Source organism: Rutilus rutilus (assembly GCF_951802725.1).
Source record: "Rutilus rutilus genome assembly, chromosome: 11".
NCBI classification, from domain to species: domain Eukaryota; kingdom Metazoa; phylum Chordata; class Actinopteri; order Cypriniformes; family Leuciscidae; genus Rutilus; species Rutilus rutilus.
The window spans coordinates 32,973,402-33,234,072 of NC_140216.1; the positions used below are offsets into that span (position 1 = coordinate 32,973,402).

Here is a 260,671-nt window from a genome sequence, read left to right on the forward strand (position 1 = left end):
ATTTATTGATACACAGACATATGTATATGAATGGCTTTCATTCAAGTTCATTCTGACACAGAGAGGTGCTGTTTCAACAGTTCCCTCTTACGAGAACAGAGAGGCTGTAGGTTTTCCAAAACAATCATGTGTGTATATTAAAGGTTTGTCTGTTTCTGCATTTAGTTTGGACCAACGTGGAGCCCCGCTCTGTGCCAGTGTTTGCGTGGCATTCATTGGTTCCTTTTCTGGAGACCAGCCAAACAAAAATGTCCACGCAGCCTGCAGATGGCCTAACACTTGTAAATCAGAGCAAAGGTAACATTTGATAGCAAAATGGAACACTATAATTTGACATTGCAAAATGTTCTTGTATGACTGCATATAATATTCACAAAATCGCATTCAGAATATACATTGATGTTTTTAGTTGATTTTAGTTTGAAACTGAATAAACTTGCAGAGCCTCGCTGTGGAGTTGCCCTTGTTACTGAAGGACTTGTTGACCATCCAGCAGCACCAGAGAGAGGTTCCCCATCTTGCCCCCCTCCTTCAGCTGAAGACCCACCCGTGGAGAGAGGAGGCGACAGTGAGACCGAGAGTGATGCTGACGACCTGTAAATATCCGTTTGCATCTCGTCTCTTGAGCGATGTGTTAATAGGTGTAGGCGAAACAAATTTATTTTATAAAAAAAATTCAAATAAAATCTTTCCCCCATAAAGTTATGTATGTTATGATATAATAATTATGTACCAATTTATTATTATAATATATTTTTTTAATGTAATCTGCCTTTATCGCCCACACCTATCAACCGCAGCCAAAAGTATTGGCAGTGATATAAATTATGTGTTTTGCAAAGTTTGCTGCTTCAGTATTTGTTGATTATTTTTTCACGTTTCTATGGTATACTGGAAAATGATGATAAGCATTTCTTTAGTTTTAATGGAAAAACAAACATTCAATATATGCAAAGAATCAGTGTTTACAGTGTTGACCCTTCTTCTTCATAACCAATGCAATTCGCACTGGCATGCTGGATATCAGATTCTGGCCCAAATCCTGACTGATGGCGTTTCAAAATTTCAATGCAATGATCTCGTGACATGGTGCTCCATCATGTTGGAAAATGCACAGATTATCATCAAATTGGGAGAAGTTTGAACTTTCAGGGCGTTTTGATACCATTCACTATTCATGGCAGTGTTTTGGGCAGAATTGTGAGAGAGTTCACTCCTTTAGATGAAAAGCAACCCCACACATGAATGTTCTCAGGATGCTTCACTGTTGGCACGACACAGGACTCACCTTTTCTTCCCCAGACAATTGATTTTTCCAGATTTCCCAAACAGTCGTAAGCGAGCTTCATAGAAAATACCTTTGCACCAGTCTTGAGCTGTCCAATCCTTGTACTTGCTGCAGAATTTCAGTCAATCCTTCATGTTTTCCTTTTCTTCACACCCACCTGCTGCCAGTATGGAGTAAGCTCTGCACTGGTAGTGACATGATTCCGTAGATGAATCCTCAGGAGGAGACGGTCCTGGCGCTTGCCAGACACTCTGGGATGTCCTGAAGCCTTCTGCAGTTGAACCTCTCTCCTTGAAGGTCTTGATCCAGTAAATTATACTTTATGTGCAATATTCTTTGCAGCAATTTCCTTACAAGCGAGGCCATTTTGATGCAAAGTGTTGATCGCTGCATATCTTTCTTTGGAGGCAACAATTGCTAACACAAGAACACAATAGGAAGCGCTTCTTCCCTCCTTTCATAGCAATCAGTCTGCTCTTATAATCCAATCAGTATAAAGAGTGAATTCACCTGACTAGTACTTGATCACACTTCCCATGTGCTGATGATGCGATTAGTGTTTTCACTGAAAACAGTGAAATTTGGGTTTTTGTAATAGAGTTCATTTTGTTTGGCCAATGAAGCTTTTGGCAAAGATTTAAAATGTATTTGATGACTCTGCACAACAATCTAGAAACAATGTGAATCAACACCACAACAACGAAGCACAAAATGTATGTTACTGCCAACACTTTTGGCCACGGCCATATATTCCCTCAATTTACATTGTTAGAAAGGCCAGTCCTAAAAACAAAAATGATATTCACCTCTATAAGGCATTTTGAGACAAAATTACATCTGATTCTTTTTTGCACACTTTAAAAAAAAATCTAATTCTCACTTTTTTCAAATGTTTTCCAGGTTTTTTCCAGTTGTAGCTCAAGACCTTGCTCCATCCATCAGCCCAGTGAAAAGGCGTTCACAATCTCTCAGTGCACTCCCAAAAGATGTTGACAAGAAGGTAAGTTTCAGTCTTCTATTCCTGTTAGTGTCTTCATTCTGAGGTTTTGTCCTAGTTGGCTACAATAGTGACATACAATACGGAAATGTTGTGAGTTGCTTGGTTTTCTTCGAGTAGTACTGGAAGTACCTCTCCACCTCGCTTTTAGTGAGGACAGAAAAATAACCCCAGACACTTGTCAAGGGGTTTAGGATACAATTGTTAAGCATTGTACTTGTAACCATTCATTTCCCTTATTATCGTCTGTGCTTCTAATTTCTCCTCTCTTTCTGTCTCTCTCAAACCTACACAAAGAGGGAAAAGGACCACATCAGACGGCCAATGAACGCTTTTATGATCTTTAGTAAGAGGCACCGTGCACTGGTTCATCAGCGGCACCCCAACCAGGACAACCGCACTGTCAGTAAAATACTGGGCGAGTGGTGGTATGCGTTGGGACCCAAAGAGAAGCAGAAGTATCATGATCTTGCCTTCCAGGTACAGTCAGACTCGTGAAATATTACACAAGAGGAAAATGTAATGCCGATCGTTTTTTTTTTTTTTACAAATTTATAACATGGAGTTGAATCATGTTTTTGCATTTGAATTAGTGGTAGACCGATTACAGTTTTACAGCAGTCAATATACATTACGTACTGTAGATGCAAATATTTGGAAAGCACTATGGCCGATGACCAGTTTGATGCCGATATGCACTACCGTTCAAAAGTTTGACTTGATAACGAGTTTTTACATGTTTTTAAAGCATTACGCTTTTGTTTTCTTTTGCTCAATAAGGCTGCATTTGTTTGATCAATAATACAGTAAACAGTAACATTGAGAAATATTATTATTTTCTATTTTAATATGTTTTCATATGTAATTTATTCCTGAATTTTCAGCATCATTACTCCAGCTTTCAGTGTCACATGATCCTTCAAAAATCATCTGATCTGATGCTCAACAAACATTATTATCAATGTTGAAAAGTTGTGTTGCTTAACATGTTAGTGGAAACCATGATGCATGTTTTTCAGGATACTTTTTTTGTAACAATGTAAAAGTCTTAACTGTCGCTTTTGATCAATCCTTGCTAAATAAAATGATTTTGCTAAAAAAACATTAAATAAAAAATGTAACAATAACCGCAAACGCTAATATAAAAAAGTAAAACAGTAATGTGTATATATAGTATAATCATTTATAATTTAATAATGCTATTTAGTAATGATACATTTATGAAATTATTCAATTAAAAAAATTGTGCACATTACATTCATGTAAAAATATTAGAAATTAGATTGTGCATGATCCAACATTTTGAAAATCTTGATTTACTCAGCCCTGTTACATTATTTGTAACTCTAAAGTTTCATACTCGTATTTCTCTTGTTCTCTTTTAGGTGAAGGAGGCTCATTTCCGGGCTCACCCTGATTGGAAATGGTGTAACAAGGACAGGAGGAAGTCCCTGTCTGAGGGCCGGGGAACTCCAGGGGCCAAAGAAGCTCGCGAGCGCAGCGTGTCTGAAAGCACAGGTCCGTGTGGGTGTTTGTTTATATGCGTGGGCGTTTGTTGGTCTTGTGAAACTATGAGTGCACAGTAGTGTGAAACACAACTGATGTAGAGTTAACCTTCTTTGTCTCCCCAGAGGCCCATTCCACATCTCAGGGGACAGACCACAAAGGAGCAGGGCCTAGCTGGACTTCCCCTCGATCTGACGATCACAGAGGATCAGCGGGCGGGCAGCTTCAACGGCCCCGCGCCTTTTCCCAGAGCGCTGTGCACACTCTGGAGAGGAGGGAGGAGGAGACAGATCTGGAAAATGCGGGTCTGTTTCAGCCCCGCACCCCTGCTCACCCTCAACGGCCGAGTGAGGATGTGACCAGTGATGAAGAGCATATGGTGATCTGTGAGGAGGGGGATGATGATGTCATAGGTAAAGTACATGCATTATATACATCCTTGTTAATATGATACCTAGCAACAATTCCCTAGCAGAACTCCGTAGCATCTTTATGGTATGTTTTGCTTATGCAAGCACCACTAATAGTTTCTTCAGAAAAGGAAAAACTAATGATCTGTGCAGTGTTGTAATGTCAAATATAAATTTTATAAACCAATTTTTTTGGATCTGTTGAAAATCCCTGATATGTTGATAATGCTGTTACATGTGGAATGTACCCACCATCAGAAAATGATGCTTTCAGCTATTTTGATGTTACAAGCGCTTTGCGTTCCATTCTCATTGTCTCATTATTAGTCAGTCCTGACTGATTCTTGAGTCTGTGTCTCCCACGAGCTCTGTGCTCTCTGATGCACCGCTGCCATCAGAACATCATGCATTTAATTTGGAGAAGCAAAATCCCCTCACTGCTCAGCTCTCTCAGTCTCATGAGTGTGAGATATGCAAGGCCTGGTCTCACAGCTAACGTGTGATTCCTTCGCAGAAGACTCGTTTGCAGATGGCTCCATTGACCTGAAGTGTAAAGAGAGAGTGACAGACAGCGATGATGAAAACGACCATGCAGATGAGGCTGACAGCAAGGTAACACTAAATGCATCACATGGGTAGCTGGCATGACAATCCCACAGTGTTTCAGTTATAGTTCAACTAAAACTATTTAAAAAAAAAAAATCTGTTTAATTGTTATACATGCGTTTTTTTGGGGGGGATTAATAAACATTCTGTACTACATGCAATCTTTATTCTTTAAAAATTACTGACACTTTCCCATTATACATTTGTGCAATTTATAAGATCAAATCTTGCTAAAACGTCACTGTTATTCGCCTACTAACCTCATCCAGCTGTGATATGTTGTCTAGAACAAAGTTAATGTTTATATTTCATTGGTGAAAGGACTATGGATCGCTTGTTAAGGAATATGCTTTAAATTAGCCAAGCCTTATTACCATAGCAACAGAAATGATATGTGCTCTCATCTAATTATTATTTATAAAACCAGATTATTTCAGCATCTTTGTTTGTCTGGCAAGTAAGTACTATTTCTTCAGGGTTTACTCTTGAGGTTTTCCACGCCAATGGATATATCCACAAGGCAGCAGATGTCGTTCCTTCTCTTAGATGGTTCACTGACCAAATTGTTTGCCTTAAGGGATGGTTCACCCAAAAATGAAAATTTTGTCATTATTCTCTAATCCTCTTGTCATTCCAAACCAGTGTTATTTTATTAGCAATAAAATACTATTATAGTTTTTAACAGTATTTGTTTTATTTGAATATTTTCCATTTTCGTTTTACTTGTATTAGTTGTAGTTATTTTGGTAAATCAAGTTAACCTAAATGAAAGTGAGATATGTTGCCTTTCATTATATTTTTATGCAGCTTTTCCATACATAAATAATATGTAGTGATCATATTTTATCCAAAAAGTACAAAATAAAAGTACATTAAAAGTAGTCCATATGACATTCCACTTTGAGCCTTCCTAGAGATAAAACAGTAAAGCATGACCCTAAAAACGACACGGTCATGGGTTAAAGGGTTAGTTCACCCAAAAATGAAAATTCTGTCATTAATGACTCACCCTCATGTCGTTCCAAGCCCGTAAGACCTCTGTTTATCTTCGGAACACAGTTTAAGATATTTTAGATTTAGTCCGAGAGCTTTCTGTCCCTCCATTGAAAATGTATGTACGGTATACTGTCCATGTCCAGAAAGGTAATAAAGACATCATCAAAGTAGTCCATGTGACTACAGTGGCTCAATCTTAAAGCGACGAGAATACTTTTTGTGCGCAAAAAGTAAACAAAAATGACGACTTTATTCCACTATTCATTTCCTTCTCTCTGGGCCTCGAGTGAGTTCACGTAGTGTAATAGCGTAGCGCTTCTGGGTTGTACGTCACACGCATCACACACATGACCAGCGTCGGCCAATAGTGAGCCTACGTGTGACGTACAACACAGAAGCGCTGCGCTATTACACTACGTGAACTCACTCGAGGCCCAGAGAGAAGGAAATGAATAGTGGAATAAAGTCGTTATTTTTGTTGTTTTTTGCGCACAAAAAGTATTCTCGTCGCTTGATAAACTTAAGATTGAGCCACTGTAGTCACATGGACTACTTTGATGTCTGTATTACCTTTTCTGGACATGGACATATACCGTACATACATTTTCAATGGAGGGACAGAAAGCTCTCGGACTAAATCTAAAATATCTTAAACTGTGTTCCGAAGATGAACGGAGGTCTTACGGGCTTGGGAACGACATGAGGGTGAGTCATTAATGACATAATTTTCATTTTTGGGTGAACTAACCCTTTAAATTCCCAGGGAACGCACAAATTGATAACAATTATTATTGATCTTGCTTTGCATAAAAGCATCTGCGAAATGCATAAATGTAATGTCAATGTAAATTCCAAGTCCTCTGAAGCCATACATTAGCTTTGTGTAGGAAGTTGAAGTTGTTTTTCACTTAAATCCTCATATTCTCTATTCCCCACATTTGAATGGTCACATCTCGTAAAGTTACAAGACAACATCAACGTCAAATCCAGCACAACATTTTTAATCAGAATGTGAATGAAATTATCAGTGTAGTCTGATGTAACAAATTATATTTTCCTTTCAGCGCACCTTCCAACCAGTAGTCCGTTCCTCTTTGGCGTTCTCTCTGGCTGGCACAACTGCCAACAAAGATGAAGAAGGGCGTGAAGAGAACCTGGAGAAGAAGAAAAAGAGAGGGATGGGTGGTGCAGAGCTAAATAATGGGGAGCCCAAAGAAGGGAAAGGAGGAGGTGGAGGAGGGCATGTTCCATTCCAAATGAATTCAGCCTCCGTCAGTAGTATAAATACCACTTTGCTGCATGATGCGGGGACGTACTATTCACACGGCACTGTAAGGATGGCCCCCACCATAGTGACCAATGTTGTTCGGCCCATCACTAGCACCCCTATCCCCATCGCCAGCAAGCCAGTTGATGGGACCCTACCTCCAGACGGGAAGCCCAAGCTACTGATAGGTGCCGGTGGAGCAGGAGGAGGTGGGTACTTTTCCTCCTCTTCTCCCAAACCTAATGGGCAAGGAGGCTTAGTTACTGGCCTAGTCTTGGGAGGAGCCTTCCCAAACCAACCCACTGTTCAGCTCATCACCCCACCTCATCCTACTCCATGCAACGGAGCCCCTAGTAACAGTGCGGTACCCCTTCCCCTACTTCATCACCAGTTCCTCCCCACTGCCTCTATTACACCCTCTAGTGGCGGGAAACCTGTAACACAGGTGCAGTACATCCTTCCAACTCTGCCTGCAACTGCCAATCCCAACAGTCCCTCCTCCCAGCAGACCTCCAGCGTCCTTGCCCTGCCTAGTGCCACACCCACCCATGTGACCCTGGCCAATGGTGTACATTCGGGGGCGGGACAAGGGATAAGATATGCTTCAGTCCCAGCAGTGGGAGGAGTCAGCCCAGGAGGCGGAGGTGAGATTTGAGGCAGTTAAATTGTTGTGACGCAGATCTAGTGCGATTTAAGTTAAATTCAGGGTTCCCACAGTTTTGAGTTTTTCAGGCCTGAAAAATTCATGAAAATTAATCAAATCTTAAAATGTATGCAAATTATTCACTTAATTTTGCTTCGTTTAGAAAATATATATTGGTTTGATTAGTGTACACTACCGTTTAAATGTTTAGGGTCGTAATTTTAAATAACTGCTTTCTATTTGAATATCATTTGAAATGTAATTTATTCCTGTGATGCAAAGCTGAATTTTCAGCATCATTACTCCAGTCTTCAGTGTCACATGATCCTTCAGAAATCATACTAATATGATGATTTGAGAAACATTTCTTATTGTTATCAATGTTGAAAACTGTTGTGCTGCTTTTTTTTTTTATTGTGGAAACGGAGACACTTTTTTTTCAGGATTCTTTGATGAATAGAAAGTGAATAGAATAACATTTATTTGAAATAGAAATATTTTATAACACTACAAATATCTTTTACACTCACTTTTGGTCAATTTAAAGCATCCTTGCTGAATAAAAGTATTAGTTTAAATCAATTTTTTTTTAAATGGTAGTATATATCCACAGCTGTTTTCAATCAATCCATCAAGTTTTTGTTGACAGCCAACCTGTAATTAATTCCATTTAGCAAAAAATAATTAGGTAAAAAATAAATTTAAAAAAAAGACCTTTTTTTACCTTTTGACAACCCTAATATTTTTATGTTTCTGCTTTAAAGGTTTAACAAAACAAAACCTCAGGTTTTGAATCGCTGGACTAGCTTTTTGTGTAAACCAAGCCCAATATTTGATGTGTGAGTGAATTGGTTCTTTTCAATAAATCAGTTCACAAATGACTCATTCATGAGGAAGTCACTGAAATTGATTTCAAAACATGTGGGAACCCTGTTAATTATGTGATGTGTCCACATCGGAGTCAGAGTGAGCTTTAGCATGTTTTTATTCATGATTTTGAGAGATTTCATGAGGTTTCTCAAGCTTAGAGGGATCAGGATAATGCACACAGTGTTTGGGAAATTAGGCACTTCATCAAATCTATTCTCGGTCTCTACTATATCAGTCCTTTTCATCTGTCTGCACAGTTCAAGCGCAGTCTCCAGTCTTGCAAAGCAAGATGCTTGTTCCCATGGCAACTGTCGGAACAGGATCTACACCTCCGCAGCCAATTTCCCTGGTGGGCCCACACCTTCCTGTTCAAAATGGGGCTCAACCAGGAAGTAAGGTAGATTGCCTTGAGTTACTTCCCTGCTACATGAACAAGAAGTATTTACTGTACTAGATGAGTCGGACTCATGCGCTTCTTTGCTTTTCAGATCATTCAAATTGCACCAATGCCTGTGGTCCAAACAAATGTGCATCCTGGTGGATCAGTGCATACCGGCAGCTCATTTCCTGTCTCTATGCCAACCGCGACTGTCATGGCCCCAGGGCCCACCCCTCCTCAGACGGTGCTCTTGACGCCACCACCTACAAGGTACTCTACCGCCCACTGTCTCTTTAAAACTGCTGCCAGACATCTGAGTACTGAAACATAACATAACCTAACCTAATCTTCTAGTGACTGTGCCAAGTAGGACATGTTCCTGGATCAACATCCTTGTTGGTCCTGGGACAACATCCTATAAAGTTTCAGAAAGGGTAGGGTTTGAGCTGGGGTTAGGGGCACCCGATACCAAAATTACTGACAAATGTGTTAGTTGACAAAGTTTTATTTTCGTCAGTGATAATGAAGATGAGACAAAAAAAGACGTATACTGTGACAATATTTAAATGATTTTAATGAAAACACACTGTTAAAAAATAACATTGCAAGATTTAACTGTGTTTTTTTGAAGGCAAAAAAATCTTCTATAATCTTTATGATTGATTTGTATTTTTTTCGTATTAAATATATATAATTAGGGGTGTACGATATATATATATACACACCACTATCTACAATAATGTTGTAATTGTTGTTTTAACGATGTGCAATCTGACATTATCAAGTACAGTATGTCCCTCACTTTGCAAAAACCAAACAAAAACACACATAGAGTGTGCATTCACTGTGATGTTGCCTTTTCAGTTTGTTAGACTACTGTGTGCACGCTCTTAATGCATGATTTACTCTATTAAAATGCAGTAAAAATGTATATATATATATAATATAATTTATATATATATATAAAATCATGTCCCTTGCAATTTGTCATTTACTAAAATTATGTGCCAGTTCAGTCTGTGTAAAATGAACTAACATTTTTCAATATGACATGAAGAAACAATGACTGCATTTAAAGGACTTTTGTTTGTCAAAACACATAAACTAAACTTAGAAATAGTGTAAAAGTCGTTCATCCTCTGACTTTAGGGGTAGTTAGGGTAAGGCGTTTGCTCCTTTGATAGGATTGTCAAAAAAGATCCAGGTACATGCCTCACTTGGAAAACCTAACTTTCTGCTGTGCTTTTGTTGTTCAGGATCACGTATGTCCAGTCCACTCCTGGAGTTGCGACTCCTTTGCCATTGGGTTCTACACCTGCAGTCTCTTCCTCCCAGCAGACCCCGTCACCTGTGGGTCCATCTTTTTTGCAATCTCCAGTGGCGACTCTTGGCTTTACTGCAATTGCCCCAGCTGGTCAGGCCTTGGTTCAGCCTATTGTTGCAAGTAAGAATGTCACGATCCCTGGCGTCATAAAGGGGTATGGGGATTAACATTAACTGTCGGAGTTTGACTTCGGACCGATGTATAATAGCTGACAGTTCTTTAAACCACCAACACATATTTAAGACTATGACAAACATTATGAAATTTCTACCACAGGTCAGCCACCCCTCCTGGCTCAATGCCCACCCCCAAACGGATTGTCACAACCTTCACAAGCCTCGACAGCCACCCGTCAACTTGTGACCGCCATTTACCCCAGCGTCAGCTTAGCCGGAGGAGTTGTGTCAGTGACAGCCTTGCCACAAAGCACACCAAGTTCTACATCAGTTGCGGCATCATCCTCAACGCCTCAAGCGAAGACCTCCTCAGCCGTGGCTGCGCAACCACACACGCAGACAGATGCGCAGCTGCAGTCTCAGGTAAACATGCAAATGGAAAATGAGAGAGGAGCAGAATCTAGGAAAGAGATGGAGAAACAGAGAGACCTGGTGGTGTCAAAGGATGGACATCAGGCGCCACCTAGTGGTTTGGAGGAATCGGTGCAACCCATCTGTACATCACACAAACATAAAGGTAAAAGTAACCTCATAAACTTCAGTTGTACAGTAGTAAAACATTTTTACCAAAGTTCAAAATACTATTAATTTCAGTAGATTAAAAATATATTGTGAGACTATTTTATTCAAAAGTTTGGGGTCAGTTTTCTAACAAATAATACTTTGAATACTTTTATACACTTTTTTTTTACACTGTCACCATAATATAAGCTTTTGGTTTTACCATCAATCGCTAATTCAAAAGATGCTTCAAAAGTATATTTTGGCCATTTCGACGTCTTTAACAGCAGTTGTTATTAAATATTGATCTCATACAGAATGGGTTTTCAGTCTCTCAAAGTCAAATTCAAAATGTTCAACAGGTCAGCATTGCGAAGGGAAGGAGGACGGAAAGAAAGGGAGCAAAATGGAGCGAGAGTATGCGAGAGATGTGGGAGGGGGCCTGTCTCAAACAGAGAGAGTTGAAACAGCAAGAGCAATGGAAGTGGAGACAGAGACTCAAGCTGAGACCAACAACAAAGACGAGAGTCGAGAAGTAAGATGCTTTTTTCAGCTGTACGATCCAACTTTGATCAATTTAAACAGTTCTCATACAAAACTTCATTGTGCAAGATCGAATCACCATGTTCTCCATTGATCACATGTAATTTTTTCTTTCAGTCAGGGCGCAGGGAATCTTCTGTTTTGGACCCCCCGCCACCGCCTTTGCAGACTGACACTCCTTCAGCTAAAAAGGCCAAGTTCCGCCCACCTCCACTGAAAAGCCCTGCTGATGCTGGTGACAAGTGAGTGGCTTTGCCCTAGATTACACGATTATTATTTATATACTATTATAGTATTTATTAATATGTTAAATGGCCTTTTATGTTTGTTATTTTTAGTTTAAGTTTTAGTCATTTTGACTTTGACTTAAAAGGGATAGTTAACCCAAAAATGAAAAATTCTGTCTACTCACTCACCCTCATGTCGTTCCAAACCCATTAAGACTTTCGTTCTTAACTAAACAGCTCAATTTTTCTTTTCGTCACTAAACGGCTCAATTCATATGGGTTAGTTTTACGATCTCTTTACAAACTTTTTGAAGCGTCAGTTGTGTAGCTGTCAATGGAGGGACAGAAAGCTCTCAAATTTCAGCAAAAAGATCTTCATTTGTCTTCCGAAGATGTACTATTAACTCACCTTAGTACTCAAGGGTTCAATAGACCTTCAAAATATATGTGCCCTTGCCATATTGACAGTTTTCTAACTTCACTTCAAGATTCTCTTTAAATGTTTGCTCAGCCATGACAGTATTTGACCTGGAAGGGAAAACTGACTGTTGCCTAAGCCTATGCATTGTAACACATTTGTTTGCGTATCAAAAAACCCTTATTCTTTTCATTTACACCAAAATGGTAGTCGTTGGTAGTCATGTGCCTGCATTTCTGCTCACCTCATTGAAGATCTATTGTAAATGTGATGTACATTATTTCTCTGCTGATATGTCAGATTCATCATTATATTGAATTTTCTAAAAACTATATTTGCTCTTTCTCAGGACGCTGTTTGGCTCCACTTTTGAAGAGCGTCTTAAAGAGCTGCCGGAGTTCAAGCCTGAAGAGGTGCTGCCCTCTCCCAATCTACAGAGTCTTGCAACTTCCCCTAGAGCCATACTGGGCAGCTACCGCAAGAAGAGGAGGAACTCTACAGGTGAGAGCAAATGATAAATATAATGAGAATTTTAATTGTACTGTTTTCCTCACTTTTGCCTTTTTGCGTGATTTTGATCTTCTCTTTCTTTCTCTTTTCTTCCCTTCCCTAGATCTAGACTCCGCCGACGACCCCAGTTCACCAAGGAGGAAGAGTCGTCGCCTGTCCAGCTGCAGCTCAGAGCCCAACACACCCAAGAGTGCTGCCAAGTGTGAAGGGGACATCTTCACCTTCGATAGGGCTGGTGGGCTCATTTTTATGTATAAACTCACTCTCATTAACCCATACATGATGATATTTATTTATTTATATACGTTTTCTTGTCTTCTGTGTTTATCAGTTGGAGAGACGGAGCATATTTTGGAGGAGTTGGACCGCGTGCCGCCCTCCTCTCTGCGTCGGATGCTGGACCAGCGGCGTGCACTCGTCATGCAACTCTTCCAGGAGCACGGCTTCTTCCCCTCAGGTAACATCGAGTTTAACATCTCCCAGTATAATAAACATGAATGAACATCAGAAGGTATGTTGAGAGATACAGTACAACTTACCAAAATCCGTATCATGTCTCATGTAATCTCTCAATCAGTGTTTCAACCGCGGAAAGACGTCAATAAAAGAGCTTGTAAATAATTGTCACGTAATGTTATATTTACCTCAGAAAAGCCATTCAATGTCCATAAACGCATTAGTCAGCTAGAAATAATGTACTTTAGAGTGGAGCATTTTGCTAAATGCATGCACTATATTGCATATTCATCATAAATTTAGGCCTATTATACAATATCATTATTCAACCTTCTTTATATGTAATTTAAATGTAAGTAGCATAAAAATCTGTTAATTTGAACATTATAGTAATGTATCAACTGGGGTTCCCTGTATAGTTTACACCATTAGTTGAGTGATATTTTTTCCTTGAGGTAATTTGCTGTGTACTGTACCTGATAGGCCACAATTAATCAGGATCGAATCGCAAACTTGTGAATCGTAATCGAATAGAGGAATTTGTGTCAATGCCCAGCCCTGGTTTTTACTATATTTTTTAATCAAATAAATTTAGCCTTGGTGAGCATAAGAGACTTCTTTCAAAAGCATTAAAAAAAATCACAAAACTTTTGAACAGTAGTGTACTTTGTAGAAAAATAACCACTCAAACCACTCAATAAAAATGATTGTGTACATTTATAATTGTAATGTTATGAACAAATTATTTACTTTTCAGTTTACTACTTTTTTTTTTAAAGACTATTTCTCTAGACTATTTCACAGATATCTGATTTGTTGTGTCAAATGCAGCAGTTTTTTGTTTTTTTTTACGCTAACATTACAACAACCAGTCAACAACCGCGATCGCTGAATACAACGCGAAATCAACAAAATGTCGCATTTTTTTGCGACCCTGCATAATTCCTAATTTAACCGCAAAATAATCACAAAAATGGAAAAGACCTCACAAAACATTAAATTATAATCACCCAATGGAAATATCTCTAGTTTAAAGTTTCAATGCATTTTTACGTGGATACAGATGTTGCAGGAAAAGGGGAAGCCTATTACTGAAGCCTATAATATATCAATACTCGTTCCCTACTCTCAGGGAACTGAGGTTACGATAGTAACCGAGTAGTTCCCTTTCGAACGGTCACTTCGTATTGCGTTGCTATACGCAGTGGGGACGCCATGCAAAACGCTGCACTATAAGTAACTGGTTGCCTTCTGCAGCTCAGGACCCCTCAACTCAGGATTTACACACAGTTCTACAGTATAAATTACTACACCTGCTGTTAATATTTACATATTAATTAGGTCAGGTAGAAAAATTGCCCATAGGTTGTTTTAAAAGTTAATTTGATGAGAATTTGATTAGACCAAAATAAACAAGCTTTATGCATTTTGTTTGTGATTTGTGTCATGTATGACTATTGTGCATCTGACATAATACTATTATGGTAAATGTGATGTCCTAATTATAAAATATAAAAATCGCAAATTTTGCGTCATTTTGATAGCAAAAATCACACCAAAAAAATCGTGAAATCCTGGAGGGACTGAACAGCTGAAATGATTCCTCAGCCATCATTGGGAAGGTGGAACTTAGCATGCATATTTCATTTTTCTGTTACAGCGCAAGCCACAGCTGCCTTCCAAGCTCGCTACTCTGACACGTTTCCCAACAAGCTGTGCCTGCAGCTGAAGATTCGCGAGGTAAGGCAGAAGATCATGCAGACCGCCGGCAGTTCTGAGATTGTGGGAGGCGTGGTTCTCGCCGGCTCTGACTTCGCCTCTACATCTGGACCATCCAATCCAGCGCCCAGGGAGAATTCCGAGCCAGAAGAGAGGAGCAGGGCCACGGAAGAGCCAAAGAAAGACGCGGGCGATCCGCAGGAATCGAGATGAAGAACGACTGAGAGCGGAAGGATGAAAGATGAATGTAGGGATGGATTGTAGAAATGTGTAAAACCATTTCCGCTGACAGTACAGCACTTATGTGGATTTTGCTTCATTTCTAATCGAACTGATTTCGTTGCCATTGCGTTCACTTCGTTGATGTTCTGTTGTTCTGCACAGTTACACACGCAAACACGCACATGTTCACACACGTTATGCAATTACATAACAATATCACTTTCACACATTAATGACTTGCACAAGGAACTATTACAAATAGCGCATGTGGTCGCACTCATTTGCATATGCCACTGGTGTCGGGGGCAGTCATTGGTCCACCTCTGCATTAGGGCGGGCATCACTTTCTGTCAGAATTTTAGAGCCCTTCAATGCTGCACCACAGGCAGCACCAAACCAGCCTGTCTGCACATGCTCAGTAAAGACCCCGCATGGGGCTAGCACAGATTTTTATCGAATGGACTGAATGTTTTAGAAGAGAAATTAGACTGAGGTACCGGTAACTTTCAATTCAAAACGGGGATGGGGTGGGGGGTGGTTGGCGGGGGACAAATGCGCTTGCACTTTCGTTTTTAGAGACCGAGATACCGAGGAAAGCAATAGCCGGGGAGGAAAAAGGTCTTCGTGCAAATGTTACACCCCGTGGCGGGGTACATGCATCGGCTGTTACTGTTCTTCAGCACGGGCTGTAAATTCACAACAGGTTTTTTTTTTTTTGTCCCAGAAGCAACAAACTCAAGACTCGTAATCACGTAGACCAGCGGAGCAGAAAACAGAGGCTACAGCGACCGCCACAATCGCATAACAACAACAACAACAACAACAACAACACAGCACACTCACAGCGAGAGAGGAAAACATTGTCCTAACCTCGGAAGAATCATACAAAAGAAGACGAAAATGAATAGAGACACTACCCCTCTTTGAATCAACGTGTAGATATGCTTTGTCGTTTTGTTGTTGTGTCGTAACGGTGGAACTGACTGATATCTTTTTTTGTATTAGCTTGCGCCTCTCTTCTTCTTCTTACTATAGTAATATTTTCAGCATGGACTAATCCAGCTATCTAAGTGTTGGAGCAATTACGTTGAAAACAAAAAAAAAAGACTGTGTTTTAGCCTCTTAGCTGAAGCTCCTCTTCTCTGGCCGCCGACTTAGGCTTTTCCCCGTACACTGTATATATATATATATATATATATATAACCGTGATGGCTGGGGAGGGGGGCAGAGGGTGGGCACGAGGCTCTCTCTGTGTTCTTTTCCTCGTTTCTTTCTTTCTTTTTTATATATTTCAATCAGGTGTTTGCACAATATATGGTCCTAGACCATGATTTAAATCAGGAAAGTATTTGTTTTTAGATATTTAAAAACTAACAGACGACTTTGTTCCATTGCGTTCGATTCTCCCTTTCCGCAACCCCGTAAGGAAAGCCCTTATTTTTTCATCTCCTTAAGACTTTTAACTGAAGTGTTGATGGAAAGCGCCACTTTAAGCACTGGTCTGGAGTCAGAGCAAGCTTTGTAGCCTGCGAGGACTTCGATTCAGGATTACGCAAGGGAAAGCTGACCCGAGACCAGCGCTGGGGCGGCATTTCTCAGGATCTCCTCTTTCTTACTCTGCCTCTTCTTTCATTGGTGCAATAGGACGTGGGTGGGAATTTTTTTGAAGTAGACGAGTGACCTGTTAGTGCCATAGATTTTCACTGTACAAGCTGTAATAAAATGATATATATGTTGAAAAGAGAGTGGGAAAAAAAATTCTGAATTTAGAAGCGAGTATCGAGAGAGAAATCCAAACTGAACAAACTAAAATCTGAAGAAAAAAAAAGAAAAGAAAAAAAAATGTAACCTAGCACTTTCTTGCGTCTGGTTTTGCTGAAAGAGAAGGAGTGATGAGCATAAAAATGCTACTCAGTCTTCACTTGAATGTGTGACAATATAAATGTATAAATATACCTATATATTTCTATATGTCCCATGATATACAGATGTCTGTGTGTGTGCGAGCGTATGTGCGAACATTACATGCACCTTGACAAATCCAACTTACTCCCAAGCAAATGCTATTCATATTTTCCCTGCCAGAAAAGCAGTGGCACTACATCAAAAGACTGTTAGCATATGCTGGCTACTGACCAACTCAATTCTTAACTTGACTTATCTGCCCTTTCTTTCCCTCCCCCAGCAACAGACAAATGCTTGCACACACACACACACACAAATACCTGCACATGTATGCGTGTACACCTTATGATTGTGTATCCAATAAACTGTCGTTACTTTGGAGAAGGAGTTTTAGAATGAGAAAGGTGAGTGTAAACTCATCAACAGGCATGTTGACCATGTGCAATATTTCTAAACAAGAGATTATTGAAAAAATTAAAGACCTAACACAATGCTTAGTTTTTGTGCAGTTCTTTTGTGGTTGATTTTTTTTTTTAAGCAAAGTGGTGTATGATATAGATACGGTTTTGAAATTTTAGATGCTCATGTTGTCACTATGTTGTCTGGTCCTGTTTGTAAATTAGAACAGTTCTAAATATTCACCTAAAACAGTAACTAAATATCCATAATTATATACAGAGACAATTGTATTTAAAATGATTAACACACACACACACACATATATACAGTGGGGAGAACAATTATTTGATACACTGCCGATTTTGCAGGTCTTCAACTGTGAATGACGGAATCTAAAACAAAAATCCAGAAAATCACATTGTATGATTTTTAAGTAATTATTTAGCATTTTATTGCATGACATAAGTATTTGATACATCAGAAAAGCAGAACTTAATATTTGGTACAGAAACCTTTGTTTGCAATTACAGAGATCATACGTTTCCTGTAGTTCTTGACCAGGTTTGCACACACTGCAGCAGGGATTTTGACCCACTCCTCCATACAGACCTTCTCCAGATCCTTCAGGTTTCGGGGCTGTCGCTGGGCAACACGGACTTTCAGCTCCCTCCAAAAATGTTCTATTGGGTTCAGGTCTGGAGACTGACTAGGCCACTCCAGGACCTTGAGATGCTTCTTACGGAGCCACTCCTTAGTTGCCCTGGCTGTGTGTTTCGGGTCGTTGTCATGCTGGAAGACCCAGCCATGACCCATCTTCAATGCTCTTACTGAGGGAAGGAGGTTGTTGGCCAAGGTCTCGCGATACATCCTCCATCCTCCATCCTCCCCTCAATACGGTGCAGTCGTCCTGTCCCCTTTGCAGAAAAAGCATCCCCAAAGAATGATGTTTCCACCTCCATGCTTCACGGTTGGGATGGTGTTCTTGGGGTAGTACTCATCCTTCTTCCTCCAAACACGGCGAGTGGAGTTTAGACCAAAAAGCTCTATTTTTGTCTCATCAGACCACATGACCTTCTCCCATTCCTCCTCTGGATCATCCAGATGGTCATTGGCAAACTTCAGACGGGCCTGGACATGCGCTGGCTTGAGCAGGGGGACCTTGTGTGCGCTGCAGGATTTTAATCCATGACGGCGTAGTGTGTTACTAATGGTTTTCTTTGAGTCTGTGGTCCCAGCTCTCTTCAGGTCATTGACCGGGTCCTGCCGTGTAGTTCTGGGCTGATCCCTCACCTTCCTCATGATCATTGATGCCCCACAAGGGTGAGATCTTGCATGGTGCTCCAGACCGAGGGAGATTGACCGTCATCTTGAACTTCTTCCATTTTCTAATAATTGCGCTAACAGTTATTGCTTTCTCACCAAGCTGCTTGCCTATTGTCCTGTAGCCCATCCCAGCCTTGTGCAGGTCTACAATCTTATCCCTGATGTCCTTACACAGCTCTCTGGTCTTGGCCATTGTGGAGAGGTTGGAGTCTGTTTGATTGAGTGTGTGGACAGTTGTCTTTTATACAGGTAACGAGTTCAAACAGGTGCAGTTAATACAGGTAATGAGTGGAGAACAGGAGGGCTTCTTAAAGAAAAACTAACAGGTCTGTGAGAGCCGGAATTCTTACTGGTTGGTAGGTGATCAAATACTTATGTCATGCAATAAAATGCAAACCAATTATTTAAAAATCATACAATGTGATTTTCTGGATTTTTGTTTTAGATTCCGTCTCTCACAGTTGAAGTGTACCTATGATAAAAATTACAGACCTCTACATGCTTTGTAAGGGGGAAAACCGGCTAAATCTGCAGTGTATCAAATACTTGTTCTCCCCACTGTATATATATATAACTGCAACTACCTCACTACGTGCTTGGTCCTCTCCTCTTCATACTATACCTGTTCCCCATGGCAATGTCATTCGCCACCATGGTCTCAACTTTCACTGCTATGCCGATGATGTTCAGCTCTACATCTCCACCAAATCCATCACCTCTGCCACCCACTCCACTATCTCCAACTGCCTCCCTGACATTAAATCCTGGATGCACACCAATTTCCTTCAACTCAACTGCGAAAAAACAGACATGATCATCATCGGTCCCAAACCCATCACTAAAACCATTCACAGTTTCTCCCTCACTCTTGAGACACCTTCACCCTGTCTCCATCCCTTCACAGTCGCAACCTCTGAGTCATCTTTGACAAAAACCTCTCTTTTGAACACCACATAAAACAAATCACCAGAACTGCCTTTTTTCACCTCAAAAACATCGCCTGACTCCGTCCATCACTCTCTTTCTCTGCTGCAGAAACCCTCATCCACGCCTTCATCACCTCCAGAATCGACTACTGCAATAGCATCCTGTACGGCACAACATCCAAAACCTTAAATAAACTCCAATACATCCATAACTCTGCTGCTCACCCACACCCGCACCCGTGACCACATCACCCCTGTCCTCAGGAACCTCCACTGGCTCCCGGTCCCACAACGAATTCAATTAAAAATCCTTCTCCTCACACACAAAGCCCTCCATAACCAGGCCCCTTCTTACCTCAGTGACCTGCTCCACCACCACAACCCATCTCGTAGCCTCCGCTCATCTGATGCCAACCTCCTGACTCTACCTCCCAGGACCAAGCACCGAAACTGGGGCGACAGAGCCTTCTCTGTTGCTGCCCCCTCCCTCTGGAACTCTCTCCCCAAACAAATCCGTGACTGCACTGACCTTCCAACATTCAAATCACCTTTTTAAAATTGCTTTTAATGTTTAGCTTAGTCCAGTGTGTTTTTTAGTGCATTTTTTTTTTTAAATTATGTTGTTCCTGCTGCTTTTATGATTTTTTTCTATGTAAAGTGTCTTTGAGTACTCAGAAAAGCACTTTCAAATAAAAAATGTATTATTATACAGGCGCGGATTAATGCACAGGCTTGCGTAGGCTGCAGCGTGTGCAGGGGCCTCGGATTGGCCAGACACTTTTTTTTTTTAAATAAATGTAGCCTACTTAAGCTCGAACAAAAAAAAGACCCTAATTGGCCCATAAGAAACATAAAAAAAAAACTAAAAAAACAAGCAGGTGATTTGGTAGATGTGAATTGACGGATAATATTGGAGTAATTGCGACCATTTTGGTCGCATATGCTCCTGAAATTTAATCTGTGCGACCTAAAAATATATTTGGGAGCATTTGTGCAAGTGCAAATAATGGTTGTGGTGCGACCTGTTTTCATTTCTCTACAAAACGTTCGCAAATTACTGCACAGTGTGTACATTATGTGCGCTGATACGCGATGGCGGACCATCATTCTATCCAACGTTACATAACCAATCAAACTTCATCCTGGCCCTTGCACCGAAATTATCGCATGCGTTTTTTCGCTGTCGTGATTCGGTGGTTCTGAATTGTCAAAACACCATTATTTCAAAATGCTTGCTACCGATGCGAAAAACGCAGAAAATCGAACCTGATTCGATTTTTTTTTTTTGACGGACGAAAGTTTCGGAGGCAGTGTACAAGCGTGATTGACATAACGTGAGGTCGTATTTATTTTTTAACGTGCGAAAATTTCGGACGCGAATTTCGGACTCAGTGTGCAATTAAGTGCCTTTACGCTCTTAACTTTAAAGCAGATTTTAGATTGGTTAATATTAGCTGTCAATCACTCCCACTCCCTTTCGCTGCGCTCCGTTGTCACGTGATAGGGAGCTGACTACCGCGCGACATTTAAAAGGCTGATTTGACGTTTACTTGACTGACAGGACAGCTGTTTCAGTGGTTGCCTAGCAAAATAAAAAACGCAGCGCACTGCTAGTTCTGTGTGATCGGCTCCATAAGAGAGAAGATGAAACGAACACTGACAAAATTTTTTTGTAAGCCGTCATCTGAAGAGGTGGAACACGCCAATGCTGATGGTGAGGATGTTTTTATTTATTTTTATATATATTTTTTAATTAGGCTAATATTAATACATAGCTTATTTAGTTTGAGCTTATTTAGTTTGAGAGAGACAACAGCAAGTGGTGAGAGTTGAAATGTGAAGGTATTTTGTTGCTTTGCTGTTTACATTTGTTTTGGGGCTGTGGTGGCAGAGGATAATACCTGATATTCTTTCCACTTACACCTCGATTTATGTTAGGGGGCCTCACACAAAGAGCAGCCTAGGGGCCCCTGACCACCTTAATCCGCCCCTGTATATATATATATATATATATATACATACATACATATACTGTTTATAGAGAGAGATATAAAGCACATGAATACACTGAATAATATTGGTTATTTTTATAATCTATTTTAATATGTAATATCTTTATCTGTGTCTTATTTATTAGAGACATTAATCGTGTTTTATTAATAAGAGGTTTAATGTTTTTTGTTTTGTTAAAAAAAAATTGTTTGTTATTTCTTTCTTATTATTTTATGTGTATAATACACAAATAGCTAATTGTGCCTGATAAAGTTAGCTGCAGGTAGTGACCCCTCTGCTCAGGTGAATGACACCTGCTCCTGTAGTTTTTTTAAATAGTCTGGACGCTCGAACTGCATTCCCCATGAGGCTGCGCGGATTCTCAGCGCGTGAGAGAGTGGGTGAACGCTGAGGGTCGCGGCAAACCGTTTGTCATCTTTTCGTTTTTAACTAAATGTTTCACCCAACACCAGGCCAAGTCGTCGAAGGAACAGCTGATCATCGCCCCCCAGCCTCGATACACTTTCAGTCAGATATGAGCGGCAGCGGGCGGCCCAGGACGAGCTCGTTCGCTGAGCCTCAGGGGGCGTCCGGAGCCGCTGCAGCATCCGCCGGAACCACCGCTGTCGTGGGGAGCAACGCAGGAAAGTCCGGGGTCTCACAGGCCTCGGCGGATAGTTCATCTGCTTGCTCAAATTTAAAACTAGCTAGTGAGTATATACGCGAAGTTATCTTAGTTATGAGTGTTTAATGAACATATCGCTTGTATAATTTAAAATAACACACCCATGCTTTCTTGATATTGCCTGTTATGTCATCTCCACGAAACTAGCTCATGCTAGCCAAGGAAAATTGTCAAAATTCTGAGTTAAGTTATTATTAACGAGAGTTATTGACTTGGCCTCAAAGCCTTTTGAGGTGTTTAGACAGCCTTTTGGGAAATTAACACAAAGTCCTGTTGCGTTACCATGGTACAATGATGCTAATACCATGGCACTTTCATATAACATGGTACTGTTTGCCATATTCATGTACATTGATATTTACATGGTACTTAAAGAAAAATAAATACCATGGCAATACTATGCCCAAAAACATTGCAGTAGCCTGTCAGTATTTTGTAGTGTATACGCATAATTTGTAACATGTGGGTAATGTTATCTAAATAGGCTGCACACTAGGATTTAAAACACTATCATAAACTTGAGAATAAATGGTTGACAACCAGTTCAAGGCTCTGTCATTGCAGTGATTGTTCAGATGTTTTACTAGGCAATTCACTAGGTTTTAGGGCATGTTCAATAGGTGGTAACTACCTGTCCCGACACGCCCACTGTCATAATGTCCTGTGTGAAGGACACAGGCAGGACAGGCCCGTATTTAATGAGATATGTGCCATGTTTCCTTTAGAATGACAAATACATTGTTTTACACTTTTTACTAAGTACACATGCACAAGGTTTGGTTATGTTTCTGTCCAAATATGCATATCATTCTACAGCTTTCATACCACTAGACACTTTGCAGTGACAGTGATGTTTTCAGTAATTGACTTTTTTAATTAAAATATGTTCTTAATATGTTATGAACCAATACACCTTGTATATGCCGAGTAGGTAGGAGTATATGTATATTTAGAGAATAGCATTGCTTTTTTAATTAATGTAGCTGCTGCAAGAATGTATTGGCTAATATTTGCTCATTTACATTTACAGGAAGCACCTCAGCTTTGGTTAATCAGATCTAATGTCTCAAATGTGTTTTAGGAGATAGTGGGAAGGTGACCACAGTGGTTGCCACCCCAGGCCAGGGCCCGGATCGCCCGCAGGAGGTGTCCTATACTGATATCAAGGTGATCGGTAATGGCTCCTTTGGCGTGGTGTATCAGGCACGCCTCATTGACAGTCAGGAGTGGGTGGCCATCAAGAAGGTACTTCAGGATAAGCGCTTTAAGGTACGACACACACTTTCAAGCGTATTGGTACGTTGACCCGATCTGTTTAATAACATATTTTAAGTATTTATATTTAATATAATATGGTTTCTTTCTACTAAATTACAGATTAAATTGTGACAAAGTATTATAATATTATTAGTCTTTGACATTAACAACAAAATATATGGAAATCGCGTTTAGTTGCATTACAGAACAGACCTGCAAACCATTTATGGGTTGACCAGTAGGGCTGCACGTTTATGACAAAAATCATAATTGCCGATTGTTCCCTTGAAATTGTAATTGCGATTATTAATTACGATGATCACAATTTTCATTGAATATATATGTAAATTGTGATAATCGTAATTAATAATAGACATATTATTATACATGTTTACTTAAAAATTGTGAACACACACACTGTCCCCCTTTACTTAACATACACATAAATTGTAAGAATATGACTAATAGTAAAGACTACTAAGAAATAAACATTAGGTATAGATGCTAAAGCTATTTAATAGCAGTCCCAAACTAGCTTTTGTTAATACAATGTTGGTATGAGCCACCACAGTCATTCAAAAATATAAAAAATAACACAAAGTGAAAATAAAGTGGCTGAAACGACAGTTACCATGGTGAATACACAATATTAACAAGAACTGTTAATGAAACATGGAAACTGCTCCTGGTGAATAAAATGAAAATCATTCCCGCATGCAAATCCTTCTCAGCTAACACACGACATACCAGTAACGTGATTTATTGGTTACTTACTAATTTACAACGTAACAACGTTGCATGCTCGTAGTTTCCTTTGCACTTTATACACCGCGCGTGCAATTGAAGAGTGTGCGCTACGAACACAGTAGCCTATAATGGCTGACATGACAGGAACGTCCGTTTTTCTGAGGTGTAAGACTTTTTATGAGATGAAAAGGTATGAAAATTTCATATCACGATTATAGTGACATGATATAATCATAGTTATCAATGTTATCACGGTATTGTTAAAATTTGCTGGAAATGTTCAAAAAGTGCTGATACACACTGAAATCATTTAACCAAGTTTTATAACAAAACCTAACAAATAATCAGAGGCGGACAGAGTTCACAGCTTCATTACTTGAGTAAATTTTACTCAAGTACAAGTAAAAGTACTACAGTCAGATGTCTACTTAAGTAAAAGTACTGAAGTACTTGTTTTTAAAAGTACTTGAGTATCAAGAGTAGCCTACAAGAGTACATTTTCTAAATATTGCATTACTACTGCCACAGTGCTTACATTGGTAAACACAGCAAAAACTGCGAAAACTATCATTAACTTGTTCAGAAAATTGAAATAGTCTGGCAAGGTGGGGCCACGGGTTGGCACATTCCCGGGATGGACCTGCTGCGTCTTCATCCATTGTTTCGTCCATGGTTTCGTCTCTTATCTAAATCTGACCATGGAGTTGACTTTGGCGGAAAGCTGAAGGTGATTGCTGATAGGCTGTCCCAATCAGTGGCGCCTGCACAATCCAATCACGTTTGAGAGGGAAACAACAAATTGAGGGTTTCCGAGATTTTTATTTTATTTATTTTTTTAGAAGTAGTAACGGGTACTCACGGTTATGGATAGAAATGTAGTGGAGTAAAGAGTACAATATTTGCCTCTCAAATGTACTTGAGTAAAGTCATGAGTACTCCCCAAAAATGATACTCGAGTAAAGTACAGATCCCTCAAAATTGTACTTAAGTACTGTACTCCGTTACTGTCCGGCTCTGCAAATAATTAGCAGCACTGTGCAATTTTTTGTTTGTCTAACTAATATAAAGTTCAGACATTATTAAAGCCGAAGGCACAGATTCAATATAATGATACACATCTGATTTCTTTCTCAGCTGTTTATGTTCTCTTAAGACATAACTGACCGTGTTTACGAGGTTACTCGACAAGATGGGCATTTTGACATCATTGTGTGTGTAGGCTATTTGTCTGTCGAAGCGCAAGAAGATACGAAGGAGAACTCGATTCTGTGATTGTTCGCTGTCTGAGATGCAGCTCTCTGTGTGTGTGCACAGAAAACAGCGTGCAAGTATTGAATCGAGTTTTCTTTCGCGTGCAAATAAACTTTCGTCACACTCCAGCTCTAGCCCGATCAATTCAGTCAACTGTACCAAGAGTCTTTCATGCTGGCTGTAAACATTGCTTTCAGTTCCCTTCAGAGATACATTCATGTAATTCATTCATTCCTGTGTAATTTCCCTCAGCGCTCTTGTAAAACCTCTCACTGCTTTCGGCCGTGGTTTCACACAAAACCTATGTTGCGCCTGCGTGAGACTGTTGTTAACTTGCTTAATGCTGGACAGTATTTACCTTGAGTTTTTCAATCACGGTAATCAAATACGGTTTTAATGATAATTAAAACATGAAACTGTAATACTAACCATTGGGAATTTTATCATGATTTATCATCAAACCGGTAACCGTTTCATCCCCAATATATATATTAAGGGTGTCACGATTCTCCAAATCCTCGATCCGATTACATTTTCGATTCTAAAGTCACGATTCGATTCGATTCTCGATGTAAAAATAAATAAATTTGAAAGCACAAGCTATGCCATTTTTAGACTTTTATGCAATATAATAATATCTGACCTTTGTTCGCAATGTACCACACGCTACATTGTCAAATTTAAAACATTTATTAACAACATAATGTAACAAATAACTTATATCTTCAATCAATTGGAAACTTAAACAAAATAACCTGCCATCTAATTTCTGTTTTGCTAATTAAATGCCTAAAACTGGAGTTTTCCACCACTGAATAAGGTCGCATGTCCGCGGCTATAAATACACCTAGCGCGCTTGTAATTGTCTTTGCACGTGTTGAGTTACTTGGAAGTTTTATTCCAAATTAAGACGGGAGAGTAGTTTGTGTTACAGTTGTCAGTTTAACAGATAAATCTATGTTTTTGTGGTGCCTGCGGAGATGCCCTGCCATGTTAGTCGTGCTGCCGGTGGAATAATGTGGTATACGTACATAGCAGAGCTTGCAAACTGTTTTTTTTGTCGACAACATGAACGTTGTCAACATAACTCACTGGAAATCCAAAATACTTCCACACCGGCGACTTCAGTGAAAGAGGAGGGGGTTCAAGTTCTGTCGACGGGTCTCCTGCGTCTGCAGTTGCCATGCTATCTTTTGGCTGGTTGTTGTAGCTGTAGGTTGACTCGCAGCACTTCAACACGTGCGTTTTTTTTTTTTTGGCCAAGCCGAGCTGACGTGACATGGGGGCGTGGCAGCATCGACGATTCCATTTTTTGATTCGATAATCGAGATTGAGCATTAATTTCAATCGATTTCGATTTAAAGAGCAACTTGCAGGTTAGAAGACCCAACAAGTCAATGTATAGAAAAATAATGTAGGAACTAGATTTTCTTTAAAAAAAATTTATAAATACGCTACAGTGGCTTCTGGAGTCGTTTTTGTGAGAAAATTTTACTTCCGCATCTGAAAATGGGCGTGACGGGCGAGAGTCGTGACGTAGCACGAGGGAGAGCGGTCGATTCAAACAACAGGGAAAAATGGATTGCAATGACATTTCGGACGCTGAGGAAATTGTTGACGGACCACAGCCATACAATTATGAGCCTGCTAGGCTGGCAAGAGAGCAGGGACAGGCCAGGATCAATGTTAGACAGAACATATTGGAACTTACAATAACAGAAACTAAGCTTTGATCAGGCGTTTGTCATGCTCATTAATATCCGCCCAGACTAACGTTACGTGATATAACTTAGCGGTTTCTCATCGAGAGACAGAGAGATATTTATTCCTGCTAACATTTTTTGTTCCATAGGTGCTTGTGTGGGAAATGCGAGGCAATGTTTACAGCTGAGGAAAGTCAGTGTTGCAGGGAGGTGGATGCATACTGGGCCTTAGTGGAAAATGCCAAACTTGCATGGTTGCAGTTAGTGTTACTACAGTAAAGCCATGGTGAATGTTGCTGATCTGTGGACACTGGATAGTTCGTTCATTCATTGCACAATGTTTATTCCTGGTTTCCACGTCAGCGCTGTTTGATCCGTTAATAACGGAGAAATGTGAATATTTCTTACTAGATCTCGCAGCGATGTTATTACTTCAGTGGCGAATTCAAATGCTTGATTTACTGGATCTCGCAGTAACAGTGTTGCTTGATCAGGCTCGCGCTGCACTAGTCCAAACTGATAAACGGTCCACACAAACACAATAACGAGTAGCTCAGTTTCGTTCCGCTTACATTGCGTTTGCCAGTTGATGTTGTGCTCGCGCCTACATCCGACCGAGTGTGCGGTGACAGACGCGGCAGTGAAGTCTGCTCTCTTCACCTGAACAAAACGCACCCAAGAACGAAAAGCCTTGTTTTTCCTAGAAGGAAAATGATGGACACGATGTCCTGACAGGCTGGATTTTGTGCAACCAGCACAAACACAATAATTTACCATTATGGCTTCTCTAAAACTCGATCTAAAACTTTCTCTGTCGCTCACTACTGCTCTAACTACTACACCCACAATGAGAGCGCTGGCTGAACGCGAGCTCATATTTACCTCGGCATACGTCATATGACGCGTTGCTATAGGGGGAAAGGCGTATTCCAGAGCCTAGCACATTTTCATCAAAATCTCTACAACCAATTAGATTTCATTAGTAATTTCTACATATGTGTTTTTAAAAAACCTCTTCAGACAAAATCAAGTATTAATTCAGTTATAAATTTAACCTGCAAGTTGCTCTTTAAAATCAAAATCGTGACACCCTTAATATATATATACACTGATGAGCCAAAACTTTGACCACTCATAGGTGAAGCAAATTTCATTGATTATCTCCTATCAAGGCCACATGTCAAGGTCTGGTTAAATTATATGGATAGCAAACAGATTTTTATGGGCCTACAACTGGGTCATAGCATCTCTGAAACTTCAAGGCTTGTGGGTCTGAGGAGGGACAAACCACAAACTGGCGACAGGGTGTTGGGCTCCCAAGGCTTCTCGATGCGCAAGGCCAATGAAAGCTATTCTTTCTGGACCAGATTGACAGAAGGACTTTTGTGGCACAACTTGTAACACAAAATTTTAATGATGGAGGAATGTGTCACAACACACAGCGCATCACACTCTGCTGCATATTGGGCTGAGTATCCGCAGACCAATCAGAGTGCCTATGATGACTCCTGTCCACAGCCGAGAATGCTGGGCATGCGAGCACAGGAACTAACCTTGGAGCAATGGAAGAAGTTTGCCTGGTTCAATGAGTCCCGCATTCTTTTACATCACGTGGAAGGCTGTGTACGTGTGCACTGTTTACCCGGGGAAGTGATGGCACCAGGATGCACTGCGGGACGACATTCATGTGGACGTAAATTTGACACATGCCACCTACTTAAACATTGTTTCAGACCAGGTACATCCCTTCATGACGATGGCGTTCCCTGGTGGAAGTGGACTCTTTCAGCGGGATGTTGCACTCTGCCACACTGCACACATTGTTCAGGACTGATTTTTAGGAGCATGATGAAGAGTTCAAGGTGTTGCCATGGACTCCATATTCCTCCAGTGTCAATCTGATCATGTCACCTTGGACATGAAGGATCTGCTACTTATGTCTAATGTGCCGGATACTACTGGACACCTTCAGGGGTCTTGTATAGTGCATTCGGTGGGTTGGCAGGACACAGAGGACCAACAGCATATTACAACATAGTGTACAGTCATAGTGTTTTGGCTTATCAGTGCTTATGAATATTAGATGGAAAAATTACAATTTTAGAAACTTATGCTGGGTACACACCAAAAGATAACCTGGCTGATTTTGGGCCGATTTTCCCCCCTTCTGACAATCCTAGCTATGTCCCGATTATCTTGATGGTTCAACAGATTATCTTATCAGATTTTCCCTTGGTGTGAGGTGTGTTAAGAGTGTCCGAACCTGCTCGGAAGAACGTCGGAGCCGCCCCGATCGCGAATCATAAATATTCAACATGTTTAATATTTAAATCCTGATGTGTGGGGGGAACTCCGAGGACAAACGCACGCACGCTCTGGAGATACAAAACAATATCCAATCAGAAAGAGAGATGATGGAAGACACGGTCATTCTCTCACACACACACACACACTTGCAGGAGGCTGAGTGTTAAGGGTTCAGTGAGGTTCTATAGAGGGATTAAATAACTTTTTCTAAAGAGACAATAAATCCATTAAAGAATAAATAAAGACAATAAAGAATGAATATATTTCTGTATAACAGGTTACATATAATGGTGGGTACAATGTTTTTTTTTCATGTGAATTTTCTGTGAAAATCATTCCAAACACTATCATCGCAATTTCTTCCTGCATATCATCCGCCATGCTTATTCTGAAGTCTCGCGAGATTTTGTGAGATTTCCTGTGTTCACAGTCGAGACTCTGGTTGAAAATCTGTTCGTGTGTGTCTTTGTCACATCATGGCACACCACACACTATAGGAGCAAAACGCTTAAATCTAGGAGTTTTTGTCCTCATGTTTGTGGTCTGTCACATTTTGAAAATCTTATAAGATGTAAAAAATCTTTTGGTGTGTACCCAGCATTAAATGAAAAGTAGAAATGTTGCCTTGGCAACTAACTGTAGTAATTAAGTTGAAGTACTAAAATGACAAAAACTGAAATAAAAATAAAGGCTATATAGAAATATAAAAAATACGAGAGCATGTAACAAAATTACTAAAATTTTAACTAAAATTAAAATGAGAACGGAAAATAAAAAGCTAATTTAAAATGTTAAAATACTAAAACAGCAATGTTTTAGCGGACCGTATACAAATGGCTGAGGGCGTGAATATGCTAATACGGGACAGTCCGTCAGTGGTCGTGGGCGGAGCATGAACAATATGACATCATATTGCTCAGTAAATCAAAACGGCCTGATTATTGAGAGTGTTTAGACTTTTTGAGGATTAAAAAAAAAAAAGGAGTGAATGAAATTTTTCATTGTATGGTGGTTGTCCACACACTGCAAAGACACATTTATATGCAAACACCATATAAAAGTGAATTTTGCATCCGTTGACCCCTATAAGCAAACTATAAGTGTATCCAGTTCTTTGTATGTTACGTGACAATCAACAGATGGTTTTCATTCAGAGGTTGGCAGTATACTAATTTTTGGAAAGCAGTCTTGGGTTAAGAGATCATCTCAGATGCACAGGGATATTCTGATTTGAATACATCACCAGTGTGTGGTCATTTATTCGACCAACGCCGTCCTCTTTTAGCCTGAAACCGCTAACCGTTTACATGACCCACTTGTGCTGTCCACTACCAAAGCAAACACTGTGCCCTTGAACAAGGCTCTTAAACCCAGGCTGCTCTAGGGATGATTGTACTGTCGTGATTACTTGCTTGTAAATATTGTGACGTCTTTTATCCCTGAGAGATGCTAACAGTCTTTCTTCTGTGTTTATGAAGAATCGAGAACTACAGATCATGAGAAAACTGGACCACTGCAATATAGTGAGGCTGCGCTATTTCTTCTATTGCAGTGGAGAGAAGGTAAAAACCTGACATTTGTTGCAAAGCTCTATTTATGACCTCAAAGTGAAATCAATATTTACTCTACTTTTAAATGTTTGTGTATTTCTTGAGAATTCCCGCTGAATTAGGTTGAAATGGTTAAAAAGATAATGGTGACTCTTTTCATTCTGATGGCCTGTTCTGTTGGTCTAGGGTTGTCTAATGGTCTTTTTGTGATTTTTTTTTTAAAGGGTTTATATCCTCTCCATAACTACACTACATGATAGAATGATACATAAATATTAATTTACACTACACTAAATGAATATAGATGCAAGGATTTTCCCAAAATAGTTTTGGCCATGTAGTGTGTGGGGTTTTTTTTTGTTTGTTTTTTGGACAGTTTATTATATTTCATAATCTACATATTTAATGTGTATTTATTCCACAGAAGGATGAGGTATACCTCAATCTGGTGCTGGAATACGTGCCCGAGACTGTCTACAGGGTATCACGACACTTCAGCAAAGCTAAAGCCATTATTCCAATCTTTTATGTGAAGGTAAAGTTGACTGAACGAACATTCTCTAATACTGAGTCAATTCTTGACTTCTTAAAGGCAACACAAAATCAAAATTCACATTATTTATTCTTTTAATAAATGTCCTTGGTCTTGTTGTGCACAATTCGTCAGTTTATGTCAAACACTTCTACTACAGTTAGAACTATATTACTTGGCACAAAAATTATTGTGATCATGATTATCAATTTAACTGTTTAGAGTTTTATTGGATTTCTTTTATAGTTTTGCTGTTGCCACTGTGGGAAAATCACTGTGACGCACAGCTTCTCAAGGCTTATTGCTTTAATAATTACTTTTCACCACCTCTGACATAACCAAAGCCATATGGACAGGAAATAAATATTAGCTGACAATATCACAGCCCAGATTTGACTGGATTGTGCCTCAGCCTACCATACATTTCATGCGTAATATTCTGTTTTACTTAGAAATGTCACATTGTTAAAATGTATTCATTCATTTATTTATAATACTGTTAATAATAATACAATAACAATAATAAAATAAAATAAAAATTATTAATAATACTTATATTATTTTGGCAGAATGGGTTAAAATGTGTGGGGGGTTCAATTTTGCATCTAAATTTTTTTTTGTTAAAACTTTGGAAAAGATAAAAAAGGAATGCATTACATTACTTAATATAGATGCTTGGAAAATATTGTTTCATTTTGTCATTGAATTTTCTTCAAGATGCTAGTAATAAAACTACACAGAATTTCTGTCAGTCTTCATTAAGCAAAGATGGGGACTGATAAAGATCTTTATTTTAAAGAAAAAAGAAAGATAGTTTTGTTCACTTGCCTTTATTTTCTCTTAGGTGTATATGTATCAGCTTTTCCGCAGTTTGGCATACATCCATTCCCAAGGTGTGTGTCACCGAGATATCAAACCACAAAACCTTCTGGTGGACCCAGAAACAGCTGTTCTCAAGCTCTGTGACTTTGGCAGGTCAGTGCTGTGTGTGTGTGAGAGTGAGAGAGAGCACGAGCGAGCGGGTAGATTTGATGGGTTCTCAAATGTGACCTTATGTCCGCCAGTGAACATTATGTTCGGTTTTAATGTGTGTTACACTATTACAGTCATTGTATTTTGAGAGTGCACCTCTTTATAAGGGCGGGCCTTAGTTGGTGTCTAGATTTGATGTATATTGTCAGTGCATTATCTCGCCCTGCCTGCGGCCTTATGTAAGGTATTGTTTCTGATTGGGTTGTTAAATACGTAAGCAAATGCCATTGTTCATGTTCTCTGTTCTTTGACAAAAGCAATATGCATTGAGATATTGATGCTGATGGTCAGATTGTCTTTCTGCTTTGTTCCTTTGTCCTCCTTTGGCCCCCTTTTTTGATGGATTCTCATTAAAAACGGTTTCTTTTTCTGAGCTGTTTTTCTGAACACTTGAACTATTTGATGGCAGGCAGATATGATGACCACTGTAATCCAGACCACATTTGTTTAATTTATTGCAATTTCAAGTAATTACTTGTGTGATTGTTTAAGGCACTTGTTGGCATTCAAGTCATTGCATTTTCTTTTGTTTATTTTGAGGGAACATGAACACTGGCTTTTGTGTCTGGGAAAAAGTGGACAATTTGGCAACTGAAAAAGCTTGAAAATAGTCATTTGGTCGAGCATGCACATCAGAGTGGAATAATTGCTTTGTTTGAAAGTGCATCTGCATTGATTTGAGTATTATTCTGGAGCTGTTTTCCCAGCAGTTCTGTCATATGCCTTTTTTTTTTTTTTATTGCAAAGCATTTAATACAGAATCTTTTGAACAGCAGTGCACTTTTTTTTGTGCCGGGATGGAGGGAGATTTTTGAACATTTTGTGGGGTTTAGCTTGTTTCAGTTTTTGTTTTATTGAGGATGTATAAATCTGTCATTTTTCATACTGACTGCCCGATAAAAATGTGTCTCATAATTCAAATCTGTCTCAGTGCAAAGCAGCTGGTGAGGGGTGAGCCTAACGTCTCGTATATCTGCTCACGATACTATCGTGCCCCTGAGCTCATCTTTGGTGCGACGGACTACACCTCTAACATTGACGTCTGGTCAGCTGGATGTGTGCTGGCCGAACTGCTGCTGGGGCAGCCCATCTTTCCTGGAGACAGTGGTGTGGACCAGCTAGTGGAGATCATAAAGGTAAAACTAACCCTTTAATTTTGATTCAGTACATTAATGGCTCGTTTCCACCGAGTGGTATGGTACAGTACAGTAAAAAGGCTGAAAAAGCATGCACAAGTGACGATTCTCTATCAACCAATCAACGTTCTGCGTCTAGCTCCATCCTTTAGTACCAGACTACTGTGCTGTCCCAAAAAAGTGGTACGGTACAGTTCGCAATTAGGGTACCATTCACAGCTTCTGTCAATGGAAACGGCAAAAATTGCACCGTATCGCTCGGTGAAAACCAGCCATTAGATTCAGTTCTACTATACATCATCAAAGGATACGTCTGGAATTGGGAGCTTTTAGGACCTCTCCAGTTCAGAGTCTTTATACAGAAGCCAGAGATCCTTCACTCCACAACAGACCAGAAGTAATCCAGCCTTCTTACCAGTCTTTCTCCAGGAATATCTTTATTTATAAGAAGCCAGACCTGGGTATATTAGACTTTTATGAATGATGATTAAAAACTTGGAGAACCTGGGCATTAATTTGGACATCTTAATTTAGACTCACTTTTGCACTATTCCTCCCTGGGATCTGAAAAGGCCAAATGTCATATTAACCCTGAATCAACACAAAAAGACAACAACACACCCTCATGAATATCAACTGAAATCTTTGGATTTAAGATGCAGGTTTCCTCTTCATAGACCTGTATTCACAGATGGATCTGAAGCAGATAAACATGAGTCGGCAGACTCATTAATTAGAGATAAAGATCATGGCATGTGAATCCCAGGACAAAATTCTACCTTTAAAGGGGACCTATTATGCAAAATTCACTTTTGCATGCTGTTTGGACATAAATGTGTGTTGGCAGTGTGTGTACACAACCACCCAATAGTGATAAAAATCCACTCACTCCTTTTTTATTAATCCCCATAAATCATCAGCAGTGTCTCCCAACGACCTGTTTTCAGAATGCGGCTTTAGTGACGTCTCTACAGCACAGGCCCCGCCCACGAGTGTTGACAGACACTGCCGTTTCAACATAGACCCGCCCTGATCGAGTTCACAGCGAGTTGTACACTTGCTGCACTGACGAGAATGTCTCCCAAGCGTTGTAGGTGTTGTGTGGCTGGATGTATTAATCCACATAGCTCTCTCTATTTACTCCCGAAATCTGAGGCAGCCGCTGAAGACGAGGTGGAATTATTTTGTTTTCAAAGAAAATGCTCCCTCAACTCTACCGAAATTCGTTTATGTACTTGCGCACTTCTTATACTGTGTTTACTCAGCTCTTACGGTGATTTTCTGGAGTAAAACTGACGCTTCATCTTTTGTGTGATGTACAATAAACTTTATTAAACTCATTAGCATATTTTTGATCATCATTCGGAACTGGTCCGAAACAGCAGACTTGTAGGCTATTAATAGTGGATACATACAAGCAGATGACAAATACGTTATAACCGTAATTAAACTAAACTATACCTGTTCCATCTCCATACAGCACTCTGACTCTGTAGGCATTATTGTCCGACTCCAGGTTGAAATGAACACCGTTACTGAGAGTTTCTGATATTATCATCATTTCCATGAGATGAAATTGTCCTGAGACTGAGCGCGAGCTCATGAAGCTCCGCCCCCTGGGTCGTCCAGCAGCAGCTTATTTGCATTTAAAGGGCACACACTAAAACAGCGCGTTTTTCTGAGCACCAAAAAGTGACAATTTAAACATGCTGTAAAAAATGATCTGTTGGGTATTTTGAGCTAAAACTTCACATACACACTCTGGGGACATCAGAGACTTATTTTACATCTTGTGAAAAGGGGGTAATAGGTCCCCTTTAAAGATGAAGCTCGTGCTTCACTCCTGGCTGTAGAAATGATAGAAAATGGAAGAATTTTCAACAAAATTTCTTAATCTTCACCGACTGCCTTCAGACAAGTGAATCTGTAAAAACTGATCATCCCATAATTATAAGTATACTAGCTAAAGTAGCTAAGAAAATCTTCAGTATCTTTTTCTGCTGGGTTCCAGGTCATATTGGTTTATCTGGTAATGAGAAAGCAGACATCGCTGCAAAGGAGGCTCTCAACTTGAATATTTCAGTGTCAAATTCAACCCTCTGATCTCAGACCAGTAATAAACTCTTATATTAATAACATGTGGCAGATGGAATGGGATGAATGCCACGGAAATACGTTACATGAAATAAATCCTAGTATAAGAAGAATGTTTTTTACTCATTTCAAATCTAGGTATGATCAAGTTTGTTTTTACATAGAAGACTTACACATGGCTATTTATTAAAAGGTGAAGAACCACCATCATGCCTCCTAAAATGACTGTTAAACATATTTTACTGGACTGCACTGTTTTTAATGTAAATAGACAATGGTTTTATTCAGTGATGAGTTTAACTGATTTATTTAAAGCATCACCTGAATGTATTTCAGAAGTGTCTAGTATTAACCTTAAATAGTTTTCAACATTGATAATACATTTTTTTGAGGAACAAATCAGCACATTAGAATGATTTCTGAAGGATCATGTGACACTGAAGACTGGAGTATTTATGCTGAATTTTTTTTTAAAATGTAACTATTTCACAATACTTCTTTCAAAAACATTTATTGACCTCCATTTTTATGAATGATTGTGTTTGTGTCTATACACAAACACACACATCTGAATTGGAATCACACATAATGTTGCATTTCAATACATTCAGCATAGTTCACTTAACAAACATGTTTTTTTCTTTTCTTCAACCCAGCATTCTTCACAGTTGTTTCTGTCTGTCTGCTCAGGTACTTGGAACACCCACAAGAGAACAGATCCGTGAAATGAACCCGAACTACACTGAGTTCAAATTTCCACAGATCAAAGCACATCCATGGACCAAGGTAAAATCTCACACCCATATCTTGCTCATATTTACAGCCAAAGCCATGAGGCATCTGTTAGCAATGTTACAAGACTAGCTTATAAATTTTCTCAAGTAACATCTTTGGACATTTGGCAAGTTTACTGCTTGTTCTGGTCAAGAACTGTTCACTTTAATGGGAAAAGACCAAATGACTGACATGTGAGGTAAAAGACTATTCTTGAATACCTTACAAAGGTTTTTATACTTAAATGTGCCCGTACTTTTTTTACTAGTAGATTGAGTTAAAAAAAAAAAAATTCCAGAGAGTAGCTAATGTAAGTGAGCTGTCTTATTACTCTCGTGTTGTTTCCTCTCGTTTCTCATTTATTTTTCAATATAATTCCTCCACAGGTGTTTAAACCAAAAACTCCTCCTGAGGCAATAGCCCTGTGCTCTCGGCTGTTAGAGTACACACCAGTGACTCGACTGTCCCCGCTTCAAGCTTGCGCTCACACCTTCTTTGATGAGCTGCGCCAACCTGGCACCCGTCTGCCCAGCGGTCGAGAGCTGCCTCCGCTTTTCAACTTCACCATGACAGGTGAGTCACATGAGCCTTTCATGCGTATACTTTGGATCAAACTTCTCACCGATTACATACAGATGTCATTCAAGTAATGCATCTCAAAACAGATTTCCATAAGACTAGTATCAGTTTTAGCCTGAGGCTATTTAGTCTCAGAACAAGGATCCGGATCAGGGTATTTAATCACCTTTTTCTGTAATTCCACCTGTGAGAATCACTTAATGCAGACATCAGAAATCCCTCCAGTGCACCCAGAGCATTTATTAAAATTAGCCTGCAGTAACGGCTTGTTCAGAGCTGAACCAATCACACATTAATAAACTTTTTACTATTAAGCACTTTGATCCACTTTGATAAAAGGCAGTATAAATAACACGATCCATGTGTCATGTTCACAGTTTTACTGGTTTTACTTTTGTTCAAACTAATGCAGCTTTGGTGAGCATAAGATAATTACTTCAAAAACATTATAAAATTCAAGGGATGAGTTCTGTCATTATTTACTCCCCATCTTGTTTGTGTGCATGATGACATGTATGACGTGTTCTGTGCAGATCCGAAGAAGCTTATCAGTAAATGATGATTTAAATGAAGTCTTTCCCTCACACAACAATGTATCGTATGACCAGAAGACTTCAGACGTAATCATTTAGACTACTTTGATAATGTTACGGCCTTTTTGAAGCTTGAAAGCTTAATTTCCTATGGAAATTAATTGCATGGACAAGAGCGGCCAGTACAAATCTCTTTTTGTGATCCACAGGAGAAATAAATGAATACAGGTTTGGAAAGACACGAGTGCGTGTAAATTATGACAGAATTTTCATTTATGGATGAACCATTCCTTTAATTCTAAGGGTTAGAAAGCGGGCAGCAAATGGTTATGCAAAGCTAAATTACAACTACGTTTGATGCAAGAAACCTTGACTAACATAATTGGACTTCAGGGGAAAAAATCAAATGCTACAGAAGGGATTTAGAGGAGACTAGCTGCACTTTGCTCAGCTCCTACAAAATTATCCTGTTGCTTTTCTTGGATTTGGTTTTCTTCGGTATTGCTTAGTGATACAGTGCTTGCCCATTTTATGGGATAGTGTGTTAATCGTTTCTGTTCCTAAAAGAGCATTTGATATGTTTGCTTAGTTGTTTGTTCCTCTTAGAGATGTCAACAGAGTGTGTTTCTCTTTATTTCAGAGCTGATGATTCAGCCCCAGCTCAATTCCACTCTCATTCCACCTCATGCCCGTGCACAAACCGTAGCATCCTCCAACGGTAATGCTGTTCTTCTTCTTAGTGATGGTCTGGGAGTGAATGGGGTTAAGACCACTTTAAATCAAAATTTTATGTTAATAAATTCTTCCTGTTATTTTATTGTGCATGATTCATCAGTACTTTTTTTTTTCTAATGCTTTCTTTCATTATCTTTCATGGACAATTTTCCTCTGAAATGAATTTCCTGATGTAGTAATGCCTTCACAGCACATTTAACTCCTGTTACACCAGTGGTTCCCAAACCGGGGGTCCCAGAGTTATGAAAAGGGGGGGTGCGACAAGGCTGCCTTTTTTTTTTTTTTGGTACGATTATAGTCTGAGGAATAATCACGGTTTCATGATTATTATGCATTCATTAATTTCACAACATTATAAAATCACATGAACACTCTTTAGATTTTAAAGTGTTATTTATTGCTGCCTTTTGAAACAGAAATAACAGTTACCAAATGATACAGCAAATTATAATAATAAAAACAAACAAAGTCCATCTCTCCCTTTGGAATTAAAGAAAGGTGACCTCTGCTCTGTAAATCCATGTCAGTATTTCCCTTTTGAAAATAACAAATGGAAATAGATCACAGAATTATTTAGTGTTTTCAGTTTGTGCATTCTTTCTACATTTCACTTGGACCTGAGGTAGAGAACTTGGAAACATGGTGAAAAAAAATATCTTATAAGATCTTATCTTATAAATAATACTATAACACAGGGATAATAAATCAAGTCTTTGTCTCTTTGGAATTAAATATAAGCTACATATTAGCCATGTATTTCCCTTTTAAAGAAAACAAATGTAGTCAAAGACTGCTTTACCTCTGTCTTAAAGGCTCTTTTGATCAACTCTATTACATATGTAATGTTAAAAGTTCACTGACTGGATGTCTTGGGAGGACTACATTAGAGACCTTTGTCAAAAAAAACAAAAAAACAATGCTACCTTCTCCTGCTGCTCCCCCCGCAAAATTCATGTCCTGTTGGTGTAACTTTTTTCCAGTTTTGTGAAAGTTGCAACAGTTCAATTCTTTGCAAGAAAAATGCTCAGTGTAGCGGAGCCTTTACAAGTAATTAACCGTGATGTTTTAAAGCGAATAGAGAACCCATTATAATCAGTGATGCTGTCTACACTGGATGTGGGGCAGCTCAACGCGACAACAAATTCCTGTCAGTAAACCAATCCCCCTTTCTATTTCTGACATACTCCAAGAGCTTGTGCAACTTTTCTCAACACAAAATGACAATTTTTCCACCAAATCAGAAAGTACACACTTAAAATCAGTCAATCAAGCATAATTTTATGCTAGTGAATGACCAGCGCTCTCTTCCACTCTCATAACTCACAACTGAGCAAGGCACCTAACCCCCAATCACTCTCTTGCGCTGCAGCAAAAATTGCTGCCCACTGCTCTGTGTGTGTGTGTGTGTGTGTGTGTGTGTGTGTGCGTGTGTGTGTGTGTTTTCAATATTCAATACTCTGTGTGTGCACTTGGATGGGTGAAATGCAGAGCAAAAATTCAGAGTATGGGATACCATACTTGGATACATGTCACTTTTTTTTTTTTTTAAATCAAACAGGGTTATGTCTGAGAGTGTCTTTATGTGGGTGAATGTTGGTGTGGGGCTTGAAATAATTTTTATCTACAAAATCGGGCCTGGCAGAAAAAGTTTGGGAACCACTGTTACACTATCATTAAAGTTTTGGGGTTGGTAAGAATATATATAATATAATATAATATAATATAATATATTCTATATTAATTATAATAAATTTTTGTGGAAACCTGGGATTCTTTGCTGAATAGAAAGTTACTGACCCCAAGCTTTTGAAAGGTACTTGGATGTATTTTGTGTAAGTATGGAGCCTTGTGTATGCCGATCACGCTGACAAATGTTATTTTTAAAAGTCCTTTTTTTGTTTTGTCCTCTCTCTTCTCTGTCAGATGGCTCTGAAGGTTCTGTACAGCCTGGATCTACTCTGACCAACAGCACCTGAGGCTGTGACTCGAAAAACAAGCTTACACACCACAGCATCTGAGCCACCACAGTGCACATCTCTCCCTCTGACAAACACATGCACAGTCTTACACCCTCTTTACCTCATAGACGGCTTCTCCTCCCTATAGCTCTAATTCACACATTTACAGACTGATTCAGGTGTCACGCGTTTCAGAATTACCAGTGACTGCACGGCAGTCTGGAAAGCCTGATGTTTGCTGACTGTCTACCGAGAACCGTACTGTACACACACACCGACACACTGCCATGTACATGCAACAAACAAACACAAACACAGTTATACTGCTAATATTTGCTTCAGATAATAGAGGTAGTCAATATCGAGCCCAGAACGGCTGCGTAGGCACGTAGCAAAGCTCACACGCATCCATAACGCAACACCACTCGTGCTTTGGAGGTCAAATGCGATTGGTTCAGTGGCTAGGGGCAGGTCCTCTGTCTAATTTTTATCTTAATTTATTTAAATTAACATTTACAGTGGATGTTTTACCTTGATTTGTTGAGGAGTAACGCTCACTCATCCCTCTCAATCTCCCTATCTGAGGTATAATACATTTCGCAGGGAACAAGCAGTCACGTTAAATTACGTATTTTGTTGTAAATGTCAAGCAAAAGAGGCGGGACTAAATGTTGTGGTTTTATACAGTTATTTTAATATCTTGCTTTTACCTTCCAGTAAATGTATTTATGGTTTTCAAATGCCGAATTGGAGGGACTTTTGAGAAAGCATCTTTTCCGTGTGGAACAAAGAGATAGTTGGGAAACTGTTAAACGTTATTGTTGACCATAAAGAAGGGAAAGAATGATTGAAAGACAATAGCATATTAATATTGTTGTACTGAAGTGACTTTATATTCCTGGGCATTATCATTAACTTTTAATGATGCTCCGGGTCTAGGCTTTTTAATTTATGCTTGCGAGATTACAAAGTCTTCATCCGTTCAAAGTCATTTTTGAATGACATCAGGCCTGGAGACTGAACCATGCATCATAATTCAGTGTTTCAGAACGTTTCCTTTCTGTTTTAGCATTTCAGTCAACACAATTTTTCTGATCAGTTAAGCTACTCTTATATTTAAAGGCCTTTGTGGTAGAACAGTTCAATAAAATGTTTGTGAAATCTCCACACGAGTTTAGAATCGTAACGTTAAATGGTCTGTCAATCGTATCGATCCACAAAATGACCGATATCTTTTCTTGAGAACGCATATGTTAGCTTCTCAATATAAACCTCTGAGGCCCTCAAAGGCCCACCTTCCAACTTTCTGTGATGTTCATGCTATTCTCCTGTCCTGTTTTTTTTTTTTTTTGTTCAGAGGGTGTGCTTTGACCAGGTTTGCTCCACCCATCTTTATGTAAATATACTTTGGTTTTTAAGCCCTGTGCAGGATGTAAATATCAACACTGTACCACTTTTGTGTTTTCATTGATGTCTTTCTCTCCCTTCATCTCTCTTGGGCTGTCTTCTCTTAGCTTTGAAGATGTCAGCGTTCATTTTGTTCGTCATTTACAGTATTTATTGTTTTGCACTGCAATGTTGGGGCTGAAAGTTTCACTTTTCTGTGAAATAGTAACTCTTTATCAGCGTACTGTATGTCAGTTCATAAGCTCAGCACTTAGTTTGGGAGGGAAATGGAGTAAAACTTGAGGTGCATGTCCAACAGGGTCATGCTTTGTTCTCGACTTGGCGATTTGAGCACATTTTTGCAAAGGTGCAATGGAAGTCATGCTCATACGTTCTGTTTTTCATGAAAAGGATGCTCTCTGAAGCGAATCAATTGCTCGAAATACTGCGGCTCTTTGTGGCGGTTTTGCCAATCTGGCTTGAAGCCTCAAAGACAATGGAATGTGTTTATTCTTTAATCTGACACCTGTGAATCAAGCCCACAGCAACATGTATGTGTGCTCTTAGAAAAATGTGATTTATTTTTTATATATATTCAAATGTGTATTTGGCTTTGAAGTTTATTTTCCTCCCCTTTAAGGCTTGTTAAATGAATTGAGACCAGCCAGCGAAGTCTCTTCCCCTTCATTGCTCCTGTAATCCTGCCCTCCCCCTTGTCTCTGCCTTAAGCCTACCGTACAAACGTTAGCCTGTTATTACCCTTTTTTGTTAATTGTTGGAACTTTCTGCCTCAACGTTTCGGCCCAGGGGAATCGTATCCTGAGACAAAGAGAGACGAATGGAGAGAGCTTGTAAGAATAAATTGAACTCATTTAATAAAGTGACGAAACTGAGATTTTAGAGGCAGTGCTGGTGTGTGTGTGCTGTGAGTGAATTGTAACATGCCTTACCTGTTTAACATTACTTTAAATGACCATCTATTTGAATGAATATATGGTAGGATCAAAAGTGTGAGTCCACACTGAACCTTTGTGATTCAAAATCTCTTTGTTTTGAAGGTTTAAATATAAGTTTGGGTTCATGAATGTATATAAAAAAAGAGATAATAGTAATGGAAACCATTTGTATTAAAATAGAAAAATGCAAAACAGAAGCTTAATTAATAGTGGTCTTAAAACTCTAAACCCCGCTTCATGTGTAATATGCTGTGAATATGATGTCTGTGTGTTTAGTACAAAATGTGTAATTCTATATTTGTTTTTATAAAAGTTATTTGTTATTTAGCAGATGCTTTCTTGCCCAAAGCTACCTCTTATACAGGACAGGCAGTCTGGAAGGGACCTGGTGTGAAGGGATATGCTCTGTGGAATAAAAGAGAAAACAGTGAGTACAGTGTTATCATATTATGACACAACCTTTTTGAATCCTTGTTCGGTTTGTACCAGCTTGTTGTATATTGTTACAGGCAGGTGAGGCCATAAAGTGCTGCAAGGATGACATCAAAAACCTGGAAGACTAATTCGCCGCTGGTTCCTTCAAGATTTTCATACAGGTGTTTTTTTTTGTTTTTTTTTATAATGGGTTTTTTCAATTTATAAGGTCTCTGGTAAACATAACTTGACCGTACTTGAACGTTTTGCTCTACAATGTAAATTACACACCCATATCGAAAAAATGCAAATTTTGCAGCTGTTGTTTCTACTAAGTAACTAGATAAGACAGATTGGGGGTGTGCAGTTTACATTGTTTAACAAAACGTTCAAGTATCGTCAAGTTATGTTTAGCACAGGCCTTATTTTACTCATAAATTGAAAAACCCCATAGGAAAATCTCATGGGAACCATTGGTGAATTAGACTTCACACCTGCAGCACTCTTACATCCTAGATAGGTCCTTGTTCCTATAGATATTTGAAGGCTTTCTCAGACAATACAAGATTAAAACTCAAAACAAAAGATGCCTTAAACGTACTACATACTATTGTTCGCTATATTTTGTTTTAATGTCACAAGAACGCTTTTTGTAAGACAAAAATCTTCATTGCCACACCTTAACCATAAATTATGCCACACCATAAATTAGTGTTTTCCGCACACCAAGCTATCATATGGCTTCAGAAGAATTTAAATATAGTTTGAGTTGTATTTTTATTGTTGTTGTTTTTTAAATCATCATTGAGCTATCCCTTTCACGATGCCACCAAATGCAATAATCTTTGCTCATCTAAAGAGTCCAACATTGACAAAGCAATGCCATCATCTGTTTACAGTACAAAGAGTTTAAAAATAGTAGTTTTGATTGGTGTTTTACCTTCAAGCCTCAATTATTTTCAGACTACATTTTGAAAACCCCAGTGTTGTGAATGAGCAATAAAAACAAGTGTGCACCAGAGGGCATCATCGCACAAATATACAAAATGACGGGCAATAAACATGCTTCTAAATTCTGTTAATGGAAATTATTTTTGAGGAACCTTGCGAGTCCGAACTCATCATGTGCCGCTGAACCCGTCAAACCTTGGCCTCGCGGCATGCATTACCATGAGACGCTGATTATGTTAATAATTTCACCCACCTTTGGCCTTTTCAGATTATCACTGTCTGATGGGTGAGAGCCTTAAGAGATTGTTGCCTGGAAACAACCTGCGCATTAATTGCCAATAATTCTATGTAATCTGTTCAGAAAGATAGACTCGCTGGTGCTCGTCTGGGTGGTGTCAGTTTAATTAAATAGAAACCCAGGGAAAGTTTCACCTTCCTGGGGAAAACAGCCCATTTTCACATTAGTATCGGCTTTTCTGTCCGTGTTCATGGGTCGGTGCATAGCCGTCAGGTCATTACTGCTGGTAGTGATGCACTTTGAGTCACCCCATGATTTATCTGATACTTCGCATAACTTGTGTATTGCTTGTGCGGAGCAGAGATGTTGACATCCAAGGAATTGTTTTAAGTGTTCAGTGAGTATTCCTTGTGTCTGCAAAAACATCTAGTGTGATATGCACCTCTTCTCGCAAAATGTGCTGCGTAACACGAGAATGAACCTCATTGGTTCTTGCACGTCAAGCGAACATGCTTGAGCTTCTGCAATGTGAATAAAATCCTAAATTCAATCTGTTCTTCACATAAAGCGATTGTGTCTCTTCAGAGAATTTGGACTAAACCGATCAATTCATGTGGATTAGTTTTACAATCTCTTTATGAACATTTTGAAGCTTCAAAGAAGTTATAGTTGCGTAGCTGCCAGAGGAGGGACAGAAATCGCTCAGATTTCATCACAAAGATCTTCATTTGGGTTCCGAAGATGAATGAAAGTCTTACGGGTCTGGAACGACATGAGGGGGAGTAATTGACAGTTCGCAAAGACCCGCCCCCTTTAGTTACTGTTGCTATGGCTGCTCTTACGCCACACCATGTTCTCAAATAGTCAAATCCACCGGCGTTAATCTACTGACTTTCCTGACTGCTTTGTTGGACAAAAATGGTGGATGGCGGATTATGATTGGTCAGATCTCCTGTCAATCCGACTCCCTGCTTACCCTTTAAAACTGTCCCTAATTTAACTAAGGCCTTCTCCTGGTTTAATCTAAGCCCTGTCTATGAAACCAGGACACAGTGTTTTTAACAGAGACTATTTATAAAGCTTAGAAACGTGTTTCCTTTTGGCACTGAATTCAAGTTCAGCGCTAATGCATGACTTTTCCTCCCACTTAAAATATTCTGAGCCTTTTGAAAGAAAAATAGTCAGGTGTCTAGGAAAAAATCTTATATTTTAGCTTTGATGGAATTGAACATTTGGCAAAAAGGTTTCAAATTCCTAATCCTTGATTGAAGAAATTCTGTAATGCTGAGAGTTAGCAACCCTGTTAAAGGTGCATTAGGAGCCATTTGTTGAAAGTGAGGTGGAAAGTGTTTTGTGAGAGCATTCATTCATAATAAAGGAGATCTTTTGTAATTGTTATTTAGAGAAGTAAGAAAATGGCTTTTGCGAGCCGTGTGGGAGTGAGTCATTAATTAACTTTCAGCAGCCTAATGAAAGACCTCTAAGGAAAGAAACACACTAATGAGATTAACAACGGTGTAAATAAATTAACTTCAGCACAGCCCTATCAGTCACCATTGCCGCTGACACCAATTGCTGTTGTTTAGCAAAATCACTTCAAGTCAGTCTGTTCTACGGTCTGTTATCATTGCCCTTCTATTGGCCTGTTCTGTATTTTAATAGAGATTTCAAATATGAGCAAAAGCACTCGCTTGTAAGGTTTATGATTGCACAGCCATATTCACGGAATAGATGGTAAAATGTACCATCTCTGTCATTTCACTATGCCTATTTGTACTTGCAAAGCTATCAATAAATTGACATGTAAGAGTGAGACTCAAAATTAAGCAAAATGTTTTGTGTGGATTGTCGAAATGTAGGAAAGGCTATGTAAGCTCGCGCTAAATCGGGCCAAAGTCCGGCGTCCGACCAGCGCGGAAGGTCTTAACGTGTTGCTGTCCTTTTCTCGAGGCAAAGTATTTTTTGATTAAATGCAATATTAAGCATATATTTACTCGTTATTTCATCTGACTTAAAGTGAGCGAATGTTTGACTATTCCTTTTAAGCATTAAATGAACAATGCCAAAATCAGTTAGAATAATCACATGTAACAATTTAATATTTCAGATATCAGAGATCAATTCCACAATCAATTCAAATATCTAGAACATGGTTATACATTGGTTACACCAAATAATCTTACCCAGCTTGAGAGAGAAAGAGAAAGAGACCACCTATCCAATCCACGTCCAGCCAAAAAGAGCCCAGAGAGAGGGAGCACACCTTCCTTTATCCTCTTTGACCAGGTGACATGGGGGAGACCACCCTCAAACCAGTTTTCTCTAAACTTCTATAAACCTTATTTCCTTTTATTTTATCTATCTGGATAAGAGATATCTGTACCACTCACTTTGAGACATTTCAAATGACACCAAAAACATAACAGTCAATGATAAACATTCACATTAAACCATGTTCTTGTGTGAGTTCTTCGTTGTTTCTGAGAAACAAATCAATACAGAGATACAGAGAGATGGCGCCGGTGTACGTGGCATGCCGTCTGATGTCTCTGCTACTTTGTGCTATTTTTGTGCTTCTATCTGCATCAAACTGCTACTCGCTTCTGGTTTATGATCGCCAGTTACTTCTGGATATTCGAGACTCTTTTGTGGCCACATATAAACCAGAGTTAAAAAGCTCTGTGGCTGGTTCACAATCCTGCTCTCCAAACTCTACCTGGGATATTCCAGAGTATCTGTGGCCTCATGGTGTTCCCCGCAGAAAGCGCCGCAGGAGACGCGGCAAGCGCGGAGGGGTTGCTGTCAAACTGAAAATGGCGCTACACGCCGGCCGCGCCGCCCGCGCGTCCAGCTTCATCTCCATGACGACGTGGAATCTAGGCGTTGGCCGATGCGCTGGTTGGCGTTTGCTAGATCCACCTGTTCGCTGGCTTCGGACCATTCTCCAGGACTCTCATTCGACGATCCCCTGCTACCCTCCGATCCGTATTCGCCGCGGTGGAGCTAATCTACAGAATCTTCGATCTTTAAATAGAGTCTTCTCTCCCGCGATCTCTGACTCGGTACCTTCCAGGATGGCTCTGATTAATGCTCGGTCGCTAGTCAATAAGACGTTCATTTCTACCCACGCATTGGATTTTATGTGCATCACAGAAACTTGGACGAAGGTTGGTGATTTAAGTCCTTTTGCTGAGCTGATTCCGGCAGGCTGCACATTCTTTAACTCTCCGCGCTCTTCTGGCCGCGGGGGTGGTCTAGCGGTGATTTTAAAAAACAGTTTTAGTAGTTACTGTCGCTCTGTTCCGTCTTCAGTCTACAGTAGCTTTGAAGTACAGCTGTTGCTACTGGAATTTGACGATCCTGTTTTGTTAGCGCTGTTGTATCGCCCCCCTCACCTAGTGAAAGATTTTATAAGCGAATTTACTGCTTTTATAGGTGAATGTGTAACTAATTACAGCAATATTCTTCTGCTTGGGGACTTTAATATTCATGTGTGCTGTCAGTCAAAACCTCTAACAATGGAGTTTTTAAATCTCATCAATGCATTTAACATGGTTCAGTGGGTGAAAGATCCCACTCATACTCATGGTCACACTCTGGACCTGGTACTCTCACATGGTGTTTCCATTACTGATGTTCAGGTTTTTGACACTCTGATCTCTGATCACATGCCTGTACTGTTTTCTATGCCCTTTCCTCCTTCAAGATCGCACATTACTCATACCGCACAATGGACTCGTTCCTTTTCTCCCTGTTTCCGTGATGAATTCACTAACACCTTTAATGAGGTGTGTCTGTCTCTGTCCCTGGAGTCACCCTTACCCGACTTGGATGCTGAAGAACATCTTAGTCTGTTCAATACTGTATGCTCTGAGGTTTTAAATACCACTGCTCCTTTAAAAACGAAGAAGCCAAAACCTAAGACTGAACCATGGCTCAATGATACCATCCGCTCTCTGAGGCGAGCATGTAGAAGAGCAGAACGTAAATGGAAAAGTGATAAGCTACAAGTTTCTTATGAAATGCTGAAAAACTCCCTCAGTGCTTTTCAGAAAGCCATGATGTCTGCTAAGTCTAAGTATTTTTCTAATTTAATTTTAAAAAACCATCATAGTTCAAAAGCCTTATTTTCTGTGTTAAACTCTGCTCTAAATCCTCCTGTAAATGTGATTTCAAATCCCTCAGTATCATTATGTGAAGGTTTCTCAAGGTTTTTCTGTGAGAAGATCACCTCTCTAAGATCTCAGTTACAACCTTCTGCTATTGTCTCACCTGAAATGGGTTGTTCTTCAGCCATATGGAGCGTCTTTGACCCAGTTTCTCTTCTGTCTCTCAGAGAAATTGTTGATCACTTGAAACCTTCCTTCTGCTCTCTTGATGTTCTTTCTCCCCGTATTTTGAAACAAATTTTTGATTCAGTTGGAACAAGTTTGGTGTCTTTTGTGAATAAATGCTTGAGCACAGGGACTATCCCTGATAGCCTAAAACAAGCTACAGTTACACCTCTTCTCAAGAAACTTTCACTTGATGATAGGGATTTTAATAATTTTCGACCTATCTCGACACTACCTTTTATTGCAAAAGCATTGGAGAAAACGGTTCTTAATCAACTCCAGTCTTTTCTTAGCTCAAATCAAATTCTTGAAACTTTCCAGTCTGGTTTTAAGCCTCTGCACAGCACCGAGTCTGCTTTATTAAGGGTCTCTAATGATATACTGTTAGCGACTGACGCTGGTGACTCGGTCATCCTAATAATGTTAGACTTAACCTCGGCTTTTGATACAGTTGATCATAAAATTCTTTTATCCAGACTAGAATATTCTGTGGGCATCCAGGGAACTGTCCTCAGTTGGTTTAAATCATATCTAACAAATAGAAGTTTCTCTGTTAAACTTGGTAATTTTTCTTCCTCGCCTGCTCAACTCTCCTGTGGAGTGCCGCAGGGGTCTATTCTCGCACCCATTCTTTTTTCCCTGTATTTACTTCCTCTGGGCTCCATTTTCAGAAAGCATGGTGTATCATTTCACTGCTATGCAGATGATACACAAATTTATTTGCCTCTGAAACGCAACAAAGATACTGCTCTGAAATGTCTTTTTGCATGCCTAGAAGAAGTAAAAATGTGGTTTTCTCAAAATTTCTTATTTCTGAATGAATCCAAAACCGAGGTTATAGTCTTTGGCCCCCATGACAACTTTAATAGCAGTAACATTGATCTGGATCACCTCTCTCCAACTTCATCTTGCATTAAAAACTTAGGTGTTTTCTGGGATCAGAACTTCAAATTTGAAAAACAAATTAATGCAGTGATTAGTTCTTGTTTTTTCCAGTTACGTCTTCTCTCTAAGATCAGATCCTCTCTTTCTGAGAAAACCTTAGAGATTGCTGTCCATGCGCTCATTACATCGCGGTTGGATTATTGCAACTCCCTCTACTATGGCATACCCAAACACTCTATTGCTCGTCTCCAATTAGTACAGAATGCTGCTGCAAAGTTTCTCAAAAGAAAACGCAAATTTGATCATGTTTCACCTATTTTAAAATCGCTGCATTGGTTACCTGTGCATTTTAGAATTGAATTTAAAATTCTTCTCTTTGTTTTTAAATCCGTAAATAATCTGGCACCGAGCTATTTGTCCGAGCTTCTCTGTTCACATAATCCCACACGAAACCTGAGGTCTGGTGATCAGAAACTTTTGTCTGTCCCCAGATCACGGTTAAAGAATAGAGGAGACAGAGCCTTTGCGATTGCTGGCCCTAGGCTGTGGAACAGCCTTCCATTTTACATCAGAGCGGCTCAATCTCTAACTGCTTTTAAATCCTCTCTTAAAACCTACTTTTTTTCTTTAGCTTTTAATACATTGTGAGTTTTTGTCATGAATATGTGGTTATGTTTTGTATCTTGTGTATTGTTCAGCACTTTGGTCAGCCCTGTTTGCTGTTTTTAAATGTGCTATATAAATAAATACAAACTTGAAACTTGAAACTTGAAACAAAATAAATAAATTGCTCTCCTCATCTACAGCGGCCACAATTTCAGCTTCATTTCCACACCTCTTACCCCTTAAATTATATTATAGCAATGACAGGACAGAAAATGTTAAGTAAACAATACAGTTTGTAACATTTTGTAAAAGTTGCACATCAAACCTCAAGAAAACAGTGCAGATATTCAGACGAACTCATCGATATTTAGGCTGCTCGCGATTCACCAATGCGTTTGTTTTAGTTTTTTATTTAGAAGATGACATACGAAAGGTTACACGTACTAAATCAGTGCAGTATGTACTCCTCATACTTTGTAGTAGTATGCAAATTGGTCTCATCTAACATTAGCACTCCTTAGTGTTTGAGAAGGCTGCTGCTTAAACTACAAAAAATACATAATCATTGATTCATGAGTTCAGAGTTGAATGAGTTAACCAGCATCACCTCGCTAAGTCATTATTGGTGTAGTTCACGTGGACTCTTGGCTCTTCCTAATAAAAATGCCATGCGTGGTTGTATGTCATTTTAAATTCTGCACATTTTCATTCAGAGTAACGCTCTGATCGTGACCCCAGATCACACCTCGACAATCTGTTCTTGATGAATGAATTTATTGTTGCTGATCTTGTAGCTCTCGCCCATCAGTATTTTATTCTCAAACCACTGAACTCCAGACAGAGAAATGGATATGCATTTGTTATTGTACGCATCAGAGAATATCTTTCAAACATTTCTTAGAAAAAGAATAGCATGAATATATCTTGAAGATAATGTTGTTTGTAACAGTATATTCGTTTAGAGGAAATCAGGTAAATTATAAAGACATTGCAGTGAAAAATGTCAGTTTGATGTTTTTCGAGTGAACACAATTATAGGCTGTAAATGACAGATATAATGGAGATGTAAAATTCTTCAGTCAGAAATGATGCTTTCTATGATGAATGTTCATCTTGTAAGTGTTTGAATTTGCTTCACTCTTATGACTAGGTTCTTGTGAAAACAAGCAGGATTTCAGATACACCAGAAAAGACCTGAATGATTATGGTCATTTGTTGTACCTGTTGAATCATCTAATACAGTGGTTCTCAACCTTTTAAACTCCAAAGTTGTCTAAAACAAAATTCAGCGGCGCCATGGGTTCCATGTTTGTTACAGCAGAATCTCGGAGGTCTCCAATAGATTAATTAGCAGAAGTTATTACTCCTCTACCTGTGCGTGACGTCATTTAACGTCATTCCTACATTGTTGAACCAATGTGGTTCAAACGACAGAGGTGGAGAGAAACAGTCGTGACTACTATGGTAGTAATTCAGCGAGTTACATTGTTGTACGGGAAACACACCCCTGGTTGAGAACCACTGGTCTTATGCATACACAAAGCCTAAAATAGTGTTAAAAAAAAGCTTCAAGTGTAGCTAGAGTACAAGCTTTTGTAAGCCTTCAGTGATAATAAGTCACAGTCTTGTGCTCTTCTGTCTGATGATTTTGTTTACCAAGCAACAACCAACCTTTGGGGTTTATCAAGCATTACGAAAAAAAAAGAAAGAAAAAAAAAAGTGCCATGGTAACTACACTTTCTGCCAAAATCCATAGTAACTGCATTTATTTTCATTACTAGAACACCAGGGCTACATTTGTAAGGTAAATTATGGGTGCTTATGTGAATTCTGGGTATTACTAAGATGTTCTGGTTGGTTTAAGTGGTTGTTTACTGGCCAAAGCCCTCCCTAAAGTCTGTAGATATGGATGCTCAAGATTCTGGTTACGCTTTATTTTAAGGTGACGGAGTTACGTTGTAATTCCTAAATAATTATGGAGTAATATTAACTACATGTACTTATAGAGTTAGGGTTAGTTTATTGTAATTATGCATAGTTTACTGTTATTACTATACATGTAACTACATCACCTTAAAATAAAGTTTTACCGAGATTCTCTTCAAACTATTGCTTTGTCACAAATTTTGTTGACCTGATAATAAAACCTTACCGTAAAAACAGGTTATTGAAATACCCGATATAACACTGAGACTGCATCATTTGGTTATGAAACACATTTTACCTGCACACATTGAGCCCTGCATTCATATACTCAAGTGTTTTGTCATTAGGTGAAAATTCAAATCCCTAATCCTAACTATGGGCAATGGAAGTGGAGATTTAATTAAATGAATAACAACACTGTGGGTTTTTTTAGTGGATGCTATGGTTACAAAGGAAAAACATTTAAAATAATAATAATAATAATGGTAAAAAGTCATACTTCAGAAAAAAGTTGAGACACCAGATTAAATGTACTTTCTTTCTCATTCTCTAGTGACGACAGAGGCTGATGGCAGAAAGAGAAGGATCATAGGTTATCAGGCGATTTGTAAGAACATGCTCCGGTAGTAAAAATAAATCCATCGTTGTTTAAATCAACAAAGCAGCGTCTCAGATATGTGACCCTGCATCACAAAACCAGTCACCAGTAGCACGGGTATATTTGTAGCAACAGCCAACAATACATTGTATGGGTCAAAATTATCCATTTTTATTTTATGCCAAAAATCATTAGGATATTAAGTAAAGATCATGTTCCGCTGAAGATATTATGTAAATTTCCTAACGTAAATATATAAAACATTTATTTTTGTGAGTGAATGCAGCACAATCGCGAACATAAATGGACAACTTTAAAGATGATTTTTCTCAATGTTTTTTTTTTTTACACCCTCAGATTCCAGATTTTTTTTATTTAGTTGTATCTCGGCCAAGTATGGTCATATCCTAACAAACCATACATCAATGGAAGACTTATTTATTCAGCTTTCAGATGATGTATAAATATCAATTTAAAAAAAATTGCCCCATGTGACACTGGTTTTGTGGTCCAGGGTCACGTATATTTCACTGATACGGGATTCGAATGCGGAGCTGTGGATTACAGTGGAAAAACATCAACAAAAGCCCTCATATCTAAGATCTCTCATACCCTTGGGGGATGTTTGTCTTTTGTACATCGTTCATTAATTTCATTCACATTGACTGCGGAAATTACACCTGTATCGGTGACCATGAGGCCTTTCATTTTAAGCTGGTGTTTTCTGCGCGATGATCGATGGTACGGGACGATATCATCGGCTTAACTTGATCTGTTCATTCAATACGAAAGGATTCACAAAGCGAGACTGACAGAAGAACACACATATTTCTTTGTTTTTATTTTCATTTTGCGTGTAATTGTCTTTGCTGTGCATATGCTTGCGGGGGTGGCTAGCGACGTCCAACGCCAGAGCGTTGCGAAATGGCCATCTGTCTGCAATGTCTGTCAATACACACAATCCAATAAGAAAGGCAATGTAATTCGCAGGAGGCCTTTCACACCTCTAGACTCCAAAGGGTGCGCAGACACGCCGCAGGTTTGGATCGTGTCACTAAGCCGCCATTCATCCTCTGAACGTGTGCGCGGCATGATAGCGGGTATTTAGCACTCATAAAACCAATCCTGTTATGTGGATGTGTCTGTTGTTCTGATTCATTCTCATTATCTCTCTCCCACATTACTTTCATGTTCACTGTACTTGGTTTATTGTTTGTGTTTCTGTTTTTTTTTCCAGGTCTGTTGGGATGGATTGTAGGCTAATTCCTCCCTGTTCATGTTCCTCACCCTTTCGACAGCTGTTTGGATCCCTGGAGGTAGTTCACCTGTAACTCCTGTTACACAGCATCGAATAGGGCTCTACAACATCTGCTCAGCCACTGCAATACTTCTGACAATAGTGATTTTAAAGTAGGATTTCAAATAACAACTATAAGACATGAGAAGCTGCATTAACGTGTTTTTATAGTTATGAATTATTGTTTAGCCTAAAGTATCTTAGCCGTGATAAAACCACTGTAATGCACAGGCTCAAGAAGCTTATTGCAGTTGCAAAATAGTGGTCACAGCAATTTAATAAATAACATTTTTATTTACATCAAATATTTACATAATTTACAAGTATTATTTACATTTACATAAAATATTTACATAATTTACAAGAATTATTGTCAGAGTAATTTTCACCGCAAAGTAATTAATTAGCTGTATGCAATATTAATGTCAAATAGGAACAAAAATAGTTGTCAGCGACAAACAAATGGACACGTTTTTTGCATGCCAATTAAATTTATTTTTTTATTAATCAAATTATATTTTCATTGACTTAAATTATATGGCATTTTAGTAAAATGAATGGATATGACAAAACAAGATATTAACTAAAGTTGGCACATTTCCCCACCAGAGTTTTTGTTGTTGTTGTATGAATATGAATATCTGAACATGCAATACATCAAAAGAAAGAACAGAGCCTCTGCTTCTCTCAACACGTATAAATATGGATAAGTTTAATAAAAAAGCAACATTGAGCAAAAAGCTGAGAAAAACTCGTTTTTGTCAAAGACTACATCCAGATTGGATTCAGAACCCCCAAAGCTTGCACAGTCCTATATCTCATCCTGGACATTTCATTCGGTAACATTAGGCAGTTTTGATTTATATGCTGTATAAGGTTGATGATTGCGTTATCACACATGCTTGCTTATGCTATCGCTTGTTTCTGCTTCTTTTGTCTGTGTTTTTGATCCAGAGATCTGTACTCTTTCAGGAGATGTGTAATAGCGTTCCCTATCATACAACAGTGAAAACCGGAAATTTCCTTCAATGACGGGGAAGTGTTGTCTCATAAATGACGGAAATTAATATTAAATTGAACTGTGGTACAGTCACATTAAGGTGTTTACTGTAGGTTGGTTCGTTCTTCTTCAGTTAATGCTAACGGCTAACAAACTTGGCTTCTTTGAGTACTTTAAAATAACTGGATATCAAGCATGCTAGTTTTACCAATTTTGCTTTATATTCATGTGCATTGAATAGCAAAGTGGTTTACTTCATTTAGAAGTAATTGTGACATTGCTGGTAAGGTTCTTTTTTTTCACTTATGCCATGATCTGGGCAATAAGAGCATTTTTCCTCACGATTCCATGATTACACGTCACTTTACACACTCGGGCTGTCATTTTGTCTTGTCATAATAACCCTCTGTTTTTAAAAGGGATACTCCACTTTTTTTGGAAATAGGCTCATTTACAACAATCAGAGTTAAACAGTTGAGTTTTATCATTTTGGAATCCATTCAGCCGATCTCCGGGTCTGGGGGTCCCACTTTTAGCATAGCTTAGCATAATGAATTAAACCGGACAAGACCATTAGCATCTCTCTCAAAAAAATGAACAAAGAGTTTCGATATTTTTCCTATTTAAAACTTGACCCTTCTGTAGTTACATCGTGTACTAAGACCGACGGAAAATGTAAAGTTGCGATTTTCTAGGCTGATATGGCTAGGAACTATACTCTCATTCCTGCGTAATAATCAAGAAACTTTGCTGCCGTACCATGAGTGCTGCAGGCGTAATGATATGACGCAGCGCCTGATAATAGTCCCCAGCTCGGTAGCCTATTATCAGGCGGCATGCGCTGCGTCATATCATTACGCCTGCTTCACCCATGATACTGCAGCAAAGTTTCTTGATTATGTTCATTTTTTTGAGAGATGCTAATGGTCTTGTCCGGTTCAATTCATTATGCTAAGCTATGCTAAAAGTGGGACCCCCAGACCCAGAGATCGGCTGAATGGAATCGAAAACGGTAAAACTCAACTGTTTAACTCTGGGGGAGTTGTAAAATGAGCCTATTTCCAAAAAAATTCGCTTTAAGTATCCCTTTAAGGGCTAGCCTGCATGCTCATAATTTAACATAAAATGCAATTTCCAGTGATTATTAGCATGTATTTATTTATTTTTAAATGGAGTTCCCAATGAATGGTGTGGACAAAGCACATATTTGGCACTTTTTTTTTTTTCTTTTTTTTTTTGGAAAGAAAATTAAGAAATTAAAGCTGCTTTTACCAGCCATATATTTTGGCTATAAACAGACAAAATCGTGTCACTATTCAGATGTTGTGTTATAATAAAGTGTGACCCCTTTATTCATAACTCAAGTGACTCATCAATGTTCGTTTCTTAAGATTCTTGTCTAAGTCTTTGATTAGTTTGTTGCAGGTATAGCTCTGATTGTAGTATTAAGATCCGTCTCGGGTGATCTGATCAGAGGTGGACAGCACGACAGGTGCGATCGCTGAAACGTGCTGAAATGTGAAACCACATTTGGAGTATTTGAAAACTGTACGCTGGAGATGCATGTTACTATCAGGTGTAAACAGAAATCTGTCTCGCCTGACCGCTTGTGATCAGATCACTCGAGGTGGATTTTAATCCCAGGTGTAAACAGGGCACACGGCTTATCTCCAACATCCTCTCATCCGTTACCAGTGTCTGGAGTGCAGGCTCTGTTTGTTTCCGTCCAAGCCTGTCAGAGCAAGCATGCTGCAGTTCTTCACAAAGCCATTGCCGGATGTAGGAGAGAGAAGAGAAAATACTGTGACACAATCAGAGCCAATCAGAACATGATTGATGTTTAAACCGTATTCACATCATGCCAGGATTACAGGCATGAATAACAGCAGTTAGTCCCTGCTGGTAGATGCCAAAATTACCCCATTATGCAGGCAAAAGGCATGTTTTATTAATGACTATTCAAAAGTAGGTCTGTACTGAGAAAATACAACGGGATACATATCTCATGCTCACCAAGGCTGCATTTATTTTATAAAAAAATACAGTAATACTGTTGAATGTGAAATATTATTACAAATTACTCTGGTCTTCAGTGTCGCATTATCCTTCAGAAATCATTCTAATATGCTGATTTAATGCTCAGGAAACGTTTACTATTATGCTGAACACAATTGTGCTGCTTAATATTTTTGTGGAAACTGTGATGCGTTTTTTTTCAAGATTCTTTGATAAATAGAAAGTTCCAAAGAACAGGATTTATGTGAAATATAAATCTTTGCAACATTTCAAATGATCAGTTTAATGTGTCCTTTTTGAATAAAATATACATTTTCATTACAAAAAAAACGTACTGACCCCAAACTTTTGAACGGTACTGTAAATCAGTAACAAAGTTATAATAGCAGATATTTCATCAGGGCCTTATTTTAACTGTGAAATAGACTTGCATGTTTCACTGTTTGTGGCAAGGAGCCACATATAGAGTGATTAGTCACATGACATTTATGGCTTTGCAAAAAAAATAATAAAAAAAGGGCCAAAATGAGCAATTGTTATGAATGTGATGAATGGGAATGCTCATTTTCCAGGTATATTATAACTCCTCAGAAGAGAGGCTGTCAGAAGTCCAAACAGAAGCCATGTTTGAGGGTCCCACAAAAAGAGCACAGAAAAAGGTAAAGACCTCCATCTTTGTGTTGCCTCAAGCTTCCTTACAGTATCTGTTCCAGCCTACAGCCATCTCTTCATCTGGTCATGCTTCAAGGTCAACATGCAGACAGGTTCTCATGCAACGCTACGAGCTGTGCTAGAAGTCATTTCCTGTCATTTGAGATAGGGACCATCACTGCCATATGCAACAAGCACACTTCACCCAGTCAGGCACAGATGCAAAGGATCGTGGAGGAAATACAGGAGTGGACGGGAGGAACAACACTGGCCCATAAGTAAGTGTCCACTCAACATTTAGTTGCCATGGCAGCAGTAATTTAACTAATGACGGAGTGAAATAAGAGATTATGATTAAGGTCACTTCATAACAATATGACAGCAGCCTTATTCACAGGCCGCAGAGAGCTCATTTGTTGGCAGAATCGCTTACAGAGTGATGGCTTTGAGTGTCATTTCACATGTATGGAGGTCAGTCAATAATGGTCTTGTGTCAGTCACATTATAAATTATACTAATGATAATGCCATTGCTAATGATTACGGTTGCTGTGACACAAACATTATGCAGTCATTTGAGCAGATGCTTGCAGTATACGCAGTGGAGAGCAATGTACAAAAATCACGTACTTGATTTAAAAAAAAAGCATTGCAGTACTTTTAAGTGCTTGTTTTAAGCATGCAAACGTATTTACTTTTGAGTGTACACTGCCGTTCAAAACTTTTGGGTCTGTGTCTTTTAAAAGTGTCTATTATGCTCACCAAGGCTGCATTTGTTTGATCAAATTGATATATATTTAAAGATGTAATTTATGTGATGCAAAGCTGAATTTTCAGCATCATTACTCTTCAGTGTCACGTGATCCTTCAGAAATCATTCTAATGTGATGATTTGCTGCTCAAGAAACATTTCTTATCAATATTGAACAGTTGTGCTGCTTAGTATTTTTGTGGAAACCATGATCATTTTTTTCAGGATTCTTTGATGAATAGAAAGTTCAAAAGAACAGCATTTATTTGAAATAGAAATCTCTTGTAACATTGTATTGTCTAAACTGTAACTTTTGATGCGTCCTTGCTAGAAGTATTAATAAATAATAACTTGCTGACCCCAAACTTTTGAACAGTAGTGTAGTCAAATATCAAAAGTCACAAGTTCTTATTTATAAGGACGTGGTCTTGTTTTCTATATATATATATATATATATATATATATAATTTTTTTTACAGCCATCAACTCCTTTGCATTCCATGGAAGCAAGAAACTCAGTCAGTTTTGGAACAACACATGGTTGAGTGAACGATGATAATATGACCATTTTTGGTTGAACTCCCCCTTTAGGAGTTTTGCTCAAGCCCACATTCCTAATAGCTCATAGCTGGCAGGGTTTGCAACCTTTTGGTTACCAACACGGTATACAAATGCAGTTTATCACTCGACCAGCATGACTCACACCTCCTTTGGCCTAGTTACACGGCACTAATAACCTGCGACAGATTTGAGGTCTAATCGAGTTTAAACTCGCTGCTCATCCCACAATGCATCTCCTTCAGCCACCCACACAAACTTCCGCTCATACACAGTCGGTTGGCCGCTGCAGATAAACATTGGCAGGGCTAGCTGAACCAGGCTGGCCATGCAGACAAGACTGCAACAGGCCAGGCAAGCGCCCATAAATTAGGGTGTGCAAGCGGAAGTAATAGCGCAAGCAAAACGACTCATTAACTCTGATAGCAGGGGGTTTCTGATTGCGCCAGTGCAATACCGCGGCCCGACGCTGGGTGTGCACGTGTCACTGACACCGTGTCCTCTAGCGGATGTGTTTTGAAGGGCAATAAGAGAAGGAAAAAAGACGAGTGGTGTAATAGAGCCCGTGTCTATGAAATAATGGCAAGCCGGAGGATCGGTCAGGCTGCTCAATGAGAAATAATCCTAACTGGTTTATAGTCCATTTCTTTAGTCACATTAAATGAGAGAGCCGTAATGAACTTGTGATTAGCTATTAAACAAGTCAGACGCATTATTTTCTTAGTCAAAGCTGCTGAATTAGACTGTAAAAGTCCTTTTGCAGCTTTTCCTAAGATGGCTGTGGCAGAATAATTGCTATGGCACAAACTACATCTTTGTTGTGCTGATGCAAGAGTTTGCAAAAAGATTTAATTATTTACTTTAGCTTCAAGCATTACATATAGTGCACTGAAAATTACTATTGACACGCTGTGCACAGTGCAAATTTAAGTGATGTCCTCTCTGTTGGTATGTTTCTATGCTCGCTTTGCTCTCGTTCACTCGGCCTCGAGGGATTTATAGAGCTTCTAATGCAATTTTAACATATCTACAAAAGATGCATGGGTTTGGTGAGCTATTCTCCATTGTTCATTCTAGTTCGGTCTGTGATCAATCTTTCCCTTGCTACAAGCATCTACTGCTTCACTCCCTCTTACGTCAAGGTCAGGAGGAGCATGTTAGTCTGAGGGTGAGATCTGAAAGAGAGAGAATTAGAAAATAGTTTGGCCTGATGTCTTAGTAATGAGTCATATACCTTAAAGTGATAGCTCCCCCCACAAATGAAAATGGTGTATGATTTTGTATTTCTACAGTGGGACCACAAAAGTAAACATTTTGAAGATGCAATTACAGTGAACAGAAATTGTCAGAGAATAATGAATAACATTTGAAAGGTACAGTGGGACTTTTTTTTTCCTAATAATTTTAAGGTGCTTTTGTGATCTAAAAGCTTCAGTGACTATTCATTGTAATTGCATGGAAACTAGTCTTTGATACTGATGTCTCCTTTTGTGTGGTACAGAAGAAAAGTGAATAAATGACTACAAAATGGGTGAATTTTTGGGTGAAATATTCCTTCAACTGTGGATTGAAAAAGCTTCACCTGGAGGCTGAGGAGATGATTCACTTCCTGTGAATGTATTTTTGTTTATTTGTTTTTATTCATGTGGGATACAGCACTCATGCTGTGTTATAAGTTTATATCTGATTTCTTTGTGTGTGTGTGCGCGCGCCGGTGAGCCAAACTCAATTATTTTATTGATGCTGTTGCATCACGTGTATGTTTATTTCTGAGCCCCTTCTTTCCACCTCCATGCACATGTTCATAAAGATTCTCTCTCACTTCTTATATCTATCTTCTGTGTATTCGTCACATCAACTTTACATTTACACTGAGCTGCTTTTGTCCACATTTGCACCTTGGCTGCTTATGGCAGAATTGTGTTAATAAACTCAGATCTCCTCGTCCTGCTCATCCAAAACCGATGAACACACAGCAGCAGTGGCAGAGGGAGAGATGTAGTGGAGCGTAACACATCCAGTCGTCCTGTGGCCCGCAGCAACACTCGTCACACTACCCACTGCCAAAGCACATGATGGCTCCTGGAAACCGCACCACTGCCTCTCCCGCTCGTCCTGTTAGCTGCTGCTGTACATCATCTCTATCCTGCTTTCTTATTGTTATTAAAAAACTTTTGTGCGGATGTCAAGGATGTTGTCAAGTTACTATTATTAGTACTATTATTACTATCTCCAGATTGATGAAGAGAGACCAATCTGACAGAGGACACCAAAGTCCATAGACCCTCCATGCTCGACAAGTGAAAGTGACGTGAAGGCTAACTGTGGCAACCCACACTAGCATGCAGAGGAATTTGTCCTCTACATTTAACCCATCCAAGTTAGTGCACACACATTAGGAGCAGTGAGTAGTGAACACACACACACACACTGCAAGCTAGTGACATACACACCAAAAGCAGCCAAAGCAGCCATTTTGCTGTAGCGCCCGGAGAGCGATTGGGGGTTAGGTGCATTGCTCAAGGGCACCGCAGTCATTTCCTGTTTGTATTGAGAACAGAACCCGCAACCTTCGGGTTACCAGTCTGACTCTCGAACCATTAGGCCACGACTGCCTAAAAAGCTTGCAGACAGGGCTCATCCACAGATATGAACCTGGGATGTCTCGACAAGAAACTAGACTAACGCTCTAAAAAGTTTAACTATTACTTACTCAATTTATTTGGTGAAACATTTTTACACTTTTTTTTTTTGTTGTAAATTTTAAAGCTGTGAAATCAATTAAATATACTGTATGAATTGAGTAAATGCAAGTAAAAAAATTAAGTAAATCTGAGTAACTGCATCTGGTACATTAACAAATAAAATTTAATAGAAATAATTCAACATTTAAACAGTTAAAACCAATATTTATGAGTAATATTAACTTTTATTTCCTCTAAACCTTTGTAAAATAGTATTCCATACAACCACCAGTATACATGACATTGGCCTTTATTGTCGATGAGTACAGCATATTTTACACTGTTTTAACATGTAATATTGCCTACATTTAAACTCATTTAACAAACATTTTAGAAGTACAAATGAAACATTTAAACATTCAGGTAGCCTAATTCAAGTGTAATCAACCAGTCTGTTATCCAATTTACACCGGATCAGCGCTGGTTCTCGTGCCGGAGACGGACTCGTGCTCTGCGGGTGAACTTCTAACTTCAGACCGCCGTCCTGCGTTTCACTCATTGCACTGAAAGATACTGCGAGCGACTTGACTCCATACCCAACCAATAAACAAACAGTGCACAGTTCTGAGGACATTTTATCATCCAAATTAATTATATTCATTATCATTAGGAATAAAGTCGTGTGTTTTCTGCAAGGCGTTTCAATCACGCGAAAAGACAAGCGCGACTCTCGTTTAGGTGTCACTTTACACCTGATTTTATAGATAAAGTAAAACATACACAAACCTGAATTTCAGGGAATGCACCAAATCTGCGACGCTGAGAAGAGAGAAGTGTTCTGGACTGGAGAGAGCTCAAACAGCCCGCGCTCACTCGACCGTTGAGTTGTCGTCACGTCAGAGGGTGGGGGAGGGGTGCATTGTTTTAATTGAGTAAACTTACTCAATTTTAAGAGTGTGTTAAATATATTACTAATATTGATTTGAATTAAGTAATATTTTTGTTTTTTGAAACAGATCAGTTTAATTCTCCATTCTCAAATATTTTGATAGAAATTTCACAAATATATTAAGTGTATTATAAATAAATAATTGGTTAGTCAAATACTAAATTCTTTTAGTGAAAAAAACTTAAATACAACTAAATTTTAGATAAAATTAACTTGGATTTTTAGTCAATTATTTTGGTATGTTTAACTCAAATCAAGTAAACGATATTCAGAGATTTTATTAAGTTAATAAAGTTAAATATTACTGTAAGATTTACTAAGCCACAGAATTATTTTTTAGAGCGTAAACGCCTTCCACTTGCAATACCTCCGTCACATCCTGGGCATTACCTGACAGGACAAGATCCTCAACTGAACAGTCGTTGAGAGAGCAGGGAACTCTTCCAGGTTTACCCTTCTCAAGCAGAGACGCATGCAATTGCTGGGTCATGTTGTCTGAATAGACGATGGACGCCTCTCCTGTATGGCATTCTGTCACAAGGAACGCGACCAACAGGCAGACCCCACCTGAGGTGCAAAGACGTTTGCAAAAGAGATCTCAAGGCCCTCGGAATCGACTACCGCCGCAGACAGACTTGAGTGGAGACAGGCTTTGCTGAAAGCCCTCTCCAACTTCAAGGAGACGTTTAATCAGCAGTCTGAGGCAAAGCATCTAGGACAAACTATCCAACCTGCCTCAGAGTTCACCTACAGGTTCTGCAGCAGAGACTGACACTCCCAAATTGGACTCTCGTGTCACAACCGACGCTGCACCAGTGATCCTCTTCCGACGTGATCCATGGTCATAAAAATCTTTCTGAGAGTGATTCCAACAATATCGTTCCTTTGTGTTATTTCAGTTGTGATTTGGACTTCCCTATTTTCATAGAATTAGAATGATGATCAGAACTGTATATCATTCTTAGTGTGAACAGCCTTTTACAATTATAAAAATTTTATTTATACAAAATTACGGTTAATTTACGGTTATTTTAGTCTTGGTTCTCTGTGTCTTCTGATACACTTCAAAACTATTGAATTGTTTTAAACTCTTTCCCTGCTGGTGTTTTTTTTTTTGTTGTTGTTCTCAGCCACTGCCTGCATGTTTGATAATTTTTTTCACACAATTTTCATGGCCACCAGAATATCTGAACATGCAATATATCAGCTTCACATATTCAGATATCAAATCTAGCTTTATGCCTTCTTTTTTTTTTTTTAAATCAACACTTAAATGTTGACTGACTACAAAGAAAGACTACAACTTGCAATGCTTCTATCGCTCTTTTTTTTTTTTATCCAGAGATTCTGCACTCTTTCAGAAGATGCGAGTCCGACGCAGTCGTTGAGCCAGTGGTCCGTAAGCGTGACGTCTGAAGACGAGAATACATAAATGACTGGAAAAAATTGCCAATGGCAATGAGAGAGTTACACTGTGTCCTAACTTTTCTGCGACGTCGCGCTGTAACAACGATAATCTCAGGTACTGTTTATGTGGTTTATTTAATGTTAAAAGCGTGTAATGTGACTTTGAATATCATTTAGTGCTCCCAACTTTGTAACTGTAAAAGCAACAATGGATAATTCACCTCAGATCTTGAAATTAAACGAATGGAAACAACGTTCAAACTGTGAACAAACAAGTGTATTATTTGACAAAAATTGTTTTAGTAACTCAGTTACTTATCCATTTTATTGCGATTGCAGTCAAGATTACTCTCTGGTGCTGTGCAGTTGCCGCGAGACTCAATCCACACTCTGTTCTGATTGGCTGTGGGTTTTGATTGATTTTTACGCATCTCGCAATCGCGTCGTGTCTGGTTAGGACACGGTGTTTAGTTTTTATAGCTGTCATCTGAAACAGAATCTTTTATTTAAAAGCCTTTATTTCTGTTTTCCGAGCATTCAATGAAGGTCAGCCATGAAAAGCAAGGACATAGCAGGATAAAAACTCAACCATCTTGGCAATGGGATGGAGGGCTGGTGGTGCTTGCTGAATAGTAAGGTCGCATTTTGACCTTATATGTGGTCATCGCTGTGTGACTCAAAAAGGAGCTTGACCTTCACTGGCTCTCTCACTCCAGGCTGAAACCTCTATTCTGTGTGTTGCGTATGCAGTGCACACAACGCATTGCTTAAAAAATCTGCCCTTCAGCAGCACCTACTCACCACGACCCATCATCCTCCACAACCATTGGCATGAACGAATGTGCAAAGCCACATCCATACCACTGCCATTACTGTACAATACTTCCTCACTCAACAGTGTTGAGGACTTAACTAATGTAACCATAAATTTAAGGTAGTGTGTGGTAGGCTTGACAAAACGCTATATGGCTGAAAATGACAAATGCTAGTGTATTTGTTATATAATTTACAAAATACTAAATTATATACACTACTGTTCATTACTGTATTCAGTTAAATGAATATATTAGGGTATATTCTAGTTTTTATCTTAATTTATTTGAACTGTATTTCAATTTTCTATTCAAATGATCTATTTCAGCATCTGTATATAATGCTGTCACTCGAATTGTTAATTCGCTGTAAAACCTTAATTGTTTGTGTCCCAGAAAACTGATTAAATTATAAATGATATCATCTGATAGTGTTGTATTTTAAATGTTATCGCGCTCTTAAGAGAATATAGCTATTTGCTTCCCTTTTTTTCAAAAGCTTGGCAGTAGTTTAACTACTTTAAACTGCGAGTGGTTTACAACCATTCAGGGGAAACATTCAGGGCAACAACACTGTCAGAGAAGAGTTTAAACTTCACATATGTAAATCTGCATTTCTAAAGTTTGCTTTCCAATATTGTTTCTATGCAAATTTCTATTTGCAATTCACACTTACTGTATTTTGACAGTGCTGCTTTTGCTTTCGTCTTCCATTTCTTTCTTCATCTGCTTCAGTGGTTGGTGTGGGAAGCATTTCCAGCAGAATATTCACTTGCGGAAGTGCAAACCTTCTGGCCTTCTGCATGTAGCATGTGCTGTCACAGGCTGGCAGAACATTCATGCCCACACAATGGAAAAAAACCCGTCCAGTTGCACCTGTGCTACCTGGCCTTCCAGTCAATGTCCAACCTAGCCAAACACAAAACACCAGATGCTGGTGCTTGTGCTGTGTGTTGGAAGGTCTAGAGTATTTGCGAGTATTACTTAATGGTTTATCACATTTCTTATTATTATCAATGTTGAAAACAATTGTGCTGCTCAATTGTTTTGTGTAAACCATGATTACCAACATTATTTTTTTTACAGGATTTACTATCAATTTGGATCAATTTAATGCATCCCCTTGCTGAATGAAAGTATTAAATATAGTTTGAGTGACTGAATGGAGCTCAAGCGTAATTCAGGCAGACGACGGCGTGACAGCCAGCCACCAGCTGATGCTCAGATGATCCGTAACTCCTCCCACTACCAAGTAAGCAAGACATACTAGTTCATCATCACAGACGTGCTTACTCCATCCCCAACTCCTCCTTATGCAGGCGCAAAATCGTTTAGTTGCTTGTCCATGGAGATATATTTCTATCCAGCTTATTGTTGGTCAATCTTGTCCAAACTCATTAGAGTACTTGTATTGCTTCCGTGTGGAGTTATGTAACTGTTGCTTATGCATTTCTGGTTAATTGCCTTAGGCTTCAGGGGGTTCAAACCTCTGCAAGGTTTTCTTGTGGACAGTCTGAACACTTCTGAGCGAAGCCTGCCGCCAAATATACACACACAGACACTCAGTTTCAGTCAATCTCATGTTAATCTTGAGTACCTATAGAGTAGTATTGCATCCTTCATATCTCCAAAAAGTCTTTAGTTTTATTATATTTCTAAAAGAAAGATAGGCTGTACCGAGTCTTTCCGGAAAAAACCGAGCGACTGGAGGCGTGCCGTGTGGGCGGAGCGCCGATAGCTAACAACACACAGACATTTGAAGCAGCTTTACTCACCGCCTGCGGTTCCAACGCACGACCGTGAACCTTTATTGTTGGGACTGCTAAATCCGGCGTCGAACTGGGCCTTGTTTATAAAACAATCATCGTCGAAATGCAGGGAACAAAGCGAGCACAGCGCTTTGATGGGCGTACTGCTTTCGCTCTCTCGCTCTGGTCTACGGCTGCGCGCGCGCCCTTCCGGGAGAAGTGCCCTTAGGACCCGTATAAGGAAATTCCGCCCCATCTGACGTCACACATGCCCATACTCGAAAAAAACTTTCCGAAACTTGTGACAAACCGGAAGGAGTATTTTTGGCACAGAAATACTCCATCAAACCTACAACTTAATTTTTGAAACTTTGTCCATGTTTAGCATGGGAATCCAACTCTTTAACAGTGTAAAAAACTCAGTATGCATGAAATAGCATCCCCTCCCCCCCCCCCTCCCCCTTTAAGAAAACAGAGTGGTCCTGACTGAATTTCTTTAAAAAAGAAAACCACTAGTGTATTACTACTGCAGAATAACATTCCAAGATTCAGATTATCTTTGCCATCAACACTTTAAATTCATCTTTACTAATTTAATAAAAGAGTTAACTATAATCCTCAGAAAAATAACAGAACAAACATGTAAGTTCTTAAAGCATCCTGCTTTAAGCGTCCTTAGAATATCAGTAGGACTATTGGGTAAACGTTACATCACATAATTAATATTCAAGTTCCAGGCTTAGAAGTTCTATAATATTCCCTTCCCACTTTGCAAATTGCTGATATGCCCCCGTCTCTGAACCAATGCTTAGTGGAACCACTATAGATATGTGTGGTGGGATTAGTATTATGGGATGGCCAAGACAATGGATGTGGACAGTTGGCAGCTGCCCGGGAATGCCGGCCAAACTCTAATGGTGTCAGTCTTCCAGCATTGTCCTCTTCCTAATGCCCAGCACACTGACCTCACAGTGTCGTGATACTGGCTCAGGCCTGCCTCCACCACTTAGGCCCGGGTCTGCAATGCAGGGGAAGAAAAGGTGGGAGGGCGAAAGGGGTAGAAAAAAAGCAGCACGTGGGTTTCCATGCCCACACTATCATGATGCCCAAAGGGTCCTTCGACATTTATTGCTGCCTCCACTTTGCAGGCAAATAGTATTATCCTAACATTATGGACATCCAGCCAAATTACACTTGCAAAATGATACTCTTGAAACTGATCTGAGATCTGTCCTCAGGGAAGAGGGGTAGGCAGTCACCCTTTGCTAATATCAGCATTTATCAAGAGCAACATTATATTAGGTGCTAACTCCTCAGCAGCGCATGTTCTCACGGAAAGCTGATTCTAGCAAATCGCTGACTCGATGTGAGGGTGCGTTTTAATGCCCATTTCACGATAATTCATCATTTCTTGAGCCTCGTGTGTCTGTTTGCAAATGTCTGAGGTGCCTGGGGCATTGTGATAACCTTTGCTTGGGTGAAGTAGGTGAGGAGCAGGTTCAGAATTGATCTAACATAGGGAACATGAGTATCTCGTTTGGTTAATTTTTTTTTTTTTTTTTTTATTGCTGAAGTAAGAGTGTTGAACTTCTCCTGTTATTCTACAATCCAGAATGAGAAAGGGCCTTTACATTTTCCAAAAATAGATATTTGTTGTTGTTGTTGTTTTTAAAAAACAAACAAGCAAGCCCAGCCAAGGTGAGAAAAAGTAATGTAACGCATTAGTTACTTTTTAGTGAGTAACCACTGATCTATATAAAAGACTGGATTGCTCATTGCGTTCTAAATTGCCACCAGGAAGTGTGCGAGTGGCCATCTTACTATTCCCCACCGACAGAGATGTGCATCATTAACTTTCAGCCAAAACACTGACCTAAAATCACCCGATTTGCAGCCTCTCAGGATTAGTTTTACAATCTATGTATGTAAATTAATTGGTACTTCTTAAATGTTATCTGTAATGTTCATGGTCTTTTTGGAGAGGATAAGTCATATATTGAAATCATTAATGTGGGTGTGTCTACTGCACACTTCCGACACAGGTAATCGACCTAACACAAAAATATATTTCTTTATGTACGTAATTATGGAGGAAATATTAAACGGAAACATATATCTGTGTTTAGTTGCAGAAAATTATTCGAATAGCCTATACAATAAATATTACTATAAGCCTGTTAATATATTGTATGACAGTTTCAAAGTTTACCATGCATCATCTTGGAAATCAAGCAGTCAGCATTATTTGTCTGAATAAGTTATGATGCGTGTATTTTATTTCCTGATTGAGCAACATCTAGACAGTGCAAATTCTATGGCGTTTTACTAGCATTACAGTTTCCATATGAGTTAAAGGGTTAGTTCACCCAAAAATGAAAATTATGTCATTAATGACTCACCCTCATGTCGTTCCAAGCCCGTAAGACCTCCGTTCATCTTCGGAACTCAGTTTAAGATATTTTAGATTTAGTCCGAGAGCTTTCTGTCCCTCCATTGAAAATGTATGTACGGTACGCATCACACACATGACCAGCGTCGGCCAATAGTGAGCCTACGTGTGACGTACAACACAGATGCGCTACACAGTTACACTACGTGAACTCACTCGAGGCCCAGAGAGAAGGAAATTAATAGTGGAATAAAGTCGTTATTTTTGTTGTTTTTTGCGCACAAAAAGTATTCTCGTCGCTTGATAAACTTAAGATTGAGCCACTGTAGTCACTTGGACTACTTTGATGATGTCTGTATTACCTTTTCTGGACATGGACAGTATACCGTACATACATTTTCAATGGAGGGACAGAAAGCTCTCGGACTAAATCTATCTTAAACTGTGTTCCGAAGATGAACGGAGGTCTTACGGGCTTGGAACGACATGAGGGTGAGTAATTCATGACATAATTTTCATTTTTGGGTGAACTAACCCTTTAAGTGTTTTGTAGGCTATATGTTGTTGAATTAATTAATTTAATCATCGTTTAAATCGTTAACTGTTTCGAAATGTATGCTGTTAACAAAACTTTTCTTTGTAAAATTTTCTTCTTTTTAACTTCTTTTATTCTTTGTAACTTTTACTTTTCTTAGTAAAATCATATAATTTCCTAATACTTCAATAGAACGAGTAAGCCTACTAAGGAATACCAATATGGCGGCACGGTGGCTTCACTTTTTATGATGCCATGAGCAATCCAGACCTCTATATAGATCAGTGGGAGTAACGCAATATTGTAACGCATTGCTTTTAAAAGTAACTTTAACCATGCAGGAGTCCACTTTACATATTTTTATGATGTTTAAATGGCACTTTTAATATATACATTTCTAATTAATTGTAACTGGAAACATATTATACAAAATAATCCTTTTTTGTTCCACAGATTGAAAAAAGTCTTGTGGGTTTGGAACGACATGAGGGTGAGTAAATGACAGGATTTAATTTTTTGCATGAACTACTCCTTCAATAAAAAGGTTAATTTCTGACAGTGGTGTGGAGAAGTTGAAGGTTAACAGGAGAGACAGGGCACTTAACCTCATACAGCCCTGGAGGGCAGAGGTGTCATGTGGTACATGGACTACAGTTCAAGTGTCAGGTTAGATGTAGTGACCTTCTATGTGGACAGCGCGTGGGAGTCTTGAATGACAGGAGTGCAATTATTTCCAAGTCATTTTCTTTGCCTCAGAAATGGCTACTTCCTTTGTGCAGTACTGCTTCTGGTGAGAGAATGCTTTCTGCTACTTCACCTGAACGCAAAAATCAGCTATGCACAAAATAAGCCTTCATATGCCATTGAAGGTTAACAGTGGTGGGCTATTTCATCAGTGACAGTGAAAAGTGTTGCGGCATTAAAAATGTGATCACCGTATACAAACATCAAGAAGCAAGAAAGAGAAGAGAGGAACAAACCAATGGCAAAGCTAATCAAGTCTCTGCCTGGGGCACAAGGCTAACAGACAAACTCATAAAGAGTCCTAAAAGCTCTGGAAAATGCACTTCTGCTTAATGGCTTCCATCTTAAATTTTGCCCTTCGTGCTGCTAAGCCCTGCATTGAGCGTTTGATTGCTTCTATCTGATGTATTATTCACATTATGCTGAGAGAAGAAATACTATCTAAGTTATGTTGATGTGCACACCTTATCATTTGTGTTGAAACCTCAATTTCACACCGTGCGAGACAGGGATCCTGTTGAACGGATGGATTTTAAATTGACTGGAGATTTTGTGACTGTTTATTTGAAGACAAGGAAGATTTCAGTTAGTGTTTATAATGGTGAAACATTGTGTGCTTTGTGCAACCCATGTTTTTACATTTGCCGCAATTCAACAGTGGAAATTGCCTGTGGTGACCTTTAAGTGTGGAATCTTACTTGGTTTGTCATTTTTTTATTATTTGTTAACATTTTGTATTATTTGTTATTATTAATAATAAGAATAATTATTAATTTAGAATTATTACAATAAATGATTCCACTAATTACCAAAAAAAGTACGGTGACAGTACCATGGAATAGTGATTTATCAGAGGGTAATACCATGATATATGTCCAAAAAACATGGTAGCACGGTACAAATTGGTGGACTTGAACTAACCATTATCTAATTATATTTTTTATAATTTTTATGTGCTTTCATTATAGGTGTAATTAAGAATGAAAAAAAGAAAAAAGAATGAGCTTGAATTTGCTGGGTAAATCATGTCTCATGGATGGATAATGGGAACATGTGGTAGACCATATTGAAGGATGTAATCCCCACTCTGCTTGTTGCACATATTCCATATGTCCAAAGTGGTACGGTATTAAATTATGAGCTGGAGACTCACCTTCCCTCACACCGTCCCACAAATCACTGCGTGCTTTTGAAGTGAAAGACATTGCATAATTGCAGATGGTTGTCCAGATGGTGATTATGCTCACCTTGAAGATGACCACATGCTTTGGCGAAGCTCACATTGGGCTGCTCTTGTTTCGATTCACCCTTTCAAAAGTCATTGAGAAAATTTTGCACACGAGTCCATGCAGATTTCACCGTTACATTGAGTCTGAACCGCACTGAACCTTTGTACGGTGTCGGTTTGCACGCTTCATTAATCGCAGTGAGCCTCTGGTGTTGTGTGTTTGGAAGAGCTGCAGTGAGTTCAGTCTCTCTCTGATCATTTTTCCTCCCTCTGATTCGTATCATCACATTGATCACTGCATGTTCCACATATACGGCAAATGATGGATCCCCACTGCACACACCCTCTGCGAAACATCATTCCCTTCTCTCATCCCTCCCTTTCTTCTGCTGTCCATTCTTCCTTTTCATCTCATCCCTCTTTCGTCATCTTTTTCTCTCTGTTGTCTCTTCAACTCATCCCTCTTTTTCTTGCATCTCTTCTTTTTCATGCCATCTGTCACCTCATTCTTTCTTGTTCAATCCCATCTCTTTTCTTCATCACATCCCTCTTTCGTCATCTTTCTCTCTGTTGTCTCTTCTTCATCTCATCCCTCTTTTCTGTTGTCACCTCACTCCTTTCTTTCATCTCTTCTTTTTCATGCCATATCTTTTCTCTCTGTTGTATTTGTCACCTCATTCTTTCTTGTTCCCCCTTTACTTTCATTTTTGTTGTCTTTCATCTAATCCTTTTCATTCCATTTTTGCTCTGTGATCTCTTCTTCATCTCGTCATTCTCTTTTCTCATTGCATCTCTTTCTCATGTCATCCAATCCCGATCTTTCTTTTTTCTCTTTGTTGTCTCTTTTCATCTCATCTCCCTTTTCTCTCTCATTCTTTCATCTGACTTTTTTTCTTTCTCTTCGTCTCTTTTTCATCTCATATTTTTTCACCATATTCCCTTTTTCTCTGTTGTCTCATTTTACCCTCTTTTTGTCTCTAACCTCCCCATAGGAAGTAAAAATGAATCTCTTTAATACCTTCAATAGTTTCAACCCACACCAGAGAGCAATGGAGAGCAAATGGAGAGTCGTTTGCTGCTTCTCAGACTATTTCTCCTGAGAACAAGACCTCAGTAATCTCTTTATATCGTTTTCTTTTCTTTACCTTTCTCCTATGTGTTCCACCTCTTTCTAACACACACACACACACACACACACACACACACACACACACACACACACACACACACACACACACACACACACACACACACACACACACACACACACACACACACACACACACCTCCATATCCTAATATCACTATCACTGTGGGCTTGCTAAGGTGACTCTACCTGCAGTGTCTCTGCCAGGGGGTGTATGAGAGTATGAGGGATTGTATGAGAGAGGGACTAACCGCACATCCATCCTGTGTTCAGATCTGCACATGCGTGTGAACCTGTCGGTCCGTGCCCTGCTCTGCTCGCCCTCCTGCCGTCTGAGAGTCCGTATGAGTCAACACGGTGAATGTGCATGAATTTACATGTGTGAAGCCTCACAGGCGTCCTGCAGTGTGTGGCATTATCTGTGATGGAGTGTGTGCGCGCATGTGCGCTCGCCATACATCTTCATCAGTCATGCTTAATGCTTCATCTCCGCATTTGTCAGTATTTTGCATCAACATTCCCGAGCTTCCCTTCCCCTCTCCTCCTCCTGCTCTTCCCTCCCTCTTTCCATCGAACCTTCAGCCCACCCTTTTCCACCTTGTCTCTCTCTCTCTGCATGGCTCACTATCTCTCGCTCTGTCTCACTCACTCATTGATAGTGGAGCTCATGTGACCGGAATGCTGATTGGCTAATCACTATTCCATGGATGAGGTCGTGTTGTGGGATGGAATGGCAATCTGTCTCTCTTTCTATGAACAGAGGGACCACACAGTCAACTCTAGGAGAACAGAATGAGTCTCTCTCTCTCTGTCGTCTTCTCTTTCAGTCCAGCTGGCATATATAGAAGGCAGATAGTGGTGAGCTTGATAACGTTTCATTTAACCTGGATTACTTTTCTTTTTTGGCATGGAGGAGAGTGTGGTAAGCTGTGCCACTTTTCAAGTTCTTCTCTAGTCATGAAGAAATGGGACATTAACTAAAACTAACTCCTAATATCTATTTAGAAAGTTGTAGAAAGTGGTCCAGTGAGTCAACTTGCCCCATGTTAGGAGAATAGCTGAACCCTTGGGAAATATATGAATGATTTGCATTCAAAATAATTATGTGAACAAGAGAAGTAGGCTAATTTGTTAATGCACAATCACATGCCAAAGTTCTTGCTCCAAATTAATCACATTTTCATAAACCATCCAATTAATGGTGTAATAATCGGAGTAGGGCTGTTGCATTATCAGATTATCACAGCCAAAAGAATTCACAATAACAACATTGCGATAGCTATTGAAATGCAAAATAAATAAATACATAAAATGCTATCAGCAATGCTTCATCTTTAACTTGCTTAACTTTTTTTGTTGTTGTCTTTTTTAGCCAATAAATCACACTGAAAATACAAATGTAGGGAGGTGGATTGAGATTTTGTAACCATAACTGTACAAAAGCAGAAAAAAAAGTACTGTTGCGCTGCACTTCCTGCAGACTGGGGTGTCTAACCACCCTTGTTTTTTTTTTTTTTATGAAAACCAAAAATTTCCCATACTGGCAAGCTAGCTTTTTTCAGATGCTGGTAAATTGTTTCACTTTCGTCTGTCGTCCCCTTTGACATGATTTTGTGTGGCAGTAGTAGCTACTCACTGCATTGTGCGTCGTCTTATTTTTCTGTTTAATGATGGGTGGCAGCCAGAATTAAGGTACAAAATCGCCACATTCTCAGTGTATGTTGGAGTGCCAGTAGCTACTGGTGCTGGATTATTTATATAATTATATGATATATATATAGATTCGGGTATAATTTATTATATTATCATGCTCGATCAGTATTTCTTTTCTTGGGGTTATCATCAATATTGTGACACTCCTATAATCAGGATATTTAAATGTATAGTGAAACAAGTTTCTGCATTTCCCTATCCCTGAAGCAAAAGTGATTTAACATAAAACAAATTTTTTACATGCCATGTTGAAAAATGACTAGCATAAAAGACAAACATAAAACATGTTTAAAATATGTTGTGCAGTAAGAATGCATTTTTACTATAGGCCCATTATTACTATTCTTTTACTGTCACTTTTGATCAATTTTATGCATCCTTGCTGCAGTATAATTTCTTAAAAAAAAAAATAATAATCTTAACGACAATACAGATTTATTATATAAAAACGGGTTGAGGTGTGTATGAGAGATGCAGAATCAGAGAAGTTAAACTGCAATTCTTAAAAGACTGATATAGATGGACACACTGATCTATATAGAATGACAGATCAGTGAATGGACAAATTATCAGTAGATTTGTTTTCCGTCTTAAAGTTGTGTATTTTGTTGCGTGTTTTGTAATTGTTTTCAAATAAATCTGGATGTGCTATTTTGCACGTCTTTAAAACAAATCAATCATCAGTAGATGTTACAAGGACATAGCCTGGAAATCCAGACCTAAATCTGAAAGATGAATGGTCTGGCATCGACTAATAAAAAATCGCCCAGCTCGAGGGGCGGCACCAAGCATGCATTTGAAAATCTCACTGCACGCAATTGGATAACACTACGACCAATCACAACAGCAAAACCGCCCTTTTAGATAAAAAGCCAAGTCTAACTCGTTCATCGTAGCGGCCAAAGCCGTTTCAAACAACTGGTGTTCATCCATAACCATCTTGCAATGTTTACTAATGACTTCGACGTCACAGCGCTGTCGTCATCTCGCCTCTGGCCCGCCTATATCAGATAACCCGATGTGATTGGTGCAGCTCCTATACAAGGGCATATTTAATGAGCATCATTACTCGACGCCAGAGTAAACTCGCTGAGCAAATTCAACTTGTGCTCTCGCGAGAACTCTGGATTTCCAGGGTAACTAGGACATGCAAGTGCCACTAAGATTGTGTTTTTATAAACACAAACCTAAATCAAGGCTCTTTGTGTAAGTGTTTGCTAAATGACATTTTAAATGACAGTAAATGACATTACTTCTTTGATGGTAATTTGCAGCCGATCTTGCTTTTGTGTTAACAAACACAGCTGATGATGGGTGGTGACCTAAGTGTCCACATTTATTTACTTTTTTGTTGCTTTTGTTGTGATGTTAAAATGAATGAAAATGACAGCACCAATCAAGCAGCCTATCAGAGGCTGGTTTGAGGGCATCACATTCTCTGTGTATTTGACAGTATTGGCTGTTTAAAGGGGCTTTTTGGAATTTGATCAGTCTCCTTGTTTCATCTTTCCTTTTCTTTGTATAACTATCAGGCCCCTAGATATACATACCCCTGTATGATATTTATGCAAAGTCTACTGTCAACACATGACCCTATAAATGACTTTATACTTCAATCTGATTCCTGCATTTCCCTGATCTGCACTAAAGAGACTGAGGTGTTAATGCAACAGGCAGTTGTGCGTGTCTATGAATTTTAAAATCCTTACTAAGTTTTGAATTATGGTCTTGTTTTTTTAGTCATGTGAATGATTTAGCATTTATTTGAAAAGTCATAAATTAAATTAAAACGTATTAAACTGTGTAATGCGCATCTAATAGCAGAGCTAGCAGAAATGTAAGGAAGGGTCAGGAAACCTTTTGTCGTTTTCTGGGGATGTTCACTGTTACCAGTTTCTAATCGATTTTTGTAGAGGGACTGACAAGGTATTTACAAAAGATTTGGCTATTTTAAGAAAGAAAAAACAGACCGAAAACGTGTTGATGATGATAATAGGTGAAACCTGGCCTTTTTTATATTAGATAAAATTAAAAATTAAAAAATTTAAAATGTATACATTTATAGATTACGCTTTTATAATGTATTAATAAAGTGATAATATACTAAAGGACAAAACACTGCACTTATGGTGTGTTCACACTTGGCATGTTTGGTTCGATTAAAACAAACCCTGGTGCGATTACTCTGTTAGTGCGGTTCATTTAAGTAAGTGTGAACGCTGCCATACAAACCCTGGTGTGCCTCAAAGAAGCGAGTCGAGACCGCTGAAAAGATGGGTCTCAGTCCGCTACCGAACGAACTCTGGTGCGTTTCGAATGAAATATGAACGCAAATCGGGGCCAAAGACATGAAACGAACCAAAAACAGGAAAATTAGACCCTAAAAAGGACAGAATGTATCAGTTTTTTCTCATCATAGTCGAGATATTGCCCATCACAGTTCGGTACAGGCATCAGAACCGCGTCTCCTTGTAACAGATCTTCATTTGTGTGTGTGACAGAGGGATTCCTGTCACTGTTTTGACTTCTTTACACATTTTATAAGCTCATACACGAGTTCTCAGCTGGTAAAAATACCATCATATGTAATACCATTCCTACGCCCCATGACGCTTTGCACAAATTATGGGTGTAACTTCCGTTAAGCTGTAAACAATCAGTGAAAAGGCTCAGCTCTATGAACGCAATACGTTAAAAAAGTGTCACAATGAGATGACATTAATCTACTCACCCTTCAACCATCGAACATTAAAAGGAAATTTAACCCCTTCTCAGTCACCCCCAATTTTGGCAAGTGCTGCATACATGAAATGCCCAAAATAAAAAGGTTACTGCTCATAAGTAATTCTGAATAGAAACATAACACACATACATTTAGAAAGCCAACACTTGAGAGTTTATAGTTCAAGACTCAAAATTAACCAGACTGTTATTAATATTGAGATATATAAGCTCAAACATATTTTGAACTAAAATAATCTGGGATCACCAGTGATCCCTGACTGGTAAGGGTAAAAGTGTAAAAGCATCAACAAGGTATTTCAACAGACCAAATAACCCCAAAAGCGCGACAGCTTTCCACAGCAATAACAGACAGGTTGAATATCACTGTAGAAATATATATGTATTATGTAATGTAACTTATGTTGCGTTAATCAAAAATGTTCATTAACTTCAGCATTACGTGATACCAATTCAAAGTGATTTTTGTAATTTTGACAGATTATAAATTGTATTTACCAGTGAAACCAAACCTGGAAAGAGATGTGAGGATTTGAGGAGAATAACGAGAGATTTTTCGTGCATTCCAGTGAATTAGTAATGGAATTTATCGTAAATTAAATTCAGGAGAACAGACCACAAATGTGCAGTATATGTTAATCCTTTTTCATAATTTTACAGCGGACTGCAAAGGGAAAAAAGAAAATAATCACGAGGAAAAGAAAGCAGCGACAGAAAAGAGCTCTTGCCATAGATATTCTTGTTATAACGTCACGTTAAAATACCAAGGATAATGTCTGAAAATAAATCATGAAGGAAAATTGACAGCTCAATCCAGTCAAACTGACGGATCAGCTTTATTTGTAGGGAAACCTTATGATTTGAAATGATTCGTTTCAGCCTTTTTTAATGGAAGTTCCCCAAACCGGAAGTGCCACCCATAATTCAAAACGCAGTAAGGTCGTCAGGAATAAGGTGGATACAATTAAATAAATGCATATAAAGTACATCTCACGGTTATCTTGTGTGCCATGTTGTTAACTCCTGATTGTTTTAGGGTATTTCGTTCCATGTTCTATGCCTGTCATTCTCCTTGATTAATAGTAAATCTATTGCTGATTTATATGAGAGATTATTCCGTAGAAAACGGTTGCTCACTTGATACAGGTACTGTAGAACAAATCACCAGAAGGGCACTAACCTTTCTAATGTAATATTTAAGGGTCAATAATAGTTTGTGAAGGCAGTTAGCCTTTCATCTCAATGGCCCTTTTGGCATTTTGGTTTTTCTGTGCTCCATGTTCCCTCCCTCCTCTCTGCTGCTTTAATCTCAGGTGAAAACACAACCATGCATTACATACATCAATAAGTTCCTGCTGCGAGATCTCATTTCCTGCTGTCACCCGTGCGGACCAATGTCCCAGCATTCCCACGGCGAGAGCTGACTCTACTAGAACAGAATGGATGGCTCATGCTAATGATAATAAATCAGGTACGTCGTCCAATCAAAACACTGTTTTGCATCTGTTTGTGGTGCGTTCGGTGTCTTTTCTGAATGCCATCGAGAGATGTTTGATGTGTGCACCAGAGGAACTTGTGTGGGTGTGTATGTTACAGAAAGAGAGGGGAAATGAGACAGACAAGGGACTCACAATAACCAATTCCCTACAGGGCGTCACTCTGAGCTGAAGGAAGAGTGAGAGAGAAAACTGTGTGTGTAAATGCATGTGATTGAATGAGACAATACATAAGAGACTCCTGCAGTGATGAGTTTAAAGCCTCTACCTTATGTTCAAACATGAGATAAGTTATGCGTTTTAAAATTAGCCCAAAAATATTAAAGGGGCAGTACACCTAATGTTGAAATGTATTATAATTTTCTTAATACTACTTTTTATTATTATCATCATCTTATTATTTTCTCTCCCTGATGTCATTGCACACACCGTTGTGTTTTTTCCTGTGCAGCACAAAAATAAGACATTTTGAAAAATGTTCACACTGCTCATTTTTGTATAACAAAAGCACCATAAAGAAGTAAATGACGACAATTTTAATTTTTGAATAAAATATTTATTAGAGAGTCTAATTTTAATGTTTGGGAAATGTCTGCCAGTGCACACTAAATATTAAATTAACTAATTTTATATTAATGAACTGATTAAATAATAAAACATTTTTTAAATAACAAAATATATATACACAATTTATTTTTTACATGTTTTTATTATATTACATTTTATATCATATATTATATAACATTTTATATATTTATACAAAACAAATTTGATGAGCCAAATTCAAAGCTTTGTTTAATAGCTGATTTACATTCAAACTGAATGGTAACTGACTTCTATATGAATGTTGCTTCAAACCGCTAAAACATACATGTCGTGACTCACAGACTCCTCATCCGTAACAGTGTCTCATGGCTTATTGCTCTAGCATTCATGTATGTTTATGCATCCATTCTTGATGTCTTTCAGTCACTGAGTGTGACTGATGTGATTTTTAGGGTAAAGCCACGGTTACACTAGACTTTGAGCTCCATTGACTTCCATCCATACCTCATGCAGTTGTGTGGGTAGGAGTAGATGTTAGATTGTATTATTATTTGTGATTATTGTTTATTAAAAACAGAATCCCTAAAGCATCACATCATGCCTAGTTTGTTGTGGTTTGTGAAGTTATATTGAAAAGGTCCTCTGCTTGAGGCTAAAAATACACAATGTAATTAAGGGATAGTGGTTTTTAATCACAAAATAAACCTCAACAGAGTGATTGAGAATATGTACCTGATAATATAATATCTTGTATCATCCTGAAGAGGAACAACGTCAAGCTAAACATAATTTGATATTTTTTATTCAGCAAGGATGCATTAAATTATAAAGGTCTTAACGGTCACTTTTAATTAATATAACAATAGGTTTCCATCTTAAAGGGATAGTCCATCTAAACATCATTATTTACTCACCCTCATGTTGTTCCAAACATGTAGGACTTTCATTGAAAATTATCTTTTTGATAAAATCTGAGAGTTTTCTGTCCCTTCATTGACAGCTATGCAACTACCACTTAAAGGCAGGGTAGGTAGGATTTATTAAAAATTAAAGATCCAAATTTGTTAAAACTTTCTATATATATCAATACATAATTAAAATGTAAGAACTCTGAAAAAAAGAGTATAAAAATCAAGTGACTCTAGACCGTTTAATCTGTATTAAACACAGCTCATTATTTCGATTCGGGACGAATCAAAGGATTGGCTTAGGCGACTGTCACTCTCTCGCAACCATGGCAACCACCCTTTTGCCACACAGCACCTGCCCACTTGCGCGCGACCGTTTGATTTGAGGAGTGCGAGAGGCACGGAACCTGATCACACCTCCGTCCAGTAGATGGCGGTAATGCACTATGTTTGCAAGCTGCCAATAAAATCTATCGAAGAAGAAGAAGAAGGCACTGAACCTAGGAATACCAAAACAATGGCAGAGAAAGAGCAATCTAAATTTACAGTACCGGCATATGCAGTTAGTGAAGGCAAACCAGGCAAAAAAATGCCCCTTCCCCTCCGCTTGTCTCAGGTAAATAATGCGTCCTCTAGCTCAGCGGTCGGAGTCGCGCGTTCATGTGTTTTGGGGGCGTGGCTTTGGAAGAAGCACAGAAATGAGGGGGTGGAGTGAATGGAAATAATGAGATGTCTTTAAAACAGTCGTGAGAGGTCTACAGACACTCGATTTTGATACTTTCTTTTTCAGAGTGCTTACATTTTAATTATGTATTGATATGTACATAAAGTTTAAACAAATTTGAAAAATAAAATTTTTAGACCAGTTCTACCTACCCTGCCTTTAAACGCTTCAAAAAGTTCATAGAATTCATAAAATTAATCCATATGAATTGAGTGTTTTAGTCCAAAAGTCCAAAGAGGAAAAGGATAAGTCCATTAATCAACTACTCACACATCATTTGTGGTAAATGGAAGCTCAAGTTCGCTTGAAGTGCAAGAACCAATGAGGTTCATTATTGAGTGTTACGCAGCAGTTTGAGCTTCAGCCAGAACCAATGAATTTTGTTCTCTAAACTTTAATCATAAAATAAACAAACAACAAAAAATTATAGTGGCAGGGCCTCACGGACAACTGCCGCACAAACATAAACAAAACCCAATTTAAAGTCCAGTGCCCGGTTGCATAAAGCACCTTAAGCTTTTCCCTTAAGTATGATACTTAAGGGGCGATTTCCCCTTACCTAAGAGAATAACTTAAGGGTGTTGCATATAATCTCTTAAACGGCTCTCTTAGGTAAGGGAAAAATTTAAGTGTTTCACGACAGCGATCCTGGATTCACGTTATAAAAGTCTGTTGTTGCCATAGATACGCAAAACACTAACACTAGCAATTTCGCAGTTTCATCAAATAAAGTAGGCTAGGATATCGGAATGGATAAAGAAAACAAAAAAAGAAAGCCTAATTGGACAGAGGAGGAGAAATGCATTCTTCTTGACGAATATGGTAAAAGGTTGCAAAAATTGACCGTTGCGTTTAAATGACGGGAAAGAGCCCCCGCAACCCGGTGAACCTCTCTGCTGACAGACGATTTATGCACGTGAAAAACATCTCCCACTACCGTCTGAAAACTCCCAGTTGCAAAAAACGCAGTGCTATAAGCAGCTGTAACACCGCAGGTAAAGAGTGGTTGCGATGTGTGACATGGTCAAGGTCGCCGTCTTTGTTATTGATGTCAAATATTGCGCGTCGATCAAATCGGCATTCTTGCAACAATTTTTCATCGCTAAGATGGTCCAAAGGGTTCTCCCTATCCCTAAAAATTATTCTTGGCACATAACGATCTTCAGCTGGTTCCATAAATTCAGCCATGATCGGCTTATTTTTGTCTGCGTTACTCTTAAGGTTACGATTTCCAAACCTTAAGTTATACTTAGGGAAATGACCGTTAAGGGGTTTTATGCAACACTTAACGCTTTTTAAAGGATTACTTAAGTGAAATTCTAAGTGTTTATGACGTTTCACTTAAAGAAACCCTTAAGTTTTACTTAAGTTTTTTTTTTTCTGCAACACCCTTAGGTTTAAGGGAAACATAAGGGCGAACTTAAGGGAAAATTACACTTAAGGTGCTTTATGCAACCGGGCACTGGTCCTCTCTCATCCTTCACTCTTGTCACTCCAACTTTTATCCTTATGTAGCTCCTCCGTGAGACTCGAGACCGGTGTGGTGCGCAGATGACGCTTTGTGAACTTTTTGAAGTGTCAAAGTGTCAGTTGTGTAGCTGTCAATGGAGGGACAGAAATCTCAGATTTTATCAAAAAGATCATCTTTTCTGCTCCAAAGATGAACGAAAGTCTTACGGGTCTGGAATGACATGAGGGTGAGTAATGACAGTATTTACATTTTTGGGTGAACTATCCCTTTAAATAAATAGGCCTACTGTTCTTCTGAACCTTTTATTCATTAAATAATCTTGATCAGTTTTCACAAAAATATTAAGCAGCAAAACTGTTTACATTGATAATTAGAGATGTTTCTAAGCACCAAATCAGCATATTAGAATGATTTCTGAAGGATCATCATTGTAGACTTTTGAACAGACTTCGAGCAGTAATGGTGACATTATTATGTGAGTAAAAAGTGATAGACATGATCTTGAGAGACATGAATCTTGTTAGGAAGGACATTGTTTGGACAAGAGTCAGTTATATGTGTCAGTTTATTTTTATTGCCATATGTGCTGTAAATATTTAAATGGTGTTCAACAAATTTACCAGCTTCCTGAAATGTTAAAATATAGTCTATACTTTAGTATAGTAACTTAAGTTTCCTAATTTATCGTTTTCAGAAAGAATTGTATAGTACTAAATGTGGTAATTATCTTTGTCAAGTGTGTGTTTTGATGGAGGATAAAGATCAGGAGCTCAGTGTGACTGTGATAAATGTACATTTTGATGTTTATTTACAGTATTTGTGGGAGTGAGATTAAACATATATGAGTTAGAGAGATTGGGAGAGAGAGAAAGATGTGCTTCTGATTGGATTAGAGGCAGTGCCGAAGAGGCACACACACACACAGAGAGAGAGAGAGAGAGAGAGAGAACGAGAGAGAACGAGAGGGCACGAATGCAGTTTACACATTAGCCCAGCTGCCAGAAATTACAGAAAGCTCAATTCTGCCGGACTGAAACAGGGGGCCGTGAAACGCGAGGATGACAAGGACGCAGAAAATGAAGAGAAACCCACCATTGCATTCTCTTGGGAAATGATCTGTGGTGAATAAACAGAAACCGCAGAAGAGGCTGAGAAAGAGAGAGGCAGAACGGGGGAACCGAGGAGGAGGGGAGAGCCTAGCGTTCTCTGAGGTAGCGCCTGTGGAGCCTGCTCATGCCGCTGCGTGCATGTGTGTGTGTGTGTGTGTGTGTGTGTGAGAGAGTGCATGCGTGCTGACATGTTGATTTATAGCTGCATGTGTAATTCTCTAAGACTCCCATTAGCAAGTCATTTTGCATTTATGCATATGACCGGGACTGATGCGGGGAGCTACTCGGACACTTGAGCTCATTTGATATTTTCGTCTGATCTTCTTCGTTATCGCTTCTTCTTTTTTTTTTGCACACATTCATAATTTCAGTCCTTTTGGCATTCTTTTGAGGTTTGTCTCTTTCTCTCTCTGCCAGTGCAGTAGACTTTCACCGCCTCAACTGAAGAAAAAGAGCCATGGGTGAGTGTGTCTTGCTTTTCTCGTCTGTTCTTCATCCCTCCTTTTTTTGCATGATGCACTCTAAGTTGACCGCAATAATTTTCCTCATCCCTCTTTTTTCCAAATCCCCCCTTTTCTGTTGTCCATTAGCCATTTTATCCCCTTTCATCATCTCCTCGTACTCTTTCTTTCTCTGTCTTTCATTCTTTCTCTCATCTGTCACGGTCCCCCCTCCACTCTCATCGGTCCCCATCTGCCCATCCCTCAACAGCCATTAACAACTGTCTGTGTCACAGGAGCACTCAACCTAAACCAATGCGCTCAGGTCAAACACATCCTTCACACATGCTTCACACAAACACACACGCAGTACTCGGATATCGTCACGGCAGTATATGCGTCTGCCGGTGAACTCTGCTTGTATTTCACTGGTGAGGCAGGGAGCGTCCAGATTGATGATGATTGTGACAGTTTATCCACGATGCTGTGCTTTTTCTGGCTATGCTACCACTGCCTCTAAGTGTGTGTGTGTGTGTGTGTGTGTGTGAAGGTTATTTAACTTAAGCACCTGAGAGGAAGGGGAAGCATACGACCACATATATAAAACACTAATTTTGGGTAAAGCAGCTATTATTTTATGGTGTACACACTTGTAGCAAAGAAAAATCACGAGATATCTTTAATATCTCAATTGTTTCTCCTAGACAGCGAAGAGACTAAATGGAGACTAATTAGAGACTTCTCAGGGATTCTCCGAGTTTTCTCCTGAGGAAACGACCTAAGGAACCTCACATCGTCTCTAGAGTTTCACAAGAGATGTCATATTCTGTATCAGTATGAACTCAAATATTTGTCATCAAATTCTAGTTATGCTATCCATATTAATTGAATAGCTGTATATTCTTACTGTATGCCAATTATTCTCATTTGTCTCTATTTTTATTTCTCCAAGTTATCGGAGACATCCATTAAAACTCCTGAGCGATGAAAGAGCAACCACTGAACAATAAAATTCCCTCAGTTGCTAGTCTACAATAATATGAGGATCTCCCTCCACTTGACAATACAGATATAAGCTCAACCTTTCCTAAACAATTGTGAAAGTACAAAAGATAGCAAAAATATAAAGCAGCGACGTTGAGAAAGGCGATATATCAGAAGCCGCCTTATCGCCTGCGTGACGCGATTCATAAATTACCGTGAAATAGAGTTGTGTGATATCAGAGTGAAATACCATTGTTGTCTCTACCTCTGTGTAACTGAGATGATGCAAAGCGTTGGATTTATCAGGGAAATCTTCAGAGTGGTGAATCCTTTTCTGAGCCGCTATCTCAGACAGAGAGGGGCAGGAATAGAGGATGACAAAGCAGACCGAATTATGTTTCACTGTACCACATGCGAGAAGTGCAAGAGAAAAACGAATCTCGTTTTCAACCTCTCACCTTCGCTCGGTTTCTTGGCACGATGCTCTGACTCGTTTAGATCACACAGAGAAAAGTACAGAATGTGATCTCTGTGCCCTTTGCTGAAGTCTTTGTTAATTTGTGTGCCGAAGGTACAGAGTTTGATGTGTGCTAGGGCTAAGACCTATTGATTTAACATGACAGCTTTTAAAATGGTGTAATAGGCCTTTGAGTAGGCAAAAACTGATTGGTTTGGCTCCACGCATGATCGGATAAGCCTAAAAAGTGCCTTGATTTACCTGTTACATGGCATGTTTTTCAAGGACAAATGCTCTGACATGCATTTGAAAAGACAGTGTTTCAAATTTCAATTGTTTCCTTTTGTAAAACATATTAGCACAACTGTCACACAGAAACCAGAAAAACAGATCCTAACATCAAGATTAAAAATACATCTTTCTCAAAATAATTGTAAAAGCAATCCTTTATATTAGCCAAACAAACCAAAAATTGTGGCCTGCACATACCTAACCCAATACAAATTATATTTGTTTAAATGAGTCAAAACAAATCAAATTTGACTAGAGAGCCAAACCATAATGTATTTTAATGGATTAATGTGTTTACAGCGTTAAGCACTCGATTTTCATGCCATGATGTAAAAAGCATCAGCTTGTGAGTGTTCATGTTTAAAAGCACAGCAGATTGGTAGATTGACAGATTTAGAAACATGGCAGCCACTTGACCAGTTTCCCCTCTCTCTTCATTCCAGCTACGGCTAACAGGCTTACGTAACGTTCAAGCATACAAGGAGCCAGTGTTTCACTAATATTTATCACAGAACATTTTACATACGGTCCCTCGTAACACCACTTCACTCTGAAAATATAATCACAGCGATTGTTCTCTGCTCAAAGCAGTAGCATTGGCTTCTCACTTTATCTGAAGGACAATTGGCTGTAATTACTTTTTATATAGTAAAAACTGAGTTTGAAGATTATGTTGAAATGTTAGTGAGAGAACAACACAAAAAAAATGTGTGAAAATTTAAGGAAAGGACTTGGGAAAGGTATAGGGAGGGAGAATGTTGATGCAAGGACATCATAGAGTAAGAGGTGTGCGGTTGCACTTCATGTAGGCACAAAAAGACCATTCCGCCCCACTGTACATCCCTGGCATTACATCATTATGTCTTTTCCTATTTTAATTATATGTTCCTAATTGTCTGTTCCTCCGGCTCCAGGCTGTTTCCTGCGCTGTAAAGGCCAATTTCTCCACCCTTGACGCGTCTTAACGCTCCTGCCTGCTGACAGCAAGTTCTTCTTCCAAACATCCCCAGACGCTCTCAGAATGCACCTACTTTCCTGCCAGCAAAAGCGCAGTGACAGGATCGCAGAGACTTAAGGATATCTGGTTTTAAAAAGTCGGCTGAGGAAGTAGGACCGAAAAGAAAGAACAAATCCTTGATTAGGATTTTCTTTTAAATCACTTGACGTTTACTACTACAAAACCATCCAGCGCTTTAAGTCGGAACGGAACCCTGAGGGGCCAAAGGAATAAGTGTCATCCAATCACACCAAGATCCTTTGATTTCATATCGCACAGAGAGGATCCTAAGCGATACCATTCAATGGGAGATAATTGAACTTCCTGCCTGGCAGGCAGCTGAAAATGGAGAACTAGAGGTTCAAGTGGTTTTTCTGGGAGATAAGTTCAAGAACCCCACCACTCAGGATCAGATTGGAGGCCGGCTCTGACGGCGACCTTCCACTGATCTGTGCGGTTTTCTTTTTTTCCCCTGTTTGTCCAGTTCTGAGAAGGGAAAACGGATTTTGGGATTGTTTTGTGCTAGACCTCAGTCAGATCTCAACTTTTAGACTGGCATTCAACAGTTTTACTGTGTAGGTCTAGAAAAAGAAAAAACTAATAAGAAGAAATTGGATTGAGAAGGCTGTTCACCGGCAATCTGGGGCAAACAAAGGATATTTTATTAAATGGCTTTTATTTCACTATTCAGATTCAGGTAAATTGAAAGACAGAAGGAGAACAAGACCAAAGAAAGCGAAAAGGGGAGGGAGGGGGCCAGATGCCACAGATCGTCGTTAACTCCAACCTTTTGATAAGTTAAGCTTCTTTTTCCATTTTCGTCTTCTTTTCATCACGAAAATTTGATTTTTTTTTTTGTTATTTTTTTTCCAGATGACCCTTACGTCTGTAAGGGAGATTGTATCGCATTGCTGTGACTGAGATAAGGTGTGGGGGGTGGGGGGGAAAGGAGGGAGAAGCTTTTTTCCCTAGCTGAAACAGAATGTTCTGTTGCCTTCTCATTTTTGCAGTTTTGGGTATTTATCTTGCCACTCCATCTCCGTTTTTATCCCCCTCTCCATGCCTCTGGGAGAGCATAGGAGGGAATTGAGTTATTTCATCTCTGCTGGAATTTTTTTTTATTTGCTTTCCCAACTGATTTTTCTTCTGTACTCCTGTTTACCCCAGACAAAATGCTGTTGTATCTAAAGTCAAAATCAGGAACCTGATAGTGTTTGGCACAAGATTCCACAAGGAGAGCCAAGCAACGAGAACAAGAGACGGAAATCTTCTGAAGCCTAACCTCCGATCTTAAAAAGCGTGAGATCTGCTTTCCCCCTTCCCTCTCCTCCACCACCCCCTTTCCCGTCCAGTTTCAGACGTGTCCTCGAATATTCCTTCCTTTTTTCCCCGGAATCTGTCAGCATTCCCGACGGGACGCAGCCAGCTTGTATCTGTGCCAATCCTTTGATATTAGCTCCCGGTGTCGTCTGCTTCATTCTGTGAGTAGATCGCGCTCTCTCCTCCTGTCTGTGCTAGTGTGTGCAGTCATGTGTGCGTGTGTGTATATTTGACTTTGGCTCCATATGGTGTTCAATCCCCTGTGTAGCTTATCTATCATCTGTTTATGTGTGTATGTCTGGGTGGGTGTTTGACTTGAATGTGTACGCTACGCTAACGAAAAAATGAGTCAAGGTTAATGGCACAGGCTTCTTTGCTGGGCATAGTGCACAGCTTGTTTTCCGTAATGGACAAATATATGTTCTGCTGCAGATACAGTGTGTTTGTAGAGGCACATATGTAGCAGGTGTCACAAGCGTAATGTTCTTTGTACCTTGTAGGCTATAGGGTGACACAAGACCATGATTAGTTTCCGGAGGTTGTGCGCTAATGAATGCAAATTGATGTAGATGCGCTCATTGGAAGATAAAAATCATTTTGTGGCATGTCTCTTTCTAAAACAAGCACAGTAGAGTGGCATAATTATTCTCTGCCAGTCAAAACTGCACTAATAGATGTGTCTTCAGCATGAAGTTTTTGTTCAATGGAGAGGTTCATGGAGTAAGCTGTGACGATAGCTATTCATGCGTAATAAATGTGATTGACAATGCTGTTGCGACGAGAGATGATTGTGTGTGTTTTTTTGTTTTTTTTCTGCTTTGCCCCCCAGATTGAACAGCTGTGGTCTCAGTCTCTTCTCTCAGCCTTTTTTCCATCACTTGCTCAATCAGTGTCTGGACCTCACTTGGGCCCGGCCAATAATTGAAAAGCTATATTGATATTCTGCTCGGGGGAGATGGAGGGGAAAAATACACTTTTATTTAAAGTTAATTGGAATGGGATACAAAAAAAGTGCTTGTGAAACATTAGGTTGGAACATCCTGTCCGGTTAATTGTTTCAAAGCTGTTAGCTGGGCTTGAGAATGACTAGAAGATTTTTTGGTTTACTATGGGCTGACCATGACTTGTTGCCTGGTTGGTAATAAGCTTTGGGGAGATGAAAAGTGATGCTGACAGGACAGCAATCTGGACAAAAATGGGGGTTTTGTGTGGTGGGACACCGTTCAAAGAGGATGTACATCTCAAATGACAATTGAATTTAAAATATGAATAACAATAGTGGCGGTGTATCTTTCGAAGAATCCGTTTTAGGCCAGGGCTTGAGTGATTCATTTACCACACATGTTGTTCTTAATAATTTAAAAGGGCAGTTTTGTTCCTAAAGGCAATGCAGTTTTGTAAATGTCTCTAATCTCATTTGCGTTCTGTGGAATGACACCTGTTGGCTGCCTCCTGTTGAAAGTGTGTGGTTGGTAAAGGTATTGCTAGTCTCAGTTAGATTGGGCCCTTTCCCAAAATGCCATGTGTTCCTATCTGTAGTCCTGGCACTGCACAGGTCAGCTGCTGCCATACTGGTCAACATCTGTTGCACTCTTGATCATAGCAGGTCCAAGTTATATTGCTTGTGAATTGCAGGTTCATATTTTGCTTATTCATTCTAGAGAACTCTTGCAGAGAACTCTTCATGCAAAAAGATCCTGCAACACCTACAGATCGCAATGTAGATCGTAACATACAGATTTGGAATCTCTGCTGTTCTGCCAACAATAACTTTCTAGCAATGCATTTTGGTACATGGTTGGTTGACAGATAAGTTGAAAGACTTAGAATAAGAAAGAATAAGAATGATCTATTATCTATACTTCACTAGGTTTGGTCATTTAGTGCATGGAGAACAAGTAGGCTATATTATATCTATTTTGTTTGTCCATTAGTGTTGTAGTCATAATAAAAAAGTGGTTTACTACAGATTTATTAGATTTACTAGATTTATTATTGTTCAAGTATACTTGTCTGTTGACCGCATTACAGTTCTAAATTACTATAATTTAAACATGTTGCTTTGGAATTATATTCATTGTGAAAAGTGCTTTACAGATCTGAATTTAATTTAGTTAATTATGTTTCATTTTATACTAGTGGGTAGAAAAGTAACTTAATACAAATTAAATATTCCCATATAATGTTTGATTAAATTTGCTTTAGTACTGGGGCAATATAAAAGCCAATTATTTAATAATAAAAAAGCCTATAATGCAGTTTTCTCACGCAGTATAAGTGGGTTATTGTTTTTGATCCATGTAAAAGATCTAAAATACATTGTTTCTTTGAAACTAAAAGCTACAACCTTGTTTGTTTTGTTTTTAAGGGGTGGTATAATGCCCTTTTCACAAGATGTAAAATAAGTCTTTGATGTCCCCAGAGAGTGTATGTGAAGTTTTAGCTCAAAATACCCCACGGATATTTTTACATAGCATGTTAAAATTGCTAATTTTTGAGGGTGAGCAAAAATGCACCGTTTTTGTGTGTGTCCCTTTAAATGCAAATGAGTTGTTGCTCCCGGCACAGAGGGCGGAGCTTCAACAGCTTGTCTGCTTAGCACATTCGATTACCTCACACAGACATGCACTGAAAATTTCTAAAAACTTTTAGCCTTTTATGTTCAAACCGGAGTCAGACAATGATGGAGAGACTCAAGAAGAAGTGACATGTAGACAACATTTCTGAATGGTTAGTTGATGAATTTATGTAGCTTATGTGTAGTTATCTTCTAGTCATTGATTAGCATATTCTGTCATGATAATCTATGAATTGCGTTCCTGGGGGTGGGGTTTATGTACATTTTAGGGTTAGTGATGCCACTAAACCGGGAGGAAGCTTGTGTAGTCCCTACCAGACGTATATCGTACTCCTTAAAAAGCAATTTCTTTAAAAGAAAATATCTCCCTTTGCTTTGAACTTTGAGCTTCGTAACTTTGCAGATGTTGTTTAGGCTCGAACAGCAACATTACAAACCAACTAAAGTTAGGAAAGTGAAATCATAATCAACCACCCCTTTAAACTGCAACAGTTTTAAAGAACAAAAACTAAGACTAATAAAACTAATACTAAACTAATGCAAGTAAAAGGTTCTCAAGCTCACTGCAGACTGAGGCAAGTAAACAGTCTAATTATTAATTACAAGCAAAAGAACAAATAAATTAATTAATCAAAATAGTTTTTCTGATAGGTCTAAATAGTACAGAGGCTCCTACAGAAATATACTACAGACATTTAATAAAGTAATAAATGTAAAAATAAAATCTCATCATAATCTTAACTGTATGCAATAAATATACAGTGGTTAAAGTAAATGCCTAGTTCTGGCATGAAGCTCTAGATGGTGCAGGCTGATAAGTCTGACTCATTTCGAAGTGATCACATCATCTACAGTACATGGCACAGCTGATTGGTTGCTATTGCATCAGCGTCCATCAGCTGATAGAGCAGTATGCAGCGCGCTTTCAGAAAGCGCAGCGCGTTAAATGTTTTTAAATAGCGTCATGTCAACAGTGCACGAGTGAATCACTGAAGCATATAAGCAGCAGTGTTTACTGCATACAGCAGCATCGGTCTATTGTATGTCATTGCTGCTTTATATGCTGTTAGCAGGGATATAAAAACAGTTAAAGTGATATAAGCATTTGCGATTTAAACTGCGTTTACCATATTTAGCGGTATAACTTTAATGACGCATCCTTTTATTTCCAAGAGCAATGTTTTCATTAGCTATGCTAAATGTGTGAGGTTGATTCAGATGCTTCTGTGTTCGAGTCACGCTAAAAGAACAATCAATACAGTTAAACTAAGCATCATGTTTATAGACTTGTGGAGGAACTTACTAAGCGTAAGTTGGAGTGTTATGCAGTTGTGTCTATGCAGCATAAATGGTCTATTGTTTGTATCTTTTGACTATATGCTGTCTAAGCTATGGATGAAGTTAAAGTAAAATAAGCAGTCACATTCAATGGGATTACATTTTAGCAAAAAAAATAAAAAAAATTCAAGGGTAATGTTTCATTAGCTATGCTTAACATGTCAATGGAGCAGCACACTGTCATTCATTATCGCTCCTAATGGCTTTTTATTGTTCAAATAAGAGTATAAGGGTTATGTAATTGACCCTTCGCTAAGCCACGCCCGAAAACCGCCACAGGCCAATCGTGGCTTAGCAACCGTAACTAGGCGCGGGAGGTCTGGCAAGCTTTCGAGCGAGGGAAACATGCCGAAGCGGTGTGCGTATGGATTGTGCAAATCTGATACCCGGTATCCTAAAAGTTTGGACGGGGTGGTGGATTTTGTTCCCTTCCCGGAACCTAAAACCCAAGGGGAGAAATGCCGGGCGTCATCTTCATTTATATAGCGCTTTTAACAATGTAGATTGTTCCAAAGCAGCTTTACATTGATAATAGGAAATAAAAAGTAAAGTGTTTTGGCTTTATAGCAGCTCTAGAATAAAGTTATTGTCCAGCTCGTGGATCAAGCAGTGTGATTAAAGGCAAGACGGAGGCTCACTGACATAATTTAACATTACTTAAAAATATATTTCAGCATTTTGTTAATCGACGGCCAAACTAGAAACGTTACCCCAATCCGATCGCGACTCTCCCGGTGTTAGTTTTAGTAAAAGTAAAAGGTAACGTTATTTAGTAAAAGCAGTGAACATCACGGGGCTTGCCGGAGATCTCCAAGGAAAAGGTTGGTATGCAAACTTAATCAGTTCATAACAGTAGTCACTTATATGACCCACGACGTGTGAGCAGTAACGTTAGCCTGGCGCACTACAAATATAAGCGGGAGATCGTTATCATTGCAAAGTGGTCAGGCTAATGTCTTGTGTTTATTCCACAATACATATGGATAAGTTGTTTGATCTATAAATATTAGAATATTTTCACATTTCACTTACCCTGCTGGCTCAATTTGTGTGTTTCCCATTTAAATGATCAGTGTATGAGGCGGCTGCTGCTTGCGCTGGGACCTAACGTTATAGACTTTAGCTTCAATTTTGATGAAATTATTCTCTAATCGTTTGCATATTATGTCGTGGATATATCCCTCGAATGCATACTGCAGTCTTGTTCTCTCATATTTTCACCTGTTCGCCAAAAATTACTAATTATCTCCTTAGGAATGTCTGAAACCAGTGCATACACACTGTAATAGACGTGCCAGGCGCAAAAGCTTGACAGGCGTAGCAACAGTAACTAAGGAGGGCGGGGCTTAGCGAAGGGTCAATTATCAAATGACTTAATTGATACTTGCTCAGGTGGTTGCTGGGTTCCTATCTCTATCAGCTTACAACGTTATATCTGTTGTTCACGAGAACACATAGCATGAATTTCTAGCGTTAAGCCGATCGGCAAGGTAGCCAAGGCGCACATACCCTTAAGTCACTGGTGCTAAGCCGATCGGCAAGGTAGCCAAGGTGTACATCGATAGTAAAACATGCTGTCCCATAAAAAAAAATAAAAAAAACGTATGTCTTGGCGATAGATAAAGTTTTTTCCTATCCCTTCCTGTTTCCTGTTTATGTCATTCATTGTGTAGATAAATGAATATCTGCGGATTCAGCAGCTTGTTTTCTCACTCAACAACACAAGTATATTACTTGTATTGTCTATTTCTCCCATTACCCTGTGTGCACCTGTGTAGGGTGAAAATTTGCTTTACAAATGTGTATCAATAGTCTTTTCAGCTGTGCACAACAGCTTTATTGGCATTGGCTGTACAACTATAAATGATCCGTTTAGATTTGTGTTGAAGAGGGCTCTGTTCTTTTCTCTCGTCTTCTGCTTTGTTGGGGGGTTAAATCATGTATGTGACATTTGCAGCAGCATGTCTGTCTTGCTCTGTGAATGTATTGGCAGTAGCTAGTCTCGGTATTTGCTCTGCTGCAGCAGGAGCAGCAGCAGCAGCGTAGCAGATCTATTCCGCCAAGACCAAATACATTAACATATCCATATCCATTACCATGCCAATCTCTAATACCATACAATCTCCCGAGAGTTGTCATGACAGAACTAAAGTTATTCAGTCAAGAGCAGTGTGATCTTTTTGTCTTTTGTTGTTTGATTAATGTTAATGACACACAGACAGCAGCAGGTTTATTAAGCTGCTGTCACTAAGACCTGATACACGGATTAAATATACCGACACATATGATTTTCTTCCAACTGCTTAGGTTCACTTAAGACATAACCGACTGTGTTAATGTGAATGTTCGTGTATTTGAGTGTGTAGAAGCACAATAAGACGCGAAAGAGAATTTAATTCGGCATTTGCATGCTGACTGAGATGCGCTTTTTGTGAGCGCGCTTTGGGTGTGCAGACTGTGCACGCACAGACACCTGTCTTAGACAGCTTTCAAGTACCGAATTGATTGTATAAACTGGCAAGACTTAAAAACATGCAAATAATGGAAGACGACTTTCATAACAATGCAGTACTGACCCGATCGGGCCAGTGGCAATTACATCAACTGTCTGAAGCATATTTCACTGAATCCAGAGGCAGCCCTGGACTCGGTTGCACAAATGTTTTTCGAGTCTCAGAGTCTGAGTCAAGTCCAAGTAAAAATGCATCTGAATCTTTGACAAGTCAGCTAAAATTTGTACTCGAGTCTGAGTACCCCAACTCTGCTTATTTTCTTTGGCTTTAAATCATTAAATCCTAATGATTTTCAACCTTCTGTCAAAATGTTCACGTAGTATTCCTAGACCAGCCACAGCACTTTACATTTTGCATGGTAGTGGTCTCACAGTGCTTTGAAATAATTCTGTGGACACTGTGACCATTCACATCCTGCACTTGAGCAACATCCACAATCGATTGACCAGATTTAGCCATTTTACCAATATCGTCCTTGGTTGCAAAGGACAGCTCCTTCCATCTGGCAATTTTCACTAAAAACCACAAAATATCTAATAATATAGCTAATACTTCCCACATAAGGATTTATTGAATTATAGTCTGGGAATGATGAGTGCAAGCATGGTATGACCACTTGGCCAAAAATGATGACGTGGAACGCGTGCACTTCAGGCACAACTTCACAAAATGCATACAAAATAATTAATAAATATTTACAAAAAGTTAAATAATAATTATTATTATTATTATTATTTCCACCAGGAGTGGAAATCAGAATTATAAAAAAAAAATGAAACCCTGACATACAAACAACTACCAACAAGTGACACTGGACGAATAAATCTGTCATCTGTAGCTTTGTGGGGCTCTTTGGTCAGGTATTGTGGTATTGTTGGAACAGCATAGCTTAGTCAACAGTGTTCAATTGAGCAAAAACATTTCTCTCTGCTGCCTGTCCTCTCCATCTCCATTTGCCTTTGCAGCCACCATTCCTTCTATTCTTCAAGTCTCTTTCTCCGTCTGTTTTTTTCTTCCAGTCCATAGAATTCAGGGGTCAGAAACACACATATTCTTGCTGTGGTCACAGGCTGTGCCACAGAGAGATGAAAGGGAGAGAAAGAGGGAGGACTAGAGTTTGAGAGCTAATCCATCACTGTAGTCAGGGCTGGGTCCCCTTGCGTTTGTATGAATGAGAGGGAGAGCACACAGACACCGTATGAAACAATGCTGTCCAAATACTAAAGCCCTGCTTTAATAAGCTTTGCCTGCACCTCCTGGATTTGTTACAATAGTGATTATAATATAACAGAAAAATTCAGTCAGTACTAGTTTTTCCCCTTACTTCCTGTTCGTTTTCCATCAGCATTGAAGAGTTAATTCACCCAAAAATGGAAAAACTTTATTTTACACAGCCTCATATCATTCACAACACAAATGACTTTTTCTTTTGCAGAGACAAAGGAACTGCACTTTGACGGACAATGAAAGTATAGAGTGAACACAAGCTGTCAAGCTACAAAATAGTTCAGTGAGCCATTCCTTTAAAAGCAATGCAGTATCTGTTTTCAGACCATTACATTTAGAAAATAACACACATGCTTCAAAGGGTGTTTATTCAGAAGTACATTTAGTAAATGCCGTACTTGTGTGCACCACTGCTATATTTTTCTTGTTCAGTTACCTGTATTTAAAAATCTGCTTACTATCTAGTGACAGTAGAAATAATTATATCAGTCAGATGTCAAAACTTGTCCGTGAAAAAAAAAAAAAAAAAAAAATTCAGGGTTCAAACAGGGAAAAAGTGTTGAGTCTCTCTCAAACAGCTGCATTTATCGCTGACGAAATATTTTAAAACTATAGAAATTTTGGTCACACTTTATTTTAAGGTGTCATTGTTACAGTGTAATTATATATGTAAGTACTGAGCATTATTAAGTAAATACATGTACTTACTATAGGGTTAGGGTAGGATTAGGGTTTGGTTGAGGGTAAGTTGCATGCAATTATGCATAATTTACTGTTATTACTACGGTAAGTACATGTAACATATGTAACAAGGACACTGTAAAATAAAGTGTTGCTGAAATTTTCAGAACTTTAAATTGATTTTTTTTTATATAGGCTATATATACACAGTATGTGTGTAGTTTAAAAATATATCAGCAGCTTTAAATTGCTGTTTGAGTGTAATAAAAACATGCTTCACAGTAGTTGTTTTTCTCTTGATTTTACTTGTATGTAGATATTGAAATTAGATATGAAAACCACATATTGACTGTAGGAATACAAAAGTGTTTTGCTAGATATCAAAGTACATTATTAAAAATTAATCCTGCTCTGCTGGAACTACATGCTGTATAACACAAATATATGCTTTATTCCAGACTTTCACCAGAGTAATAATTACCAAAGAGAATATGAGAGGAGTTCGTATTTACTGGTTGTTTACATTACATACAGTAATTCAAATTATGCTATTTTGTCCTATTAATGGCAATGAATTTCTTGTCATGATATACTGCACTCTTCTTTTTAACTTGCCTTGTTCGAGATGTTGCCTTGTTGATGCGGTGTTTATAGCATAAAGCAATAGTTTTCATATGCTGCCAAAGCCTTATGTAGCATTTGACTCAAGCATGAAGAACTTTTATGAAGTGAGATGTTCTTGTTTAGATGATTCAGGAGACCCTCAGATACTGAAGGGCTTTTAATAAATCTTAGTGTGAGCTGACCTTGCCTCTTTCTCAGTACATCCTCTTATTAGCGCACATCTTTTATACCTTCCGCCTAGTTCCCCTGCAGGTTGAGTTACCAGTTGCCCAAAGTCAACTGGTCTAATCTCAGTTGCTTACAACTGATAGATTAAAAACTGTTATTGATTTAAAAAAAAGGCACTTCTATAGATTTTCTCCTGACCTTGTCAGGTCTTGATCTTCATTTCTATATTTAGGACCATGCATGAATCTCTTCCGCTATCCGAGCCTTCACTTTTCCTCAAATAGCTCAGAGCTAGCATGAATCTTGTTCTTGGCAGTTTTTGGTCCGGTGAATGTACATGTATTTTTCTACAGGACAGGCACTAGGGGCCATCTCATTCACTGTGAGGCGGGATGACTCCTGGCTTTAATTACACCCGCAGATCCCAAGGCTAAGGACAGCCAATCACAGGTTCATCAAAACCAGCCTTGGAGCACAATTCATCTCCATGTGTGGAAAGCAGATGGGGGAAAGAAAATAGAGGCCTTTTGGGATGAGCAGCACAAAAATCAATATGTGGTGTCTAATGTATACATGAGCAAGGAGACCATCCCCACCTACCCAGAGGCTTAAGTTTTAGATCAAAGAACCTAAAGAGACAAATCTTTGCTTTAGCTGGTTGAGGGTAAGATGGGGCTAAGAAAACAAAGAAGAGCGTAAAGCATAAAAACATGTGGTGTCAAAGAACGTTTAGCATATGGATCAACCTGTTAAACTGCCATTATAGGAGTATGCCACTATTCCAAGATAATTCGATATTTGTATAATGCAAAGAGCACAAATTGGTGGAGGATCTACGATAGCGACGTGCAAACCTTTATATTTTCAACAATTGAATAGTTGTAGGTTGCCTGAACGACTAATGTGGTTAATTGGTATTATGGAAGCCTGTGTAATTAGGCTGGTTTTAGTCTGAACACATTTTCTTAGGACTGCAACCAAATGGAAAAATATGCTTGGGTCTCTAGAGGCAGTTTGAAAAGTTTGACTATTCTTAACTTGTCACACCATCATAGAGATGCAATGCTTATGGCAGGGTGCTCCAAAAATTATGTCTGTCTGAATGTGCGTGGCGTTTTTGAGAAAGTTTTACTGTGCACAGCTAAAAACCATACAGTCGTCATGCTAATTGAAGCACCGCTGCTGTCATAACTAAGAAATATCTAATATTTAAATATCAGAGCAAAAAAAATATGCTTTGCCGGCTTAAATCATGCTTTCATAATTCTTTTTATCCACTACATTGGATATTAACAGCATCCTTCAGGTAAATGAGTTTCTGCATTGATGTTTGGCATTTGGTTGCTCATACATTCCTGTGAAATGAAGTTTAGCATACAATCTAAACAATTGGCCTTTAAACTACCTAATGGAAATAATTTGCTGTTAAAACCTGCAGGGAATCAAATCCTACTATTAAACTGTTAGGGTATTAGTCTGCTATACATACACAATTCCACCCGCCTAAGCATGTTCGGTGGACAATATCATCATCGCTCCACCACAGAGTGAAGAACCTCATTATAAAACATCATAATGGGTCATTTCACATCTATCAGCAATTTTCTAGAGTAAATGAATGCCTTCGGTGGGAGACACACACAATATTGCTGGTCTTTGATCATCATAAAGTAAACCGTGTGCACTTAAATATTTGCACTTTTTCCATATTACGTCTTTGTGAAATAAGGCTTACATTATTTTAATTAACCTTAAGCATACACTACATAATATAAGCTTCTCTTCATTATAAACCCATTTCTATAGGCGGCATCCATTAGAAGGCCTTTTGCGCACGGATATACTGAAAGTGCCTGCTGTTAGCACAGACATAAAGGGATTAACTTCTCCCTAGTGACACCAGAGTAATTTGGGACGCAGACCTGAAGATGAGGGATTCAGACCCGAGTCCTCCTGGATGGTAGTCCTTGGGGCCCCATCTCTTCCTCCGTCTCAGCCACCTTAGGTTTCCCGTGTGTATTTGTACAATTTGAAAAATATAACAGGGGTTGCTAGTTAATCTTTTGTTTCATATTTTCTCATCTCTAGCTTTAGACTCATAAAGTAGAGCTTGCTCTGACAGCCCACGGCACACAGCTCTAATCTGGGGAGGTTATTCCAAGGATGCTCAGTACCAAGCAAATTTCCCAGTGGCCGCAGACCTCTTTAAGCCGGGGCCTGGCGGAGCCATGATGGCACCCAATCAAAACGCATCGATCCGCTGTCAGCTTGAGGTATGAGATGGAAAATAAGTAGAAGCACAGGCCTGGGCGCAGATTTAGCTTTGCTTCAGACTTAAGGAAGGCATGATTGAATACCAGAGAGACTGTTCTCAGGTCAGGGGAAAAGGGCAGCCTTCAGCAGGGGACTTTAAGTGTCTCCTCTCTTAACTTTATAGACTATCTACTGTACAACAACAATGGTACTTTAGAAAAATATTATGGTAAGTATGATTACATAGACAAGAAAAAAGAAAAAATAAACTCCGATGTGCAATCAAAATGTCAGTACACTGACAGTTCTTTCATGTAATCGTGCTCTTTAAGAGCTCTGACTAAAAAGGTCTGTCTGCTGTGTAGAAATGGCACACCATGAAATCTCTTTGAATATGATATCTTTGTTCAACAATGTTTTTATAGCTTAAATCAGGTGTCATAATTGTACAACAGTCTTTTTCTATAATTTTGCTGACAAAGAATTCATTCACTACTGTTCAAAAGTTTGGTGTTGGTAAGATGTCTTTTAAATGTCTCTTATACTCACCAAGACTGCATTTATTGTATTAAATAACAGCAATTTTATAAAACATTATCACAATTTAAAAACAGTTAATAGTTTTCTATTTTAATATAATTTAAAATGTAAATTAGTGTCAAAGCTGAAATTTTCAGCATCATTACTCCAGTCTTCATGTCACATGATCCTTCAGAAATCATTCTAATATGCTGATTTGCTGATCAAGAAACATTTCTTCTTATTATTATTATTATTATGTTCAAAACACAGCTGCTTAATATTTCTGTAGAAATATTCAATAGAACAGCATTAATGAACAAAACTACAAACTTTTACATACATGCTGCTCACATATTAATGCAGCAGAGTTTGTGCATACAGTGTAATCAGACTTTAGCCATGAAAATGTAATATGTAAAGGAAATAAGCACAAAATGTCAGGGCCCAGAAAACACCCCAGACCCCAGAGAGTTAAAGGAATCAAAATGGTTACAATTCCAATCCATAAATGTTAGAGCACTAGAGGGCTAGTATTTTTCTATGCGTTTAAGCTTTCAGTGAATCAGTACCAAATCAGTAATTTGTAAAGGAACTAAATGTTCTTCTTCATTTTCAGATCACATTAAATTACCAGGTCACTGACAGTTGACATCAGGCTTTGGTAAACAAGCATAAAACTTAAGTTGCACAAGATAGCATGTGGTTAATATGCATAAACAATTTAATACATTAACATTTGCAAATGTTTTTTTACACAGCAATGTAAATTAAGACGAAGTAATGCAACAGTTTAGTATGCGTAAACAAGCCCTTTACATTAATGTGCTACACGGTTAGCTTATTTGCCAAGGTAATTGATTTGGTTGATGATGATGTTTACCTCTAATGAGCCACTGACATTTCGTACTTGCTCAGTGTTAGTTTTATATTCACTCTATTCACTTCTTACCTTTGGGCTTAGCTAAAAGTATAACCGGTCTCTCAATATCAATCATATTTCTCAGCGTTTGTTTTGTGGTGTGATTCCTTGCACAATGATATTAGGCTGTTTAAAATGACATTACATTATGAGCCTGACGAATAGATCTGGAAGAAAATCCAGTGTTGCTTTGCAGGGTGATAAAATGCTTAATTTATTTCTTGGTTATATCATTAATGTGGGCTAAAAGTTATTTTGAAGCAAATTTACAAACTGTTACATGGCCGCGGATCTGGCCAGAGCATCTGTGATAGTTTGGCAGGCATGGTGTGGTTTGCTAAATATAACAATGCAATATTGGTTGTAAAAAGTTGTGCACATTTTTAGGTTGTGTTCTGTGTAATGATTTTTGGGTTGAATTTAAGTTTATACGAGTTCTTTCTATATAGTACATAAGTGTGAAATAACCCAATGAAATTATTTTGAAGAGGCTGTGTAAACGCACAAGAGTGAAATCGTAATGTTGAATAGATAATGTAAACGTTGCCTAGATCAGTTGGTACAAAGGTACGTCTCAACGGGCAGTTCAGGCTACACCACAAGAAATTTTATAGCTTCTGTAGTTTTACTCTACTAGTGTTGTACAGTATTTTACTTATGTGCTGTTGTCTGCAACATTTTTGACAGTTTTAAAGCGCATTTACTAGTGTGGGTGGCAGAGACCGACCGTGTAAAGAGACATGGCCAGTTGGCTCGATGGGTTTCAGACTTGTTTGTACGTAACAGGCACAGAGAGGACATCTTGAGAATTTTTTTGTGCGGCTGGACTGTTCTTTGATGTGCTCAATGTTGGGGTCTCATACATAAACATGAGCCATGTTTGCTTTTGGCGTAGAAGCAGCTCAAACCAGGGACACAAACATAGGGTTGAAGTGCTTGTGGAAGTTGTATACATCAGTGGTTTTGGGGCTAAAACTAGATTTGGCATTAAAATTGCTGTATTTCTTGATTTCAATATGAAAAAAAGTCAATGAGAAGACTCAATTACTATTCTGTTAAGCCTAGTCAAAGTCAGTCAGTTAAGGCCATTTTAAACTGTTTCCAGTTCATTTTCAGTGAGCACCGATAGAGGCACTGCTTTCCAAGCCTGTACACAAAAATCCTACCGCTTTGTCGTGCATGACTATTAGCAGCACACACCAAGATCAAACTATTTTAATGCTTTGCATCAACCAAACGTCCTTGATCAGAGGTCATTTTATGGCAGTGCGGTGTCTTGTTAGAAAGACTTTTGGTCACAAACTCTGTTCACCTTTTCTCTGATATTTTAACTTCAGTACAAATTGCATACTACTTTGTAAGTAAAAGTTGTGTTGAATTGCATCTAACTTTCTATTCATTAAAGTTTTCAAATCTTGAAAACAAAAATGTATACATTTCCCAAAAAATATTGCGCATGAAGTTTTATCTTGTTTTTAACTCTTTCCCATTGACGGAATTTTCCGGCTTTCCGTGTTTTTTATGGTAGGGAACACTATTACACATCTTCTGAAAGAGCACAGAATCTATGGATCAAAACACTGCTTACATCTGCTATTGCTTGTTTCTGCAGATGAATATGTAAGCTAACGCGATCATCAAATATAAAACGGCATATACATCTGTCTTTTGTTACCGAATTAAATGTTGACCCAGGACGAGGTATAGACCTTATGTAGCCCCGCCCCTTTTCAGCGCGGCGCTCGTTGTCTTTTGACTTCCGGTCTGTATTTTCACAGCGATTTTGCGTGTTTATTAATGAACGTCTCGTTTTAAAATCTTCCCGGTCGACTGACATTTGTTAAGTCATCTGTTTTAAACATTACAATCCTCATGATAACTTTCGTTAACTTTACATTAAGTAAATCCACTTCAAAAGCTAATTACTCCTGGACAGCAGCGCCATAGAAATATACAGAGCGACCGCAAAAACGGAAGTTAAAAGACAATATTCTAAAGATGGCGGCGCCCTCGTTTCTCTGGCGCATAAGGTCTATAGGACTGTGAAGCTTTGGGGGTGTTGATGGACTCAATCTACTCCAACTATGTTTTGATCATCTTTCTGAATCCAATCCGGACGTAGTCTTTGACAATTTTATTTATTTATTACAGCTTTTTTGTTCAAAATGTTGCTTTTTTATGACACTTACCCACATTCAAGTGTTGATAAAGAATGCAATAATCTAGAATTAAATTTGCTAGAATTAAAGGGTAACACTTTACAATAACTTAAGGTTTGTTAGTTAACATTAGTTAACTACACAAGTTAGCATTAACTAATAATGAACTCCACGTATACAGCATTCATTAATCTTTGTTAAATGTTTTAATTCTTTGTTAATTCTTTTGTGAAAATGATCAAAATGCTGATGGTGGCTGGCAACTTGGTAAGGTAAGGAAAGATTTAAGAAATCAAGCATACGTATTTAAAATGCCTTTTAATCAATTAATCATTGTCTGCAAGATAGGCTGATGAGAGCTAACGGCTAATCATCAGACTTTAGTCGATGGAGATCAGATCTTTACAAGATCATCTCATCTGCCTCACATGAGCTCAACTCAGCCATGTGATGTTCAGATCAATGAACATGTGTAGTGGCCGTTCTGCATTGATTCTGTTCAGTGGAGGAGCTTTTAGTGGTCTTTACAAACTCTGATGAGTTGAGTGGTTCATTGCACAGCCAAGAGCAGAGTCAAGTCGCATCCCCACCATCACTAATATCTTCTATAATGAAACTCTGACCTCACCTCGAATGCTGGGGATCAAGTGTCTCGAGTTTAGTTTCTCTAAAGTGAAGATTCTCCGTTGTTATTTTTTTCTCCTTCCTGAAAGAATAGTGATTTACAATGTTCCGCTTCTGTTATGGTTGATTGGATCAATGTGAGGGGCAAAGCTGAGATCTAGCTATGGGATACCCTTTATTTATTGCGATCCTATATTATTCTTAATCCAGACTTTTATCACATTTAGGGTGTGTAGTTTGGTTTGCTTGGTCTGGACCAAAAAAATAAAACCTTTAGTCCTGGTCTGGTTAGCGTTCACATTTGCATTTTAACACTGAACCTAAAGGCATAGGGATATGTTCACAACCTGATTGGTCGGCTTTTATAATGTACATTTCTTGACTGGACTTACCGAACATCCAAACCAATGCTGTGTGCTGGGCTAAATGTGCTGGTTGTATCTACATATGATGTGGCTCGTGAAGAGCTTATAAAATGTTTAAAGGAGTCAAAACTGTGACAGGAATCCCTCTGTCACACACACAAATGAAGATGTTACAAGGAGACGCCTGTACCGAATTGTCATGGGCAAAATCTTGATTATGACAAGGAAAAATGGGTATGCTTGAGCATTCTGACCTTTTAAGGGTTGCATCTTGTGACACCCTGTCCTGTTTATGGTTTGTTAACATGTCTTTGGTCCGTGTTGCGTTCATATTTATAGAGTTTGTTTGTTAGCGGACTGAGACCCATCTTTTCAGCGGTCTCGGTCCGCTTGTTTGATGCACACCAGGGTTTGTATGGCAGCGTTCACACTTATTCAAATGAACCGCACTAACAGAGTAATCGCACCAGGGTTTGTTTTAATCGAACCAAACATGCCAAGTGTGAACACACCCTAAAAGAGTGCCAAAGCTGACTAACGTCTCCTCACACCAGCAGAAATGGACTGTGAGAATACCGGAGGCATGATCCATCACATTTGTGCTCATGGTGTTCGACACATCTGTTACTAATGTACTATACATGCATTAATTTGAATATAAAAGAGGTAGAGCTGAAATAATGTCACATTTGAGGCAACATTTTTCAACAAAAATGCTCTTCAATCATAATTAAGTTTTGTGCAAGGCGATCAGCTCATAAGTCTGCTTTTAATACTGTGGGGGCGTCAGATGTCAGTCATTGTTCTCCTCTTACTTGCTTAGACATTACAGATCTCTTAAAGAGAAAATAAAAATGTCATTTGCAATGCATTTAACTACATATTGTGACATTTTAAGGTGAATGTGAACAGAATTTTTAGCATGAAATAATGTGAGCCGACATTTCATTTTATTATCAGAACTGATTGGATTTGGTAAAGTGGTCTATTATTGGTTAAATGTAATTATTTTCCCCCGCCCACACGACTGTGGTTACATTGTCGAGTAAAAAATTAGCTTAGAAATTATATTATAAAGAAAGATTATGGAAAAATTGTCCATATGGCAACATACAAGTTTTACATATTACATATTATAGTGTATATATATATATATATATATATATATATATATATATATATATATATATATATATATATATATATATATATATATATATATATGTTTTGTTTATGATAAAGCACATCTATGAACACTCTACCAAACCGATCTATCACTATGCAACACCCTCAGCAACATAAACATGTTATAGGAATATTGTTATTCTTGTTGCATTTGTATAGCCTATCTATAGGACAAAACTGAACTAGTTGCGGGAACCAACAGTGGAGAGAATTGTTTGAGACGATATAGCATCCACTGTGGCAAGAATTCATTAACTGCACAATACTGTCTGTCACACACTGTTTTTGAATTATTTCTTTACATGCTGTGTACAATATCCAATTTCCAATATAATCTGCTGTGGCCTGCAGACCAAAAAAACAGCTGTTGTTTCGAAGCAAAGTTCAGATCTCACAATGTTCAAATGTTTCAAAATGCTGTCAAGATAAAAAGCCCTGAGAGTGAAGACGCAGGATATGACCGGTTGTCCGTAGATAGTTTTTCTCCTTTTGTCACTTTATTTTGTGAGCTAGATTCCTCATGGCAATTTTACCAGATTAATTGGTTGTGACATGACAAGCCACACTGAGACTCAATTTCAAGACGAGGCGAACATTATGAATACTCTAAAGCCTGAGATCTGATCTTAGGATTTGCACATGGCAAAGCAGTTTTTAGAGGCTGCAGAATTGTGACTGTCATCACCTCTGCATTTGTATTACAGTGATAATATGAATTAACTGGATTTTCAAAATTTCTGAAAACATGAGTGGTGCTTGCCAAGTGAATGGTAACCAGGGAGTGGCTATGCATGTTCTATGCAAGTTATTTGGTTCTTAGGATATTCTTGGTGGTTTCTAGGGTGTTTTAGGAGATTGTTAGGGTGTTCTGGGTGGTTGCTATGGTGTTTTTATATGGATGTTACAATGTCCCGGCTGGTTACTGGGGTGTTTTTAGGTGGATGCTTGGTGGCTGTTTACTGGCACACGTTGAAAGAGTCTACCCTCAAGTCTCTAAGATATTCTGGTGACCAGATGTGGCTCAGTACAGACTGTCGCCTGTTTTATAATTCACTAAGTGGGAACTAATTCTGATTTCTCAGTGAAGCAATACTTAAGTTTTTTTTGTGTGTTTTGTTTTACAATCCCTAAAACTAAGTTTAAGAAATAGTATTAGTGATGCTTGCACTACTGTTAAAAAGTAATGTGTGTAATGTGTTTCTAAAGTTAAGACCCTATCTGGCCAAAAAGTTAAAGTGTGATGAATATGATTTTTGTTTTGTTTTTCTCATAAAGACCAAATAACATTTTTGTGGACATCATCCCAGTCTTTACCAGCAGGAACAGCTTGGGGTTTGTTCCACACAAATGATTGACAGACTCAATAGCTGTGAGCAGATCTTTTTTCATAGATTTGTTGGCAGACGGCATCAAGTGTGTGTGTGTGTGTGTGTGTGTGTGTGTGTGTGTGTGTGTGTGTGTGTGTGTGTGTACACTGTATGTGTGCATACAGGTCTAAAACGTGTTCGTTTTTGACAGTGGTGGCATGCAGCTTGTTGTTCTGGAGATATCTATTATAAGTGAGAGACAAGCTAAATCTGTTATCTTAATGATCAACACAGAGAGAGAGAGAGAGAGAGAGAGAGAGAGAGAGAGAGAGAGGGAGAGAGAGAGAGAGAAATGAGACTGAGGGAGGGTGAGAGAACAGAAGAGAGGGATTAACTCTGAACCCTTTGGGGACAGAAATAAAAATAAAAGAGAAGCCACATAAATGGATGTGAAAGAAGGAAATCAATGAGAGTAAACTATGATAAAGTAACCAAATGGAACAATTCTGGGAGAGCAGATGGGGCAAACTTGTAAATAAGAACAAAAAATATGTACTTTTGAAAGCGTGTCAACACAGCTGGTCACATGGATGACGTACTTTTGTGCTACCTATGTCGTAATGTTTACTAAAAAGACCATATTTGAACAATATTGTGTTGCCGCATTCCCATTGGCTTTTTCTTCTGACAGTGGATGCACAGAGCACACATCAGGTCTAATTTACTGTAATGAGCAAGCGTATTTGGATTTCCAAGAATTGTTTGCTTGCATTGCTAATGCTTGTTTGTTGTGCTTGTATCATGTAGATGTTGCACATAACAGCCAAATTGGAAAGGAAATGAAAGATGCGCACAGAGAGAAGGCCAGGAACTTCAGCTTGAAAGGACATAGCAGTAAAGTGCAAACATACCAGTTGTGCTAAACAACGTGGTTTCTTTTGATTAATGTGTGTAGTAACAGGCTGCTTCTCTTTTGCTGCAGTCAAAGGAAAACATTGGAAATATTTGACCCCCAGTGGCAAGTAGAAGAAAAATAAAAGGGCGTCATGTGTACGATCGATTGTCCTTACAAAAATGTCACGCTTTGAAACACTGTCTACTGATTGATGCGTTTAAGAAAGAGAGTGCTCCACCAGACTGAGGGTATTTTTAAAAACATACTCACATATAAACACATTTGCGGAGGCTTATTAAAAATCACACTGCTGTTAGCTGTCAGTCATGAATTCAGTGATTAATTTGTTTCAAATTTCTTTCACATTCATTTACTGACATTTTTGTATTCACTTTTAATCATATATATATATATATATTGTATGTATGTGTATATATATATATATATATATATATATATATATATATATTTTTTTTTTTTTTTTATGTATATGATTAAAAGTGAATACAAAAATGTCAGTAAATGAATATGAAAGAGAAATTTGAAACAAATTAATCACTGAATTCATGACTGACAGCTAACAGCAGTGTGATTTGTACACACATATACACATACATACATATATACACACATACATACATACATATACACACACACATACATACATATATATATACACACACACACACATATACATACATACATACATATACACACACGTGTATATATTACTTAACCACTGTTATATATTAATTAACCACTGTTTTATTCACTCATTTTCACATGTATTCACTTTTCAGTTCTTTAGTGACACTACAATATTCTTCAGTAATCCACTTTCACGCAATTTACGGAATCCCTCATTTGCCATCATACTGTACTTAATCACTCTTGTTGTTTTATTACTATATTTCGCTCATTCATTTCCATTTTTTTTTTTTACTTATTCACTCCTCTTCATTCATTCTTTTTTTTATTTGCTTGATCATATTGATTTACTTCTTCATTTTATTATTCCATTATTCATTCAGTCGTTAATTTTTTATACAGATATTAATTTACTTACTGTATTCTGTCTTTGATGTCGATTCACTTTTTTAGCCATGACTGATATTCATTCACTCTTTAATTACTGCAACATTCACTAATTTTTTCACTCGTTCACCCATTTACTTGCATCTTAATAATCTTTTGTCCCCTTCGCTGCATTCTGTTCCCTCTTTTTTCCTCTCTCTCTCTCTGTGACTGCTGCCGTGGCAACAGCAGACCAGAAGCTAGAGAGATGAGATTGGTGTCAGGGCTTGGCAGCTGTGTGTGTGTGTGTGTGTGTGTGTGTGTGTGTGTGTGTGTGTGTGAGAGAGAGAGAGAGGGAAGGGTGCAGCTGGGTTGTGGCAAATGCGTTTTTAGTGTGTGTGTGTGTGTGTGTGTGTGTGTATCCAACGTACTTTGGTACATTTTGACCTCTCTGCTCAGTTAGTGTGATTGTGTGTATTTAAGCGAACCTGTTGAATAATGTCCCTAACCCTAAAGACCAAAGCTATAAATGGCCATCATCTATATCACTGCAGTCTGAATTCAAAGATGTGGCTGTTGGAAAACACACGCACACACTGGCTGTGTCCGAAATTGCCCCCTATACCCTTAAATAGTGTACTATTTGAGGGGACAGCCATTTGTAGTGGTGTCCAAAACCATGTTGGACGTTATCGAGTGCACTCATTCAAACCCACAATGCACCACAATAAGTGTAAAACCGATGTACGCTCAATGGTTAGAGAAGACCCATAATGCACTGTGCCGGTCGCGCTAAATGAATTCCCGCGTCCCACTAGAAGATGGTGCCCGCAGCTGAATCATCCATTTTTCCATTTTCCAAACCGCTGGTCCAATGTGGGTACAGCGTAATATCATACAGGTATATAGTTCATTAATAAATTGTTTAAAAGGTTTATACATGCTAGTTTCCAAAAATCTTTTCATCTTACTATTGGAGCTGCCAGTTTGCAAAGTTTCAAATAATTATTATTAAACGGCAAAACAAACTATGCAAAAGCGGCAGCCCTTCTGGCGCACTCAGTGTTCACTCACTCTTTTTCATTCACTCCTTCAAGTGGACTATTTTAGTGGAGTACTGTAGGGAATAGGGGCGATTTCGAACACATAACTATACCTTCTTATTTTCATTGACTAAGTAGTGATGCTACAGAAATCATACAAAAAATTTAATTTATTTACTCTCATGTCGTCCAAACTTTTGCACTATATTCCTAGTCTTACGAAGCTATAATATACCTTTGTCTGTGGAACAGACCAACATTTTTGTCTCTATTTTCAGAAAATTGGCTGTAGCTCTCAAATCTTGTGTGTGCATTTAAATATAGTAAATTAGCATGCGTTGTGCAAGGTTTAATGTCATCAGTCACAACATGTCAGTATGAATATGTAAACCTCCAACTGAGATTTGCTACAGGAGAGATTTTCAGAGTCTGTTTGTCACACACCTTCATGACTTTAGAAAACTTGGAATATGTTGTACTTTTAAGGTTTTTTATTTATTTATTTTTTAGTTTGGTATTACCTGTGCCACCATCTCTTGTTGTGTTTGACAGAAGGAAGAAGGTTTTTGTATGAAGTCTCTTGTGCTCACTTTTGATCAATTAAATGGGACCAAATGTGTGTACCATCTGTCTTTTGTGATCTTGGCATTTCTGTCACATATAGGTTGTATTTGAAGTGAGTTACAAACCTAGACAGCACATTTGAACATTCAAACGTGCCTAAGATGGCCCATAAATACTGTCAGGGAGGCAGCTCACTAGGTTTTGAAATACAGCCATATATTCTTGGAGATCAAGGCTTTGTTGCAACACTTGGATTAGCAGAGGTGTTGCGGTGTGGATCCATGTGTTTGAGTAAGATCCATGTTTGGGTGTCCTTATTGATCCATTTGCTTTTTAAATGCACTGTTCTCTGGCTGCTCTGCCTGGGTAAGTGTATTAAAGTGAGTTAGAGAAAGAGAGAGACAGAGGCTGGTCATCAGCCAATGCAGGTTTGTACTACAGAAGTGTCCTACTTCATGCATGATTTGACAAAAGGTGTCACATGGGAGTATATTTTTGCAGCCATGTATTTGTGCACGTGCATGTGTGCGCATGTGTTCAACACAGAATATCAGTGAGCCGTCTGATGCCTCTACTGCTGTGTGTCTGTGATTCAGCACTTCTCACAAACCTCCATCCACACATATACGCATCCTGGCAAAGACCGTCCCTGGGGACATCTCCCAAGGACCCCCTCCCTGTTTGTTCAGAGGTGCGTAATATGGATGCTGCCAGAACAGTAGACGCAGCACGGAGGCCAGATCCTCACATGAAAGTAAGATAATGAGCAGGAGCGCGGGAAGTAGGGGTTTTCACAGGATTGTAAATTCAACATAAACTTTCCTATATAGCATTTAGACATTTATTTGTAATAAACACTTTCAATGTAAATTGTAAGTGGCTATAAAACAGGATTAATTATTAATTACATGTGATGTTTTATTTCTTGAAACGGGACTATCCTATCATAATCTTTCCTCTTGAATCTTAATGTACACATGACAGGCGCGGTATCAGACATGAACTGTAAATTAATTTTAACTCAGAGATAATGCCACTCCTGAGTGCAAGTCCACCTTTGGTGTTCTGTAAGGTAGGCAAAAGTTGGTGTTCATTTTTATTTCCTGTCGCAGTGCAGGCTCTTTTATTGTATATGCCAGTGTAAACAACGGCTCAATAACCCTTTTATTTAAAGGGCCCAGTGCATTATGATTTCTAGCAGTATTGATACTGTCAGAAATGTGATGTGCATTCAAATGTCCCGGTGTGTATGCCGTTTAAACAAGGGTTTCTCACTGATACGCTTGTTGTGCTTCGTGGAGTTTTGACATGTTTTATAGACTCAATATAGAATTTTATAGACCCCCCCCCCCCTTTTTTTTTAGTGCTAAGTGTCCAAATACCTATTAGGACCACAATATGGGATAACAATCACATAAAAGACCGAGAATGTAAGGAAGTGTTTTATAAATGCTGTAATATTGTGAAATAGATTTACAATTTAAATATTTAAAGAGTCATGACAACCAACTTGAACGATTGGATATAATGCTGCACAGACAGTCAGTAAGGTTATTAGTAAGTCATTCTGTCATGTTTAAGTCGCTTATGATGTTTGTGTTAACTATTGGTAAAACTGAGTTTTAAATATTTTACTATATCCACACGTACTTTTATTGTGCCTTGCTGTAATCACTGAAATACTATCTAAAGGATTTGTATTGAAACCAGAATAAGGGCTTTGTTGTGTTTTCAACAAATTGCGTTGCATGAGTTTGTAAAGGGACAAGAGGATTGGGAAACATTCTTTTAATTCTGTCCTGATTTTTCATTTAGAACTGATTAAAAGGACTAGAGAGGCCTTTTGTTTAACCAATGTCAGTGTTTAAACGGATTGAAGTGACCTGACAGTTTGTGCATCATATGTCTGACTGATGGACAGCAAAACTAATTACATCATGGCAGTAAGTCTAATAATGGATGCTCAATCACTGGCCCTTCGAGACACCAGTCCACGAGATATTTCACTGCAAGAGTTCTGAATGCAGAGATTAAAGTTTCCATCGCTAAGACAGATTTCTATCAATTGGATTGCAGAGAGGCTACTGTATGTATGAGATCAGGTCAAAAATTAATGGGCTTGGGGCAAAAATGCCACGAAAATGCTCCCCAAATTCAAGATACAAGATGTTTGATTATTTGTATGACAAGTGTAAATAAAGGAACTTGCCATAGCCTAAAAGAAAGTTTTCAGTCAGAAGGTTTATCTTTTTTTTGCTTTCATCCATCCGCTTGCATAATCTTGCAGCAAAAGTCTGACCTATGATCAGTCATGATTAACCCCTCAAGATAGAAATCAGTGCATTGAGGATGTTGAAGGCCACTGTCAGTATTCACTCACTATGTTCTACAATCTAATATGATGGCTCTTTGCTATACCTTTATTGTGCACCATTGCTGAAATCTCCACAACAGCTACAGTAACAGCATCAAATTCAAGACACTGTTTCAGTCTTTGCACTTTGCAACCACACACCACAAGCCATGATCAAACTACACAGCCCATCTCTACATTATGATTCAGCAGGATTCAATCAATCATTCTTCTATTTTCAAGGAACATAACCTACCTAAACTGTTAAGTAGTAGTTTGAGCTCCCCATCCCCCCTCTATTTCTTTTTTTTTTTTCATTTTTTTTTTTCTTCAGGGATATCAGACGATTTTGGAAAGGAAAAAATGGTTGTGGCTCACGTACAAAATCGCAATGAGGCAATATGCTCTCACTCAAGAGTAATAAAACAGCATAGTTCTGATGTACTCATTCCGAGTAATGATCTTCTTCATTATAACTCTGTAGTCAACAAAGGGCTTTATGTGAGATGATAAAAAGACAGAAGCATATCTTGCATTAATATTATTCAATACACAAGGCTAAAAATAAAAATATACTTTTTTTAAAAAATAAAACTTTTTTTTATTAAACTTATCAAAACAATATCAAAATAAAAGCCATTAAAAAAAAAAAAAAGTTTGAAGCAAAACTAGTTTTATTTTAAATAAAACCAGTTATATTGTTTGAAATTATGGGGGTTTTCCTACTGGGCATGTTTGCTGCGGTCTGAATCCGATTGTGATTGTTCCGTCATCACAAACATGGGTCGATGCAGTGTGTTATTAATTTGGTGCCATTATGTGCAGCAGAGTGAATGACACTTGTGTCTGCATGTGCGTTGCATGAAGGTGGTTTTCTGCTGAAGGACCTTTTTGAGGAGACGCTGATTGTGAGCCTTTTATTTGCCAATAAGATTGCACACACTATGCAGGATTACACTGCACGCTCGTCGCTCACACTCGCTTACGTCCAAGGTAAATCATCACTACGGTCATCTCCTACATGTGTTTTGATGAACTAATAACGTCATCATCATCATCTAAAGCACACGTGCACATTACTTTACTAACTGAACAAGTCCGGACCCGAGTCAGAGATGCTTTCACATTCATGCAAAACAGTTCCATTGCAACCGAGCTCAGACCACCTTCTCGGGTTCAGTACCACGATGCACTCCTGGGTCTGCATGACAGCTTTAACATGAACAAATTTCCATGCAAGCTATGCCCTGTTTCGAATTAAACTACCAGTGTAAAATCCCCCTAAGATATTTGTTATTGGATATTTATATACTTATCTTTTAGATTTTATTTTATTTTTTTACTTAAATTGTCCTGAGTACTTTCAGATGCATTATGCAGCTAAATTGTTTGCATAAACATATTTACATTTTCTCACAAATCTCTATTGCAACCTAAAATTCAAGGCAAAAAGGATTGATTTAAGGTCATTTAAAATAGCAACATTGTCTTTAAGCTTTAGAAGAGATTCACTGTCACATCAAGGACTTACTTAGGCAGTAAATCTGATGTATGTCTATTGTAAAGACTGAACCAGGTTGGCCATACATCTGTATCACTTGTTCTGACTAAGCAGTGTGCAGTATGAGTCATTTGCCTCCTTGGCTTAAGGCATTAGCTAATTAGTCAGATCAAATGTTGTGCTGCATGGGTGGAATGAATAATATGCAGAACCCTTTGCCCTTACAGGACTGAGTTTAGTAGACCTATTTTAAGACATAAAACATCTTGGGGTCATTTGTGTCAGTCAGGAGGATCAAATTAGCATAAATTAGTTCAGTGAAAAATGTCTCTGGTAAGTGATAATGTTATCTTTAAAGTCAACATGCAGCTGCATTCGCAACCCATTTTATTTGCAACCCAGTAAAACGTATTAATAAAGTCAATAAGGTCAGTTTTGATTTCATGTTGACTGTAATGATTCTGAGCAGACCTGAATGTATCGATCAAAACCCTACTAAAACCCTACAAAACATACTATAGATGTCTGAACTGACCTCATCTTTCTGTGCAGACTGAGCATAGCAAAAAATGCTTTACTGAAATTTATCGCCAGCATCACAGGTCAAAATGAATTTGAGGCTTTGTGCTGCCACTGCAGCGTTTTGAAACTTTCAGTATTTTTTTTTCTGCTACGCATTTTTAATGCAGGTTTTGCTTTGGCTGTTGAAATATCATCTTCATAAAATTCATGCTACAAGTGTAGTGCTGAGATGATAATAATAACAAAAATTCGTTCTCCCTGGTGTGTGTTAGTGCATGTTAGAAGAGATGTTTTATGCCACATCTTTAGTGCTAGCATCTGACATTTAGAGTAAAAGCCTCAGGGACACGTGCATTGATCAGTATATTAACCCTATTTAACCTCTTTGCCGAAGGCACGTGCAGGTGGTTGCTCAAAGTTGTCGACTGTCTCTTTCTTATTCCTCTAATGGTCAAACGTAACAGGCAATTAGGAACACTGGTGTACATCAGGTGCGGCACCACTCGTTGCTACTGGAGACAGGATGAGTGCGAGTTAGCATGAAAAAGTCAGTTATTTACTCGGTTTAAAAATCGAATGAGCTACTGTTTTGTTGGTAAGCAGCATTTTAAGGCTTAATACTGTGCGAAGGCTGTTCCAAAAAAGATGGCAATAGTTTGGCCATTTTAAACTTGGCAATTTTTTAACCACTAGTTTTTGGTATTGAATGGATTCATTTTAAATGAATGAAAACATTAAATGAATGAAAATATTTTAAATTATATTTATGCATGTTTTTAGCGGATCTATCTATCTATCTATCTATCTATCTATCTATCTATCTATCTATCTATCTATCTATCTATCTATCTATCTATCTATCTATCTATCTATCTATCTATCTATCAACTTCTCCTTAAAGGTGCAATATGTAAGATTGTATCAAAATATCCAAAAACCACTCGCAGTGTTATATATTTCTTTCAATTGTGTGCTTACATTATCCTAAATGTCTCCAAGAATTTGTAAATTTAGAGAAATTCACAATTTTAAAGTGTCACTTGTCGCCTGTCAATGACGTAATATCTGCGTTTTCCCTGGTTTCCACTTAGACTGCCATAGTAACCATTGGCGACAGACGTGGACAACTGTTATGTCTAGCGGCACGCTGTTGTTGTTTCGTTCAAACATTATGGACCATGGCAAGCAGACTTTAGGACAAAAGGAAAAATAAAACGAGGATCAATATCGGCGTGGCGTTTTCGAGATGCCGAGAGCCCCACGTCCACGACTAACTTTGACCTGACAGAGACACCGCTCTTGCATGTACTTTATTAGACAGGTGAGCAAATGTACATAAAACGAATCAGTGTTATATAGCTCAACAGGATGAAGTGTTAGAATATGATCAGTATGTTATTCTAATGTTGATCTAGCTTACTGCTAGTCTCATACAGCCAACAAACTAACACATAGAATAACATAATAACTTTCAACACACTCAAATGCAGTTTAGTATGATAGTGTAGACCAAGTGAAACAGCACTGCGTTACCTCACAATATTAATTTGTTACATAAACCGACCAGTTTGAGTATTAATTCAGCACTTGGGGGTAGTTAGGTAGAATGAAATGTCCTCATTCCTTTGATATCCGCGAGACTCGCGTATGGGGCGCTGATATCTGTCTCTCATTAGCAATCGCGACCTGCTTCATACCACAGTCATGTTAAAAAAACGTATGATCTCGATTTCAGCTGTGACATTCAGATGGTAAGGTCAGAATTAGGTGTAAACAACATAAAAGCATGGATCCATCCTGCCTTTGGGCCCCTTAGTACCAATTGAGCATCATTTTAATGCCACAGCCTATAATTATTGTTGCTGACCATGTCAATCCATATTTATGACCACAGTGTATCCATATTAGGATGGCTACTTCCAGCAGGATAACGCGCCATGTCATAAAGTTCAGATAATCTCAAACTGGTTTCTTGAACATGACAATGAGTTCACTATACTCAAATGGCCAGATCTCAATCCAATAGAGCAGCTTTAGGATGTGGTGGTACGGAAGATTCGCATCCGACAAATCTGCAGCAACTGTGTGATGCTCATGCCAAAATGTACCAAAATCTCTGAGGAATGTTTCCAGCACCCTCCAGAAACTATGCCACAAAGAATTAGTGTTGCACGGTGCACCGATACTTCAAAAGTATCGCGATTCTCGGAAATTAAAAACGTCACGATACCTAAATTTATTAGTATCGATACTTCTAAGAATGACCGCGTTCCAGATTTGTAAGGTCGGCGACACACTGGCTGCGTGGCGTGAGCGTCTCAGCTGCGTGGCGTGTCCGTTTTTATTTCAGCTCCCATGTTAAGAGCTAGAACACTGCCTGCGTGATGCGCGCCCGAGCCGCGCGGAAAACGCGTGCATGCTAGAATAGAACCAACGCCTATTTTTCACGCGACACGCAAGCGTGTTGGAAGCGTTTCCAGGCAAAATAGAATAGGAAAAGATGTTTCTATGTCATTTTGACACGAATACATATTAATAAATGACATTTTGATGTTTGAAAGTCTAGGTTTTGACATAAATGCAGATATAAATGTTAACAAAAAATATCGATTTTCAAATACTGCACCTCTCAATACAGAACAAAATATTCTGTAGCCTATTTTGCTGTCAACAGTGCCGACGTTGTCTTTGCTGCTATATATTTATGTTTAAACATGAAGTATAGGCCTTCCACAACTCCCCATATGTCAAATATATCACCAGTGAGGCTTATCATATGTTACCAATATTAGGCTAAACATTGTTTAATATAATCGCTGTTCATATTTTTATTCAAAGTTCAGAATCAAGATAAAGTTATTACCGGTAACTCTTATGTTTATTATGATAACTGAGATAATGCTGCTAAATTTATTATTTTTTTTACCTTGAATGTCATTGCTCTAATTTATTTTTTATATTTTGATATTTCGTTCAAATGTTTAATATATATGCTATTCATATGTTCATTTATTAGTGTGTTATATGATTAGAATGTTGTCCCGGTTTTAAAATAAAGCACAGCAATGATATTTGAGAGTGTTTCTCCCTTTTCAGGAAAAGTATCGAAATCGCAATTCTTGACTTGGTATCGGTATCGAAACAATCATTTTTGGTATCATGACAACACATTCAGTTCAGAATTCAGTTCTGAGGGCAAAAGGGGGTCCAACCTGGTAGCAAGGTGAACCCAATAAAATGGGCCTGGGTGTGTGTGTGTGTGTGTATGTGCTGTTAGACATGATGGAGGCAACAGCAATATGTTGAAAGACACAGATGTTCAGTAAATAATTGAATGTATTATTAATGATAATCACAACAATAAACAATTCTTCCGCTAATATAGTTCATTATGCTATCTACAGAAAGTTGCCAATCAAACATTATTCTATGAAACTGATGTGTTCAGTTGATTGACTGTATGACGGATTCAACTGGGCTCGTCAAATCAGATTTTAGAATCGAAACTGTCCGTTTTATAATTTGCAATTAGCTACAAAGCCTTCATCACAGCAAAGAGTAATAAAGGCATAGTCAATTATACAGCTTTGCCTCTGGAGTACACGCAAATCGATTTTCTGAAGAGAAAAAAACATTTAGATAAGTATGGTATGATAGGGAGAAGGGTTTGACTCCAGGCGTATAGAAGCTTGTCAGCGCCACTGTCAAAGTGACAAGTGAAAATAGCTGTGCAGGACAGAGCTAGATACAGTGCAGACAATTTTCAAAAGAACTGCACTGATTGCCTGGCAGTTTAGTGCTTATTGGTGCAGTGCTCAGAAAATCAGAGTAGACGCACAAAATGCTCCAATCTTCAATGCATTATTTATTTAGAACACCTACCGCTGATATGCACTTGAAAATGTTCAGTTTTTGAAAAGGCAGACACTGAAAACTCAATCCAATAGCACAACAAGCAAATCTAAATACTAACCAGAGGGTTTGTTTAGCATTAAGATTTTAAACTGTAGCCAGTTCAAAGAGGTGAGTGACATAAGGCACACAGACACAGGCGGCTCACTAAGGCAAAAGTTATCAGCAGGCAACATCGGATCTCGACACCACCTGCTCCCAAGAAGCGGTAGGAAACCGTATCGACAGCGTCTCGGCTGGCCTGTGTGACCTCCTCCTGTCACTGCCTCCCCCTCCCCCCAGAGCACCCTTTTCACACCTTTAACACCATTCTCAGAGACAGAGAGACAGGAGACAACTGGGGAACGGCACAGGTGAGAGGATTGAGAGGCTGATGTTAATCAGTCTGGCAGGAGTTTTGGTCCAAAAGAGTCTGTACAGATGTAAATCACAACAGGGATGGATTTAGCAAGGTGCTAGGGTGGGCTATGCCACCACAAATTTCCCCTCACATGCTTGCAGCATTGACCGTTTAAAGCATACTTTAGGTGCAATGTTCAAATTATTATTCTGCTCATTACTGAGTGGATGACAGAGCTTTACAGATGGGTGGTTCCTTTTTTCCGTATCTATCTATCTATCATTAAATGCAGTAAAACTGAATTTAAAATAAATGTATATAGTACAAAAAAAAAAGCATTAAAATCTTTTTAAAGAGCTTTAAGAGGTTTTTTTGTGTGTTTTTTTTTTTTTACTTTTGACCGGTAGTGGGTGTGTGTATGTATACACACTAGTGATGTATGTCTCGAGACCGGTCTTGGTCTCGAGACCACTTTTACGTGGTCTTGGTCTTGTCACGGCCTTGACGGTCTTTGGTCTTGGTCTTGTCTTGGTCTCGGACCTCTCGGTCTTGTCTAGGTCTCGCTGTCTCAGACCGACATAGTGGTCGGGGATTTAGCAATACAATAGGCTACTACAATATCCACGATGACACAACGTTCGATAATGCAACATTATTATCCGCAACGGAACGGATTGAAGCGCGCGTCCGAGTGAAGACAGTGCGGCGTGTGCGCACAATATACGAGAAAACACTTTATCCGCGACACTGATCGCAGCGGCAACAAGCACTTTGATCACTTGATTTAAAAAACACATATCAGTGACATGATGGGTTTTAACTTCATTCAGGAGATTTTGGGTAACTGCACAACTGACAGATGACTTTGAGCACACCGCCAACGGTGTGTGTGTGTGTGTGTGTAACCATAGCGACAAAACGACCAACTTTCGGATCCTGCACTTAAGCCTATAATTTCGTTTTTAAACATTTTATTATGTATTTATAAGTTGCAGAATGGATTAATTTGGAGACTCCGAAATCGACAGAGATAGGCAGGCATTTGCTTAGATGAATTTGTGTCTTGATATCTCTCTGTGTGTGTGTGCATGTGTGTGTGTGTGTGTGTTGTTTGATTACAGTATTGTATTTAAGATGGTGTTAGACTAAATAAATGGTCTTTTAAATATCATCTGCATATCTCCGTTGTGTTGACTAAACATTAGGCCTAATCCAAGTTTATAAATGCGTATCTTTAATTTGATGTTATGATTTCATCTACACATTAAGTATAATTTCAATTTGTTACATATTTCTCATTCTTTAGACAGTTGTTGGAGGAGCAAGAAGGTGTTGGAGGTGTTTGATGTTTTGTCAGATGAACCAGTCAGTACCAGTCATGTCAGTCCTCAAGAGTACACAAAAGTTAAGGGAGTCTCAATCCTCTAATAGTGCAGTAACAGCCGTCATGCAATTGCTACACATAGTTGATCTCACCCTGCAAAAACATTTACAGTGAGCTCACAGTCACACACATGACATGGTCTGTCTCTGTATAGTTCTGCCTGTGTAGTTGAAGTAATACCATCTAATATGTACTGAATGTAAACTGCGGCTGAACTCTAGTATGCTGCTGTTCTTGAATTCATATTGCTTAGCTTCAACACTAGTCTATTTTTTTTCCTCCGGTCTCGACTTGGTCTCGGTCTTGGTCTCGACTTGGTCTTGGTCTTGGTCTTGTCTTGGTCTCGATACCCTCTGGTCTTGGTAGTGTCTTGGTCTCGGTTTAGGCGGTCTTGACTACAAGTCTAATACACACACACACACACACACACACACACACACACACACACACACACACACACACACACACACATTTCTTAACGTGTAAATATGTGTGAACATACAAAGGTTCAACAACTGAGACATAAAGTGATCAAACTTTACAGACATTTTACAAATAGAAGTGGAATAATCAGAGTCCCTGAACTGAGTGGGTGTCAATATCAAAAGTAATATCACCAGCTGCTATACGTTCTACACTGCATCTTATCTTCAAGGACTGCAGCAGATTTGCCAGATCTTGCTGTGAGATGTTACTCCACTGTTCTTCCAAGGCACTTGCAATTTCTCGCATGTCTTGGTTACATATGGTTACCCGTGGTTTGGCGCTGCAAGGCGATCAGCTGTCCTTGGGCGTCTTACATAACAGCCATCGCAGTTTATTGCTCGGTCCACATCTGCAGTCCTCATGCCTCCCTGCAGCAGGACTATGGCATGTTCCCACAGGTGATCATGGACCCTGGGCATCTTTTTCGTGTTTTTCAGAGTCAGTTGAAAGGTTTCTTTAATGTGATAAGTTATTGGAACTGTGACTTTAATTGTCTACCATCTGTAAACGGCTGCGCTGCGTCCGAAATCTAATACTTCTCTACTATATAGTATGCGAAAAACAGTACGCCAACAGAGTAGTATGTCCAAATTCATAGTATTCGAAAAACAGTAGGTGAAAAGTCCCCGGATGACCAACTACTTCCGGTGAGATTCTGACGTGCACATACTATAGACACTTTACTATCCCATGAGCCCACTGGAGAGGATTTGTGAATGGAGGTGAAGGGCGTAACTGACGCTAGTAGGTCACATGACAATTATAACATGGCTAATGTAGTACAACAGGTTACATTCATACTACATAGAAAAACATCAGAATCGAATTCAAATGTAGTACATACTTACATAGGTACGCGATTTCAGACGCAGCTTTAGTCTTCAGGACCGTTCCACAGATGCAATAATTGCTTATGGTTCATTGAACAAGCATGAAAAACATTGTTTAAACCCTTTCCAATAAAGATCTGTAAAGCTTATTTGGATTTTGCATACTTATCTTTAAAATACAGTATACTGAAAAAAGGGACGTTTCTTTTATGTTGTTGAGTTTAAATATGTTCTTTTGAAAATGTAGTCTCTCTTTAAGAAAATAAATTAAGAATCAAATGTCTAATGAATGAATTTCTGTTTTGGAATAATTTTAGATTTTTTGGACTTAGTTTAGAGGACATAAGAGAATTCACAGGAAACAGCGAGGTTCCTAACGATGACAGAAAACGAGAAGAGCATCCTCTCAACAATCAGAGCAGGCCAGATCCGGCCCTGCATAAAGATATTAAATTCCAGTGATTTGAATGAGAGCAGACAAGAGCATAGAAGCAGAAAATATGAGTTGACAAGTTTGTAAAGATAAAAAAGATACTACTGAAATACTACCGTGGTCTCTCTGTATACTTACAGTTTGAGTACAGAAATGTTTAAGGCTAGTCTCACAGATCATTGACTATGATAACATGCCGCTTTAATAAGATTTTACTGCTTAAAACTCTGAACAGTTACCAATATTTAGAAGGGGAAAATTCCTGAAGTAAGCTGAAAAGGAAAAAAGAACGCCATCTGTTCCAGGGGTTTTACAGCCGAGTCACCTGAGCTCAGCAGGTGCCCTACTGCCCTTTGGATTTTTTGCTAAAAGGTCCAGGGAGGATTATCCAACCATGCGAGTAAGAATATTAGTATGAATTGAAACCCCTCTTACTGAAACAATTTCTTTTCCTTGATGTCAGGAAATGCCCTGAATGTAACAGTAGCATATCAACGTTATTGGTCAATGGTCAATCGATGGAGTTTTTCAAGCATGAGTGTGTCCTTCCCTTCCACAGGCAGATGCAACGGTATTACTCAACCAAAGTACAGTACCAGATTATGAATATACCAAATCCACTGCTTTCCACCCCTAACAAAAATGATAAAAGTTTTAGGTAGATTTCACAGAGCTTGCAATGAAACCGCCTCTTGGAAATGTATTTATTTATTTCCCCTAGCTAGTAATCAGGCTTAATGTCGCCACCTCGGCTTTATGTTTTGTAATCTGGCTTTATGTTTGGAATCCGGCTTTGTTACCTGGGACCCGCTGATACATGTGTAATCCACAATCATGTCGCTTATCTACTGTAGCCGTCGTAATCTTGAATCCTACACCTGAAGTCTTGGCAGTGTGACTGCAAAGAGTTAGTGCTTCTGTATCGTGCTATCATTACCATCTGCTTCTATCGACTTCAGGAAGATGAGCCATCACACGATATCGGCCATGTGGTGTGGCTGTAAGCCATACTTTAAAGAGTTGATATGGAGGGGGTGTTTATAACACATCCTGCTGCAACATAGAACCCATTGATTGATTTCCCACCAACACACACACAACAATTCAAGTAAACAAAAATCTCCAGATCTGACAAATTATTGATGATTATGATTATTATTATTTATTATTAAAGGGATAGCTCACCCCAAAATGAAATTCTGTCTTCATTTACTCGCATTGTTGTTTTGGACCCCATTGACTTTTATTGTATGGACAAAAACCTTTTGTGTCCCACAGAAGAAAGAAAATATGACATGGGTGTGAGTAAACAAAGACAACTTTTTTTTTTTTTTTGCTGAACTATACTATTAATGTAATGTAGATATTATATGTGCTTATTTTACCCCCCCACCACCACGCAGTATTTGTGCGTTCCTTTCCAAAACAAAGCATGTGGCTAGCAACACCAATGCCTTGGGTTCAATTCCGGGGGAACTGATAAAATGCATGGTTTGAGTGCAGTGTAAGTCAATTTGGATAAAAGTGTCTGCCAAATTCATGAATGTAATTACATTTTATCTGTTTTCTCTCCCGATTAATGTACTGTCTCACTCTGTTAATGGTCATATATTTGCCTAACTTCAGGTTCAACAACATTAATTGCAAGCAGAGTCGATTGCAGTTGTAAAAATTGCCTGTTTCAATAACGGGAAGAGAAAGGGAAACAATCTTTATCTATTTTGTATTTTACGGATGACTTCTGCGCCAAAGCTTGACTTTAAAGGACATTTGTGTTTCATAATTGCAGCAACAATGATTAAATGCGCAGCTGACATTTTGCAGCAATATTTGACTGTTTTGGCAAATTGAATCCTCACAGGAAGCAAAGGCAGGACATTATTGCTAGGTGGGAGGTTGAATGCTTTTCTTTCTTGTCTCCTCTGCTAAATTTAGTCTCATCAGCATCCTCATGACTTTGCTCAAATGAGGGAGGCTGCTCATTTAAAAACTTGAAACGGGGGCTCCCACTACGAATTTTTAATCATCTATCCACCTTAGGGATTATTAATTGTTTGGGTGGAGAAGCTCGCTGGAGGAGCACTTTCTAGAAATAAAGGAGCAAAATAACAAGTTGGACATGCTTTAATGCTATCCATAAATGCTTTCAGCACTATCAGAGATGAGCTACATTGTCTAATCATGTCATCATTTATGATAGTGGGGTTGAAACATCCCATTATTTTCCTGAGGGAAAGTTAATTAAAAGAAAAGGATGTCCTTGGCACCCCGGTGGTTGTCGTTCCCAGAACCACTAATTGCCTCTGAATGTAAATATTTAATGTTGAGCATCCCATAAAATGGTATGACAACAACAACGTTGAACACAGCATCATGGCCTCAAGTGCCTCATGATGTCTGTTCTTTGTCTCCACAAATCCTTGAATACTCTTGTGAAATGTTCCTCTTGCCCTCCTGCTCACCCTGTTCTTCCGCATTTTCTGTACATTTATTTACATCACAATGCACTGGGTCAGCTGGCCAATCAGACCACTCTGAGCTTTTTGGAGGGAGGGACTTTGTAGAAATCAGCATGTTTCAGACAGACTGGGAATAGTGGAGCTGCAACAATGTACAGTATGTGAAATAAAATAAAAAAAATTACACATTAAAGTGTAGTTACACATTAAAATTACACATTGAGGTGTGGGGACGTGAAATACATGACTAAATAATGGTGAAAATTATGTACGCAATTTTGTTTTACTTAGGCTTCATGAATTTTTGGAGCGGTTTAGAGGTGATTTATGTGTTTTGAGAGAACATGGTTTCATTTTAGATCACATTGTTTGTGTCTCTTGATTGGAAAAAGTCGTTTTATAGGTATTTACTAGTGGTTTCAATAGAAACATGGCAGAGATGGTCTAACTGTACACATATAAATGGGAGAAATTGTAATGCTTAATATAGCGGCTATAGTTAAACTTGAATTGAATTTAAGAAGCACAATTTACAATACTAGATTTTATTGTGGATTTATGAAATGTTACCTGAAGCACAAATTTGACAAAGTCACATATAGATTTCTAGTAGAAACTGTTGGTGCTGTACTTTAATGTAAGAAATTGCAAGGCCGCCAAGTGAACCGACTTGTTTTAAAGGGACTTTGATTGCACATTATATTATTTTGAGCATTCTTATCATGCACAATAATAACCAGTTATCAGCATTTTATTGTACATTTAAATGCACTCATTGCTTTATTTTCACCTCTGTTCCTTCCTCTGTTCTGTAGGTTATATATTTATCTAGGATAAATTGAGTTGAAAATACCAGTGCTTGCTTGCACCTTATTATTTTATGGGTTTGCTGTTGAAGATGCATTTAGTTTTGAAATGCCATTACATTTTTTAATTTGTCAGAGCTCTGCCGCAGTAGGTAGGGCACAGTTTGGATGCGGTTTAGAAGCCGATCTGCTTCACGTCTTGCTTCTAGTTAAAAGGCCAGAGCTCATCTGTAGAATTAAGATAATACAAGATAAAAACGGCCAGTCTCTGCAACAGAGGACCGTTAGTTAGCTGCATGCGCCCAGTGTTTATTTTTAGCTTCCCTCATAATAGGCAAAGCATCTGGAGGGGGTTTGTTTGCAGGAAAGTGCATGGCACGAGTAGCCTTGGGCCGACAATTTGTGAAGGTGACAAGGAAAAGGTCTGGAGAGAAACAGTGGTTGAGAGTGAAGTAGTATGGTGAACTCACTATCGTTTTGAGTTGGGACAGATGATGCCTCCTTTCACAACCAGAGATGATGGTCACGAGCACAAGCCTGAGGCACTGGCTATATAAGACTCACTGAAACATGAGCAGGGTCTAAATCTACCTGTTGAGGTCACTGACTTATTCCTATTTGTTTTGTGATGTCTCTTCTTGATCAGATGCTCTATTTATTTAATTTTCACTGAAATCTTTACATTAAGACCAAATCAGCATATTGTATCCAAAAAAATGTATCATGGTTTCCACAAAAATATTAAGCTGTAAGACCCCGTAAACCATCAGAGGGATAAAGGAGCTGCAGTGTTTACCAAGAGCACACTGAAAATGATGAAGGGAGGCCTGGAGAAGAGTCTTGCATCGGTCCCCACCCCCATGCAATAAATGTTGATGACTATAAACTCTGCCTCTGTTGGTACACAATGGGAAGAGCACATCTTCGAGGAGCATTGTTATATCAAGAGACACAATGTAACTTTTGTAAACCAGTCAACACAGTGTGATACAGTCAAGCCTCTTACTCTGATGAACGACTCTGACTCAAATCTGTACACCGGGCTCCCACTCCACACATTTCATACCTGTTCTGGAGACTTTCTTACTGATGTGGTTCAATAGTGGTGTGATCGCGGAGTGTGCATCGGTTAGAATGCAAAGGAATAGGCTGGATGGATCTTTATGGTTGTTTATTTTCAGATGGGAGAGTATAGAATGACTAGTTACATATACGTGTGTGGTTCTGTAACAAAACAGACAATAAAAGGAATATTAATTACTATTTACATTGACTTACTATGATGACACAAATAATAACAAAAAATAGTAGTGTAAATATAACCTGGGGAAATGAGAATTTAACCAAAAGAAGATAATAGGTAGAATTCACCATATATTCACTGTAATAATGCAGTCACATGCTATCACGTAGGCCCGAAAGCCTTCACCACTACGCAGAACTACTGCTATTACACATAAATAGACACTACTACACTACTAATCAACAGAACTGACATACAGGTGACTGCTCTAGTATAATAGGATGCTATCAACCAGCTAAACGTAAAATAGAATGAGCATTAAGTGCGCAGGAAAAACATGACTTGTCTCAACATCTTAGCTCAAGTGCTAACAACGATGAACGTGTAAAAATAATGTCAAACATACTCTAGTAACACTCTTATACACTTTAACATTACAGACATTGCACAGCCAAATACCCACCTGTCTCATGGACGCACACAGTGAAGAAAGAAAAAGAACGAGGGAACATGCAACTATCACCGATGCTCTGGGCCGACTAAATAAACACTAGTGATGTTTTAAACATTGATAACAATAAGAAATGTTTTAATCCAGTTGTTAACTAATGTTAACAAGTACATTTGATTTTAATAATGTACTAGTAAATGTTGACATTAACGGCGCATTAAGCTAGGTTAGTCTTTACATTAGAATAATAATGTTTCATATAATCTAGATTTAGATATGGAATAAATAGCATTCAATACAAAATGAATCTGTCTCATCTACTGAAATCAAGTTATGTGATAAAAGATTTGCTTTGTTGTGCATTAGAACCACACCAGGCATTTAGTCATATTACAAAATAATTTCTTGAGGCCAAACATATAAAATAACATTATAAACTGAAAAGCGGACCTGCCCCCGTTTATCATGTCACTTCACCACGTGACAGCAGCAAGCAGGCCCCTGATTGGTTAACGAGGCGCGAACAGACGCCAAAGTTCAGAATTTTTAAAAACTCGTGCGTCAGACACGAATTCGCTTCAAACGCGTGAATGCACAAAAAGCACCAAATAAACACGGATCGCGGCAGACACTCAATACGCCTCTTTCGCGCAAATGAGGCGAAATCGCGTCTATCGCGCCGCAGGACCTCCAGACGCGCGTCAATGTGTATTTACATTGACTTAACGTGGCAATTACTCGCTCCAGACGCTAAATTCGCGTTCGGTGTGAATGCAGCATCAGACTTTTTTTTACCTCACCCCTACACGCCATCCACCCTCTGTTCAGATGACGCTGTGAGTTTCTCTTTTTCTGTCACGCGTCCAAACATCCCAAGCTGTTCATCCCAGTTACCCCTTCATCCTGATAGTGTTTTAATGTTTATTCTGCTGCTGTGTAATGCACTGTTATACACGCACACACACCTCACCCATCACAAAAACAGCAAAATATATCCCGTCTGTGGCTAAATGAGAGGATTATCCCTTCATTATAGTATCTGAGGCAGCAGAGATGCCATGCCACAGCTGCCTCTGAGGCAAACAAACCTTTTTATTTGCCTCAACCTCACAGGATGAGCCGCACTAATGTCCCAAACACAGAGACGCATTATGCCAGAGTGACAGGCATATTAGGAACACTGTTTTACCTTTTTTTTTTCTCTTCATCTTCTTCTTCTAACAGCCTGTGGAGAAGGATCATAGCCAGTTGGCATAGAGTGGCTATTCCAAAGTAAATCCAAATGAAACCGCAGGACAGCGTTTGCGGTGTAATGTGAGAATTAGGATATTGGATTTGACAGCATGGGAGCAGTGTCTGGCTGGAATATTTTCTGTGGTTTAGTCAAAATCTGTCTTCTTCAATACCTGACAATGTTTGTAGTTTTATTTTGTTTGAGTCTCTTGGTACTTAAGACTCCCAAAAGCCTTAAAAGCATGGTCTTAAGTGCTATCTTTGCCTTCGATCAAAAGCTCAGCAAGGTCAGAGCCTTTCATTCTTCTTAATTTTCAAAAAAGCATCTAGGAGGCGGCACTAAAGCGGCTTTCTTTAAGGTCAATAATATAGATGTATGGAATAGCTTATGCTGTCACACACCCATTTAAGAACAGGATTTGTTTCTAGGCATACGCACACTGTACCAGATGGGTTACTGGAGTAAAAATGTAATTCAAATGACATGGAGATTTAATATGAGCTATAAGGTTATTAAAAAATGATAAATGCTTGAATAGCGAGCGTGCTTAATGGCAGAATTGAAGCTTATGTCTACACTACAAGCAATGCTATAGTGAGATCCGCCAATCACAGACGCTGCTACTACCATGGAAATGTGAACAGGGCTGTGTTTTTACAGGTTAGTTAATATACACACACATACCATTATGTAATTAAATGCCATTGTATAGTTGAAATTAGGGTTAAGTGCTTTTTAATGTGCTTCTAAACGGATGTTTAAACTATATTTAAAGGGATACTCCACTTTTTTCGGAAATAAGCTCATTTTACATCTCCCCCAGAGTTAAACAGTTGAGTTTTACCGTTTTAGAATCCATTCAGCCGAACTCCGGTTCTGACGGTACCACTTTTAGCATAGCTTAGCACAGATCATTGATTCTGATTAGTCCAGTAGCATTTCTTTCAAAATGACCAAAAAGTTTCAATATTTTTCCTATTTAAAACTTGACTCTTCTGTAGTTAAACCGTGTACTAAGATCGACGGAAAATGAAAAGTTGCGATTTTCTAGGCTGATATGGCTAGGAACTACTCTCATTCCAGCGTAATAATCAAGGAACTGTGTGTCTGTACCATGGGTGCAGCAGGCGTAATGATATGACGCAGCGCCTGAAAATAGTCCCCAGCTCGGTAACTTCTTCCAACGTGACCGGGACTAAGTTTGTCTAACCTATTAGACCTATTTTCAGGCGCTGCGTCATATCACTACGCCTGCTGCACTCATGGTACAGCCGCACAGTTCCTTGATTATTACGCCGGAATGAGAGTAGTTCCTAGTCATATAGGCTTAGAAAATCGCAACTTTTCATTTTCCGTCGATCTTAGTACACGGTTTAACTACAGAAGAGTCAAGTTTTAAATAGGAAAAATATTGAAACTCTTTGGTCATTTTGAAAGAAATGCTACTGGACTAATCAGAATCAATGATCTGTGCTAAGCTATGCTAAAAGTGGTACCGTCAGACCCGGAGTTCGGCTGAATGGATTCTAAAACGGTAAAACTCAACTGTTTAACTCTGGGGGAGATGTAAAATGAGCATATTTCCGAAAAAAGTGGAGTATCCCTTTAAAGTCCTGCATACACAGCTGTGTTGATATTCTGTACAACAGCTTGTGTGATAGTGCATAATAAAAAATAATAAAAAAAAACAGGAAACCGACTTCTGGAACCCAGGCCACAGAGAGACCTGTAAAGGTTAACCGGTTGAGAATGCTCATGCATCAGTCATAGGATGTGTTAAACGCGTTATATATTGTTATTAGAGAGAGAAAGCAGAAGTCCATTGATTAAGCAAGCCTGCAGGCGGTTACATTGACTGTTAAATTCAATGCGGGGCGTACAGGAAAGCTAACAGTTAAATAACTGAAATAGCCAAGCTTGAATTTCTGCCCATTCAGCATGCTGTCACCTTATGTGGTGTTTACTTGTGTGTGTTAATACTTTCTTTTTCTTCCTACTCTCTCCCCTCTCACCATCTCTCTCAGTTTACTTTCATCTTTCTCTCCACGCTATTTCTGCTTTCTCTCGCATGCCATCTCATCCCAGCTGTCTTTCTTCTGTCCTCTCCTCCCTTTTTGGTTCGCTCACTTCATTTTGGTTCCATTCAGGCTTCAATTTGAATGCATTCAAAGGGCCTTATTGGCAGGAAAGATAAACATTTACTTCACAGAGCTGGGGAAGGCCAATACAAATCAAGCTGTTGACAAACTCAAACACAGGCAGTCCAGGATTGACGGCGGCTTTAGGGATGAGGCTCTTGATCTTTAGCTTGACTTGTGTCTCTGTTTTGTGCGGCCCATGCACACACACACACACACACACACACAACAGACCGGAGTCTTTTCAGCTCTATTATGCTGCATTCGTCAAGCGTTCAATCTTTCTCGCTCTCTTCTTCGTCTCCCAAAGCCATTTCTGAGTCTGTTTCTTCTGGCTGCATTCAATTCTCTCTGCTTCTGTGTATTATGTTGTGGGTTTTCTTGTGGTGAATTGTTTTATATTGCCGCATGCGGCATGTCCAGAGGTTGCGCTACAAATAATCATTATACGTCATTTTGACAGACTGTGTAGTAAAATTTCTGTCATGGTCTATTTTTGTACATTTTTGATTCCCCTGGTAATTCATTTATTGTTCCATTTGTGTACATGCCCATTTCTCCACACATTCACCTCTTCTGGGATTGCTTTATCTGCGAGTTGCACATGTGAAGTAACCCATCACACGTTATGTTATTCATGTGCTATAGCGGCAATGATTCAGGCTTATATCAGTCCTCTTCAGCCCTATAGTGACATGAACACATTTCATTTGAAACGTCGGTTCATTTGTATGCTTGCATAAGTCTAAACTTTCCTCCTTGCCTGAAAAGTTTTGGAAAACCACCCATAAGCTCATGTTACTGTTTAGTAAACTATATAATATCCCAGAATTACTATGTGAATCAATGTTTCTATTGTATGTGTAAAAAAAAAAAGACCATTCTGAATCATCCATTGTAGTTTTAAAATGTTGGTTTTCGTTTGCCAGTTAACAACACGACCTCAGTAAGTCACTGCAATTGATGCAAATATGTTTTCAGGTGCTGATAAACAGCAACATACACTTTTGCAATGGTCCTGAATATTTTATCACATCACATTATAGCCAAAGCATCTTGTGTATGGCTCATATTACACCACTGGGACAAAAACCCCATCTTATGCATGTGGGTATCTTCTTTCTCAATGTGTGGATGGGAATATATTCCTGTGCTTGTGCTGTGTGTGTGTTTGTGTGTGTGTGTGTGTGTGTGTACTTGTACAACTATCTTTGTGAGGACCAGTTTGAGTTTTAGACCATTGGAGTGAGGACTAGGGCTGGGTATTGTTCAAAATCTTTCGATCCGGTGCCATTTTCGATACCTCAGTTTCGATACCGGTTCCTAACGATACTTTTTTCGATACCAATTTTATGAAATCCATTTTAACAAGATTACATAAGACATTACCTCAGAAAATTCTGGTTTTATTTTTTCAGTTTGACTCATGCTCCTTAGCCAGTGCACAAAGGAACAAAAAAAGCACAAAGAAACAAAAAATGTTTTATAAAGAGCTTATGCTCACCAAAGCTGAATTTACAAGTAAAACTTGTAATATTGTGAAATTACAATTTAAAATCTTATTTGAATATATTTCAAAATGTAATTTATTCCTGTGATGTCAAAGCTGAATTTTCAAAATCATTACTTCAGTGTCACATGATCCTTCAGAAATATGAAAACAGTTTGCTGCTTAATATTTTGAAAACTATGATAAAATGTTTTCATGATTCTTTGATGAATAGATTTTTTAAAAGAACAGCATTTATTTAAAAACGAAATATTTTGTAACATTACACATGTTTTAATGTCACTTTTGATAACTTTAATGCATCCTTACTGAAAAAAAAATTCTGACTAACCAACACATTTTTGAACAACAGTGTACATTCAGTAGGTTATTATTGCAATATAAACACTGTCAGAGTGATCAACAAGGTACCTCTTCATTTACCAGTCGAAGGCGAAGCAACTTTCTGCTATTATGTTTACTCCGTGGCCGTGCACTGTCAAGGTCTTCATCATATTTGTCGTGGTACCGGTCTTTGCAGCAATTATTTTTCCGCAAATACTGCATTGCGCGCTGTTGGCATCGAGCCTGGAGAAATGTAGCCACACTTTTGATCGACTTTTCCACATCTTTAAGGTATTATGTGTGTGTGCTCGTGTCTCATGAATATGTGCGCGGAGAGTTTGTGTGTGTGTGTTGGCGTCTCTGAGTAAGTGCGCGAGTTTTGTGTGTGTGCTCGCGTCTCGTATGCGCGTGGAGAGTTTGTGCGTGCGCGTCTCATATGAGTATGTGCGCGGAGAGTTCCGCGCTTCTCGTGTGTGTAGAGTTACGCAAACTCTACACATGTATGTGCGTGAACGACTTTATGTGTGTTGTTGTGCATTTCATATGTATTTGTTTCAGGGTTTTTCCTGGGTCAAAATTGGTCTTCGGTGGTGGCTGACCGACATGGTCATCCACACACAGCAAAAAGTACCCTAGTACCCACATGATCCGCAAGCCCAATATTGACAATAAATGTTAAATTTAAAATAAATACAAAGAAACAGTTTGTGATTTTTTTTTTTTTTTTTTTAGGTATTTTACTACACATTGTCATAGGCCTATACATACTGTGGATTATTAAGGCTAAATTTTACTAAACACTCTTGCTAAATTAGGTAAGCACACTTACTTTCTCATTTCAGATTGGGGTGGGAATCTCTAGGCATATCTCACGATTCGATTCGATTACGATTCAGAGGGTAACGATTATCGATTATTAACGGTTTTTTTTTTTTTTACTTGGTACTTTTAAAGCATAGTATTTATGATGACCCATAACGAACTTACTTCCATCTTCCTATATTAATTTTATTAATAAAACAAATGGAAGTGATTTGAACATTGCAAAGAACCAACATGAAAATAAATGTGTGCCTGTACTAGCGTTGTAGTAAATTAATACAAACTTCAGCATATTCTGAATCTCTAGCATTTAATAATAGACTTCTAACCAACATCCTCCTGTTATTTCCAATGAGCAATATAATCCTTCAGACAAAAAAACATTTTGCTGTAGCAAAATCATAAACAGTTTTCGTTCAAAAATATAGAATGATGTACCAGCAGCTCTCATATAATGCTTGTGGACTTATGCATATTCTGAATAATTAGTAACATACAAAGCCTCTCTTATTCACAACTAAATAATAAAGAGGTATGACTTGAAATGTTTGCTGTATACCACAATCAAAAACAGCTTATACAAAAAAAGTGAATGAACATCTGCAGAGAGCACAGTCTAAATGTAACTTTTTGTGACTGGCATTGCACATATTGCAGGGCAGTATAACGTACGTATAACAGATCGGTTTACAGTATATTGATGTGAAAACTAAATAGTACTGAAAGCAGCTTTCATACAAAAAATACTAAATAGGTAACAATGAAATTGCCAATTTTCCATACGCTAGCTTTTAACGAAGAGGGTGCCGTTCGAATTTGGCGCTCAGCCATCATGCGTCTGTTAAGTGCGCGAGTCTGTTATGTGCGCGCCACATACTGCACGCGCACTGCACGTCCGCTAGAGTTCCGCCTTTAGCGTTCCGTCAATATTATGTTTTTTCAGAGGTTTGATTTTTTTGACATTTGTGAATCGATTCAGAATCGTCCACGTCCGCATCGCGATGCATATAAGAATCCGCGCGGTGCTGTGATCGTTCTCTCCGTCACTCCGTCAGTAGCCTGCTTCACTCACAAAACCCAATTACAGATCAAATAAGGCTTTGGCGGGACAAAAAATCGTTTTGGCGGCCGCCAAAAAAATTTCAATGTAGGAAAAACCCTGTGTTTGAGCACTGACGTTGACGAGTTAACCCCTTAGGTATCGAAATCTGGTACCGAACATAGTATCGAGGCAATTCGATCGGTACCTAAAAAGTATCGAAACTCGATACCCAGCCCTAGTGAAGACAAAGAGAGTAAAGTGAGGACATTTTGGCTGGTCCTCACTTTCTGAGACCACTTTAAAGGCCTGTTTGAGGGTCAAGACTTGGTTTTAGGGAGAAGTTTATAATTAGGTTAAGGGTAGGTTTAGGGTAAGGGTTCGGGTTCGGGTTCGGGTTAGGCACTTAGTTGTGATGGGTAAGGTTAGGGTAAGAGGCTAGAGATTGCATTGTGTCAATGAATGTCCTCATAAAGATAGATGTACAAGAATGTGTGTGTGTGTGTGTGTGTGTGTGTGTGTGTGTGTGTGTGTGTGTGAGTGTGTGTTAGTGAAGGGCATTGGGAAAAAACAGGCATATTATGTATAAAAGCAAGTTTGTGCTGCTTGCAAACCACAATGTTCAACGCTGAACCCTTTAATAGCTTAAGTGGATGATGCAACACATGGACAGAGTGGTGTGGACAACAGAGAAGTTAAACTGAATCAAGGGCTATGTTTGGAATAGAAAAATAGCACGCTGCTTACTGCACATTGTGCATTATATACTGTATACGAAATACTTTTATCTCTCTCTCAAAAAAAATGCATTATTTAATGCTAAACTTTTTAAAACCAGTACCTTGCATTGTTTTCACATGACCTCATTATGTTGCATTTTTACATTGAATAATGTTAAAATGTTGCAGGTTTAATAAAAATTCTAGCATCTAGTTATCTTTGTTGTTATTTCGTGGTTTTTTTATCCATTTTTGTGTAAAAATGTACACTGCACATTTTGGATAATATAGGTCATCCCAGTATGTAACGCATACATAAAGAAATGGACATACTGTGCACAGTATACATACTACAAAAATGAAGTTCTCATGTGTAATTTTGTACCTGTCCTCTAGGTGGCGGTGCAGGCAGCCAGACGACCTTTCTCCATGAGGAGCAGTGGAAGATGCCGGCTCTGCCAGCGCTGCTGCTGTCGATTCACCTCCTCTTCCTCCTCCTGCTGTTGCTGCTGCTGACCATGGCCCCGTCCTCTCACAGCCAGGCACCCGCTCTCGCAGCTGTCAGGATGGGTGAGAGGCCATGGACCACTTCCTGTTAGACGACACACAAAAGTGCATCTTCACATTATCTCCCGGGTACTAGGGTGTTGGTGATTGCTTACGGTCCAAGTCAAAAGACTGGCCTGTTTTATCATGCACCAAGGCAGTACAAATAATACAATCGCTGAGGAAATCTCCTCAAAAAGTAACATAATTAGAGGTATCATCCATGTCTGTAGCACAAACAGTGTGTGGAAATGTTAGTACTTAGTGTCAGAGGTAATTGTGCTGCTGGCCTACGCTACTAACCTAGTCCACTTTCTACCCATCAAGAGTTCTAATTCTGCCTCAGTTCTTCCAGCTTTATCTACAGAGGCTTTGTGAAAAAATAAGCTTTTTTTAATTGGAATGAGCAAATCGGCTGCACTGTTACAGTCTCCAGATAACCCAAATGCTTTACTTGTAATGGAGGCAGCAAGCATCAACGTGAAGCCCACATTTATAGTGACTACAAAGCTTGTTCTTGATTCAATGTTTAAATACATCTTCTGAAGTACTGACCTCCTACTAGGCTTAATCTTTTTTAACTAAACACCTGTTACACAGAAGAGAGAGTGTGAAGCTATAATCTCAAATATGCTGGGACTGTTTTGTTTTTTTTGGGTCGATTTATAAAAACGAAAATTAAACCATTAGATTAAACCACTGACTTTAGAGCAGAGTTCAGGCGAAATTAAGCAATATTATCGGATTCAAGCAGGAGCTTTTTTCAAAGTCGCTTGTACTAGGCTGTTACTTCACAGCATGTGACTGATTGCTTCAAGCATCGGCATGTTCATCTTGATTATTGCGAACAATAAAGCATCAATTAATCTCTGGAAAGCCTCCAAATGAAATGCGCTCAATAGCACAGTCTAATCAGTTAACATCACAACATGCGACATTCGTTGCAAGCTTGTTTCTGTTCAATCTAGATGAGTAACTCCATCTTCTTGCAATAACAAATGAAACTTCAAATCCTCAACATCAAAAAGTCAATTAAATTCCAGAGCAGAAAACAAAACAAAGAGGGTTTTTTTTTTTTGTTCCTCTTCAGCTGCTATTTTAGATGATCAGTCAGCATGTGGACATGGAGAGCGGTTGGCATTGGCTCTGGCCCGAGAGAACATCAACAGTGCGATGGAGGGTTCGTCACGAGCCCGCGTGGAGGTCGACATCTTTGAGCTGCAGAGAGACTCTCAATACGAGACTACAGACACAAGTGAGTCCAACTAAATGACTACACACACTGGTAGTCACATGAAACCTCATTCACAATTTTACTTCTTTAATGTAAAGTATTTTGACTAAAACTTCAACATCTTGAATGAAAATTCAACAATAACAAATTATAGGGTCGGGCATGTTTTTATTAAAATTTGATTGGATTATGAAAAATGGCCGTTTTGAATGGAAAGTCACCTGAGATTATATCTTTTTCAAATGTATTGTCATTTAGGCCTATATTATATTATCACATAGAGCTGCACAATTCTGGATAAATTGAGAATCACTTTTTTTTTTTCTTTTTTTTTTGAGATCATGTTTTCTCACCCATGTTAAATTGTTGCAGTCTTAGACTAGATTTAATTGTTATAATTTTTTTGTAAATCGGTCTGAATGAATGAATGATTCAATGACTCACTCATAAAGACTTCACTTGTTTCATTACTGGATGAATCAGTGTTTTTGAACAAATCTCTCAAATTAATAATTCAATGACAAATAAAAAATTTGAATAATCACTTGTCGCCACCTACTGGTGTAATGCTGTAATTGATACAATATTTATTTGAAGCGTCAAGTTACTTGACTCAAAAGGTGATTCACTCTATTACACTACTGCAGACATTAGTGTTTATATCCAAACTATAAACTTTTATCTCAGTACTTCGGTGATAATTTGAATTACAGTATTGTAACATAAATATTGACACTGTGTAGATGAAAAGACTGTTTGTGATGCGGTTTCATACCTATAGCTATACGTAACTGCTCTCTCGCGCGGGTGTTTGAATAGAGATTGCGATCTTTCAACGATTAATCGTGTAGTTCTATTATCAAATTAAATTAACTATTTGGCAAGATTTAGTGCTGAATTACCAATCAGAAATTAATTGGATTATAAAAATAGTACGTTCCATAACAGAATGGAGTTTACAGGATGCTTTTTGTATGGAAAGTTAAAGGTCAAGTTTGAGTGATTTCTTTTAATGCATTTATATATTACATTATATTGTTAACCAACATTTAATTAACTTATGGCAAGCCGTCTACAATTTTTTTTAACATTTTTTTAAGTCATTTGACTGCTGGTTAACAATATTTTCAGTGGAGAAAGTTGATGAAAGACGTTTTTTTTCTCTTTAGAATAATCTGCACTGCTGAATTGTGCACAATAAGACCAAGAATAAAAAGGAAAATAAAAGGTTCACTTTAACCATTGGACTGAAATGGACTGATAACACACACTCACCGCATGTGAATATAACAGGAGGATAAAAGATTTTCATTTGTCACAAAATGAATTACATAGCCTTGTCACACATGCACAGTGCCCTGAACATTTCAATGCAACAGTTCAAAAGCAAGCAAGAAAAAAATCTTTTCATCTAAATATACACCCCGTGCTCTCTCTCTCTCTCTCTCTCTCCTACTCGTTCTTCTGTAGAATTAGAGCAGCAATCTCCTGTAGGCAGAGCATAAATCTGTGTTGTGCTTATTGATGTAATTAATCAAAAAGAGCTTTGCATTGACTCCTAATTTGATATATCATCTAGGAACAGGACACAGAACTGGACGGCATCCAAGATGTTGGCTTTTTCTCTGCTCACTGCAATGTCTGTCTCTCGCTCTCTCAACCCTGTCCCTCTCTCATTCAGTCACTGTCTTGCTCTATCACCCTGCTCTCTAGCTCTCTCATGGTAGCTCTATTTATCTGTCTCTTTCTAATAATATATCTTTACCCCTCCAAGTGTGTCAGATCTTGCCAAAGGGAGTGGTCTCTGTCATTGGTCCTGCCTCTAGTCCTGCTTCTGGATCCACTGTCAGTCATATATGTGGGGAAAAAGAGGTGAGAATGAAAGGAAGTGCATTTGCGTATGTGTCTGTGAGAGCATTTCCTGAGATGATAAATTTACACTGCTCCTCAGCCACAGGCCATTATTTCCTGTGTGCCTTTGCTTTGCTGCTTGAAAAGCATCTCTCCCTCTGACCTAATTTCCCATATTTTCTCTGTCTTCTTCCTTCCTTACGGTTAGAGAGAATGATATATCAGCCAGGATGATTAATTGGCCGATATCTGGCCGTTTTGGTGCCCACTCAGCCAATTAACAATTTAATACTGCGTAAAATGACCGTGCTTTTCATTTCAGTCATTTTGTGTACACCTAATTTACTATCATTAAATTGTATTATATTTATACACAGTGTGGTCTGCATTTTCAATATAATTTAAACCTGGAAATTACTAAATAAAAAATAAATTAAACAATGCTGGCTTTTTAGATAGCGCTTTAAAGAAAAAGGAGACAATCATCCAATAGTTTACCTGTCATTCTATCACTCTGTCAGTAAGGCCAATAAACACTTCAAGGCTTTAAAACTTTTTCAACTGTCAAGACTTTAGAAAGTTTAAAAAATAAAGTTAATTTTGCACTTCAACATTCTGTCTGCTACCTCAATTTAAAGGAGCCGTATGTAAGATTGTGGCCAAAACTGGTACTGCAATCACTTTCAAATTACTGTAGAGCGATGTATCCCCTCCCCCTCCCCCCTGACTCAAGGTTGCCAGATAGGCTGCAGGATCCAGCAAGAACGTTTGTAGCTGCAGCTGTGGTAACTAGAGCAGAGCTGGCAACCCGGATGCCGAAACACTACTGACTTCGTGATTGGTAGATAGGTGGAGGGTGGCGCTTCAGGCCAAAACACAACATGACAACATCAACATCAGTTGAGGGCTGCAACTTCACTTTTTAAATGACAATATCCTGGCCGGACTACTGTTGTCAGTGATGAACTGAACATGATTTCTTAATGTCTAGTGACATATCAGGGCCATTTTATGATTAATTGAAATACATTTCTTACATACAGCTCCTTTAAATGTTGGACCTGAATTGGAATTTACAAGGCATTCAGTTCAATTCTGAATAGCGCACAACCATACTCTCATTGCTGAAAGTGAACTGCCATAGAAATAATCATTTGTAACATTATAATTTTTTACTTAAAAAAAAAAAAAAAAAAAATTCAATAAGTGATTACATTCAAAAACACATTTCATTATGAAAATGTAAATCTGGTTGTATATATACACATCTCGCCATTATCGTTCAAAAGTTTGGGGTTTAAATGTTTTTTAAAACTGTCTCTTGCTCAACAAAGCTGCATTAATCTGATATATGGAAAATATTGACCGAAAATACGACCATTTAAAATACCTGTTTTCTATTTTATTATATTTTAAAATGTAATTTAATGCAAAGTAGAATTTTCAGCAGCCATTACTCAGTCATTACTACCTTCAGAAATCGTTCTAATATGCTTATTCGGTGCGCAAGATTCATGTGTTATTATTATTAATCTTAAGTTCTGCACATTTTATATGTCTCTCTTATCTGACATGCTCAGTTTATGCTGCATTCACGGCATGTCGTAATTACCGTAATTAAAAACCTGTGACGTGACTTTCAACTCTGAGCTACTCGTCCCCAGAATTATGCGTTTCTATAGCAACACTACCAATGGCAGAATAAATCTGCAGCGGTCAGGTGGTACGACGGTCACAAGGTACTAGTCGGAGCGCTCAGAAAAGTTGTAATTATGAGTTCTACGAGGACGCAAACACTTTTTACAAGTGGGAATCTCATAATTACGGTAATTCCCCCCAAAAAAAGGCATGAATACACCTTTACCTCATGGAGCTCCTTTCTAACGAGCTAATGATTTGCATCAGGTGCGATAAATAAGGTTGACATAAAAAAATGTGCAGTGCTGTGGGTACCCAGGAGCAAGATTGAAAACCGCTGCTTTAGATATTGGCATCAGCCAATGAAAAACCTGTGTGGGTCAATCACACAATCTATTCTTCTAAATTGTCTTTATTTTTGTCTGTTCCTCCCAGATCCCTCACATCAAGATCGGTCCAGAGGAGACTCCACGCTTGCCATATCTGCGCTTTGCCTCAGTGACGCTGTATCCTAGCAACGAGGACTTAAGCTTGGCCATCGGTGCCATTCTGCACTCTTTCAGTTACCCGACGGCCAGCCTGATCTGTGCCAAAGCAGAATGTAAGTCTGCAGGGAAAGGGTTGGCACCATCAACTATGAACTGCCCATTCTTTCATTCAGCTGTTATAGATCAAGCTGAATTGTTCATTGTTCACAGCACCTTTTCCAATTCATTTCACAGTAGCCGATTCACAATGCAATTAATTTTATTTTTTACATAAGTGCATTATCCTTAGGCTTGGTGCCTATTTTATTATGTTATTAACGCCGATGCCACTGCTTCAGCAAATTACATATTTTTATAAGATTAAACCATTCATTAGCTTTATTCTTATGGATACATTTTTTCTGCATGATGATGATAATGACATTATATTCAGTAAAAATGTTGTCGCTGTGGCCTAGAAGTTAGCAGCACGCATGCATTTCTTCACAGTAGTGCAAGTTCAAACATTTTAAAATGAACAATTTTTATTTCCTGATCACCTATCTCGTTCTATATCCCATTGTCCCAACAAATAAAAGTAGCATAAAGGCCAAAGTAACATTATCAAACTGTATGGTCCAACAGGGCTAAAGGCACACGGGGGTAAAAGGAGCATTTTACTTTATTCTCTTTTAAAACAGATGGCAAAAAAAAATTTCACCTCAGCAGTTTTCTAAACAACCACATTTTGATGATACACGTGGAAATTTGGCTGATCCTTGACAAAATCGTCGACAGCAACGCAAAGCTGATTCTGCGCTAATTTGATCTAACATTAAATGTGTTTTTTTAAATGTTGTAGATTTATGTTGCAAACGAGAATCGATAAAATGAATGTCTATATTTTGAGACAAAGGACTTGTTAATCATTTTTAGTTTTGTTCAAAGTAATTAAAGCAACAGTTTTTAAAAAACGAAAGAATATGTGAAAGTATGGTATTTGGGGTAAAACGCGTACCTGCTGTTGGGGCTAAAGCAGGGGTGGGCGATCTGACGATTTTCATCCACGTCCAACTTTTAAAGCGAATCGTAGAGATTGTGATCTTTTATGTCCTCGTAATAATGTTAAAATACAGCAATGACTACCTACTAGATGGCTGTGCTGACTGGCCAATGTCTTTCATGCGTGGTGACACATTTGAAAAACAATTCAACAGCAGTAGGGATGTGCAATGAATCAAATTTTAGTTTCACTTTCAATTTGGCTTCCAACGATTATGAAACCATTATAACAAGATAAAATGATCATTGTGCCGCATGCCATTCCTTTCCTTTAAAGGGGTGTGCTTTCGCCCCTCCTTAATAGCCCAAACGTAATGTCCAAATCAGTCAAACCACGTAACGTGAATGACGTAAAATGCAGTCTACTGCGGGACAGGCTTTATATTAAAAAGATTTATTAAACCGCATTAAACTGCGAAAGAGACTGATCTTTCTGTGTGAGCTGCGAGATGGAGCGGAAGACGGACGAGCAAAGAATACTTGGGGTTTCAGAGGCACGCCTAAATGGTCAAAAATACACAAACATTTGTCAAAATGTCCCGTCTTGGTGAGTATTTACAGTCAGTTATGTTTTCAGTGAATAAACAGTTGTGAAAGAAATCGGATGCGTGCCATTATATTAGATCCATGCATTCGGTCTTAAAGCTGCAGTCAGTGTTACTAATGTTACACACAAAGAGAAAGACAAAATCACTTACTGCTCTTGACTGAATAACTTTTGTAGTTTTTAGTAGTTATAATAAGAATCAATGTAAATGTAATTCATACAGTGAAGACTATGCAGTGTTTTAAAGTTTAACAGGGTTTAATGACTATTTTGACAACTGATTGTTAAATGCATTCCACAGTATTCCAAAGTCCATAGGCTTGTTCCAGTCTGGATATTCTCTATAGTATATCTCATAATTCGAAATCGTGATTGCTTGTTATAAGATCATTGTATGACATTTTGGGAAGATCGCCCACCCCTAGGCTAAAGGCACAATAATTAGGCTAACATGAGAAATAGCTGGCTGACTTTTCCAGTTGTTGACATGACATGGTTAGATTCAGATAGTAAATATCAAATGGGGTGTCCACCTTAGAAATAATCACCATATTTATAATGAGACCATCTTATTAAAAATATATTATTAATCATATCATATATTAAAATGTCATACTTATTTGTTACTACTGTAAAGTTGTATTAAATTATTGTGGAATCTCATTTAATTCTTTCAGAATCTTTACTAAATAACTTTGTTTCTGTATTTTTAAAAATGACCATTTAAATGACAATAGATTTACTGAACAAAAGTTAATTATTTTATTTATCAAAATAAACCGAAAATAGTACAAACTTGCTAAAGTGATTGTTTTGAACAAGTATTAACTTAGACATTATGCAAAACATATTATTTTAGCTAAAGTATTTGTAACAATACTTTGTGCCTTTTGTGTGGGGTAATAATAGGCCCAGCTTGGCACCTCATACATTTGTTGAAGCTTTTAATGTTGTTTATATGTCTATGTGGTGTTTTGAATATGCTTTAGGACAAACCATGTGAAAATTAACAAGTCAACAACACCATTTTCTCTTTAAAACTGCAGTGAAAAAAAAGACGGTTTGAAATTGCTGGCGTTTCTTACATCACAAACTACCTTGTAACCAATCACGTCAATGTGTGGGCGGGCTTTAGCATATCATTAACTGTGAAGCAGGGGAGTCTCAAGAAAAGCCAGGTTATCCCAGTATATTTTTCTGTTGATATGGAAAAACAGGTGAATTATGTATTTGATGTATGTTACGATGTTATGATGAACTATATGCCTTTCTCCACTGACGTTCTGAGTTGTTCTAAACGTTTCTAAGGATTCTGATTTTCAGAAGGCAGCTGCCTGACTCTGAGGTGGTGAATGGGAACATGGTTTGTCTAACATTAGCAACACATTATTAGCTGTTTGATAACGTAGTCAAGCAAAAGGCTAATCATATTAATTACCGTTATGTGTCCGACGATGTAGAGAGCAAAACATAAAACGCATTACCATTCTGATATGTCGACTTGTAAACGAGCCTGTATGAGTGAGTGGAGGCGGGGCTCATTTACATATTGATGGTTCCGCGTATAGTAAATGAAGCAAGGGTGGAGAGTTACATTCAAGCTAGTTTAAGACTTTTTTTTTGGATCTTTTTTTTAATATGTCATTTTTGGTGATCAAAGATGAGTTTTAAGGGATAAAGTTATTGACTACAGTGGGGCTTTATAGAAACTTGAATTAATGTTCAATAAAAACACATTTTTTCTGCATTCATACACTATGGGAGTAGTGACGAGCAAATTATTCTTAGGGTGTGCCTTTAGCCCCCTTGTATCCGATTTTACCTTATTTAATACGTTTAACTGTTAATATAGGCACAATTGGAGGCACAATTTAAAAAGCACACCTGGCTTTCAGGTGATGTCAGGTGATTATCACTGGTATATAAAAAATACTGTCCATACTGTCCATAAAGTAGTGCTGTTCGTATTCACTCTGATTTGAGGGATGTCGCATTGAGGATTGTGTAATCATGCAGACAAACAAGAAGCAATATTAATTTGTATTTGTTACTTTATTGACTAAGCTTAATGAGTAGTAGTTGGTGCACCAGAGTGAAACGTATATGAGCTGTTACAATGCTGACTGCAAGTTGATCTCTCGTGACTTGCTGATACGAGCAGCTCTTACTTGATTGGTATGGTCTGGGTAATGGTGCTACAGTTTTATGCACCACTGTTTCCTGCTGTTTGCATATCTGCGCTTATCCCATGCTTATCCATATAATTACTGCAGCCTGTGCTCATGTTCAAGTGTAAGAGAGTGTTTGTCTGTTTAAGATGCAGGCAGTTGTGTTTGTGCAGGCACGTTTGAGTTCTCTGTGCACATTAGCATGCATGGATGTGCTCATCTACACATTGGTTTCTTACTAATGTGGATGTTTGAGAGAGCATGGATACCACCACATAGTGGTGAGGTAATTTTTGTTTGTTTTTGTGAGAAAGCACCCTTTCATCACTTCACCCTGCTGTTATCGTTAGCTGTGCATCTTGTTGACTGCAGTCCAAAATCAATGAATTCACCATATAGATTTTGTGGTGGCTTAGAGCACAAATTTATGTACATACAGAATTAACTTTATTGGCTCTCAAAGTCACTTAATTCGATAGTCACTGACTTTAATATGGAGGAGCGGGGTGGAAAGAAAGGTAAGGTTTACTGCAACTGACAGTTTATGAAAGTTGTTAAAAGGTTTTAGATGGTTACATGACATTTATTTTAATGTGTCGACGTGACATTTATGCTGAACGGCCATTCTGATATACAAAGAATTATAATATTTACTTTAGAGCTTTACTCATTTTTTACAAATATATGTATTGTTATATATTGTGAATACATATTGAGAATGTTTTCATAAAATGCTTATACAAAGGAGTAGTATAAAGTATTTTTGGGGTTTTATGCTATACCCTCAGGCCTGCTGCGATTGGAGGAGCTTGTGCGTCACTTCCTCATATCCCGGGAAACACTCTCAGTCAGAATGCTTGATGAAAACTTGGACCCCACCCCCCTGCTGAAGGAAATCCGTGATGACAAAGTTGCAACTATTATCATTGATGCTAATGCATCAGTGTCTATACTAATATTAAAGAAGGTATGTGGGTTATTTAGGTCATTTAGGGGTCCATAAATCAGAGGCCACTAATGCATTTGACTTTTTTCTGATTTAAGAATATTTTATTTTTTCCGGTACTTTTTTTAAATCCAATTTGATGAGTTGCATTGAAAAAATTAATTTCATATTTGGGTCAGTGACAAATAAGGTTTGTCAAGATGAGAAATTCGAAAAACTTGTTTTAAAAGCATGCATCAGGTATGTTAAAATGTGCATAGTGTATTTATGTTGATTTTATGTCATTTGCACCATTTTTTACGAAAGTTCAGACTGAATGTACCTGAATGTGTCAAATGGTGTACTGTAACTGCCAAAGAATGAGAAATATTAAATATTTTATCCAACTATATGGCATGTAAGTACAATAAATACTTCATTTTAATATATCACACGAAAATAGATTTTATTAGTTCTCTAAATGTAATTTTTAATGTGGTTTTGCAATATTTGGCAGAACATATGCTGAAAACACCTGTGTTTAATAAATAATCTTAATTTTTAAATTTTAAATCTCAAATTATGTAAAAAAAATAATATTTAAAACATGTTATTACACTAAACTAGATTATTCAATTTTATTCCACATAAATTTTCCTGTATTTAATTATATTTTTATGAAAAATACTGGTTACGCCAATTGACAAAAACCTGACCATGTTGCTTCTAGAGTCAAAGGCCATTGTTTGTTGAAGAAATTGTGACTAAAAATCAAGCATGACAGTCAACAAGTTCAGCAGAGGTGGTCTTATTTTTGTCAATGCTGAAAGAAAAAAGAAAAAACTGAAAAGAGTTAATGACGTTCATTCTCGTGTTACGCAGCACGTTTGAGCTTTAGCGAGAACCAGTGAGGTTCATTCTCGTGTTACGCAGCACGTTTGAGCTTTAGCGAGAACCAATGAGGTTCATTCTCGTGTTACGCAGCACGTTTGAGCTTTAGCGAGAACCAATGAGGTTCATTCTCGTGTTACGCAGCATGTTTAAGCTTCCGTAAGAACCAATGAGGTTCATTCTCGTGTTACGCAGCAGGTTTGAGCTTCCACAAGAACCAATGAGGTTATATTGGTTACATTGAACATTTGAAAAGAGTTCTAAATAGTAGGTTAGTTTATATTACTTTTTTAATCAGCATCATAAACAAGTGATATTTGACTAAATTGGTCCCTAAAAGAAAGGCTTGTAATAAGAGTGAATAAGTGTAACCGGTTGCACCATTTGACATTTCAGTTTAAAATCAAATTTGACAGGCATTATCATGGACACCTATGTAATCATGTGGCCTTGGTGGTAATATTTAAAATGTAATTTTTAAAGTTAATAATCATTTTTATAATATAATGAATTATCAATGTATTCCCGGGGTCATACCATTTGACATAGGCTATACTTAAGAATACCTGACCATACTCTAAAATTGTCAAATTATCTCACATTTTTAAAGAGAGTTAATAACATTTGCATGCAGCAGTTAGTTTCACCGGAGGTCCATCTCTGTGATATAATTTCCTGTCACATGGTCTTCTTAATATTAACAAAATGACTCCTTGAATGGTGGTTACACCACCTTGACACTTCAGCAATTTGACTTGACTCACATGATTCCCCAAATGAATTAAAATATTCAGAACAATGGTGTTCCATTTACTTTTATTTACTGTTAAATAGTTCTAATGTAAGATTATGCCAAACTAGCTGATATGGTGTTTTATTGAGAATTTTACCTTTTTTAAACAAAATCAAATTTTTTCTTAGTTTATATGGGATTCTAGGTTTAAATGGGACTTTAATTAACATTTTCAGACTATTGTATTCAACACAACTGAGACAGACAGACAGACAGACAGAGATAAAAACTTGACATGACTCAACTGTGCAAATGTAGAATGAATTATGATTATAATTAGACTTCTGATATACAACATATCTCTTGCTGTTTCTCCCTTTCTCTAGGCCTCAGAATTAGGCATGACATCAGCCTTCTACAAGTATATTCTCACCACAATGGTAAACAACCCCCTTTTTTCACTTTGAAAAATGACACACTACCCTTTCTCCCCTTAACCCACTTTCTTCCACTAACAGCGATGGCAGGGCTGGCCATTAACCAGCTCATCACAGATGCACAGCGCATCAATGCCGTTTATCATTATCATCGTGGATGAGGTGGATTATGTCCTTGTTTTGAGGTCGCATATGCTTCTGTTGTGAGCTTAGGATTTTAATACCACTGTTACAAGTTAAAGGCTTCAAAGGTTTCACAGACAGGGCTTAGATTAAGCCAGGATTAGGCCTTAGTTCAATTAGGGCATTTAAGTAGCTTTTATAAACATGCCTTAGAAAGAAAAAAAACCATACTCATGTGCATCTTGAGACCAAACAGTGGCACTGACATATGTTAAGATATGTCAGTGCAAGTTGCTTTCAGTTAAAACAGCTAAAATATGCATTTTAGTCTGGGACTAGGCCTAAGCCTTGTCTGTGAATCTGGGGGAAAGTGAGGAGGGCTAAATCATTTGACCTTGAGAGGCAAATTGAATCGTGGAAGATAAGATTTGAGACTGTCCAAACATGGCCTCAGTAAATGGCAAATATTTGATATGTAAAACGTTTAGAGATTACATTTATTAACATGCATTTTTTATGACATTTTTATTTATTTTTGTATTTGGGAGGAAGCCAGAGCTCATTCTGCAGTAAGGCAGCAATTTTGCTAAGAGCATGCCAACTGAAAAAGGTCTAAAGATACATGAATATGAGTGTGAAAGAAGATGAGTTGAATTACATTTTTGTGTGATTTTTTTAAATTTATTAATGCACCATTTTTAAGTGTTGTCATGGCATCATAAATATTTTTTGATGTACATATCTTATAAAAAGTGTAATTAAATTAAATACAGTCTTTTTTTTCTTCTCCTTATGAAACAGCTCATTTGAACATTCAAGTTTAAGCTTAGCCTTTTATCAATCTGACTTTGGCAAGCTTTTCCCCAAGTTCAGGGAAAAATGCAGACAACCACAAGGCAATATTGCAGTTGTATGCTAGATTCATTGGTGGCTGTTGAGTGATGGCTTTCAGTAGCAGTCTCTAAAGTTAAGTGCGTCTTGAATAAGGTCATCATCTTGTCAGATGCACATTGTCAACAATCTAATTGAGAGCAAACTAAAGATGAAAGACACTTGCCATTATCAAGCCCTTCAAAAACAGTCACGGTATCTGTCATAACTCCATTTATAAACTGTACTAGGAGCATCCTCAAGAGAAATCAAAAGGATGTAATGCTGCTGAAGGAGTCAATGACATAAGAACATTCTCCGGCTTCTCTTGACATTCACCTGGAATTCAGAAGGTTTAAGAGTCTTGGGAATCAATATATGCAGACATATAGGAAGCTTTTTATGAAAAACTGAGGCGGCGTTAGATCCTCCTTCAGCTATAGAAAGCAAATGTTTTGTGGTAAATAATCTAAAACCAATTGATGGATCCACCAAGAGCTTTTCCACTGCTTCTACACAGCTATAGAAAAAGTCTTTGTTGACTGTACTAGTGACAAACATACTGTACCTCTTGGGATTATCCACTTGCCTGTAGGTGAGAAAGCACAAGGACTGACTGATTTGGCAGACAAGGTGAAAGCCATGATACAAAAAAAAAAAAAAGCCTTTTCTAAAACAATTTGAGCCCATTTTTAATATTTTCCTTGAACGTTCCCAATGGGCACCACTTATGTCGAGTGAAATTCTAGCTGGGTTGAGTATTGCCTTCAGTAAATTACTATTTATTTATGGATGAGGGTTTTACCAAACCCGTAGGGAGCAGCATTTATTTGCAAAAAAACTGGCCAAGCAAATATAGCTATTTAAAAAAACAAAAATATTTAGACCTTTTCTGAATAATATGTAAAAATTGCATTTGAGTGAAGCACACATTTACCAAATCACTAAACGTGTGATGTTATGTATGGTGCCTCCATTGTAATATAGTTTTATACTGTAAAAATGGTTTCATTATTATGTTGAATGTCACTCTTGCATCCCTTTTTGTCATTTCTAGAATATTTTCTAAACTGTCAAGTGAGTTCATCAGTAATTCAATTATTGCTGTTAAATAACGTGGTTTGATTTCACTTAAAATGTATTAAACCTATCTTTAAGTTTGCAATCTCATAGAATTGAAATGTTATATGGTGTAGGCCACTATAGAGTAGAGGTCACACTCGAGCGGCAACCATCAAGTCTCTCTTGTGAAGCCAACACGGAAATGAATTAAACTGCAATTCATCAACTGGCCGCTAGAGACAGGCTCCAAAAGGGGGTCAATTCCATATATCTCCCCATGTTAAAATGCCCAACTTTACAGCAGAAAAAAAATATGTTTGCAGCCTGGAACAAAAATTGGGTTTGGTCTATATAGCTAATTTTGCGCTTCATGGCAACTCTGAGGGGGTGAATTTTTTTATAACTCATCCGTTTAAATTATATTAAGCCTTAAGTTCTGTATAATTAAGGGCGTGGCCACTTGAGTGACAGGTGGAGTGCGGCTGGAGCACTTCTAGCCGTTTGTCTGCTGTCTGTTAGCGTCACGTCACCTCAGCTAATTCCAGCTACTGAACTTGGCATCTCTGCCGTGTTTGTGCTTTTTTGGGGATTATTTCATTCAATTAAGTACACGCATTATACCTCCGTCGTCGCCGAGTATCGAGAGAACAACCAGTGCTGTTTTTCAGTTGTTTTCCTCTGTGAACATGCACTCATGGATGTCTGACAATTTTGTTGCTTTTTGGAGTTTTCAGATTTAAAAAAAATTATATATATATATATATATATATATATATATATATATATATATATATATATATATATATATAGACTGCACTCGTTCTGCGGTACCGTTATATTATTATTACTCTCTGCTCCTCACCATGGGGCTTCTCAGGTGCTGCGAGCAAGTAGCAGTGCTTCGCCTTCTGAGAATATAGTTCCCAGTATGTTTACGATAAAAGATGGCTGTGTCTCATGTGACCTTGTTATTTGTACACGCTGTGACTATACAAATCACAACATGTAAATAAGAAAATGTTGGTGTTATTTTGTCACTTATTGGGAGCAGTATGCTAGCTGGAGCCGTTTACCTCCAGTCTTTGTACTAAGCTAGGCTAGCGGTGGGTGCGTCAGACAGAGTTGCGGCACGCACGGAGATGAAAAGGGTATGTATGTATAATGAAAAATGAGAATTTAAAATGGACTGAATAAAGCTTTCTACGAACTTCACGTGCGATGCGGCCATGTATGCACATGAATCACTGTCACACTCAGATCAATATTGTAAGTTACTGCATAATACATTTTTAACTAGCAGAATAATACAACATCACGACACATAAAGTCTCACTTTTAGCTATGTCTTTTAACTATTATAGTATTTCTAAGGGCAAAAACATTAACTTTAACTATTGGCTTTACATCATCAAGTCAGCGGTCACTTTAGCAGGAGGCCCTGTGCGTTGCACACTTGGCACAGCACAACGGAACTGCCAGTAGCATAGCATTAGCTCCTTAGCCTGATCTAACTCGATCTCGTAGAGCTAGGTGGGCGTGGTTTCAGCAACCAGGCCCCTCAGCTTCACCCAAGCCCCGCCTCTTTGGCCATTTTCTTATCCAGGAGTGACAAGATGGCGACGCCCACTTTATGCTTCAAAAATGCTCTTCAGAAACTTACGGGTGACGTCACGGACACTATGTCCATATTTACGGTCTATGGTCACACGACATCATTATAAACCAAGATAAAACAAAACCCTGCGAAATGCAGTGATCATGCCATTATACATAAATCAAACACCTAATTACATTTTACTTTTAAGACCTCTAACTACTTACCTAGATTTAATGCGTTGCAGTTTCAATAGTCTGAATCCATAATGGTTAATGATTTCGTTCTTATATTTTCACCAGTACTGAATATGACTCTGAACGTCAGTAGGCTAAATAAAAAATAAACTATACTCTTAAATATTACAGTACCTTTACTATATTAATAATACTTTTAAATAATATACACACCCCTTTTTATTGGTAAAATTGTCCATTTTAAATATGTATACGGTACCGTCAAAGCAGTTCTGACAAGGTGCTAGACTAGAGTGAATTCTGTCAAACTTACCTTAGTTCACGGTACAGCGGCCAAATTGGGCGAGCCTCGCAGTACTTTTTAACTGTTCGACAGAAAATACAGTTTTTACCAAATACTGTGTGAAAAAACGGAGTATTTTGTATGTTTTAACTGTTTAACACTCACTTGTTTCGCGTCACCGTTGTAAGTACATCGCGCCTGTTTTCAATAATGAGGAAAGTCGCGCATGCGCATCAAAAGGACTTCGCGTGTACTCTCAGTACAGTGGCAGCAGTGTTCAGTTAAATACCAAGAATTGGCTTTTTTCCTAGATGGCAATTTAAGTGATTAAAGTATTTCTTAGCGCCAAAACCACAATATTGTATGCCCACGGTACTTTTCAAGTAAATAGCTCTCTCTCGATCTCTCTCTTTCAGGATTTCCCTCTGTTGAGGTTGGATGACGTGGTAGATGATCAATCAAATATTGTTGGCTTCTCCATGTTGAACAGCAGTCATCCGTTTTACCTGGAGTTCATTAGAAGTCTAAACCTGTCGTGGAGGGAAGGTTGTGACCTCAGTCCCTACCCTGGTCCAGCGGTGAGCTTACAATACTTTCAAGAAACGTTACAACTCACAAATATATTACTCAGGGTCAGGGGCAATTCAAACTATCCGGGTAAAGAGTGCAGACTTACTTGTTGTGTTACTTTAAGTGTGAGAGCTTATTATTTCGTTAACTTATTTTAAATCAAACAATTAAAACCACATATGTCAGGAGATATCAGTAACAGTGATCTATTTGGTTGTGTTAGCATCTAAAAATACTTTTTAGATTCCAAGAGCCTATTTCAATCATTTGATTGACATTCCACTGCATTACTGAGATTTGCTTAAATGGAAAAAGAAAAAAACCCGTAAACCGTAGTAATACTAACTCAATGGAATAATGAGATGTTATTTCTGCCAGAAGGTTTTTTCAAATGTGTCCAAATAGGATGTGCGCCACACAACATAATTTAGGAGGAAGACAGTTGCTGTAGGGCCCCTAACAGACGTGAAGTCTCCTTGTCCCTCTAATGACCTCATTTGCTGTCTTTCTCAATTCTACATTACTTTATTCTCTTTTTCTTCTTCTTTCTCCACCATCTTTCTGTCTTGGCTTCGGCATATCTCTCGTCTCGTTTCATACATGTTCTCTCTCCGCCTACAGTTGTCATCTGCGCTGATGTTCGATGCAGTTCATGTGGTGGTCGGAGCAGTGCGAGAGCTGAACCGCAGTCAGGAGATCGGAGTGAAGCCTCTGAGTTGCACTTCCTCACTCATCTGGCAGCACGGCACCAGTCTCATGAACTACCTGCGCATGGTACTTGTCACCCTGATGGCAGCCATTTTTTGATGACTTTAGTGATAAGTCTTTACGGCTGTTGTTACTGTCTTCTCTGATGAGCTGTGAAAGCCCGTTTTAATCTGGTTTATTTGGATGGGATTCTGCATGCATCTGCTTATTGGCTTTTATAGGCTCTGTTAAAGTCAACATGAAATTAAAATTGAGCACATCTACTTTCTCAAAATACGTTCTGGTCTCGTTGCGCAGAATTCATCAGTGCATGTTAATCCAAGGAAAAATATCTCTGTAATCTTTCCCCTTGGCGTCGATATACAAGACACAGAGAGTTTATGATGGATGCTTTTCAATTTACTCCGCAATAAATTTAAACCTTGACTAATGCATTATTGTGCATTGAGTATCGTTGTGCATCATTTAACACCATCAAGAAACATTTACCACTGTTTTAGCACTGTGAAACTACGCAGAAAACAGCAATAACAGTAAATGAACTCTAAATTTATATATAATAATATATATAAAATGAATAAATACAATAGTAATAAATTAAGGAAAGAATTATAAAAAAAAAAGTTAAAATGCTAATAAAATTATTATAATAAATTTTTCTTTTTCAATAAATATGGTGTTATTTGACTCAAATCACAGGCCCCTGGACTTTTTTTTATAGGAAACTCCAAAACGTCATTTAATTTATACCACAAATAAATGTCAATTTTCAAATAAATGTCTCTTTTTTTTTTTTTTTTTCACAAGTAGCTTGAGTACTTGAGTAATGTGCTGCCTTTGTCACAGTGACTGGGACAATAGTCCTGATTGTCCCCTCCATCGACGGCCATCAGGTGACCAATGCAGAATGACTTTTACGTCCTCTGTTATGATTATACTCAGCCATAGTAATTTTACAACTGCCGTTAGTTTCAGAGCAATTATAACTGTGCCCTTAACACCAGATGTCCATTGTTTATCACAACCTGTCTGAAGGCCTGTTTGTATTTTATCATTTTAATGCAGCTATTATAAACTGTGAGATCCTAGACTATGTTTGTGTTGTCTAGGCACAAGTGCGGTCTTTCGTTCATTGTGTCCCTCCATCTGTTTTGCAGTTTGCCCATCACTCCATCACTTCACCACTCCATTTGGCACCATCTCCACACCTCCTCTCGTCCTCCGTTTTCGGTTTGTCTCCATAACTCCAAGTGTTTACCTCACTTGCCAATAATAATATAAACAGTCATTATTTTTGCAATTGCAATTGGTGATGCCGGTGGAGCAGAAATGACACTTCACCTTAACTTTCTTAATCATCTCAAAGTTTTCCTCTCACTTGTCCTCTGGCTGTCTCTATATTTTTCTCCGCCTGTGCTATAATTTCTACCTTAATATTGTAGGTCAGAATTAATGCAATACGTCATTCTTGTTTGTTACCCTTGGTTTAAATTCTCCCTCTCTCTTTTTCATTTTAGGTAGAGTACGACGGCCTAACAGGCCGCGTGGAGTTTAACAGCAAAGGCCAGAGGACCAATTATACACTGCGGATTCTTGAGAAATTCAAGGGGGGTCACAAAGAGGTAATGCACACTCACACACAAACACACTCTCATGAACACTAACTCCGGATTTTATCCGGAATCACGAGAGAGGTTGTGAGGTCTAATGAATGGGTGGTAGCTGGAGTAATCACCACTTCACTCCTCTCTTATTGATCATAGTATTGATCCCTCGCTTCATGCTCTTTTATCTCTCCTTCATCCCCTCGTCTTATTCACTGAACTTGTTTATTCCTGCCTGTTTCCCCCTTGCGAGGTCAAACATGTTTTCAAATGGGTCACAAATGATTTTATATTATTTAGTTCATTTAACACAGATTTGTTCATGCGAGTAGTTCTAACTGTGCAAAATATTTGTAGTAAAGCATCTTCTAAAAACTTTTTTACTTTTCACGTGCAGATTGGTGTCTGGTACTCCAATAACACGTTGGCTATGAACTCCACGTCTTTAGACATCAACGCATCTGAGACGTTAGCCAATAAGACACTCACAGTCACCACAATACTGGTAAGAACTTCTCCAGTTATGACTCCATGATGCTCAGGGCTTTGTGGCTTTAGCAGCACGTGAATAAAAAACATTTGAGCATTTCAGACCAGAATGTAAGAGATAATGTAAATTTATAGGGCTTTTTCGGATTTGGCACTCACTGGTACAAGCGTTGCAGATTCAAAGGTTGCAAAAGTCTTTTCAAACAGCACCTCTCCAAACCCAATGCGTCTTGAATGTTATTATGGACGCTACAAATATTTGTACAAATATTTAAAGTAGAGAAAATATGAGGGAATTCTGAAGCCTTGCTATCTTACACAGAGCTTATACAGTATAATAATGTTGTTTTATTGAGTTTGTAATTGTAAGAGCTTTGTAGATTCCAATTTGATAATCTCAAAACGTAAATTGATTCAGACTAGACTCATTTTTGCCATCAGAAATTGGCCCCACAGTTTAAGCAAACCTACATTCCTCTGTTGAATGCAATTATGAATGTAATTTTAAAGTCAACATCAAATCAAAATTGATTTGATTTATTTTCTTAATGCACTTTCCTGCTCTTACTGTGAAAAAATCATCAGTGCACATTGTTCTAGCTCACACTATAGGATGATTTTACCCAGATTTCTACACCAGCTTTCGATCTGGTTACATTCTGGTATAGAATGCCTATTTCTCACTATTCAGTCAATTTTAGATGGAGAACATAAAGAACAGTGCTAAAAAAATTATTTTTTATTTTTATTGAATGTCCTGTTTTACTCTGTCCCATTATGAAAGTATAGTGTATAAAAAAAAATATAGCACCTTCATTGCTTGCATCCATATTCACTGCATCATTATTCATTCCAATTTCATACAATGTTGCTTCCAGGCAACAAACACATTTAAGCAATTCCTTATAACATAAAAATGTATCTGACTATAATGGGTTTAAAATAGCTTACTGCTTGTCTTTTTTCTGTTAAAAAATAATAATAATTCAAAACAACCACAAGTCATCCTTTCATTATTAACCATCTTATTTGCATCATGTGCTTGCAAAAAGAAGAAAATAGGTTTGCTATCCACAGGCCACATTTTTCTGATATAATACATTCAAAAGATATAATGCATTCAAACCAAGAAGCTGCAGCCAAAAAGTACTTTCACATGTCAAGGCCAAGGAATCACCGTTTCACTGGATTTTACTGCCATTTCATGGCTTAACACCAATCAAAATGCCACTTCCACTGTAAGGCTATTGACTTTCATTGAGTTTATGGTGCTTCACTGTATGGAAATTTAGAGTGGAATATTACAGCGTTAAATGTTACCTTCATCCTGTTTTATAGGAGAATCCATACGTGATGCGCAAGGCAAACTACCAGAACTTTCATGGTAATGATCAGTATGAGGGATTCTGCGTGGATATGCTGCGGGAGCTAGCAGACATACTGAAGTTTTCGTTCCGGATCAAGCTGGTGGATGACGGCCTGTATGGAGCTCCAGAACCTAATGGGTCATGGACTGGCATGGTGGGGGAATTAATCAACAGGGTATGCATGCCTGCACACACGTTCATAATTAAGCTCTGTGGATACATTGTGTAAATTCAGAGACGCTTTCTAGTCACATTGAACCTCAATGAAACAATTGGGCTTTTACGGTGGTGTAATTGTATGTTTATTCATCAAAACATTTGAAATAACCTCCAAACATTATTAAAACATAATGTTCAATATAACATTTAATCATGTTTAATAATTTTGCACACCTGATAATTGATTTTAAATCTTCTAAAGCATTGTCTTTGAAAATGAGCTTTTTATTAAAATTTGTTAGAGCCTTTTATATGTTCGCATGTTTGTATGCAGCTAGCTGGATTTCAACACTGGACCGTTGCCTGCTGGTGTTTCCATTAGAGTAACGATTACAGATATTATCGCTTTTCACACTAATGCTAAAAATAATGGCGGCAGTAATAAGAACGGTAATGTCATTCTATTAACCCCAGTGTGGCAGGTCTCGGCAAAGTCCTTTTGAACACACACACATATACTAATTAGTTCCTTCTGTGTCTAATTATTCCGTGACACTATACCATTACAGCCGCTGAAGCCAGTGCACAGTTGTCACATGTTGGCGTATTGTTTATGTAAACTGTGTATGCACACACCTCTTTCTCTCCATGGACCCACAATTCAGCTCTTCCTTGACACCAGCGTTTGATGACACCCTTTGAATGTGGTTTACAAAGCTATCTCTCAGTAATCAATTAGGGAGTAATTAAGCAGATTGAGAGATATCTGGGGTACACTTGGGATTTTTAAGAAGAATGAACTGCTATTGATCACCCCTAGTGTTAGGGAAATTACTTTGCTTGACAAGCTACTCGTGATTTTTAAATCGTTCAGGTTGACAAAGGTTGACTGTTATCTTTTAATAAAATGTAGCTAATTGCATTAAAGCTTTTTTGGTCAATATCAAAGTTTTTTTATGGGGGCATTACATGGATTTTTGTTTTGTATACAGTGAGGAAAATAAGTATTTGAACACCCTGCTATTTTGCAAGTTCTCCCACTTAGAAATCATGGAGGGGTCTGAAATTGTCATCGTAGGTGCATGTCCACTGTGAGAGACATAATCTTAAAAAAAAAAAAATCCAGAAATCACAATGTATGATTTTTTAACTATTTATTTGTATGATACAGCTGCAAATAAGTATTTGAACACCTGAGAAAATCAATGTTAATATTTGGTACAGTAGCCTTTGTTTACAATTACAGAGGTCAAACGTTTCCTGTAGTTTTTCACCAGGTTTGCACACACTGCAGGAGGGATTTTGGCCTACTCCTCCACACAGATCTTCTCTAGATCAGTCAGGTTTCTGGGCTGTCGCTGAGAAACACGGAGTTTGAGCTCCCTCCAAAGATTCTCTATTGGGTTTAGGTCTGGAGACTGGCTAGGCCACGCCAGAACCTTGATATGCTTCTTACAGAGCCACTCCTTGGTTATCCTGGCTGTGTGCTTCGGGTCATTGTCATGTTGGAAGACCCAGCCTCGACCCATCTTCAATGCTCTAACTGAGGGAAAGAGGTTGTTCCCCAAAATCTCGCAATACATGGCCCCGGTCATCCTCTCCTTAATACAGTGCAGTCGCCCTGTCCCATGTGCAGAAAAACACCCCCAAAGCATGATGCTACCACCCCCATGCTTCACAGTAGGGATGGTGTTCTTGGGATGGTACTCATCATTCTTCTTCCTCCAAACACGTTTAGTGGAATTATGACCAAAAAGTTCTATTTTGGTCTCATCTGACCACATGACTTTCTCCCATGACTCCTCTGGATCATCCAAATGGTCATTGGCAATCTTAAGACGGGCCTTGACTTGTGCTGGTTTAAGCAGGGGAACCTTCCGTGCCATGCATGATTTCAAACCATGACGTCTTAGTGTATTACCAACAGTAACCTTGGAAACGGTGGTCCCAGCTCTTTTCAGGTCATTGACCAGCTCCTCCCGTGTAGTTCTGGGCTGATTTCTCACCTTTCTTAGGATCATTGAGCCCCCACGAGGTGAGATCTTGCATGGAGCTTGACAGCGAGGGAGATTGACAGTCATGTTTAGCTTCTTCCATTTTCTAATGATTGCTCCAACAGTGGACCTTTTTTCACCAAGCTGCTTGGCAATTTCCGCGTAGCCCTTTCCAGCCTTGTGAAGGTGTACAATTTTGTCTCTAGTGTCTTTGGACAGCTCTTTGGTCTTGGCCATGTTAGTAGTTGGATTCTTACTGATTGTATGGGGTGGACAGGTGTCTTTATGCAGCTAACGACCTCAAACAGGTGCATCTAATTTAGGATAATAAATGGAGTGGAGGTGGACATTTTAAAGGCAGACTAACAGGTCTTTGAGGGTCAGAATTCTAGCTGATAGACAGGTGTTCAAATACTTATTTGGAGCTGTATCATACAAATAAATAGTTAAAAAATCATATATTGTGATTTCTGGATTTTTTTTTTTTAGATTATGTCTCTCACAGTGGACATGCACCTGCGATGACAATTTCAGACCCCTCCATGATTTCCAAGTGGGAGAACTTGCAAAATAGCAGGGTGTTCAAATGCTTATTTTCCTCACTGTATATTATTTTGATATGTTCCTTGAGGTTCATTTATAATGTTTATAAAGGTTTTTTTGCAAACAAACACACACACACTTTTTTTTTCAATTTTCATTTTTTTTCAACCTTCATTCAAAGACCTTCATTTGACCCTCTGTCAAAAAAGATACGTTTTTACGGGGCGGCTCCTATATCCTCCTGGGACCCAGAAAAAAAAAGTTTTTGGAATTTAGTTTTTTTCCATGTCATCACACTGTTTAGAGCACAATAAACAAATGGTAAAAAACATTTTTGAAAAATAATATTTTATTCATACGTTATGCTATGTCCTCTGTAGTGGACACCAGGACTAAGTTGTTTAAAAAATAAAATGACATGAAATTATATGTATAGGCAAAAACAATGGGATTTTTTTTTCAATCACCAATAAATTTGGGGGTTTTAGGATTTTTTCAACCAAAATTTGTATAAAGATTATTCTCACCTATGTTATGAAAGAAATAACGGAATGAATTGATACACCATTTTACTTTATGCAATATGTGGGTAAAATGTCCATAAATTAATATTCCCATTCAATGCAATGTATCTATAAACTGTATCTAATTTGCACCTTAATGTGTTCTTGGAGCAACATTTAATGAAAAAAGAAGTGTAATAATTGTAGTAATAATTGGCAACATTTTAAAAATAATATCTAATATTTCATAGGAATATTGATGTATAATTTATTTCCATATTCACTTGTTGTGTCTCACAAAATGCCTGATAAACATGATTTAAGTCTTGATGTCCTCTATAGTGGACATGTATGAAATCAATGCCCTGTTCTGTAACAGAAATTTTTTTTTTTTTTTGAAACCCCTTAATATTTTCCTGAGATGTTGTTTTATGAAATACAATTTGAAAAGTAGTCCAATTTAAATTATAATTACAATATATTATCATATTTCCATAAGAATGCTACATTTGATCACTAAATTAATGTCAGACATTTTTAAAGACCAAGGAGAAGTTGTTTTCATGGTGAAACCTCCAAACATTTGGTGTCTCTGAAAAGTCCTGAATGTGCTCTTTACAGGACACCCAGATTGTGTCATGTGACATGTATGATGTCAGAGAAATTCACTAAAATATAATGTCCACTACAGTGGACAAAAGTCTATTCTTGGGTCCCAGGAGGTTAAGGCTATTCAGTAAAAGGCCAATGTTATGTTTGGCTAACGTCATTGCATAGGAAAAAGTATCAACGCCCACTTGATATTGCACATTTTGAAAAAATGATCTATATAAAACCATAATTTGCAGACAATGCATTCTGAAATCATTTACTTACAGTTTTGGATGCAATACAGTTGGCTGCTTCATCTTTCAACAAAAGTTTCTTTGCAAACTCTCCATTACATTGTGCCTTGTTTACAAAATAAAATCCACTTGTATCCAACGCTAGGATTCTTGAGTCTGTACAGATACGTTCTTTCACTCTTCCATTTGTCCTGTTGTCGACAGACTCAAGTGTGTGGAGTACGTCAGAAACTGAATTTGCATCTGTACACTGTATCCAATGTAAGTAATTATAATGGTGTAACAAGGTATGTTGATAAGGAAAGAAGGAGGCGGGAACCTGCAAACGTTTAACATAACGTAACATAAATAGTCCAGGCCTGGTCCTCTCTCATCCTTCACTGTCGTCGCTCATCAATCACGCCACTCGCCCTGCTTGCCACAAATGGGCTCTATTTACTTTTGACGCAACGCTCACATCCAGTGACGGCAAATGTCAGCCTTTAAGCGAGTGAATGGCAGTGGGCGCGGCCTATGTGCGACGATGTATAATTATTCATCAATTGTCTTGCTTTGGAGGCAGTCATATGCAAATGTATTTGCCTGTGTGGCATCACAGATCCCACAATGATGATACTAATGAGCCATTTTTGGAGCTTGATTAAATAAATGCTCTGTTTATAATGAGGAGGAAGTTTTAAGCTATGAAACCTGCAGAATGTTTTAATGGTACAAAGAGCTCCTATATGTCAAAAGATCAAGGCAAATTTGACCGGGCGTAACTCGAAATAAATAAGCCGAGTTGGGGCTCCATACTCTGGGCGTGGGGGGACCCCTAGGGGACCCCCTTGTGCCCAGAGTATGGAGCCCCAACTCGGATTGCTTCCAGAGATATACCCGCTTGAAGTTTCAACTTTATTTCATGACCCCTATAAGGGAGTGATTTCTTTCTTTCCTATATTTCTACAGATCAATTTACAACAAATACTATTAATAAAACTATAACAATAAAAAATATTAAAGTTTCTATAAATAAGCAACTAGTCCAGTAATTATTTTTTGGATACATTATTTTGTGTATATATGAGCTGTCGCACTACTGAGAAATGTAGTTGAGTTTGCCACTGCTGTTACAATAGTTACTCCCTAGCACTGTCACCCCCTCCTCGCTCGAGGAGGAAGGAAAATGGAAAGGCCAAAATAATGCCACACCGAGGTTTTTAGTTCATTATCGCTCATTTCCTTCCTCAGGAACTTTCACTCTTGTGCTTTTATATTCTCTCTCTCATTTTTCATTCCATATCCCTCGTTCCCTTCATCTCACAAGGGCACAATATTCCCCGTGTCCTCGCTGGAAGCCTTCTCTTTACCAACTCTCTGTTCTTAACCATTCCTCATCACCCCTTCTCCTACAAGTATCTGTTTCTTCTCTCAAGGACTGTCACTCTATTTCTCCCCCTCTCTCTTTCTGTTTTCCACTCTTTAGCCTTGTTTTTCTATCTCTCTCCATCCCCGTAATAAATAAATCTCTTTGCTTTTACCCAAGGACTCTCATATCAAATTCTTCCATCAACCCAGTGCACTTACATCCCTTTATTATCTGTCCATTCATCCATCCAGCTGTCCAGCCTTCACTTTCCCTTTTTCAATTCTGTCCTGATTCTCCTTGTGCTAAATATCCTTTTTTCTTTCCACTGCCACTCCTTGTCTTTATAAGTGAACCTCAGATAATTTATTATTATTATTATTATTATTAGTAGTAGTAGTAGTAGTAGTAGTAGTATTATTATAACCTTTATTTTACCAGGAAAAGAAGCACATTGAGATTAAGTACAAGAGTGTCCTGGCCAAGACTGACAGTCCAACACTATCTCACGACCAATTCGTACGAATTCGTACGAATGATAAAAAGTTGGCTAATTCGTACGACCTCACTCGTACGAATTTGTACGATTTGTCTAAACCCACGTGATGGGTAGGTTTAGGGGCGGGGTCAGGGGTAGGTCATTCGTTTGAATTCATACGAATTGGGCAATTCGTAAAATATGTAAGATTTTGCAAAAATCATTCTAAACGAATCAAAACTAATTCGTACGAGTGAGGTCGTATGAATTCGTACGAATTAGCCACCTCGTAGAATTTGTACGTTTTCCCGTGAGATCAGGTTGGACAGTCACAGCTCGTTTGAGTTTAACAGATAACATCCATCAATACATACACATATACACACACAAGCAAATCCAATCCAATTTCAATATCAATACATAACTAGTCTAGTCTACAGCCCGATGTTTCATTCTCCAAATCGTTTAAAACTACTCAGCTCCCTAAGTTTCAACGTACTTTGCAGGCAGAGGGAACAGCAAATTTAAATGCCTTTTTCCCCAGTTCAGTACGTACCATTGGAACAGACAGTAAGAATAATTCCTGGGATCGTAGGCTATAACTACAAACTACAGATGTAGTTATAAAGATATGAAGGAAGTAGACCCAGGATAGATTTATAAATTAAAACATGCCAGTGTCAGTGCCAGATAATGTCAAACGCTTTTCTTCTCGAGTGCTTCTTGAAACCAAGGTCAGTGTTTAGCAGGGGAACACACGTGGAGCACAAACAACATGCAACGAAATTGCATGCCTGCTGCGAGTCAAACACTGTACATCTGACACAGCGGTGTGCTAATGAGCACTTAGAAACATCACTGAATTATCACCACAACCGAGGGGGTTGGAAGTTAGTATCTGTCAGTAAAACTCACATACTGTAACAGTAAAAGTTACAGTATGTTATAGAAACCTGAAGCTATACCAGAAGTCCATCAGGACGATTATAGGTTTTTTTTTTTGTTTTTTTTTTGTGCATCAGCAGTGACTGAACTTGGCTGAATTTAATTTGTTTCATATTATAGAGGAAGTACATATATGCCTGATTTTACTTAGTAAGATGACAGCCATTTCTTTTAAAGGTTTTTTCTATAAGCTAATCCATGAGTAGGGCACTACAAACTTATCTTTGTGTTAAAGAAATGTCTGTTTGAGATCATCTACACTGTATTTGCTGTTGTACATTATCTCAATAAACTCCCTTTTATTGGAAATCATGGGTGACAAATACCTCTTGAATGTAATTTTGGTTAATGAAAATGTTGCATCAGTCAGAAAAATGACTGAGTACAATATCAAACTCGTATTTGCTAATTCTTTCTCTTTCTCCCTGTTTGTTGCAGAAAGCAGATCTGGCAGTGGCTGGATTTACAATCACATCAGAGAGGGAAAAGGTCATAGATTTCTCCAAACCTTTCATGAACCTTGGAATCAGTATCCTGTACCGCGTCCACATAGTAAGACGCATTTATAATACGCTGAATTGAGATTGTATACTACATTGGTATTTTTATATCAGAAATGATTTTGTTACTATCATTGACTATGTAATATTCTTGCGTGAATCTCACAAAACCTTTCAAAAATATGTATAATAATAAAGATAATTATTAGTTGTTGTTATATTACTAATATATTAATAGTATTTTAAATATGTATATTTGTTATTATTATTCTTTTTCATCAGTTATTATTAAAGGTACACTATGTAACTTTTGTCCCTCTAGCGGTTAAAAAACAAAACTGCATGCATTTTGCGGAAGAACATTGTTTTTGTTGTGCTTCGGCTCTGCGTGAATATGGTTATCCATTCACTACTAGTATTAAGAGATATAACCAGTTTAGATGAAAAGGATTTCAAGCTGACTAGCTGAAGACGTTACTGTAGCTTTACCCATTAATAGACACGATTCTTGCTTTAAAATAATTTCCAGCACAGCACTACAACAACCTTAATGATATGACCCTTCACAATAGATAATGCTTTACAATCAACTCTGTTAGAGAGCTAGATATGGCAATTTATCTGTTCAATAAAATACCTCACTCACCTGTTGAGTAATAAAAACACCATCTCCGTGTCGCTTTTACAGCGTTTCAAATCCCTCAGTTCTCGCCATCTCCGAAAAGCCAAACCAATGTTGATTCTTGTTTTATTACGAGCTCTGTCACGTTCTCTTTTTGTCAGCTGACTCTCTTATGTTGGACGTATGTTTAAAACGGGTGATTTCCCCGGAGGTTGGGGATTTAGCAGCTCTATGTCAACCGTTCTCGCTCGTTGTGACACTAACCGCTGCCACTTCCACACCATACATGCGTCAAAGTAGCCGGAGCAACTTTTCTCTATTTACGGATATGACATGACACACACGGGCGAGTGACGCATGTACGCAATTTCTCGTAAAAACCATCCAGACAGGTCTAAAATATAAACGCGTATAATAGGCTTACCATAGTGATTCAGGGTAAGACATTCCAATGGGACATTATGTAACGCTTGTCTGAGTTAGCAACAGGCAGCGCTTAGTAAAGAATTTTCATAAGATTTTGTTTAGGTGGATTATGTCACATTTAACAATCTTGCATGAAAATCGTGCATTCTTGTAGCTTAAACATCAAAGCATGGTGCAAAAGTGTAAGGGCGTCGGATCCCTTAGAAGACATGAATTGATCAAATGCATATCTTTAATGCATTGTAAGTTGCTTTGGATGAAAGCACCTGCCTGATGCATAATGCATAAATGAAAAATTGTGTATAATGTTTTTTCCGTATCAACAACAAACTTTTAGCAAATCTCTGCATATGAAAAGGTGCACTAAACCAAACAATAACAAACAGCAATTGTATCTGGAAAAGCTTTCAGCTGTTTTGAGATTCTGTAGGAGTGGTGAAAGCATTGTTTGTATTGTTTATGTGCTTTCTACAGGGCAGGAAGCCAGGTTATTTCTCCTTCTTGGATCCGTTTTCGCCAGCTGTCTGGCTCTTTATGCTTTTAGCCTATCTGGCCGTTAGCTGTGTACTCTTCCTGGCTGCCAGGTGCCACACTGCCACTCAATACACACAGATCTATTTTGAATATCATTATATAATGACAGTCCAGCGTTGTTCTTGAGGTAACAGTAGTCTTTCCCGGTTTCATTGTTTGTTTGTTTCTCTCCCTCCATCAGGCTGAGTCCATATGAGTGGTACAACCCCTTCCCGTGCTGGCGGGACCGCAAGGACCTCCTGGAGAATCAGTACACACTAGGGAACAGCCTGTGGTTTCCGATTGGTGGTTTCATGCAGCAGGGCTCAGAGATCATGCCCCGGGCCCTGTCCACACGCTGTGTCAGTGGTGTTTGGTAAGTGTGGGGATGTTTCACACTTCCTTTGAGGTGTAAGAGACCATCCAGTAAGTGTGAATGTGCATCTGTGAGTATTAAAGACAGAAGCTGGTTCTGCACATGTGACCCGAAAGCTTACGGTACTTGTGTGACAGTGTTGTCAAAGTGTTGTAATGGTTCACTAAATTATTAACTGTATTTGGTAATGGAAATAAAGCTGAAATGAAATAAACTATAAATATTAGATGAAAAACCTAATCCTAAAATAACTAAAATGAGAAATGTTGCCTTGTGAACTACCTGAAATAAATATGTTCAAGATATATATCTTATTTATTTGTTTAAACAAATCTTTCATTTGTGGAACTTTTCTGTATCCAATGAGGATTTTAAAGATTTTTTTAATGCAGTCCTATTTTTAAAGCATAGATTATAATAGCTTTAAACTTTGTATTGTTTCTCTTTAATTACTTTTTCTAGTGTTAGAATATGATTGTTAAATGGTTAGATTTTCCAGAATTTCTCTATTTTGGACTTTATAATAAATGCATAAAAAGAGTTAATTATACTGCACTTTTGCCAATGAACCTAAAACGTATTTCCAGTTCATTTTATCTGTATAATTAGATTTTGGTTTTTTTATGAAAAAGAATCACTGTCACCAATATTACCATTGCACCAAACGTTTTTGAGAAACATTTCCCCCCCAAAAAAGCCTAAATTTCATGATGAAAATGAGAAGAGTTCTTTTTATTTTCATATCTATTCATATTTAAATTTTCATATTTAAATGTAAATTAATTGTTTAATTTATATAAATATTCGTATTTGCATTGACTTCTGTCTAACTTGGTGGTGTGAGCAAGTACAAAACTAGCATATTACCAAAATCTACATGAAGGTCAATCAACATCAAGATCATCTTTTTATTCCAGGGCATGTTTACACATAACTGAAATGGTTGAAAGAATTAAAAAAATTCAAGATTTCATGTGAAGTGATTAATCACTCGAGAGAGTCATTTGTTGGTAGGTCTTGTTTTTTGTGGCCAAGTAAGCCCAAAAAAAATGACCTACTTTGGTGTAAACATTTTCTGTTGGGCAGATTTTCACACCAGGGGAAGCGTTATTTCAATTTAACATGCACTGAAAATCTGTTCTCTGTGTGATGAGACCATTAAGAGTGTGTCTTTTCTCACTTATTGAAAGTGTAAAGTGTATTGAAGTTTGTATGGGGATGTTTGTTTTGTGTGCAGACATGTATTGTGCGCTTGGCTCTTTTGTAGTGTATTTCCAGATTAGTCTCCCACCTCTGTTCATTTTGCTATATCAAGTCAAGCTGTCTTGTGTTCCATCTCTTCAATTTCAGTCTTGCGCCTTGCTGTTGAGGTCATTTAAGTTGAACAACCACTTTCAGGAAGACAAACAACGGAGTTGAAATGATTTGATATGTGCATGCAGTGGAAGCCAAATGTTTAAACATCTGTGGTGTGAATAAACACAATAGATGCAACTTTAATCCCATACAGGGGTGACCCAGAAACCAGAGAGCTCCCGTCTATCTCCACTGTGTCCCTCAGCACAACGCTAAACTCTGTGATGCTCAGGGGGACGCGTGTCTGCAATTGGTGCACTTTAATTTTTGATAAAGAGCTTTTACTAAATGACAAGTAACTAATCTGCCTGTTTGTGCATTTTTGGAGGCCTGTCTCTTTAGAAAAGTTTTAAATGCTTCACCAGTCTCATGAAAGCTCTTTCTCTGAGGAATTGAGAAGTTTCCTTTCATCTGAGCATTAATTTACAATCCATGTGTTTTGGAAGGGCTCTCAAACTTCCTACTAAAAATTGCTATCACACAAACAAGCAAACTACTGTTCAAAAGGTTGGGGTTAGTAAGAGTTTTTTATTTTTTTATTTTTTTAATCAATACTTTTATTCAGCTAGAGACACATTAAATTGACCCTGAAGACTGGAGTAATGTTGCTGAAAAATCATTTGGACATTTTTAAATATTTTAAAATAGAAAACAGTAATATTATCTCATAATGCAGCCTTGTTGCGCATATTTAAATAAAAAAAATAAAAAATGAAACTTACCCACCCCAAACTTTTGAATGGTAGTGTTCTTTCATAATGTGATGGATTTCTGATTTCAGATTCAACAGAGCATAAATAAAATAAAATAAAATTCTTTGGAATATTATGTTGATGATTTTGTGTACATGAACATGCCTTGTTTTTTACCTGGTTAAAGCTAGTTAGGTGTCTGACCAACTGGACTACCAATTAGTAGTGCTGAGGTCAACCTGGCAGACCATCCTGACCAGAGCTAGTAGACCACATTGGCTCTGGCGGGGAACTGGTTGAGCTGGTTAACAGCATTCCTGAACATTGTTTCAACCAGTTTACCAACTCGTTTTTTCTACAGTGATCACGTTGGTTAGAAGAACATCTGGCATGAATAAGAGTGTTAGTTAAATGGTTAATGTGTTAACATTGAGTTGCGAATCTGTCATCATGTGACTTAATTAATTCACATTGCAGATAATTCCACAGAGTTTGCAAACACTATTCATTGATCTTTATTTTAGGTTGCTATTTTGCATTTGATTAAACCAGGTTCATCTGGTTGACATTGCAGCTGTGGGTGTCTTTCAATATTTCATTGAGTGATGTTTGTATGTAAGCATATGTGTCTAATGTAAAAATCTGTCTCTAATATACGTGCATTTATATTTCTGGTGAAAAAAACGCTGTGTTCCTGTGTGTACGGGACAGGTGGGCATTTACGCTGATCATCATTTCCTCCTACACGGCAAACCTTGCAGCTTTTCTGACGGTCCAGAGGATGGAGGTGCCAATCGAATCTGCTGATGACTTGGCAGATCAGACGAACATCCAGTACGGGACTATTCAAGGAGGAAGTACTATGACCTTCTTCATGGTACGTAGGTCCTTGTTTGTGCAAACATGTGTTTGTGTGTTGGATTTGTTTCACTGGTCTCCCATGTATACATGTGATGTCATAATGCATCACTTCCTGTTTATGGCGGTGACTGGACTATTGACTCATTTACAGGCCCACGCGTTATCTGTGCTGGCAGAACTTCACAGAAAGCTTCAGATTTCCACAAATTGAAATGCCCTTCATTCACAAAGTTTTATACAAGACCCACCTTTTGCATGTAGTGTAGGTATTAATTATTTTTTTAATAATACTGACAATATTTATACAGCACTGTTCAAATGTTTTGGGTCAGCAAGGTGTTTTAATGTTTTTGAAAGAAGTCTCTTATGCTTAAAATAACTTTTCAAATGTAATTTATTCCTGTGATGGCAAAGCTGAACGTTCAGCATTATTACTCCAATATTCATAGTCACACGGTCCTTCAGAAATCATTCTAATATGCTGATTTAATGATCAAGTAACATTTCTTATTATCAATGTTAAAAAACAATCGTGCTGCTTTTTTTTTTTTTTTGAAAACCGTGATCGATATTTCTCAGGATTCATTAATTATGAGAAAATTCAGAAGAACAGCATTTATTTTATATATAAATATTTTGTAACATTGTAAATGCCTTTACTGACACTTTTAATCAATTTAATGCCTCCAGTATTAACTTCTTTAAAAAAGAAGTCTCACTGACCCAAAAGTGCAGTTTTGAGCAGTAGTTACTCTCAATGGCCACTTTATTAGATACACCTGTTCATCTGCTTGTTAACACAAGTATCTTATCCAATCACATGACAGAAACAAATGCATTTAGGCAGAAGTGCTGTCATATCAATATAAACCAAAACTTCTGAGGAATGTTTCTAGCACCTTGTTGAATCTATGCCATGAAGAATTAAGTCAGTTCTGAAGGCAAAAGGAGGCCCAACCTGGTACTTGCAAGGTGTACCCAATAAAGTGGCCAGTGAGTGTATATATATTTATATTTTTATAATTATATCATTTTTACTAATTGTATAATACTTTCAATGTAGCTCTATTTAAATCATGCTTTCTGGATTTGCTTGTAGATAGATCTGTTCACAATATGGAACTTTCTTGACTACTCATTATGGCTAATTGCTCAGAAAAGTAGTCGACTAGTGTGCGTGTCAGTGTTTACCTTGTGTAAATAATAAATACAGGACGAAAAAACTAAAAAAAGTGGAGCCGAGATCGTGTGATGCACAATTAGTCGAAATGGATCCAATGCTTTAAATAGCAGTAGAGCTAGTCGACTAGTTTGTGCATGTGGTTTAATGATGTTATAATGCATCATGTCCTGTTTATGGCAGCAAGCAGTTGGCTTAGTGATTCACAGCTACATTTATATTCACACTGGAGGCCAAGTTCACTTCCCCTATTACATTAATAATGTATTATCCATCTTTCTTTCCCTTACATTTTCACTTTCTTTCAATATGTTACCTTAATCTAGTTCACTCTCAATGTCTGCCAATAAAATGTCTCTTTATTCATTCACCTGTCCTCATGTCACCGCAAATTATAATTTCGTCTTTGATTTTTCTCCGCCTTTCAATACTATGTCTGTTTCACCTCTCTTTTCTCTCTCTGTCTTTTCCAATGACTTTCATCTGTGATGACAAACCCACTCTGCACTTTCGCTCTCAGAACTCGCGCTATCAGACGTACCAGCGCATGTGGAATTACATGTACTCCAAGCAGCCCAGTGTGTTCGTGAAGAGCACGGAGGAGGGCATAGCACGGGTTTTAAACTCCAAATACGCCTTTCTTCTGGAGAGCACTATGAACGAGTACTACCGACGCCTCAACTGCAACCTCACACAGATAGGAGGCCTGTTGGACACCAAGGGCTACGGCATCGGCATGCCTCTGGGTGAGTAGGGCAGAAGTGGAAGTGTCAAGAGAAATAAAGAGAAAGAGAGAGAAAGGCTTCAGTTGAGATATAAATGATTATAAGAAACCAAAGTCTGATTTTAACCTTGTTATATAAGTAGACTAGAAATACTTTTGAGTGTCTAGGAGGTCTATAATACAATATCTGAAGAAAGCCAGACGTTAGCTTTAAGTGGTACAAGCAGCAAACTAGGGAAAAGTTGAATAATTTTGGCCTTTTTCACACTGTGACTTTATTTCTTATGTTGAACTTCATCTCACAAACAATTGCTTGCTTTAATTTTTACTCCAAGGTGGCAACAGGCTTCCACATGTGATGCGATTCAGTTATTTCAGGGGGAAGCATATCACTTTAATTTTTTACATGCGTGCAGGTTATGAGTTTCCGTTCACAGTAAATGCTGCTCCACACGAACTCAGTCTCTGCATGTGCAGTTTGTCTGGGTTTCCAATAATATGCAATTGGGAACGCACAAAGTCTGAAACGCTTAGCGTTTCATGCTACAGCAAGTCTGAAGTAGTATAGGGTATAGGGCTGCAGAGCCAGTGGTTGCTCTGTAGGCAAACATCATTGCGTTTAATTTGATGCGAGTAGCATTTGGCAACCAGTGCAAGTTGAGAGATGTGACGTGCGCTCTCTTCGGCTTGTTAAAGACCACTCTTTATGCAGCATTCTGAATCAGTTGCAGAGGTTTGACAGTGCATGCTGGAAGACCTGCCAAGACAGCATTATAATAGTCCAGTCTGGTTAGAACAAGAGCTTGGACAAGGAGTTGTTTAGCATGCTCCAATAGGAAGGGCCTGATCTTGTAATGTTGTATAAGCCAAATCTGCAGGACTGGGCACTTCTAGCAATGTGTTCTGGGAAGTTTAACTGATCATCAGTCACAACTCAAAGGTTCCTGGCTGTCCTGGATGGACTTATGGTTGACGAACCTAGCTGAATAGAGAAATTGTGGCAAAGTGTTGGGTTGGCTAAGACCATAAGCAGTTCAGTCTTTGCAATATTTAGTTGACGGTGGTGGTCCTTCATCCAGTAAGAAATGTCTGTCTGTCAGGCAGGCTGAGATGCAAGCAGCTACTGTCGGAACATCTGGCTGAGAGGTAGTGTTGTGTGTCATCAGCATAGCTGTGATAGGAAAAATCATGTTTCTGAATGGCACATGATCCTAGTGATGATATTTATATGGAGAAGAGAAGTGGTCCAAGCGCTGAGCCCTGAGGCACCCCAGTAGCTAGCTAGATGTTGCAACTTAGACACCTCGCCCCTCCAAGACACCCTGAAGGACATGCCTGAGAGGTAAAACTTGAACCATTGGAGTGTGGTTTTTGAGATGCCCTTCATCATGAAGGTTAAATGGAGGAACTGGTGGTTTACTGTGTCAAAAGCAGCAAACAGATCCAGAAAGATGAGTAATGATGATTTGGAAGCTGCTCTTGCCAGCTTCAATAACCGAGAGCAGGGTAGTCTCAATTGACTGGCTGTTTTTGAAACCAATACATACAGTATAATGTACATAAGTTGCTTAAGTTTATATTATGTATATTACATTATGTATTTTAACAGTGTTGTTCAATAAAACCAAATGATTACTTGCTTTTGATACTTCATTTCAGGGATGGGGAACGTCGGTGCTGGAGGGCCACTGTCCAGTAGAGTTTAGCTCCAACCCTAATCAAACATTTGAATCAAAAAAGATTACTCAATCAATTGTCAAAGTAATCGACTGATTACTTGATTACCAAAATAATCGTTAGTGACAGCCATCCCAGTTTAATGTGCATATTTTTTTTTGTTTCTTCACAAGAGTATAATCAATGCGGCTCTGTAGAAACACGCTTGTGGCGCGCTTTATAACAAACAGTATTTATTTATTTCTTTGGCAATAAATATGCCTAGTAAATATACAAATAATATACATTAGCATTTATTTGTTTATTTATTATGCAAAATTTCTGTTTTAGTTCTGTGTGAGATGTGACTTTTAGCGCCCAAACTCTGACATGTTGCTCAAGTGAGCGGCGTAAAATAGCAGAAAGTATTTATTATTATTTTTTGTTCTCTCCATTATCTCTATGAATAAAAAAAATAATCCAAAAGTAAAATACAAAACATTTTAGTTCTGCCAGAAATAAACATGATGATTGCTCACAGAACATCAGACAGACAAGATGTCACAATGATAGCATCTCTTCACGCTCTGATATTTCACATTTCTATCAAATTTTTCTCCTGGATAGATTGCTTGGCACTCTCCGCAAAGCTTGATAAATAGCATTTCTGACTTTGTCTTTGACATTTGCCATTTCCTGCAATTATTCATTGACAGACAAAGATATGAGGGAGGGAAAAGAAACAATTTATGGCATATGTGTTTTGCTTTGAGGGCTTTAATACTTACTAATGGGGAATTCCTCACAATGAGGAAGGCAGGAAAAGAGAAAACATGGGGTCTTAATCATGGCTAAAGGATTGGGCTGGGTGAGATAATGACCACCACTGAGCCACTGTATTCACTGGAATAATGTAGAAGGGTTTTCTGGACTTGAGTGTAAAGGGGCTTGTCAAGTCAAGATTTAAGAAGCTTACATCCAGCTGTGAAAGTGAAATAGGTCGTAAAAGTGTTATTGGCGTCATGTGGCGATTTCACACAGTATGCCTACTACTCCAATTCCCAAAGACTTCTAAGCAAGCTAATATTTCTTTTACATTTTTCAACATTCATTTGAAGCTGATCGGCAGATTTCTGAAATGCAAGTCTTAAGTTCAGCTCCATTGTTATTCAGTGTACAGTTCATCAAAAGGCTGCATATATTTAGCAATTGTATTGCTTTTTGTCCTGGAATTCTGATCCCTACTTGCTACTTTTGGCTGTTAAGAACAGAGACAAGAGCTTAAAATGTCAATGCTTTGGACTCTATAATAAAATCTATCATTAGTAGATTATGAAAATAAAAACTTTGAATAGTATAGATTTTCCACTATTTATACATTTCTAAATCAATATAAAAAAGTTTTGCCTTTAGCAATTTCATTATAGGGTGTTTAGTGTCGATTATATTAATGAGGGGGGAAAAAGAGCAAATCTAAAAAATAAACATTATTAAATAAAAAATCGAAAAAGTTCTATTTTTATGAAGTCTTGACTAGGTTAAACGGTCACCAAATGCTCTTGGCAACAATACGTTGCAAGTTTCATGTCAATATCTCAAAGAATTGCAAAGATATGACCTTACTTCCTGTTTAGTGTCTTTGATGTGTTACTCTTGAACAGTGTATATCAGAAACCTTTTAATAGCTCTTTACTGACATGGTCTGTGAGATTTCTGATGAAATTTGGGAAGGATTTGGTGAAACCTGAAGGAGGATTAAAAAATTTGTAAATCTAATGGGACAGGAATTGAAAACATTGGAAGCAATAAAATACATGGGAATGACATGTCCTGTTATTTTAGTATTATTTATATTATAGCAATTTGACTTTAAATTCAGTGAGTTCTTAGTAATTTTGTCATGTGCTTTTGTCTTTATATATATAATATATAAAGACAAAAGCACATGACAAAATTACTAAGAACTCACTGAATATATACTGAATGAATATATATATATATATATATATATATATATATATATATATATATATATATATATATATATATATATATATATATATATATATATATTTATTTATTTATTTATTTAATTTAGCTTTAATTTATTTTTATTTCTGTTTTTATTTTTTTATTCAGTATATTTATATTCTAATATTTATATAAAAAATTTGTTTCAGCTTTATTTCAATTAAAGAATAAAATTTTTGAATAGTTTAAGTTAACAACAACACTGTCCAAATCATTTGGTCCAAAACTAGCTCAAAATCAGTGGCGTACAGTGGTGTTCTGAAATGTGGAGGCAAAGTCCCCTCTGTTATATATATATTCATGAGTAAATTCGAGTAAATTCATGTCCCAGTTACACTTAATGTTATGACACATTTCTAGTTAAATAAACATTACATCAACAAAATATTCAGCTGTTCTATTTAACATTTTGTTCATTCAGACCTATTCACGAACATGCACGGAAACAAGAGGCGGGATTTATCACACAACCAATCACATCCAATAATAGTGTGACGGAGACATTGCCTCCTCTCACGTGACTCACGTAAGGATCTGTTAAAACTCAATGGACTCAGAGGAGGCAAGAGTGTTGGACAGTGTTACTTTAGAAAAACAAGTGATTATACACTTTTTACTGTCACATTTTGTAATATTTGCAGGGGTTTATATTTGTAATATTGATTAGTTTCTCATCGTTTTTTTTGTTTTGTTTTGTTTTTTTTTGGGACGGAGGAATCGCCCCTACTGAAAGTGGTTGGTGGCGCTAGAGGGTTTCAGGGGCAGATTGGATATTAAGAACATGCCCAATCTGTGTGCCATTATGGGCTGCTGTAGACTCCCATGATGCATGAAGAATAATTAAAGCCTTTCATTTTTGGTCCCTGAAAAAGATATGATGGCTCCAAAAATTTTAAAGGAATGAGTATAGTCTTGTTTTAGCAGATAAGATTATGAAAATAAGAGAGAGGACATATGAAGGCGGGATGCTTATGAATACTCACAAACATAGGTGGGTAACTTCGATGCGGTGAGGAAATTACCAGTGCTGCTTGCTGTTTTTGATCTTTTGTCCTCCAGGAAGATCAGTCCAACAACCTCATGACCACTAGGCTAAACTGTCCTCCAAAGGATCACCATTAATCATAATCGCATGAACCCGTAACTAGATTTGAAATTAGAACCTGCAGGAGCAGCATCCGTCTTCAAAGTCTATCTCCAGGTCATAGAATGTCTTCCAGGAGTTCAAACATTCATTCCCTCCTCCCAGTTCTAACACATCTCTTCAGGTCACCTTCCAAAGTTCTGGTGCCAAGTGATAAAATCCTCTCATCCACTCATTCATGAAGAGGTTGGTCACCATGGACACCCTCCATCTGCTTCCATAGCTACCTGGAGTGCAGATGATGTCATCACAGCGTCCTTAGACTGGGTTAAGGCCGGTACACACCAAACCAACAACAAAGAACTAGTAGGCTCACGTCGACTTTGACTGGACAAAAAAGTTGCATTTGAACATCACAAAAACTACAGCCTATGGCTAAGCATGAATGTTCTGCGCATGTATGAGAGATAATAACTGTGACTGTCCACAACAGCAGATGACAATAGTCTATATTCGTCATTCAAAAAAGGGAACGTGAACTAGCAATGTGAATAAACAAAGCAGCATTTGCTTTCCATTTTGAATATGAATCATGCTAATGAGTTTATCTTCACTTATATTGATTAAGCTACATACAGCCATGTTGTTTTTCGTGTTTTGGAATGCTCCAAAAAAGATAAAGATGTAGGTACATTTATAAGCGCCTACTTTGTGTAGAACTGTACTATCCTATGTAAAACTAGCCTGACCGATGCTCACCGACTGCCCGACGTTGGCCGACAGCCACCCATCAGCTTGGTGTGTCCAGACTCCCGGCCCTTAGATTGTAAAACATGGAATGACCATTGTTTTGAGCAACTAGTAGTTAATTACTTTTCTTCCTTCTGTAACATCAATAAGCATTTATTGATCTAGCATAAAATTATTTTCGAAAATATTGTTCACTTAAAGGCGCAGTAAGCAATTTCTGAGAAGCTCTATTGGTATTTGAAATCACCCAAACAAACACACCCCTACCAAAAAGGGTCACATCCTATATTCCTATAGGATTACTATAATATTTTGTCCCAAAATACTACAAGATTCCTATAGTTGTTTTTCATAAGGGATGTCTCATTCACATTAGCGTTATCAGCTGAAGGCTCGTTTGATAGGCCAATCGCGAACCTATTCGAGTACTTCGAGGTCTACACTCAATACAGACTGCAGTCTGTCAGTTAGGTATAACTGTCAGCACAGTCCCTCGGCACTTCGTACTACTGATCACCGTTTTACAAAAGGATTAATAGTTTGGAGTGAAGCATACGTACAATTGGTAAGTGACAAGGTTTTATGGAGTTATAGTACGAAACATATACGAAAGTTGATTGAGTTATAGGCTAATGTTACTGCTACAGCTACCGCGATGTCTTACCTGGAGATTCAACCAGATAACAAAATATGTCTGGAAACGACACCTCCGGCCATTTGGTTGGGTCATTGACCCAGTTTTTAATGAAATAAGGGCAATCATAACCTATTGCAGTTATTTTTGCAATGTACCGTTGCCGGTCGGCACGCGTCAATTACTCGCAATACGACATTTTTGTCATTCAAATACACACGATGTTCGCTGTGTTTTCCCCCACGCCGACTCCACCCTCGCCACGCCAGACCACGCCCCCAACTATGACTAGATGCCGACTGTATGTATGCAACACAGGCACCTCCCCCAACATGAGTGGACACGCCCCTTACTTCTGATTGGCTACAAGTGTGTTTTGATGCTCTGTCCAATACACTTTCAACAGCGTTTCTCAGAAATCCCTTAGTTACCTTACCTTTAAAGGTGCATTGCGCGAGAGTCTGAGTTTTCGCAGAACTACGCCCCCTCTGGCGGCAAGCGAAACTGCAACCAGAGGTGTGCACGCTCACGGACCACACGCACACGCACGCTTGCACGAGCTCGAGCTGGTCATATCATAACCCAAGGAGCATCAGCCGCACAAATCTTTTGTTTACAATCATAATGTCTTCAGAGGTAATAAAGTTTTAAATCTGCAAGTAATTTAAAATATGTGAAAGTAAAGGCAATTGAGTAAATAACACACTTATGTGTGAGGGAAAAAATGGGGGTAGTAGAAAACTTCGTTTTTTATTCCCATCTATCTCCATGTTGAACTGTGTTATGTGTTTACTGTATCCACTTATGACTATTATTATGGAAACACGTTCATGAACAATATAAGTTATAACTTTGTAAAAGCTCAAAATTGTAATCATGATACCATACCATACACAGTCGGTCAACAAAGTACACCCAAATGTCTCAAGGTAATAAACAATCAAGTGGCACTATGACGTTACCATAAAAGCCAAACAGGCTAATCCGCCGAAGATTTGCGGGGGTTTAGCCTGTTTTATTGATCAGCTAAGTAGCATATTCCAATAGCAATACATCGTAATTAAGCAGTAATTTGCTCAAAATTTGTGTCTAAGTATCTAACTTATATATCAGCATTTTATATCACAATCATTCTGAACCTGATCACTGACAATGGTAAGTTAGTAAAACCTATTCCGATTGTACATTTATCTAGCTTACGCTAAAGCATTACACATTTTATGGATCGTCATTTATTGTCATTATTGGCCGTATCAGACATTAGAGAATGGGATATATCTTACCTTTTTATCAAGAAAAAAGCCAACTGAGGATCCCGTTTGAGCCCTAGAGCAGACCGGAGATCTCTCCATTTGTTGAAAGCCTTCCCTATGTTTACTCTCGTCTTACCCCGACGCCTGTCTGACTCCAATTTGGACCTTTTGGTTGCACTAGACAAAAGTTCTCTTTTTTTTTTTAATCTTACGTGGAGTTTGCGTTGGTGTTTGAAATGAACTACAAGCCGGTCTCTTAGAATCCATTTTCTACGGAGAATGGCGGCGTCGGCGCATACACAAACCTGCCAGACATATGAGCGTGCCGTGAACGCGCATGACGTCACGCCCAGTCTCAGATTCCGACCCGAATCCCTCTTATTTATTTTACTGTACAGGATTATAGAGGCAATCGCAGTGATCAGAGAAGGGCTCAGTCAGCCCATCAGGCAATTGTTTAAGCATGTATGGGTTAGAAAACGGGTATTTTTAACATGAAAAGTTGCGCAATGCACCTTTAATTCATATTAGTTTATATTAAATAAAGTTAGAACAAATTAATAAAATAAAGTTAATTAAAAATTTGTTTATATATAAATAATGTTAGTTCATTCTTAGTTCAAGATAACTAATGCATTCTTAATGAATAGAACCTCATTGTAAAGTTCACACAGTCCTTTTCTTGTGTGCATGATTCATCAGAATATGTAATTCTATAAATATTCTATTTCAGTCAAAAAGTACATCACGTTACAGTAGTAAAATGTTTTTGAATATCTTTTCATCTTTAATGTATTTGTATGTTTGTGGTAAATAGTCAGGTTCAATAGTGATGTTCAATCAGGTCAATTTGCTAATAAAACCGTGAATGAAACATGCAAGAAGCAACGTACTATCAATTTGTAGAAATATAGCCACAGGCCATATTTTTTCTAGGTTGGTTAGAAATCAAGGTTGCATATTTCTTAGTCTACATGACAGAAAATAAATGTACTTTAAATCCAGGGCTTGATATAAGTGATATTGACACAATATACAAAATATTTGTGCTTATCCTGAGATGCAAAAACATGCTCCTGTATGATACTTCGCTTTCACAGCCTTTGAATGAATAATAAAATAACATTCGGTGACAGCTGATCCATTCCAGTGCAGATCTGCAGTGTCTAATTTAAATTAACATCTTTTAATTTGATGAACACATCCTTTCACGTCACATTGTTATTAGCGGGACATGATTAGCTGTGATACAGTAATGTCTAATGAAGGATGATGTTATTCTAACAAGTCAAATAATTTGGAATTAACCTATCATAACATTCATTTTCATTCTGACACACTAGCTAATGTAACTCATTTGCACAACATCAGTTGACTTAAGACATTCAGAGTGATGTCTTAGCAGTTAGCGTATGTGTTTTGGCACGTTGAACCATAGTGCTAATGAGGGCAACACTAGTTTGGGTCGTTTCCTATCACTGTCCCTGTCAGTAGACCTGTCTAAAAGGCTAAAAATTGTTTACTGTGTAGCACTGGTGGTCTTAACATGCCTGTAGCATTGCTAGCCATAGCCTGTGTTCACTTCTGTTACTGTTATCTTAAAGGAGAACTCCGGTCAATTTTAACATTGAGCTCATTTTTTTGTAAATTTGGAGTGCTGTCAGTACAGAGAACAACGACAAAAATTGGTGTTGCCTACACCGTGTTATCCTCTTTTTAAAATTTGCACCCTGTTGACTTCAATGGGGCAAGTTTTAAACCTGCTTTTAGCCTCTTAACATCCTTGATGTGTCGTTACAAGTGCACAGGTCATGTGAGTGATTCCTTCGGAGTGAACGCGGGTGAATCTGACTGCAGTAGATGTGAAAGATATTAATAAAAATTATGTTTATTCAGCCAGCGCACATACCTGTATTTACATCCTGTTTTCGGTCGAAGTCCACAGTAGTCGATTGTTGAGTTCACGCGCATAGGTTTAGTACCTATGATCACGCGCGTGAACTCGACAATCGACTTCTGTGGACTTCGACCGAAAACAGGATGTAAATACAGGTATGTGCGCTGGCTGAATAAACATCATTTTTTATATATTTCTTTCACATCTACTGCAGTCAGATTCACCCGCGTTCACTCCGAAGGAATCACTCACATGACCTGTGCACTTGTAATGACACATCAAGGATGTTAAGAGGCTAAAAGCAGGTTTAAAACTTGCCCCATTGAAGTCAACAGGGTGCAAATTTTAAAACGAGGATAACACGGTGTAGGCAACACCGATTTTTGTCGTTGTTCTCTGTACTGACAGCACTCCAAATGTACAAAAAAATGAGCTCAATGTTAAAATTGACCGGAGTTCTCCTTTAAGGTACAGTAGTTATCTAGTTTTCCCAAGGTTTTACAGTAGATGGTTTTGAACACTTGTCAGCTGGTATCCCTGGGAGTCTAGTTGGCCAATTAGCTAAACTAGCAAATTTCACTCTCTCTCTTGCAGGTTCACCATTCAGAGATGAGATCACGTTAGGTGTGCTGCAGCTCCAAGAAAACAACAGATTAGAAATCCTAAAGCGTCGTTGGTGGGAGGGGGGAAAGTGTCTTAAAGAAGAAGACCATCGAGCCAAAGGTGAGTGAAGATTATACTCATTAGCACTTCACCATAATGTACTGTTCTGTTACTGTACGTCTTGATGCCGACAGTACTGGCACTTTAATATATAGGGTCTGGTACAACCCTGGATGATTATAATCTCAAGTATGTGTGTGTGTATTTATTGAGCTATTCTCACAGGGACAAAAAATTGATGTATTTGTCTTATCCTTTTAACCTACAAAAAGAGATTTAGTTATATCATATGTTATGTCTAAGAATACAAACAGATGTATTTTTGGATCAAGAATAGATATATATATGAATGCACAGATAGCCAAATCCAAATTTCATGTTGTTTTTATAAACATAAACATTGATATAAATCATGGAAATTCATTGGTCATAAAAGGGTGGGAATCCTGAATGTAGATGTAGGCCTTTTGCTCTTCAACAAACACCTGTTTGTGTTAAATCTAAAAAAATATATATTTTTACTCAAATCACACAAACATTGGCAGTGTGGATATTTGATTTCCTGTCGTTCTTTATATTGTTGTAATATTACATATAGGATGTAGCCTGGCTCCGCCCTCCTACGTACTTCCGCTCAATTTTCATTTTCCTTCAGTACTCCGTCTGGGTTTGCGGTATATTCGTGGGTTTTCTCCGTCCAAATTTTTACCGGTCCAATCAGCGAACAGAGGGAGTGGCTGAGGACGATGACGTTGAGGTTGTGCGCTAGTTTGAGTTGTAGGGTTACGTCACGACCAAACGTTAGTGGTGTAGTGGTAAAAAAAGAGGTGGGTAAACTATAAATTCTGGTGGACCACGATGTGGTCACCCGGTAAGGTGGGCCACTGCCTACCGGTGTATGTGTATCCTGATGACATCGCTGGCTATCATTTGATGGTTCTACCAAGGGTATCACTGGTTGTTCCCTCATCATAGGTCACACAATCACTATTCAATTCATATATTAATCTAAGTTCTTGTTAAAGAGACTCAAAAAGGATTAATATGGTTGAAATCTATAAAGTTTACTAAATGACAAAACAGAGAAAACAAAAATATTTAAGAGAGATTTTTTATTATTATTATTATTATTATTATTATTATTATTTTACTTTTTTTATTTCAAGCAAATAGTGTGACAACAGAAAAAAAAATGCATAATAATAAGAATAATAATAGTAAGAAATCATTTAATAATAATTAATGATTAGGGACTTGGGATTATTTTCATAGTAGATTAATCTGTTGAAAACTTCCTCGATTAATTGATTAGTTGTTTGGTCCTATGTCAGAAAAATGTGGATGAGTGTTTCCCTGTAGAGGGAAAAGTCTTTAAAGGGATAGTTGACCCAAAAATGAAAATTCTGTCATCATTTATTCTCCCTCAAGTTGTTCCAAAGCTGTATGATTTCCTGTCTTCTGCTAAACACAAAAGAAGATATTTTAAAGAAGGTCGGTAATTAAACAGTTGCTGGTCCCCATTGACATCCATAGTATTTTTTTTTTTTCCTATGGAAGTCAATGGGGTCCATCAGTCGTTTGGTTACTGACTTTCTTCAAAATTTCTTCTTTTGTGTTCAGCAGAAGAAAGAAAGTCATACAGGTTTGGAACAACTTGAGGGAGAGTAAATGATGACAGAATTTTCATTTTTGGGTCAACTATCCCTTTAACCTGGTGCAGGCTTGATTCCCTGTGAATCTCTTGTACAGTTGGGTTTGCTCCCTACATTAAACCAGCTGCCTGTAATGAATAAAAAAAAATAAAAAAAACTTCTTTTTTTTTGCATCGTTTTAATGATTTCCTGTTGCGGCTGCGATCAAGTTTCATTATGCGTGTGTTTTCTGCTACGTGTGTGCGCCGTTCTCTTTGTTTCGTGTGTGTGTGTGTGTGTGTGTGTGTGTGTGTGTGTGTGTGTGTGTGTGTGTGTGTGTGTGTGTGTGTGTCGGCGCGCTGCGCTCTCTGCTCAATGTTCTGCTCCGTGTTTGCGCTGCGCGTTCTGCTCTGTCGTTAACGGCCCAAATGCTCGAATCATGTACCGATCGGCGATCACGCACTGGAAAAGCAAAGTCCGCTCAAATAACGTGAAATTTAGAGGTGGATAAACGCAATGTAGAGGTGGATAAACGCAATGTAGAGGTGGATAAACGCACTTTGGAGGTAGGCAAACGCTATTTCCGAATTTTGGGAGGTGCGTAAACGGCGTTTACGTGCGTTTAGCCTCCACTACATCCCTTATGGCAGATCCAGAGTTAAACTTCAACAGAGTACCCGCTTTCAAGGAAGTTAATGCTTGTCAATGGGGAGTGGCCAGACTCTCTGTACAAATGAAATGTACGAGAGTCTGGTAGGACCAGGCTATATAGGATGTGCTTCATCCGTCAGTTTCAAATGACAGATGCTTCACAGTTCTGCCAACACTGTGACTGTTTATTTATGTGGTCTGGTGATATTTGAATTCTATGTGTTGTAGACTCACACTGGCCCAGTGGGTATGGAGGGAAAATGGTAGCTGAGGCATGTAATTTGTTGCGGAGGCATGTACACACGTGTGCCTATGAGTGTTATTTCTTTAGTGTGGTTCACAAAGCTTGTATTTTTACCAGATAGTGACATTTACAGACTCTCATGGTTATTTACAGGTCTACAAGAAAATGTCAAATAAAATGAGCTTCAAAATAATCTGAGTGTTTTTGTGATCTGGTACTTCCTGGTCAGTTCCTGTTTGTTCTAAACTATCAATTTTTGTTCTGTGTTGGGTGACCATTAAAATGTAATGGTCACCCAACACAGAACAAAAATTAATTATCATACAAAAATTAAACAATGAAATGTATTTCTATTAATATATAATTAAGAAGATATTTCTCCTGTTTTGTTATACTCCCAATGGCTCCTGACTCAATTTAGGCTCCATTTTCCAGATTTTTTTATAATTTTTTTCTGTAGGTGTCATAATGCAGTTTATTCTTCCTAATATCATTTAAAAAAAACAGAGAATACAGATGTTACTTCCCTTGCTCAAATTAATTTTATTGCAAATTAAATTGCTCAGACTCTTTTTTACCAATTCATTAAAACAAATCCATTCAGTCTTCATTCTTTCCGCTGATAACTCTTAGGAATACCGCCCACACCCACCTACATCTCAGAAATGTAGTTTAATAGGATCCCTCTGGAATCCTACGGGAATGCAGATCTCTAATCAGATCCACAGTGTGTTTGTAGAAGGACAGTTCTGTGTGTTGCTCACATTGCTATGTTTTTCCTCCAGGTCTAGGTATGGAGAATATCGGCGGGATATTCGTGGTGCTGATATGTGGGCTCATTATAGCTGTTTTTGTAGCCATTATGGAGTTTGTGTGGTCCACGCGCCGGTCAGCCGAGACAGATGAGGTACGCCCTCACTCCCGTACTGGGTACTGCCCTGCCCGAAACCACAGACATGCACGAGTAGGTCACAACGCCAACCAGTCACGCCGTCTGTGTTCGTAATGTAACTGTTTTATAGCTTTCTATTTAGCGTAGCTCTAACGGTGAGCATAGTGCTAGCATTGGTCATTGGTTCGATTTCCAGGAAATGCATCTTAAAAAAGATGTACCTTGGATGCAGTGTGTGCAATTTGCTCTGGATAAAAGCATTTGCCAGATTCATGTATGTAAATTTAGGGACAGATTGCTTGATTTGGAATGAATGCTACTGTAGACCATTTTAGCATGTTCATTTAATTTAATGGAAGTTTAGAAGTTTTTTAGAAGAAAATGCTTGCCCATGCAACACTTACCAGCATACAGTAATAGTGAATCATAGTCTTTGAGTTTCACAATATTTGAAAACATATTATATTAATTTTATTTTAGACAAATGGGAAAGAAAAAACTTACTTTTATTCAATTCAGGATGGCAAAGCATGTCACTAGTAACGCCAAGGTTATAGGTTATGTTTCCCTATGAGCACATTTACTGATATCATATATATATCTAAAATGCATTTCCATCGCTTTCGATAAAATCATCTTCCGAATGCATATATTTCAATTTATGGTTTTTTTTATATTAGTCCACCTGTTAGAGAAACCCCTAACTTAGTGGTTCTCAACCAGGGGGGCGGGGCCCACTATGAGGCCTCAGCAAATTTCCAAAGGGGCCTCAAGATGACTTAAAATGATTAAAATAAGAAAAAACTCCATTAGAAAAAAATGGGGCCTTCAAATAATGTTGTGGACAATGGGAGGAATTGGTTTGAGGTTGAGAACCACTGCCCTAACTCTCAATACGATATGTAATAATGGTGATGCCCACTTTAGGCAAATGAGAAAATTTGTATTTTTTAAAAATAGTCTCCCGTCATTTCATTTAGTCTTTTCTTTTTACGTTTTTGTATATTTCCTTCCTGACTCTCTTTTCACTCTTCCTCCTCACTAAGGTGTCAGTATGTCAGGAAATGATGACTGAATTCAGGAACGTTATCTCCTGTAAAAAGAACTCTCGTTCGCGCCGCCGCCGACCCCTCTCGTCCCAGGGCGTTCTTCGGCACCCAGCCCGTCTCCCTTTAGGAGTTCCCCGGCCCGTACGCCTTGTGCGGGAGATGCGTCTTAGCAACGGCAAACTCTACAGTGGGACGGGGCCGTTAACCGGTGCTGCAGCAGGACCAGGACCCGGTGTGGGCGCTGCGGAAATGGGCCCGGGCCCTCAGCGACTGCTGGAGGACCCTCTCAGTGCCAGTGTCCCGAGCAGCACGCCGGCTCTGCTCCCCACAGCGGCGCCCCGCGGCTGCACACACGTACGGGTGTGCCAGGAGTGCCGGCGGATCCAGAGCCTTCGCTCCACGTCCTCTTGTTCGCGCATCTCGCCACTGGCCTCCGCCACATCATCTCTCCCGCGTTTGCCACCGCCACCGCCCTCCTCCACCTCCAATACAAACACCGACAGTGAGGGTGGGGGGTCGGGCAGCCCACGCAGGGCCAAACCCACACCCCCTCCGAGACCAATCCCGCCCATTAAAACCCCCTCCACTGATCTCCTCTGCAAGCAGGACTGAGGCCGCCTTTCATCTGGACAATAAATTAATGTAAATGAGTGCTGGAGGACAGATTGAACAACTCTGTCCACACCTCCAGTCAAAGTGACCTCTGGGATACTGCAAATAAAGGCCATTTTTGGATGCGAAATTACATTAATGGACACTGAGTGAGAGAAAGATGATTCAGCCAACCGCTTCCTGTCCAAGTGTCTGGTTTAACACCACGTCATTCAGTGGCACTCGGAGAGCCAGGGAGGTTTGGCACGCTGTTGAGACTATGTAATGCATATCCCGTGGAAGTATGCTATGCAACATGTCATGAAGGGAAACACGGAAGGAAACTATAAGGACAACTATCAGTTTTGCGTAGAAGTACGAATCTTCTCCATGATTTGTGTTGGGGGACTGTATACACTCCTGTGAGAGTCTGTACCTAAAATGTGTGCACGTTGAACTGAAAGGACTTTGGTGCAAATTCTTTTCTTTTTCTTTCTTTCTTTCTTTAAACAAGGGCGAAGGGTTACAATTCATTTTTATTCCTGAATGTCACTTGGTTGGTTTCCTTTCTAGCTTTTTCTTTGGTTTCATTCTTTTAATCCCTTCTTTTTCTTTTTTTTCCTCTTGTTAATTACTCTGAGGACAAAGTATATAGATTTTTGTAAGTTTTGAGGGTGAAGTTTTATGGTTCTTCAACCTCTAAGATTACTCTCCTGGTTTCAATCTCTCATCTTCTGTCTTATTTAATAAAAACACCAGCTGTTAAAGGTTCAAATCAACATGAAACGGAATTTTAAAAAACTGTTTGCTTAAAAAATGTAATACATTTCCAGATAAAACAGGATATTCAAGAATGAAAATGTAGAGTGGGACTTTATTCATTAGGAATTGATCGGATCGCGCAAAGTGAGCGTTCCAGACATGAATGTCAGTGGAATGTGAAGATCGCGTTCAGCCTTGAGACCATCTCAGCAAATCCCGGTGGTAACGTTGCCTTTTCAAATCTATTGTTATTTAATATTTTTGCCATAACTTTTATTGTATTAACATAAACCGGGATTAAATTACTGTGTTACCAATTGGCAAGATTTTAGGAAGGCTGCATTATTGTACCAGTGCCAGTTTGTCTATTAGTCAACATTAACTAATAGCATGCACAGATGCTGTCAGCCAAACAGAAAAGTCTTTTCAGAAGAGAGAAAGTTACATTTTTGTGAAACATTATAATATTCAAGCATTTTTTGCTTTCGAGTGACGTGCACTGGTGAATCGTTCACAATAAGACCAAGAATGTGTGTTAGGAAACTAAATAGGATCAGTTTTGATTTCATGTTGATTTTAACAAGCTGTCCATCAATATTTGCAACTCGTAAGTACACAGAGAAATACTTCTCATCCACGGAACGAGGACAACAACATCAAGACGAGACAAAAACCCCTTTGTGAACCTGAAGGGGCATTTATCTGATTATGTGAGAGGATAATTAATGATGTTTTTCATTATAGAACTAAATGAGACTCTGTCATGAATGGTTTGTTGAAGTGCACTAGAAGTTGCTGTCTGGGTGCTTGTGAGATGCCAATATCCATTTAAATCCAAAGTGTAAACATAGCAGCCCTGTTTAGAATCTGCAGCGCTATAGCATTCGTATGTTGGTGCTTCATGAGTGTGTGTGTGTGTGTGTGTGTGTGTGTGTGTGTGTCAAAGAGAGATGGAAATGTAATCGTATTTTTTTTTTTTTTTTCAAAGCTGATTCTTTTTTTATTTCTCATTCATTTTCAAAGATTTCTATACCAGTGCTTGAAGAATCACACCCACAATTAAGAAAATGAGGCAAATGATTCAGATTATATTGTTATTAATATTCCAATAAAACTGTGGGGTTATGTAGGAGGGCTGTGTTACCCTCTTTCGTTAAATATATAGACACATGTTTGGAATAAAACAGAGTGATTCAAACTGTGACTTTTGCCCTTGATGGATGTTTCTAGTAATTTGATCATTTAGAAAAAAATCTTTCTCACTATATTATTTATCATGCATAATCTGTTTGGAATGTGGTGAAAATCAAGCTTTTAATGTTGTTTATATATATCTATGTGGCGTTTTTAATATGCTTTAAGACAAACCGTGTGCAAATTCATAAGTCAACACCATTCCTGAGTATTTTCTCTTTAAAACTGCAGTGAACCAAAATCGCTGGTGTTTCTGACGTCACAAACTACCTTGTAACCAATCAGATCAACGTGTGATCGTCAACGAGTGGATCTCTGAGCTGGTGTGAATGAGTGGAGACGGGGCTCATTTGCATATTTCTAGAACCATGTATACTTAATGAGGCAAGGCTGTAGAGTTACATTCAAGCTATTTTAAGGCATGAAGAAATTTTTTTTTTTCAAGGAATCAACTTTTAAATATATAATTTTGGTGATCAAAGATGAGTTTTAAGGGATACAATTATTGACTACAGGCTACACTTAAATCCTCACACTGTCTCCTAACTGGGTGTGACACGATCAAATTCTGCTATAAATGCTTGAACTTAAAAAATCAGAGCGATAAACAAGAGGACATTGTATAGGCCACTTGGTTTCTATGGCTGCGTTTAATAAAGAAGGTAGCTGCTGTATTATTGTTATAATTCAATTATTGATTTAACTATGTTCATAAAAACAACCTCTCTCATCTCAGATGATCCCTTTCCACCAACCATCGTACCGTCACAGCACACAGCCAATCCCTGTGCAGACCTGCTGTATGGCCCCGCCCATAGTGAAATCTCATTGGTCCAAAATCCCACTCCATATAACGTAATTTTTCTTCACAACATTGAATCCTTTGTAAGAAAGATCTAAACATTAAATATTTAATTACAAAGTATTGTAGTAGATGTTGATGTTTTAATAGTGCCTGAGTTTAAAAAAAAAACGTATTTCTCTTTCGTGACAGCTCGAGCCTCGTGCACTTGCAGGTAGTCGCTAGTGAGGTTTTTTTTTTACATGCCGTGAAAGCAGCTTAAACATCAGACATTTTCTGATTGCCCATGTTTGTGTTATGCAGTGCTGCATTTTCATTTTCATTGTGATTCACAAATTACCTGCGTCACGCCTGGTTAGGGCACAATTGTTGTTGCATCTCTGTAATCGAAGGTATCCATTATGTTAACAATTAAATGTTTATGCATTCTTAGAAGAACAAGCACATGTTAGTCAAGGTCAGTCACACTACACGTCACATGTTATTTAACCAAATATATACACTAGCCAGATGCATAGCTGTCAACCCTCCCGTTTTCTCCGGGTTTCTCACGTATTTGAACTCTTTTCCCGCTGTCTTCCCGTTTTAGTATTTTCCCGTAAAATATCCCGTATTTTTAAAAGTCTTAAAAACGGCCAGATTTTCATCCTAGGTCTTAAATTTCATTTAGTCAGGTGACAGATCTAAAAAAGTGTTTACCCTCGTTCATTTCCAGAAACGCTGGCCGCAGAAAGTTGTTACAAAGTAGCAAAAAGTATGGAGTTGTAGCCTACAAAGCGGAGCGCTAGATCAGGGGGCTCCAACTCGTCGCTCGCGTGCTACCAGTCGCTCATGGCTTGATATGAGCTAGCTCGCCAGAGGCCGTTCACATATCGCGTCTTTTGCGCGCTCAAGTTTGTTCAAATGTAGGCGCGCGGCAAGCACGCTCATAATTGAAGCGACGCGCAAATTTTTTTACTAGGCGCAACAAGATGAAAAAAATCTACACTTTTCAGAATGCCGCAAACGCACCGCAGGTCATGTGACAGGAACCAACCAATCACCCCTTTCCATAACAACATTGAAAGCACAGTCAACATGAAGGATGGGGGTGCACCCAAACACTACTAATAAATATAAGCTATAATGTGTAAATGTCAGTAATTTATCTTTTTTGACTTTTTATAAAAAAAATATTTAAAGGCTGAAATATGAGGTTTATCTTTGAATAAAACCTTTTTTGTCAAAACTTTATTTGAACTTGTACATGTTAGTAGATAACATGTTGCAAGACACTCTTCTAAAATCTGGCAATCATTTTTAATGGTATTTTAATGTTTACGTAAACAAAAAGTGCATATTGATGCTAATCAATTTGTTTTTTGCTGTTTTTCGACATAAAACTTGTTGAATTGACTTCATTCTGTAGTATTAGTACTTTTTGAACAGGATTCTGTGATAACCGTGATCATTTTGGTCATTTTAATCATCTTATCATTTCCTCTAGTTATGATCAACTAAAACAACAATCAACAATAACTGTGTTTTTACAGTATAATATGCAAAAGTACAATTTTCTATTAAAAAAATATCTACCTCTCCCTCTGTCTCACACACACACATCAGATAATCCTAGATAGATAGAAAGATAGATAGATAGATACATAATGATCCCGAGGTAGCTATCTATCTAACTTGGATAATGCGTCGTCACGTGTAGGGTCTTAAATTTGAATCTTTATGGTCTTAAAATGTCTTAAAAAGGTCTTAAATTTGACTTACTGAAACCTGCAGAAACCCTGAATGTTTACTTTGTTAATAAATAAAGCTCTTTAAACATATCCATTGGTCTGTAAAATATATTGTGTAGTTATAAACTCTTTAGACTGTTAATGATTAGTGCTTTTAAAAAAAAGTTTTTGGGTAAGAATCGTGTAAAAAAAAATCCCTTATTTTGGGGATGGATTCCGGGAAATCTCCCTTATTTTCAATGTTCAATGTTGACAGCTATGGCCAGATGTTATCGACCTGTTCAACACATTTTCAGATGTCCACAGGAAAGACGATATTAAAGCATTTCCACATATTTTAAAGGATACTTGACATTTGCTTATGAATTACATAAGGGCAGCCAAGGGGAGATGATAAGATGACTAAACAGAGCAGATGTCCTGATTTTTGTGCTTTTACATGCAAGTGAGAGAAAAGGGTTGAAATAATTGTTCAAAACTGCCTTCCAGTGGTAGACAGAAGCATTACCGTAGATGTTCTTAGGTTAACGCAGTGCTCCTACCTACGTGATGTTCTGGATGTCCGAGGTCAAATGAGGGCAGGAAAATGAGAGGACATGGGAAGAAGCACAGGCTGTGAGTTCAAGTGAAATGAGCAATGCTGACGTAAAGAAAAATGCAGAAAACAAAATGAGAATCTATTTTTAAAAATGTCTTCTAGTCTTCGTGGAAGGGACAGAACAGTGTATAAAGAGATGCTGTAAGCATGCTTTTAAAAATGCTCAACCATAGATGCGTCATGCCCCTAATGAGATCCCTAACATTTCAGTCAAGTGGATTTTAAAGTCCAACTGAAATCAAAATGGAACCTATTTACTTTGTTAGCGCATATTACTAGTCTTGTGGTGAACAATTAATCCGTGCAAGTTAAAACACGGAAAAAAATGTTTTGGCTTCGTAATCTTTAATCAAAATCTGAAAATGCCCCTCCTCTCTGCCTTGGAGGACCTTCCCTGATGACGTATGCTTGACGGCTTGGGTTGAGAAATGCTTAACCACTCCCCTCAAATCGTTAGTCTGTAATGAGCGAGAGATGGAGAGGAGGAGCACTAGAGTAAAACCCTGCCCTCTGTTCAATATTCCTTTTCACTGGGAAATACGTCACAGCACTGGAGAAAAGTCGTTTGCAACTTCCGGTTCACGCGGACTTTAAATGAAACTTTGGTCACAATTCTCACTAACTACGACTTTTGCCTCAATAAACTCCTAATTACTGCTTATTAATAGTTAGTAAGGTAATTGTTAACCTTAGGTACTGGGTATGATTAAGGGATGTAGAATATGGTTATGCAGAATAAGGCATTAATATGTGCTCTAGAAGTACTAATAAACAGCCAATATCCTAGTAATATACTTTTTTTTTTTTTTTTTTTTGGTGCAACCTTTCTTTGCCAAGATGACAGTTCTGGATCTTCTCCTATAATGCGTACAAGGTTGATGAAGATGATCTTCAACTCATCCCACAGGGTTTTTTATGGGGTTTGCATCAGGGACTGATATGGCAAAACCTTCATTCTGTTTATTTTGAGATGTGCTTTGGATCATTGTCATGCAAGATCCAACCCAGTTTAAGCTTCCTGACAGGGTCAGTCAGGTGTTGTTTTAAAATCTCCTGGTACTTGGAGTTTATGATACTGTGTATCCTAACAAGCTGTCCATAGTCTTTGGACGAAAATGATCCCCACAGCATTAAAGGGATACTCCACTTTTTTCGGAAATATGCTCATTTTACATCTCCCCCAGAGTTAAACAGATGAGTTTTACCGTTTTAGAATCCATTCAGCCGAACTCCGGGTCTGACGGTACCACTTTTAGCATAGCTTAGCACAGATCATTGATTCTGATTAGTCCAGTAGCATTTCTTTCAAAATGACCAAAGAGTTTCAATATTTTTCCTATTTAAAACTTGACTCTTCTGTAGTTAAACCGTGTACTAAGATCGACGGAAAATGAAAAGTTGCGATTTTCTAAGCCTATATGGCTAGGAACTACTCTCATTCCAGCGTAATAATCAAGGAACTGTGTGGCTGTACCATGAGTGCAGCAGGCGTAATGATATGACGCAGCGCCTGAAAATAGGTCTAATAGGTTAGACAAACTTAGTCCCGGTCACGTTGGAAGAAGTTACCGAGCTGGGGACTATTTTCAGGCGCTGCGTCATATCATTACGCCTGCTGCACTCATGGTACAGCCGCACAGTTCCTTGATTATTACGCCGGAATGAGAGTAGTTCCTAGCCATATAGGCTTAGAAAATCGCAACTTTTCATTTTCCGTCGATCTTAGTACACGGTTTAACTACAGAAGAGTCAAGTTTTAAATAGGAAAAATATTGAAACTCTTTGGTCATTTTGAAAGAAATGCTACTGGACTAATCAGAATCAATGATCTGTGCTAAGCTATGCTAAAAGTGGTACCGTCAGACCCGGAGTTCGGCTGAATGGATTCTAAAACGGTAAAACTCATCTGTTTAACTCTGGGGGAGATGTAAAATGAGCATATTTCCGAAAAAAGTGGAGTATCCCTTTAAAGATCCACCAAAATACTGCACAATGTGGACGAGGTACTTTTCAACATGGCTATGTTTCTGACGATGCCAACGTCAGAACGATGACGATGCCCTGACGATGCTCTGGTGTTTTTCCAAAAAGCTTTATTTTGGTCTGATCTGATCTTAAAAAAAAACAAAAAAAAAAACAGTAACACCTGGCAACCTGTACTGTAGGTGCATGAGCTTGCTTTTTTATTGCAACCTTCCCAAACAAGCTGTGGTTATAAGATCTGATCATAGTTTTGAAGAATTTTTCACCCCAATACTAGCAACTGCAATTCTCCAACTTTGAGCTTTAGTTTGTTTGACGACTCAAACCAATACTAAGGCTGAACTTAAAAACATACCACATGAATGGGAATATACTTAAAGGGATATTTCAGCGCTGGAAAGATGAATGTGTATTTAAATGTGCTAATTTATGTAGTAGAAATGTGACTTTTTTTTTAGAAGTTGGTGACTGAGAAAAGCCAGAAAATGTATTTTTGGCTCATGTGGATGAAAGACAACAACTCCCAGAATGCACTTGCCTCGCGGCCCTACAAGGCCACTCCCAAGCAACGCCTACCGGTTACAGAGGCCAGTATCGGAAGAAATGATACAACTAGACTGCTAGTTGACTCGAAACTGAAAAGACGCCGTTTTATCGTGAGATCCCCCTATGGGCCGGTTGAAAACGTGGATCTAGCTCCTACTACTGGCTGTAGTCTCTTGCCTCTGGACGAAAAAGCCTCAGATGACGCAAAATGACGATTTTTGCATTATCTGAGTTTTTTTTTCCCAGACACACAATACAGAAATCTCTCGTCTCAGCGGGACATGAGGGAGGGAAGCACGGCCATTCGAAAATACTACCGGGTTTCTACTGATACAAAGCTTAATACTAATCAGTGAAGTATCCCGTTAAGTTATAATTTCTAGGGGTTCCAATAATTGTGGAATATTTCAGGGAAAAAAAATATTTGTTTCATTTTAAGACTTTAATAAAAGGTTACATTTTTTTGAATATTTTGAATGAACAACAAAGAGGAGAAATGGCAACAACAAAAACCACAGTCAGTTTTGCTCATATTTACCAAGGGTGCCAATATTTGTGGGTCCACTGTAAATCTTGGTCCATTTTCCCCATAGGACTTTTGCATAGGAATTTTGCAATTTATTTTACAAAGTTAAACAACAGACCTAAGATGGAATTTGAACTATATTTTCTCACTGGACTGCTGGAAATCTTGCATTTGCTTATAAAAATCTAAGTAGGCCTAGTTAAAGTTTCTAGTTCTAACAGAAGGTACTGTCATGACTTCCTGTTTGTTTTGTTCATTCCTTTATACTGAAATCTTAGATAGGTCTGAAACTGAAGGTAAAGACTTGAAAAATCCTGATTAATCAAAAAAAGAAAAGAAAACATGGTAAATCTGAATAATGATCCTGAATAAAAAGCGACGTCAAAACAGTGATTCTTGAGACCTGGACAAAACATTTCCCATAAATTGTCCCAAAATGACTATCCCTTACTATCCCTTAAACCAACTCTTCAGATTATAAGAAAATGAAATAATATAACTAATATAGACAATTTTCAGCTGGACAAGAATTTTACCCCAGACAAAATTGTCCACTATTGACAGCTTTCAACAGTAACATATTTCAAAATATGTATTAACTTGATTTGTTTTCCCCTGAAGGGAAAAAATGTCTAATTTGGGGCCCTGTGCTAGATAAGAAAACATGTGACGGCACGTCAATTCACTCAGTTCCCATATGCAACACCCTTGGGCAGCTATTAGCTGGGGGTACACATAAATCAGAAAGTGGTAGAAAAATGTGTTATCTTAAAGTAATTGTTTTCAGTGAAGCATACTCTTGAGCAGACCAACTGCCAGCAGCGTTGTTCCACTGTCATTCAGCTCTCCAGGGGATCGTTGTAAGAAGCATGAACACCTGTAAAACCTTTATAGATGGTCGTGTATTTCACAGGAATCTGTCTCTGTAAGGTGTCTTTGCAGAAGTATTGCCGTGTCCTTTGACTGCAGGAAGGATGAGGAAGAACCACAGCATATGGCAGGTGGACACAGAATTCACTGGTGATGAACCTTCAAATGTTCCAACACAAAGACTGAGAAATGAACATTTTTGTTTAAAATGTTAGTTTACCCATTAATGAAAATTCTGTCATCATTTTCTCACCCTCAAGTTGTTCCAAACCTGTATGAATTTCTTTCTTCTGAAGGATGTTGGTAACCAAACAGTTGATGGGCCCCATTGACTTCCATGTTTTTCCCAGATGGAGATCAACGGTTTGGTTACTGACATTCGGTCACACTTTAGATTAGGGTCCAATTCTCACTATTAACTACAACTTTTGCCTCAATAATCTCCTATAATTACTGTTTATTAATTGTAAGGTAGTTGTTAAGTTTAGTTATTGGATAAGGGATGTAGAATATGGTCATGCAGAATAAGGCATAAATATGTGTTTTATAAGTAGAATAAACAGCCAATATCCTTGTAATATGCATGCTAATAAGCAACTTTAGGTTGGACCCTAAACTTAAGTTCTCTCATGATGCTTTAGTGGTAACGTAAGAGAGAATATAAATACACTGATCTAAGAGATCTACAGAAACCAATATCTTTGTTGAACTCCCTTAATGTTGTTAAGGTCAAAAACGTATTGCCAATTACTAACTCTATTCCTAATATTGGCTGTTGTTGCTCTGCTTGCTAGTGGCCTACGCAGTACGTACACGCGCAAGCATGAAATGTCTCATTTAGACGCTAGGTGTCAGTAGAAGCCAGAACAGTACATCCTCATTCCCACATTTGATAATTATTATTATTATTTATTTTTTCACAACTTCAATTTTAGTATAACAGCCAAAACGTGCCTTTTTATTGGAGAAGTAAGAGCCATAATTAGGCTATTTACACAAACATTTTGTTTACATTCATTGTTTTATTCATTTTTAAGTATTTGATATGCACATAGGCAACACGCTGCGTGTTGTTATAGTAAGAAATAAAAATGACCATTCAAAATGAGGGTAATGTTGCAGTAGGTATGTAGTAGATTTACATCTGGGATACACAATACATCGTCAGTGCCGAACAAATGACTATGAATCTGATCACCTACAGTTTCTGCCAGTCGTAGGTATGACATCAGAAGAAAGTACAGGTTGAGGACGGGGCGGGTTTCAGATAAACTGGTTGGGTGTGTCCGCGTGAATTTTCTCAAGTTCTTTCTTACGGAGAAGTCACATCGTCTCACATTCCTCTCTGTCGCTCCTGGGACTCACATCTTTCCATATGGATTTCTATAACTTAAGGGTTCCTTTGCTCATTTTGGCAGCTCTCGGTAAGTTAAAAAATTAAAGACAAACGTGTTATTTTTATTTTTTGTATTTCAAAAACTAAAATTGTGGATGTAATACATCTCATGTTAAGTCTTACTTTAAAGTAGTATCCTGCGCCGGGACATAATGTGTAGGTTAACCCTTTATTTCGCCTGTGTCCTGACTTAAAAATCGTTCCTCTTGTAGGAAGATGCTGTTCCCAAAGCAGTCCGCTTCTGAGCGACAAAACGAAAGGCGTTGTAGGTGAGTCGGTGTGTGTGTGTGTGTGAGAGAGAGAGAGAGAGAGAGAGTGGATCTACTGCGATATTTTGGGCTTAAAATGAAACATATCTAGGTAGTGTAACTGTCTGGAGAGATAAATGTTATCAGAATAATTTGGTAGTTTAGAAGTTTGCCATTTTTATTGTTTCTTAAAAAAACGTTATTAATATTTAAAAATGTCTGCCAAATCAAAGTCAGTGTGGCACAACTAAGCCATTTTGTTGTCATGTGACAAGTAAACATGTTGTGTATTTACAGGTATTCAAGCTGCAAGGACAGTTTTTTTTTTGTACTTTCAATAGATGGTTGCACCTTCATCTTTTAATTTAATTGTCTTTAACTCTAAATATTTGTTATATTTTGGTATGAAACCATGAATGAAATGCATGTCTAAAAATGTAGCACAGAAGTATTAAACTAGATTTCTCCTCACCACTTTGAACCAGGTAAAAACGTAACCTTCAAAACAACAATCACCTCAGCATTGGATTTTATGACCGTAACATGGAGTTTCAACAATGATCAAAGCATTCAACCGATACTGACACACGTAATACCATCGGACACCAAAAATATTGTTGAGAAATATGCCAGCAGAATCAGCTATAATGCGACAACATGCGAGGTTCAGCTCAGTTCGCTGATGAAGGAGGATGGAGGGGAATATATTCTCACTATAGTCACTTCTAAGGGACTCCAACAGACAGGACAGATTCTTCTTGAGGTTCTTGGTGAGTATTGAATATCAACTGCAATCTTCAGTTATTTAAAGAAACATTTAAAAAACTGGGGTAGTGAAGACTAGTGGTTGAAGGTCTAGAAGGATGAATGGTTGTAGGTAAGTCCTGCACAAGTATGTTAAAAGCATTACTGAATACTTCAAATTAACTTTAGCAGTTCTTAGACTCATGCCAACAATAACACACACACAAAAAAACAGTTAATCTCACAAACAATCAGTGATTCATAGGGTGGATAATATGGAGTTTGCATTGGGTTTTATAGAACGATGAATGATATGATTGAATCAACCCTTGTGGATACTGATGATGAGTCATTTTGTGACTTATTTGAAACTTTTGATTGTAATATGACTAACTTTAAACACATTCATCCAATGACTGGAAATCAAGATTTAGATGTAAAATGTATGTTGTCAAATCTCAGGGTTGGTTATCTAAAAGTTGTTAGTTGGCTCTCCCAAGAAGCAAGTCAGGACCTGTTACTATATGCCTTGAGCAAGACACTTAACCCCAGGTTTCTTTAAGGTTTCATTACTTGGGAAACTCTAAGCAAGAGCAAAAGATGTTTCTAAATGGACTCAATCCATGGTTCTCTTCTCTTCTCTTCTCTCCAGAGCCTGTAACTGACGTCAAGATTTCGTCCAATCTCCCTGAAGCTGTAGAGTTCAACAGCACCGTGGTTCTTACCTGCTCTGCCAAAGGCTCCTTTACTTACAAGTGGTTAAATGGTTCGGGCGCTTTGGTGTTGGATGACATGCGTATGAAGCTGAACCCAACCGGCAATGAGTTAACTATTAATGAAGTTCACCGTACAGATCTAAGAGGACCCATCATCTGCCTGGCACAGAATGCACTGGAGTCAGGGAAGAGCACTCCCTTCAATCTCACCGTGAGCTGTACGTACCTGATCACACCCACACATGCATAGTCTGACACATAAATACACAAGCACTGTTTGCCTTAAAGGAACAGTTCACCCAAAAATGTCTTTATTTACTCACCCTCATGTTGTTGCAAACCCATATGATGTATTTTAAAACCCATTAATGCGGTAAAGACCCATGACTCTGCTATTGTATAAGTTCAGAAGTTTCTTTTTTCATGTTATTGTTCAGAAAGTAAAAAAAATCGTAAAACATTAATTTAAATAATGTCAAATATTTTAGCTGAACTGTTCTATTTAGACAGTTATAAAATATTCACACATTTCTGCACATACAATTACTCTCAGTTAAGTAGCAAAACGAACAGCCGAACTGGATCTACTGAAGATAAGTTTAGATTGTCTTTTGTTTTTACTGCCTGCAAGTCTTTGTCTCTGCAGATGGTGTGCACTAGAAAGCGCACATGACCGCAAAGATCTGAAGATACTTTCTAGTTTAGACAGGTTCCAGTGCAGGTGTTGGAAAAAGTGCAGGCTGAGATTAGATCAAATATAGTTGTGAATGAATGAGCCTGTGAACAGCAGGAAGACGGTAAACGTCTTAAAATATTGTTTGTGTGTGCATTTACATTCCAAACAGATCAAACCTTTTTTAAAGCCTTTGCGAGTGCATGGTTTGGTCATGAAAGTAAATGCACTGCAGCACAGGTAACTAGGTAAATTTTAAATTAGGTAACACTTTATTTTACAGTGTCCTTGTTACATATGTTACATGTACTTACCATAGTAATGAGTAAATTATGCATAATTACATGCAATGAACCCTCAACCAAATCCTAATCCTATAGTAAGTACATGTTGTTAATTAGTATTACTCAGTACTTAAATATACAATTACACTGTAACAATGAAACTTTTAATTTTTTTAATTTGAAATAGAATGCATTGGCCTAAAGTTGAACTACATCCACATCCTGATGCTCAAAATACATCCTCCTTTTGCACATTGCACAATGGCACACTGTTTGATGTTTTTCTTCTAGTGAAAACATAATTATTGGTTATTTCATGTTGAGCCTTTTATGTCAAAAACTAGAATTTCCCCCCAAAAAATGGAATGGGAGGTTTTAAGACTTTAATCTTAAGTGTATCAAAAAGCATCCTAAAAGCATAGCTGCCTTGCAAGCACTTTAATAAACCTTTACTCAACCTTCATCTCCTTTTGTCCTTGTGTGTCTAGATGGCCCTGAGAATTTCGTCATGACGCAGACTCCAACTGATCCATTCCTTAAGAAAGGCTCTAACTTAACACTCACGTGCTCTGCCAATTCTGACCCTCCCGCTCAGCTCAAGTGGATGTTTAACGGGGTAGAGCTGCTTCAGAATGCCAACATCACCATCAGCAATTTAGAGGAAAAACACAGTGGCAACTATAGCTGTGTGGCCAACAACGTGAAGACCAACCGTAACGTTGTCTCACCGGTTACTTCGGTGACTGTGCTGGGTAAGTCAAAAGCCTAAAGACATGTGCCGATGCTTCAAATACAAACCAAAGTTCCATCAAGTGTATGTTGTATTTCTAGTGCTGCTATTACAGACGTTTTAATATATTCAAATACATACGTATCCGTACACTCGTAAAAATACACCACTGAAAAGTAAAAACATCCGTTGAAATCTTTTGATTAGCAGTGGAGCAGCACAGAGATAGACACGCTTTGCCATGGTGACTTCGTTGCCAAGAAGAGCGATAAGGGTTTTTAAAAAAAAAATTGCTCCTAGAGAAAAGGAACAAATACCTTTGCCTAGAAGGACAATGGAAACAAAACTGAAAAGAGTCTTGATTTCTGTGTTAAATGTTGAAGGATCAGTTTACTCGGAACTGACATCATTTACTCGCCCTCGTGTTATTCCAAACTCGGATGACTACATTTCTTCCGTGGAGCACAAATAGGTGAATTGCTGCTGGTTGAAATTTTTCCAATGAAGTTACAATGAGTGGGAACTGAGGCTTTCAAACTTCAGAAAGGGCATAAAAGTAGTCCATAAGACTCACGCGCTATATGCCAAGTCTTCTGTAATCATATGATATCTTTAAGGGAGAAACAGATATAAGTTTAAGCTGTTATCTCCCCTAGCTCTCCTTAGTGTGTTCAATAGACCTTTTCAATGAATCACTTGATCTGGTTCATAAAACCAATCTGAATGTTTTATTCACTAAATCAGTGAATTGATATTCAAATATCAGTCTTCTATCATATGACTTTGAATATAATGCACAGTTCATATGAAAACAGTTCATACGTAAAGTTTGAAATCTTTTGTCCCCAATAATTGTAATTGCATGGAAGAGAGCAGCCGCTACAAAATTTCTTGTTTTTTACACTGAAAAAGTTGCAAGGTTTATTAAAGGTATCCCTTTAATTTCACATAGCAACTGCTGTATGTCTGTCAGTCTGTCTTTATTCAAAATGGCTTCCTGACTTACAAGTGCTTTTAAAAGATGAACCTGTTCCTCTGCTTTACTCTGAGTCTCGTTTCATGTTAGTGGGTAGAAGTTTCAGGCATGTTCTGCTTTCTTTGACTGAGGGCAGATTGATTGTACACGGCTTACATGTCTTCCCCTGAGGTGTTTCCATGTGTGTGAAACCAGCACGCTAAAGAAAGCAGAATACAAACTGTCTGACGTCACGTACGTTTTGGGGTAAGCACCACTTGGCTAAGGTTTCAGTCGCAGAATACCGACTTCTGCTCGGAGGTTCGTCTTAAAGGTGTAACCGTAATGTATTTTTGTCATTTATTTTGTATAAAATTTAAATTCTGAACGGTTCATGCAAAAAAGTTCAAACAGCTTTAATGAGATGATCTAATGCAAAGAATTATCTCGGGTTACACGTGCTTTTCTCAAAGTTTGCTCGAGATGAATTGAGAGAGTTCATTTGCAGCTGTTAAATGCGTCTTACCCGAAACTAAAAACACAGGCATGAGGAGGAAAACAAACACTGCTGAACGATAGTGTGCCAGGTATTTGGTGAATGCAATGAGTCTGATTCAGACCGGTGCATTCCACAGTAATGATGTCTGTACAAACAAGAGAATAGCACAAGAAAAGTCGAAAAGTGCTGTGGTGAATGAAGTTGCTATGAGAGATTATCTTATGTGGTTAGAGTGACTATTGACATAATATATGGTCCACTTTAATGCTTTTTTCTAGCCAAGAATCGCCCACTTAGACATAAAACTACTGTCTGACTGAAATTTAAAAAGACTAATCACAAATCAGATTGATTTGTACCATTTAAAAGTTTGGGGTCAGTATATATATTCAGGAAGAATGTATTAAATTTATCAAAAGTTACAAAATATTTCGAATACATTTTTATTTTTTTTATTTTTTTTACTTTCTATTCATCAAAGAATTCTGAAAAAAAGTATAAGTTTACACAAAATTATATGATATACTGTTGTTAGTGTGTTTTCAGCATTGATAATAATAAGAAACACCAAATCAGCATATTACAATTATTTCTGAAGGATCAGTAATGATGCTGAAAATTCAGCTTTGCATCACAGGAATAAATTGCATTTTAAAATGCCTTTATGCAATATTTTTCACAATATTACTGTTTTTGCTGCATTTTTATTCAAATAAATGCAGTCTTGGTGAGCATAAGAGACCTATTTCAAAACATAAAGAAATCTTACCAACCTTAAACTTTTTCAACGTTGTTCTCACCTTATAATTGACATTATGTCTGTCATTGGGGTCCATATTCTGAAAGCATCGCTTATGATTTGTCTTCTCTTTTGCTGTGTTCTTGTAGAGGCCTTATCTGGAACAAATATCTCCAGCTCCACATCACCTCTCATCGCTGGCAACAGCACAGTCAACCTCACCTGCTCGGCAGCCGTCGGGAAAGCTGAAACCGTGGAATGGCTGAAGGACGGCAAACTTCTGATTCCCGGTGACCGTGTCATCTTTTCAGTCGACAAGAAATCTCTGACGATTGTTCAAGTTATTAAAGCGGACATGGGCGAGTACAAGTGCCAATTGAAGAACAAAGTGAACAAAGATGAAGCCAGCTATAAGATGGTGATCAACTGTAAGTGTCCAAGAGAGGATAGTTTCAGTAAATATATTCTTACATAAATTGTTGCATTGAATTGAGTGCAGCAATTAACATACAACTCTTTAAAATAAAGGTTCTTTATTTGTATCGATGGTTCCATGATGAACCTTTAAAGGGATACTCCACTTTTTGGGGAAATAGGCTAATTTTACAACTCCCCCAGAGTTAAACAGTTGAGTTTTACCGTTTTCGAATCCATTCAGCCGATCTCCGGGTCTGGCGGTACCACTTTTAGCATAGCTTAGCATAGATCATTGAATCGGACAAGACCATTAGCATCTCTCTCAAAAAAATGACCAAAGAGTTTAGATATTTTTCCTATTTAAAACTTGACTCTTCTGTAGTTACATCATGTACTAAGACTGACGGAAAATGAAAAGTTGCGATTTTCTAGGCTGACATGGCTAGGAACTATACTCTCATTCCTGCGTAATAATATAGAAACTTTGCTGCCGTACCATGAGTGCAGCAGGCGTAATGATATGACGCAGCGCCTGAAAATAGTCCCTAGCTCAGTAACTTCCAGCGTGACCGGGACTAAGTTTGTCTAACCTATTAGACCTATTTTCAGGCGCTGCGTCATATCATTACGCCTGCTGGACTCATGGTACGGCAGCAACGTTTCTTGATTATTACGCAGGAATGAGAGTATAGTTCCTAGCCATATCAGCCTAGAAAATCGCAACTTTTCATTTTCCGTCGGTCTTAGTCCACGATGTAACTACAGTCAAGTTTTAAATAGCAAAAATAACGAAACTCTTTGGTAATTTTTTTGAGAGAGATGCTAATGGTCTTGTCCGATTCAATGATCTATGCTAAGCTATGCTAAAAGTGGTACCGCCAGACCTGGAGATCGGCTGAATGGATTCGAAAACGGTAAAACTCAACTGTTTAACTCTGGGGGAGTTGTAAAACGAGCCTATTTCCAAAAAAAGTGGAGTATCCCTTTAACATCCATGGAACCTTTTCAATGCCCAAAAGGTTCTTTAGATTATAAAATATTCTTCAAACTAAGAAAAGAACTGATCACTCTAAGGTTCTTTGGGGAATCACCAATGGTTCTTCTGTGGCATCGCTGTGAAAAGCCCCTTTTGAAAGCTTTATTTTTAAACCCAAGAATGCGTGACCCAAAAAGGGTCAAAATTACCAAATGTTTTACATTTTATATGAATATATAAATATAATTAATGTTTAATTGTATATTCCCGGTTTCACAGACAAAGCTTTAGCATAGTCCCAGACTAAACTGCATCTTAAAATATGTCAGAGCCATTTTTTGGTCTCAAGATGCACACTAGTAATGTTTATAAAAGTTACTTAAATGTCCGAATTGAACTAAGGCCTAATCCTTGCTTAATTTAAGCCTTGTCTATGAAACTGGGCCATGATTTAATTAATATTATATTCAATCATTTTTTATATTCTTTTTCCATTACTTCATCTCATTGATAAAAAAATCCACCTGTTATATCCATTGTTGAAAATCAAGCATGTTCAATATTTCACTTCCGAGACACGTGTCATGTCTACTTAAGACACGGTGATTTGTGTATCACTTCTCTGTTGTTGTCATGTCTAAACATAAGCCTATCTTGTTTGCAAATGGTGGTGTTTTCCTTTCTGCTTGTATTGTTACCGACAGTTTGTTTGCTTTACTCTAATGTAAATGTGACCTCCCTAACTGAGCCAATCTCTCTGATATCACTCAGACGGTCCAGAGGAAGTGAAGGTTAATGCAAAGAATGCGGTGAAGTTTGAAGAGTCTATACAGATTTCCTGTTCTGCGGAGTCTGTCCCCCCCAGTATATACACATGGAAACTCAACGATACAGCGATGAACTTCAGTCAGGCAATCTATCTTATTGAAAAGGCCAAAGCTGCGGACAGTGGCACGTACACCTGCGAGGCATTCAACCCAATCACGAGAATTATGAAAAAAAAGACACACAAACTCGCAGTGACAGGTAACCGAGCCTCAGCATTTTTCATTCAAGTATTTATTCCCGTTTTCAGCTCACAAATAGGCCATTATGCCAATTAATGCTAATTTTGAGTTGTAATTTACAATGCAATACTGACTACTTATATACTCATACACTCTGGCATGATGATTAATTAAATAAGTTAATTAGTTTATATTATATTATAATAATTTAATTATATTGTGTATTGTTATATAACATGATATATATATTGTATAATATTATATAAGTAATATTTATCCAATCTTTTGCAATTTTGACATTACTGGCATAGGCCACTAAGTGTGCCTGCCACTTTTGAGTGTTACTTAATATCTAGAATTAGACTCCTTGTCCATTTTATAACTTATAATGTGCCAGATTAACAGAATTATTTACACAGTTATATTAATTTATTATTATTTCAGTGCCAAATCTATGAGCTGTTTTATTTGAAGTAAATACCGAGTACAATTTCAAATTCATATTTAAAAAATTCAAATAATCTCAATAATTTTGTTTTCAATCAATTTGCTGCTAAACTGTAGTCTCTCTCTCTCTCTCTCTCTCTCTCTATACCGATATATATATTTATGTTGAGCTAAACACCTCATCATGTTTTGCAGAGGTCGGTGCGGTAGACGAGGGCCTGTCTGGAGGAGCCATTGCTGGAATTGTAATTGCTGTGATTTTGGCTGTGATCGTCATCGGTTGCATTATAAAGTGCAGGAGAAAATCAGGCACAGAGTGAGTCTAAAATTCATTCCTCTCCCCTCTCGTCACATTCAGGAAACTGAGTATCCAAAACATGCATGGATAATGTGTTTGTTAGCTGCAAAGGTTTAAAGCAATTGTTTTTGTCTTTTGGATATATGGGTGTGATCTGGCCATCTTTTAAAGTAATGTTCTGGGTTCAATGCAAGTTAAGCTTTGTCTACAGCATTTGTGAATTAAAGGGATAGTTCACCCAAAAATGAAAATTCTGTGATCATTTACTCATCCTCAAGTTTCTTTCTTCTGCTGAACACAAAAGAAGATGTTTTGAAGAATATGGGTAATCAAACAGTTGCTAGGCATAAAAATGGACATAAAAAGCTATGGAAGTCAATGGGGGTACATCAACTGTTTGGTTACCGACATTCTTCAAAATACCTTTTTTTTATGTTCAGCAGAAGAAAGAAATTCATACAGGTTTGGAACAACTTGAGGATGAGTAAATGATGACAGAATTTTCATTTTTGGGTGAACTATCCCTTTAACATGATAGTCCAAAAATATACTACAAAAGTCACATGTAAAGAGTAGTAAGTTTACAATGCACATAAACTGGGCCAGGGTTTGGAGTTAGCATGTTGCTAAGCTAACGATGCCATACTCTAGCATGAAACCACATAGCAAATAAATCAAATAATCAAATTTTATTAGTATATAATATATACATATAGCTTTTGAAAAATCATTATCGTTATCAACTCATTTTTCTGTATCCTCAGATGTGTAAACCTAATCATTAGGTAATGACAGTTCTTGATTGCACAATGCAAATAACTTCACCACTTAACATTTTGACCTCACAGGAAATGGGGGTGGTTTTAGTAACAAGAGATGACATGTCTATGTCAATCAGTAGACCTTCAGACAACCCAAGTGTGTTGTAAGACATGACTGTCAGAGAGGATATGATGCGCTCTGTCACTTCCCGATTTCTTTCCATTCACTGTGATTTACCGAAGGGGCACTTTAACACAAAATGAAATCATTTTTCAGTTTATCCAGGAACCACTGGTTAATCGTTCTTTTGTAACTTCAGTCTTAGAGTGATGTAACTATGGTGGTGAGACATCACTAAAAATGTGGCAATATTGTTCAGTCTTGTCCATGGTATGAAACTGAAAACTTAGTTTAGCACTTGTATTTGATAATGTAATGACACACATGTCATTAAACCTTTTAAGTTTATACACGCCCATACAAAAGTCTGGGGTTGACAAGATTTTTTTTAATGGTAATTCTCTTATGCTCACCAAGACTACATTTATTTGATCAAAATACAAACAGGAATATTGTGAAGTATTATTACAATTTAAAATATTTTAAAATATGTATTGTGCAACACTTTTGTAACATCTGAATGTCTTTACACTTACAAAAAATCGTATCTTACAGAACCAAAACTTTTGAATGGTAGTGTATGTTGTTAAAGGAATAGTTCGCGTTAAAATTTAAAATAATTAAAATTAAAAGCAAATTTAAATAAAAATGCAATTTTTTTACTCATTCCAAAACCCGTTCCAAACCCAAAGAGGAGCAAAAAGTGGTCGACTTGTATGACTCGCACGCTATATTCCATATCTGAAAGTTTTGATAATTTTGAACAATCTATTGCGTTCAATAACAGCATATTCAGATTGTTTGGAATAATGTTGGGCTAAATAATGGAAGAATTTTCATCTTTGGGTTAACTATTCCTTTATGGACCATTTCTAAGGACATTTTTTTTTATCTCATCTCTTCTCTTCTCTTCTCTTCTCTTCTCTTCTCTTCTCTTCTCTTCTCTTCTCTTCTCTTCTCTTCTCTTCTCTTCTCTTCTCTTCTCTTCTCTTCTCTTCTCTTCTCTTCTCAAGCCTGTAATCTTTCTACGCCTGACACTGAATGCAGACAACAACATGGAATTCTACCTCATGAAGAGAGATAAATAACCTAGAGGACAGAGTTTTTTTTATGTAGTTTGAAAAACATTTGACATTGATTTAATCAGATAGATGATACTACACAGAAAAATCTGTCTTGTTTAGACAAAAGTCTGATAGCTAAACAAAGTAAAAAAAAGGTTCAAGGCTGATCATTTCATAGAAGGCCATCTACATGTTCCTACCTAAATGGATTTTGAGAACACATGTAGCATATGAAAAGGACAAGAAATACTGGAAATGCAAAACAAAGCTATGAGGGATATCATATGCAAATGCAACTGATAAGTCTAACAGAGATATGTTTTTCACACACTGTCTACACACTCACAGAAATACAAACAAACACACACACACACACACTGTATGCAAAACTTCCCAGGTATAGGTGTGTCACATCAATGATCACATTTATGAGTCTTACTTGCAAAACGGATCAGATCTGAAACTAAAAGTTGTAAAATAAATATTCCACCTGTGACTAATGCATCCTGGGAGGGAGTGAACCCTGACTCTGCTTCATTTGTTTTCTGATGTCTTTCATAGATAACGTTCAACCTCAGTTCATTCCCTCTTAGACCACCCGGAAATGTTTTGTCTTTATTAGATATTTTCATTAATAGGTTATTTTGTGTGGTTTGCATGTTTTTGACAATAATAGATACAGTTCAATAAGACACATTTCTTTCTTTTCTCAACATTAGTTTTCTTTTCACTCTCTGTCAATCTCTATTAATGTTTTTTTCTGGTCAGGTGAATAAAATTGATGATGAAATGGCATGAAATGAAACATTTATCCAGTGTATCGTTTAATCCGAATCTCTCTTGTAGCTCGATGGAAGAATCAGAAAGAGAATTACAAGGAGATAATTTAGGAATATAGTTGGAATGTTAGTCATGTCCACACTTGTCTGTCTCTGTCTCACTTCTTACCCTCGTGAATATTTCTGCAGCAGTTTCAGCCTTGCACAACCGTCTGACTGTTGCTTGCTTTCTTTGCTCTGACGTGCATTTCAATGAAGTCTCTCAAACGCTATGAGCGTTTGACCTATTTGTCATAGCGTGAATTGTTCAGACATTTTTTTGTTACTGGAACAGAAATATATGGTTCTCTATGTAATTACATCACCAGAGAAGAACATATTGTGTAATTTGTTTGTAACTAACATATCTTTAATGCTTGTGTAACCACCTATGTAAGCGAATAACATAGGCTGTAAGCCGCCTACCTAGACAGCACTACCTAGGTGTGTGCTCCAGACTGTGATATGTCTTTATGCTTCTTGGCATACCAAAATGTTATGTGCCCAGTATTGAGTAAAGTCTTCAGTCACTAATGAGGTTTAATTTTAGTTATGCAGAGTCATCGTTCCCATGTTTACCGATTCTGACTACACCCCATTCTTTCCTCATCTTGTGATGTAATTATTTCCTTCTATTAATGATTCATTTTTTTTTTCCCTTTTTGTTTTAGTATTCCATCTCCATATTAAAGCAAGACCTGGCATTAAGGTGACCCGGTAAGTCTTCCTCTAGTGGTGCGTAGCATTTTTTGTTTTCGGTACAGCAGGCTAACATTATTTACTTAGCAATTATTTATTGTTGTTTTCCATGCCGGCTCTTTGCATTGACTTCAGGCTATTGACACTAGCTTTTCTGTAACCCGCGAGATACGTCCGGGCTGACTTTCAAAATGCTTCCTTATCACATATCAGTGTCGGTTTTGGCAGCATACGTTGATTAAGTGTCTTGCTTCACCCTGTACACTTTCGCAAAGATATGCTTGACTTTTTCTTGAAAAGAAAAGAGGGATATGCTTCAATCTGAAGAACTAACAAAGGAGTGGCTGTTGCAAGAAAACTAGTTTTCATGTCTGTTTGTTGGGTGTGGGTAGCTTTCTGCAATGGGAGCCTGTTTTACTCTCAGCGTCATGTTATTTTCATGGCAAATGGTGAATATTAAGCGTTCGAATGGGTGAAGTTTTGCCATCGGTGTGCTGAATGTATTCTCAGTCTGTCAGCATTTGTTTGCACTCTCATTACGCTGATAACCAGAAATCATGTACATCTCTTCCCCAGACTTCAAGACCAACCCTTCAGCCATTTATCAGTCTTTTTTTATCTGCAAAAGCTCTCTATCAAGGCAACTGGAAAAACTGCCCTCACAGCTGACGTACACCTGCAGGTTTGGCCTTTTCAGGAGCTCAACGTGTTTTTAAATGTCCATTGTTTTTTTTTTTATATATCCTTTTACCCTGTGCAAACGTACCCCAGTCTTAAGGACACGATAGAGGACGGCGGTTAAACAGCGAGACTGTTTACCTTTATCTGCATCTCTTCCTTCCCTTGGCTGAAGTGGACAGCTTCTTTTGTTCCTCAAGAAACATGATACAGCCTCCATCACCCTCTCATTCCTTCATCTGACCCTTAACCGACAGGTCGGTCGTCCTGGCTTGACGTCTCAGAGGTCATTTTGAAAGAGCTCTGTTTTGGGTAACGAAATCCACCCTGAAATGCACTGAGGGGTGACGAGACAGTCACGTGTGCGGGATCTCAATGCACCCACAAGGCACTGAAACTTTGAGATTTTAAGACCTGTTCAACATGCTCGGAAGTCCCAAGGGAATGAAGATATGTGGGGTCAATTTAACTTGAAGCCAAAGGCACCGTTGAGTTGTGGATGGAAGGTCATTCGTGGCAAAGCATGCCTTGGAGATCAGATGCATGCTTTAAGCTTCTTAACACCTTTTGCTACACTTTTTTAAACCCTCATCTTTTTTTGTGTCTCTTAGTGAGCCATACACATTTTATTTTAAAAGTAAGGCAAGCTCCTACATGCTTGAGCTGAGGAGCGGGAAGAAAAAAAAACTGCATTTCTGCGGACAACGACATACCACAGTTTTGCAGCGAAATTGCTACTCTCTCCTTGGGCGTCCCCACAAAGATTCGTCCTGCTGTAATCAGGATTCCATTGGATTCATGTTCTAAAACAGGCCCGTTTTAAAAATCACCTTGCGTTGACACAGGAACATCTGAAGTTTAAAACTGAAAAGTATTTGTGTTAATACGTTTAGGTTGCTTATTGAGTTCCAGTATGTGAGAAATCTTTTTCTTCTTATCAACAGATATCTGATCCTAATCCTTTTAATGTTTCGTTTTGAACTGTGTTGCTCTTCGACCAAATCAGTGATCTGATCTTGATGATCTTGTAGTGATCTTTTTGATTTTGATCAGATCTCTCTAGATAGAGATCTATGTCCCATTCATTTATAGAAATTTCTAAGTTCATCCCTTTGCTTTATTTTAAGAGTTACGGCCACAGAAACGTGCAAAAAAGCCTCTGCTCCCAGATATATTCAAATATATTTTAAAATGCATTTCAAAATATACAAAAAATGGCTAAATTAAATAAAAGGCTAATAAATATAATTTTTATTAGGTCATTTTAACTCTTATTTTGAGCCATTTTTTGTATATTGTCAGTCTAAATATATTTATATTGTCCTATAGGAAATATATTTTTTTGACCCTTGAAATACATTTTGTGATATATTTTTGCATTTACATGGAATATATTTCCAGTTAAAAAAATATACAGTATTTCATTAAGCCACATTGACTACAATATATTTTTGAAATAAATATTGCCCAGAATGTTTAGCGCCCACTTCAGCAAAGACTACTAGGTGTACAATGTCACTAAATGAACATTCACAATAAGCTGATTTTTTTTTTTTTTAAATACAGTATGTACTTTTCAGATTCTTTTTCCAACCCTATATGTATGTAAGTGCCAGCCAAAATAATCTTAACGTATATGTATGTGCAAGTCGACAGCAGAAATACACTAACACACATTTATTACATATATTTATACTTCATTTTAGCATAAAATTCTGAGCTTTATAACTCCTTGCAAACCTGTAGACAGTTTTATCTCCGGCAGCCTGCGGATGTTTTTGTGGTTTGGGCTGTTTGCATGGAGAGACCCGTAATCATATGAGTCTGACCACAGATACACTGAATTAAGGGTTTTTGTACTGTCACAGAGTGGAGACAGACATCCTTGACTCATTGGACAGTTTTGATGGAAACGTCTTATCCTTGTGTAGTTTGTAACAGAAATGTTTTCATATAGGCTAGATAGAATTTAAAATTAAATTGGATAATGTCAATTCTTGTTGTTGTGCACAACCTTTTTTGTTCAGTGCTTTAAGTTACCAAATTGGGCCCTGTAGTCAAAATTTAATTTTTTTTTTTTTTTTTGAGGTGACGCACTGGATATATTAAAATACAGTATATGCACATGCAGTGGTGCGATTCCAATCAACATGCTCTCAGGTTGTGTGTACAGGGTGTTTATATTCTCTCAAAAAGACCAGTTCGGTCATGTTTTGTATTTTTAATGTTGCTTTGAATATAATTTATTTTCAAATGTTTTGCTTTTATGTAACTGTTGTATATGTGTTTAAAAAAAGAATGTTTGACCTGCCCCACGTTTTCATGTCATTCACTGAATAATAAGCAAAATAATTATTGTAAAACTTATTGTAATTAAATCTGATCTGTTTTCTACACCCATTTTCGTAAGATTTCTTTGAGGCCTCCAGAAATAAATGATTCCTTGAACGTGTTAAGTGTTTTGCGTACATATATGTGCACGTTTTCTTGTGCTCTTAAGGTAAAGATCTCATCTGTAGAAAAACATACATTGAAAATGAAAAATAAAATGGCTGGATTTGGCGAGGGACATTCTTGAGAGCATATGATTGGACAAAAATCTGTGTAGTAAAGGGTGAGTCATCTACACTGTAAAAAATGATATGATTAGTAAGTTATGACAACATGTTTTTACATTGCTTTAACTAATAAAAATAAGTTAAGCAATTTCCACTTTTTATAAGTTATACGAAATTCAACTCATTTTTAAAATGACTTAAACATCCAAGTTGATTGTACTTAATTTAACACTGTAAAAAGTGAACAGTTGGATCAACTTAAAAAAAATTACTTCAATTGGTAACACCTAAAGAAATTAAGTTTTCTCAACTTAAATTATCACGTTTTATCGTGAAAAACACTTTTTTTCAGTGTATATTTTGTATATGTATATGTGTATGTGGTCCATAGAAGAAAAATAATTTTTTGGTGCTTTATGTGCTTTATGGATGTTAATATCACTATTCTTGGGCAGGTGTGAAGGAACCGTGTTGAATTGCACAGATCTCCTTTCATATGTGACCAGTTGAGCTGGTTCATTGGCCTTAAGTCAACAGAAAGATCCTTAAAGCTAAGAGCTGCTGGGTGTACTTAATACCTTCACTGTGAGAGACTCGACTTGAATGTGTGCACCCATTCAATAAATGTAAATGTCAAAAAAGGAAACAAATGTGTGTTTAGTCACTGTCACGATGGGCCATTCTGAATTTCGAGTGCCACGCCTGCCGTACTGTGGAGGCTTTTGGTGTTTCTCCAGCTCTCCCTGACTGATACATTGAATGTGTGGTGTAACCTAAGTATGCATGACTGGTTTCTCACTGGTCATGAAGCGCAATTTGTCATCTCCTGAGATATATAATCCAGTGTGACAGTGTATGTTTGTACAGTATATTGCTTGAATAGACTTCTTTTTCATTCTGACTAGTGAAAAGAATTACCATGGTAACAATAGTTTAAGCCAAAATACTACAAAAACTGTTGCCTTTGCCATAAAAGTATCATCCCCAAAGGGTAAATTCAATGCCATTTCTTTGTAATTATTTGTGAAATTTACTAGCACTTTCTAAGTGAAAATTGTTTCAAAGTAAATTATACACCAGCATTTATTTTATTTTATTTGCAGTAGTGATTTGTGATGGTATTTGGTGTAATCTACCATGTTTACCATGGTAAAAAAAAAATTCAAGGGTGTTGTCTGCACTTGAAGTGTATCTGCATGTCCATGAATGAGTTTAGAGGCATTCACTGATCCGATATAATTACATCACAAATCACATTCCATGGTATTGTCAGGAAGGTGACAACCAGGAATGACGAGAGGGTCTCACTTAGGTCCTGTATGCTGTAGTCTGCCCACGGGGGTCTGTCCCCAGGCCTGATCGTACAGGCAGAACCTGATTTCACCAAGTGTTTCAACATGCTCTTGGATCAACATCTTTGTTGATCCTGAAACAACATTACAATAAACCAATCAGATTTGAGGGACAAGTTTACAGTTTGTCAAGTTTTGGCTTACAACCAAGATTAGGTGCTTCCATCAGTGTTATTCACCCTTAATTTCCCTTTGATTTTAGGGATATGGTTAGGACTACATTTTCAGACAGGAATGTTGTTCCAGTTTCAATAAAATATGTTGGAACGTGACTAACTCAGCAAAATCAGGACATGCCTACACAGTAGGGTTTTGGTTCATGTGCATGGTCTGCGTGTGTTTGTGTGGTCACCATTTTCACATCCCCGCTATTGATTCAGTAAACAGCCTGAGGCTTCAGAATGAAGTCTTTCAGGTTTTTATCTTCTTGCCCCTCTCTTGTCCTCAGCTTTTTACAATAGCTCCCCTCCCCTGACACGCTCTCATTGTGTCTCTGTGGTATCAGTCTCTCTGCCGTCCGAGTCAAGCTTTCACGGGAGGATATTTTCTACCATTAAGTTACAAACCTGTTTGTCTGCAGTGTTCTGTGTGAATGTACTAACCAGTAATTTACCTGTAGTGGTTCCTTCGCATGCATGTTTGAGAAACAGAAAGGAGGAGGTGCATGACAGTGTTGTTGAGTGTTTTTTGAATTCCGCTGTCGAAACATTTCGCCAACTTGCTTGTGCAAGCCCCAAAGGCTGTCATTACCTTTGGTGAATGCCAAAGGATAGTTTTCTTAGTACATATCCACATTATTTGTTTAATTCTGATTTAGCCAATTTATTAATTTAAGCACTTTATAATGCAGAATTAGTCAACTTTTAACTAAGGCACTTAAAGTCTTAATAATGTAGGCTATATGACAGGTGTTTTGAACTGTTAGAGTTTATTGATTGAAAATGTTGAAAAGAGGACTGGCCTCTGTTGTCATTTACTAAACCTCATGTCTTTCCTGACTTGTGGAACACAAAACAGATATTTTGAACATCAATGGGGTCCAATATTGGTTTAAAGTTAAACCCCACTGACTTTCATGGACTGACTTTCAAAAGTATGATAATCTAGAGAAAATGTGTAATACACATACATTATAATTAGTTATAATTGTCAGAATAACCCATATAAGTTCATTTCAGGTTTGCTCACTTAACTGAGGGGACAACATATTTTAAAACCTTAGGCGGTTTTGTACGAGTATTGCATGCGCTCCTTATATGTCTTTGTTCAGTTCATGATATACGGCTGGACAATTTGTTTGAACATGCATTAACATCCTGTCTCGTTCCGCAGTGTTACTGAACGAGAGCACGGCGGAGTGATATAGTTCCTCAGAAACAGAGAGTCTTTCAGTAAGCAGGTTGGACAGGACTGAAAAATCGGCAGCACACCTGTGTTGAAATTAGTTTGTTTGTGTGCATGTTTGAGTTTAAAATCAGTTAGCCCCGCCTCTAGACACACTCTATTGGTGGTTGTGTTGGGTTGGTTGAGATATATACAGTAATGTTTACTTACAAATGGTCTACTTACAGCTGGGATAAGAGAAAGTATAATGCTTGAATCTGATTGGTTTATGAACATTCTAAGGTGTGCAATTATTTGCGGGGAAACGCACGGCTAAAGTAGATCCAGGCAGTCTTGACCGCATTACAATTCCATATCACTTCGCCAATTGAGTTCAGTTATTTCAAAGGTCTTTACAGCCTACAACTGCAAAAGAACCAAAACCCACAACGACACTGACCAAGCAAATAAATATAGTAAATATAAATAGGATAGGATATAAATGGCGCAGTTCTTGGAGCAGATAAACTTACAGTTTCGCTATTAGTAGACACGCTAGTGCCGAACACTGCTGAGAGACAGACTCAGGTAATTCATACACGCTTGATAACGGTCTCTCTCTCTCTCTCTCTCTCTCTCTCTCTCTAATAACTGCATTAGTCTTTGCTATCAATGGCTCAAGCCTCCATTACTAGCTCTAAAATTACGTTTTGGAATTAGCAACGGAGGCTTAGGATTAGATGCGTAAGAAATTAGTTCTACACACAATAGTGTTTTAAGGACAAAAATCTGACACATCTTGAAATACATCATCTGAACAATGTTTTGAGGTGTGGTAACCGTAGTATAAGCGGAGTGATTGATTCCGGGCCATTGAATTATTGAAAAATATAGCACACCCGAGGTGTAACGGCCACTACGCGATTAAAAAGGTCTATTTAAATAGAGCTGTTCAGTTTGTAGTTCTAAAATCTGGAAGAGAACTAGTATTTTACATCCTCGAATTCCCTCAGGAATGTCTAATGGTTTTGTAGATTTGGGACTTTAGATTTATGACTAAAATAAGGTCTGTGGTTGAAATTACTTGGGAACTTTCTCATTTCGTTCAACATCATAAATCACACTGAATCCTCAAATGCAATTTTTATTTAAAGCTGTGTGCTGAAAAATCATTGCGGTAAAGGACTGCAATGGTTCGTTAAGCATGTAAACCTTATGGTAGGTGTAGTTCTTATTTAACAACTTAATAGCAGCTTGCTTTTAATATTAAAAACAGACCTTATTTTACTAATAAATCCATAACTGCTCTTTTAAAAACCCTTTTGTGAGAGAGCCAATGGCCATTCCAGTTTCGCCTACATAAGGATATCATGAATGAACAACAGTCAATTTACTGCTGAAAGGAAACTGACTCATTTTTTATGATAGTCACATTTATGTTGTAATGCTCCTAACGATCTCTGGATTGTGTAAAACAGCAGTTTTACTGGAAATTATGAATCCTTTATTCCATAAACATATTTTAAGAAGCTTTATTAATAGTCTGATTACTAGCAAAAAGAGGAGCAGTCAAAGTCAACTGATGAAACCACAAAAACATACTTTTCTATAGCAGTCAGTACTGTACTCACATGGGTGCAAACAGTATCTTATTTTGGGTATTCGGTTTTAGGATTTGCTGTCCTCTGTTGACTTATTCAGAGCAGACGGCAAGTTAAATTATGCAAAAGAAAACAATACAACAAAAAAAGCAAAAGTCTTCTGGAACTACTAATATTTTATTTAAAAAAATCAAGGAAAATGTATTTTTTTCCCACAGCTTTCAAACATGGTGTATTCTCTCAATATAATGGGGGGTTTTGGGGGGAGAATGCTTTGAATGGCATATACACAATGTACATCCCTCAGAAACATCCAAGAGTTTAAGCTTGATGGATTAAGCCAAATAATCATCTCTCACAAAATATCTGTAAGCCTAGTGATTATGTGCCTCTTGTGTTGTAGTGCTCTGAAGCCACTATTCAAACAGTTATACTGTGTTGGAACTCAAGTGAGGACACTCATCATGATATTGAAAGCTCTAAAAACAACATTGATTTTTAAAGAGCGACTATCACCCGCTTACTTTGCCGAACCAACATTCATCCCAAGAATCTCAAGTTTACCTATCAAAAACCAGCTGGTATTGTTATCAATTGAAACCACCTCCCTTTATCCCTTTATGTGATAGAAACCCCAACCACACCACAGACAGCTATTGGAATGAATCTCACAAAAACCTCTCAAGGATAATGTAGGACAGATTTAATCCTAAGAATCAAAACTTTGTGTAATACATACTGTACAAAAAAAAAGTATATACACATACACACACAGACCACTTTATTGGATACACCTGGCTAGTACCGGGTTGGACCCCCTTTGCCTTCAGAGCTGCCTTAATTCTTCATGGCATAGGTTCAAGAAGGTGCTGGAAATGCGAATCTTCTGTACCACCACATCCCAAAGCTGCTCTCTTGGATTGAGATCTGGTGACTGTGGAGGCCATTTGAGTATAGTGAACTCATTGTCGTGTTCAAGAAAACAGCTTGAGATGATTTGAACTTTGTGGCATGGTGCGTTATCCTGCTGGACGTAGCTATCAGAAGATGATACACTGTGGTCTTGGATGGACACGTTCAGCATTCAGCAACAATGCTTATAGGCTGTCGCGTTTAAATGATGCTCAATACTAAGGGGCCCAAAAATCCTCCAATCCATTACACCACCACCAGCCTCCTGAACCATTGAAACAAGGCAGGAGCTTTCATGTTGCTTACACCAAATTCTGACCCTACCATCTGAATGTTGCAGCAGAAATTAAGATTCATGAGACCAGGCAATGTTTTCCCAGTCCAATCTTATTGTGCAGTTTCCAGTTCTTAGTTGGCAGGAGTGGCATCCGGTGTGTCTTCTGCTGCTGAAGCCCATCTGCTTCAAGGTTCGACGTGTTGAGCGTTCAGAGAAGCTCTTCTGCAGACCTCGGTTGTAACTAGTGGTTATTTGAGATACTGTTGCCTTTCTGTCAGCTCAAACCAGTCTGGCCATTCTCCTCTGACCGCTGGCATCAACAAGGCATTTACACCCACAAAACTGTTCCTCACTGGATATTTTCTCTTTCGGATCATTCTCTATAAACCCTAGAGATTGTTGTGTGTGAAAATACCAGTAGAGCAGCAGTTTCTGAAATGCTCAGACCAGCCTGTCTGGCATTAACAACCACACCATGTCCAAAGCACTTAAATCACCTTTCTTCCCCATTTTGACACTCAGTTTGAACTTCAGCAGATCGTCTTGACTTGACCATGTCCACATGCCTAAATGCATTGAATTGCTGTCATGTGATTGGCTGATTAGATATTTGAGTTAAGCAGTTGAACAGGTATACCTAATAAAGTGGCCATGAGTGTATATAAACCACTCAAGAAAAACGTAGGTCATATTTAATGCTGTATGCATTCTACATGTATTATGTAGTAATAATAATAAACTTAAGAATATCGATCAGCGAGTATTTAACATGAAAATGCGCTTGTTTGACATTAAAAATGCGAAATATCTCAACAATTTGGCATCCTTTATGCAAATAAGTTCTTGTTTTTTAGGTTGGCGTTTGAGGTGTATATACGCATTAGTTTGAGTATTGGTAGATTTGACCATTTTCTGCTTTTAAGACTAATTTAATAAATCTCACTCTGATCTCAGACCTGAAGCTGTAAAAGTAGATGCAGCCTAAAAGCTTAATGTGAATAGAGCATCTTTTCCATAAGATGATTGGTGTGTTGTACAGGCGGCAGCAGGACGGGACATGCAGTGTGTAATTACTGAGGAATGCAACAGTAGAGCGCAAGCAGCTCTTTTACACTTGCAAAAATCAAAATGAGATACCCTACAGCAGAGAGGTAGGGCTTCTTTGTGGATATGTATACCTTATACTCAAACAATTACATGTTGATGCAATGAGCACATCATGTTTGACGTGCATACTGGAGTTTCCGGTAATCTGAATGATGAGTTCCTTCCTTGCTCGTAGAACTTTAAGTGCTCTCTTTCAGTGGAAGCTACTTTGGCTTTTACATTTGGCTTAAAGCACCACATGCATCAACTATGCAAGAAGGTACTGAAGAAATGTATGCTTTTCTTTGGGAAAGCATTGTGTGGAATGATTGTGATTCATGGAATTATGAAAGTCTCTTGATCATGTGGTCAGTTTCAGTTCAGTTCAGATTTTGAATTGTGTCATAATTCCAGTAAGATAGCATCTGACAGCACACACTGCAATGCGAAGGATTCTAAATAAATAAATACTGTTTATGAAGCAGAGCAATCATGATCATAATAGATAGCGACTGCACAGTCATGTAAATGGCAGGTATAATCCAGTCATTTGAAAGGTAAATGCCGTCAACGGTTCTCAAGATCATTGCGCAATGTTACCTGTAGCTGCAGCCGTGACTCACACCCTAATGACAGCACACTTGTGTTTTGTCTTTGCTGTATTTGAACTGGTATGTGTTATTTGTACTGTAAGCCTCCAAAGTGCATTGCAGAAAACCGACACCAGTAATTTTTCAGCTGAAACTGAACTCCACCGCAGTCAAATGACCCATTTATAAGATGAATAATACTGAAAGGAGGAGATGTTGGGGAGTAGGTCATGAAGTGATGATTTTGCATTTGTCAGCCACAAAAATAGATAGATTTAATCAATGTTGAGTCAATGCAGAGGAGGTATACACTCACCGGACACTTGCTAGGACTGGCTTGGACCACCTTTGCCTTCAGAACTGCCTTAATTCTTTCCATGCTTTCATGTTGTTTACGCCAAAATTCTGCCCCTACCATCTGAATGTCGCAGCAGAAATCGAGACTCACCAGATCAGGCGACGTTTTTCCAATCTTCTCTATCTCTTCACACTTTAGCCTGTGTGATTTGTAGCCTCAGTTTCCTGTTCTTAGCTGACAGGAGTGGCACCTGGTGTGTCTACTGCTGCTTTACTGCTTCAAGGTTCGATGTGACATTCAGAGAAGCGCTTCTGCAGACCTCGGTTAGCAGAGTTACTAGTTTTCGCCCACAGAACTTCTGCTCATTTTCTCTGTAAACCCTTGAGATGGTGGTGCATGAATACTGGAACTACAGAGAGAGGGAACTGTGACCAAATTAGGAGCCTTTTACATGACACCGTTTTCAACTTAAAACATTGCGTTTTGGCTGTTCATTTACAAGACAACGCCATTTTCGGGGCCTGAAAACACAAACTTGTGGGTTTCAAAGTGCAAGTTTTCGAAAACGATACCGTTACCGTCTCTGTGTAAACTACAAAAATGCAAATTTGTTAAAATGGTATATAATGCATATTAAGTGTTCAGTCTATAGGCGCAAAATGATCGCAAATTTACATTACTTTTAATTTAATTTACCACACAAAAGATTCACCCACTAAATCTGACATAATTAAAAAAAAAAAAAAACGTACAGTCTCTCACTTCCGCCAATAAGCATCAATGATTTTGATGACATCACTCTGCACTTTCGTTTCTCATCAGATGTTCTGTCCAATCAAATGTTCTCTAGAATCCACTGCGTCCTGCCCCCTACATTATAAATAGACGCTGAAGCTGCGGCTAAAATCTGTCACTTGTTCACTCATTTACTATTTTCTACATGGTGAATGGCACATAGTTCACTACATAGGGGATAGGGAACGATTCAGACAGTTTAAATTTGGCGAATGAAGTCTGGTTTTATGTTAGTGTCACACGAACTGTCGCAGCGCACATAGTCTGCTCCGGTCCAGAGACACAATAAGCACAGAGTGGATCATATGAGCGAGTCCAGAAAACATAACGGATCCTTTTGAATTCTGCACAGAATGCTATAGTATAAAGCGATATGGAGGAGAAACTGTTAGAGATTAGAAGAAAACTGCGGCTTTACCGAGCTAAACGGCTCTGGCCGTGCTGTGATATAACTAAACGCTATTGGCTATTTTTTTAAAAAGAGGAGGAGCTGTTCAATATGTCCCGCCCTGTCTTCCTGTTTCAGTGGAAATTACATCAACACATTGAATAACGCTGCACGTTTCAAGGCACTTCAGTAGGCCTTTAAACTCACATTGTGTTTGGTGGCTTGTGTATATCAATCTGATGAGCAAAAGAATTTCCTCCACTGGCAGCCGCTCTACCCACAATGCCGTTTCTCACACGCCTCTGTCTAACATCACTGCCATTCACACAGCTCTGCAGGCACACTGTGGTTTATTGGTGAGCAAGCTAACACTTTGGTTTGGCACAGTTTTATATTTTAGGTCTCACCAATCAGAGCATCTATGCCAGTAACAGTGGTTTCCATAGATGCAGATCACTGTGTGATCAAAAGTGTGGAAAATGAGCGCCAGGAAAATCTCATATTGGAAAGTATGGTCTGACATTTAATAAGTCGAGATACAAAAGACTACACTGCCCACACGCCTTTCCATTTGTTTGGCCATGGTTGAGAGGTTAAATCAATGTTTTATGAGGGACTAATGTTAGCCTCCATTAGAATGAGACAGCTTGATTTATTTTCAGAGCGAGTGTAGTTATAGATTGTGGTAGTGTCCATTATAGTTTGAAGCTTTCCATTAAGGATAAAGGGTATGCACTTAGCTCTCACTTATTTCACTGTTGAGGTTTGTTGTTGTCAGATGGATAAAATGTATGGTGTTTCTGTAACTATTCATGATATGTATTAATGGAGCACAAAAGCTAAACTGGTCTCATATGCTAAGTGGCTTTATCGTCGTTCAGAAGGTTTACACTGTAATGGTAAAGTGTGCTATTATGTATTTGTTCGTCTGTTTTTATTGGAATGAATGGCACCCTAAAAAACCCAAAGAGGCTACAGCACCCCCTGCAGGCTGCAATGGCCTCCTGCACCTGTTGACTTTTTAATTTTAGTGGTGCTTCATAAGGTAAATAAATACACTTTATTTTTGCTCATACTTAAAGAACAAAACAAAACACCGGTCACGAATTAGAAGTCTAAAACGTGAATTTTTAAAGAGAAATGTCGGAGCTTGTGTTTGTTGCCCAGCCATATTTATTTGAACAGTGAGAGCTCAGCTAAGCTCACGCGTACGGCGCTACCTGAAATTGTCCATATGTCGGCCGGGTCAGAGGTCACTCTTCTGCCGGAACTCGACTTGCGTATGGCCTTTACCGAAAGCTAGTGATTAGAGTTTAAACTGTTATAAATATGGATATTTTTCTTATAAAAACACATCACTTTGCTTCAGAAGGCCACAATTAACCCCTGGAGCCATTTGGATTACTTTTGGATTACTTTTGGATTACTTTTACGTAATGCGCATGCGCTTTTTGGAGCTTCAAAGACTAATCACTCCCATGATAAAGCTTGGAAGAGCCAGGATATTTTTTAATATGACTCAGATTGGGTTTGGCTGAAAGAAGAAAGTCATATACACCTAGGATGGCTTGAGGGTGAGTAAATTATGGGATCATTTTTGGGTGAACTAACCCTTTTAATAGGCAATTTTTTCAGTTTAATTTCTGACACTTTTCAGTTGTTTTATAGTGGGTTTTGGGTGCCAGTATCTTCATATGAGAACAGTTTGGTGCCTCCTGGTCTTCCTATAACAAAAACAGACTGAAACATCGTCATAATGACGGTAATGGTTGTATTTTTTTTTAACCTCGACCTATCCTATCCTTCAGATGGAACGGCTCTGATATGAAGACTATCAGTAAAATGAGTGTTTATAAATTCCATAGATATCACCTCCTCTCATTCTTGAGGCCTAAATAAACTCAGTCTTTCATATTTTTGCAAAACAACCAGGGTACAACCAATGTAGTATCCTGGAGTAACCAGTCGTCGTTTTTGTATTTCAAGTGTTGTGTTCAGGATAGCACAGTCAAACACAACAGAATGCCATCTGCTACATGAGTTATGAAGGATAAGATGTAAATTACATTTTCAACAACAACTTGCTGGGCCTTATTTTTAATCCAAACCGCTCTTTTAGATTGAAATGCACTTAAAAAGTTCGTAAGACTATAAAATGTATATATATATATATATATATATATATATATATATATATATATATATATATATATATAAAATGTTATGTACTGCCTGGTAATTCTTAATTAATAATTAATTAATAATTGATCTTTTTTTACTTCTACTGGGAGAAAAACAACAATAAATTAGCTTGATAACATTGCAGTGGTCATTTTCATGAGTAAGATAAGATTTAAAGGCTTAGCTTTGCAATTATAAGTTTCCTGGCTGTCCTGGAACATGTATATGCTTCCATCTAGTGGTTGAAGAAAGGTGTATAATGTTTAATGGCATATCACCTTGTTCCTATAGGGAGGGGCTAGCAGGTGCTTCAGTACCCCCAAGAAAGACCAAAGCACCCAGATAGCACCCCCAAAAATCATTTCTGGAAGCAATTATATTCAGACTGTATTCTATGGAAGCCCATAACCGCATGGTGAAAAAAAACAAAAAAAAAACGTATATTGTTATTTCGAGATTAAGTCGTTATTTCAACAAAATATCTCATTATTTCGACATAATAAATCGTTATTTCGACATAATATCTCGTTATTTCGACATAAGGGGACATTCTAATCTGCATTAAGATGCTTGACGTGTAATTAAACACGTTGCGTTCATATTCTGCATTGACTCATCTGATTTTTTTGTACATAGTATAGCTTACTTATGATTTTAGTATCATAATGATTAATAAATGCACGCACAATTATCCGTGAACTTGATAAATGTTGCACATTTGTTGATGAGGGATTTGTGGACAGATTAATGTTTTTAGATTGGTGGAGTACAAAATTGGGACAGAAAGACATGCGAGTCAAGCTGTTTTAATACGTTTAGTAGCCTATGAGATTATTATTCAATAATTCCATTCCATTCATATTTTTTAAAGGATTTTTTTATGCTCATACTGATAATTGGGTAAGGGAAAGAAAGGGAAAAGTAAGAAAAAGCTCTCTGGAAAAATAAATAAACAGAACTGCATGCGTCTTGCGGAAGAACATTGAAGCCGGAGCTACTTCTCTATGTTTATGTCAGTTACACAGCGGACAAAAATATTTCGAATATAAACACTTATTGTATGATTGTGAGAATAAGACAAAAACGCGGTTTGGAAAATGGATTGGCCTACATGAGGTAGGCTACTCGCTTATTAAGTACATTTTGAACAAAAAAAGTTATGGACTGCAGCTTTATGTATTAAAACAATATGTGAGTGTCTATTAAATCATTATGAAATAATGTAATGTTTACAGTTAGGGTGAAACTAGAAAAAATATGTAGCGCTCCAAACAGGAAAAAAGTCCTTGACAGGTGCGTAGAGCCAATGGTATATTGAAGAATGAACAAAAAGGTGGCTTGACCGCACACTGATTCACTCAAGACTGGAAAAGTCTACAAAAATATTTTTTTATTTTATAAATTGCATCGTGCAAAAAGTGCAAAGTGCATGTGAGTTAAAAACAACCACCAGCAAGCAAACATTTCAGCACAATGCTATCTTCAGTGCTCACTTAGCAAACAACATTCACCCTTTTTAAGCAGGTGTATGCTGTATCATCCTTTGAAGCTGTATATCTGAAATATTCTGCTATATGTGTGCAAGATGGAACTTGCTTGGAATTCTACTTGTGATAATTAAGGTTTATCTGAGGTAATTGAATTCAGCTGATTGTCCTTAATTGCTGACCTGCTTAAAAAGGGTGAATGTTGTTTGCTGGAGAAAGAGATCAGGTACACTTTACATGGTTCAACTCTAAGTGGATACTGGAGAGCAAGTAGAATTCCTAGAGGTCTCAGAATACAAAAGACACCCACGATTGGTGGTGGAGATTCTGAGTTCTGTAAGAAATGGTGTGAGATCATGAATAAGGCTTCACTGGACCTCACCCTTCTTGTTGTTGAGTTCACACAGAGGGAACTAAAGAAGGTGAGAGAAGAAATTGAAGAAACCAAAGCCTCTATTATAGCATCTCATAGTGAAGTTAACTTTAACCAACAATTGGTATTCTGGACACTTCCTTGGTGGAATTCAAGCAAGGTATACAACAGAAGAAGATCCGTAAATTCCGCAGAGACACTTTAGACTATAAAGAAAGAAGAGTTTATCCCTGGCTTAATTGCAACAGCACGTTTTCAAGATCCTCGGTTTGAAGATGAGGTTTTGGCACACTTCTGCATCCAGTGGTGACAGTGAAGTGGATTTTTTTAGATCACGCCAGGAACGGCACGCAAATACCCACTTCGCAGAAGACCCCTACCACCCGTCGTGGGAGACGTGGGAGTAAGAGGAGATACTCAACAACCAGTTCGGAAGAGGGGGACTCGCCTAAAGACAATTTGATCTTCAATCTTACTGGTCAAGAATTACATCCACAAGAAGTAAGTCTTCTGAACAAAGGTCTAAGCTTTGTTCCAACTAAAGCCACAGATCCTTTTGTCACCAAAATTGTTTTTCTGGACATTAAGATTGAAATGTTGGTACAAAAATGACAAAGTTGATCAATTGAATATGTATAACCACAATGGTCGAGTGAAATTCAAGCCTATAAGCACCTTTTGTCCACCTGTGTCTAATCCATCTATTGAGACATTGTAGGCTAGTGGAAAGGGATGTGACTAATTTATTTGAGCAGGCATCATTTCGGAACAAAAAGTCAAATTTGACGCATTCTGAAAAAGAAGCTCTTGATGAACTGTGTAGGAATAAAGACATTGTCATCAAACCTGCTGATAAAGGAGGCGGTTTGGTGATTATGCCTCGAGCACTCTGCAATCATGCATGAATCATGAATTATCTTCGTCAACTCAACAATACTAGTTATTACCGAGTTTTGCCATCAGATCCTACAAATCGGTTTCAAAGTGAGCTCGAGAAATTTATTCAGGAAGCACATGTTCATCAATTATTTTCTGATATCTTACCTAAGGTACATAAGAGTTTGGTCAATCCACCAGGACGACCTATAGTAGCAGGAAACGATAGTCTCACTGAACCTCTTTCAAATTTTGTTGATTCTGTTTTGAGACCTTTAGTCACTTCCCTTCCTAGTTATTTGAGAGTCCGCTGATTTTCTGCAATGTCTAGCAACTCTACAAAATGTTTGTTGTGATGCTTGGTTGCAGGTTGAGGGCACCGCCATGGGGGCCACTATGGCTCCTGATTATGCTCATTTATACTTGGGTTTTTTGGAGGACTGAGATGTTTTCAACAATCCTTTCTTGGACAACATTATTTTGCTTAAGAGATACATCGATGATTGCTTTGTCATTTACAAAGGTTCTGAAAGTGATTTTGAAACATTTGTTTTGTGCATGAATTGTCTTAGGCCTTCCATCAAATTCACATATCATGTGGGGATCACTGATGTCAATTTCTTGGACACTTCTATATCAATTGTGGATAATCAAATAGTCTCTTCTCTTTATAGAAAAAGACACAGCTAAGAACAGTCTCCTTCATGCTAATAGTGCTCATCCAATGCCCTTAAAACGTGGTTTACCTTATAGCCAATTTTTGAGACTTCACCGTATTTGTTCTGGTAGAGAGGATTTTGAGTCTAAAGCCCAGAGCTTGTACATGGACTTTAAATCACGGGGCTATCCTAACAAGTGGCTGCACTTGAGAAGGTTTCTATCTTACAAAAACAGGAGGAGAGAAATTTGACTATGAATAAAAGAAACAAGAGGAGCTCTAATTTGAGGGACAAGCTTGTTCATGCTGACACCTACATCTCTTCTCCAACTACTCTTGTCGATGCCCAGGGCAATTTTCCACAATTGTTCTTCCTGTACTATGTATGTTAAATGTAAATCATTTACACATCCTCGTACACTAAAAACTTATAAGATTAGACAATTGATAACTTGTAAGAGTACATAATGTTATTTACATTATCATTTGTCCATGTTCACAACTATATGTTGGCAAAACCTCACATGCATTACGCACAAGAATGATTGAACACACAAGTGCCATTAGGAGACAGGATGATACATCTTCAAGTTCTCGTCATTTTAAGTTTGCCAACCACTCTCTGTCTGACATGAAGTTCCTGGGCATCGAGAGGATTCTACCTCATAGAAGAGGTGGAGATAGAGAATAGAAAACTATAGCAAAGGGAGGCTTTTTGGATCTTTGAACTTAAATCCTTATTTCCTGAGGGTATGAATGAAGAACTTGAATTTTCTTGTTTTTTGTAAAATAATTATTATTACAACTTTTTTTTTTTTTGCTTTGTCTGTAATGCTGTATCATCTTTTGAAGCTGTATATCTGTAATATTCTGCTATATGTGTGCAAGATGGAACTTGCTTGGAATTCTACTTGTGATAATTAAGGTTTATCTGAGATAATTGTATTATTCAGCCTTACTTGCTGACCTGCTTAAAAAGGGTGAATGTTGTTTGCTAAGTGAGCACTGAAGATGGCAATGTGCTGAAACGTTTGCTTGCTGGTGTCTGTTTGTTTTTTAACTCACATGCACTTTGCACTTTTTGCACGATGCAATTTATAAAATAATGTAGACTTTTCCAGTCTTGAGTGGATCAGTGTGCGGTCAGCCACCCCTTTTGTTCATTCTACAGTTAGGGTGAGTCATAAGCTGCTGGTTTACAGAAAACATCTCAGAATATTTGTCAGCTGATTTTTTTGGGGAAATTGCTTATGACATTTTCTGGCTAAACAGACAAATGGATCTTGAATGAGATACAGAGAACTACAATGTCAACCAATCGCACATCACAGCACACGGACACAATATTGTTTTAAAGGGCACCTATTATGACTCTTTTCACAAGATGTAAAATCTCTGATGTCCCCAGAGTATGTATGTGAAGTTTTAGCTCAAAATACCCAACAGATCATTTTTTTTACAGCATGTTTAAATTGTCATTTTTTTGGGGGCTCAGAAAAACGCGCTGTTTTAAGGCCCTTGCATACTGAGTCCGAAATTATCGCATGCGTTTTTTCGCTTTCGTGATTCGGTGGTTCTGAATTGTCAAAACACCATTCAAAATACTTGCTACCGATGCGAAAAACGCAGAAAATCGAACCCCGGACGAAAGTTTCGGAGGCAGTGTACAAGCGTGATTGACATAACGTGAGGTCGTATTTATTTTTTTAACGTGTGAAAATTTCGGACGCGAATTTCAGACTGTGCCCTTTAAATGCAAATTAACTGCTGCTGCACGGCCCAGGGGGCGGAGCCTCACGAGCTCGCGCTCAGAAGAACCAGAAGGACAATCTCAACAGAAACTCTGAGTTGAGGTGTTCATTTCGACTCGGCGTCGGACAATAATGCCCACAGAGCCAGAGAATATATGCTGTATGAGATAGAACAGGTATAGTGTAGTTTAATTATGGTTATAACTTATTTGTCATCTGCTTTTATCCACTATTAATACAAGCTTGCTGTAGCAAACCCCGTCCGAATGATGACCAAAATAACGTTATACTGATGAGTTCAGTGAAGTTTATTGTACATCACACAAAAGATGAGCGTTAGTTTTACTCCAGAGAATCACTGTAAGACCTGAATAAACACAGTATAAGAAGTGCGTATTAAAGTCTTATCCATAAGCTCTCTCTCTCTCTCCCTTTCATTATCAACAACATACACAGCGAAGTACACAAAACACTTGTTACAACTAACAGTAAACAAATATATACACACCTTTTCAGTGGGTGCTAAATAAACTGGTAAACCTTATATCCGTAAAACGACTCGATGAGCTGTCATAAAGTGCGCGCTCTCACTTTCAGTTCTGCCGTGGTCAGTAAGTTAGTCCTGTCGCTCTGGAGACTGTAAGCTGGATCACAAACAGTACAGATCCATCCTCGAGTAACAACGAGAGTAAATGAAGACTGCTATGTTCATTCTTACATCCAACAACAGCACACCTCAATCGCTTAGGAGCTGCTCCAGCTTCAAACAATGGCGGACTCTGTGTCCAGCTCACTCAGGGCGGGTCTAGGCTCAAACAGCAGTGTCAATCAAGGAGTCGTGGGAGGGGCTTGCGCAATTCTACGTCACATTGCACTGAATCTGAGAACTATGGAAGCTTGTTTCCGCCACAAAATAATAAAAAAAAAAGTCAGTGTTTTAAAGTCAGAATTGTGAGATATAAAGTCAGAATTGCGTGAAATAGTAACAATTGCGTGTTATAAAGTCAGAATTCTGACTTTTTTTCTCAAAATTGCGACTTTATATCACGTAATTCTGACTTTATATCTCAGAATTCTGACTTTATATCACGCAATTGGGAGATATAAAGTCAGAATTGCATGATATAAAGTCGCAATTGCGTGTTATAAAGTCAGAATTGTGAGATATAAACTATTCTAAGGTAAAAAAAAAAGTACGTCTTTTTTTCCCCTTAGAATTGGACTTTATATCTCACAATTCTGAGAAAAGATGTCAGAATTGCGAGATATAAACTCGCAATTATGTGTTATAAAGTCAGAATTGTGAGATATAAACTATTCTAAGGTAAAAAAAAAAAGTACGTCTTTTTTTCCCCTTAGAATTGGACTTTATATCTCACAATTCTGAGAAAAGATGTCAGAATTGCGAGATATAAACTCGCAATTATGTGTTATAAAGTCAGAATTGCGTGATATAAAGTCAGAATTCTGAGATATAAAGTCAGAATTGCGTGATATAAAGTCGCAATTGCGAGAAAAAAAGTCAGAATTCTGACTTTATAAGACGCAATTGCGACTTTATATCTCGCAATTCTGACTTTATATCTCGCAATTCTGACTTTATATCTCAGAATTCTGACTTTATGTCTCAGAATTCTGACTTTATTTCACGCAATTCTGACTTTATATCTCGCAATTGTGAGATAAAAAGTCGCAATTATCTTTTAAAATGTTTTATTCAGTGGCGGAAACAAGCTTCCATAGAGAACAGCTCATTCTGAGACAGTGCTTATGATTTATTGAGATTGTAAAAAAAAACCACTGGGTGGATTTGCTCACACGCTGCCAACACATTTATGTTCAAACACCATGTAAAAGTGAATTTTGCATAATAGGTGCCCTTTAAAACACCCCTGCAGTTGAGCAACTGCTGCAGTGAACAGAGGGATAGCGTGCAAAACGAGAGCAATGTCTGCAAACAGAGAGGGAATGCACAACAGTCTGATCGGCGAGCCTGACGATGACTACAGCAGTCCAGAGGTGCAATATTCAGGTATGAGAATCAGAACTTGGACACATGCATGTGCTGTGTCTTGATGTTTACATTTACACTGTGTGTAGTGAGGGCCTGTGTTTCTTAAAGAAAGTTTTTTTTTTTTTTTTTTTTTTTTTTTTAAGCTCTAAATATTATTTTAGAATTTAGAAATTTTAAATCAGTGGTTTTAGATTGAGTTAAGGTGTAGGCTATAATACGTACAAATTGTCACATTAAAGCTAAAATTGTTGATTAGATATATGATTGTTAAAAAAATATATATATATATGGTTGACATTTGGTTGAACAGTTGAAACATTGATTAAAACATTTCAACACTAGATTTTACATTTATGTGGCAAAGTTTTATATTTAGGCTATAGGGTAAGGAGATTCAAATCACAAACCCTTTGGTATGAGCAATAGTATTACCTTTATCAACTAGTTCAGGCATGCCACCAAACCCCAACTTTCACGAACACAAGCTGTAAGTGCCAGAGGGAACGGCTGCAACGCTGGTTGAACAAATTTTCTGCATTTAAATATGGACTAAGATAATAAGGTGAGGATGTAATGATCGATTCTACTTGTTTAAATCACAGTAATTGCTAAGCATGTATCAGAATAGTTGGCAACTGTTATTTAAACTGTTATCTGGCATCCGAATATCCACATGGAAGATGTAGTCAGTTGAAACAGTTTTGAGGTTAATGCACTAATGTTGTGTCTCTGGAAAATAGTGATCTGTGTCATTGTAATGTTCAAAGGTTTTTGTGCACATTTGTTGATGAGGGATTTGTGGACAGATTAATGTTTTTAGATTGATGGAGTACAAAATTGGGACAGAAAGACATGCGAGTCAAGCTGTTTTAATACGTTTAGTAGCCTATGAGGTTATTATTCAATAATTCCATTCCATTCATATTTTTTCAAGGATTTGTTATGCTCATACTGATAATTGGGTAAGGGAAAGAAAGGGAAAAGTAAGAAAAAGCTCTCTGGAAAAATAAATAAACAGAACTGCATGCGTCTTGCGGAAGAACATTGAAGCCGGAGCTACTTCTTTATGTCAATGACGACTCACGCAGCGGACTAAAATATTTAGAATATAAACACTTATTGTGCCATAGTGATTCAGAATAAGACAAAAACACGGTTTGGAAAATGGATAGGCCTACATACTCGCTTATTAAGTAGCCTACATTTTGTACATAAAAAGTTACGGACTGCAGCTTTATGTATTAAAACAATATGTGAGTGGCTATTCAATCATTATGAGTCATAAGCTGCTGGTTTACAGAAAACATCTCAGAATATTTGTGTCAGCTAATTTTTTGGGGGGGAATTGCTTATGACGTTCTCTGACTAAACAAACATCTGGATCTTTAATGAGATACAGAGAACTACAATGTCAACCAATCGCACGTCACAGCACACGGACACAATATTGTTTAAAAACACCCCTGCAGTTGAGCAACTGCTGCAGTGAACAGAGGGATAGCGTGCAATACGAGAGCAATGTCTGCAAACAGAGAGGAAATGCACAACAGTCTGATCGGCGAGCCTGACAATGACTACAGCAGTCGAGAGGTGCAATATTCAGGTATGAGAATCAGAACTTGGACACATGCATGTGCTGTATCTTGATGTTTACATTTACACTGTGTGTAGTGAGGGCCTGTGTTTCTTCAAGAAAAGTTTGAAAAAAACTTAAAAAAACCCCGAAATATTATTTTAGAATTTAGAAAATTTAAATCAGTGCTTTTAGATTGAGTTAAGGTGTATAATACGTACAAATTGTCACATTAAAGCTAAAATTGTTGATTTTATATATGTTTTTTTTAACAATCATATATGGTTGACATTTGGTTGAACAGTTCAAACATTGATTAAAACATTTCAACACTAGATTTTACATTTATGTGGCAAAGTTTTATATTTAGGCTAGGGTAAGGAGATTCAAATCACAAACCCTTTGGTATGAGCAATAGTATTAGTGATGCATGACTTGCATCCCTTCAGAATTTAGACTCGGAATTTAGAATTCTCTTTTTAATCATCTTGCTCTATAATTTTAAATTCAATTGCTCCTTTCAAGCTGAAACAATCAAAGCCTAAATCTTATTATTGGTTGGATGATCATACTCATTACTCTCAGACAGGCTTGTCATAAAGCAGAGCGGAGATGGAAGCATGATCGTCTAACTGTGTCCTTTGAGGTTTTTAAAGACTGTTTAAAAATTTCTCAGATTTAATTCAATTCTCCATGATTAATTCAATAACTAATCCAGGTCGCCAATTTCATGTGGAACCCTTGGCTGAACTTTGTGAAAAATATTTTAATGTTTTTTGATGATAAAGTGATTTTTTAGCAATTTGTTCAATGATGTTACTCGATCTTACTGCTGCCTTTAATACTGTCGATCGTAATATTCTTCTTTGGCATTTAGAACATTTGATTGGTATCAAGGGTACTTCCTTATGATGTCTTAGTTCATGTCTTAAAGACAGGTCTTTTTTAGTGTTGGGTACGTTTTCCTCATTCTCAACTCTTATTATTATTGGAGTACCTCAGGGCTCTATTCTGGGCCCGCATCTTTTTAACTTGTATATGCTTCTGCATGGGACTTTTCAGGTGCTGTCCCCGTTTATCAATTTCCACTGGACATCCGCCTTGCACCTTCTATTATCTTTTTTAAAATAAGCTGAAAGCGTATCTCGCCAGGCATTTTAAGTTTGTGTTGTTTTTATTATTCTGTTGGAGTCTTTTTTTTTTCTCTATTCAGCATTTTGGTCAGCTTTGCTGTTTTTAAATGTGCTTTATAAATAAAATGTACTCATTAGACATTAAGTATATCTTTTTTTGAATGTACAAACATTCATTCTGAATTTAATGTTTACATTAATAAGGCCTGTATTTCTCCATACCTTGTAAGAAAGTTTGTAAAAGAATAATAAAAAAATAAGACTCAGTGGTTTTAGATTGTTTAAGTGTATAATTTATTTTTCAATTGTCATATAAAAGCTAAAATTGTTGATTTTATTTATTTTTATTTATAAAGTATAAGTTTTGTTGCATACTATTTTTATCAGATACATAATTTTTGGCCACCCTAATGTGCTTCAAACAGGATGTTTGTTTTTCCAGGGTCATACCACTATCACATTGACCAATATGTGTTTCTCAACAGATGATTCTAAAGGATAACTTTTTACACTTTCCTGAATGTGAACATTTGTTAACTTTTTGGGCAATTATTCAACCTCGGATGCTCCATAAATGTCCAGTTGTTAAATGTCACCAACCATAAATGTTTATGATTTATGCCAAAGCTTTTATTTCTTGTCAAATAAATGTTATGTAAACGTGCTTCATTTGTTTAACTTTGTGTAAAAAAGTGCATTGTTAGACTTGGCCGTTTTTATACAATTGTTATATTGTAAATCGTTGTTTTATTTGTTTGTCCACAGTATTTAAGAACGCTGGGGGTAAAAGTGGAAAGCGATTTTGCCAAGAACCATTCAAAGTGGCAACAGCATGCCTGACTGCCTTCTGCCTCATCTTACTCATGATCCTGGTGGTCACAAGTATTCACAGTGGTACTTCTCCTTTCTCATATACATGACTTGCGCAATTTGGTGTGATAGTGTTTATCAACAAGTAGGGCTGAACATTGATACTTACACTGGACAAAAGTAATGGGACACATGACCTTCACACCACATCACCTTCACATGAAATGGGTCCTTCCCCTTGCAGCTATAACAGCTTTCACTCTGGGAAGGAAACCCATTCCATGAAGCTCCCGCCACACAGTATTTGTGCTGATATTATTGCCAGTGGAAGTTTGGAACTTTTTAGTCTTTTACTAATGGTGACTTTTACACACCTCAGCAGCTCTGTGACTTTACATGGTCTTCCGCTTCATTCCTGAGTCACTGCTGTTCCTAAACGCTTCCATTTTCCAATACAGACAGTTGGCCGTGGAAAATCTACCAGGGATGAAATTATACAAACTGACTTATTGCAAAGGTGGCATCCTATCACAATACCACACTTGAATTCATTGAGCTCTTCAGTGAACCCTTTTTTCACAAATGTTTGCAAATGCAGATCGCATGACTATGTGCTTGATTTTATACAACTGTGGCAATGGGTCTGATTGAAACACCTGAATTCAATAATAAGTGGTGTGTGCCACAATGCTTTTGTCCACGTAGTGTATTTCCAGAATGATTTGATTTCAATTCACAAGTTCTTAATTTGATCGAATTCTATTTTCGATTCCATTCGACTCATTTTGGTATATTCTGTTACTATTTCTAACTATTAAACAGTTCATTTGCTTTATCTTCCATATATAATCAACACAAGCACATAATAAAAAAACGTCCATTTCTTGTGTAAAACAGTCAAATTATAATAAAATTATAACTCATAAACACATCAGTTTCATTGTAAACTTGATCTTTCTATCTTTATTTCTCAAAATCCCTTATCTGCTTTTATTTCCTCTTTCTTAGGTAAGGGCCATTCCTCTAATCAGGATTCCCTCCCCAGCGCTTCTGAAACACACATGCAGACGGGCTGCGCTAATGTAACGGCTCTGACTGAAGAACTGCAGACTGTGAAGAAAGAGAAGAGTGAACTTGAGAGAGAGCGGTCGCAGTTGAAGGACAAAATCGCTAAGCTTGGTTCGTGAGGTGCAAGTGCATGCATTTGTGTTACTAACAAGCAATCTCTTGCATTTCATAACGTCCAAAACTGTTGGGTCTTTTTTAGAGGCAACCCCTGCACCACACACCACTCCAGCACCAACGAAGAGTCCCTGCCCTGAAGACTGGAAGCTCTTTAACGGCAGCTGTTACTACATCTCAGGGTATGGCAGGAGTTGGTCAGACAGTCAGAAGTACTGCAAGCAGAACGGAGGACACCTGGCCATCATCCATACGGCTGAGGAACAGGTGAGGACAGACGAGAGCTGTGCATCTCACTGCGCTTTAAGTACGCAGATATAATTGCAGAACATCTAAGGACCTCGAGTAACACCGACTGTCCACATCTATATGTGTGTGTAAAAAGAGAGAACAGAAACTACTAAATATGCAAAACAGGAAGGGATCTTAGCCAAAACCATGTGAGGCATTAAAATTGATTACTAAGTGTTTTTTTCCCCCACTGATTTGAATGATATTTGACTTATTGACTGGATAAAGACGTTCATATGGGACCTGCTGCCCCGTGGATACTGGAACGCTTACTGGTTTGGCATAAGTGATGAAAAAGTAGAAGACGACTGGTACTGGGTGGACGGAACCAAACTGGTTGGAGGGTAAGAACTTAACAAGTTAAAGCTCTCACACTAGAAGTCCAAGCTTCAGTACTAGATGACATATCTCACATGGAGTTAAAACTACTGAAAAGTAGTTTCATTTCTCATTTGGACACATGGCCTCATGTTATGACACTGAATCATCTCATTCTTCCTGTTTCTTCTTCCTCTTAAAGAGATCTTGCATTCACTCATTTTTTATTCATATATCCTCAGTGTTTAATGATAATAATTATTATGTAATTATTAAAGGGGAAATTACAGGAACCAGGACTGTTATTTTATTTTATTTATGCAAAGCGGTTATCTAGACATTCACTTGTAAAAATTCTTATTGCAGCCTGATTAATTATAGAAATTTATTATAAAATTAATAAGGATATAAAATGGTCATATAGAAGTAAAATTACAACTGTTTTGGGTGCTACAGAATATAGACATTAACGTTACATGTGGACTTACTGTACAGAAAAAAAAAAAAAAGAAAAAAAAAAAGTCCCTTTTAAAAAGTTGAGAAAAACCTTATTAAACAGATTTTAGAACCACTTTAATTTGCCGTTGTCTTTTTTTTTTTATTTTTTTTTTATTATGCTGTTTCCACTTGTTAAAAGCCAACAGACCGTAAGGAAAGCATGATGTCTGACTTGGACTAACCCATTGTTTTTCCTCTATAGTTTCTGGGAAGATGGCGAACCCAACAACCATATCGATGAAGACTGTGGCTACATGATAAAAACAAATGTTTTAAGCCGTGTGGCTATAAAGAGCTGGTATGATGCGCCGTGCTACATGTCCTTGCCCTGGATCTGTGAGAAGACGTCTGAGTCTGCTTGATCATTGCTCCCACCAATCGAAACAGACCATTAGCAATACAATCTGTAATGCAATTACCATTGTGTTTAGCATGTCTGGTCTCAGGGTTTTAAATGTTAGTCAAAAAAAGCAATTAACTGTTTATTTTCATCTAGCATCATATGTGCATTTATTTTTATCGAACTTTAGCTATGCTTTTTACCAAGGGATGATTTTTGTAAAGTAATTAAGTGCTTGAATTTTATAGAAAAATTATAGAAAGATCAATTGATTTATCAGTTTTCAATGTAAAATGTATTGTCTTTTCCTAAACAACTAAACGTCTTTGAATTACTTATCCTGTGTTTGCAGTTCTGGGGTAACTATGACAATATATAACAACTTTTATGTAAATACCTGTTTTTTTGTGTGTGTGTTTTTTTTATTATAACTTTGGTCATGTCCGGCAGTTCCACTTACACTCAGTAGGGCGCAGCATTGAGTCAAAAGTTTTGAACATAATGGGTCAGTCAATAGCTGGGGCCTATACCATGAAGCAGGTTTAGGTGGATAGCCAGGTATGTTTCAGTTTAGTTTGCGGTAGTCCTTTAGTTTTAGGCACTATGAATATTAAAATCATTGAATGCATGGCTAACCGTGGATTATTTATCCCTTACATATATTATCAACTATATAAACTAACTTCACAACATTTACTTGCACTGAAATAGCAAGAAGTTTTCTTTTAGTTGCCCTTTTTCATAGACATCTCTTTCCTTGATGTGTAAATGCATTTAAATTCTGAATATTTTTCAATCTCGTAATATTCTGAAGTGAATAGTTTCACAGCATGTGATAGGCTGTTCGCTTACTGATGTCACACTTTCATGTGCACATGCTCCATAGTTATTTCCTAAACTAGGATCAAAGCCTGAGTTGACAAAGTTGATAATCAGCGTCATGGTACCAACAAATCCTGATTGGGTTGGTTTAGTTTTGTCAACTCAAATCTAATCTTCCTACCCTGAGTTTGTTCAACTTCCATCATGGTATACGGGCCCGTGGTTTAGTTATCTTTTTCTCTTCATATTTGATTTGTGGATTTTGCAACATAAACGTTGATGAACTGATCTCTATCATCCTGTTAAAAATAATCACAATAGCCTTAAAAGCCATGCCATTGTTGCTTTTTTCCAAACTATGGGCATCACTCAAGATTTAGAGAACCCATTCAAACAAGGTTAAACCATTTAAACCAGACTAGCATATGATCAACTAAACCCAACTCAAAAGTCTTTGGAAAGCCGCACAAATAATCTTTCTATCATCTTTTGCGTTCAAGTGCTCAGTTGCCCTGTCTAGTTTTGCATGCTGGGTGTAAGCGTTTACGTAAGGTGTGCATGCATGGATGCGTTTTGGGTCGTGTCCTTTCACGTCCCATCCGACTGCTTTTTATGACAGAGGCGTAACCGATTGCCATGGTTACTATCCCACAGTGAGGCCACCTGCCTAATCAAAGTAGGCTACTATATTTTACCTATATCAGCATAATCTTAATCATAGTCCATAAACAGGTCGGGTCAGACTGATAGAGAGCAGTACGTGGGCTGCATGCGTTGTGTTTCCAGCTCATTATTTAAGCCCTGTTCTCAGAAACACACCTTTGTTAAAGGGACAGTTCACCCAAAAATTAAAATCATCATTTGCTCACCTTCAAATTATTCCAAACTTGAATGAATTTCTTTCATCTGCTGAACACAAAAAAATATTTTTTTGAAGACTATGGATAACCAAACAGTTGATGGGCCCCATTGACTTCCATAGTATTATGGAAGTCAGTGGGGTCCATCAACTGTTTGGTTACCATCATTCTTCATATTATCTTCTTTTGTGTTCAACGGAAGAAAGAAACTAATACAGGTTTGGAACAACTTGAGGCTGAGTAAAAAGTTTAGGTCACTTTAACACCATGATACCCTGTATGAATTTTTTAACTTTCATATAAAATGAATCTATTATGCTCATAAAGCCTTTTTTTTTTCCCCACCAGGACAAGCAGGGCTAGCGGTGCTTTGAATGTTTGGAGGACCAAACCTCCCTGTTTGCACACGAAAATATAAAAATAAATAAATGTAAGCTATAGTAAATAAATATGGAAATAAAAGCAGGTGGTTATAAATAAATATTACAATAAACAAACACATTAAAAAAAGGAATATAAAAATACATGAAAACTGAAAGAGTTAACAAATAAAAGTTAAAAAGAATAAAAATAAATGTAAAAATAAATACAGAAAATAATTAAGAAATGAAAAAGTAATACAAAAAAATCTGGATGAAATTGAAGTCAAAATATTTTTTCTTTTCTTTTTTATATATGAAATAATGTGTAAATGTTTAAACTGTCTAAGATACAAATTAATGTGTTTATGATTATGCAAATTAATTAAAATAATATGATAAACAACATGCAACATTAAGCAACATAATGGACTGTTTTTCTATAGCTAAAAACCGAAAGTCCCACACGTCTCCACTTTTTGTCAGTATAGGCTGAATGGATGAACCCATCCATTTCAGGTCTTAAAGTCTCAACTATCCAGCTGATGAGTTGAATCAGGTGTGGTTTGAAAATGTGTGGGTGTTGGTGTGTTTTAAAGAACAGGGTTGGGAAACACTGATGCAGATTAGCTTGTTTTCTTAAACTGTGTGTGTGTGCACATTTTCCCGTACATCATGTTCTCGATTACACAATCACATATGCGTTAGTTTTTTTTTTTTTTTCGCTTAAATGCTTACAAATTCCTTGCAATAACAACAGCTTATGCATCGTGATGAAAAAATGATCAGATTTATTTCATTTATATAAAAATCTCAAACAACAAGGGTCCTTTTAACAAAGATAAATATTGTGGTCATTCATAAAACAATGAAACAAAACAGCACAGTGTTATTAATAGATATTAACATACATGCTTTTCTTATAATACTAAGTGTTAACCACACATCAAGTATGATTTCAAAACTTCCAGCATCTTTGGCCACAGCCTGCCTTTTTTTTTAATTGACACTTACGACAATCCATCCATTTTCTCCGACCTCTGAAATGTCTCATATCTCACCTATCCATTTCTTTTACTTTCAGTATTTTACTCCTTTGCAATACACAAACTTCTCTTCAGACTTCTGCAACATAACTTCCCACATGCATCTAATCACCTCTCGCCCCTCCAGGTCTTCACACTCTTCGTGCCTGATAGCTTTTGCTGAAAAACACCTACTTCAGCAGCACCACAGTAATAACTTACTTTTATACTAAGGAATCTACTGTTTGGCATCTTAAATTCTGGCCACATGCAGTTTAAGTGTTCCCAGACAACAATACTCGAAGAATATTGGGAAATGCCGTCATTGGTCCCTAGTTTGGTAGGGAATGCGAGCATTCACAACGGTGGCCTTTCTTGCAGACCTTTGTTATATCTTCAAGGCAACCAACTCCTGTGGTTCACTTTGCAGACTTGTACGCAGCCAAGTTCAGTGGCTCCTTGCTCGGGACGCACCAGTCATCAGCTTCCTGGTTGAATTTGTAATGCCGCAAGGCAGTCTTATTGAACACCGGAAGCTTCTCCACTGAATCTGTGGACAGGGCCTGTGGGCAGAAGACCGTCATTGTGGATTAATGATTTGAAGAGTGTAATTTAATGTCCAAAGTTAACAAGATGTTTTGCACAGGTACAAGCTCAACAAATAAGGTCAGTGTCAGAAAAACTCTCAGTATGATTGATCATCTCGCAGATCGTTTGAAATTTAACCTAAAATGCAGATTGTGTCATTGCTTACTCATTGTACCAAACCTGTATGACCTTCTTTCTTTTTTTATAACACAAAAGGAGAAGTTCAGCATAATGTTCGTTTTCATGGTAAACAGGGCAAAACAATTTTTTTTTTAAATAAAGGTTCCAAAATAGTGTTTTCGTATAGAAATGCCATAGAAGAACCATTTTTGGTTCCCCAAAGAACCTTTCAGTGAACAGTTCTCTAAGTGAAAAAGATTTTGTTTTCTGAAAACACATTTTAAGACCTTTTGAAGAGTGTGTGGGTTTGGAACAGCATGAGGATGAGTGAATGAACATCATTTCTACCTTTATGCAAACTAACCCTTTATGTTATGATCTTACCTTCAGCTGAATAACAGCATCCGTACCATAGCCCTCCATTGGATAAAGCTGGAGATCGCCTTGGAAGTAGCGTGCGTACAGGCGGGAGATGGGAAGGCCATGACCAAAGCCGGCCTGAGGGAATAACGGGGCAGGTTTGAAACATTTGTACACGACTGTTATTATGAAGTGTTAAAGAGTGTGCTATGCTCCTACCATTGGGGTCCGTTGGTGGTCACCAAGAGTAGGTCTGGGCGCCGTCGAATACATGTAGCTAAAAAGTCGATCAATCTTCCTGAAAGGAACGCCACCACCCCTGTCACTGATCTGGAACATGAAAAAGTGAACGTTTAGAGAACAATAATGTGTTTTTTGAGCTGCATTACATCAGATGACAAATATGTGTGGGTTGGGTCATTAAGACTAAGACTAAGGCAGGGTTCCTCAAACTCGGTCCTGGAGGGCCACTGTCCTGCACAGTGAGTTTCTAGTGATCCTGAAGACATTGATTAGCTTGCTCAGGTGTGTTTGATCAGTGTTGGAGCTAAACTCTGCAGGACAGCGGCCCTCCAGGACCGGGTTTGAGGAACCCTGGACTAAGAGATTGACTGTTGTATAAGTAGCATGGATATAGCATTTCAATGTCTGCTTTGTTGCGCTCTTTAGCCACCAAGCAGGGCAAAGGTCGACCGTATCGTTAATACTAGTCAAAGCTGATCTGGTTCATTTGAAAGTTGATCAATGGTGGTTTGAAAATTAATCTTTAGGAGAGTTTACATAACGTTATTATCAGTTATCGCTGGATCTAGGGCAGGTTGAGAAGAATGATTCAAACAAGGCGGTGGCGGCGTGACCTCACACAAGGTAATAGGTCGAGATAAAAATGATTCTCTCTGCCAAATTTCTCTTAAGACTTGAACTTTCATTTACGCACCTTGATTGACAGGTCCTGCCTGCCTAGAGCAACCTTGACTTTGATTGGTGGCAATGTGCTGCTTGTTTCATGATTCTCAACAGTAGCCCGCATTGCATTCTAGAGAGGGGGAGACATAAAAAATGATATATTTACAATCTATAATTATTTCTTCAATCCATGTGAATCTGAAATAAAGCACCATGTCTACCTTGAAGAGCTCAAAAACCATGTGGTAAAGATGAGAAGGAACGTAGGATATCTCGATTGGTTGCGACTTGTCTTTTGCTGCAACAGAGAACAAATATTATAAGACACAATGTAGTTTGTGAACATTAGGTTACTAGATGGAATGTGATTTGATGCATAGTCTGGAGAATGTCTGTTCCTCACCGTTTATCTCTGCAAGCTCCAGCTCAGGGGATCCGAGGTAATTCTGCTCACAGAGCATTCTGGCACACTCGTATGCATCTGAAGCAGAACACAGGGCATTAATGTTGCATTAGCACCTGTCGCTAGGGTAATATTTGTATTACAGTATGCACTAAAGCACTCACCTCTGATTACATCTGTGACGTCACAGCAGGAGTCAATGCATCCGATGCTGCTGGGATGTCCTGGATTTGTGGTGCCATCAAAGATCAGAGCTGGAGATAGAGCAGGAAACAAACGGGAACAGAGGGTTAGAGGTGCACTACATGCGGTAATCATTCTCGCATAGCCAGTGAATAATTGACTCAAACAGGAACAGGCCGGATTATTCAAGATCTAATGACCTGCGCATTTAAAGTGCTGACTTTAAGTGCTGACAGAAAGTCCAGGTATTAGGACAAGATTTACTTACTGTGCTGGTTGATGAGCATGCGAATGGAGATGCGGTTCATGTAAAAGCGGTCCAGAAAGTACTGAATGTTCTGACATGTCACAGGGTCTGCCCCAAATGCATCCCTATACTCAATGACACCCTGGGCCATGGTGGGTACCACATCATTGTGCCTGTTCCTAATGGTCACCAGAGCTTCCACAAAACTTTAGGGACAAAGAACAAAACAACACCATGAATCCTGCTGTTTTGTTTTAATACTACTGCTTTAATGTTCATGTTGGATGTGTATGTAGATTGAAGAACCTACTCTTCAAGAACTCTAGGGTCATTGGGACTCTTGTCTTGGAATTCTAGGATGTCAATCAGGCTTTGAACAAACCTGAGAAGGTAAGAGAGAGAAAACAAACAGGATGAAAGGTTAACTTGTACACTACCAAGATGGTGCAACCAATCAAGTAGACATCCAACCCGTCCACATCCAAGTGGGACCAAACCTGATTTGTTGAGGATTCCGATTGAACGGGTTTTCAGGCGTAAGGGTTGGTTTTAGGTTTGTTTCAGTACGCAAGTCCCAGATTAAAAGGGTTTTTTAGGCGTAAGGGTAGGTTTTGAGTGGGTTTCAGTGCGGTCTGTCATATAAGGAGTAAATGTGTAAGGGTTTTCTTGATGCTTCTTCCTTTCAAAGTTAATGAGGAAGCATGATTTTTCCCCTCCAAACCACTTCATCAGAAATCCTGCCCTGCACCTAATGTCATTGTTAAGTTTATAGTGACGGGCAGGTTTAGGGATCAGTGTTTGGTGTAGGAAATCAGTACTGTGATTGACATGACCAATAAAATTGTAAGAATTGGCTGCAGGAAAGAATAAATCACAACGTATTTGGACATGAGCGTGGCTTCTTCACTTGGATGTGGGCCGGGTTGGATGCTTTTCAGTTATTTTGCTGTTTTTGTTTGTTTGTTCTGTTTAGTCCTTATTTTCTTATCTTGATACTTTTTTTTATGTTATTCTTAAATGTTATTATGAGTCTTATTATATGTGTGTGCTGAAAGCTTCAATACCAAGGTAAATTCCTTATGTGAGAGTCAGAGTTTGTCTCCAATAAGACCCTCCACCCACAATGTTTGACAAATTTAGCATTTCTAAGAACTCACCAGTGTTGTTTTATTAACTAAATGTTATTATTGTTAACTAAAATCATAAAATAAAGTACTGAAATAAAGCTCAAATTAAATAAAATATAAATATTAGATTAGCAAGTACTAAAATGATTAAAACTGAAATAAAATAAATGAATGCTAATTGAAAAAAAACATAAATATTATTATTAAAATATCAATGAATACTATTATAGTAGTAGCCTATACAAATAATACTAAAATAACACTGGCTCTCACATAGAGTATTATAATATAATATTTGTATTTTAGATATTCTTTTGAATATGAAATGACTTTTCCCCCCTGCTTTGTTTATAAAATGTTACCACCACTCCCTCCTCCTCGCGTTGCGGTAACACATGTGTACAGTAGAACATACTGTTCTCGAAAACAAGTCTGCGCGTCACAGCTATACGTTGCACCTTCTCAAATTTCACTTTCTGAAGTTAACCGCCATATCCGTTGCATAATCGTCCCCTCAGACAGCCTTCTAGTAAACAAGTGACACTAGTGTCTGTATTAATATATATATATATATATATATATATATATATATATATATATATATATATATATATATATATATATATATATAACAGCACAGGATGAAGCTCTGTACTTTAATCTTCAGAGTGGTGTAACGTATCGAGGCTTAGAAGATTCTTCGAAAACTTCAGGCTGGGGAACTAGGGCAAAGTTCATCGTTCACTTAGGACAAGTTACATAATGCACGCGTGAAAAATACACCATTTTAATGGGTTAATGTGTTCAGCAATGTATTAGATAATACTTTGACATGATTCATCTTTTTCTTTTATGTCTGTTTACTCAAACTATAAGACACTTTTTTTTTTTTTTGGTCTTTTTTTTTTTTTTTTTTGTCTGATACTCCAAAACATGAACTTACCAGCTGCGAACTAGCTGAACGGACTGTGTCATTATCAGTTGGTCAGGTAAAAGGTTGATCTCCTTCAAACTGTTACTTAGTCTCACGGGAAGCTCTTGTCTGATGAAAGCGAAAGATGTTTTCTCGCAAGCATTTGTGGATCCTGCAAAGAGAACGTGACAGAAACATCAGCGATAAACTAACTGGAATAACAGCAAGAACAAACGTAAATCCTATGTATTGAACAGCAATTAGCCTACTGAATGACTTACAAGTTATTTGTGTTTTTTTATCTGTCAGTAATTTATTTTGAGGTTCGTTTCGTGCACACATTATAGGCTATTTTGGCGTCCCTATAGCACAAGCTAAAATATTTAAAATATTTTTAACAATACATTTTAGCATTTTTGACATAAACCTATAATAAAGTTACAAATAATGTCAGTCCGCTAACAGCGAAATGTTACTATGGTTACCCCATCAGTTGAACGCGTTCACGGGCGTTAAGCACATTCTACGATAGAGTTTGTTGTTGAAACTTTTTTTTTATAAAGTATAATTATATATATAATTTTTACATAAAGATATCATTCAAATTATCTAAAAATAAAAATAATTTATCATCTATCCTTGCAAAGCACGTGCATATGGCAAATGTCATTACTATTCATCGTTTGCACACAACAACAACAACAACAACGAAAAACATTTTAAAATTAAACTCACCGAAATCCAGAAACTGCTTCATTGACAACGGCGATGGAGAAAATTTCGCGTAGTAATCGATATGTTTTGGTACATTTAGCATAGCAGCATTCCTCATTATAAATCTTACAAACTTCATCTTGGAAAACCTTAATATCTGAACTAAAAACAAAAACAAACGTTGTCAATGTACAAAACAAAGACGTGTATCTAAAAGTTATATCCTCGTGTGAATTTCTTTATTCAGTCTGGGTCTGTCTTGAGCCCTGGCGTTCACAACTCTTTAAAGTTTGCGTTCTTGCACAGTGACACGCCTACATTATTACGTCGATGTCGATGGTGACCAATCGGACAGAGGAAACGGGGTACACGTCAACGCTCAAGATCGCGATCAACAACGTGTTTTGCCTTGCACCTTAGCTTGCATCTGCGTGATGTTTGTGCTGCTACATGGAAAATCACACGACACGACAGCATCACAACTAGACGACCCATAAAAGATGATACAGTCAGCTGGACATTACGAGGTCAGGCTTCACCCATCACCCAGTTGGACCCGAGTACAGGAATTTATCATTGAGAGAAGCGGCAACGCAGCCTGAAAAATAAATAAATAAAAAACACTGAAAAATTAGGCTGCCAATACAAGCATTACAAAATCCACTAGGCATATTTAAAAATGATACAATACAGTGATGCATCATAGAAATGTGCAATATGCAATAATGACCTGAGTAACTGGTAAGAGTAACAGGTCAGAGTAAACCAGTACGGATTTGATGTCCCATGATGAGGTGACTTCATATGCACGTAAATGAAAAGGAATCAAATGAATGACAAAAGTGAATGAGAGCATTGACCTTGTTTTAGTACACACACACACACACACACACACACACACACACACACACACACACACACACACACACACACACACACACACACACACACACACACACACACACACACACACACACATTATGTTAAAATGTATGGTTTGCTATCTTTCTTTAAAACAAATGTTACTTGTTCTGATCATTTTGTTATTTTAACACATTCATTTAAGTTTAAGTGTGACTTAAAGGGGTTGGTTCACCCAAAAATGAAAATTATCCCATAATTTACTGACACTCAAGCCATCCTATGTGTTTATGACTTTCTTCTTTCAGTCAAACACAATCAGAGTCCCATTATAAAATCCCATTATAAAGCTTGGAAGAGCCAGCATATATTTCTTTATATAACTTTATATAACAGTTGTGTTTGCTGAAAGAAGTAAGTCGTATACACTTAGGACGGCTTGAGGGTGAGCAAATTATGGGATAATTTTCATTTTTGGGTGAACTAACCCTTTATATGTCCATATCATTTTGGGGGCCACTGTGCATTATTGATATACATATACATATATATATATATATATATATATATATATAATTTATAAAAACATAAAATATGCAGCTTTTATTCACTTGTTATAAAGGATAAAACATCTGAAGAGCTTTTAATCATTCGTCACAAACATTTAAAGGAATAAAACAGGTCTAGATAGTGTGACTTCCTTACAGATGAAAGGAAAAACACTTCAATTCAGAGATATCAATCACTGCAGTATAGACTGAACTGGATTGGCCTTCTGAGATGTGAAACACACTGCAGTAAACAAGACTATATGCTGGAAAACAGATTGCATAAACGTCTCACGACTGCTCCCTAGAGGAGGAAGTTAGACGAACAAATGACAGCCGTCCAGTATAGCTTGTTGCTAGTCCAAGACATGATCTACAAGCTTGCATAAGTGAGAAACCAGGTACCATGTTTCAAAACAACCACCAGTTTAAACTGGTCATAAGTCAGTGTGAGCTAGACAACTGGACTATTTACACAATCATCACATAACCCTTTAAGATGAGTCCATTTTCGACTAATAGTTCATTATTTTTTTGTCTTTTTATGCCCTGAAAATTAGGCTAATCTTGAGATAAAGTAAACGCTTCTGCATCTGCTTTGTTATTCTGGCGGCTTCTGCAAACACACAGCCTGAACAAAAGAGCCTAGAGAAATTAAAAAGGATCACCAAATAAAACTGAATAACATTTCATTGATGAACTAACAGAGCAGAGCGGTTATGCAGAACGGAGTCCGGATGCCTTTTCATTTTATTTTATTTATTGCATCCTTATGTGGATAAACCTTGTTTTCGAGAACAACTGATTTGTTTTGTATTTTTGAAATTCAATTAAAAAATGAGGAATTTAATAAAAATTTCCGCATTGATTGCACTTCAAAGCTTTAACTTTCCCCATCAATATACACCATGACAAAACCCAACATTTTTCTTAACCTTTTTTTTTTTTTTTTTTTTTGATAAACCAACAGGATATGAGCCATATGGGCTTTGTAATATATTATTTAACTGTAAATAACAGGATCCATGCTTAGGCCTATGCAGTAAAATAACCGAGCAGTGAAGAAACGTCAGCTTTAAAATTTGAGTAATGGGTCTTTGGCAATTGTCAGCAAATAATTAGTTAATTAACTTAAATTAACATCTAATTGCTGACAAGAGATATAGTATTCCCTGTGAAATGTTTGCCTGGACCACAAAACCAGTCACATGGCTCAATTTTTTTTTAGAAATGTTTCTTGAGCAGCAAATCAGCATATTAGAATGATTTCTGAAGGATCATGTGACACTGAAATTGGAGTAATGGAGCTTTGCAAGGAATTGCACAGGAATTGCAATTGAATTACATTTGAAATAGGCTACATTAAAATATAAAATGTTATTTTTAATTGTAGTAATATTTTACAATATTTCATACTTTGTACTTTATATAAAAATAATCTGTTTAATCTGTACTTTTATCAAATAAATGCTTTGGTAAGCTTAAGACACTTCACAGCCAGAAATGTCTCCAGTGGAGCTGCAGAGGGCAGTATAATATGGATATTACAATTGATATGCTATTGCAGGGGACAATAGGTAGCAGAAAAAAAATAAAATAATATATATATATATATATATATATAAATATATAAATATATATATATATATATATATATATATATATATATTTACAGAAATCAGCAGAATTGAATCCACTAAACACAAACTCGGGATTTTACACAAAATTATGATAATTCACTGTATTTCAGTAAGACATCGGATAAATCCGAAAGTGTGTTTTATTTTATTTTAAAGCAAAACGACTATGACAAATAAGACAATAATAAATAGCCTACAAGTCCTGGCCATTGGGTTTTGTGCGTACAATGGGAATAAAAACCTTTTTTTTTCTTTTTTTTTTTACTAAAACAGATGTTATTATGTCGATCTATAGCCAATATTATTATTTATTTGCCCGAGCGTATCTAAGCAATACATTTTCATATCTCTTCTCTGCTGGGTATTTTATTCATTTTATTATATTATATTTGCACAGATTAACAGCAGTGAATTTTTATGGTTATGCACCTAGCCTATAGTGTTAATATTTGAAACTATTTTTATCCCGTACATAAGCAGATTAAAACATGAACACGCAATGCGGGGGTGGGTGGATAAACAGCTAATTACGAGGCTGAATCCAGCTTCTTATTCGCTGCTTCTTATTGACGCTATCCGTTCCACCTTAAATGACACGAACTTCCGCGTTTGCTGGCTTCTTGACGCTCAACTTAGGGACCGTGTGGTTTTGCTTTTTTTTTTTACGCCTTAGGGTTAAAAAAAAGGTCAAAACTGCTTAAAATTTGGATTTCGTTAGAGTAGCAGTAGCCTATAATGGGATAATGTCCACTTTAACGCACCCTCTGAGGCTGCCGAGAAACAGCGCCACGAATTGTGCAGAAAATGCAATATGCGGCTCTTTGTGCAATGTGTAAAGTGCCATGTTCAAAGTTTCATAAAAAAAAAAAAAAAAAAAAATCTACTGTAAAAAATGCTTAGAGTTTGAATTTCGTTAGAAGAGTATCTCTGTTATAATGGGCTTATGTCCACCCTGAGGCGGCTGAGAAACAGCACCGCGTGAAATGGGCTGAATGTATGATTGGCGGTTCTTTTTGCATTGTGTAATGTCAAGTTCAAAACTTCATAAAAATAATAATTCTACAGTTAAAACTGCTTAAAATGTGGATTTCGTAAGAGTAGCTCTACTATAATTGGCTCATGTCCACTTTAACGCACCCTCTGAGGCTGCCGAGAAACAGCGCCGCGAAATGTGCAGAAAATGCAATAGGCGGCTCTTTGTGCATTGTGTAATGTGTCAAATTCAAAGCTTCATAAAAACACAATTCCACAGTAAAAACTGCTTAAAGTTTGGATTTCGTTAGAAGAGTATCTCTACTATAATGGGCTTACGTCCACTTTAACGCACCCTCTGAGGCGGCTGAGAAACAGCACCGCGAAAAGGGCTGAATGTATGATAGGCGGTTCTTTTTGCATTGTGTGTAGGCTAATGTCAAGTTCAAGGCTTCATAAACAAAAAAAATTACAGTAATAATTGCTCAAAATTTAGATTTCGTTAGAGTAGTAGCTCTACTATAATTGTCTCATGTCCACTTTAACGTACCCTCTGAGACTGCCGAGAAACAGCACAGTGAAATTGGCAGAAAATGCAATAGGCGGCTCATTGTGCATTGTGTAAAGTGCCAAGTTCAAAGCTTCATGAAAAAAAAATTCTACAGTAAAAAGTGCCTAAAATGAGTAATTCGTTAGCTCTACTATAATGGGCTTATGTCCACTTTAACGCACCCTCTGAGGCAGCGAGAAACAGCACCGATGGGCAATTGTGCATTGTGTAAAGTGCCATGTTCAAAGCTTCCTTAAAAAATTTATTCTGCAGTAAAAAGTGCTTAGAGTTTGTATAGCATTTTATGAGATGATATCAGAAAGTACAGTTATAAGATACCACAAATTATAGTAGGCTATTTACAAATATCATATGCATTTAAGCAAAAATGTATGTGCATGTTAAAGCAATGATAAAATGATAATTTTGTATAATCATCCATGTTTGATGTTCTGGAATCCTTGCAGGGGTAGGTTTCATCTATTCAAAGGTGCTGGGTCATCTGAAGTCTTCATAAGAGGCATTGGATCCAAGCTGGAGCATAATCTGTAGTTACCTCGTGGTATTGAAATCTGTAATAATTGTTTTAATATTTTTTTATACAATTGATTTACAAATGCATTCAAGTTATGTTATCTGCAATAATTAAAGAATTTTTATTTTAATATTTTTAAATATTTTATGTGTTATGTTGTTATGTACCTTTCAAAATAGTTTATTATTATTTTCTGAAAATAGAAACAATACAAACAGGGTCCCTAAAAAGTGTGAATAAGTGAAAAACCACATGGTCTAAATTGAGCTGATGACAATAATTAAAATAATACTGTAGCCTAATTATATTTGTGCCTTTATATTTTTACAGTCCATTTTCGCTGATATATCAGTGTTATTTGCATTTAAACATTGTATAGCCGATTATTCTTTTATTCTGAAAATAGACACAAAAGTAACACAAACGCGAAAAAGAGAAAAACCGCAAGCTCCCTAAGCAACAGCGCGGCAAAAATGACGTCATTGCGGTGTGGGCGGTCGTTCACGCAAGACTCCATTTCGCTTGGCGGTGTGCACGACTTTTGTTTTTGTGTAACAGCGCGCGCGGCTCCACATCCGAACACAACTTCGAGCCGAATCTGGCCGAGCTCGAACTTCTCACAACACCGGCACCCAGTTTGCACGTTTAAATGAGTTGCTTACATTTAAAAAATGAGCATACAATAGCATAAAAAGTATTTTTAATGAACATAAAGGTCCATGTTTAATAAAAATGTTCACGAAACTTAATGAAATGTTTAATGAAATTATAAAATATGTAAGAGATCGTTAATTTAGTTATATAGTATACACATTCTCATATCCATATATTTTGTTTTATAGGCCTTTATCGCATCACATTTTTTTTTTGTTTAGTTTAAAAACATAAACAACTTTACAGAAGAATAATGATGTTAGTGCACCTGTCGCTCAGATCATTTTTGCAGAACTTATAGTCACATAAAGATCAGGGAAAGATACCATGGTTGTATCTTTCAACAATGAACAATCATGAAAAAAAAAAACACATAAATATCATGGGGTTGTGTACATCATAATATAAGAATACACAAGGGAAAAACGCACAATGACGAGGTTAAATATCTTTGAATAATTCATCATAATACATAAAGGAAATGCATTTTTTGTTTGCTATTTATAAGCCTGAGGGATAAAATGAGAGTTAAATTCAACAAGAAAAAGAAGAAAACTATGGAGATTTAAGCGACCTTTGCTTGTGGGCCAACATTTTTGCATATAATAGGAAGACATTAAAAACATATTAAAGAGATGCCGATTTCGGGGTTTCGTAATAAAAAATTATATCTTTCGCATTCATACTTAACGAGATCAGGCTATAAAGTACCTACTCTTTTAGCGCTTGTTAAGTAGGCTAAGTCTACTTATTGAAATTAAGTACCTACTCGGTGAGTATACGGTTTCGGACACAGCCAATGTATGCAGAAGTTGTAACACTTCCTGTTTCCCTTTTTTTTCGCCATAAATTCGTTTCAAAGCCATGGCCAAACTGTTCGAGATATCAAAAAGCCGTCCTCAATTTAGCATCATCAATGTATTGGCTTCATGCTGACCATGTTTGGTGGCAATTATGAATTGCCTAGGAGGAAATTCCTTTCAGGGCATGGGCCCTAAATAATCCTTAGGAAAACAATTGGGCCCTCTGCACATTTATAATTGTGGCTTCATACTTTTTGTGGTCAAATGGAACTTGAACCACTTGGCTTCTAAACTGTGTTTTGTCTGTCAATCATGTTTTTTCAGATGTTACCCAAGATAATTCTCTTTCTCTCCAGTCATCACATTATTCTTAATCCAGAGTGGCAACTGGCGAGGCGCTTCTCAAACGAGCCTATTGAGAAACGGCCTTAGTAAACGTTTAAGGAAGTGACAGAAGCAGCAAGAGCAGCCAATGTGAATCTGGGGGAAGAAAACTAGGCTGTTTCAGTTTATTAAACTTCTTATTTTTAATAAAGTACTTCTTACTAACAATCTTATTTATTCATGTTTGTAAAGTTACATCAAAAACAGCTTTAACTTGTGCCATCTCGCCTGTCAGATATTTCATAGATGCAAACTCGATCCTCACCTTTCGGTGAAAATTCACCTTTTTGAGAACGAAATAGGTCACCTTTAGGAGTTTTCGCTGCAAAGTACATCACCTGGATCATTGGTCTGAATGGTTGAAGGACAATCCAGTTGTGTACAGAATCATTTGAACTATGCCCATTGATCACCGCTCTTGTGCAGTAGAAAATACAGAGCAGACTCCCCAGACTAATGTTCAATCTTAAAAGATTGAGCTCGGTCTGGTGATAGTGTCGTAGATTTTTCCCTAAAACTAACCAGCCTAAGTCCTATCTCATCTGACCTAAGTCTACCTGGGCCTATAATATTTGTACTCTAGCGCGTCTACACATCGACGTCGGCTGAGTACAACCCAAATTTAGTCGTCTGTCTAGTTTCAGTTCCCAAATGTTTTATTTATACACTTACACAATCAAAGTAAAAGGGGTATGGCAACACAACATACAACATTCAAAAACACAGGACATAATGTTTTAGTACATTGTGTTTCAAAGTGTTATCATGTTAGGCCTGAAAAAGGAAGTAAGGTTAGATGTTAGAGAAATGGTTAGTTTGATATACAGTTTACTATTTTATCTATAAAAAATCTACCACAATAGCCAGACTAATCTAATCAGTCAATATAGTCTTAAAAAGCCTGTGCATAGCAATTTATCATTTATAATATGAGTTTGGCCGAATCTTGATTCATTCTTGATTTTGGTAAAAAAAAGAGAAAAAACAGAAGAAATTTCATGAAAAGTGAGTCTTGGACATACAAGGTAATAAAAAAGAAAGAAAAAAAGAAACGTGTGTGACCATCACAGCTAATAACAACTGTCAAATGGGAGTAAAAATCAACTGTGGAGGGTAACAATGTCGAATCACTAGGCAATTTGGTGGCAGCCACAGCAGCCATTTTCTTTACACTGTAGCCTACTGTTTTTTTAAAGTTCAGGCGACCACATAGATGTTTTTATTTTTTATACCATAAATTTCAAACGTTTTTTTTACAGTGGTATAATTCACACATGATTAAGCAGTCTATCAATCTCTCTCCAATAATTGCATTAGCTCTATAATTACGTTTTGGAATTAGCAACGGAAACTTGGGATGAGATACATAAGAAATTATTACACACAAGAGCATTTTAAGGACAAAAACCTGACAAATGTCTTGAAATAAAACATAACCATAGTACAAGCAGAATATTTATTACATTCTGCAGAAAAAATAAAAAATAAATACAAATTTTTAATCCCTGCCCCAAACAGGTATAAAAGAACATCATTTTCCATTAATTTATAATGGTTTGTGTAACGTAATGGTAAATGTAACGTTTATTTACTCATGACTTCCCGCCACTGGTCAGTCAGCATTGTTTTAAAATGCCCCTCTAACCCCAGTACCAGCTGTTGATCTTTGACCACACTGTAGTGCTTATTCCTTCTAATATGATCACAAATCCGACAGGCATGGTCAAGACCGAATGATGTTCCCTTCGAAACAAAATGCTCTCTCCAGGTGAAGTACTGCCTGTACTGGTCCTCGTTTTGGTCCATGAGTTTCAGATGATCTGCCAGTTCTTTTGGGGATGGAAAGTCATCCACATAGATGAAGGCTTCACTTGGTATGAACTGCTCATAGTTCTCTCTCGGTGGGCCAATAATGACAGGAACGGTACCAATCGCAAGAGGGTTGAACAGCTTCTCAGTCATGTAGTCTCTATGAATGGAATTCTCAAACGACAAGTAGAATTTGCAACTGATCATCAAATTTATATAATCATCATTATTAATTTGTTTGTTGAATTGGACTTCCACATCAATGTATTTCACTAACTCAGTAAAGTATTGTGAACGTCTAAAGCTTGGATTATAGTGACATACTACCCAGCAAACTAATTTATCCTTCTCTGTGAGCCAACCGTAAGGTACTGGAATATCTGAATCCCGGCAGTAACTTGAAGTCAGATTAAACAGATCCTTTAGCAGGGGATGTGAAACTGAATTACTTGGAGACTCCATATTCCACCATATCCAAGTCGTGGAAGTTTCGGCATGTTGGATAAATCCCCACTGATATCTCTATGATGAAACATAACCCGTGTGTGCTTGGTTAAACAGATTCCTGTCATCTGTTAAACGACAGCCATGGATATTGAAAGCCGAACTGCAGGGTCCTAAGCCAAAACTAACACCAAAAGGCCACATCCAGATCAATAATGGTTTCATCTTTGTAATGTGAAACTCTATATCAGGTGTGAGGCCACAGGTAACACTGAACACATAAACACTGGTAATATGCAGAAAGAGTTAAAAAATCGCCACACCTGTCTGCAATGATGAAAACACCACTCTTATAACACTCGGCCAATCATTAATTCATTATTACAACAGCAAAAAGTCAAATGAAAAACCGCTACCATGGCTTTTTTATAATATTATATATATATATATATATATACAGTGGGTACGGAAAGTATTCAGACCCCCTTAAATTTTTCACTCTTTGTTATATTGCAGCCATTTGCTAAAATCATTTAAGTTAATTTTTTTTCCTCATTATTGTACACACAGCACCCCACATTGACAGAAAAACACAGAATTGTTGACATTTTTGCACATTTATTAAAAAAGAAAAACTGAAATATCACATGGTCCTAAGTATTCAGACCCTTTGCTCAGTATTTAGTAGAAGCACCCTTTTGATCTAATACAGCCATGAGTCTTTTTGGGAAAGATGCAACAAGTTTTTCACACCTGGATTTGGGTATCCTCTGCCATTCCTCCTTGCAGATCCTCTCCAGTTCTGTCAGGTTGGATGGTAAACGTTGGTGGACAGCCATTTTCAGGTCTCTCCAGAGATGCTCAATTGGGTTTAAGTCAGGGCTCTGGCTGGGCCATTCAAGAACAGTCACGGAGTTGTTGTGAAGCCACTCCTTCGTTATTTTAGCTGTGTGCTTAGGGTCATTGTCTTGTTGGAAGGTGAACCTTCGGCCCAGTCTGAGGTCCAGAGCACTCTGGAGAAGGTTTTCGTCCAGGATATCCCTGTACTTGGCCGCATTCATCTTTCCCTCGATTGCAACCAGTCGTCCTGTCCCTGCAGCTGAAAAACACCCCCACAGCATGATGCTGCCACCACCATGCTTCACTGTTGAGACTGTATTGGACAGGTGATGAGCAGTGCCTGGTTTTCTCCACACGTACCGCTTAGAATTAAGGCCAAAAAGTTCTATCTTGGTCTCATCAGACCAGAGAATCTTATTTATCACCATCTTGGAGTCCTTCAGGTGTGCTTTCATGTGTCTTGCACTGAGGAGAGGCTTCCGTCGGGCCACTCTGCCAAAAAGCCCCGACTGGTGGATGGCTGCAGTGATGGTTGACTTACTACAACTTTCTCCCATCTCCCGACTGCATCTCTGGAGCTCAGCCACAGTGATCTTTGGGTTCTTCTTTACCTCTCTCACCAAGGCTCTTCTCCCCCGATAGCTCAGTTTGGCCGGACGGCCAGCTCTAGGAAGGGTTCTGGTCTTCCCAAACGTCTTCCATTTAAGGATTATGGAGGCCACTGTGCTCTTAGGAACCTTAAGTGCAGCAGAAATTTTTTTGTAACCTTGGCCAGATCTGTGCCTTGCCACAATTCTGTCTTCAGGCAGTTCCTTTGACCTCATGATTCTCATTTGCTCTGACATGCACTGTGAGCTGTAAGGTCTTATATAGACAGGTGTGTGGCTTTCCTAATCAAGTCCAATCAGTGTAATCAAACACAGCTGGACTCAAATGAAGGTGTAGAACCATCTCAAGGATGATCAGAAGAAATGGACAGCACCTGAGTTAAATATATGAGTGTCACAGCAAAGGGTCTGAATACTTAGGACCATGTGATATTTCAGTTTTTCTTTTTTAATAAATGTAAAACTTAAATGTAAAACTTAAATGATTTTAGTATAGTATCAATAGTATCAAATGTAGCACTAAGATCGAGTAACACTAATAGAGAGATACAACCACGATCGGATGATAAGAGCAAATCATTTGTGACTCTGACGAGAGCTGTCTCGGTACTATGGTATGGTCTAAATCCTGACTGGAAATCCTAGCAGATATCATTTCTTTCTAAAAAGGAACATCGTTGTGAGGATACCGCCTTTTCTAGTATCTTTGACAGAAAAGGTAGATTCGAGATCGGCCTGTAATTGACTAATTTTGTAGGATCAAGTTGCGTTTTTTTAACAAGCAGGTTAATCATAGCCAGCTTAAAAGTTTTTGGCACGTATCCTAATGGCAAAGATGAATTAATGATATTAAGAAGAGGATCTATGACCTCTGGAAGCATCTCTTTCAGTAGCTTAGTCTGTATAGGGTCTAACATACATGTTGTCGATTTAGATGATTTAACGAGTTTAATGAATTCTTCCTCTTCTATAGCAATGAATGAATAAAATTTTTCCTTAGGGAGACTACAATGCACTGCCTTATGCGATACTGTAGTAGACGGTTGCATGGTTATAATTTTCTCCCTGATATTATCAATCTTATAAGTGAAGAAGTTCATAAAGTCATTACTGCTGTGTTGCTTGGAAACTTAGTTTTGCCACTGTTTCAAATAAATACCTAGGGTTTTTGTTTATTTTCTTCTAATAGGGTTGAAAAATAAGCAGATCTAGCAGCTTTAAGGCCTCTCTGTATGCAATCGAGCTCTCTTTCCATGAAATGTCTTCGCTCTTCTGCAGAATTTCAACGGCATCAACATTGATTCCGTGTGATAATATTAGATCTAGAGTATGATTACGACAATGAGTTGGTCCTGACACATGTTGTCTAACTCCAATAGAGTTAAGAATGTCTTTAAATGCCAATCCCAATGCATCTTTTTTGTTATCCACATGTATATTAAACCCTTATGTGCTGTTGGGGATGTTTTCATCCACTATGGGGTATTTTTTAGTCTAAATTTGGCCATAACTTTTTCTGTGTTTCAGCAAATTGAATGATTTTTGGTGACAAATCTTATTTTGACACATATTTTGGGAAAATGCTTTGAAATTTTTCAAAAACTCAACAGTACACTGTGGGCAAATTCACTACCCTTTCGTTATGTTTCGTGGCTGAAAACAGCCACTACTTTAAACTGCTGTAAAAATGTATCAGATAAATATTTTTTTCAATTTTTTTTGCATGAATCTATTAATCAACCTCAGTCCTGCACAAAAATATTAAATGTTTAAAAAAAATTCAGGATTTTAACTCTTTAATTGCCAAATTCGTAAATGATGTCACTGATTTGGGGGAAAAAAAACACACAAAATTACTCATTTTCAATATAAAATGTGATTGTGGACTGGATTTTTTTTTTCCTTTTATCACAGTCTTGGACATGTCAAAGATTAGAAACAACATTGGTTTGGATGCATTGTTAGTTTTTGTGCAGCATCAGATTTTAACTTTTTCTCCCTCATTTACTGTTCGTGGCTGTTTTTGCCCCATTGACTTCCATTATAACCACATTTTTTGATTGCAAAGCCATGACACCATATAATCATGCATTTTTCATTGTTGGTGGTTTTCCCTGTTGGGAAGAGGTAAAATTTGTAATTTTTACTGTTGATAACCAGGTGGAACCATTAACCCTTTAGATAGGCCTGTGCAAAAAAAAGCTTAGTTTCTGGCTTTTACATGGAGTTATATGGAGTTTATAAGGAGTATAATAGCATAATAAAGTGTGTGTGTGTGTGTGTGTGTGTGTGTGTGTGTGTGTGTGTGTACACTCACCTTGATGCGTCTGAGAAAATCAAAATATGCACCTCAGCTCTCAGAACTACATGGAGTAAACAAAAAAAAAGTAAGTGTATTTATGCATCTGCTGCCTTTTGATGGTGAGAAATGCAGACTAAACAAAAACAAAGCAAGTGGATTTAAACGCGTGCATGCAAGCCTGCTGGTCATTTGATGGTGAGAAGAGCAGCAAGCAACATGAGAAAGGGCTTGACTTGTAGTGAAGTTTTAGAGATGATTATGCAGCCTGACCCTTCCAGCGAGCTGCAGGATGTATCGTCTTCTCCCTCTGACACCACAGACTCAGGAGTCTCAGATCCTGATTTGGATGTGGCACCCTCATCATCCTCTCTAGCTTCCACTGAAGGCGAGGAGGATTCGGAGGATCCTGGATCTGGGTGGATTGGGAGAAACGGCGAAGTGTGGTTTTCCACTAACGCGGAGACAACTCCCTTTCTTCAGCCTGCCAGAGGCGTGACTCCAGGGCCGATGCGCTATGCCTTCGCAAGGGTCCAGAACATGGATTCCGTGTTCAATCTGTTTTTTACGGAGGAGATGATTGACCTCATTGTCAGCATGACTTGCGTCAACACATACATGTTTGTACAGTAATACAAACATGTATGACTATGCCTTGTGATGGCACAGCGCGTCGGCCCTGGAGTCACGCCTCTGGCAGGCTGAAGAAAGGGAGTTGTCTCCGCGTTAGTGGAAAACCACACTTCGCCGTTTCTCCCAATCCACCCAGATCCAGGATCCTCCGAATCCTCCTCGCCTTCAGTGGAAGCTAAAGAGGATGATGAGGGTGCCACATCCAAATCAGGATCTGACTCTCCTGAGTCTGTGGTGTCAGAGGGAGAAGACGATACATCCTGCAGCTCGCTGGAAGGGTCAGGCTGCATAATCATCTCTAAAACTTCACTACAAGTCAAGCCCTTTCTCATGTTGCTTGCTGTTCTTCTCACCATCAAATGACCAGCAGGCTTGCATGCACGCGTTTAAATCCACTTGCTTTGTTTTTGTTTAGTCTGCATTTCTCACCATCAAAAGGCAGCAGATGCATAAATACACTTACTTTGTTTTTGTTTACTCCATGTAGATCTGAGAGCTGAGGTGCATATTTTGATTTTCTCAGACGCATCAAGGTGAGTTCACACACATACACACACACACACACACACACACACACACACACACACACACACACACACACACACACACACACACACACACACACACACACACACACACACACACACTTTATTATGCTATTATACTCCTTATAAACTCCATATAACTCCATGTAAAAGCCAGAAACTAAGCTTTTTTTTGCACAGGCCTATCTAAAGGGTTAATGGTTCCACCTGGTTATCAACAGTAAAAATTACTAATTTTACCTCTTCCCAACAGGGAAAACCACCAACAATGAAAAATGCATGATTATATGGTGTCATGGCTTTGCAATCAAAAAATGTGGTTATAATGGAAGTCAATGGGGCAAAAACAGCCACGAACAGTAAATGAGGGAGAAAAAGTTAAAATCTGATGCTGCACAAAAACTAACAATGCATCCAAACCAATGTTGTTTCTAATCTTTGACATGTCCAAGACTGTGATAAAAGGTAAAAAAAAATACAGTCCACAATCACATTTTATATTGAAAATGAGTAATTTTGTGTTTTTTCCCCCCCCCAAATCAGTGACATCATTTACGAATTTGGCAATTAAAGAGTTAAAATCCTGAATTTTTTTTAAACATTTAATATTTTTGAGCAGGACAGAGGTTGATTAATAGATTCATGCAAAAAAAATTGAAAAAAATATTTATCTGATACATTTTTACAGCAGTTTAAAGTAGTGGCTGTTTTCAGCCACGAAACAAAACGAAAGGTAGTAAATTGAAACAATGCACAAGGGTTAAAATCACCAACAATTAGGACTTTATCTGCAACCAATACTAACACTGATAGAAAGTCAGCAAATTCTTTGATAAAGTCTGTATGGTGCCCTGGTGGCCTGTACAGTAGCCAGCACAAATCTCAAAGGTGATTTATCATTTACACTATATATTGCTATATTAAGCACCAACACTTCAAAAGAATTATATTTGAAACTAGACTTCTTAGTAATTCTGAAAATACGACTAAAAATTACAGCAACACCTCCCCCTTTGCCTTTCAGACGAGGTTCATGTTTCTAACAGTAATCTTGGTGGGTGGACTCATTTAAAGTAATGTAATCGTTTGGTTTTAGCCAGGTTTCTGTCAAACACAGCACATTTAGATTATAGTCTGTAATCATATAATTTGCAATAAGTGCTTTTGAAGTAAGGGATCTAATATTCAGCAACCCAAACTTTATCATTTGATCTGAGGATGATATGAGAATTTACTGAAAGGCTACCAGTGTAACTAAGTTCATTAAATACATTCGGAATATGCACACGTTCATTCTTAATCCTATGCCTAATATGCTGAAAACGGCGCTGGTTGAGTTTGTTTGCATCCCTGTACACTCTTAACCCGAATTAGTTGACTTTACTCGCAAATCGCGTGGAAACCCGTTGCCCTATACCACTTTAGTTTTTACACAAGCTGAAACTAAACATGTTGAGTTATATTAACATGGAATCCTAACTTTTTACACAAGCTGAAACTAAACATGTTGAGTGGTATTAACATTCATATCAATCATATGGAAAGACCCAGACAATAAGAGATTAAACAGATGAAATGAGGTGCTGATGACTTATAATCTTTATAGATGACTACATCAATATGCAGTCATAGCCACTGGATCACTATACTCTTAGCTTTTTTGCTATAACAATTGTGCCTTTTAAACACTCAGATAAAGCAGCCAGAAAAAAACTAATGTTTAATTGTCAAGGGCAAGAGCCCAACTAAAGCCAACACTTATCACCATTATGGTGACTACAAATTAAACAATAATTCATCAACATCTAAACCTCTGTTAATTCTCAATACCGTCTGCTTCTCAATACTCAATACAATTCTCAATACTCGTAGAGCCCCTTGGACGCACGTTAGACGCGGGTCTTTTCACGTGACCAGGCATGTTTTTGATTTGGCCCCTCCCCTTCCTTATGAAACTAAACATACCAAGTTATCTCTGCTAAACCTGATTAATGCAATGAATCTTTCAGTTAATAGTACAAACAACTAATGTTGTTTAGTAATGATAGCAGGTTTTTACTAAACATAAAATAATAAGTAATGATCACTCGTAAGTTTAATTAGAAACAAAATCTGGGTTTACAGAGTATATTAAAGGAGAACTCCGGTCAATTTTAACATTGAGCTCATTTTTTTTGTAAATTTGGAGTGCTGTCAGTACAGAGAACAACGACAAAAATCGGTGCTGCCTACACCGTGTTATCCTCGTTTTAAAATTTGCACCCTGTTGACTTCAATGGGGCAAGTTTTAAACCTGCTTTTAGCCTCTTAACATCCTTGATGTGTCATTACAAGTGCACAGGTCATGTGAGTGATTCCTTCGCAGTGAACGCGACTGCAGTAGATGTGAAAGAAATATATAAAAAATGATGTTTATTCAGCCAGCGCACATACCTGTATTTACATCCTGTTTTCTGTCGAAGTCCACAGTAGTCGATTGTCGAGTTCACGCGCCTAGGTTTAGTACCTATGATCACGCGCGTGAACTCGACAATCGATTACTGTGGACTTCGACCGAAAACAGGATGTAAACACAGGTATGTGCGCTGGCTGAATAAACATCATTTTTTATATATTTCTTTCACATCTACTGCAGTCAGATTCACCCGCGTTCACTCCGAAGGAATCACTCACATGACCTGTGCACTTGTAATGACACATCAAGGATGTTAAGAGGCTAAAAGCAGGTTTAAAACTTGCCCCATTGAAGTCAACAGGGTGCAAATTTTAAAAAGAGGATAACACGTTGTAGGCAACACCGATTTTTGTCGTTGTTCTCTGTACTGACAGCACTCCAAATGTACAAAAAAATTAGCTCAATGTTAAAATTGACCGGAGTTCTCCTTTCAACACCTCTTTCATCAACATATTGTTAATGTTAGCTACATCCATTTCACATATTACTTTTTGACCGTTAAACTGAAGCACCGGTCTGAAATTCATGCTTGGCTTCTGTAAACAGTAATGCCTGCCTCCTTCATTTTAAGTGGCCATCTCGGTCATTTTGACATTGACGAGTGCTGTTTGACCACTGATTGGCTCAGGTGAGATGAGTCAGTTTTACTGACATGGTACAGTCTTTGCAAAACCAAAGTACAGTTATTATTAAGCA

General features: G+C 38.0%; 7 protein-coding genes across 14 annotated transcripts in view; 5 read left to right on the top strand and 2 right to left on the bottom strand.

Moving 5' to 3' along the window:
• The window catches only part of cica (capicua transcriptional repressor a), a 27,965-nt gene extending 11,091 nt beyond the window's left edge, over positions 1-16,874 (top strand). Inside the window, exons 3-21 of one of the 4 annotated variants that reach the window (XM_084423229.1) lie at positions 166-297; positions 443-596; positions 2,189-2,288; positions 2,583-2,765; positions 3,671-3,803; positions 3,917-4,204; positions 4,716-4,813; positions 6,868-7,714; positions 8,841-8,980; positions 9,072-9,232; positions 10,219-10,406; positions 10,563-10,979; positions 11,326-11,498; positions 11,624-11,748; positions 12,501-12,652; positions 12,765-12,896; positions 12,993-13,118; positions 14,778-15,083; positions 15,783-16,874. In XM_084423229.1, the coding sequence (XP_084279355.1) occupies positions 166-297; positions 443-596; positions 2,189-2,288; positions 2,583-2,765; positions 3,671-3,803; positions 3,917-4,204; positions 4,716-4,813; positions 6,868-7,714; positions 8,841-8,980; positions 9,072-9,232; positions 10,219-10,406; positions 10,563-10,979; positions 11,326-11,498; positions 11,624-11,748; positions 12,501-12,652; positions 12,765-12,896; positions 12,993-13,118; positions 14,778-15,049 (3,821 nt within the window). In that variant the 3' untranslated portion in view covers positions 15,050-15,083; positions 15,783-16,874. Of the gene's footprint in view, positions 1-165; positions 298-442; positions 597-2,188; positions 2,289-2,582; positions 2,766-3,670; positions 3,804-3,916; positions 4,205-4,715; positions 4,814-6,867; positions 7,715-8,840; positions 8,981-9,071; positions 9,233-10,218; positions 10,407-10,562; positions 10,980-11,325; positions 11,499-11,623; positions 11,749-12,500; positions 12,653-12,764; positions 13,119-14,777 lie in introns of all 4 variants that reach the window. The other 3 variants (XM_084423227.1, XM_084423228.1, XM_084423226.1) reach the window with 3 other exon arrangements.
• Positions 16,875-21,167: 4,293 nt separating this feature from the next.
• gsk3aa (glycogen synthase kinase 3 alpha a) lies at positions 21,168-43,145 on the top strand. 2 transcript variants are annotated; one of them, XM_084422555.1, is made up of 11 exons: positions 21,168-21,325; positions 22,077-22,313; positions 23,370-23,557; positions 31,032-31,115; positions 31,528-31,638; positions 32,480-32,610; positions 33,599-33,803; positions 36,588-36,683; positions 37,058-37,244; positions 38,424-38,501; positions 40,442-43,145. In XM_084422555.1, exons 1-11 carry the CDS (start codon positions 21,256-21,258, stop codon positions 40,492-40,494), a joined length of 1,440 nt encoding a protein of 479 aa, XP_084278681.1. In that variant the 5' UTR covers positions 21,168-21,255; the 3' UTR covers positions 40,495-43,145. The 2 variants fall into 2 exon arrangements, with proteins under 2 accessions (XP_084278681.1, XP_084278682.1); XM_084422556.1 differs by lacking the exon at positions 21,168-21,325 and having other exon boundaries at positions 21,970-22,313; positions 23,373-23,557.
• A 40,113-nt stretch (positions 43,146-83,258) lies between these two features.
• Positions 83,259-187,370, top strand: LOC311300095 (glutamate receptor ionotropic, kainate 5). Of its 2 annotated transcripts, XM_084424210.1 has the most exons (22): positions 83,259-83,496; positions 83,812-83,855; positions 86,481-88,044; positions 134,765-134,938; positions 136,005-136,169; positions 137,923-138,020; positions 140,073-140,238; positions 144,670-144,848; positions 146,817-146,870; positions 151,413-151,574; positions 152,188-152,340; positions 153,792-153,896; positions 154,276-154,383; positions 155,706-155,909; positions 162,985-163,098; positions 164,569-164,678; positions 164,810-164,983; positions 167,743-167,908; positions 169,593-169,818; positions 179,696-179,824; positions 183,076-183,254; positions 184,229-187,370. In XM_084424210.1, the coding sequence occupies exons 4-22, from the start codon at positions 134,815-134,817 to the stop codon at positions 184,841-184,843; spliced, it is 3,231 nt and encodes a 1,076-aa protein (XP_084280336.1). In that variant the 5' UTR covers positions 83,259-83,496; positions 83,812-83,855; positions 86,481-88,044; positions 134,765-134,814; the 3' UTR covers positions 184,844-187,370. The 2 variants fall into 2 exon arrangements, with proteins under 2 accessions (XP_084280336.1, XP_084280337.1); XM_084424211.1 differs by lacking the exon at positions 86,481-88,044 and having other exon boundaries at positions 183,076-183,197.
• A 7,674-nt stretch (positions 187,371-195,044) lies between these two features.
• On the top strand, positions 195,045-208,142 carry LOC311299581 (cell adhesion molecule CEACAM5). Its single transcript, XM_084423230.1, has 10 exons — positions 195,045-195,257; positions 195,442-195,498; positions 195,963-196,247; positions 196,874-197,155; positions 198,383-198,646; positions 200,967-201,245; positions 202,982-203,236; positions 203,860-203,980; positions 207,398-207,443; positions 208,002-208,142. The coding sequence occupies exons 1-9, from the start codon at positions 195,209-195,211 to the stop codon at positions 207,414-207,416; spliced, it is 1,611 nt and encodes a 536-aa protein (XP_084279356.1). The 5' UTR covers positions 195,045-195,208; the 3' UTR covers positions 207,417-207,443; positions 208,002-208,142.
• A 20,357-nt stretch (positions 208,143-228,499) lies between these two features.
• LOC311299211 (C-type lectin domain family 4 member D) lies at positions 228,500-235,178 on the top strand. Of its 3 annotated transcripts, none has more exons than XM_084422664.1 (7): positions 229,091-229,185; positions 230,023-230,226; positions 232,095-232,223; positions 233,148-233,318; positions 233,407-233,588; positions 233,841-233,956; positions 234,631-235,178. In XM_084422664.1, exons 2-7 carry the CDS (start codon positions 230,142-230,144, stop codon positions 234,788-234,790), a joined length of 843 nt encoding a protein of 280 aa, XP_084278790.1. In that variant the 5' UTR covers positions 229,091-229,185; positions 230,023-230,141; the 3' UTR covers positions 234,791-235,178. The 3 variants fall into 3 exon arrangements, with proteins under 3 accessions (XP_084278792.1, XP_084278790.1, XP_084278791.1); XM_084422665.1 differs by having other exon boundaries at positions 229,103-229,185; positions 230,056-230,226; XM_084422666.1 differs by lacking the exons at positions 229,091-229,185; positions 230,023-230,226 and adding an exon at positions 228,500-228,641.
• A 2,405-nt stretch (positions 235,179-237,583) lies between these two features.
• pdk2b (pyruvate dehydrogenase kinase 2b) lies at positions 237,584-243,870 on the bottom strand. Its single transcript, XM_084422735.1, has 11 exons — positions 243,417-243,870; positions 242,712-242,853; positions 240,952-241,023; positions 240,663-240,847; positions 240,376-240,465; positions 240,212-240,289; positions 240,030-240,106; positions 239,840-239,938; positions 239,122-239,232; positions 238,927-239,040; positions 237,584-238,397 (listed from the first exon to the last, which is right to left on the bottom strand). The coding sequence occupies exons 1-11, from the start codon at positions 243,532-243,534 to the stop codon at positions 238,254-238,256; spliced, it is 1,230 nt and encodes a 409-aa protein (XP_084278861.1). The 5' UTR covers positions 243,535-243,870; the 3' UTR covers positions 237,584-238,253.
• Positions 243,871-251,982: 8,112 nt separating this feature from the next.
• Positions 251,983-252,820, bottom strand: ft1 (alpha(1,3)fucosyltransferase gene 1; the record flags this gene model as incomplete). The annotated part of the gene is given in 4 exon segments (XM_084424269.1): positions 251,983-252,004; positions 252,006-252,630; positions 252,633-252,693; positions 252,695-252,820. Coding segments are annotated over 4 exon segments (834 nt in total).
• Between the last annotated feature and the right edge of the window lie 7,851 nt (positions 252,821-260,671).

Bases quoted from the DNA above. Each gene is read 5' to 3' on its own strand.
- gsk3aa (XM_084422555.1), top strand. From the start codon at position 21,256: ATGAAACGAACACTGACAAAATTTTTTTGTAAGCCGTCATCTGAAGAG. The intron at 31,116-31,527 runs GTAAAAACCTGA...TTTATTCCACAG, and splicing joins TCTATTGCAGTGGAGAGAAG to AAGGATGAGGTATACCTCAA. The intron at 33,804-36,587 runs GTAAAACTAACC...CTGTCTGCTCAG, and splicing joins AGCTAGTGGAGATCATAAAG to GTACTTGGAACACCCACAAG.
- pdk2b (XM_084422735.1), bottom strand. From the start codon at position 243,534: ATGAAGTTTGTAAGATTTATAATGAGGAATGCTGCTATGCTAAATGTA. The intron at 241,024-242,711 runs GTAAGTTCATGT...TTACCTTCTCAG, and splicing joins GTTCAGCTAGTTCGCAGCTG to GTTTGTTCAAAGCCTGATTG. The intron at 240,107-240,211 runs GTGAGGAACAGA...TCTCTGTTGCAG, and splicing joins GGAGCTTGCAGAGATAAACG to CAAAAGACAAGTCGCAACCA.
- LOC311299581 (XM_084423230.1), top strand. From the start codon at position 195,209: ATGGATTTCTATAACTTAAGGGTTCCTTTGCTCATTTTGGCAGCTCTC. The intron at 201,246-202,981 runs GTAAGTGTCCAA...GATATCACTCAG, and splicing joins CTATAAGATGGTGATCAACT to ACGGTCCAGAGGAAGTGAAG. The intron at 203,237-203,859 runs GTAACCGAGCCT...CATGTTTTGCAG, and splicing joins ACACAAACTCGCAGTGACAG to AGGTCGGTGCGGTAGACGAG.
- LOC311300095 (XM_084424210.1), top strand. From the start codon at position 134,815: ATGCCGGCTCTGCCAGCGCTGCTGCTGTCGATTCACCTCCTCTTCCTC. The intron at 154,384-155,705 runs GTAAGAACTTCT...CCTGTTTTATAG, and splicing joins TCACAGTCACCACAATACTG to GAGAATCCATACGTGATGCG. The intron at 179,825-183,075 runs GTGAGTGAAGAT...TTTTTCCTCCAG, and splicing joins AGAAGACCATCGAGCCAAAG to GTCTAGGTATGGAGAATATC.
- LOC311299211 (XM_084422666.1), top strand. From the start codon at position 228,557: ATGTCTGCAAACAGAGAGGGAATGCACAACAGTCTGATCGGCGAGCCT. The intron at 233,589-233,840 runs GTGAGGACAGAC...GACTGGATAAAG, and splicing joins TCCATACGGCTGAGGAACAG to ACGTTCATATGGGACCTGCT. The intron at 233,957-234,630 runs GTAAGAACTTAA...TTTCCTCTATAG, and splicing joins GGAACCAAACTGGTTGGAGG to TTTCTGGGAAGATGGCGAAC.